Source organism: Chlorocebus sabaeus, chromosome 12 (assembly GCF_047675955.1).
Source record: "Chlorocebus sabaeus isolate Y175 chromosome 12, mChlSab1.0.hap1, whole genome shotgun sequence".
Taxonomy (NCBI): Eukaryota; Metazoa; Chordata; class Mammalia; order Primates; family Cercopithecidae; genus Chlorocebus; species Chlorocebus sabaeus.
The window spans coordinates 110,054,550-110,320,203 of NC_132915.1; the positions used below are offsets into that span (position 1 = coordinate 110,054,550).

At 55.8% G+C, this 265,654-nt stretch overlaps 1 protein-coding gene and 1 pseudogene across 2 annotated transcripts; both read right to left on the minus strand.

Annotated features, from left to right (window-relative positions):
• Positions 1-4,731: 4,731 nt before the first annotated feature.
• VAV2 (vav guanine nucleotide exchange factor 2) lies at positions 4,732-240,408 on the minus strand. 2 transcript variants are annotated; one of them, XM_073022082.1, is made up of 28 exons: positions 239,738-240,408; positions 186,301-186,417; positions 107,893-107,951; positions 78,775-78,843; positions 56,919-57,021; positions 53,154-53,252; positions 51,291-51,359; positions 50,136-50,236; positions 41,389-41,488; positions 40,114-40,209; positions 39,041-39,109; positions 34,930-35,016; positions 32,202-32,287; positions 31,296-31,428; positions 28,826-28,935; positions 27,393-27,494; positions 26,591-26,679; positions 23,841-23,857; positions 23,067-23,088; positions 21,909-22,036; positions 20,571-20,645; positions 19,196-19,248; positions 18,093-18,209; positions 14,921-15,008; positions 13,022-13,145; positions 12,055-12,141; positions 11,067-11,221; positions 4,732-6,962 (listed from the first exon to the last, which is right to left on the minus strand). In XM_073022082.1, the coding sequence occupies exons 1-28, from the start codon at positions 239,939-239,941 to the stop codon at positions 6,915-6,917; spliced, it is 2,607 nt and encodes an 868-aa protein (XP_072878183.1). In that variant the 5' UTR covers positions 239,942-240,408; the 3' UTR covers positions 4,732-6,914. The 2 variants fall into 2 exon arrangements, with proteins under 2 accessions (XP_072878183.1, XP_072878182.1); XM_073022081.1 differs by lacking the exon at positions 12,055-12,141 and having other exon boundaries at positions 239,738-240,071.
• On the minus strand, positions 140,173-141,760 carry LOC119622983 (uncharacterized; annotated as a pseudogene).
• Positions 240,409-265,654: the final 25,246 nt, after the last annotated feature.

The following is a 265,654-nucleotide window of genomic DNA, read 5'->3' on the forward strand; positions in this document are numbered from 1 at the left end:
TTTTTTTTTTGAGATGGAGTCTCACTCTGTCATCCAGGCTGGAGTGCAGGGGCATACTCTCAGCTCACTGCAACCTCTGCCTCCTGGGTTCAAGCGATTCTCCCGTCTCAGTCTCGGAGTAGCTGGCCCGCCACCACATCTGGCTAATTTTTGTATTTTTAGTAGAGAAGGGGTTTTGCCATGTTGGTCAGGCTGGTCTCGAACTCCTGACCTCAAGTGATTCACCTGCCTCGGCCTCCCAAAGTGCTGGGATTACAGGCGTGAGCCACCCCGCCAGGCAGCCCCTGAGTCTTTACATGCGGCAGTACCTTACTTGCTGCCTGACAAGTAAGCAACTATTTGAGCATCAAACCCTTGGGTCTCTCTTGCCATGAAGACCTCGTGCGAATCGTTCGTTGCCTTTTAGTGTTGAGTGTTAACTGGGGTAATGTCGAGTGTTACTGGGGTAATGTCTAAAGCAAACCTGATTGTTTTTTTGTGTTTTTTTTCTCTTAGGAGACTTGTCCTTTCTGCTTGGATGCCCAGCAGATTACTTTTTATCTTTGAACTCCAAGGTTAACCATTCTTGGTTCATTTGGCGTGGGGTATGGTGTGCCTTTTTATTCTGTTTCTGTCAACTTTAGAAAATGTTTTAAAACATGTATCCTGCTCCATACTTTGGCTTTGTTCTGCAGACACTCCCAGCTATCCACGTGTGTCAGTCGCCTCTGCACGACGGGGGTTCTCTCAGAGTTTACCTTTATGCAGGGTGTCCAGTGCTGGCTTCTGGCCTCGGGGGATCTGCAACTGTGGCTCCCAATGCCAGGAGAGTGTTGGAAGCAGTCCCAGGCCCAGAGGGGCCAAGACCCTGGAGACTGCCCTGGGGTTAGCTCCCAGTATCTCCTCGGGCTTCTAGTTCTTTCTCTCTGGAATGGGCCCTTCTTTCCAGCTCAGATACGCCTGATGCATGTTTTTTTTTCCAAGGATTTCTGTGTTGGCAGTGGAGGGAGAGAGGCCTCCACGTCAGCTCAGCCTGATACGTCACTAGAAACTGGCTGAGACCTTGTTGGTCTTGTTCAATGTTGAATCTCAGGTAAGGAATCAATAAAAATTGACTGGATAAATGAGAGAATTTAGCACAAAATTCATGTTTTTGCAACACTTAATAGATAAAAGAAAACACTTAGGCTGGGTGTGATGGCTCATACCCATAATCTCAGCTTTTTGGGAGGCCAAGGTGAGAAAATCATTTGAGGCCAGGAGTTCAAGACCAGGCTGGGCAAAGTAGCAAGACCCCATCTCTACAAAAAATAAAAATTAGCTGGGCAGGGTGGCACGTGCCTGTAGTCTCAACTACTTGGGAGGCTGAGGCGGGAGGATTGCTTGAGTCCAGGACTGTGAGGCTGCAGTGAGCTAGGACTGGGCCATTGCACTCCAGCCTGGGTGACAGAGTGAGACCCTATCTCTTAAAAAAAAAAGAAAGAAAAGAAAACAGCCAAAGTGGGTCAAGTAGAAATTGTATGAGTCCTGTAGAAAATTGCAACACATTCAGGGAAAGAGGGGGAGAGGGACAAGCACTGGGAGAGAGAAAAGGAGCAGGAAAAAAACAACAACAATCCAGAGCTTCCTCAATTCTGCCCCCACCCCTCCCCACTCCCCTCATATCAGCTTCTCCAGGCCGTGGCTTTTCCATTTGGTTTCCTCCTGGGCATCAAAAATGCACAGAGCGGGCCCTCGCTAGGACTGTGGAGTGAGTGGAAGTGATTCTTACTGCAAAGCCATCATGGAGAACCTGCTGCAAACGTGACTCTGAGAAGGACTCTGAAGAGGTGAGGTGACACGAGGTCCTGAGGGTGGCCCCTAATCCAAGAGGACGGGGTCCCCAAGGAGAAGAGGAAGAGACCTCTGGGATGAGCGTGCAGAGGCCTCAGGAGGAACCAATGATCTCCCACACCATATCTCCAACTTCCAGCCTCAGAACCGTGAGAAAGGAGATTTCAATTGAGGCAGCCAGGTCTGGGGCCTGAGCCACAGTGCTCACGGCAGCCTAAGCTAACCAGGACAGAGACGGAGCAGGGCGGAGACCGAACAAGGGGAGGAACGGAGCGAGGGGAGGGACAGAACAAGGGGAGGAACGGAGCGAGGGGAGGGACAGAACAAGGGGAGGAAATGGAGCTAGGGGAGGGGTGGAGCGAGGGGAGGGACGGAGGGAGGGCAGAGACCGAGGGAGGGCAGGGACGGAGGGAGGGGAGGGATGTGCTCGCCCAGAGCCCCCATGCGTGGTAGAAGAATACACTCAGTAAACGGGAGCTATTTTATTTTCTCTCAGAATGCAAGGCCCCATCACTTCTCCCTGACTCAGCCTTCTGATCACCAGCCTGGGACGCCCGCTCCACGGTCAGCTGTCCAGGGGCCGCCCTGCACCCACACCTGCCTGCCACCCCCAGGGGGCCAGAAGCAGCAGGGAGGGCTGCGTGAGGAGGGTGGGGCCGGCTCAGGCAAGGGGTCCCTCCTGGGGACTCGGCTGTCATACCAGTGAATGGGGGCAAGGCGAGGACAGATGGGCATGGTCCAGCCTGCACGTCTGGGACAAGAAGGCTCAGCCCAAGGGAGAGGTTCCCGGTGTTGGAAGCTCCTGGAGAAGGGGCCATTTTCACCCTGCCCATCGGGTCTGCCTCCCAGCAGCCTCAGTGGGGGCGAAGGCTGCCCAGGGTCCAGTCTGCAGGAAGGGTGGGAGACCCAGGGACTGGCCTGAGAAGCAGAAAGTCATTGCTTAGGAGCTGGGTGCTGTTCAAACAGAAACGTGGACTCTGGCATCAGACCGAGCTGCGCAGGGGTCACGTGTGGCCTTGGACGAGTCACTTCAGGTATCGCAGCCTCAGTTTCCACCTCTAGAAAATGGGCTGTTTCCTGACCGGGCACTGGCCAGAGCTGTAAGGGGATTTCTGTTCTCTCTCATGGTCCTGTGGCAGGAGCTCCAGCAGCCACTGTGGACCATGAAGCGGCCACAAGGAGGGAAGGGCATGCTGAGGACGGGAGACCAGGGAGGAGGAGCCTCTGAGGACGAGGGATCAGAAAGGAGGAGCCTCTGAGGATAGGGAATCAGGGAGGAGGAGCCTCTGAGGATGGGGGATCAGAAAGGAGGAGCCTCTGAGGACGGGGAATCAGGGAGGAGCCGCCTCTCAGCACGGGGGATCAGGGAGGAGGAGCCTCTGAGGATGGCAGATCAGGGAGGAGGAGCCTCTGAGGACGGGGGATCAGAAAGGAGGAGCCTGAGGACGAGGGATCGGGGAAGAGGAGCCTCTGAGGATGAGGGATCGGGGAAGAGGAGCCTCTGAGGACGAGGGATCGGGGAAGAGGAGCCTCTGAGGATGAGGGATCGGGGAGGGGGAGCCTCTGAGGACGGGAGATAGAGGAGGAGGAGCCTCTGAGGATGGGGGATCAGGGAGGAGGAGCCTCTGAGGACTGGGGATCAGGGAGGAGGAGCCTCTGAGGATGGGGGAATCAGAAAGGAGGAGCCTCTGAGGACGGGGAATCAGGGAGGAGGAGCCTCTGAGGACGAGGGATCGGGAAAGAGGAGCCTCTGAGGATGGGGGATCAGGGAGGAGGAGCTTCTGAGGACGGGATCAGGGAGGAGGAGCCTCTGAGGACGGGGGATCAGAAAGGGGGAGCCTCTGAGGATGGGGGATCAGGAAGGAGGAGCCTCTGAGGACGGGGGATCAGGAAGGAGGAGCCTCTGAGGACGGGGGATCAGGGAGGAGGAGCCTCTGAGGACGAGGGATCAGGAAGGAGGAGCCTCTGAGGACGAGGGATCGGGAAAGAGGAGCCTCTGAGGATGGGGGATCAGGAAGGAGCCTCTGAGGACGGGGAATCAGGAAGGAGGAGCCTCTGAGGATGGGGGATCAGGGAGGAGGAGCATCTGAGGACGGGGAATCAGGAAGGAGGATCCCCCCTGAGGCCGGGGGATCAGGGAGGGGGGAGCCAGGATTCCTGATGACTCAGGGACCAGGGCAAGGCAAAGGAGCCTAGTGCTGCTGCCTCTGGACGGTCCTCCATGAGGGGAAGGAGAAATAAATCTCTCGTTTTCTGTTTTGGTTTTCTCTATCATACACCACAGAATCCACCAAAATGGAGAGGTTTTTTTTTTTACGTTCAGGGTCTTGCTCTGTTGCCCAGGCTGGAGTACAGTGGTGCAATCACAGCTCACTGCAGCTTCGACCTCCTGGGCTCAAGTGATCCTCCCACCTCACCCTCCCGAGAAGCTGGGACCAGAGATGTGCACCACCATGCCCAACTATTTAAAAGAAAAGTGTCGTAGAGACAGTGTCTCGCTATGTTGCCCTGGCTGGTCTCAACTCCCTGGGCTCAAGCCATCTTCCCACCTCAGCTTCCTACCTCAGCCTACCAAAGTGCTAGAATGACAGATGTGTGCCACTTTACTGAGGCTATTTTTATCTTCAATATACGTGTAAAGAAACAGGGGCTCAGGAGGTACCCAAGTGATGCGGCAGGAATTACAGTCCCGTTTGTATGCCCGATGCCACCTGGAGAATTCCAGGGCACCGCATGGGAAACCCGTGGTGCTGTGCCAGCCAGGAGGTGGCCATGGCACCATTACCTCCTTCTCTCTCAGACCCTGCTGAGGTTGGGCCATGTTGAGATCCAAGCAACCCAGTCAGACAGACCCTGCTGGACTTAGGTGGAGGAATCCAGCCATCCCCTCCTCCCCTGGCACGAAAGGCTGACCACTCCTGCAGAAAAGAACTCAGGTTTATTTGCAAGTAAAAACCATGGTCCGAAAAAAACCCATTGGCAAATGTACAGTTTGTGTCCATTTGGGGTTACCGCCAGCTCGGGGGGAGGGGGGCCCAGATCCCTGACCCGCATGCATGGGGCTCCCACATGTTCACAGCTGATCTCAGGCCTCTGCAGTTTAGCCCCCCGCAGAGGACACCCCGTCTCCTGCTGAACACCATCAGACATCCCGGCTGCACCCAGCCCTCCAACCCTCCTGCCTTAGTGCAGTGCAAAAACCAAACCAAACCGAATACAAATCTCAAAACAAACACACACAAAACAAACAAATTCACAAAAAGTCAGGGCTCTAAATTATTTTTTCTCAGTGTCTTTTGTGATCATGACGACTTATTTGTCAACAAACTAAAATATACATCATTTTCTTGCTATTATAAAATCTCTTATTATTCACAGATATATAACGGGAGATTTGGATGAAATAATTACAAACTTTTTTCCCCTTAAAAAACAAACAAGCCAAAAAAACACAACACAACAAAAAACCCCAAAACCAAAAGACAAGACCTTTCTGACGACAGTAAACACAGGGGCTGCCGGCTTCCTCCCCTCCATCCTCGGCGCCTGCTGGACCGTGGGGCGCAAAGTGCTGGGTGTACCCCGACACGCAGGCCCCAGGGTGCTCTCTCCCAGGCCGACTCTTCACTTCCCCTGCCCTGCCTCTACCTCCCCTCATTCCCAAGCCTTTGTCGAGGGCCACTCTCTCGTCCTGCCGCTCCCCATCCCCGTGACTCCTCCCACCTCTTCCCTACGCCCCAGAGGCATACGGCTCAGAGGCCACAAGGCCAAACTCACAAGGAGCCCCCAGGTCCCCAGCGCCACCCACAGCAGGGATCAGCCTCCCCCACACCCAACCTGGGCCGGGCACCTCCCACAGGCTGTGCAGCTGGCCAGAGGGATAAGGGGCTATAGGAAGCCCAGGTCTCAACAGAGGCTTTGGCAAGGAGCTGGGAGGGAGACACTGCTGCCAGGTCCCATGCAACATCAGGGTAGAGAAACCAGGGTCTGGCTAACCCAGCCGGAGGTCAAAGGCCGGGAGTCGTGGCTGGGGGAGGCAATGGGGTAGAGCCACCCCCAAGAGCACTTACTTTGAGTTGCCCAAGGCCCAGTTTGAAGGCTGCAGGGACCCTTGGAAGGAAGCCCTGCCAGGGGCTGGAACCAACCTCTCATGCCAAGGCTGGGCAGACCCTCAGGGACCACCCTGCAGGAGAGCAGAGGGGCCTCCTGGAGAAGGACCTGGCAGGGATCTAGAGAGGGGAAATCCCTGTTTTCTTCCCTGCCCATTTCAGGGTTTTTACAAAAGATGTACTGACCTGGCAGCAGGGCCACGGCCAAGCAGACACCATCCCAGGACTCCAGAAAGGGCCCCTCAGAGAGAGGGCAGGAAACAGTACCACTGACGAGGGAGCAGGGTTGGAATTTCATCATCCCAAAGGCCCCTCCCAAGAGAGGGGCCTGCCCTGTGGGGTCTGGGTGTGCCCCTGGCATGGAGGGGAGTGGGGGAGTCAGGGAGGTCTGGGGAGCCAGAGTGGCTGCAGAGGGCCACTGCAGTGCTCTCCTCCTGCGCCCTAGCACAGTGGGGCAAGTGAGCCCACAGTGAACAGCCTGGCTCTGGTCCCATCTGCCTCCCGAGGCCTGACACCTCCCCCTGGGAGCAGCAGGAAAAGACAGGCAAAGCTGAGTCCAGGGGCTAAGCAGAGGGGCTGGGGGCAGGTCCCCTCTGCTGTCCCTAGCCCTTCCTGGGACAGCATCTGCTGTTCAAACCTAGGCTCCTGACCGCCATCTCGGTTGGATGGGGGCAGGCAATGGGCTTCTGGCCTCAGCTGCTACCCAGAGCCTGGCTTGCAGTGCTGCTGGTGCCCCCTCCTCTGTGCTCTGGGTGGGGCGAGCCCAGGTTTCCTCTATGTACAATAGCACACCCACTGATGGGTCGCCGAGGGCAGGCTGACAGTGAAACGGTTCGAGTTTAGGATTCTCAACACCCTCCCCATCCCTGTGGGCGGTGGAAGACTGGGAGAGGTTGGTATTTCCCCTCTGAGTCACAGAGGAGCTAGAGACAGACTTCAGGGCTGGAGTGACTCTCCCAAGAAAATCTGTGCGTCTTGTCCACGTTCCTGCCGTCACTGGATGCCCTCCTCTTCTACGTACGTTGAAGGAAACCAGCCGATCTGAAAAAGATGGCAGGATCGTGTCTGTGTGTGTGTGTGTGTGTGTGTGTGTAAGCAGGTGTGTGCATGTCTGTGTTGGGGTAGGGGCAAGTAGAGACTCAAGAAGATGGGGGTCCTTCGGAAGTCCAGAGTTCTCAGCAAGGCCTGCAATTCAGAAGGACCTGGTGGAACCATTGCCCAGGAATAAAAGTAACCCAGAAAAACACCACCCTTGGCCAATTTAAGATGTTCTGTCCACCCTCCACCTGCCAGTCAGAAAAAAAATGAATTCTCCTGAGGAAAAGAACATCACCCAGAACAGCTACAGTTTTAAAGAACATCACCCAGAACAGCTACAGTTTTTTTCTTAATACACAAGCTTGGCATTCAGTCGGGACCAAATGACAAAAACCAATAGAAAAAGCAGGCAGTAGAAATTAACCCACAGGTACTGAGGTCATCTGTCAGGGGAGATAAATAACTCTAATTTGTACGTTTAAGAAAATGGATGAAAAGGCAGACAATTTTACCAGAGAACCTAAATCAGAAATCAAATAGAAATCCTAGAACTGAAAAATATAATGAATGAAATGAAGACTCCAATAGCGGGATTTAGACAAAGCAGAAGAGAAGATGCATAAACCGTAAGATAGGTCACTAGAAAGTGACTAGATAGAAAACCAGAGAGAAAAAAGGACAAAAAAACACATAAAATTGTGGGAATAATATGAGGCCATGGTAAAAAGTTCTAACATCCATGTGAATGAAGTCCGACAAGGAGAAAAGAGAGAAAATGGAACAGATACGCTGTCTGCAGATATTATTCTGGCTGAGAAATTTCCAAAAGTGATGGACATCAAGCCACAGGTTCAAAAAAATCTCTGCAAATCCTAAGTACAATAAAGAAAGAAAAAATCACACCTAGCCACATTATAGTAAAACGAACCTAAAACTTCAAAATGAACTTAACATCAACTCAAAACTTCAAATGAACTTCAAAAATGAACTCAAAACAACTCACAGAAAGGAACTAGGTCTCCTTGGAAAAATGACTGATTCCTGGGGGAGAATGAATAAGTACAAGAGAAAAGAAAGTTTTCCTTACAGTAGAATGCCAACTAATATCTATAGATAGTCGAAAAAAATCACTATTTTTTCAGCCATAATAGAAATAATAGGCCGGGCACGGTGGCTCAAGCCTGTAATCCCAGCACTTTGGGAGGCCAAGACAGGCGGATCACGAGGTCAGGAGATCAAGACCATCCTGGCTAACACGGTGAAACCCTGTCTCTACTAAAAAATACAAAAAACTAGCCGGGCGAGGTGGCGGGCACCTGTAGTCCCAGCTACTCAGGAGGCTGAGGCAGGAGAATGGCGTAAACCTGGAAGGAGGAGCTTGTAGTGAGCTGAGATCTGGCCACTGCCCTCCAGCCTGGGCGACAGAGGGAGACTCCGTCTCAAAAAAAAAAAAAAAAAGAAATAATAGAACAGATAAAATTCATCAAGGGAAGATAAAACTAGTACATAAAAGTTTGAAGAGGAACAGGATATTTATCTAACTTCAAAGTATTACCCTACAAATTTCTTGCTAATGACAGGCAACAGTTAACTTCACAGTAGAAGAACATAGCAAATATAATCTTAAACACATGATCAAAGTTAATGTCACAAATAATGAGACAAACTGGTATAATTCATCTCCTAACAGGACACTACGGCACTGAGAAAGTGCCAACATCCCCATTGTGGTGTTCCCAACGTGACCTCAATCTAATCATGAAGAAACATCAAACCCAAACTGAGAGATATACTATAAAAATAGTTGGCTGAAACTCTTCAAAAATGTACAAGTCACGTAAGGCAGAGAAAGGCTGAGGAATATTCTAGATTAAAGAGAGTTAAGGATCACAGCAGTTCATGATCCCGGATTGGATCCAGGACCAGGAGAAAAGAGCTAGAGAAGACATAATTGGGATGACTGGTAAGATTTGAATAGGGACAGTGGCTTAGATAATTGTATTATATCAAAGGGGAATGTCCTTGGTCTTAGGAAATACTTAGGGGTAAAGAAATATGATTTCTGCAATTTACTCTCAAATGAGTTGGAGAGAAATAGACAAACACACAGACACACACACAGTGCAAATGATAAAGCAAACGGGGCAAAACATTCACAATTGGTAAATCTGGGCAGGTTACTCCCACTTTTAAGATGAAATTTTGAAATTTTATGTTTGAAATTTTGTTTCAAAATTATAAGTTACAAACATTTTACAATGTGAATATTTAAAAAGAAAGTGAAATAAGGATGTTTTTAGATTCAACAGAAACTGAGACTTCATTAATAGCAGATAAACTTTAAAAAATATGAAAGAGAGGGGATGTCAGCCAGCAGAGAAATGGTCTTGGGTGGAAATACAAGAATGCAGGAGGAAATGGGGAGCCCCGGGAAAGGTAAACACAGGGTAAATCTAAATGAGCACAACTGCCTAAAACAAAAACAATGTCTTCTAAGGTGTGAATATATATAGAATTAAGATACATGATGACACTTGCACAAAAGTTGGAAGGAAAATGGATACAATCAAAAGTTGCAAGGTCCTTCCTTGCATTGCCTGGGAAATAGTAAAAAAGTACTCATTTAAGGGAATCTCTGGTGTAAGGTTATCACTTAAGAAAAAAAGTGTGTAACTAACAAACCAATGTAGGGCAGGGGAAGTAGAATTAAAACTACATTAATTCAAAAGTAGGCAAGACAGAAGAAAAGAGGAGTAGATGTGACAAATAGAAAATAAAGTTAGATTACTTATTTAAACCCAAATAGCTCAGTAATTACATTAAATATAAATGGACTACATATGCCTACTAAAAGTCCAAGACTGGCAGATCAGACTGGCTTCCCCAACTATTTATGAGAGACCCATTTTAAATATCAGGAAAAAGACAAGTTTAAGTAGTATGAGAGAAAATAATATGCCACACAAAGCACTAATCCCAAGAAAGCTGGTGTCACTACAACAGCAGATAAAGGAGATTACAGCAAGAATAAATGCCAGAGAAAAGATGTTTCATAATGATAACAGGGTCAAATTGACAGCAATTATCCAGTAATACTCAAACTAGTTGTTCTAAAACTTAATGCTGTATAGAAAATACCTGGATCTGGGAAAGGGCCCAGGTACGTGCTTATTATATTACAGCTCCAGACACTTTTAACGCCAGTCACACAAGGACCACTTTGAAAACAAGTGGTCCCAGCCCTCTAGGTGGGTTACCTACGCCTCAGTAGCCTTCACACTTCTGCAAGGCAGTTGGGTAAAAACTGGATCAGACTTGAGGGCCTCCAAGGGGCAGACTGCCTGATAGGTGAAGGCAGAGCGGCTCCTGCCACTGGACAATGGAAGTGTCAGCACTGGCCCTCTGCAGCCCCATGCACTTGCCCTGTGCACCTGCAGCTCAAAGAGGAAGCTGGGCATTTTCTAATTGGTGGCACACGGAGCTCTGGTGCTTGGATGGATACGTACTGAGAGACATGGGCCAAAGCTAGAGGTAGAGATGGGGTGTTGGGATGAAGAGGCCATGGACTTACACAGAATCTTAGGGTGCCCAGGGCACTCTTAAGCCCACCTGGCACTTGGGAAAGTGTGAAGGGATGGAGGTGGGTAGGGACACAGTGTGTCCCTACTGCCTCACCAGGGCATAGATGGGGCCTTAGAGAATGGCAGGAGGAGCCCAGAAAGGACACCGTGTCCTCCTCAGTCCTGTGACCTCCCTTCCTGCAAATAAAGCTTGGGGACTTACAAGTAATTTCAAGAGTGCAGCTGTGAGGGCAGCTCAGAATAAAAATGGAACAGGGTGGAGGGTCCTAGGAGCTTGGATCCAGATCAGATCTCTGTAGCCAATTCCTGGGCTATGAGACCTTGGGTTCGTGGTAAACATCTGGAGCCTCAGTTTCCCCCTGTGAACGCCAGCCTTCTGGGCTGCTGTGAGGATGAAGGAGATTACAGAGGGTGCCTGGGACAGGGCCAGGGGTGTGGACATAGCTGTGGTGCTAGTCTGCCTGAGTCTGACCAGGTGGGGGCTGCAGCGAGGCCAGCCCCGCGCCCTCAGGGTAGGGCCACTCACCCGTCCGTTGGTCTCGCCCTTCCACCAGCCCTGGTCCCCGCCGATGCGGCTGTAGATCCTCACCACATCACCTTCCCGCAGCGAAAGCTCTCTCATGTCTCGGGCAGCAAAGTTGTACCTGGCCACAGCCGTGCCGATGACGCGGGGCGTGAACACTGTTGAGGGAGATGGGCAGCATCACACAGCAGCAGTAGGGGCCCAACCAGGGATCGAGGAGGCCCTTGGGCCAAGCTGGGTCTCTCCCCTGGTGCCCAGAACCTTGCTCTGTACCCAGAGAGGAAGGATGTCAAGCATCCAGGCTCTGGAGGGACACACTGGCCTCCAATCCCAGGACCTCTTGCCCCCTGGGTCTGGGGACACAGCACAACCAAATCCCTGCAATGAGGATGCTCTTAGGGACACAAGCAGGTGCCCAGGCTTTGACCATCATCATTCCAGCGGTCCCCCAATTCCAGAGCCCAAATCCAACCAGCAACCCAGTGGAACCAGCTTGGCCCAGACACAGAATCCTGATAGACAGGTGTCAATGACCATGGCTGAGGGTGAAACACACACGGCTGCTGGGAAGGGACTTTGACTCTGGCAGCTGAAAGCCATGAGGTCAGGGCTGACTAAAACCCCCTCCTCCCTGCACCCAAGTCCCACAGCTCCTCCTCGTGGCCACCTGTTTTCTGTTACCAGAGGCAAAGCTCTTGATGAACAAGGAGGAATGACAGTGGCCGAGGCTGGGGAAGTGGCCATCAGGATGGGCGTGTCCACAGGGGGTGGGTGGTGACAAGGGTGGGACCAAGCCTGACGTGTCCTCAGGTGCCTGCAGCAGCCTCTGCCCAGGCTCCCCAGCCCCTTCCTCCCCGCCACCCTGCGCCAGACTGCGGACAACTGTGGCCACGTCAGGCAGGGCTGTGGGGCCAGCGAGCAGCTCCGTGCTGGGTCTCCCAAGGCAGCTGCCACAGGCCCGGTCCCCCCACGCCCTGGGGAGCAGCGGTACCTGACCAGAAGGGAGCGGAGGGGCCCTGAGAAGCAAAGCTGAGGCCCTGAGGACCGAGAAAAGAAAAGTTGTAGGAAGCACAGGAAGCTGCAAAGAGGCGAGAGAGAACGTGAGGCGGGCAGCAGGGCATCCATGCACAGTCACGGTGGGCACAGCTACAGGCTGGGGGGCATGGGGCAGGGCAGGCCCTTTAGCAGGAAAGGCCCTATAGGGGGCAAAGGAGGCAGGGGGCAGCGTGGGTTGTCAAGCGCCCCCCCCAGGCACAGGCGCCGCTCGGCTACACCTGAGCTACCCTAGAGCCAATCTCTGCACCTGTGTCCTCGAGAGCAAATGGGGACCACCTCCTCGCATGCCCTCGTCTGGCACCCAGCAGGTGCTCATTAAGGCCAGCTGTTCCTTTCCTGTCCAGCTCGGCCTGTGTGGGACCCATGGCCCTTCAGGTCCCTGCGGGCTGGAGGATGTGGGGTGACTCCGGACAGAGTCCTGAGCGGGAAGCCGCATGCTCTGGGCCTGCCCCTGCCCCTGATTCCATGTGGCCTTCCCTGTTCTGGATTGAGGAGTCCAATCTGCAAACAGGCTGCCTCTCACAGAGGAGGCCCAGGAGCTGGGCACAGACAGGGATCTGGGAACGGGTGGGCCTGCCCTTTTCTCTCCCACCAGTGACAGCTCCATGCGCAGGGGTCTCTGCCTGGATCTGGCCCCTCCAACCCCCGCTGGTCTCTGGATGAAGGAGCCAAGACAGAAGAGCAATTCTGAGCAGGTGCAGAGCCCCGCCTGTCACGTGGCCCAGGAGATGCCACACGATAGCATCTGTGACAGCTGGGGGCGCGGGCGGGGGGCTGGGGCTGTGTTCCCAAGGGTGGGACTCCTGGTCTGGGTCTGTGAGGGCAGGATCTGGGCCCTGAGAAATGGGCTAGGGCAGACCCCTCCGAGGAGTGCTGGTGTACTGGCTGGGCTGGGGCGTTACCTGGGGACCGGCTGGAGGCCCTGGAGGCCGAGCGTTCCCGGGACTTGTAGGGGTACTTGAGTGTGGTGTCCAGCTGCTTGAAGCTCTCCTTGAGTGAGTGGCACTGGTAGTACTCCACCAACTCCTGCAGGGCATACACACTCACTGACAGCTGCTGCCACCTCCAGAAGTCCCCCCCAGTGACCTGGCCTCCCTCTCCCACCTCCTGGTTCATGTGGGGGAGACGAGCTTCCTGGACTCCTCAGAACTCCCCACGTCCCCCCCAGCCCGTGGTGGGTGGTCAGTACCTCGAAGGTACCAGCAACTCTCCCAAAAAATTTCTAGAGAAAATAATCTGCAAAAGATGCCAAAAGACGGACCAGCACGGGCGCTGACGGCCAACAGCTTTTACAATGGAAAAACGGAAACTCTGTATCCAGCCCTTGGGGCAAGCTTCTAGAAATAACAGGATCTCTGGCCGGGCGCGGTGGCTCAAGCCTGTAATCCCAGCACTTTGGGAGGCCGAGACGGGCGGATCACGAGGTCAGGAAATCGAGACCATCCTGGCTAACACGGTGAAACTCCGTCTCTACAAAAAATACAAAAAACTAGCCGGGTGAGGTGGCGGGTGCCTGTAGTCCCAGCTACTCGGGAGACTGAGGCAGGAGAATGGCGTGAACCCGGGAGGCGGAGCTTGCAGTGAGCTGAGATCCGGCCACTGTACTCCAGCCCGGGCAACAGAGCACGACTCCATCTCAAAAAAAAAAAAAAAAAAAAAAAGAAATAAATAACAGGATCTCCAAGTGACAGAGAGCCACGCGGCCATCAGTCAGGGAAAGATTCATGGATGGTCAATGTGTGTGGCCTTGAAAAGTCGACTAAAAATCAGCTGGGGTATTGCCAACATTATTATGTATATAATATAAAGCACACCTAAGCTGCGTGTAGAAAGGTCCTGAGGACTCACTGAGGTGAGAACGAACACTGGTTTCCGCTTTTGTTTTTTCTGGAGGTGGGGATGGGATATTATGGATTTTTTTTTTTTTTTTTTTGAGACGGAGTCTCACTCTGTCACCCAGGCTGAAGTGCAGTGGCACGATCTCGGCTCACTGCAACCTCCACCTCCTGGGTTCAAACAATTCTCGTGCCTCAGCTTCCCAAGTAGTGGGGACTACAGGCATGTGCCACCATGCCCGGCTAATGTTTGTATTTTTTGTAGACATGGGGTTTTGCCATGTTGGCCAGGCTGGTCTCGAACTCCTGACCTCAAGTGATTCGCCCACCTCGGCCTCCCTAAGTGCTGGGATTACGGGCACGGGCCACTACGCCCAGCCTGAGATTATGGATTTCTACTTGTCCTTGTGCTTTTCTGTGGCCATACTGGGGAAGCTAAGAGCTTGGGGACTCTAGTCAGGAGTTCTCAATATATACAACGTTTGTAATTAAGAAAAGAAAATGTAGGCATAACTTTAAAATCATTTCAAGAACTATGCCTCTAACTGCATTCCGGCTGGAACGGTGGGTAGGGGTGAGTCAGGGAAGGAGTTGTTTGAAGTCATACATGTATAATGGGGCTACCCAGCCAGGCCCCAGCTGGAAGCCCCACTGGGCGTCAGTTTCTGCTCTCGCAGGAGGATGGCATGAGAGGAATCTGGGGATGCTCGTGGCCTGGGCTGCCCACCCCTACACTGTCCACCAGGGTCAACCACCTTGCCCAGGCTTTGGGGGTCAGAAGTCCCAATTCAGGAGGCTGTGACACAGCTCTAGCTGTCCTGGTGCCTTAAAAACCAGTTCCCTAAATCTTTCCCACACTGGGAAGAATCAATCCTCACAGGAAACATGGCCACTTGCTCAGGGCCGGGAGGAAGCACCTGTTCCCTGTGGCTGGGGATGGGAGCCGGCTGGAGCCGTGTCACTTACCAGGAGGCTGTCGAATTTCTTGGCTTCTGTGATGTGGATCCAGTTGTCCTTCTCCACCACCTTGATGTGCTTCACTTCATCGTTGAACCTGGGCAAACACATGGCCCCAGTGGTCACTGCATGACGGCCACATGGCCCCGGACCCCTCGGCAGCCAGGCTCATTCTGTTTGCTGTAGCAAAGTCCCTCGCCCCCAGCCCCTAGGGCCACTCCCTGTCAGCCCTGTCCTACCCCAGCCCTTCAGGCCACCTGCCTGCCTGCCCTCCTTGCTCACTTGGGGCCCAGAATCCCTGGCTGCTCAGCTCCCCACCTCTCCTGGCCTCCAGCCCTGCTGAGGCCTCCCATCCTGGGCTTCTGCTCATTTGCTTTTCGGCACCAGGAGCCTCTTCTCCTCCCTGTGGAGCAGCTGGGCCCAGCCCTGATATCTCCTGACATCCTTCCCTGCATGTCCACTTGGCCAGCCAGGCCTCGGGTCTGCTTCTCACAGGTGCCAAGCACAAGCCTGTCTGGGCCTCGGCACCAGCTGCTGCCCCTGCCAGATGCTCACCTCCTTCTGTTCTCAAGGCCCCCTTAGGTTCTCAGGCCTCAATTCAAAGGTGACCTTACAGAGCAGCCCCCATACCCCTCCCCTGAATGCCACCCACCCCCTTGCCAGATAGACATCACAAGAGAACTACAGCCCAATGTCCCTAATGACTATAGAGGCAGAAATCCTTAGCAAGCAGTTGACAAACCAAATCTCTCTCCCATACCGTCAGGCGGTGTTTAACCACAGAGACCTGTCCTGAGAGATGCAGGCAGGCGCTTCCGTCACTGTACGAACGCCATGGAGAGCACTTATATAAGCCTGGACGGCAGAGCCTACTGCACACCCCACACCTAGGCTGGACGGCAGAGCCTACTGCACACCCCACACCTAGGCTGGACGGCAGAGCCTACTGCACACCCCACACCTAGGCTGAACGGCAGAGCCTACTGCACACCCCACACCTAGGCTGGACGGCAGAGCCTACTGCACACCCCACACCTAGGCTGGACGGCAGAGCCTACTGCACACCCCACACCTAGGCTGGATGACAGAGTCTATTGCTCCCGGGCTACAGACCTACTGAATACCATAGGTAGTTGTAACATGAGGTCAGCATAGAAAAGGGATGGTAAAAACACAGTAGAAAAGATAAAAAACAGGACAGCCGTATGGGGCGCTTATCATGACTGGAGCTTGCAGGCCTGGAAGTTGCTCTGGGTGAGCTGGAGAGTGGTGAGTGAATGTGAAGCCCTAGGACATTGCTGTGCACCACTGTAGACTTTACCAACGCTGGACACTGAGGCTACACTACATTATTTTTAAAATGTTCTTTCTGGCCGGGCGCAGTGGCTCACGCCTGTAATCCCAGCACTTAGGGAGGCAGAGATGGGTGGATCATGAGGTCAGGAGATTGAGACCATCCTGGCTAACACGGTGAAACCCCATCTTTACTAAAAATACAAAAACTAGCCGGGCATGGTGGCGAGCACCGGTAGTCCCAGCTACACGGAAGGCTGAGGCAGGAGAATGGCGTGAACCCGGGAGGCAGAGCTTGCAGTGAGAGGAGATCGTGCCACTGCACTCCAGCCTGGGCGACAGAGCGAGACTCCGTCTCAAAAAATAAATAAAAATAAATAAATAAATAAATAAATAAATAAATAAAATGTTCTTTCTTCAATCGTAAATTAGCCTTAACTTACTGTCACTCTTTTACTTCATAAACTTTTAAATTTTTGTTAACTTTTTGACTCTTGGGTAATAATACTTAGCTTAAAACACAAACACATTGTACAGCTGTACAAAAATATTTTATTTCTTTGTATCCTTATTCTATAAGCTTTCTTCCGTTTTTTTTCTTTGTTGTTGTTGTTTTTACTCCTATGATAACAATGCCTTCTTCTGGAATGTCTGCTGAGGGACTTGCCTGAGGCTATTTTACAATTAAGTACTTTTTTAATGAGTAGAAGGAGTATGCTCTAAAATAAAAAGTACTGTATAGTGAATCCATAAACCAGTAACACAGTCAGGTATTACAATGATCACATACTATTTATGTGCAGAATTGTTTGTGCTGTGCTTCTATATGACTGGCAGCACCGTAGGTTTGTTCACACCAGCATAACCACACTCACATGAGTAATGGGCTGAGCTCTGATGTTACCAGGCCATGGGAACTTTTCAGTTCCGTTATAATCTTATGGGACCATCGCTACATATGGGGTACCTCACAGACTGGAATGTCATTCTGTGGCCCATGACTGTATTTATCTACATAAACCAGATGCATAGCAAGGACTCCACACCACAACCAAGTGGGACATTCCAGGAATGCAAGGTTGGTTTAACATCTGGAAATCAGCTAATGTAATAAACAGTTATTAAACAAGTGGTGGCCTGGCTGCCTGGTCCTCTGTGAGGCCTACATACAGCACCCATCTTGTTTCTCCCTGGATTTAATGTGTACCATGAGTGTGTGTGACCCACCTCCGGCTCCCAGTCGGCACGGCCCATCTTAGCCTCCTGCAGGCCAGGCATACAGAAGGCTTTCTGAGAATTTTCTTTCAGGTGAGCAATGTCCCACCAGATCAGTGCTTGGTGGGCTCCAGCCCATCAGGGTCTGTCTCTTGGAGAGTTAACTACAGCCCCACAAGGAGGCACTTCCCAGGGAGAGGGTATAGGGCAAGAGAATGCCCAGACTGTGCCAAAGCTGCAAGGCAGCAGTAGTCACAGGAGACACCCTCCTAGGACCCTGGCTGCCTCAGAGCAGTGTGACAGGTCCACTGTCTCAACCTGTGGGGCTGCTGGGAAATCCCTGAGCTCACACAGCATTTCACCCACCCACTTGTACCTGAGCTTATCTTGTTCCTATAACCCAGAAATGTCCAACCTAGCCCACAGGGCAGCCAGAAGTGATGTAAACTTGGACCATCTGTACACACCACACAGGGTTTCAGGCCCTGCCCAGCACACCTGTAGAGACCCCCTGGGTCCTCAGCACCACTTTCATCTCAATAATGTCCTCATTTGGGCAACAGATGACATGTCCACCCCAACCCCACAAGCTCAGGACGTGGAGAGGACAGTGGTCTCCACTTCAGAACGGCACTGGGGGATGGGTCTCCTCGAGCCCAGAGCCACCACTTACTTGATGCTTATTGCAAAGCGCTCAGCCTCAGCAGGCCGCTCCCTGATTAGGTAGGTCCCGCTGGCATGGGACTTGAGCAGGTTGTCCGTCTGCTGCCTCTCCATGTTACCTGCAAACCTACAGGAGGGGGCCAGGAGGAAACGAGAGACGCAGTGAGGACAGTGTCTGAGGGGTGCCCAGCCCTCCGTGCGTGGCAGGCCACATGAAGTACTCTGCAGTCCTCATCTGAGAGCTCATCTCCTAATGAACCCAAGAGAACAGGCTGGGTCCCTATGAGTAGGGCACCACTGTGGGTGTGGTCTGACATCTGACCCTGCCTACGGTGGGATACAGTGAGGCTCAGGACAGATCTTGATAGGGATAAAAGAGAGGGGTGACTGTGGCCGCCAGCCAGTCCCATGGGCTGTCTTCTGCTCTACAGACCCCGAGGGCCTGCCAGAGGAGTACAGAGTATTCAGTAGATCCAATTTCTTTCCTAGACTATATTTTTACTATTTCAAAAGCAGTAAAGGCATAACTGCTTATGTGGATTTTTTTGCTAACACCTTGGAGATTGCCAACATCTATGCCAGTTGAATTTTGAACAGACTTTGAAACGAAGCTCTTCCTGCCACCTGTACGTCTGGTGGGTAATGAAGCCCACCCTGGGAGGACAAGGCGAGCACCCTCCCAGAACCTGCTGCCACGCTGTCAGGGGAGCTGGGACTTCTGTGGTTCCAAACAGCCTCACTGTTCCCACCAAGCAACTGTATTAAGTCAGTAAGTGGATTACACCTGTGACCTTAAATATACCACTTTTACATAGTGCACATAAAATTTTAAAAGGGCTTCATTCCCTGAAATATCTGAGCCAGCTGAGCCGTTTTAGAGAGGGTTAACAGCCGCCCACAGGAGAAGGACTCCCCCAGGCTCCTGGCAAGTTATAGGCCAGGAGGGAGAAGGCATTTGGGAGCCACTGGGCTCAGTGCCCTGGAGACAGCAAGAGGCAGCCTGGGGCCTCCACCCTGCCGGGCCACTCACAGGCACCACCCAGACCCGGCGGGCATGCCCCCATAACAAAGAGGCCACCAGATGCCCACATACGCAGCCCACGATCCACTCACCAGGGGTATGCAGTGTAGTCGATCTCCCGGGACGGCGGCCGGCTGATGGGTGGCTGGTGGCAAAGCACAAGAGTGTTAACGTCCCCCCAGGGCCACCCACAGAGCGGGGCTCAGAGGAGGTCACTGTCGGTGACCTAACCCCCAGGCCTAACATTGGCTACCCTGGATGGGACTGTCTGTGGACTTAGCCCCAGCGCTCCTGGCCTGGGAGGTGCCCAAGGGCAGTGGCCAGGACCACCTCATCTCTGAGTAGATGCCCCACAGGTCTGATGGAACAGATGCTAGCATAGCCACCAGCTAACACTGACATGGTCCCCTGGGAGGGCAAGGACCGAACGTGTGGGGAGTTCTCAGCTCGGTGGACGTGAGCACACCCAGAGCCAAAGCTCCCTGCTCCAGAGGTCCCGAAGCCCTGGGGTGGGGGTCTGGTGGTGGCCACACTCAGGTGGGTGCTGCCGCTCCAGTGAGCAGGTAGGGCTCCCTCCCTAGCTACAGCCCCCCACCCTGGCCTCACTGGACCACAGGCTGGGCAGTCTCAGAGATTACCTCTTCCCTCGCACCCTATTCACCATGCAGATGGGGTAACTGAGGCCTGAGGAAGGGAAGGGACCTGCCCCAGGCCACCTAGTGAGTTCGTGACCCTTGTCCTCCCCTGGTGCCTGGTCCCCTTGGTCATCCAAAGCACCTTAAGTGCTGAGCACTTGCCCATTCAGCAGAGGTGGCACACAGGCTGACAGAACCGGGGCTGGGGTGGGGGGCACCAGGGCTGCCACAGTGGGGTTGGGCACCCACCCCCTGCACCTTCAGACGTTTCACACTTTCACTTTGACCTGTCCTTTTGGGGGTGGAGGTGGGGTAACTCATTTTACTCAAGGCTGACTGCTGCCTTTCGTCACAGAGCCGAGAATTTGCTCCATACCCCTCAGATGAAAGCAACACCATATTGCCTTTGTTTTAAATAGCATAAAGTCTAGCTTTGAATCCATGAATCCATATGGTTGAGGGGAGCCTTTTTTTTCTTCTAAGGCTGCGTAATAGTCCAAGAGAACTTATAGAGTCCCCGAAATCTGGTGAAAGGCAGCTGGCTGGTCTTCACCCCATCACAGCTGCTGCAGAGATGCCCGTTTTGGTGTTTCGAAAACCACAACGAGATGCCACCCGATGGGCTGAGCCCTTTACACACAGGAGAGCATGCTGCCCCGCAGCCCCCACCCATCTTCTCTCTGGGCTCCAGCTCCAGGAAGCAGCTCACAGCGGCCTAAATTTAGCAAGGACGTCCCGAACAAGCCAAAAATGTCCACGTGAGGAGACAGCTCCCAGAACCCTCAGCACCCAGGCCACCGTGCTCCGGAAGCTTCTGTGGGAAAGGACTCACCCTTCCATCCACAGGGCAGGGCTTCACAGATGAGCTGGGGAAATACCCTGACTTCCTGGTTTGCACCAGACGACCCTGGCAGAGGAAAGAGATGGTTAGGACCAGGGGGCCGAGCCTGGCCTATGGGAGTGTGGGGCCATGTAGATGGACTCAATCCCGGTCCTGGAGGGTGGGAGAGCCAATGTCTTCCTTCCCAACCTCAGCTGACCTGGGAGCCAGTTAAGGCAGGAAGGTGCCGGGCGTCCCACCCTAGACACGAGAGCACTAAGGCCTGGCAAATCGGCGAAGCACCTCTGCAAGGCCCTCCAAGAAGCTGGCAGTCCTGTTCATACCCAGGGAGGGACAGAGCAGGACTGAGACTCTGCACAGCACACATGGCCTTTTGTGCCCTCTGAACCTCCTGTTATATGAATGTAGGGTCTGGCACAAGAAATTCATCACCGACTATGGACTGATAATGACCATGACAAAACAACCACAGCATCATTGTAACCTGAACATTAATACACGTTCGGCTCTAACGTCAGCTCCCACGGGAGGCTGCCTTGCTGGGCTAAGTGCTATCAAGGTCCTGTGGTGCTCTGCTGACCTGCGGGTCTTGGGGCTCCCTTGAGCACTGGGGCTTGGTAGAGGGGCCTAGGAGCAGGTGTCTGAGTCCTTGGCTCAGACGCCCCAGTGCCAGCATGCTCAAAGACGTGGGGTCTCAGTGTGTCAGGAGGAAAGCAAATGCTCCCAGAACCCTTTACAGCCCAGCCATCGGCTGAAGGTGGGGATGAACACCCATAGAGGTCTCTACTCTGGAGGCCTTGGAAACAGAGCAGCACATTCCTGGCTCAAAACCATAAACCACATCACGATGACGCCATTTGCGCCCACCTGGGGAAGGAGCGAACCTGCCCACTCACCCCACGATCGCGCGAAGGTTGCTGACCTGAAATGAGGTAGGGGTGGGGAGGAGGGTGGGCATGGCATGGCCAGGGCAGAAGCCTGAGGAGGGCCTATGGGACACAACAGAGGCAGGAAGGACAGGGGCCAATGGAGAAAGGCCTTGGTGCCAGGGCAGGATGGCCTCTCCCGGGAAGGGACGCTGCATCCCCTACCATGTGAAAGCAAACACCGCGGGAAAGACTAGGCTAAGGTTCCCAAGAACGCATGCCACGGTGCAGAACGGGGACACTGAGGCAGGACAGGCCTTGCTAGCCACCCTGTGCCTCCTCCCTGGTGATCTCTCAGCCCTCTGCCTCTGCCTGGGATGTGCAGGACTTCATGCTTCTGCCCCAGGGAGCAGGCAGGCGCCAGAGCCAGGGACCCTCGACCCTCCCAGGCCCCAGGACCCACCTCCCACCACGGAGACTCAGGGTCACCCCTCAGCAGCTCAAGCACGTCACCCGTCTGGAAGGTCAGCACAGGCTTCCCGGGAGGGGCTGGGTTGCCATGGTAATTCTGCATGGCCACCATCTTGGGACCTGCAAAGGACAGGACAGCTCACTCGGTGACTCAGCAGCTCGCTCGGTGACTGACTTGGCCCCGGCCCGCAGCCCACCCCATCACCGAGCTCGGCCTCCCCCAGCACACACAGCCCTGCGCCTGCATCTCCCCTCCCTAAATCCTTCCCATAAGCCTCGTGTCTTTTTGATAAATATCATAAGTAAATTATTCATGCAATAAACAGATTCAGGGGTCATCACGGAACAGCAACTTATTTTCAGATGGCACTTCGTGCTTTCTTCCAACACCCTTCAGATCTGTGGCCCCCAGGCAGCTGTGCGGGGCAGAAGACGAGGGATCCCTCGTGTCAGAGACGGGTGATGGGTCAGCAGGCCCAGCAGCTTGCCCAAGGCCACAGAGCCCACAGAGGAGCTCTGGGCCTGAAATGGGGATCCTGGCTGTGCCCCTGGGGAATCTGGAGGCTGCTCTTAGACAAGCTTTGCTCCGACCCAGCCCTGCCTGTAGCTCTCAAAAAGCCCACGTCTCTCCCAGCCCAGCTCCCTCCTGGTCCCAGCAGCAGCGGTGTTTTCCATCTTTTGTCTTCTGCTAATGAGGGTGAGGTTGTACTGAGCACTGCCTGGACTGCACTCAAGTTTGCAGATAACACGATGCTTTCTACGCTGTGTCTAAAAGCATGTTTCTATTAAGTAACCCACAGCAAGGCAGGAAGGGGATAGAGGATGTGGTGGGAAGACGGCAGCGCCTTTTGGTCTCAGGTCTCTGGCTGCAGCTCCGTGCCCCTCCCCGGCTAGAAGGCCCTTGCCCCTCTGCAGGCTGGGTCCTGTCCCCACAGCCTGTTGCTGCCTTATCAGAAACAGAGCCAACTCCCAAGGAGGTGCCACGGAGGCCAGAGAGGCAGGAGGGAGGGGCCCCAGGCGGCAGCATCCAGGAGCCTGGAGCAGCTGGTGGCTGGGCAGACCCGGCCATCCCCACACCTAGGCCCTGGCTCAGCTCCCAGGTGACGGCTGACATGGGTGACAGCAGAGGGTCCAAGTCCAGATGACTCACCTGGTCCCGCTCCGGAGGCGTCCTGTGAGGACAAGGACAGAACACAGTGATGAGAGAAAGCTGCTCCTTGACTGTGGTCAATGCACTGACCCACCCCCCTCCCTGTCCCCACTTGTTCCCAGATAGAGGGACCAAGGCAGGAGCAGGGGAGGAGAGGGACACTGTTCTCTGTGTGACTCCCACCCTGGCAATATACTCCACCTCTGTGCACCTCCACTCCTGGAAGGTCTGCGCCCTTCCCTCTCCCTCTCCTTACCATGAGCCCCCACCTCCTCCAGGAAGCCCGCCCTGACCACCTGCTCTGAGCCTGGGCTTTGTGGTCTCCATCTAGGACACACAGTGCCAAATACAACGAAGTTTCCCTCCTCCATGAAGGCTGGTTCATGTGGACCTCATAGCTCAAGGGGTACATGAAGCCCCCGGAAGTGACTCCATCCCCACATCAGCTAAAGAGAGGGCTCTGAGCCAACGGGGGGACTTGGGGACAGGAGGGCTGGCGCGCAGCACCCAGAGCTGTACCCACAGCCGCAAGCAGCCAGTGGGCAAGGGAATGGGGGGGCAGCTGGGATAGGAAGACAGCGCTGGGGCCCCTAGGAGGACTCTACTGACACCCACCAAGGAAAGCAGAGGCCTCCTGTGACTGAAAGTGGCTCATCCAAGCCGGTGTGGCTCCAGGAGTGGTGAGAGGCAGACAATTGGGTATTTCTGGCTCTGGGCACACAGGGCTGTGGCGGGGGCGGGAGCAGAGGGAGGGGAAACAGTTTGCGGACTTACCAGATCTGCAGGAGAAGCTGGAAAGGAAGCAGGTCCGGTGTTAGAGGGGAGGCCACTGATGCCAAGGCCCCGTGCGGCTCTCACTCACACCGACCCGAGCCTCTGGGACAAGCTTAAGATGGTAAGTGAGCCAAGCTACAAAGTGGTCTGTTTTGGACATGGATCATGGACACGCAGGTCTAAGCTCATGGCTGTGAAAGCCTCTCGGTTACTTCTGGCAGCAAATTCTGAGCTCTGGCTTTAGGGGGCCTGTGGGAGAACTCGGACCAGATAATAGACCTGAGCTGGCAAAAAGGTTGTCCCGCCTGGGCCACCTCTTTTGAATGGCGGCAGCTGCCTGGATCACTGGGTGGTACGTGGCACGCAATGGGGAGATTTCCACAATCGCTTAGTGATGCCTGCTGGGGCAAGTGATGAGAAGGCATCGGTAGGCGTGCTACCTGCCACAATCGCTTAGTGATGCCTGCTGGGGCAAGTGATGAGGAGGCACTGGTACGTATGCTACCTGCTTGCCATCCTCAGCTCAGACACCCAGGTGCCGACATGCTCAAGGACACCAGACCTCAGCGTGTCAGGACAGCCAATGTTCCTAAGACCCTTTAGGGCCCAGCCATCTGGCAAGCTGGCTGCCACCCACCACCAGAGGAGGCAAGAAGCCCCACAGCTTACACACACGGCTGACGTGACCTCCACCCCACCCAGCACTCACAGTGCAGACGGCCCTGGACAGACAGGTATCCACAGACACCAGAGAACAGGTTCCAGCTCAGTGGGCAGGGGTCGGGGGGGCCAGCTGGACAGCAGCTATGACTGTGCCTGATGAAGGCTTCCCACAGGAAAGGCTCTCAGGAGAGGCCAGTATCTCTCTAGGGTATCTCAGCCCCCATGGGCAGCAAACAGCTAAACCAGCCTGGGCAGAGCCCAGAGGTGAAAGCTACAATGGTCAAAGGAACACTGCCCAGAGCCAAACCACAGAGCAAAGGTAGAAGCCTGGACCAGAGGGAAGGCAGCTTGGACAGTCTTAAGGGAAAAATGGCTACAGGTGGCAAGGATAGTGTCTCCCGGCAGAGGGATGAGGAAGGGGACAAGGACACAGGCCCTGGGGGAGTCCCAGGTCCCTGAGGATGGAGCTGGTGCCAGCCAGGGCACTGCCAGCACATAGGAGAATGCGGACGGCAACGCTGGCTTCCAAAAGACCTGCAGTTGCCTCTCTAGTGGAACCCTAACTACACATATTAGCAAAAATTGAAAACCACACAGAGGTGGGGCGGGCGGGCGCACACGTCCGCAGAAAGCAGGACAGTGCCCGGGGCCTCGCGGCAGCTGGCTTTGCCTGGGGATAGCAGGAGTAGTTTTTCTCTCCTCCTTTACACTTCTCTACATTTTCCAAATTTTCTATGGAAAATCAGTAATTAATAATCGGGGGCAAAACCAGAAAAATCACAGAAAAAGAAAACTTGGAAAGAAATATACCAAAATACCGCCTTTCGTTATTTCTAAGTAAGTTCACGGGTGATGCTTTCTTTAAAATTTCATTTCTTTTTTTCTTTTTCTCCAAATTTTTGGTAAGTAAATGTATTACTTTTAGAATCAGAAAAAGAAAAAAAAGGTTCTAAGTGGCTGCAGCCAGTCGTCTGGGAGAGGGACACGTGGCCACAAGAGGGCAGTATGGATGGACACAGCTGAAAAGCCGCATTCAGGCCACAGGCTGCCTGCAGAATCCTCCAGTACTAACTCCAGGGGCTGCGGGATCCTGCGCACAGCTGGGGGGCTGCACTGGGCCTGTGGTGGGGACAAGGGGGTCCGGGCTGACCTTCTGGCCCTCTCCCTGGGTTAGGGTACTGGGCTGGCACTCACAGTAAATGATGAATTAACTATTGATCTAAAGTCACAGCTCAAAATGTATTCCGGGCGCTGGCGTCTCCGGGTGACAAGCTGGTCTGACTTGTTTTTTTGTCTTAAAACACTTGCAGGAGGCCCAAAGGAGACAAGACCCAGAGACTCGGCCTGGGGCCACCGGGGGCTCCTTGTTGAACGGAAGCTCCGCTAAGAGGTGTAGACAAATGGCCGAAAGTTTCAAGCCTCAGTTTCTGGGGCTGATGATGGAGGTGACATCCTGATGTCTGAAACCTCTCTGGAGAGAACCATCTCAGGCTTTGCACCGCTGTCCAGCTGCCCGGAGCTGGGCACAACCCCAAATGTATGCCCCACAACCCAAGATGCTTCAGGGGAGCCTCCAGGGGGCATCTCTGCCTCTGCCCACTGCCAGTCTGGCTCAACCCTCTCCCCTCCCTGAGCCTCAAGCTTCCCTAAAGGGGCATGAACAGAAAGGAACCACTGTAAGTGCCATGTGTGTACACGTGCATGTGCGTGTGTGTCTGAACCATTTACTGACATGGCTACAGCTACTGATGGCCAGGCCTCACCCACTGGGAGAAGCCAGGGTGACCGGCGTTTCTGTGATGAGAAACCTCCATGCACCCATCAAGAATGTTCTGTGCCGGGTTTGGGGGTGGAGATTCCAGAAGCTTCCTCCCGGAGCGGGGCAGGGGATGTAGGAGATGGGGAGGGGTCCTCGAGTACCCATTAGGAGAGAGGGCTTGGAATGGAATTCATCCCGGCTGTGTCTACTGATAAGTGTGCGACGTGTGGCAGGTGTCTGCCCCATGGGAGATGGTGCCTGAGGCCCAGTACCCGGGTGGTAGAGGGCAGAAGTGAGTGGGCACAGTCAGGGACTCGGGGGTACTCACTAAACTTGCAGGGAGGGATCACTTCCAGGCACTCCTTGTGTGCCCCGACGCCGCACTTGGTGCACATGTATCCCTGGTAGAAGGTGCCCCTGCACAGGGGAGGGCGGGAGGTGAGGTCGAGGCTGGGGCCGGCTCCTCACGCCTCTCTGCCAAGGTCAAGGCCCTTGTTCCCACCCAGGCTCACCTGGTTGGCTCCCTCCCAGCACACACATCCCTCACAGCCCTGAGTATCCAGGACCCTCCTTTACCAGGCAGCCTGACACCTGCTTTCCCCTACTTACCCCAGCCTGCCTCCCCGCCCCACACAGCATCCCGGGCACCCAGGAACAGTCACCCCCGGCTAAATCTGAAACTCCAACGGCTTGGCTGGGCCTCTTTTTTTTTTTGAGACAGGGTCTCACTCTGTCACCCAGGCTGGAGCACAGTGGTGACATCACAGCTCACTGGAGGCTCAACCTCCAGGGCTTAATCAGTTCTCCCACATCAGCCTCCTGAGTAGCTGGGGCCACAGGTGCAGGCCAACACGCCTGGCTGACTTTTGTATTTTTTGTACAGACAGAGTTTTATCATGTTGCCAGGCTGATATTAAACTCCCGGGCTCAAGCGATTCGCCTGCCTCAGTCTCCCAAAGTGCTGGGACTTGAGCCACCATGCCTGGCACGGGCGTGACTCTTGTGGGATACACTCCCTTAACCCCTCAGGGCCTCCCACAGGGAACACAGGACAGACAGAACACTAAGCTCCCTCGGGGGCCTGGGGTGGGCGTGGATCCAGGTGAGGGCTGAAGGAGGGGGTTTCCTACCTGAGGAACATTTTGCAGGCTTTGCAGTTGGTGGTCTTGTCAAACGTGTACATCTGGAAACTGTGGTGGTTGGCATTGGCTTTGTCTGGCTTGATGTTTGACCTGGCAGGAGGGAAAGAGAGCAGACGCTACACCCACCAGATTCCCCGAGCCCCGTCATGCGGCCATCCTGGGAACTAGCTGGGCTCCAGACCAAGGCTGTGCAGAACCCGGGAGGGCCTGGACTCCAAGCCTGGCTCTGCCCCCGACACAGGGCAGACTCGGGGCCCAGACTCCCTGCTGGTAGAAGGCAGGTCAGACAGGAAGCTTTAGCACTGCTGCACTGGCCTGACAGAACCTTCCAGGTGGCGGTGGTGGTCTAAGGTCCTGACTGGGATTGGATGTGGGCAGGTGTGGGCATTTGTTGAAACTCAGAAAACATATGCTTAAGATTTGTTTGCCACATTGGATATAAGCTTGAAATTTCAGAAGCTAAACAAATACTGGGCCCCTTGAGGTACGTAGCGGGGCTGCCCTGGTGTGCAATTCACTTTGACACAGACCCGCTGTTGGGTGGCCAGGGGTAGGGTGGGGTGACGCGGACGGCGGCGGCGTGGTGAGAAGACGGCTATTCACCATCATGTTGCTTCAGCTTCTGTGAACACTTGAACTTCTCCACAATAGGATGTTGGGAAGAAAATTACAGGCCAGGGAAAGCAAGTGGCCAAAGAGGAGATGCCCCAGGCCTCCCTCACAGAGCCTGGGTGCAAACCAGCTGGCTGCATCTATTCCCACGAGCCAGGCCCTGGCCCCGCTGAGTCCAATGGTTCCCTTTCGATCCTCCCAAGAAGTCCGGAACACAGGCCTTCCCCTCTCCATTTCACCAGCGGAAACGGTCAGAGAGGCGAGCGCACCTGCCCACAGAGCTCAAGCACAGACGACCCTGCTGGCCCTCCAGGGTCCGTGTTCCGGGAACCCACTCATCACCTTTCTCTCTTTCACGTATCTAGGGGTACCTCTTGGATTTCATGGAAAAATAGTTCAGTGGCTTCAAAAACAGGTGTCAAGCCACCAGCCCGTAAGACCCTGAAGACTGGGATCACCAGGAATCCTCTAGCATCATGGCCACTCCCAGCCGGTCACTGCTCTGTGGGCCAAGCGTGCCAGGCTCAGCCTCAGGGGTGGAATGGCTCATTCCAGCAGGACAGCGGAGCCTGCCTGGGACAGGCTGTGGCAGAGGGAGAGCCCTCTCACTCCGGATCGATTGTTAAAGAGGATGCCACCGAGGGAGGCTGGCATCCCAGGGGTGATGGAGGTTGTCTGTGTCCCTGACATTCCAACTTTGCCTCCCTCCACCCCTGGTCTGACAGGAGTCACAGACATAATCCACCTGGGCTTCCGCCCCCCATACAACTGATCTGCGTGGGACCTGGGGGCTGCCACCTGGAACTCACATGGCCATCTCAAACTGCTCCATCCACTTCCTCTTCATATCTTCTGTTTTGCAGAAAAACTGGAAACCCTGCTTTCCTTGAAGGTGAATTAGGTAGAAGCCGTAGGACCACTGCAGGGGAGAGAGGCCATGCTTGCCACGGACACGGCTTCAGACATCCTGGCACGTGCCCATGTGTACTCTTGCCTGTGCGGTATGTGCACGTGTGTATATGCATACACGCATGGGTGCCCATGCCTGTGTGAACACGTTCTCATGTGTGTACCTGCACTCTTGCCCACGCTGTATGTGCACACGTGTCTCTGTATGCGTGCATGCATAGCTGTGCGCCCGCATCCTCACGTGAGAATACATATGCGCTTGTGCCTTCACCTGTGCATGCACGAGTGTGCTGTGTGCGTGGGTGTGCATCTGTGCCCGCACGCGTCTATGTGTGTGCACCTGTGCCTGAGTGTGCCCAGTGCTCCTGTGAGCATGTGTACACACGCACTTGTGTCTGTCCCTGCAGGTACACACATGCTCTAACATGTATGATGCGTGTGCACCCATGCTGTGTGTGCTCTCCTGTGGGTGCACACACATGTGCGTGGGCAGATCTGCACACCTGCCTGTGCTCGTGTGCGAGGATGCTCCACCGAGTGGATATGTAGATGCATGTTCAGTGCGGGCAGGACCCCAGGGAGGATGAGCTCAGGGCCCCACCCAGGGCCCCTCCACGAGGCCTGACCACCCACTTTCACTTCCTAAATGTGATGCTAAAAAAACTTCACTTCTCTGAAGTAGAACAATAACAACAAAAAGGCAGGGAACAGCCATGGGCCTGGGGCACCCTCTGCGAAGCCATCCCCCATTGAGCAACCCACAGCTACCCCCTTCCCTGCCTCCCCTTCAGCCACCCCACAGGCCTCGCCATCTCTCCAAGCCCTTGGACAGAGGGCTGTCAAAGTGGTTCAGAAAAAAGAGTTTGGCAAATAGGAGCCTACTGGGTTAGAAAAGATGGCGGGAAAGAGGAAGGAAGGGAGGGATGGAGAGAGGAAGGGCGGAGCGGGATGGGAGGAGGAAAGACACAAGGAAAGAGAGAGGAAAAGGGGAGGAAGAGGGAGGGAGGAGGGACAGAACACAGAAAAACAAAAAGGATGATGGAGAGCTGAAGAGAGACCAAGAAACCCCAGCCTCTGGCCCGAGCTCCAGTGACTGAGGGTCACAGGGTTTTCCTTTCACACTGTCTTCGTGGGTCTTTCATCATGAATACAAATCATTTCATCATCAGGAGAGGGAGACGAGGACGGAGGACCAAGAAAACCAGGAGCCCAAGTCCTCAGGCCCCTGGGTTCCCTGGCTCCGGGCAGAAGTGCCAGCACCGGGCTGGGATGATTGAGGCAGGTGGGAGGACCTGGGCGCTAGGTGCTTACCATTTTCCCGTGAGACTAGGAAGCATGAGGAGAGGAGAGGAAGGGGGAGACGGTCAGTGAGAGGCTCGGCCCGGCCCCGTGGTGGGTGCTGTAGGGTGGGGGCGCCAGGAGCCCTGGCAGGTGGGACATCCTCCAGTGCCCAGGTTGGGGGTGGGGCAATCAGTGGGAAAAGGACTTTCTTCCCCGAGTGTTGGGTGCTGGAGGCAGGGACTCGTGGGCCCGTTATTTGTCTTGGGTATCAGGGCAGGGAGGGTCACCCTCAACAGCTCACTCAGCCTGCACTCGCTGGGTCTGGATCAGGGCTATACTGCCAGCCCTGGACACCAGGGCCCGGACTTTCAGAACACGGGCTCCTGACCCCCCGCCCCCTGCCCCACCAGGGCTGAACACGGTAGGTGCTCAAGTGCCATGGGCAAAAGCCTCAGCTGAAGCAGGACTGAACCAGAGAGCCAGGCAGCAATAGCCCTGTAGCCATGGTCCTGCCCCACAGCAGGTTTGGCCCCACCCCTATAGCCCTGGCCCCACCCCCTGGCAGCCACAGGCCCCACCCCTGCAGCCCTGGCCCCGCCCCAGCAGCCACAGGCCCCCGGTCAGCTACGTGTAGAGTCTTGGACAAGTCACAGCCAGACCTACCCACAGCCCTCCTCCAAGCACTGCAGGGTGGGACGGGAGAGGAAAGCCTGCTTGCTACAAGGGACAACATGGGCTAGAGTCAGGCTGGTCAGATGGAAAGCCGAGGTTGAAAGCCCCACCCTCGCTAGAGGCCTTGGGCAGGCCTCTCCCCCTCTGCTCCAGTCGCCTCACTGAAGTGGGAGTGGGATTCTGGTCTCGCTCACCCATCTGGGGGGCGCTGGGCCCGGCGAGGAGCAGGGGTCATGATGGTGAGGCAGTGACTCAGAGGGGAAGCTTCCTGCAAGGTGAGGACGCTCACCCCAACCCGCCCGGCCAGCATCAGCGGCTGACTTCAAGTCCCCTTCCCTTGGGGTCTGAAACCCAGTGCCTCTCTCCAGGCCACCCCTACGCTCCTGGGTAGTGGGGGGCGGACCCGGAAGGCCCCACCTTCTTGACGTCCTTGTTGTTCATGGGGTCGTCGGTCATCTTGTGGAAAAGCAGCTCGATGATCTCCTTGAGCTCGTAGCTGTAACCCTTCCGCTTGCAGACGATGACCACCTTGTCAAACAGGAACAAGTACCTGGGCCAGGCAGCGCAGCGGGGTGTCAGCACCCCGGCACTGTGTGCTCTGCTCCGAGGAGGCAGCAGGAGCTCAGCCTGAGGCTCTGGCATGCGGCTCCCTCTCCAGGCGCACCCTGCCCTCACCTGGCTCACCAGGCTAACGCCAAGCCTCGGTCAGGTCTCGGCTGTTCCCACACTGCTTCTCCAGGAAGCCTTCCTTGGCTCCCTATTCTCGTGACTGAGGCTGTGTCAGGAGCCCTTCAAGGGGCTCCTGCACCTCCCCGACACGGGCCTCCCGTGCAGCACTGAGCCCTGACGGCCACTCCCAGTTGGTTCCGCACTGGACTGGGAGCCTCAAGAGGGCGGGACCCAGATCTGCTGTGACCCCTGCCCCAGCGCACAGTAGGTGCACAAGGAGGGCCCTGGACAAGCCTGGGCCCCCGTGGGCCTGGACACTCTCTAGCAGTCATTTGGCAAAGAGCTCATCCAGCCACTCTAGACCTGTCTTGGGTCCCCGGAGGCTGAGCATTGGCAGTGAGAGGCCTGGCCCTCACCGATGGCTGCCCCAGCCCAGCTTGGTGCCCGCCACAGGCACGAAAGCCCCACTGCTGTGGCGCCCGCTCGCTGACGAGAAGGAAGGAAGCAATTAAAACTGAACAACACCAAGCCACCACCAGGCAGCTCTTTCCACAGGAAGGCCCGGCTTCCAGAGCCACTTAGGAGCGGCTCCCTGGCAGGGAGAGCCGGACCCTGGCGGGATGCCACCCAGCCCACAGCACGCGCCCCGCTCACCTGTCCTGCTTGGTGTGGTTGACTATGGACCGGACTTTCAGTTCCCCGTCAATCTTTGGTCTTCCAAATTCCTCCAGTTTCACTTGCTGGGAAGAAGGAGAGGGGCCGTCAGCCGGGGCTGGAACAGGCCCAGTTCTCCTGACCACACGGGCACGGCAGACTGTCGCGCACCGAAGGGAGCTCCCCATAGGCAGCCGTGGCGGGACAAAGGGAAACGGCCCCCGTAGCTCCCAGCTGGTGCTCAGAATGGACGAGGGAGGGTGCAGAAAACTGGGAAGGGACGAGGCCCGGCAGCTTCCGTCCTTTCCCTGGCCAGCCCCGCCAAGGGGCTCCCTTCAGCTCTGGGGACAAAGGGCGATTGACGGCGCCGGTTCTGTTCACAGGCCGCCACTGTGTAGAGCCCCAAGCGGGACCCGGCCGGAAAAGCCAGACGCCCAAGCCCGAGAACCCACGTTCGAGAGAAAACAAACAGCGCCTATCTACTGCAAGGCGGGTGGGGCCGGGGTCCTGCCGAGGGTGAGGGTTTGACTCAGACCCCTGTGTGGTTCGCTGAGGTTTCATTTTCGTTGTCTGTCTGGTTTTGTCTCTGACTCTTCTGGTTCAGAGAGAGTTTCTCTTGACATGTTCCCTGCGTGGCTTTCAAAGTGTCCATGCAGGCAGGAAAAGGTGGAGGAAAATGCTTTGAGATGTGAACAGGGCCCTGCCTGGGAGGTGCTTGAGGCACGGGCTCAGCGTTTCCTTCCAAGGTCTCAGCCCGAGGCTGCAAGGACAGCTTTGGTGCCACGCAGCCTCAGTCAACTTGCTCCAGGCCTCCGATCTCAGCTCTCACCACCTTCCCTGTGGTGATGGGATTCGGAGCCTGGACCAGGTACAGGGACTGGCTCATGGGGATGCTCGGTGCCTGCTGGCCATGCTGTTTGATTCTTGTTGTTGTTGACGTTTTTGAGACAGTCTCACTCGGTCACCCAGGCTGGAGTGCAGTGGCACAATCATGGCTCACTGCAACCTCTGCCTCCCGGGTTCCAGAGATTCTCCTGCCTCAGTCTCCCGAGTAGCTGGAATTACAGGCACCACCACCACGCCTGGCTAATGTTTGTATTTTTAGTAGAGGCAGGGTTTTACCACGTTGGCCAGGCTGGTCTCGAACTCCTGACCTCAAGTGATGCACCCACCTCAGCCTCCCAGAGTGCTGGGATTACAGGCATAAGCCACCGTGCCCGGCTTGTTCTTGTTGTTTAACGAACAAGTATTGCTCCTATGTAAAAACTTAAAAAACAAAACAAAATGAACTTTTCTCCTCACGTCCTGCTCACTGTATGCATTTGCAAATGCCTCGCGCAGGAGCTCACGGCAGCATGGACCCACCAGGTGCTGATGGCATGGGGTGTGGCCGTCCTCGGCCTCCTCTGCACCCACACACTTTATTTTTTTTTCTTTATTTTTTTTCTCTTTTTTGAGATGGAGTCTCACTCTGTCTCCCAGGCTGGAGTGCAGTGGCCGGATCTCGGCTCACTGCAAGCTCTGCCTCCCGGGTTCAGGCCATTCTCCTGCCTCAGCCTCTCGAGTAGCTGGGACTACAGGCGCCCGCCACCTCACCTGGCTAGTTTTTTTTGGTAACTTTAATTTATTTCTAAAATGAAAGGGGGCACTATCATAATGTCCTTCAGAAGCTTCTTTTTTTCTCTTTCATTGCCGATGTATCGCAGGTGCTTTTTTGTGCCCCGTGTTTGCGGAGGGCATTCTCTTCGTGCTGCTGGCACCGGCTGGGTGTGGCCTGGGCATCAAGGACCTTCCCCTGCCGGCTTCATGCGAGTGAAATCACCAGGGTGAAATGTTTGTGATTCACAACCAGGGGGTAATCCTGCCACCCAAAGGACCTTCTGGCAATGTCCAGAGGCATATTTGCTTGGCATCAGTTGAGGGGTTGGGGGTGCTACTGGCATCTGGTGGGTGGCAGCCAGGGACACGACTCCACATCCCGTAATGCACGGGGCGGCTCCCACAACCAAGAAGGATCCGGCCCCAAACGCCAGCAATGCTGAGGCGGAGAATCCCGGGTGAGAACCGGCAGATCCTCGGGAAGTCCGCTCTGGTCAGCACAGACCAGGGAATGTGCTTCCCGGGGTGGTGCGTCCCCTCTCCCCAGGCAGGACGAGGTGACTGACTCAGCAGCCCAAGCCTGGCCTCTGCAGCGCCTGGCTCTGGGGAGAGTCCCGGGAGGTGGTACCCCTGCCTGATGGAGTCCGAGGAGCAGAGGCGACTGCCGGCCCCACCAAGCCTGGGCCCAAACCCTGTCCATTGCCCCTGGAGGGGAGACTCAAGGTGAGGGTGGGCCAGGGGTCCAGGGACCAGGGGGCGTCTCCTGCCCCTGGGAGCCACAGTTCTCCTCTTGGACTTGAAGGGATCTTTTGTCTAGGCTGGGGGGAGAAAGGGGGCTGGGCAATGAATACAGTCCCTCCCCTGCCCCCTTCCCATCCACTCCCCTGCCGCCTAAACACAGGCCGTCTTCAGCGCACAGGACACTTGGGTTGGCCGTGGTGGGCAAGGGAGCGTGGATGCTAGGGGGGTGATCTGAGATCGAACTCAGAAGCTGCCGGGCGCCACCCTCTCAACAGGCAGCCGTGGTGTGGCTGTCCGTGGAGCTCACTCAATACTGCGGCTGTGAACGTGACTTTATAGGCACCGTCCTCATCAACCTTCCCTAGCCTGAAAAGTCAGCCCCACTCACCAAGTTTTCTATAGAACTCTGAAATTCGCTGATTTTCCTCAAGGTCTCCTTGTCCCGTTTAACTTCATTGATGTACATCGCCAAGTCCTTGAAAACAAGAGGCAGAGGGTGAGCGGGCTGTGCTGGGTGGGGAGTGTGTGCGTGAGTGTGGTGTGGTGTGTGTGCGCGCGCACGTGTGTGTGAGCAAGCTGTGCTGGGTGTGTGGGGTGTGTGTGACTGTGTGTGTGTGAGAGCGAGCTGTACTGGGTGGGGTGTGTGTGTGTGATTGTATGTGTGAGTGAGCTGTGCTGGGTGGGGTGTGTGTGTGTGAGTGGGTTGTGCTGCGTGGGGTGTGTGTGATTGTGTGTGTGTGTGAGCTGTGCTGGGTGGGGTGCATGTGTGCAAGCATGTGTGAGTTTGTGTGTGTGGGCTGTGCTGTGGTGTGTATGTGTGTGAGTGATTGTGTGTGAGCGGACTGTACTGGGTGGGGTGTGTGATTGTGTGTGTGAGCAGGTTGTGCTGAGTGGGGTGTATGTGATTGTGTGAGAGGGTTGTACTGGGTGGGGTGTGATTGTGTGTGTGTGTATGTGAGCAGTTTGTGCCGGGTGGGGTGTGTCTGTGTGATTGTGTGTGTGAGCAAGCAGTGCTGTGCAGGGTGTGTGTGAGCCGGCTGTACTGGGTGGGGTGTGTGATTGTGTGTGTGTGTGGGCTGTGCTGTGGTGTGTGACTGTGTGAGAGCATGTGTGTATGAGCCGGCTGTACTGGGTGGGGTGTGTGATTGTGTGTGTGTGTATGTGAGCAGGTTGTGCCGGGTGGGGTGTGTCTGTGTGATTGTGTGTGTGAGAGGGTTGTGATGGGTGGTGTGTGATTGTGTATGTGAGCAGGTTGTGCCGGGTGGGGTGTATCTGTGTGATTGTGTGTGTGAGCGGGTTGTGCTGAGTGGGGTGTATGTGATTGTGTGAGAGGGTTGTGCCGGGTGGGGTGTGATTGTGTGTGTATGTGAGCAGGTTGTGCCGGGTGGGGTGTGTCTGTGTGATTGTGTGAGCAAGCTGTGCTGTGCAGGGTGTGTGTGAGCGTGTGTGTGCACACAGGCACATGCATGCCGGAGCTCAGCCCCCAAGGACCTCCCCCCACCCAGCATCCAGGTGCTGGGCGTTTCTGGACCTCCTTCCTCCACCCTGCTGGGGAAGCGGCCCTCGAGACAGGAGGGCTGAAAAGCATCACCTCCACGAGACAGATGAGGAAACTGAGGCAGGGAAGGGAACACACTGACCGAGAGCCACACTTCGTCGGTGATATGCCAAGAGCCCCAAACTCCTGGCTGGTGCTGCTTCTTTCTACTCCATCATGTGGTCCCTCTTAAACATCCTAACGGAGGGAAGCAGCCCTGTGTGTCGGAGCCACATCAGACCACAGAAGAGCCACCTAGGCTTGGGCTGACCTAGGTCCCCGTTCTTGGGAAGCTTCCCCCTCCCCAGCCTCTCCAAGCCACGGCCTCCACTTGGAGCCTGGACAGAATGAGGGTTCAGGAAGTCCCTCTCTCCATGGGTCTGGCCATCCCCAATCCAGCGCCCGTCTGCCGCGCTGCAGTCCTCGTGTTGGCCACCAGGGGGCAGTGCCCACTTCAGTCCAGACACAAAACGCAGTATCTGGACCTGGCCCGCGTGGGAACCCAAGGGAGCCGGCCACGTGGGCGGTCCTGGCCCTGCCCACCCAGAGCAGCGGGTGGAATTCCCCAAAATGCAAGTGACCAGCCAGAGCCAGAGCCAGAGCCAGGTCGTCAGCAGGTTCCCATCCCTCCCATCCTTCCTCGTTCCTAGAAGACTTCACAGTCAGCTCCCCACCCACCCCACAGCGAGGAACTTCCTGGGGCGGCTGCAGCGCGCTGTCTGAAAGGAAAGGGGTGTTTTGTTTTCTTGTCCACTTGCCTTTAAAATGAGGGATAAATTCCCAGAGACAAGGACCCCAGTGGCGAGTCTAGAGCTCAGAACCCCCGCCCCGCCACCGCCAACCCCAACAGCAGAAACATTACAACTCTGACCACCGTGGCCCCTGCGTGCACCTGGACCAATGCCTGGCATGAAACAGGAACAGATGGAAGCTGCCCGAATGAATGAGCAGGTGAGGGAAATGTCTGCACTTTGATACAGAGGCAGGACTGCAGTCAGCTCATGGAGCTCAGACCTAAAACCGCCATTCCCATGGAGACAAACCTCAGGCCCACAGAGGCACAGCGGCCGACTCTCAAAGACACTGCCTTACAAGGCGTGAGCTCTCAGTCCCGAGGGGAAATCAAGCCCAGGTACGGTGACGACTCCCAGAATGGCTGCATGAATGACTTCCTATATAAACTGGGAATCGATCCAAAGACTTCTAAAATCCCCCCCAGCCCTGAAGTCTCATGATGAGGTTCGGTGGCTCTCAGAAAGGCAGCCGCACACCTGCAAGTCACAGAGTACTTTGTGCAGCACCGTGAGCTGCACTCCTGGGAAGCTGTCCCGTCGAGGGGCTCAGAGCCACCCGCCAGCCAGACACCGACTGCTGAGAGTATGAAACGCAAGACCACACTCAGGGCCCGGGTGCCCGGCCCACTGCACCTGCTGTCACTGTCTCAGAGCCCCCGAGGACACATCCGCGCTGGCTCGCACACCGTGGCTCACAGCAGACAGGCCAGAGCAGGTGTTGGAGAGGGGCGGCTTGGGGGCAGCAGAGCTGACACCAAGAAAGTTTTGTCAGCCCGTCACGGCAGGAAGCTTTCCTGGAGCACTCCTCAGGGTGCTCGCTGCCCAGTGGAGCCGAGCAGCACAAGAGCTGAAGGTCTCTGGGACCACCTCCCGTGCCCACACATGAGTGCCCACAGGATTGGGAATAAATTTCTCCCAGAGGACAAGCCCTGCTCAGAGAACCTCCTAGCACCGGCGGCCAAGCACTGGTCTCCACTCCCGTCCTGGCCCAACAGCAGCTATAAATGGAGACAGATTACAGACCCACCCCCGCCCAGAGGGAGCTCCTTAAATGAGGTACCTGGGAAAGAAAAAGAGGGCCCACAGCCCAGGGGGCTGCCCAGAGGGCAGGCGCCAGGTATCAGAGGGCAGGACTGCAGCTCTGAGGGGGGCTGGCAGAGGTGTCCCGTGCTCCCAACGAGGGAGATGCTGGGGGAGCCATCATCCCTCCATCCAGATGCAGCTGGAGGGGACCTACCCCATGCCAGGTGCCATGTCTGACCTGGGGACACAGGTGACCGTGGCTGACACAGGCCTGGCTGGGAAGGGGGTGGCATGAACAACTGTGTCCAGGAGTAAGAGTGCCACCCACGGGGAAGCCAGTTCCCTGAGGAGGGAACCCAGTCAGGGGCGATCCTCCCTGGAAGACGTCCTGTCCATGGCGAAGACAGGATGAGCAGGATGCAGCCAGGTGACAAGGAGGAGGGTGCACCTGAGACAACACGTGGACCTGGGGAAGTGCAGGGCACGTGCCGGAGCCTGGGAGGGATCAAATCTGCCTGGAACTGTGGTAAACACAGCTGCAACAGTGGGGGCAAGTATCCTGCAGAAGGCCTGGACTGCCAGAGTGAGGAGCCTATGCCTGCTTCATGGGCAGAGGGAGCCATGGAAGGTTTCGGAGCAAGGGAGTGACATGAGCTAAGCTCACTTGGACAAGGGGAGAAAGGGAGGCAAGGCTGGCTTGGTGGGCGGTTGGGGTCCTTGAAACAGCCAGGAGTAAAGGAGCTCCCCAGGCAGGTAGCAGAGAGATGCCCCTGGGGTAGCATTTTAGAAGCAGAAGGCTCAGAGCTGGGAGTGAGAAGCACTGGGCCAGAAAGCCCAAAACGGAGGCGAGTGCCTGGGGGGAAAGCAGCGGGAGGGGAGGCTCAAGGGAGGTCTTGTTGGACAGGCGAGGTTAGGACCCGGGACACCTGAGGGGGCACCTGACCTGCAGCGCCCTCCACCCATCACCTCCACCTCCTGTGGGTCTCACCCCCTGCCCTGCCCCGCCCCAACTCCTGCTGTCCCAGGAAAATGTCTATAGTCACAATCGCGGCTTGTTAATGAGCCCAGTTCCAGTCCAAGACCACGCGGGCATGGTGTGCTAAGCCATGCAATGGCTTTTCCCCTGCCTCAGTTTACCCACTCACCTGCATAGCTTCCAGCGCTTCTTTGAGCTGCTGCCTCTCAGGCCGTTCCGCAGAATGGCTCAGAAGCTCCTGGAGGGGGGAGAAGAGTGTCATGTGTTACCACTCAGGGGTCCTGGCCTCTGCCCTGACCCCTACCCAGTGCAGGGGCTGAGCGCAGAACAAAGTCCTCAGAAGAAATCCATCCCCACCTGCCAGCCCAGGCTGGGTTTGGCTGCCCACCACCAAAGGACAGAGAGTGACCCCTCCACCAGGGGATACCCCATTTCTTGGCGGGGCACTCCCAGATCTTGTGGATAAAGGAGGGGAGTGACCGTGAGAAGGGACATGAAGGCAGCAAAAAGCAAGGCACTGAGGCAGCAGTTCACGGGAAAAGGCCTCACAAGGTGGCTGGCAGGAACCACCGCCTTCCCTCCCAGGTCTGTCTTTCCTGAAGCCCTTCCATTTCCATTTCTGCTGTGGCCACCAGGAAGCTCAGAGATCAACCACAGCAGGTTTCCTTTTTTTTTTTTTTTTGAGACGGAGTCTCGCTCTGTTGCCCAGGCTGGAGTGCGGTGGCCGGATCTCAGCTCACTGCAAGCTCCGCCTCCTGGGTTTACACTGTTCTCCTGCCTCAGCCTCCTGAGTAGCTGGGACTACAGGCGCCCGTCACCTCGCCCGGCTAGTTTTTTGTATTTTTTTTTTAGTAGAGACGGGTTTCACCGTGTTAGCCAGGATGGTCTCAATCTCCTGACCTCGTGATCCGCCCGTCTCGGCCTCCCAAAGTGCTGGGATTACAGGCTTGAGCCACTGCGCCCGGCCCACAGTAGTTTTCTTATTCCCGGTGTGAGGACACTTTTCTGTCTCCTCCAGTTTTCTGACCTCAATAGTGACTTGAGTCGTCTTCCCATGTATATTTACTGTGATAATCGTTCATCACACGCATTGAGCAGTGAGAATGACCTAAGCACGAACTGATTTGTTTATATTCAACTTAATCTGTCTGTGGGCTGCATCCCACCCCCCCTGGAAGCTGCCGGCCCTCATCTGACTCTGGCAGTGATGACCCCACAGGCACCCGGGGCCCAGAGCCTCACCTTCAAGAGCAGGTGGTATTTGAGCACCCTCTGCATGGGGACCACCAGCAGGTCTTGTAGTTTAAATTTTCCGTCCTGGACCTTCAGCGTGCACTCCTGGGAGGGCGACAGGGTGATTCCCTCCCTGAGGAAAGCCTGAATCCACGCATCTGTGCTCCCGCCCACAGAAAGGGGAGACCTAAGCCCAGAACTCGGGCCCAGACGCTTGGTTCTTCTCCAGCCAGGCTCCCAGAACCAGTCCATGCACCCGGTGTGTGCAGACGGATGGGCTTCACAACACATGGGTGGGGGCGCGCCACCTCTCCCATCCTGCCGTGTCTGCACTGGCCAGGCCAGGACGCAGTGAGACACATGCGATGCTACAGGAACCCTCCCGGGGCGCCTGCTGAGCCTGCCTGGATGTGGCTTTGACTCTTCCGCCAGGCCAGGTCCTTTGGAGAAGGGCAGCAGGGCACCCCCCATTGACCAGCCCCTCTCTGATCTGGCCTCTGGGAAATGCAAGGTGGAGCGCCAGCTTGCACTGAGCTGTGCGGGCCACTCCCAGGAACCAGGGCGTTCCCCCATCCATTGTCTGGACTTGGGGGGCATCGGGCATCTCCACTGGGGGGCCATGCTGCCTCCACCCCTGCTACAGCCAGAGGGCTCTACACCAGGCTCCACACAGAAAACAGGGTGTACTGACCAGATGGAGCCTGGAAACTCCAGCTGGGAACAGGAGGGGCTGGGAAGGGCTCATGTGAGAAACTAGATGTTGATAGAGACTCGCGCTGGGCCTGGGGTGAGGATGCATGAGGGGTGGGTGGCCCCACGGTTCCCAGCAAATGTTACCCGGGGTTCCCTGGGGTCAGCAGAGGCCAGGGTCAGGGGTCAGTCAGAGCCCCCAGTTGATAGAGACTCGCCCTGGGCCTGGGGTGAGGATGGATGAGGGGTGGGTGGCCCCACAGTTCCCAGCAAATGTTACCCGGGGCTCCCTGGGGTCAGCACAGGCCAGGGTCAGGGTCAGCCAGAGCCCCCAGCTGAGTTAGATTCAGTCCCAAGGCCCTTTCCCCATGGGGAGTCTCGCTGTGTCCTGGCCTGGGATGGTGACCTCCACCCGACCCCATCCCCAACCCAATATAATGCAAAAAAGAAAAATCTACAAAAAACCATTACCTCACCACCCCCGTCACCACCTTCCCAACAAACGGGCAAGAGAGAGGCTGGTACCTAATGAGCTCCGGACTGCAAGCTGCAACCTCAGGGCCAGGGCCAGGGCCAACGCCTGGCAGGACTTACCTCGACTTTCTGCCTGAAGTCCTCTCGGCTGGCCAGGAGCTGGTTCAGAGTGTTCTGGGCGTGCTCCATGTGGCTGCAGTACTCCCCGTAGATCAGGAGCCTGGACAGTGCACACACACGCACACACGTGCACGCACACACACACACACAGGTTTAATGAGCGGCTCGGGGCTGCAGTGAGCCTGTCCATTTTTCCCAGCAGGCTGTAGGTGCGCAACCAACAGTCCCCTCTGCTGACAGCTCCCCGTGCGTGGACATATTCGACGGCCAGGAGGCTGCTTTACCCTTCCTGAAATGCTACCGGGCCGCAGGACGGCTGCCGGCGTGCTGGGAGAGGGGGTGCCCCGCTCTTCCTGAGTCCCAGGTGGTTCTAGGTCAGGTCCCGGCTGGGGATGCAGGGTGGAACACTCAACCCCCCATCCTACCCCCGAAAAAGGCCAACACTGGAGGAAAGAGAGGCCCCTGGCATCCCCCCAGGAAGGAAGACCCCAGGAGGGCTCAGACTCTTGCCCCTAGGCCCTGACCACCAAGGCCTGTGCTGGCTCAGGGCTCACCCTGGTGCTGTGCCAGGTGGGGAACCCCCAAGTGTCACCCTTGGTGCTTCTACATGGTGCCTGAATTCCACAAGCAGGGGACAACAGCCGTCAGTGACGGCCCCCTCCTCACCAGGGATGCAGGCAGTCATGTGGCCCCCGGACCTGGGAGGACCAGCAAGGTCCCGGGAGGATGCCCAGGAGGCCGGTCCCTCGTGTCCTGCGCACCACCTCCTCCTGGCCCCGGCATCGCTCTCTCCCGGCCACTCTCATTCCCACTTCAGTGCCTTGTGCTGGTCTCTTCAGCCACAGTACCTTCTCCCTTGCCCTGCACTGGGCCTGCATCTCTATAAACTGGAACCCAGGGTTCCCGGCCTCTGGAGCCTCAGGATCTTAGGTTACCAGCCTGAGATTTCATCTTGAAAACCCTGTCACCAAAGAAGTCCCAAAGAAGAAGAACCACGCCAGTGACCATGTTGGTGACAACAAGGATGACAAGAGCCACCACTCGCCAAGGCAGCTGCTGCCAGGTGCTTTGCTGACAAGCCTGACGACCTTTTCTGCCCATTTGTAAAGATGGGTGTGATCAGCTCCACCCTTCAGGCAGGGCGACTGAGGCCTCCATGAACTTGCTAGGAGCTGACAGTCTGGCCTGCAAGGCTAGGCCGGACCCAGCGTCCTGGTGACGTGCTCTCTGGCAGGGCTGCGTGTTAGTGTCTGGAGGCTTCCCTGGCCCGGGAAGCCCAGTGCAGGCTCTCGGGACCAGGTCACCATGGCCTCTGGGCCATTTCTCTTTCCATGATGAGAGCTGCTTTGCTGTAGGGCACCCGGCCTGGGGCTCGGGGCAGGCAGCGGGGCCTGAAGCTTGGCTTTTATGGAGGGCGGCCCTCGGGAAGAAGCGTCCTGATTGTGGCGTCTTGATGCAGGGACAGGTTTCCATCCATATGGCTCTGCCACGTGGGCCCTAGACAGGCCCCACTCCCCACACCTCTGGGGTTTTGGACCACACAATGCTCACTTTCTTCCCAATTCTGGAGTTCTGGGCTCGTAAAAACACAACAGTGGCTGGGAACACACTTTCTGCCCAGGGAGCACCTCCCTTTGTTGCTGGCTCAGGCACACGGACAGGCATCTTGACACGCTTCCCACTCCCAACAAATGCTCAAGAGGCTGTCCTCACTGCGGCCAGGGGCGACAGAGGCCCTGACACCCTCCGAGCGCTGCACGTGGGGCCCAGTGGCTGGTACCTCCTCAGGCCGCCCGAGAATCCTCCCTCGCAAGCCTGCAGGGACACTTCTGGCGCGCGAGGCTGACGGTCCACCACTCTGATAAAGGACCTGAATCTGCTCGAAGCTCACCTGGCCCAGCCACAGTCAAGCAAAGCACCCGTGGCCGGTCCCACAGGACCCACATGTGGGGTCTGTACGGGTGTGTCCCATGTCCACAGATCTGGGAGGTCTGCACGGAAGCATCACCATCATTGCAAAGGGCCTCCCTCCTGCCTGGTGCCGGGGCCGTGTGTTGACCGGGAGCCACTTTAAATGGGAACCTGCCCCCTGGTTTCCACCTAAATGAGTCTCTTATTACACTGATGATCATTTTCATATAAAAGTTGGTGAAAACCTATCATCTCTGGAAGCAATCAAGAAAAAGGTTTTTCTCCTTTAAAAAAAAATGAACAAAAGCTTCAGAAGCCCCCGGTAGAGTAGAAGAAGGGAGAAGGAACAGAGGGACATTTAAGAGACCACCCGACAGCCTGAAAAGTGCGCGGACAAGACACTGAGCCCTAGCGGCCGCCTGCACCTGCCCCGCTCCAGATTGGTGTTTTCTCCACTCTAAGAGAACGATCAGAGCCAGGCACAGAAGACACGCCACACACACTGGGCATCACTTGGTGCCAGGACCTGGGTTGGAAGCTCTGGGACTGTGACTGTCGCCGTTCTACCCATGGGGACACTGAGGCTCAGAGAGGCCCGTAGCTGAGAAGGGACTCACACCAGCAGTCACCGACCCCAAAGCCCAGGTCCTTGGGCTGCACTCCTGCCTCCTGGCCGTGCCTGCCATCTGATGATGACACCAGCCCAGAAGCACGGCAGGAGGTTCCGGAACCCGAAGGCCCCCGGCCCACCCCTGTGGCCCGTTTGAAAAGTGCCCCTGACCTGGCCTAAGGACTCCACGTGGGGAAACCAGGGCAGGTGATGAAGCTCGAGGCTTTCAGAGCTTCCCAACATCACCTAGGGGTGGGAGGGGGAGTCTGGGCTGGGGAGGCGGAAAGCCAGAGCCCCCAGCGAGGGGTCCTCCCCACATGGAGCCACGTCTGCTGCTGCTGGGGCTGGGGCCACGCTCGGGCAGGAGGGATCACGTGACACCACACTGCCTGACTTTCCACCAGACATGGGCTCAGCTGGAAGCTCTGGGACTCTGACTGTTGCCATTCTACCCATGGGGACATTGAGGCTCAGAGAGGCCTGTGCTGAGAAGGGAAGCACCCCAGAAGTCACCAACCCCAAAGCCCAGGTGCTTGGGCTGCAGTACCCTGCCTGCTGGCTGTGCACCACCGCAGACTCAGCTTCAAGCATTTCAGGTGAGCTGGGCGCAGTGACGGCCCCAGCCCCTCTCCATCGAGGGAAGTCTTCATGTGGGTGGAAAAAGCACCCAACTGAAGCCCAGTGGATAACATGCCTGGTGTCACAGCAGCTCTAGCGTGGCCGAACCAGCCTTGTGAGCTCCCCCTTTCAATTTCACACCAGGTCACCTGGGCCCGAGGTTTAGGCGGACAAGGGGCCGGGGTGCGGATCCCAGCCTTACTCTCCTCACACCATGCCCCACTGGGAACGCCCCCACCAGCCACAGCACTGCTGAGCCGGTAGCCTTCTCCATCTGGCAAACTTCTACTCATCCGTCAAAACCCTCCCCTATCATTGCCCCTTCTGTGCCACCTTCTTCACCTCAACCCCTGCCCCAGCAGGGCCAGAGGCAAAAGCAAGGAGATAGGTCAAAGGGCAGCAGGGAGAGGGCTGTCCAGAGTTAGTGGGAGCCCAAAGGGGAGGCTGCCCCGGGTGATCCCCGCCCCCTAGCTCTGAGCTCCTGCAGTGGGTCTCACTCCTCCCCACGTCCCAGCACCCAGCCCGGAGCCTGCCTGCACCAGGCACTCACACACGGCTGTGAGCGGCCACAGCCACAAGCCTGGACACAGGTCCTTCTATCCATTCGATAAAAGGATGCAGGGGGTGGGGGTGGAGGGAATGGCAGACACTTGCAGCAAACAGGAGAAGGAGAACTACTCCTGGGGAAAGACACACAGACCTCCATGAAAAACCCAAAAGGGCCCTGGCCATGGGAGGTGCTTCACACCTGGGCTCACTGCATCCTCACAGAACCACTTTCAGGACAGGGGCCCTGAGGCTCAGAGAGGTGACATGACTTCTGAGGTCACCCAGCAAGGAGGAACAGAGTCCACAGCGAATGCACGTGGCTCCCAACCCTGGCCCTTAGGGCCCCAGGGTGAGGCCTCTGCAGAGAGAGACTCTCTCTCCGTTGAATCCAGAAGGGCACTCAAGGGGCCCGTGCCCTGTCTCACCCGACCCAGGTGCACAGCAGATGCCAGCACCTGCACACCCCCAGCCCCACTGACCACGGGCAGCTGGCAATGGAGAGGGCCTCAGACCAGAACTCGGCTGCAGTGGGTCCACCAGAGCCTCACGCTGTGACCTTATTTGGTCACGATACAGATGCAATCCAGGTAAGGACGGATGAGACCATGCTGAAGGAAGGTGGCCCTAAATCCAACGACAGTGGCCTCAGAAAACAACACAGAGACGTGGGGAGTCCATGTGGAGAAGGGGACAGAGAACGAAGCAGCCACAGCCAGGAACGCCCGGGCCCCCAGCAGCTGCGGGACATAGGAAGGATCCCCCTGGAGCCTCTGCAGGAAGTACGACCCGGGCATATCTGGACTTTGGCTCAGTGAGACTAATTTAGGATTCTGGCCTCCAGAATGGAGTCATCTCTGTTGTTTCAAGCCACCATATTTGCGGTCATTGTTACAGCCAAACCAGGTCACTCACATAGATGCCTTCACCCTCCGCCCACACCACCAGGTCACTCACATGGACGCCTTCACCCTCTGTCCACACCACAGGATTCTGAACACCTGCCACATGGCAGGCAGCATGGGCCACAGAGTCCCCAGGGGGCACCGTTTGACTTTTCCCCGAAAAATGGAGAGAAAATGACGGTGACTCCAAGCCTACTGGAGGAAGTCAGTTAAGGAGGCAAAAGTTTACAGGCCTTAATTCTAACCACTTTTACTACTATTAAGAAAAAGGAGCCAAAACTTGGAAATAAGGCAGCACACAGGGGCACACATGCATGCACACACACACACGTGTACACATACACACGTGTACACATATACACACACACGCACACACACGCACACGCATGACTTCATGTATTCCTGGTCTGGCTGGAGCACCTCTCGGGGGCAGCCTCCTCTGGCTCCGGCTGACTCCTCCCCCGGAGAAAGTTGTTCAGGCACAAATGATTTCTGTCCTGCTAGAGGACATGGCCCCAAAGGTCCCAGTGTGGTCACCTTGCAAGGCACAGCCCACTGTGTCCAGTGTCCTGCCCTACCTCCCCTCTCTGCTGACAAGCTGTGTGAGTTGACGGACGCGTGGCCTCGTTCGTGAGTTGACAGACCCGTGGCCACAGCTCCATGGGTATTTGTGTGAGGGTTATGTTTTTTAACTTTCTGAGTACGTTAAGCTCTGACCCCGCTACACAGCACACAAATGCCTCCTCCAGAGACACCTGTCCTCTGCCCATTTTCCTCATGGTGTCACCTCTGCCTCCAGTCCACAAAGCCCCAACCTCTCAAGATGCCCAGGGACAGGCCAGCGTGGATTGAGGGCCACAGGCCATGGGCTCAGGTACGGACCAAGGATGCAGGAACAAGCGGGGCCACGGCTGAGCTGCCAGCTCTGGCCTCCGTTTCCCCATCTGGGAAGTGGGGGTTAGACAGAGCGGGAGCTAAGGCTTCTGGACTTTAGAGGTTCCCAAAGGCAGCCCTGCCAAAGGAGGTGGCCAAGCCAACCCCTACCAGGGGTTTTGAGGTGGACCGCGGCCAGGGACTCTCCCTGCAGGCAGTACCCCAGAACCACCCAGCCTTGGGCTTCGGGTAGGAACCATCCACAGGGCAGCCTCACTCGTTCCAGGATTCCGAGCGGAAGTCTCGGTGCACCAAAGCGCTCGCCTGTCTTGGATCCTTCATCTCCAAACGCACAGGGAAATCCCACACCGCCCCAGGGGAGGAGGGCATGGCCTGCATCTTGTTCTGTTCTGCGTTCCTCCCAAAAGTGCTTGTGCAAAGCTCCACAGAGAGCGCCTCTTGAAAGCCAGTCCGTGGCCTTCCTGCGGGGCTGCCAGCTCCCTGAGGCCGTTCCCTTTGTAGCTCTCCTGCCTCCACGTCCCCGTATGCCCCCACTCCCCCAGCATGACTCACTGCCTCACTCAAGGAAGCCACGAGGGGCTGGACTCCAGGCCCAGCCTGGCCAGCCCCAGCCACAGAGACAAACCACATGGCTCTGTCTGACATCCAGAGCTGCAGAATGCAAGCTCCTTCCCAACGCCCAGTGTCCCTCTGGGTGGGCGATGCCCCTTTTTAGGCCTACAGAGAAAGGCTAAGAGGAGCTCCTGCCTTGTCTGAGGACCACGGCTACATTCATAAAGGTATAACGTTAAAAAGAGGGAGGTGACTGTCCCCTGCCACTCAGTGCTGGTCACGCCACACCGGGACGCTACTCCACCCTTCACCCCTGACAAGCTGCCAGACCGTGTCACAAAGCCCCTCAGTAGCTTCCTCGTGCCCTCGCTTTAAAAAAGAAACATTCTAAATCCTTGCCTTGGCCTGGAAGCCCCTGCAGGACCCTCCAGTCCTTCCCTGAAAGCTCCTGCAGGACCCTCCAGTCCTTCCCTGGAGAGCTGCCCCTTTCCTACTGGGCTCCTGCTTCTCACCTTCCTCCAAGCTTCTCCTCCCCCACCCGCCTCGCCCCACCTCTGCAGGACTGTGCTCAAGGGGACCCGTCCTCGGCTGTGCAGCCCTCACGGGTCTCCTGGGCTCTCCAGCAATGCCACAGCGCCCCCGATCTCCTCTGTCTTGCCTTGGTTCTCATCCCTCCCAGCCAGTGAGAGGCCAGTAGCTCTGTTCACTGCGTATCCTCGGTCCAGAGCTCAGCAGCCGTATACAGCAGGCACCCTATAAAAGCTTCAGGACTCATCCGGCAAGCGAGAACCAGGACCTTGGGGCCGACTCCACAATGAGAGGAACGGGGCAGAAAAGCTGGATGCTGGGATGGAACCACGATGATTTGGTGATGAGCTTTGATGAAACGCTGCCAGCCCCTTCCCCAAACCGACCCTGACTGACGGGTCTGGCCACGGGCCTCGCTCCCAGCGACGAAGCCGCCTGTCCGCAGAGCTCTCGGGCCGGACCTGTGACTGGATGCGCTGCCCACACTGCAGTGGCACTCCAAGGCAGAGATGCCCACTGTTCCTGGGCGGGAACCACGCACGCAAGGTCCTGCTGGCGGGACGGGGCCAGGGGTGTCACAGGGCAGCCTGACTGCGAAGGGAGGCTCCTGGGAGAGGGCAGGCTATCCCCCCTGTCACTCCACCTCACAACCAGCCATTCCTGCTCCGGCGCTTCAGCCTTGAATGGGCCTTGAAGTAAACCACGCTTCATCCATGGCTCCCTCCCTTCCTGGCCAAGGGACAGCACGAACAAGGCACTGAGAAGGTCCGCTGTACCCCACACCTGGGACACTGGGCCGACAGCCAGTGCCACCCGCCAGCCGGGCATATCGGCTCACCCGCAGATGAAGGGAACACCTTGCTGAGGCAGGTGAGGGAGCTGTCCTCCCCCGACCCCTGCCCACTCTTACCCCTCTGGGGCTGGCCAGTGTGCTCACACCTGCTGGGCCTCGTCAGCTCCCCTGGTCACCTCTGCCACCTGACCACAAGCACTGCCTGCTCCGTTGCGTCTCTGGGAACCCCCCAAGCCATGGCCCCTGGAGAGCAGGCTCCGGGACCCTCCTCACTGGGGAGGGGGAAGTGCCTTTCCTGGAGCTATGGAGCACACGGGGAAGCATCTGCAGGGTTTCCCAGGCAACGCGCCTGAGAATCCAGCCCTGGGCCTGTCCCCGGCTGCCTGGACAGGGAGGGGTGTGAGCTGTGCTGACGGCCACCTGGCGGACAACGCAGGGGACCCTCCTAGAGATGAGGGAGAGATAGACCTGGGCACCCAATGCCTGGCCCAGGGCCACGTGGTCAGCTGCGCCTGTGGGGTCTTCTACAACTCCCCAGGCCCCACAGTAGACCCTTCCAAGAGTGGACCCCGGACATGGCATTTGTAACAAGCTCCCCAGAGGCTCTAGTGAGCAGCCAAGTTCAGGACGCATTAGCATAGACCCCTTCGGGCACCTCCAAAGGACAGAGAGCTTGGCACCGTCCCCTGATGGGGCTCTCTCGAGATTTCCATGGCTGGAAATGCCATCTCCCCAGCCTCTGACAGCCTGGGCATCGGCTAACCCCCAGAAATGCCATCTCCCCGGCCTCCGACAGCCTGGGCATCGGCTAACCCCCAGAAACGCCATCTCCCCGGCCTCCGACAGCCTGGGCATCGGCTAAGCCCCAGAAACGCCATCTCCCCGGCCTCCGACAGCCTGGGCATCGGCTAAGCTTCACGTGCCACCTCCTTTCATCCTTGTCCGCATCCTAACTTTAAAGAACCAGCCACAAAGGCACAGAAGGGAGAAGCAGGGGCCCAAGATCTCCACTGGGACAGCCAGGCCACTCGGATGGCGACCCCTCACAGCTAGTTAGAAACGTCCAGAATCCCGATCCTGCACCTGCCGAGCTCCCACAGGATAGTAGGCTCCACATCCTCTCCATCAACCAGGCTGCGGCTCGGGGTGGGCGGTATCCTCAACAAGGGAGGACAGGGTCCAGAGCTCCCACAGGACAGGAGCCTGGCTCTGCATCCTCTCCATCAACCAGGCTGCGGCTCAGGGTGGGCGGTATCCTCAACAAGGGAGGACGGTGTCCAGAGGGGGCAGCCCCTGTCTCGGGACACCCCAAAACCCAAGAGTTCCACTTGCATAAACTCTCCCGCAGACGGAGGGGCCAAGGAGCCCCAGAGGGCCAGCAGCCACTCACCTTTCCTTGAAATCGAGAAAGACCTTGGCCAGCGTGCTGCCCCCCACCATCATGGACACGTCGATGGCCCTCAGGAAGCTGTGATGCACCTTGATCAGGTCCTGGGTTGAATAAGAGCCGTGAGTGCCTGGCCAGGCCCACCCAAGGCTAGACGGGAGCGCCACCCTTAAGGCACCCCTGTGGTTCTGTGGTTCCTGTCAAGGGGCTGAGGGGCCCGGCTGCTGGGCCTGCACCCCACATATCTGTGCATGCCAGGGTGTGATTCCAGTAGAAGATTCTATGGCAATGGCGCACAGAAGAGCCAGTGCGTGTGGGAGGGAAGCCGCCCTCAGCCCGCATCAGCCCATCTGATACACAGCGGCCGACTCAGGGCAGGCTCTGCAGACAGAGTGGGGCGGCACAGCGCAGTACCCCTGTGCCCAGGCCCCACCCCAGGACCCCCATCCCCACCCCAGGTCTCTTTCTGTCTGTGGTCCTCCATCCAGACCACAGCTCAAGGCCAGATGAACTCTGGGTCAGAGGCACAGACTACAGGAAGCTCTGCGGTCCAAGCCAGCCTCATCCAGGGCAGAGTGACCAGAGCCCACCCTTGCAGCTAATGAGACGCCCAGGGAGGCAGGACACAGCCACCACATGGGCTGCTGGCACCTGTGGCCACCAGGCCAGGAGGAAGGGCCAGGAGTAGCGTGTCCCCGGAGGAAGCTCACCCATGTGTGGCCGCCGGAGCCTGGTGCCAGCGCCCTGCTCTGCTAACCACGTCGGGGTGACTCTGCATGGGGGACTGCCTTTCTATGACTGCGTTCAGACACCCGCAGGGCGGGCGAGGGGGTCTGCTCAAAGGGGTGGAGGGACACGTTTCTCTCTGGCCGCTGACAAAAATGTCATTGACGTTCTCAGGGTCATCCGTGCCTCCAGCCATGCACGTCAGTGCCGCCCTCACCCGCAGACAAGGGGAGCCCAGAAACCTGCTACCCTGGCTCCTAAATCCAAAGACCGTGGAGAGAGGGGTGGGGGCTCCTCCTTCCAGGCAGCACAAGCCACAACGGAACTGCAGGGGTGCAGCTCTCCAAGGCCCTGGGGACAGCAGCACATGTGTGGCCAGTGCCGAGTGAGAGCCCAGAGCCTGGCATGAGCGAGGGGGGCCAGGACCCTTACCTCCAGGTTAATGAAGACAGCCGCCATGTCCGCCGGGCTCAGCACCAGCCGCAGGGGGCTCATGTAGTTCTGGAAGACAGAAGTCCGCCACTGCTACGCTGCTGCCATCGCCCACCCTCTCAAGGTCACAGCTGCCGGGGGAGGGTCCCTGGGGCAGCTCCGAGGCAGGCACACTGGGGTGCTCCATGCTTACTGGGGTACACCTGTGTTCTGGCCACATCGGGCTCCATTCTCTGGGGGTGAGTTCAGGGCAGGGAGGTGTGTGGGGGTAAAGATTCTAACGCTGCCAGCATGGCCGGGGCAGAGTCCTGTGATGGCCACTCATACACAGGGTGGGCGTGGGCGCTATGGCTGCCCTGACGTGGGCGCTGGGGTTGTGGCTTGCGGTGAGGGGCTGAGACCCAGGAGGCAGGGCCGTCACCCGCGGGGACTCTCTGGATGGACAGGGCCGTGGTCCCCACCCAGCACTCAAACACTGAGCTTGTACTCCTGAGCATGACCCCAAAACTGTCATCAAAAGGGACGCTCTCCATCTGGAGAAGTGCCAGCGGGGTGCAGGCTGTGGACCAGAGTCCTCCAGTCCCAGCCTCAGGTGGGATGTGAAGTGAAAACGAGGATGTGTGAGGCTGCCAACCCTGCTCTGGAGGCCCGGGGAGGCCCTGCTGCCCTCTCCTCTCCTGCTCCCCGAGTGGCTCCTGGTCAGGGTGGCCAGCAGCTCTGCAGGCATCCTCTGGGCCCAGCTGCGGGACCACTCCTTGGCCACCCCGTGACGCAGAGAGCATCGTCCAAGCAAACACACCCAGGTGGCAGCCCCAGGCAGGGTGGAGACAGACCCCAAGAGCCCTCCTGTTTCTGAGGCAGCACTCAGCCGTGGAGGGACGCAGAGGCCGGCAGGACCCCAGCAGAGGCTGATCTCAGAGCCAGGATTCTCGGAAGGGGCGGGACTCTGCCAGGGCATGAGCAGGGCTTCAAGGGAGCAGGAAGGACCTGGGCCAGGATGTACAAATGTGTGGTGCAGAAAGGCCGCTGGCCAAGGACCAGAGGGTGGGGCAGCAGATGGAGGGGACCCAGATGGAGCAAGGCCAGCCTGGGTCAAAGGAGGCAGACCAGGTCTCCTGGCTGGAGGCACCACGGCCACCCTGGACCCCACACCACAACCGGAGGGTAGAAATGAGACTCCAGCTTAAAACAAGGTTGGTTTTTCTCCCCAGTAAACACTAGCAGTTGGCAATGAAGACTCAGAAGTGCCAGGGAAATGTCCCAGAGCCAGGCCGATCAGGTGCCTACAGGAGGCCCGAGTTGGGTAGGGCAGGTGAAGGCCCATCCTCAGCCCTCTAGGAGCTCAGCAGGCCAGCGGGAGAGGACTCAGATGCACCAGAGTGGAACAGCTGGGCAAGGAGCTTGGAGTCTGCAGCTCTGGTCACTAGGCCCGAACATGCCTTGTGCAGGACACTCCCAGCTCCCCATGGGAGCTTTCTTCCATTTTACAGAGGGAGAGGCCGAGGGGGGAGAGGCTGGGGAGCAGCTCTAGGTGGGGTCGGGGGGAATACATGAGGAGCTAGCTCAGCGCCTGCCTCAGAGCAACGTTCAGGAGCTGAAGCCGTAATCCCACCCCGATCAGGCTCGGAGGAGGGGCAGGGACAGGTGCACGCTGGGGCTTCAGGGGTTGCAGAGCAAAGGACAAGGCACCCTCCTTTTGGGCAGGGGATACCTGGAGGCAGAGCTGGGAGGGCCACCAGATCTCCTTCGCCTGTCAGAGAGGCCCTGTGGCCCTGCCTCCGGAATGCACTCCCAGGGGATGGGTGGCCCGGCAGTGACCACAGTGGCCGCTGCCGTTTTCCGGCAGCCACCGCCCGCCCTCACCTTCTCTATGTCCTCCAGGGTGCGGTAGTACTTGGCCTCGGTCTCCTGGATCTCCAGCAGGCAGCAGTTCCTCTTGTCATCCTCAGTCATGCTCATTTTCTAGAGGAGGGAACGGGGTGTCAGCATGTCAGCAGGACCCCATGAGCCCAGGCACCCGCCACCTGCACGTCTGCACCGTGACACCCGGACACCTCCGCACACAAGGACACTTCCTCGGGTTTGCCCACGAGGTCACTGAGTGTGCAGTGCTGCAGCCGGATGGGTGACAGAGAGGGCCAACCCCTTCGCATCCATCTTGCAGATGAAGAAACTGAGGCACGGGGAGGGGACATGACATGGGGACGGTGCCAAGGAAGGCATGGAGGCAGAGGCTTCTGCAATCCCAGGCTCCTACTCCTCTGATTCTGAATCTCAATTCTTCACCAGACTGGGGTGAGGGCCGCAGAAGCTATCCCCTCCCGCAAAGGAGCAGGAGTGAGTTGCTAAGGCACCTACTGCGTGCATAAGTCCTCCCTATACAGCAGACTGTGCGCGTGGCTCCACGCAGACCACATCCACTGAGACACTGCGCGTCTCAGCACCAGCCACCTGCAGGCTGGACTCTTCCCCCAAGTGTCCACTGGTTTCTAGCCAGGGGGCCTGAGATGACCCCTCCTCCACCAGCAGGGTCCCTGGGGCCTCCTCCAGAGCAGGGCCTGCCCCCACCTCTGGTGGAATGTGGCCGGGGCAGGACTGTTGAGAGGTTGCCTGGACAGTGGTCCAGGGTGAGGTGACAGGTGGGGTCACTGTGGGGCAGTGGGGGATTTTCCCAACACTATCTTGAAGGTTCTGTTAGGCTGGGTGAGCCACACCTGTCAGAAGGCTCTGGAGAAATGGTGCTGAGACCCACAGCACTTGTGTCAGCCCTAAGACCATCATCATCCTTCAAGAAATCCCCAAGGGTCCCCTTGGGGTCTGCCAGGCTGCAGATCTCTAAGGCAACATGCAAGATGGGGTACAGGACCACGGGGGTGCCAAGGGTCTGTGATGCCTGAAGTCACGTGTGCCTGACCGTGTCTCCCTGGGGGCAGAGTCCTGAGTTTTCTAGAGAGGTCTGAGACCTCCACGAAAGGTCAAGAAGACGGCGCAGGCAGGACGCCCCCAACCTCCCCTTCCGGGCCACTCACCTGCATGTATCTAATCTGCAAGCGTGGAGAAAGAAACCAGAAACAGCGCCAGTTAGCAGGGCCCACACTGTCCTTGCAACCTGGGCCTGGGACATCAGGAACACCACCCCACAACCAGCCAACAGACCCGAAGCCACATCACAGCCCCTCGTGCTGCCCAGCTGGGCAGGGTGACGGCTCAGGGGCCAGAGCCTCCACAGCAGACCCCCTACCCAGGCTCTGGAAGTGGCACCTGCCATCCTCTGGCTTTATCTTCCTTTGGGAAAGTCACCATCTCTATTACCTTCTACTGGGGCTGTTCAGAGAGCTCCAGACATGACAGGGAAGGACACGGAAGCAGTTGTTTTATCTCAGAGGACCCTGGTAGGAAGCAGGAACTGCCCCTTGCCCCCAGCACCTGCCTGGATAGACTGGACAGCTCAAGACCAGCGGGACCAGCGCTGGGCACGAGGACACTATGCAGAGCCTGACAGCAGGGTGCCTTCCACCCCAGACACAGGCAACGCTGTTACCCAGCCTGGAAGGTTCTGTGGACACTCTATGTCCCTTCACATGTTTTCTCAAAGAGGTCTGAGACCTCTTCAGACCAGGGACAGCAGCAGGCTCCAGGGAGCACCCACTCTCGCCAGGCATGGATGGGGGTCTCGAGAGAGAGGGCCTGCATGATCCAGGGCCAGGATCCCCCACACAACCTCACAGGCAATGCAACCACCTGCTGAAGTTTACCCGCAGGATGCCCAGCTTTCAAACGACTTCGGGGGGGAACCGGCCTTGACCAGTCAGAGCTCATTCCCAAGTCCAGACGGCTCGCCGGCCACCTTGGGACCTCTCAGGCCAGCTCTGGGGAGGTGAGGGGAGCCCCCAGCAGCAGGGCCATGGCCCAGCCTTCCAGCCCTAACAGCTGCCCAGCCAGGCTCCCCAGGAAGGCAAACTGGAGGCCCTGCTGCCTTCACAAAGGGCCATCACCCCTCGGGGGAGACCCCCCGGTAATGGCGGGGAACGAAACTCAGCTCAAGGCCCTTCAGGGACAAGCAGAGAAACCTGCTCTTGAGTCAGTTTGGGGGCTGTGAGACCCCCAGCCCTGCACCTGCCTATCTCTCCCAGCAGCATGCCAGCAGAGCGGGCAAGGCCTCCGGGCAAGGCCTCTTTAGGGATCTGTTTCCCCGGCTTTCTGCCTCTCCACCACCAGCTGGCTCCTCCTACACTAAAAGAAAACACTGAGATCAGCTTTTTGAGAAACTTCCCATTTCTTCGGGGAAAGCCAGTGGCATCAAAAGCCTGCACGGTTGGCAAGTGGCATCCTGCCCACTCTCGGGAGCCTGCGGGTCCGAGGGCCTGTGACCTGCCCCACCAGGTCCCTGTCTCCCCATTCCAGCTCTGCTGGATCCCCACCTTCCACACAGCAGCTGCTGGCAATAAACCCACGCGGAGGAAACTGGCATCCGAGAGATTATTCGCCACTGCCTGCAGGGAAATAAACATCCTCCACACATAAAAGACGCACAGCTGGCTAATTGGGCCAATATTGGTCTCATCACTCTCCACACAAAGGGGGAAAATGATGCGTGCTTTAGACCGCGAGCCAAGTTACTATCTTAAGGCTCCCTGGGCAGGAAGGACTGAGGGTCCTGCAAACCCTTGGAAGAAGAATCCCATGCCAACACGGGCGGGGGTCACGACAGTGGTGGTGTCACCTCTGGGGCACCTGAGAACATCTCCATAGAGAGGAAGGGCACAGAGCGGACCAGGAGTCACTGAGGGTTTCCAAGGTTGCTCCTTGGAGGAGCCCCGAGGGGACTGGGAAGGACCAAGGGGTGCACTCTCTGGACGTCCCCCGGCAACCAGAGGAGCCCCCCCTCGGTGGCTCAGACATGGGGACAGCTCAGTATTGTGTTAAGCAAGGGCCAGGCTGCTCTGCAAGGGAAGGGAGCGGAGAGGAGAGGAGGAGAGGGGAGAGGAGGGGAGGGGAGAGGAGGGGAGGGGAGGGGAAGGGAGAGGAGGGGAGGGGAGGGGAGAGGAGAGGAGAGGAGGGGAGGGGAAAGCAGGAGAGGGGAGAGGACCGAAGGGGAAGGAAGGGGAGAAGAGAGGAGGGGGGAGGGGAGGGGAGGGGGTGGAGGGGATGGGAGGGAAGAGGAGAGGAGGGGAGGGAAAGGAAGGGGAGAGGAGAGGAGGGGAGGGGAGGGGAGGGGAGAGGAGGAAAGAGGAGGGGAGAGGAGGAAAGGGGAGGGGAGAGGAGGAAAGGGGAGGGGAGGGGAGAAGAGGGAAGGAGAAGGAAGGGAAGAGGAGAGGAGGGGAGGGGAGGGAGAAGAGGGAAGAGGAAGGAAGGGAAGAGGAGAGGAGGGGAGGGGAGGGGAGAAGAGGGAAGGGGAAGGGAGGGAAGAGGAGGGGAGGGGAGAGGAGGGAAGGGGTGAGAAGGGGAGAGGAGGGGAGAGGAGGGGAGGGGAGTGGAAGGGGAGGTGAGAGGAGGGGAGAGGACAGGAGGGGCGGGGAGGGGAGGGGAGAAGAAGGGAAGGGAGGGGAGAGGAGGGGAGGGGAGGGGAGAGGAGGGGAGGGAAAGGGAGGGGAGGGAAAGGGAGGGGAGGAGTGGGGCAGGGCTCACCATGGGCTGCTGCACCTCCACCTTGATGATGTCCTCGTAGATGTCATCCCCTCCATCCTCACACGGGACGCAGTCGTAGATGTCCTCCCCCAGGTCATGCTCGCTGTATAGGAGGAGGCAGGTTAGAGGGGAGGGGAGGCTCCCACCACCCTGACCGGGGAGCCGCAGAGCACGAGGGTCCATGAGGGACGCAGGCAGCTGGGGCCACAGTGAGGTCACCTGCCCAGGGCCTCAGTCTACAAAGTGGGGTGGGCCCCACCAGCAGGGCTTCTGTGGGTGTGAACCGGGCAGCGCAGGGAGCATCCCCCAGGGCTCTGCCTGCTGCCTCCACAATGTGCATTTCAGAGGGATCTGCCAGGACAAAGCCCCCACTTCTCCAGCCCTTTGGTAAATGCTGGGGACACAGGCCAGAGGTCCAGGGGCAGGACCCCTGCCCTCACCAGAATCTTCCCAACCCTACCTGACAGGAGCACCCAGCTCCTGCCTCCAGACCAGAAGCCTCTCTCCCCCAGCCCAAGGCTGTGACCTGGAGCCCGGAGTGCTTCCAGCTCAGCCCTGGCTCTTCCAGTCCTTGGAGCCAAGGTGCAAATGTTCCAGGTACTTGGAGGGTGACCCGGCGTTTGTCATTTGCCTTCTGAAACCAGAGCCAAAGAAACTCCCACCAAAGTCTAATACGATAAAGCTTTGTTTTAGCTCACGGTCCTACTCCAACAAGCCACCCGTCCGCTTGCAGGACTCAGTTCGCAGGCTGCCTCCTCCAAGACACCCACCAGGATCGCCACTTGGCCTGTGATCTGGACTCGCAGGCGCCCGTGTCCTAGATGCAGCTCCTTGGCTACATTTCCAGTGACTCTGTGAGTGGCAGCAGATGAGCCTGGCCCCTCCCCACACTGGGCTTCCTCAGCTCTCCTGAAGCTCCACACCTGACCTGCTGGGGCTCGGCAAGTCTCTCATTGAATCAGCACCTGAGCCAATCCAACCACCCCGTTCCCACAGGCCCCGCTGGGGGCTCACTGCACCTGGGGGCGGAGGGGCAGGAGTCATCCCAGGCCCAGACCGGTGGTGTGTTCAGCCCTGCAAGCCCTCACCCCTGCACAAGGACGCATCTCACAGCCTGGGCTCAAAGTGGGCGGCAGAGTTCACTGCGAGAAGGACGGAAATAAATGCAGAGCACCCCCTTCCACTGCCACCATGACCGGCACACAGGGAGGCGAGGCAGGGACGGAAGCCGGGGCAGGAACCATCCCTGTGGCACTCAGGAACAGGGTCCCCGGCCACGCCGTATGCCATGGCCTCATCCCGAACCTGGCCTTTGAATATCAGCTGTCGCCTTTTAAGGCTTGGGTTGGGGAGGACCATTCAAGGTCTGCTTGAGAGAGGGAGGGCACGTGTGCATTCGAGGAAGGCCCTCAGCACCTTCCCTGGAGGACACGCTGCAATGCACCTGCCACACGGCGTCCGTCTGTGGGCGAAGCATCTGTGCCTCTCTAGAGGGGAAGCTGGGGGCGAGCCCAGCTCCTGCCTTGTGGAGCCTCCCGCAGGCAGGTGGGCAAAGGAGGCAGAGGAAGCTGTCACTCCGGGTCCTTCATTTTCTGCACCACTACAGGTGTGAGTGAGGCGGCTGAAAGCCGGCCAGAGGAGCAAAGCTGGCAGAGGGCAGATGGCCCTGGGACAGACCAGGCTGATGGAACCCTCCAACCAGCATTCAAAGAGCCACGTACCCATGGGCAAGCCCCTGTGTGTGCCAGCACCTGTAGAAAAACAGTTATTCTTTTGGGCCTCACAGAATCCTTGGAGGCAGACAGCACTGTAGCCATTGTGCAAATTAAAACAAACACACTGAGGTTAAACGGTCAGCAAGGGGCAGGGCTATGGCACTCGATCACTGTGCTCTCCTCTCCCTGCCCGCCCTCCACCGTGAGAGGTCCGTCTGGGTGTTGCTCAGCCGTGCGGGAGAACTGAAGCCAGGGCGAAGGCAGCCGTCAGACGGGCTGGGCCCGCAATCTGGTGACAGACGCTGCCCTGGGAACAGACATGAAGGCAGGAAGGGTGCTTGTGAACTCACAGGTTTTCTTACTAACCCATCTCAAAGGTCCGTCCCCAGCCAGCTCCAGCACCTGCCTTAGAAACTGTCACCTGTGATGACACAAATCACCTCCCCTCCTCTCCAGATGCTGTCCCCAAGGAAACAGCCCCCACTCCTCTGCCTGCCAGGCTACCAGGGACGCAGGCAAAAGTGACGGCAGGGGCTGTTCTCAGCGGCTGCCAGCCACCCCACGTTTCCGTCACACGGCAGAGTGAGGCTGGCGGGAGAACTCTTGACAGTTGGAGGCAAGGCGAGACGGGGAAGCTTCCAGGCTGCTGAACGAGACAACTCCAGGGCAGATGAGGCCACTCAGACTGTCTAGAGACAGACGTCGGCTTTTCTCCAACAAGCCAGGTGGAAGGAGGGGGGTTGGCTGTTAAATGCTGCAAGAGCTGATGACATGGATCAAAAAAGGCTGCAAGCCGGACCTGGACAGGGGCCTGGAGGACATCCCGTGCAGGGATGGCAAATGGCCCCACGGTGGGGCGTCCCAACAGAGCCCAGGGCTCCCCACAACCACTCAGGAGCCTGTTCATAAAGGACCCCGTGCCGCCTCCATCACGGGTCGACCAGAACCGGCTGCTGACGACATGCAACGTGTTTCCTCCCCCGCAGGAGCTCCAGGCTTGTCACGGTGCAGACGGGAAACCCAGCCCAGGCTGCTGCAGGTCTCTCGGATGTCATGGACACACATCCTTCGCTCGTGCCTCCCACCGCACTGCCTAGCACTGCCATTTACTGAGTTCTCAATGACGTGCCTGGCTCTCACAAGGCCTGAGCGTATTCCGGGAAATACAGGATACAATCCACGATCCCGGGATGCAGGAGGCACGAGCTCCATCCCGAGCCCAAACATATTAAGGAGGGAGAGGACGGGGAAGGCTGGGATGGTCAGAATCTTCCGGAACAGATGAGACTCGAAAGATGCTTTGAAGCCCGGGTGGACCTAGAAACGGGGTGTGAAAGGCAGAGTCCCCCGCCCACCTCCCTCTTCCCTGGCCTAGTCAGAACTGTCACGCTGGGATCTAGGTACAAGTCCACATCTATGAAGCACCTGCTGCATCTCAAGCTTGGTAAGAAATGGCAGGCATAGGGTTCTCACAATATTTTTGCTAAGCTTTTTAAGGATCAAAATACACCCTTAGTGGGAACTTTCTGACAAGTGGATACACCTGGGTCACTCATGTCCTCCCACATCAGAGAGCACTTTCTTTTCATTTTATTTTTTTTGAGACGGAGTCTGGCTCTGTAGCCCAGGCTGGAGTGCAGTGGCCGGATCTCGGCTCACTGCAAGCTCCGCCTCCCGGGTTCACGCCATTCTCCTGCCTCAGCCTCCCAAGTGGCTGGGACTACAGGTGCCCACCACCTCGCCCGGCTAGTTTTTTGTATATGTTTAGTAGAGACGGGGTTTCACTAAGGCCAGGATGGTCTCGATCTCCTGACCTCGTGATCCGCCCGTCTCGGCCTCCCAAAGTGCTGGGATTACAGACTTGAGCCACCGCGCCCGGCCAGAGAGCACTTTCATCTCACCGGAGCTCCTGCCCTTGCCCATCAATCTCCTTCCTGCCCCGAGCAACCACCCTTCTGACTGTTCTTCACCACAGACGAGCCTTGTCTGCAGTAGAATGTCAATGGCGTCATGCATTAGTTTTCGTGCCTGGCTTCTTTTCCTCAACATCGGGTCTTTGAGACATCCGTTCCGACTTGCCCACATCTGCAGCTCATTCCTGTTTACTGCCGAGTAATAATCCACAGCATGAATAACAACAGGTTACCCATTCTCCTTCTTGACGGACATTTGGGTTGCCTCCAAGTTTTTGGTTATTGTGAATAAAATCTGTTATATGAGCATTCAAGTTGTGTGTGTGTGTGTGCGCGCGCGCGCGCACATGTGTGGTGGCGGGGGGGTTACACAGGCTTTTCCTTTGGAAACTAAATTCCACTAGGAGTGGAACTGCTGGTCAACGAGAAGGTCTAGACTGAACCTCATAAACAGCTGACAAATGGTTTTCTAAAGTGGGTGCATTCCACACCCCCAGCCAGCAGCGCTCACCAGCCCCAGCTGCTCCACATCCTGGTCAGCTTCTGCTGTTGCCAGTCTTTTTCCATCCAGCCCCCAGAGTGCCTGTGGAGTGAAACAGAATTGTGGTTCTATTTGGCACTTTCCTGATGGCTAACGCTGCCGAGGGATCTTCTGTGTCCTTACTGTCTACCTTCCTTTGTGAAGCGTCTGTTCAAGGCTTTTGTCCATTTCTAAAATTTGGTTGTCCGTCTTCTTACTGAATTCAGTGAGTTCTTTACGTATTCTGGATACAGATAAGTTTTGTGATTCTTCCCCCAGTCTCTAGCTCGGCTTTTCATTTTCTTAATGATATTCAAGCATTCACCTTTAATTTAATAAAACCTAATTTATCACATCTTTCTTCAGTCGCATCCTGGCTCTGTCCTGTGTCCGAAGAAATCCTCGCGTCTTGTCTAAGAAATCTTTGCTGTCTTTCAATCACGGTATATTTTCTTACAGGAGCTGCATAGTTTTAGCTATTACATTTAGGTCTCTGATTCATCTCCAGTTAATTTGGGTGCGTGGTATGAAGTAGGGTTCACTTTTTTCCCATAGGAGTAACCACATGTTCCAGAACAATTTCTCAAAACTTCTCTTTTTCGAGCAGGGCATGGTGGCTCATGCCTGTTCTCCCAGCTACTAAGGAGGCTGAGGAAGGAGGATTGCTTGAGTCCAGGAGATTGAGGCTGCAGTAAGTTATGATCGTGCCACTGCACTCCAACCTGGGCAACAGAGTGAGACCCTGACTCTCAGAAAACAAACAGGCCGGGCGCGGTGGCTCAAGCCTGTAATCCCAGCACTTTGGGAGGCCGAGACGGGCAGATCACGAGGTCAGAAGATGGAGACCATCCTGGCTAACATGGTGAAACCCCGTCTCTACTAAAAAATACAAAAAACTAGCTGGGTGAGGTGGCGGGCGCCTGTAGTCCCAGCTGCTCGGGAGGCTGAGGCAGGAGAATGGTGTAAACCCGGGGGGCGGAGCTTACAGTGAGCTGAGATCCAGCCACAGCACTCCAGCCTGGGCCACAGAGTGAGACTCTGTCTCAAAAAAAAAAAAAAAAAAAAAAGAAAGAAAACAAACAAAAACCTTGCTATTAGATTGCTTGGATCTCTGTCAAAAACCAATTAGCCAAATAAGGGTGAGTCTATTTTGCAAAAACTACTCTTTTCCATCAGTCTATTTGTCTATCTCTACGCTAACACCTCCGTCTCAATAGGTTTCATAGAAACTCTTGAAACCAAGTAATGTCAATCTCCTGACTTTGTTCTTCTACAAGACTGATTAAGCTATTCCAAGGCCCTCTGCATTTCCACGTAAACTGTACAACCGTCTTGTCAATTTTTAAAAAATGTCTGCTGGGATCATGACAGACACTGTACTGAGTCTACAGTTTAATTTGGGGAGACCCGACATCTTAACGATAACACCTTCCAATCCACAAACATAGTATACACTTTATTTAAGTCTTCCTTAATTTCTCTCAGAGACATTTTGTAGTATTACGACAGAGGCTTTGGAATTTAGGAAGTATTGGGCCTTTTCTTTTTCAGCGTTTATTCTGCTTCCTTCATTCTTCCTCTTCTGAGACTGAGACTGGTGTTGGACGTCCTGACATCGTCCCACATGTCTCAGGCTCTGCCCCTTCTCTCCAGGCTTCCTTCCTCCCTGTTATTCAAAGTGTGTAATTTCCAGCCTGGCGTGGTGGCGCACACCCGTAATCCCAGCAGTTTGGGAGGCTGAGATGGGATGATCACCTGAGGTCAGGAGTTTGAGGCCAGCCTAGCCAACGTGGTGAAACCCCTTCTCTACTAAGAATACAAAACTTAGCTGGGTGTAGTGGTGAGCTCCTGTAATCCCAGCTACTTGGGAGACTGAGACAGGAGAATTGCTTGAGCCTGGGAGGAGGAGCTTGCAGTGAGCCGAGATTGCACCACTGCACTCCAGCCTGGGAGACAAGAGCAAAACTCTGTTTCAAAAAAATAAAAAGTAGGCCAGGTACAGTGGCTCATGCCTGTAATCCCAGCACTTTGGGAGGCCGAGGCGGGTGGATCACAATGTCAGGAGATTGAGACTACGGTGAAACTCCATCTTTACTAAAAATACAAAAAAATTAGCCAGCACAGTGGCGGGCGCCTATAGTCCCAGCTACTGGGGAGGCTGAGGCAGGAGAATGGCGTGAACCTGGGAGGCGGAGCTTGCAGTGAGCCGAGATCGCACCACTGCACTCCAGCCTGGGTGACAGAGCGAGACTCTGTCTCAAAAAAATAATAATAAAATGAAATTTTAAAAAATAAAATAAATAAAAAATAAAATAATAAAGTACGTGACTTCCACTGGACTATCTTCAAGTTAAACAACTCTTCCCTGTGCCGTGTGCAGCGATTGTTCATTTCAGATATTGTGCTTTTCAGTTTGAGAATTTCCATTTGCCAGTTTTCGGTAGTTTCTATTTCCCTGCTGAGGCTCCTCATCTGTTCATTCATTCATCATACGTTTTCCTCTAAGTCCTTGACCCTATTTATAACAGCTGCTGTGATGGCTGATTTTGTATGTGAATTTGACTGGGCTAAGGACTCCCCAGAGAGCTGGTGAAGCGTTATTTCTAGGTGTGTCTGTGAAGGGGTTTCCTGAAGAGATTGACATTTGAATCAGAAGACCAAGTAAAGATTCACCCTCACCAATGCGGATGGGTGTCATCCACTCCATTGAGGGCACAAGTAGAACAAAAAAGACGGAGGGCAGCCGGGTGCGGTGGCTCACGCCTGTAATCTCGGCACTTTGGGAGGCCGAGGTGGGCAGATCACGAGGTCAGGAGATCGAGACCACCCTGGCTAACATGGTGAAACCCCGTCTCCACTAAGAAAAATACAAAAAGTTAGCCGGGCGTGGTGGCAGGCACCTGTAGTCCCAGCTACTCAGGAGGCTGAGGCAGGAGAATGGCGTGAACCCAGGAGGCGGAGCTTGCAGTGAGCCGAGATTGCGCCACTGCACTCCAGCCTGGGCGACAGAGCGAGACTCTGTTTCAAAAAAAAAAAAAAAAAAAAGGGTGGAAGGTGACGAACTTGTTCTCTTCTGAAGTTGAGACATCCATCGTTTCCTGCCCTCTGACATCGGAACTCCTCCTGGTTGTCAGATCTTCAGACTCCAGAACATACACCAGCGCCTGCCCACCCCGTACCAGGACTCAGGCCTTTGGCCCTAGGCTGATACATCACTGGCTCCCTGGTTCTCTGACCTTTGGACTCAGACTTAAGTTTTCCTGGGTCTCCAGCTTGCAGGCAGCATATGGCGGGACTTTCTGGCCTCCGTTAATTGCGAAAGCCAATTCCCATAATAAATCCCCTCAGCCATCTACAGAGATCCCACTGGTTATGCTTCTTGGAAGAAGCCAATTGCAACATCTGGGTCATCTGAAGGTTGGCTTCCATTGACTTTTCTTTTCTGAGCATGACTCACTTTCTCTTGTTTATTGAGTTTGGTGATTTCTTTCTTGGACCCGAGATGCTATGAGCGATACTCAGCCTCCTGAGTAGCTGGGATTACAGGCACTCACCACGATGCCCAGCTGATTGTTTTATTTTTCAAAGAGGACGGGGTTTCACCACGTTGGTCAGGCTGGTCTCAAACTCCTGGCCTCAAGCAATGCGCCCGCCTTGGCCTCCAAAAGTGCTGGGATTACAGGCATGAGCCACCGCGCCCAGCCACACCTGTGGTGTTTTCCTTTCTTTAATCCATGACTATGAGGAACATTCCTTCATACAGGCTCATTCTTCATGCACCACTTCCCATTAACCTCTTGTCATTCGCCCGGGGCACCGAGGTTAAAAGTGAGCAACCTCACGTCTGTAATCCCAGCACTTTGGGAGGCCGAGGCGGGCGGATCACAAGGTCAGGAGATCCAGACCATCCTGGCAAACACGGTGAAACCCCGTCTCTATTTTAAAAAATACCAAAAAATGAGCTGGGTGTGGTGGCGGGCGCCTGAAGTCCCAGCTACTCGGGAGGCTGAGGCAGGAGAATGGCGTGAACCCAGGAGGCGGAGCTTGCAGGAAGCCAAGACAGTACCACTGCACTCCAGCTTGGGCGACAGAGCGAGACTCCATTTCAAAAAAAAAAAAGCGTGAGCAACCAAAAACACGAGAGGAGAAGCTGTATTTGGGAATCTTTGTCTGGGACAGAATCACCTTAAACATGCAGACAACATCTCTTCTCTCCCTTCCGTCCAATGTCAGTTATCCGAAGCCTGATGACACTGAGGGCGTGGAACCTGAGGTCACCCAGTTCTGCCTGTCACACCCTTAGGCTCCCTTCCTACCAGGCCCTCCTTGTGGAGCCCAGAGCACTGGCCGTCGGCCTGGCTACACGGATGGCACTTCTCACTCGTCAAAAGTCCTCTCCCAACCATCTGTATTCTGGTCAATGAACACTGGGAGAGGCAGCTTCCCGCGTGTCTTTTGAAATTCTAAAACAGTGAAACTGAGATTTCATGACACACATATTCTAAATTATGAGAGAGGGAGAAATAAAGGGAACAGTAAAGAAGTGTTTTCTTTAAAATAAAATTAAATTAGGAAAATAAAATCAAACGTATTTGATAAAAAAAGTTAATAATATATCAACTTAGTAATTAAGATAAAAACCTACCAGATTTAATGGGTTTAACCCACAGTTCTCCTACGACCAATTCTGCATGAGAAACATGTTGGGTCCTTGGGACAGAGGGGACAATGGCCATCTGTCCCAACGCCCTCACAGTCTAAGTGGGGAGACTGACCAGGCAGCAGCTGCATCTGAATCCTGGCACCAGGAAATCTCCCAGGTACGGAACACATCCTAGTGGCAGATGCTACTGGGGGGTAACAAGCTCTGCTCCCCAATAGCTCCTTTCCTTTGGCCATCACTGACGTGGAAATGCCACTGCTACCTGGCTTCTTGGCAAAGCTGCCATCTCCATAAACGAGTTTCTGGCACAGGGAGGTGACACGTGACCAGTCTTAGTCACCTGGAAGGCAGCTTCACTTACGTCATGACCAGCAGGCCCAGTGTACCTGAGGGCCACAGCTGCCCACTGGGAGGAAGAGGGAACCCTCAGGGTCTGAGTTGGGAGAGGGGAACACCACGAATGGGCCCTTCAGATCCACTGAGGGGTTTGAAGTCTCCTAGGAGTGAGGGACAGTGACAGGGGAGGGGGTCCCATTGCGCAAGGACCCTCACCTCGGCGTTCTCACTAGACATGAGCTTGACGAAGACTCAGCTAAGGCCCAGCACACGGAACCAGAGCCAGTCCCACATGACCCTCCACAAAATCCCAGAGGAGGGACCGGGCTGTTGTGGCTTCTCTGGACCCAGCCCACTCTCCCACAGTCCTTGAAAATCACCCCAAAGGCCCTGCCATGTCTGCAAGTGGCTCCGGAATCTCCGTGGCACAATTACATCACCTCCCGTAGCTGTGCGGCAGGTGGCCGTGTCACACACTGATCCTTTTCACATCAGTGTCTCGGCTAGAAAGAAGTGTGTGGAGCCTCCGTGTCATCAGAGGCTACACTTCATGGAAAAACTCCACACCCATCCACACCAGAGTCTGGTCCACAGAGCTGGCCCATCCTCATCACTTCGGAACGGGCGGGCCGCAGTGGGTCTCTTGTTGGCAGGAACTTGACTCTCGCTCCTGAGCCCCTGAAGGGGAGGCGGTGAGGCAAACTGGGGTTGTCTTTGTAGACCTTCCTGTTTCTAGCTGTGTCACTGTGGGCAGGATAACCTAAGCTTCAGTTCCCCCATCTGCAATGGGAGGGGGACAGTTGCAAGGATCAGCCATCACATACAAGACCAGTAGAGGCTGAGCATACAGTAGGTGCTCAATAAGTGGGAGCGTGGCCCATCACCCCAGAGGGCAGAAGGAGGCGTGCATTCAATGAGACGGCATTGAGCACAGGGGCCGGGGCTCAACACACAGAGTGGCCAGCATTAAACATGACAGATTTTTTTTAAAACCTAGGAGACTAGAAAGTTGGACGGGGGGGATGGTGCTGCTTTAATTTCTGCTCAGCTGTGTCACTTTCATGGGTTTCAGGGGTCATTCTTCTCTGTCCGGTGGCCCATGAGGAGGCCCGACATGGCCAGGCAGGAATGTGGAAGCCCAGATGTGAATGGACCTCCAAGGTCAGACCCGAGCCCAAGCCCAGCTCCCTCCACCCCGGGCCAGTGACCACCCCTCCTTCCTTCCTGCTCTGTCTCATCCTCTCACTACCGCTGTTTTCTGGGAGTCAGCTGCGCTGACAGATGCTAAATCCCGACCATTATTTTTGTCCTCACAATAGCCTGAAATCTTCCAGCAGGGGCCCTGTGCACGGCTGCGGTCCTCCAGGGACAGCAAAACCTGCCACCTTCACCTTCTGTCCAAGACCCCGAGGCCCCAGCCCAACAGCCTCGCCCGCCTACCCCGATTCTGTTACAGAAAGGCAGCTGCTCAGAGGCCGTCGCCCCCGCCGCCCACGGAAAATCAAAGAAAACCAACAAACTCTGCTTTCTGCCCCTGGTGAGCCTGTGTGTTTACGACGGACATAAAATAGTGCTGCTGACAGGCTCGGATGCGCCACACTGGCCCCGGGCTGTCTGATGCCGCCAAGCAGGGTACCAAGCTGCCATTCGTGTGTTACTAGGAAACCGAGTCGGACATTTCCTGACCTCGGTCCACACCCCAGGTGCTTCATCCCCAGGGGGCTGGAGTGGGGGCGGCAGAGAAAGGGCGCATCCAGCCTCTGAAGAAGCCGGCTGGGAACTGGATGGTGTGCATGTGGGGAAGGACGGATGGACAGATAGACAGACAAGCAAGAACCACTTTACACATCAGGGAGCTCGTTCTCACAGGCCCTGGCAGACCCTCACCATGACCCGTGAGGGAGGGAGGCCCTGCTTTTTCTACAGGTGGGGAAACCAGAGCTCAGAGAGGGCATGGGAGTCACCCAGCTCGCCAAGTCACGTAGGCGCGCACCTGCACATGCTCCAGCTACTGGATTCCCGGAAGAAGACCCGTCCACTGGACTGTCCCTCCTGGCCGTAACTCCCTCTTTTTGGGGGATTCTTTCTAAGCAGTAAAAGAGCCTCCCACCATCTAAAAATATTCAGGAACCAAAAAAGAACAGCCCCTGGGGCCAGGTCACAAGGACTGGGCCCAGGGGAATGTCCCGGGCCACAACACACGGTTTCAATTCCTCCTTTGCCATGTGAAGCATGCTGTGTGACCTCCGGCAAGTCACTTACCCTCTCTGAGCCTTAATTTGTGCAACTGCAAAATGGGGGCTGGAGCACTGACCCTGAAGTGTTGTGAGGGCTGAGATGAAGCGGCAAAGCCCAGGGCCTGGCTCTCAGGGGACAGGAGCGGGGACTGTCGAACAGCATATAGACCTATGGCTCAGATCCTCCAGTACAGGAATCATGAATGCTCTCGGGAACTTATTATCCCCAGCCCTTCCTCCTACCACAGTGCACCAGGCCCAGGCCTAGTTAGGCGTCCTCTCTGTGCGCCGCTCCCTCACAAAGGACCCTGATGGAGCATTTATCTCGGCAGTGAGAAACAAAAGCAGGAAGTTAAGGGACAGTCAGTGGCAGAGACTGTCCTGCTGTCCTTTCTAAGCATCTGGTGAAGGTAAAACTTCAATTCAGCCTGGTAGGGCTGGGGGCTACTTCTTAGAGAAGGTGACCTGTGGGCTGGGTTTTGTAGAATGAATAGGAGTTGGGCAGTCAATATAGGAGACACTATGTACATGATGGGACTTTTACAGTAAAACCCAGCATGTGACGCTTGTTCATTTTAGAGCAATATTTGTTAAGTGCCACTGTGTGTCAGTCAGGTCGATGCTGAATACAAGGGAAATAATGTCAAAAGGGAGAAGTCTTCCTCCTCCAGAAGAGTACCAGGAATGCGATTTAGGTGGGGAGGGACCTTCATCAGACACAACGCAGTCCCCTCATTCAGGCTGCAGCCCAGCCGTCTACGCCTTCCTGGAAAACGGCAAGATGAATGTGTATGTCTTTAAAGCCGCCTCTTGTGTGCTGGTCCCCTCCCTCTACAGAGACGGCACTAAATGAGACCGGAGAGTTGGTGTGACCGAGTCGGTCCTGTAAGCACTCGAGTTTAACGAGGTATTAAAAATGAAAACCCCTGAAGTCCCAGGCCATACCTGCTCTCACACACACGGGAATGTGGAGCGGGTGGGGTGGTCACGCGTGCCTGCTCTGCGTGCGTCAGAGGGCTCCCCTGCCATCTCCCACTGAGAAGGAACAAATGGCCTCTCCCTCAGTGCTGGGGGTGGGGGAGCAGGTTGCGAGGTCACTGAAGCCCCCAGCCACATGGCAGCAGGGCCTCTGCAGACAGCTGGGGCCCACTGTGGTGCCAGAGTACCAAGGGGCCAACAAGATGTCCGAGGGGGGCAGGGAGAGCCCCTGAAAGCACGGCGCTCTCATCCCAACCAGCTGCGGCCTCCACAGCCAGCCCCACGGGGAAGTGCTGATGGCTCCGTTAACAGGGAAGGTGAGGACGGGGAGTCCCCGCCCAGCAGTCCCGCAGCCATCTCCTGACAGGGACCGGGCTTGTCTAGACCACAGGAGCTAGAAAGGCTGGACTGCGTACATAGGATCACCTCCGAGCCAGGCCCATTGGCCCTCGGTTCCCGGGAACAGACACAGAAAAGACCCAGACACTCCTAAAACCCCAGCCCAAAGCAAGGCAGTGACTGGCCTGGCACAGGGGGCAAGAGCAGGTTTCCTAAATCACACTTTGGCAAATCCTATGCACTCTTCAAAATGAACATCTCCTCCAGGAAGCCTTCCTGCCCTCCTGGCTTGTCAGGGTCTGCCCCAGAGGCTGCTGCCTGGATAGCACATGTGGGAGGTAGAGGAGCCTCAAGAATGAGAAGTGCAGGGGCTCACAAGAGTCCCAGGTCCCAGGTCTGTGGGACAGGGGTCTTTTAGCCACCCCTGGGGTTAGGGAGGGGTGGTCTGACAATGACCCTCAGAGAGACAGAGCTGGGCTCAAACTGCAGCTCTGCCCCCTAGTTCTGTGTGACCCTGACCAGGCGCCTGCCTCTCTCAGAGCCCAGCCTGCTTCCTGTCCAGGCAGAGGGCTCGGGGCCCCGCCTGCAGGGCTCAGTGAGACGTAACTGGAAGTATCTTGACAGAGGCACCCTCTGGGGATGCTGGCTTCATTCACTCCATTCCACCAATCCCCACAGCGAGGCCTGGCCTCACAGTCACACCGAGCAGCAACAGACCCTCGGCAGCATTTGAGGGAACCACATGCTGCCAAGGAGAAGCCCGGGTGGGGCCGAACACACAGTCTTAAAGGGTCTGTTGTGCAAACGAGGCACCACGGCCATCGGGGAGGCAGCTCCAAGCAGATGATGCCACAGTTCAGCCACGGGTGTCCTTGTCGATGAAGGACCTGGTGGGGCAAAGGCCTTTCTGTCCCAGCCGTCACCCACCTTAAGAAACCCCGCCTGTCTTCCGTCCCTCCAGCCACCCCTCCATCCCCGCACGAGCCTTGGGCCACCAGGGAGGGACAGGAGGACACCTGTCAACACCTCTGCTGGGGCAGGGGGCTTCATTCCGGCCTCCTTCAGACCAGGGCAGGGTTTACGTGTGCCTGGGGCCGGGGGCTGTCTAACAGGGCTGGATTCATTTGCTTGTTTCTCGTGGGGCCGTTTTCGTGGCGTCTGCTTTCTTTTTTTTTTTGAGACGGAGTCTCGCTCTGTCGCCCAGGAGACAGTGGAGTGCAGTGGCCGGATCCCAGCTCACTGCAAGCTCCGCCTCCCAGGTTTACACCATTCTCCTGCCTTAGCCTCCCGAGTAGCAGGGACTACAGGCGCCTGCCACCTCGCCCGGCTAGGTTTTGTATTTTTTTTTAGTAGAGACGGGGTTTCACCGGGTTAGCCAGGATGATCTCGATCTCCTGACCTCATGATCCGCCCGTCTCGGCCTCCCAAACTGCTGGGATTACAGGCTTGAGTCACCATGCCCAGCCAAGCGTGTGCTTTCAAACTTGTCTCCTTTGGAAAAACAATCCTCTGGGGTGGACATAAGGCATCCCAAACCCAGCCTCTCCCAGCTCAACTCGGGCTCCATACGCAGGCGTCCTCCACAACGTGGACCTCCCAGCGTGAAGATGAATGTACGTGAGCTCAGGAGATGGTATCTAAACAAACCTCCTTTGGGAGAAGTGGGCAGGGTGAGGACAACGGCGGGGAGGGTGGGACACAGAAGACAGTGATTTGTTCCTCATTCCTTGTCCACCTGCAGACAAATGGCACAGCACAGAGTGGCCAAGGCCCCAGGGCAGGATCCAGTGGGAGAAGCGCGGCCTCTCCCCTCCCAGGTCACCGCCAGCAGGCAGCTCCCGCTCACTCCCCAGGTAGAAAGACGTCCAAACCCTCCTCAACACCAGAAACTCCTTCTACATTTTATGCATCCTAAAAAATTATCCCAACGATGCTAACATGACACATTTAAAGCTGCACAGTCATTTTATGATGCAATAAAGCATGCAGCTCTACATTCGCGGATAAATTACATTCCCTGCCGTGTCACCATCACATTTGTTTAAGCCTGAAAATCACTTCAGCTCCCAGGAAAGTGAAACCAGTGTCATGCAAAGCAGGCTCCTAAATCATAAAATTGTGGATTCGTCAAGCTCAGAGGGATTCACAGACCCTCTGGGCGGACGCTTTCGTTTCAGAGACCGGGAAACTGAGGCCCTGAGTGGCATTTAACCCGCCCAGAGCAGCAGCCCCTTGAAAGGAAAGGAAAGGCCAGCTAGACCTCGGGCCCTGGCGACTCGCCACACTAAAGCAGCCAGCAGCCCCGGCCTCACATCCACGCCCTCGCCCAGAGCCCTGGCCCCAGAATCTCCCTCCCCGCTGGCACTCAGGGGCAGCTCTCCCTTCAAGGATGCTCCTGCTCAGAGGCTCTCTGGGGAGAAGCCAGGAGGACAAGCGGTTCCTGACAGAGCCTGGCTGTGTCTGGGATCACTCCCTCCTCATGCAGCCACTGGAGTCGGTGGGGTGCCTTCCCACAGCAGCCTGTGGGGTCACAGGACCCCACTCTGCAGACAAGGATGCTCCTGGTGAGGCATGTTCACCAGCTGGCTGTCAAACATCTAGCAGCACACCCCGGGAAGAGGATCCAGGTCCAACCACCCCTCCCCCAGCCACACAGGATCAAGCGGTTGGCTAAATAAAGCTCAGTCTCATGTCCACATCCTTCCTTTGGCTTCTCATCTGCCCCGAGCGAGAGCTTTCAGATTTCTCCCGTGTCCCTTCAATTCCCCTAAGAATTCTCAGGGGCTTCTGACCTGCTGGCACCACAGGAGGGAGGGCAGAGGCAGGCGGCCTGGCCCTGCTGGGGACTGGGGTGTGCAGCCTACTTCACAGACTGGCAAGGGCCGCCCTGCCACAGTGGCACCAGTGTCCTCGCAAGACACACTCACCATGGCACTCTCTGGCACCCAATCCGGGTGCCCTTTCCAAATCCTCCTCCATCGAGACCCGGAAGCATTCCCAGGGCCCCCCATAGACTGCAGCGGACCACGCTCAGCCTCAGTGAACAGAAAATAGGAACCAGGAACAGCTGGCTGCAGTGCCAGGAGGGAACCAGGAACAGCTGGCTGCAGTGCCAGGAGGGAACCAGGAACAGCTGGCTGCAGTGCCAGGAGGGAACCAGGAGCAGCTGGCTGCAGTGCCAGGAGGGGGACAGAGGGTCCCGGAACTCCAGGCCAGAGCGATCAGAGGGATGTTTCTCGAAGCTGGAAGGAAGAAGCCACTGTGCCACCTACTGCTGTGCCCACTGAGGCTGACCACTGAGTAGGATCATCACCACCTACCACTGTGCCCACTGGGGCTGACCACTGAGTAGGATCGTCTCCACCTACCGCTGTGCCCACTGGGCTGACCACTGAGCGCGGGCATCGCCGGCATGCAGCCACCTTCCTGGACGCCCGGCAGCACCGCCCCCTGCAGCCAGCACAGGCTGATCCAAGGTGTTCTTCTACCGTGCGGAGAAGCACCGTCACTGCAGTGCCACCAGGTTGGGGTCACAGGAGGCATTTTGATGTGGGCCCTGTGCCTTCCTGGGGGAAGGGTGGTCCTCCCTGTGAGTCCCCGGGGAGCTCCCAGAATTCCCATACCTTGCAAACACCAAGCCTTGTGCCACAATAGCACAATATACCAGACTTGCGCTGGAACAACCCTCAGCCGCGCCTCCAGATGGGGAGCCTCACCTTGCCCTCCAGCCTCGCCTTCCACACCCTGCCCAGCTCCTCGTGCTGGGATACTGCCCCGGTCTTCAGCAAGTTCCTCCTTGGGTGCTGAGGTCCGGCTGTCCCCTCTTCTGAGAATCCTTCCTTTCCTTCTGACCTAGCACTCCGCCAGCCCCACTCTGCTCCCACAGCCAACCGTCTTGTGCCTGTCACTCTTCTGTGTACAAACCTGCCTCTGGACCCCAGGCTGGGAGCCCCCCAGTGCAGGCATCTAGCCCGGGGCCCCCAAGAGTGGGGCAGGAACGAGAAGGGAAGCACAGTGCCTGCCAAGGAAAAGCCATTATGCAAATGCAAGGTACTGATTATTAGAGCAATTTAAAAACAGGCCGTCCATTTGGGCTTATTTTGCTTGATAAAGCATTTTTAAGTGGCAATATTTGGTGTTAATTTTTTCAACCAGCTGCTCTTATTATTTGACTATGCATTATTCAAAGCTCTCAAAAGCGAGCTTAGAGCACTTGAGAAAGTAACTTCAGTGTTATACGTGCCCACGCAGGGGACTGGTTCCAGCTCCCTCAAAGATGTTCTGGATCCAAGACCCGTGCGACCCGGCACACAGCCACTGGCCACGTGCCACGTGTGGCTGTCCGGCTCACAACATAACAAGCTGCAGTGATCCGCACCCAAGTGCAAGCTCCATGCCAGATCAGAGGACTCCGTGCAACAACCACAAAACACACACTGCCCGAGGATGATCTGCGATACTGATCACAAGGTGACCCAGATAATATTTTGAATATGCTGGGTTAAATATAATATACATTTTTTTTTTCTTTTTTTTTTGGGAGACGAGGTCTTGCTCTGTTGCTCAGGCTGGAGTGCAGTGACAGGATCTATGTTGCCCAGGCTGGTCTCGAACTTCTGGCCTCAAGCAATCCCAAAGTGAATTGCTGGGATTACAAGTGTAAGCCACTATGCCCAGCCTATGAAATACATTCTGAAGATTCGTTTCATTTGTCCCTTCTTATTTTTTGACGTGGCTCTGCTGTAATCCCACCACACTGCCCTGAAACTGTCCTTCGGTTTCCACACTCCCCATGGGGCCTGGGTTTTGGGAGGCAGGAAATATGTCTTCATCTTAATGTGTTTCCAGCTCCTCGTCCCAAGACTGACACACACAGAGTGTTTAGGAACCAGCTGACGATGGAATGAACGATGATTGTGTGAATGAATGAAAGCATACAGGCACTCACACGGTGCCCCTCGCTGGTCTCCTAAAACCACATTTCCAGATTCCTTGGGAGACAGCTGCATCTGTGAGCCAGTGTTTGACTTTCCCCAAACAGCTGCAGAGTGTCTAGGGTCTGGGTAGCCAGGGGAGTCCTTTAGACGTTCAAGATGACCCTCATGTTGGGCATCTGGCTACGGGCCCAAAGCAAAGAACAGGTGCATTCTGCTCCAAACGTCCCTTCCCTCTCCTCACTCCTGTGCCTGCTGATATGGTCTGGCTGTGTCCCCACCCAAATCTCATCTTGGATTGTAGTTCCCATAATCCCTGTGTGTTGTAGGAGGGACCTGGTGGGAGGTCATTGACTCATGGAGGCGGTGACCCTCATATCCCTCATACTGTTCTCGTGATAGTGAGTTCTCACGAGATCTGATGGTTTTATAAGGGGCTTTCCCCTTTTCGCTCTGCACTTCTCCTTGCTGCTGCCATGTGAAGAAGGGCATGTCTGCTTCCCCTTCCGCCATGACTGTAAGTTTCCTGGGGCCTCCCCAGCCCTGTGGAACTGTGAGTCAACTAAACCTCTTTCCTTTCTAATTCAAGGAATCTTTCAACTATAATACTAATGCACCTGGCTTCTGATTAGACCATTTCCCCAGCTCCAGCCTTGAAAATTAACAACCACATTCTCTCCCCAAGTAGGATCCAGGTAAGAAATGGCATGCGTTTGTGTCTTGTAAATTGCCATAATGGCTAAATATCCACACCAAGTCCACAGAGAAAGGACAGGATATCTTGCCTTTCAGTGAAAGAAGGAGGGGGGAAAACAACATAAAAAATTTATTAAACTCGAGCCGCCGGGACCAAATCGCAAGTTAAAGATTCAGATGCATTCCCCTTCCTTAGAACTGATGATTTACGTTTGCAATAACTGCAGTCATAAGGAGCTCATTGGATTAAGGAGGTTCAGTCTTAATGTCAGGGAATAACATTACTGGACGATGCAAAGCCACATGTTCCCGGAGTTGCTTTTCTGGGTGAGAGGAATTCCACCTTGCATTTTGGTTCAAGAGATCAGTCACAATCAGGATGGGCAGAGAAAGATGGAAAATGGGCAACCCAGCCAGGTGCGGTGCCTCACGCCTGTAATCCCAGCACTTTGGGAGGCCAAGGCGGGTGGATCAACTGAGGTCAGGAGCCCCAGACCAGCCTGGCCAACATGGTGAAACCTTGTCTCTACTAAAAATATAAAAACTAGCCGGGCGTGGTGGCGCATGCCTGTAATCCCAGCTACTCGGGAGGCTGAGGCAGGAGAATCATGTGAACCCAGGAGGTGGAGGTTGCAGTGAGCTGAGATCATGCCACTGCACTCCAGCCTGGGTGACAAGAGCAAAACTCCATCTCAAAAAAAAGAAAAAAAAATGAAAAAGAAAACGAGCAACCTGGGATCTAGCCTGACTCTCCAGGCAAAAATCCTCAAAATTGAATGTGCACTATAAACCAGCAGGGGCAGGCCTGGCCAGGCTCCTATGGAGTGGGCCACACAAGGCCGATGTGGTCCCCATCGTCCCGGAGCCCTCCTGTGCTGACTGTCCAGAAACACTGAGGATATTTCTGGAGAGCACAGAACCCCAACCTCAGGCTGGTAACTTAGGAGAAACAGGTCAGGAACTTGCCTTCACACCGGCCAGGAGCTCCCCAGGCTCTGGGGGGCACAGGCTCTGTGTGGTGGGCGGTTAGGGCCAAATCGTGGCTCTGCCACTTACTAGCTGGGTGACATGGGCCAGTGGTGTCCCCTCTCTGGGCCTCAGTTTCCTTATCTATAAAATGAGGACAACCACAGAACAGACCTCACAGAGCAACTGAGGGTGGGGGATGTGAGGGAATGAAGCCCAGCAGTACCCAGCCCCAAAAAAGCTCGTAAGCACCGTCCACTGTTGCTGTCATTGTCATGTGGGTACAGGTGTCCTACCACATGCGGAAGGCTTGCCCTGCTAGGGCTGGACCAGGAGAGGACAGGAAGAAGACACAGCGTCTGACCCTCTGATAGGCAGGGGACAGGCATTTAACTCCCTAATCACGGTGCACCCCTTGGGCAGCCCAGAGGCCCAACAGAGGCATGGGTGCTGAGGGGGCGCTGGCCAGGATGGCACACAAGAGGCTTCACACAGTGGGAGACACCTTGGCCCGGACGTGGCAGAGAAGGATTTCCAAGGCACGGAAAGGGTACGGGAAGGGTACGGGGGGTATGGTTCCAACTCTGTGCATAGCAAGTAGGGTGGCTGCAGACTCTGCTGGGGGCTGGGGCCTTATCCTTCAGGGACTTCCCTCTGGCCATGCCACCAGCCAGAAGCTCTGCCCCATCTGAGCCTCAGTTTCCTCCCCCCTTACAGGGTTGAGATGGACAGTCCCTCAGTCAGTCTCAGGAGCCTGCATGCTGCAGTGAGCAGTTTTGGGAATTTTCTTTCTTTCTTTTTTTTTTTCCCCCAGACGGAGTTTCACGCTTGTCGCCCAGGCTGGAGTGCGGTGGTGCCATCTTGGCTCACTGTAACCTCTGCCTCCTGAGTTCAAGTGATTCTCCTGCCCCAGCCTCCCAAGTAGCGGGGATGACAGGTGCCCACAACTACACCCGGCTAATTTTTATATTTTTAGTATAGACAGGGTTTCACCATGTTAGCCAGACTGGTCTCCGACTCCTGACCTCAGGTGATCCGCCCGCCTCAGCCTCCCAAAAAAGTGCTGGGATTCTAGGAGTGAGCGGCTTTTTTTTTTGGAATTTTCGAAGTCTCCCTCAGATTCCTGAGGCTGGTCAGGGTGGACAGTGGCCTCCAGGTGGGCGCCCCAGGCCTGGCTGTGACCTGCGTGGCTCCTGTGCCCACCTCTCCCCTTCAGGATGCTCTACAACCCTCAGACCCACGTGGGGCCGACCGGATGTCTGGAGGAGCTCTGGGAGTCCGACCAGTGGGATTTCCCCAGGACCCCGTGGCCAGCCCAGCATCAAAGGGAAGGGTTGATGGCAGCTACTCCAGCTGGTGGGTGAGGAATTTCTTTCACAGAAGTGCATGAGACTGGGCCGCCAGCGTGGCGCTCCGTGATTTGGGGATGACTTGAATTGTGTCTATAGACAGGGATCCTGCGGGAAGTATTTTCCTGGGCCCTGTAACCTGAAGACAGCTCTGGATGTGGGTTGAGCAGTAAGACAGGCAAAGCTCCAGCCTACAAGCAGGTGCACAGTACACACAGCTCCCCGCTTACTCCTCTCTTGGTTGCCATTCTCAGTCTGTGCTCCAAGATGAAGGGAGAGAGAAACCCTAAGAGTCTTCCCAGAAGAAACTGTGGTTGAGCTAAGAACACAGAAGCTGCTGTCAAACAGTTCCAGAGGCCCCCAGGCAGCAAGGAAGCCCGAAGGCAACATCTCCCAGTGGCCTGGGAGGGCGGTGGATGAACCGGGCTGTGAGCCCCCCGCAAGGACGCTAGGTCTCAGCCTGGGTCCCTCACCTGCAGGTGAGGCCCCTTCCTCCTACCCTCCTACCTCCCTCCTCCCGGAGCGGGTCACGTGATCCCACCCTGGTCACGGATTCCCACGGGTCCCGGTGGGGCTGCAGCCCTGGTGCAGTGGCCAGGCTTGGGCAGTGCCTGGGTGGAGCAGAGGCCTCTCAGAGGGAGGAATGAGGTGGACACAGAGAAGAGCAGAGGCGGGTCCACTGAGGCAAGGCAGTGACTGCTGGGCCACGTGTCAACCCCGAGCCCACATACTCCTGTGCCCTGAGCCCGCGCTCCAGGGGACTCTGCTTCTGGTAGCACCGCTCCCTCCTCACGACACGGCATCCCAAGACCCGGCTTGGGGAGCATGGCTAGGCCGCCTTTGGAGCAGGCCCCCTCTCTGCCCCACAGCTTCGCAGAGACAAGCCCTCATGGAGGACCCTGCTAGGGCAACAGGCCAACACCTGGGCCAGCCATTAGACTGGCTTGGCAGCCTTCTAGAATGTACAAGGGGTGTGAAGATCTGCTCATCTCTGAGGCCTCTCAGATGCATGCCTTCCCACTCAGCACGGCAGCCCACGCCATGATCCATCATGAGGAGACACCCCCGTGGGAAGAGCCAGGGCCAGCTCTGCCTGCACTGTGGCTGCCATGTTTCCTGTTGACTCTCTGGACACCACCAGGAACCTCCCTGCCCCTCCCTCCTTCCCTCCTCCCCTCTTCCCATTCCTCCTCCCATCCCCCCGCCTTACTCAGCCAGCTCCTCCAGGCTGCGGTAGACGTCATCGTCATTCTCTGTGGTCTCCTCTGAGGGAAAAGGCCTGCGGAAGAGAAGGCGAGAGGGAGGTGAGCAGGTCCCGGCACTGCCGGCCAGTGGGACCCCAGCTGGACCCCAGAGCAGAGCCCAGTGTGGTCCAGCCAGGAGCAAAGGGGCTCTTGTCCAGTCTCTAGAAGGACACCGTGTGCGCGGACACTGATCGGAGCCACAGAACGAGCCAACTGGGCCGTAGGGCAAGAGGAGACCCATGCCCAGCTCGCCAGGGGGCAAGGAATGTGTCACACGCACTCCGGGCTCTGGGTGTCCAATGGGCAGATGAGAGGCCCAGGTCAGGGCTGCAGAAGGCGTTCAACTGCCCGGCGACCTGCCTTCCCCTTTACCCGCACTCCCACTTCCAGGGGGTTCACAGTGGAGAGGAGGCTCCTCGCGCACCTCCTGGTGGGCAGGTGGGAGGGCTGCCAGCTCAGCCCCCGCAGGAGAGGAAGCAGGAGGGGACTCCAGAAGGGAGGGGTGAGTTCTGAGGCACCGAGGATAGGGGCTCACCCACCCCACCCACCCCACCCACCGGCCCCTGGCTTGAGGTCCGGAAGACAGTCCTGAAAATGAAAAGCCCTCGGAACCTTCTGCATGGATCTGCAGCCTCCCCTCCTACAATGGGAGCAGGAGCCCCATGGGGACTCCCCAGAAGGAACGTGGCGCTGCTCCCCCTCGCCCTCCGCCCCCAAGACGCCCCAACCCTGGTGCCTTTGTTTAGTTCAGGATGGTATATAAATATAGAGATACATAAACTTTAATCATCCGGGCTCTTCTTGAGTCTCATTTTGTGGAACTCTCATGCATATGTATATAATTATAATGGTTTTTCTCCTGTTCATCTGTCTTATGTCAATTCGATTCATAAACCTGCCCAAGAACCTGGAGGGGTGGAAGGAAGCGGTTTTCCTCCCCTAGGACCGAAAGCATCACTCTGCTCCATCCTCTGCAGACAGACAGATGGGTCTACAGGCCTCGCTGCACAAGGCGAGCCTGGGCCAGACAGGCCAACCACTCAGAGCTGAAATGCCGGGCCAGCCTCGGGGAGGGGGCAGAGGCGGAGGGGAGGGAGGGGTGGGATGGAGGAGAGGCAGGAGAGGCAGATCAAACACCTAGAAGAGGGGGCTGCAGCTGGTTCAAGGCTATGGGCCAAATCCACTCATCTCTACAGGAGACCTGAGAGGCCCCTTAATTAAACCAAACATCCTCGTGCAGCCCCCGGGTGCGTGTTCTGGTAGGAAACCTGTCACTAAGGGTGGGACGGGAGATCCCAGCCGGGGGGCTGCCTGGGCCCAGATGCCAGCTGGGATTGCTTCCTTGCCTGGGGTCAGGCTGACATTTGCTCAGCCCGAGATCCAGCAGGGACGTGGTCCATCCTGGCAGCCCTGCCCCACCTGGAGGCTGGGGGCCTGTGCTCCTGCGGGAGGGGCAGGGGGGAGTTGTGAGCTGTGAGCTGGAGGCCTGGGTCCTACCTGGCTCTGTCACAGACCTGCAGGGACTAGGTCTCAGGTCGGAGGTCCCCAAGCCAGACCCACCAGGCCATTGGTCAGCGTGCCCCTGTGGCTTCCTGGTAAAAGCCCGTGCCCAAGGAGCAGCATGGCCAGGCCTGACCTCTGCATGGGTGAGCTCGGCTCTCTGCTCCAGCCACTCTCCCTCCTTCCACCCATCACCATACAGCCGCATCCCCCAATGGAGGTGCGTGTCCCGGGTCACGGGCAGAGCTGAGGCTGCCACGAGATCCTCCCCACCAGGGCTCTGTTGCTGACACAGCACCATTCATGGCCAAGAAGCCCCTCAAGGAATCCATCTCCTCCCGTGATATGCAGAGCCCCAGGCCGACACAGACCCCGTGCAGCTGATGGGGGTGGAGCTGAGAAGCCACAACCTGGAGGGACTGGCCCACACGCGGGTGACCCCAGAAAGCACAGGAGGCTCTGCCAGGCTGAGATGTGGCTTCAGGACCCAGAGGTGGAGGCTTCTTTCCCTTCAGCATGAAACCCTGTTGCCAGGACCGGCCCTGGGCCGTCCCCGCTCCCACGCCAGCCCCTCGCTTACGTGCAGCCATCCCTGTCTCCGACCTCATCGGTCATTTCTGCTTTTTCTAAATTTTCAGTGATGATGGGTATGACTTCATAATAAAGAAAAACAGAATCAAAATTCTCATTATGAAAATGTGTCCTCATCGTAAGCAAATATTTTAAACCCCACTCATCTCCTATAAAAGGATGTTATGTAAAAAATGACATCGTGGCAAAGTATGAACGTGCTTTCTCACGCACAATGTAGAGAGGGAAGAGAAAATACCAAACTCCTGAGGTTGTGCTCTTGTTCAAATCTGATCACAGAGTGTGGGCGACAGTTTAGGGAAACGGGGCATCCCATCGAATCCTGGATTATCAACAGGACGGCCATTCGGGGACTGTACTTCCAGAACCCGCCCTGCTAAGCCAACCGAGAGATGCATTCACACTTCGAAGGAAACCCACCCTAACGATGAGTGAGCACACACACCTGCCTCTCACTCTTCTTGTGCCCAGGCAGACATCACTCATCAATCAAAGCTCTCCTATCCCTGAAGCACAGCGTTCTTAACACAGGGCTCTACTCCTCCATCAGTCCTGGGACTCAGACAGAACCCACCTGCCCTGCCAAGAGAGCTGAGCCCGGGGCAGCGAAGGAGAGGAAAAGCTTTGGAGCTGGGCTAACCCAGGTGTGAACCCTAGGCCCATCCCCTGCTCCCTGGGACCTTGGACAAGCTACTAAACCTCTCTGAGTGTCCGCCTTCTCCCCCTGGAAAATGGAAGTAATAGTGTCTTTTCAGAGGGCTGCTGGGAAGAGTAGCTGTAGGACGGCAGAATGCTCTGGACTTAGTGGGGTCCAACAACGGCAGCTGCGATTTAGTATTTCTAGTATCATCCTCACTCAGGGCACTTTCCGCTGTCCAAGAAAACTGCCTTCTGAAGCCTCGTGAGGAAGCCCCACTCGCCATGATGATTTCAGATTCTTGTTTCCTAACACAGAAAGTGAGGGCCCACCAAAATAAGGCACAACAGTCATTTCAAAACCTTTTGTCGGCCAGGTGCAGGGTCTCACACCTGTAATCCCAGGACTTTGGGAGGCCCGAGGCAGGTGGATCACTTGAGGTCTGGAGTTCGAGACCAACCTGACCAACATGGTGAAACCCCGTCTCTACCAAAAATACAAAAAAATTAGCCGGGTGTGGTGGTGTGCACCTGTAATCCCAGCTACTCAGGAGGCTGAGGCAAGAGAATCACTTGAACCCGGGAGGCGGAGGTTGCAGTGAGACGAGATTGCGCCACTTCACTCCAGCCTGGGTGACAGAGTGAGACTCCATCTCAAAAAAATAAAATAAAATTAAAAAACCCTTTGTCTTTTAAAAAACCTGACCTTGAGCTGTAGTTGTTGTAAATTTTCCTTCCCTGTATTTCATTTGGTGTCTTTTTCAACCCCTCCTGTCATCTCCTCTACCTGCCCGACCCAGAGGAGATAAAGCAGGAATGTTAAAGTCCAAAGAATTATACTGCTGCCCGTAAAATCTTTACTACTTTTATTCTAAGATCCCTATTTGAGGCCACAAATCCCCTTGAGAATGGAGCTGCAAATCCAATTAATTTCTGCCACAGCCCAACAAAGGCTCTGCGAGGAGGGGAAGAGCAGGAGAGGGAGGCAGCCTGTCAGGCACCATGTGGGGCCTCAGCACCCGGCCGCTGGGGCAGGAATACACAGGAGACTAGAGGAGGTTTCACCAGGTCCCCTTTCATTCCACTCCCCCCACACCCCTCATGCCCATGCTGACTCTGGCCTTTGCACCTGCTCTGCTCTCTGCCTTCAGTCCCCTGCCCTCCCACCATTCACCCAAGTGCTAACATCCTTCAGAGCTGAATCCAAGCCCGACTGCAGGTGGGAAGACTTGATGAGTCTCTCAGCCTGGGTCGGCCTCTGCCTAGCACAGTGTCTGGCGCTAGAAAGGCATGGATGAGTACATGGATGGATGGGTGGATGGGTGGATAGATGGGGGGATGGATGGTTGGCTGGCTGGCTGAGTGGGTGCCTGGGTGTGTGGGTGGATGGGTGGATGAATGGATTGGTGGGTAAGTGGGTGGGTGGGTGGACAGATGGATGGATGGATGGATGAGTGGGTGGGTGGGTGAGTAGATGGATGAATGGATGGATGGATGGATGAATGGATGGATGGATGGATGAATGGATGGATGGATGGATGGATGGATGGATGGATGGATGGGCGAGTAGATGGATGAATGGATGGGTGGGTGGGTGGGTGGAGGGACAAGCGGATGGCTGAGTGGCTAGCTGGGTGGGTGGGTGGATGGATGTGTGTGTGGGTGGATGGGTGGATGGGTGGGTGGGTGGATGAATGGATGGGTGGATGGAGGGATAAAATGGATGGCTGAGTGGATGACTAGGTGGGTAGATGGATGAATGGATGGATGGATGGGTGGGTAGGTGGATGAATGGATGGGTGGATGGAGGGATAAATGGATGGCTGAGTAGATGACTGGGTGGGTAGATGGATGAATGGATGGATGGATGGATGGGTGGATGGATGGGTGGGTGGGTGGGTGAGTAGATGGATGAATGGATGGGTGGGTGAGTGGGTGGATGGATGGATGAATGAATGGATGGATGGGTGGGTGAGTGGGTGGATGGATGGATGGATGGATGGATGGGTGGGTGGATGGATGGATGAATGGATGGAAGGATGGGTGAGTAGATGGATGAATGGATGGGTGGGTGGGTGGGGGGATGGATGAACGGATGGATGAACAGATGCATGAATGGATGGATGGGCAGGTGGTTGGATTAATGGATATGTGGGTGCATGGATGGATGGATGGATGGATGGATGGATGGATGGATGGGTAGCTAGAGGGGTAAATGGCTGGGTTGGTGGGATGGGTGGATGAGTGATAGATGGGTAGGTAGGTAAGTAAGTGGGTGGAAGGACAGATAAATGGGTTGTCAGGTGGCTGGATTCATGAGTGCATGGATGGATGTCTGGGAGGACAGGTGGATGAGAGAGTAGTTGGACTCTGTGGGTTGACAGACAGATGGATGAGTGGATGGCTGAACAAATGAGAGGGTTGGTGGGTGGGATTAGTGGGTGATGGATAAGTGGACAGAAGGGTGGATGTCAGATATTCTCAGGCTGCTCTTTACCCCCTGGAACGGCAGCCTCAAATTAGATCCAAGGAAGCATTTTTTTAAATTTTTATTTATTTATTTATTTTGTTTTTGAGATGGAGTCTCGCTAGGTCACCCAGACTGGAGTGCAAATGGTGCAATCTCGGCTCACTGCAAGCTCCACCTCCACTGCAAGCTGGCCACCCAGGCCAGCCCCACGCGGGTGCCCCGTAAATCCCGGGGGAAGGACAGGAGGGGAGTGAAGGAGCTCTTTGGAAGCAGGAGCTATGTTTCCCCTGCTCTTTCTTCGGGCTTTGGATTTGGGCACACCGCGGGGTGTTCTGTTTCCCGGTCTGTGTCCTCTGGCTGGTGACTTATCTGGCCGTAGCACTGGACCTGTGATTGTCCTGCCCAGAATTGAGCTAACTGGGGAGGCCTATTGAGCTAACAGGAGGCCTGGGTTCACCCCATTCTCCTGCCTCAGCCTCCCGAGTAGCTGGGACTACAAGCGCCTGCCACCATGCCTGGCTAATTTTTTGTATTTTCAGTAGAGACGGGGTTTCACGGTGTTAGTCGGTATGGTCTCGATCTCCTGGCCTCATGATCTGCCCGCCTCGGTCTCCCAGAGTGCTGGGATTACAGGTGTGAGCCACTGCGCCCAGCCCTTTTTTTTTTTTTTTTTTTTTTTTTATCAAGACGGAGTCTCACACTGTTGCCCAGGCTGGAGTGCAATGGCGTGATCTCGGCTCACTGCAACCTCCGCCTCCCGGGTTCAAGCAATTCTCCTGCCTCAGCCTCCCAAGTAGCTGGGATTACAGGTGCCCACTAGCATGCCCAGCTAATTTTTTGTATTTTTAGTAGAGATGGGGTTTCACTATGTTGGCCAGGCTGATCTCAAACTCCTGACCTCGTGATCCGCCTGCCTCGGCCTCCGAAAGTGCTGGGATTACAGGTGTGAGCCACTGTGCCCGGCCTATACGAGGAGGCATTTTCATGGAGAGCTTGTAAGAGATCACAGAGGTATTCAAGTCACCCCTCAGTAGGGACTTTGTAACAGTGACCTTGATTAAACAGTGGGACACACATTTGCACAGAGAATGTCTGAGCAGAGTTTCTGGGGCCACATCCCAGTTGTAACTTAAAGCCCAGTGGGGGTGGGTCAGGTGGAGACTGTGGTCATTTTGCAACAAGGCCTAGCTCCATCCCCCCAACTCCCCTCCCGACCCCCGAGGCCATCTTCAGGCACCAGCTGATTTTCCTTCCCGCACTTCCCCAGTGTCCCTTACCCACACCTTGCCCTGTGGTGTTGCCTTGCTCATTAAGAGCAGGGAATGAGAAGCAGACAAGGCCAACCTGAGCCTATCCAGAAGTTGTCCTGAGAACAGTCATCCTGGTTCCCCAGGAGTGGCTGCATCCCTCTCCTCCCACTAGAGCATTCCTGAGCCTGCGTTTCCTTGCGCCTGGCTTCGGGAAGCGGAGTTTCCCACTGCGCCGTGGAGGGGACGAAGCGGATGTCCGCACAGGAAGCAGAGAAGCCACAAGTGCCGAGAAATCCCCAGCAAAGCCTGCCGTTGGGCAGCAGCCACTCCTCCCAAACAGCCCGTCCAATCCCACTCCCCAAGCTTCCTCAGCACCCACTCCCTACTCCTGCCCCTGAGCCACTGCTTGCTCAAGGAGCTCCCCCAGCCCCCAATAGGCCTCCCCAGTTAGCTCAATTCTGGGCAGGACAATCACAGTGCCAGTGCTACGGCCAGATAAGTCACCAGCCAGAGGACACAGACCGGGAAACAGAACACCCCACGGGGTGCCCAAATCCAAACCCCGAAGAAAGAGCAGAGGAAACATAGCTCCTGCTTCCAAAGAGCTCCTTCACTCCCCTCCTGTCCTTCCCCCGGGATTTACGGGGCACCCGCGTGGGGCTGGCCTGGGTAGCCATTTGTCACCGATTCAGGGAGAAGGAGCAGCTTGAATCTCGCTTTGGGATAATAAATCAGGCTCCTATTCTTGCCTTCGGGACTTCTGTGAAAAGATGGCCTTCGCAGAGCACCACCTGTGCCACTGTGCCTACAGCTGCCTGGTGGCCCCACAGTCTGGAGGGAGGGGCACACCGGACGCTCAGGGGTCTCCAGGCTGTGTCAGTGCAGACCCTCAGGATCTCAGCTAGAGGGAGGACAGCTTGGGTTCGCTTTCTTGGAAGGCCCTGAGGAGCCGGCAGCCAGATCTGGTTTTTAAGACAAAGACCAGAGTAGCCAAAGAGAGGACCCTAAACACAGCTGCCCTCCTTCCGCGGCAGGTGGTAGGTGCCTGGGTTCTAGGGGATGAGCCGGACAGCTCACATGTTACTGTGCTTCCACGAGGACTGTGGGGCCTCACATGTGGGGTTCGATGGGGAACACGTCCCCTTGTTGGCGCTGATCTAAGATTCCACAACAGCAGCGGCTACAGGGAGAGAAGGCTGGGTCCCCACAACACCTCCCCCCCCAGGTTCTACTCAAGAGCTTCAAAACCAGCTTGGATGCAGCACTGGGCCTGCTGACCTCATCTGGCAGCGGCCTCCTCTGCATATTGAGCAGACTCCGGGGCTCCATCATGCAGGGTTCGTGGCCACTCCTGCACCCCTGGAGTCCCGGTCCTGTTTCCCTAGGGGCTACTGCCACCTCAGAGCAGGGAAGCCCCTCTTGCCTCTTAAAGAGCGAATCCACCCAGCAGGTGTGCGTCTCATCCTGGAGTGAGTGTCCACAGACAGCCCTGCCTGGGGTCAAGATGCAGCTCCCAGGCTCCGTCCCCAAACACCCGGAGATAACATCAGGGAGAAGCCACAGCACGGACCCCAGCACCTCAACTGTGCTCACTCGAGGGGAGACCCTGTGGGGAAAGCTAAGAGCAAGGCCTCTGCAGGTAATGGGTCTGGTTCCAAGCCCTGGCTCTGCCCGTCTCTGAGCCTCAGTTTCCCCAACTGCAGAATGGGGGCGGGGAGTAGCGATTGCTAAGACCAAGGGAGATGGTGCATAAGCCTCCTAGTGAGCATCCTGCATGTCCCAGCGCAGGTCTCTCCCCTTCCGCTTTCCACCAGCTCGGCCTCTGAACCCACGCTGCCTCCAGAGCCAGCCGCAGTGGGACCAATTCCTGGGTCACAGTTGGAAAAGCGCCCGCTCCCCACAGATGGTCCACCCGGCCCTGCCATGGCTCAGGCAGGGCACCCCACCGAGCACTTCCTCCCACAGTACATCCGAACAAGAACGCAGCCCTAAATGAACGTTTGGATCCTGGAAGGGACTGAAGATTCCAGAAGGTACAGAAATCAGTGTTTGGCTCATCCAGCCGTCATGCACAGAGTCTGGGACACGGTTTTTGTTTCCCACACTCTGCTGACATCTCGGTTGAAGGATCCAAGGCTTGAGACAGTCCCTAATGCCTCCACTTGGCCGGTACAGAAAGAAAGTAGGACCCGACTAACGAAAGAAAAGGCCCCGCACAGTGACTGCCAAGGACCGTGTGCACCAGCAGTGCATCAGGGAGACTGCTCCACCTGACCCTGGTGCTCCTTGCCCAGCCGGAGCCCTCCGAGAGAACAGGCAGAACCTTGAGTTACATCCTGGAGGGCGAGACCCGCTCATGGCCCCAAGGGAGCGGCCTCGGCCTCTGAGGCCAGGTGTGACCAGCACTGACATCTACTGTCCGGGTTTGCCCGGGACAGGGATTTCTTAGGATGCGGGACTTTCGGTGCTTAAACTGGGACAAATTGGCCGCTTTAGTCCTACAGATGGCAGACAACAGTGTTTGCATTTACGTGCTGACACAATGGGCGGGAGGCGCTGGCTAACCCTCAGTTTCCAATCCTGAAACCAGCTTCAGAATCAGGCTTTGGGAGGGCCAGGGGCCGGCCTGGCACTGGAACACCACCAGGTGCAGTGGCATCTCATCCAGGCGGAGGCCATGGTGAGGAGAAAGAGAATGGCGTGGGGGGGGGGGGGCGTGGGACCCCACGCCCAGGGCATGGGAGCCGGGCCACAGCCCTTTTGGCACTATGTGCCGGGGAAACAGCAGCCAGGCAAACTTGAAAGGCACATCAGGCAGCGCAGCCCGGAGGGCCCGCCAGGCCCGTTTAATTATTGAGAGAGTCACCTGGGTGCTGCCTTCTGATTGGCAGGGAGGTCTTGAAGCACCAGGGCTTCGCTTATTAGAAACGGTTCCCCTGCTAAACAGCTCCAACTGTCAAAACAAGCCCACAGATCACGTTTCTTTCCTCAGGGCGCCATCCCACCCAGCCCAGAAGGGCTATCACAATGGGAGGAGGCCAGGTCGAACCCGGCATCCCACCCATGGCCACAGCCGGCTCGGGGATGCCAGTGATGAGCCTGACACACCCAGCACGAAGGCAGCACAGGGCCGAGGGGTGCAGGGAGCACGCAGAGACACCTCAGGGTGGGAGGGAGTCTGAACCTGGGGAAACCGGGAAGGGCTTCTCGCAGGAGGTGGCAAGGGAGCTGGTGTGAAGAGTAAAGTCTAATTTTGAGTTCAGAGTTCTGACTTTGTCTGGGATTTTTTGGTATTTTTTTGTAGGTATGGGGTCTTGCTATATTGTCCAGGCTGGTCTCAAACTCTTGGCCTCAAGCGATCCTCCCACCTTGGCCTCCCAGTGTTGGGATGACAGGTGTGAGGCACTGTACCTGGCCCAGAATTCCAGCTTTGTTTAAGACAGGCTGGGGTAGGAGCCCTGGCCACAAACCTCCTAGCTAGGAGCTTACTAAGGGCCCTACATCCCCTGGCCTCAGCTCACTCACTGTAATATTCAGACAAGCCACCTGCCTCACTCACTGTAATATCCAGACAAGCCACCTGCCTCAGATGTGATATGTGAAGGAAGGAGGGGGAAGGTGATGAGGGACATGGGCACGGTTTAGGGGCTGGAGGAGGAGCCTGGGCAGAGGGTAGATGAAGACTCAAGTGCCAGGTGGGGCAGGAGTCTCATGGGGCTGGAGTCGAGAGTGACCAATGGGCTGGCCCGGTGTGGTTACCAGGATCTGAAACCAAAGTCGGGATGGAAGTAGGAGGGTCTCTCCCCCATGGGGTGGCAGGTTGGAAGGTGGGGGCACTGAGGCATGGCCACTGCCATAGCCCCGGCAGTGACCTTCATGTCTGCCATGGCAGGTCCAGCAAGGCGGGGGTGTGGCCAGCTCCAAGGTCACCAGGGGAGATGGTGAATACACCAGAGTCCTAGAGGAGAGACCCCACATGACCCCCAAATCCAGCTAGGCTGCTTCTGCCCTTGTTTCCAGAACCCCGGCAAGGCAGAGGAAGACACGGATCTCCCAGGCGGAAAGAAATGCTTGGTTCCCTGCCCACGCTACTTTGTCTGAGAGAGGAAGGGGCCTGGCGTGGCTGCTGATGACAGAGGAATGTGACTTCTCAGCAGCTGTAAAGCATAATATATATTTTTATTTTCCAACACACTTCTCGTAAGGGAATCTCGGCTGGCACCGGTTTGGAAGGAAACGGCCAGTGGCCCACGGGACATCCTTCCCCGGCGAGCGCGCAGAGCCTCCAAAGCCACTCTGCCTCTCACTCCATGCCAGGCCTCTTCCCAGGGGACACCTGCCCAGGCTTGGCAGGAAGCCTCCGGGACAAACACTTAGGATTTGTCCATCCGGGAACGGGGCTGAGGGAGGAGGCTCTGGGACAGGGGCGTTGCAGCCCACAGGCCGGCAGGGGCTTTCCAGGGCTGAGGCCTGCACCCCCAGGCCCCGGCACGGCTGCTCCACCCAGCTGTGGGTCAGGCCTCCGTGCATCTCACTTCTGCCAACCGAAAGCTACGGTACACTCCCTGCAGATGCAGGACGGGGATCAGGATGCTTCCAAACTGGGCACTGATGGGCCAGAGCCCCAGCTGTCCCCCTGGCCTTGGCCTGAGGACCCTCGACCGAGCTCAGTCGTGCTGGGCAGAGAAAGGTGGACAGAGTGACTGATGAGGACCATGGCACAGGAACTCAGACACAACAGGTCTGATTCACGAGGAGGAAACAGGCAAGGCTTGGGTCTGCCCACGCTTCCAGACTCCAGGCCTGCAGGTCAACACTCTGTGCCCAAAGGTGCCCATGAGGGCCCCAGACAGCTCCTTGGTTCCTCAGCAGCCCCTGATCAGGACAGCTCTGAGCTCCTCCTGTGAACATGGAACGCTCTGTCAGCTACTGGAAACACCGTTCCTTTTTTTCCCTCTCCCCGAACACAGCAGTTTCCTTCCTTGGGCCAGTGGAGGTCTGTTGCGGGCACACAAACGGCTTCCTGAGCTTCCCCGGCTCTCACATCTGGTGCAGTCGCCGGATCACACCAGCCAGGCTGGGCAGTTTTGGGTGGGTGGACATGGGCCACGGCGGCTTGTCTGTACGCGTGTCCCACCCTGGCCAGAGGCAGAAGCGTGGACATGCTGGGCCAGGTCGGGGACTAAATCCACGGCTGGATGGCAGGGCCTCTGGTCTGAGACCCAGGAGGAGGAGCCCACACGGCATGCCCAAGGCAACAAGCTTAAAATGCAGACCTTCCTCCAGCAAACACTCGGAAATGGGAGCTGCACGCAGGACCCCTACTTGGAGAGCTGGGCTGGGAGGGCCGGAGTGGGCGGCCACACTGGGGTTCTCTGCAACCACCAATCTGCTGTGTCACCTCAGGAGAGACCCCTCTCCTCTCTAGGCTGCCAAGGGGGACTGGGCGACACAGCAGCTGAAGGTCCTCTTCCCCCTCCCCGCACTTCCTGCTGACTTGTCTGCTGGGAAATGAAGGGTCAGCTGGGTGGCCAAGGCCTTGGCAGTCTCCCTAGTGAGAGGGGGCCTCGCGTTGGAGGATCAGCTGTGACAGGGACAGCAACCCCAGGGCCTGCCAAGGAGCAGCCACTACCCTTCCAGCCCCTGCCCATGGCAGGCATCACTAATCAATCACGGTGTACTCTCTGAGCCCAGCTGGGAGGGACACTGGGATGGACACACTCCAGGTGGCCGATGGATTTATCAGCCCTGGTGAGACAGTTAGGGATGCCAGTCTCAGCAGAGAGCAAGTTTCCGGGAGAGCCCTGGACAACCCTCCATTGTGGCAGCAACTGCCCGAGGTGGGGCCAGTCTCAGGAGTCCCAGGACAGCCTGGTCAAGCTGCTCCACAGACACCAGCCTCTGTCCACTGGTGGAGTCTTGAAGCAGGGGTGGGGGCACACCTACCCAGCTGAAAGGGCACAGTGGGGCCCCAATCTTTCCTCTGCATTCACAGAGCAGAGGAAAGGGAAGTCCTCACAGGACGGAAGCTGTGCTGATGCTCCCGACAGCACCACAACACGGGGTTCTGTCTCCATCCCAAAGAGGACACTGAGGCCCAGAGAGATGAAGGAAGCTGCCCAAGGAAGCCAGCCAGAAAGTGGCAGAGCTGGGCTGGGAGCCAGGACCTCACACCACCTGGCCATGTCTCGGACAGCAGCCCCGGGTCATCACAAGGGACAGACCACCCCAAAGGGCCTGGGTGTCACCCCTGGCACCTCCTGTCGGCATCTCCTGTTGGCTACCAGCCCCGCTCACCCTCTTCCTGCTACCTCGCCCCACAACCCTCCACCACTCCCACCTGAGCGTCCACAGCAGCCCCTCAGTGGCCCTGGCCTCCACTCTGGAGCCCCTTGAGGCCAGGCAGGGCCAGAGGAAGGCTCCAGACAAAATCTCAGGCCGCTGCCCTGCTGGAACCCCCAGGGCTCCCCTCACACGCTACTCCCTCCCCTGTCCAGTCCTGTCCCTGGCTGCCCTGGTCCCGGTCCCTCTCTATCCAGGGCCACCAAGCACAGTTCCCCAGGGCTTCTGCCTGGGCCAGAACTCCCCATGGCCGTCAGGGCCCAGCCAGGGCATGGCCTCCTCAGTGAGGCGCACAGACCACTGCATCCGAGGGCTCCCACGTCGCCCCATCCCTCCGCTGCCACCCTGAGACCATGTCCCCGGGAACTCTGGGCCTTTAAGGGGCTGCACACAGTAGGTGAACATGACTGGCTGACGGGCGGCAGGCATGAGAGGGTGTGACTTGTCTGCCCCAGTGATTGGGTCACCAGGCCACTGGGCAGGAGCTCCCAGCAAGCATGAGGAGGAGGATGGAGCCCAGCTCTCCCACAGTAACGCCGAGGGGATGGGCTTGGCTGGGCTCCTTTGCAGCAGAGAACAGGGCTTTGACTCCTGGGGGTGGTGCCAGCCCTGGGCCTGAAGGCGGCCCTGGGTGGGGTGGCGCTGGGCAAGGGCCAGCTGTCTAGGCCCCCAACTACCCACCTTGGAGCCTCAGGCCTACGGCCTTAAGTTCCAACCAGAACTGGTCAAGCCTCACCTCTGCCTTCCTGGGATACCTGTTCCATCCAAACCCTCCTTGCTCCCAGAACGCCAGATCCCCAACCTGGAGCGACATACAGGGCCCCCGTCCTGTAGCTGCCCCCCTTCCACCAAGTGGGTGCTCAGGGAAGGGAGGATCCAAGAACAAAATTCTCCGAATAGCAGAAAACCCAGGACTCGGCAGCCACCAACCCTAGCTGGGACCTCGGGCCAAAGTCAGCACCGCGCCTCAGCGTGAGCAGCCCAACTCCCAGAGGGCTGGAAGCTCGGTGCTAGACGGGCTCGAGGCCTGCGTCAGTCTCCCCACCAGCAACCCTAAGGGGCAGTGGAGCGTCTCCTGTCCCCAGGGTCAGCAGGTGAGGCCTGAGGCTGGTTTTCTCAGCTGTCAGAGGCCAGTTCTATCAAAAACCGAGTGGGAAGAGCCCGGACACCCTGGGCCAGGGGCTCCAAGCCTGGATCAATGCTGGGCCCGGAACCCCGGCCCCCTGACTCCTGGGCAGACCCCACTTGAGGATGTCAGATAAAGTTCCAGCCCCACGCTGCCCAGTGGGTTGGCCCTGAGCTAGAGGTGACCTCTCTAAGCCTCAGCTTCCTCCTCTGCAAAATGGGGGCGAAAATCTCTGACTCCCAGGACCAAGGGGAACATTTAATGAGCTGGCGCCTGGGAGGTGCTCAGCCCTGTGCTGCCTGGTCGCTGCTGCTATGATGGCGGGTGGACGGGGCAGCTCCAGAAGGGCCACCGTGACAGACTGGACACGGAGTGGCTTGCCACACCTGTGCTGATCGCTAACAGGGAGGAAGAGAAGCAGGTCCCAGGAGTCCACTTCAACAGGGGTGGGTCTCTTCATGTAAAGATCCAAAGCAGTGAAGATGAAACAAAGCTGTATTTGAATTTTGATAAAAGTAAAGGGTAATCTGATGAAAGTAAAGGGTAAACCCAAAAGTCAGGATGGTGGCTACTTCCCGACGGGCGCTGGAGTGGCTGCAGCTCCTTTGTGTCCTAAGAGCTAGAAACTTCAAGCTTCTTGTCCTTGGGCAGACTGGCCAGCTTGGGAGTGTTCAAAGTAATTACAAGTTAAATCAATGCATCAATAAAGATAAGAGGGAAAGAGCGGAACAAAAGGCTGGAGAAAGCGACAAGCAAGGGCGCCAGATGGCCGATCCCAGGGTTCCTTCCTCTCTTGTTGAAACGCTGCTAAGTGCTGCCTTCAAAACCAGGCCATGTGCTGGCGGGCACGAGCCCCCTGGGAATGTGCCTCGCATGGGGCCGGACATCTTCGGGGAAAGAAAGCCATGAGCCGGGGGTGAGGTAGACAGCTCTGGGCTCAGGCAGGCTCCTGCGTCGTTCAGGCTCCCCTGAAATCCTGGCCCCATCCCATAGCAGCCTGGCACTGGCTCTGCAGTCACCCAGGCCCATGTTTAGGTTTATTTCCACAACACCCTGAATGCATGACCACAGGCTTATCAGCCTCAGTTTCCTCAGCTGTAAAAAGGGGACAATCGGTCCCTACTCTCAGGGATGAGCAGTGTCAAGTGGTGTGTGCCAGGCTGAACTCCTACAGCCAAATATCCTGGCTTCACCCCTGCGGGAAGGTGACAATCCTGCCCTGTCCCTGCCTCCAGGTGAGGTCCAAGGACTCAGTTTGACCAAAGAGATGTGGGCGGAAGTGATCCTATGAGACTCCAAGCAGCAGCCACAGCAGCCAGCACGGGAGCTGCCCTGTCTACTCCACCCTGCCAAGACAACCCGCCCTGTTGCCGCCGGACACTATCTGTCAGTTTCGCTCCAGGACAAACGGCAGGGAGCAGAGCACAGCCCGACCCCTGACCGCTGTTGGCTAGTGCTGCGAGCGAGAGACACTTGCTGCCATAAGTCACCAAGACTCGGGAGTTATCTGCTCCCACCGCAGAACCTTCTTTCCATCCTGACACAAGCAGTCAGTGCCTGGGACACGATACACAAGGGCCACAGTGAGGCCACTGCAGGGGACATTCGGGGACGGTCCTGTTATTACTAAAGACCCTGCTCCAGTGGCAAGAGGAGCTAACACAGGAGCAGAACACTCGGGGCTACTGGGAGTATGAGGCTGTAGGGAGCACGGCGCTGCAGGGAGCACAGCGGGCGGGAAGGGGCTCGCTTCCGACCCACTTCCCGGACCACAGTCTCCCAAGACACCACCAAGATGCCAAGACATCATCTTCTGTTCCGGGACATTTTTAATGACCGCACGTCTCATCTGCTTATGTATAAATCCCACCACAAAACATGATGCGTCTTTTCTTCTCCGTCTCTGAAAACGAGCCGATAATGTGACCCAGCTGCCCAGATAAATTTTTAATGGTGACAGTTGCTGAGGAGGCGGCCTTGGTCTATTTTGCTTGTTACAGAGTAAAACCATCTTCACTCCCTAAAGGGAGGGACAGGAGTCGGAAAGGGCTTCACCTCATCTGATGACCAGGCACAGGACATTCATTCCTCCTGCCCCAAACACACCGTGTTATTATACTTGAGACAGGACACCGGGAAGGAGGAGGACACTGTCCCCGAAGGCTCACCCCTCATCCCTGCTACCTGGAGTGGGGCCCTTGAACCCCAAACCTCCCTTCCAGCTGTAAGCCTCCTCCTGGCCCAGGAGGTCTCGTGGATGCCAGGGCCACATTAAGAAGCACTGGTTAGCGGCCGGGCGCGGTGGCTCAAGCCTGTAATCCCAGCACTTTGGGGGGCCGAGACGACCGGATCACGAGGTCAGGAGGTCGAGACCATCTTGGCTAATACGGTGAAACCCCGCCTCTACTAAAAAATACAAAAAAAACTAGCTGGGCGAGGTGGCGGCGCCTGTAGTCCCAGCTACTCGGGAGGCTGAGGCAGGAGAATGGCGTAAACCCGGGAGGCGGAGCTTGCAGTGAGCTGAGATCCGGCCACTGCACTCCAGCCTGGGCGACAGAGCGAGACTTCGTCTCAAAAAAAAAAAAAAAAAAAAAAAAAGGCCCTGGTTAGGGCTTGTGACGGTGCTGGTCTGGCCTCCGGGGAGTACAGGCCTCCGCCCCACAGGCAGGCTAGACTGAGGAGGAGGCGTGGCTGAGGGACCTGCTCCTGGACCCTGCATCCCAGAGCCGGCCGTGCAGCAAAACCCATGTCCCTGCTGTGTTTGTGTCCCGGGGCTGCGTAACCAAGAACCATCAAATGGGGGACTTAAAATAACAGAAACTTCTTCTCTCCAGTTCTCCCAGTTCTGGAGGCCGGAAGCCTGAGATCCAGGTGCTGCAGAGCTGCGCTCCCTCTGGAGGTACTGGGGGAGGGTCCCTCCTGCCTCTTCCAGCTCAGGTGGGCTCCACGTGTTCCCTGGCCTATGGCTACATCGCTCTAACCTCTGCCTCCCTCTTTAAACGACCCTCTCCTCCTCTCCCTGTGTCTCTCCTCTGGGTGGTTCTTATAAGGACACTTGTCATTGGATTTAGGGCCCAACCAGATAATTCAGGATGATCTCATCTAGAGGTCCCTAATTTAATTACATTTTTGAAGACTCCTTTATCCAATACAGTCCCATTCACAAGTTCTGGGGGATATAGCTTTTGGGGGGCCACCATTCACCCCATATACCCCCTTCCCCCAGGCTTATCTGGGATCTGCATGGAAAGCCAGGGGGCCCAGACGCACAGTCCTCAGGCCTTACTTTGAGAACCACTGCTTGGGGCTGCACCTCACGGGCTGGGTCCCTCAGCACCAGCTCTGCCCATCGGGCCCACGTGGGCCTCCATTTGTAGACAAGGGAACAGGCTCAGGGCTAAGGAACCTGCTGAGGGTCACACCAACAAGGATCCCAGCTGGGCCTCGAACCCAAGTCTCTCAACCTCAGGCCAGGCCCTTAACCCTCAGCCTCCGGGTCTGGAACCCACCACGCCCTGCCCTGCTCTGCCCTGACCCAGGTACGGCTGCAGTGTGTTCACCTGCACATGACCAGTGGCCCGGTGTCCACCCCCCACAGGACCAGGCATGTCGCAAGGCTGGCCAGCTCCTGCTATGTCCCAGCGCCTGGCCCTGGGCCCAGCAGAACAAGGTACCAATAGAATGAGGAATGAATGAGGGAATAAGGGAACAAATGAATAAAGAAACAAATGGATGGCTATGGACTCCCTGAGCTGAGTATCAACATCATGAGACCTTGGGAAAGTGATGCTCCCTGGGCCTCAGTTTCCCCATCTGTAATGAGAGGGAATGAAAGATCCTTCCGATGTGAACGTGCCAGGCTCTAGGAGCTGGACACAGGCTCTGAAATGTGAGCCAGGAGGGCCCCGTGAGTCCACTGGCGTCACCTGGAGACACCTGCCAGGTCCCAGGACTTACCCTGAATCCCTTTGTTTTCCCATCTCACTGCCCTGATGTGCCTCAGCCCAGGAGGAAGCTCACACCCTTGGGCCCTTCCTCGAACAGAGGGTTCTCGCATCTTGACACAAGGGACATTCGTCCACGAGGACCAGCCAGTGGTGGGCAAGGTACCACCCTGCTGTCGACTGGCACATCTAGGATGTCCTCCCCACTATGGTGCCATGAAGAACAATCCCAAATTCCAGGCACCTGAGCTGCCCGAGTAGGCGTAGGGCAGGTGTGATGCTCGGGAGCTGAAAACTGGAGCAGACGCACAACTGCTCACGTACATTTTCTTCCAGCATCTTCTAAAACGACTTTCACGGACAGTCATGCCTCTGGGGCTCTGCGGGCTTTAGGGGATTCCTGAGTTCTGCTGCAGATGGAGAGCCACATGCCCTCCACTGTGCACTCAGGAGACAACTTTGCTGCCATGTGCTACATGGAGAGTCTGCTCACACGGCCTCCTTTAATTCTTGCAGCCTTCCAGGTGAGTGCTGGGAGATCCCCATTTGCAGATGAGGAACCTGAGGCACACAGTGGCAGCTCCTCCTCCTCCTGACTCTCAGCTTTTGGACCCACTGTGTGCCAGGCACTATACTGAGACCTTTACAGACATATCTTCTGAATCCTCATAACCCAGTAACTCCAACCAACTGGTGAGGACCCTGAGGTTCAGGGGCAAGAAACTGATCCAGCATCTCATCACCACCCGAGTGAACCTAGTCAGCTCATTCATCCACCCACATCATATTATTCGGTGCCTACTATGTGCTGGGGAGCAGATGGGTCCTAACCTTATTACTCTTGGCCAACAAAGGTTGCAGCCTTAATGATTCTAGAGTACCACACTGAGACCAATTCATGTGAAATAGGGCAGAGGGAAATGGACAGAAGGGTGGAAGGGTGGATGGGTGGATGGGTGGATGGGTGGATGGGTGGGTGGGTGTGGGGTGGATGGATGGATAAATGAATGGATGAATAGAAGGGTGAATGAATGGATGGATGAGTGTATGGGTGGACGGATGGATGGGTGGGTGAATAAATGGATGGATGGATGCATGGATGCATGGATGCATGGATGCATGGATGGATGGATGGACGGATGGATGGATGGATGCATAAATGGGTGGATGCACGGATGGATGGATGGATGGATGGATGGATGGATGGATGGACGGATGGATGGATGCATGAATGGGTGGACAGATGGATGCATGGATGGATGGATGCATGGACGAGTGAATGGATGGATGGATGGATACATGGATGGGTACATGGATGGATGGATGGGTGGATGGGTGGATGGATGGATGGATGGATGGATGGATGGATGGATGGATGGATGCATGGATGCATGGATGCATGGATGGATGGATGAATAGATGGATGGATGGATGGACGGATGGATGGATGGATGCATAAATGGGTGGATGCATGGATGGATGGATGGATGGATGGATAGATGGATGCATGAATGGGTGGATAGAGGGATGCATGGATGGATGGATGCATGGATGAGTGAATGGATGGATGGATGGATACATGGATGGGTACATGGATAGATGGATCAGTGGTGTAAGGATGTATGGAAGGAAGGAAGGAAGGAGGGATAAATGAGTGAACGGATGGACTGATGAGTGGACAGATGGAGAAACTGAAGAAGGGATGGGTGGATGGGTGGCTTGATGGGTTATAGGGTGCTTGAATGATGGATGGGTGGGTAGATGTACGGATGTGTGGACAGATGGACAGACTGATGAATGGACTGGGAGATGGGTGGCGTGGTGTGTGCGTGAATGGGTGGTAGGGTACCTGGATGGGTGGATGGATGAAAGAATGGACAGGCAGAGGGTAGATATATACATGGATAGATGATGAATGGGTGGTAGATGGGTAGATAAGTGGGTAGATAGAAGAATAAAAAGAAGGAAGGAAAGAAGGCAGAACAGAAGGCGGGGAGTGGGGGGTAGATGGGAAGGAGGGAGTGAGACGAGAAAAGAAGTAATAATAAAATCCATTAGATGAGCTGGAGAAGTATTCTCAGTGGGCAAACTGGCAGCTCAGCAAGTTCATCTGACAATAGCTGTGATGATCTGGGAGCTGAGCAAAGAGAGAAACTCAGCTGCATTTTGTCTTTTAAAGACAGACACAGGCAGATCCCTGCCCCACTGCAGAAGCTCAGGCTGGCTGTTCACGCCCCCCGGCCAGGCTGCCAGCCCTGCTTCTCCTGACCGTCTCCAGCATGAGGGAGCTCATCTACAACAGCCACGCAGTAAACAGCCAGTTACTGTATTTCTGAACAAATGTGTCTCCTTCACACCATCATCCTCACGGTGGCAACCGCAGACAGGACACACCAGTGTTCCTTAGCCCTGCTGCTCGGCTAGGGGTGCAGGGTGGGGGCACAGCCCCCCGTTGACCCAATGGGCACCCCTTGCCATTTCTGTGCTGCACCTAGACTCATCCCAGGTCACACTGGCCAATGTGTGCCATGCACTTCCCATGTGCCAGGCCCAGAGAGTCACCCGATTCTCCCACTCAGTCCTTATGAAAACCCCACACACAAGATGCCACAGTCACCCTATTCACGGACGACATCCCAGGTCTTGTAGGCGGCAAGACTGGATTCCAGCCGCCAGTCACTCAGCTGTCAGGTAAAAGCCGCGGCAGGCCCTGGACAGCGGGAACGGGTTCAAAGCCTTCTCTGTGGGGCCAGGTGCACACTTTTGGTGGCCAGTGGGCCAGGCTGTGGCTTTAGTACAGCCAAGGTCAGTGTCTGCTGCCTCTGCAGATATGGCCTCCCTCTCCCCCAGGGCCACTCATTCCTTCCCAAGTGTGGGTCTCTGGTCAGCAAGCATGGGGAGAGGGTCCTCGGCCAAGAGAGGGTGGAAGGCTTGGTGCAGAGCTGCCCCCATGCTGAGCAGCAGAACTGGACACTAGGCCAGGTCTAGTGCATGGAAAAGGAATCCCTCAGGCACTGGGGAGGCCCTGCCCCAGCGGCCCCTGCTGACATCACCCCTTGCTTGTCCCCTCTCTGCACTCTGAGTACCACCCACCGGCGGCAGCTCCCACAGGTGTGGTAGGTTCCATCTGACAAGCACCCAAAAGCCTGGAGCGGGGCAGGGAGTGGCCGAGCACAGTCTGCATCACCCTGCACTATGGCCAACCCACACATGCCACGCCCCTTTGCTACGCCAAAGCGCTTGCCCACCGACGGCCAGCTCTGTCACTAGCCTTGGCTGCTACATCAGCATTGGCATCCCTAAACCAAAGAAACCAAGCCAGGCCTGAGTGCCCTGGGCTCTCCCTCCCCGTGCCAACGCTGCCCAGACAGGACAGCCGAGCACCCTCCCTTCACCCGTCCTCATCATGAGGAGCACCAGCCCTTGAGAACCCGCAACCAAGCCCCAGGGAGGATCCCAAACACTCCGGGTGCCTGCAGCTCCCGCTGGCATGATCCCTACATGCAGACTCGACTGCTGGAGATACTGGGATACAGAATGAGCAAGATCCAGGCCTGCCGGGAACTCCCAGTGCAGAGATACGTGTGGGCACGTGAGCATATACACACACACACACCCATCTGCACATACACACACACTCCATGAACCTGCACACACACCCCCATCTGCACATGCACACACCCCCCATACACCTGCACACACACACACTCCATGAACCTGCACACACACCCCCATCTGCACATGCACACACACCCCCCATACACCTGCACACATACACACTCTATGCACCTGTACACACATATCTGCATATACACACACACACACTCCATGCACCTGTACATACACACACATCTGCACATACACACACACTCCATGCACCTGTACATACACACACATCTGCACATACACACATACACTCCATGCACCTGTACACACACACACATCTGCATATACACACACACACACTCCATGCACCTGTATATACACACACATCTGCACATACACACACACACTCCATGCACCTGTACACACACACACATCTGCATATACACACACACACACTCCATGCACCTGTACACACACACATCTGCACATACACACACACACTCCATGCACCTGTACATACACACACATCTGCATATACACACACACACACTCCATGCACCTGTACACACACACATCTGCACATACACACACACACTCCATGCACCTGTACACACACACATCTGCACATACACACACACTCCATGCACCTGTACACACACACACATCTGCACATGCACACACACACTCCATGCACCTGTACATACACACACATCTGCATATACACACACACACTCCATGCACCTGTACACACACACATCTGCATATACACACACACACTCCATGCACCTGTACACACACACACATCTACACATGCACACACACACTCCATGCACCTGTACACACACACACATCTGCACATGCACACACACACCCATGTGCACCTGCACACACCCCCACGTGCACGTGTACACACACACATGCACACACCCCCACGTGCACGTGTACACACACACATGCACACACCCATACACACGCACCATCTGACACAGTTTGTTCTGCCTAAACTTGGAGGCCCCAGCCATGGCTGGACGGATGCAGAGGAGGAGAGTGGTGCGAATGAGGCAGTGACTGCGCCAGGCCAGAGTGCTGGGCCTGCCCAGTGCTATTCTTCACTGAGTTGCCGCTGGCTTGTGCTACTGACCAGGGCAACGGGGGCCTGGGGTGTGGAACAGGTGCCAGATGGATGGAGCAAGCCAGCTGGTGACTCGAGCCTACCCTTCAGAGAGCTGGCTGCTGTGACCAGAAGCAGGCTGGAGGGGGCCGGACCGCAGCCTCAAAGCCCAGCAATCCAAAGGTGGCCTCTTCTGACCTCCCCTCTCCAGGAAGGAGTTTAATATCTTCCAATTACTCCCCTCCCACTCCCTATGCAGAGGAGGTTGAATCCATTATTGTAATGAAAGGAAAGAAAAAGAAAAAAAAGACTCTCCAATGAGGCCGGCCCAGGGACTCACATGTCATCCTGTCCGCTCACAGCAGACCCACCGAGGACAGGTGGCCAGGACGTTTGATGTCACCAGGTGGGACAATTAAACCCATCTTGCTGGCGGGATGAGCTGCTAAGCATATAATGACTGCCACCTCCCGTCCCCATCTCCTCTCAGCCCGATTACCTGGAATTAAGCAGGCAGCACCAGATGGGAGAAGGAACACCAGCTCGGATGGAAGAAAGCGCTGAGAGCCGGGGATGCTGTGCCCAAGAGAGAAGGCTACAGGAGCCACAGCAATGTCTTCAAACACAGCAAAGACTCCGGGGAGAAGAGGCCGGGACTCTCAGGACAGGACAAGGCGTTGGCGTGCTTATCCTTCACCTCAGATAACAGCGTGCACAGAGGGTAGCACGTTCATTCACGGAGGTGTGGGAGCTGCAGAGTCTGCCAAGGCCCACTCATGGAGCCTCTGGCTGAGATGCCTCACTTGAGAGGTATTTGGTACCTAGTAGGTGATTCGGGAAGGCAAAACCAGGTTTGGGAGTGGAAGTCAAGGATGCAGCCCTCACCACTGCACTGACTTTCTCATTATCTGGGCCACCCAGCAAGGAACGGGGTTCCAGTGCCCTCCCGGCCACTGCAGGAGCAGAGGCTGAAAGGAAAGAACTCAGCAAGAGGCTGTCTCTGCAAGCTGCCTCTGTATCCCGGGAGGGCACCCGGCCTCTCCCTACACGAGCCACACCTTAGGTCTGGTTGCCCAGTGCTCCGGGATAAAGTTCGCCACCAGCTCCCCCTGCTCATGGGAAGACCAAAAGGCGGGTCCTCACAGCCATAACAAAATGCGAGGTCACTGCTTACAGTTCCCAAGGTTTTGTTGTGCTTAGATTCGACACGGGTATGTCTGATATTCTAAGAATTCACTTCATACTGAAGCAGGAAGTTCCAGCTTACGTGCATTTCTCTCACTCCAACCTCAGCCTGACCCCTGTCCCCTGCGTTGCAGCCGTCACAGCAATGCTACGCACAGGAGCCAAAAGGTGGAAACAGGCCAAAGGTTCATCACGTGATCAACGGATATGCAAAATATGGGCCCAGCCACACAATGGAATGTTACCCGGCCATAAAGAGCAATGACGCACTGACCGGCTACGGCTGAGTGAACCTCGAAAACAAGATGCGGAGTGGGAGAAGCCACGTGTGAAAGGCGCGCACGGTATGATTCCACGGACACAAAACAGCCAGAGCAGGCAGACGGAAAGCAGGCTGGGGGCTGCCTGAGGCTGGGGAGGGCGGTGACTACTCACGGTGACCGGTTTCTTTCTGGGGTGTGAAGACGTTTTGAAAGCAGATAGAGGCGGTGGTTGCACAATACTGTGAATGTACTAAATGCCACTGAATTGCATACTTTAAAAGGGTCACATTTATGGGATATGAATGTATTTGAATTTTTAAAAGTCAGAAGCAGAAGAGAGGGTGGCAGGGCTGGGCCAGCATGAGACAAAGCCAGGAGCCCAGCCCAGCAAGGAGCCAGGGCTGAGTCCCTCCATCCGGACTCCATGCTGGTATGTGCCCCCCACCAGGACCCCATGCTGGTATATGCCCAGACTCGCCACACAGCTGGGCCTTCAGACAGCCTCCCAGCCAATCCAGGGGCCTTTGCTGCAGCTCTAACAGGTCACCAGAGAGTTGGAGAGTTGGTGGCTTCAAGCAACACAGACTCTTACAGTTCAGGGCGTCAGAAATCTGAAGTGGGTTCTAGGAGCTGGCATCAAGGTATTGAGGGTCTGGTCCCTTCCAGGAGGCGCCGGGGAGAATGTGTCCCTTACCTTTTCCAGCTTCCGAAGCCGCCTGCATTCCTTGGCCCACAGCCCCATCACGCTAACTCCGCCTCTGCCATCACATCTCCTTCTGACTCTGACCTTCCTGCCTCCCTCTTAAAATGATGTGTATTTACATCTGCGAAAACCCTTTTCCTTGTCACACTCTCAGGGTTTGGGGGTTAGGACATCCACCTAGCAGCCGTGGGCCTTCACCAAGGACCAGGTGCTGTGCTGTACGGTGCACAGACACACAGCAGCCACACGAGGCAGGGCCATGCTCCCAGCCTATAGAAGAAGAGACAAAGGTTCCAAGAGAATCCCTGCCCAAGGTTATTTGGCTGATGAAAGTTTCCTTCATGGGTCCTGACCTCATAGGCTGAGGACACCTTTTGGCTTCCTTCTCAGGAAGTCCTACCCTTCACCATCTCCTCCCTCCCAGCCGTTCAGAGCTGTGATGACCCCAAATTAGGACACCCCCAATCTGGAGGGTTAGCTCTGACCACAGCAAGATCCACATCCCCACACGCCTCGCTGGGTGCCTTCCACAAACCCCTCTCCTACTCCACAACCACAATCCTCCCCCTCGCCCCCCTTCCCCAACACGTTTGATCCCCCCGCCGGCACCAGGGCGGGATTCTTAGATTAAGTCTCCAATTCATCAGCCTCTGAGAAGTATAATTGGCGCTTTTATGGAAAATCAGCTCATTATGCAGAGTGCAAGGGTTGTGAAAATGATGTTTTTGAAGGAGCACGTTGGGCTCCTATCCAGCCATGAAACGAGGGAGAGAGTCTTCAGGGCTGTGGGCTTCATTTGCGGGTTTTCAAGAAGGAAAGGGTTGTGCTAAACTAGAACCTTTTGCTAATCACTAACACTACAAAACACTCGAAACGAAACGCTTAGTGTCTTGTGAAGTGCTGGTGGCTGACCCCAGAAGGTTCAGTTCCCCACGGAAATCTCAGCCCATCCGGAGCAAGGTGGGACACTGCTCAGACTCAGCCACCAAGCAGGGCTGCCTGGGAGGGTTACCTGTCACCTGTCTCCCGAACTCGCAGGTGAGCGTGTGAACCAGTGGAGGTCTGTGCTCAACCCCAAGGGCTGCAGAGGGAAAGGACCCAGGAAAAGTCCCAGAGTGGGGCTCAGAGGAAGGAGGGTGGAGGAGAAGGGCAGGAAAGTCAGGCCCCGGGGAAAAGGGCCTGCAGAGGTCTTCCTACAAAGCCTCGCTCTGCACTCAGGAGGCCCTTTCCTTTGGCCTGCAAACACCTCCCCTTCGTCTCTCACATCTGCCTGTCCTGTGTGCAGAAAGGGGTAACTCAGCAGACTTGAGGTGCTCAACCCTTCCACATGCCAAAGAAAGGACTGGCTCTTGCTCAGCTCCTAGGAGATGACCTCTAACCTCTAAGTCCTGGAGTGTCTGCCGGATAAGCCCTCCGGATAAGAGCGTCTTCGTACACCTGAGGCCTTGGGCCACACAGTGTACGCTCATGATGTGGTTTATGGCAGGGCTGTGGGCAATGCAGGATCTGTGTGGCCTCGGGAGGGGCTGGGGATGGAGTAACTAAGGTCGGTCTCACAGGCATGCCCAGCCCCACCGACCACCAGTGAGGACCCCCACTCGGCTTGGGTGGGCTTCCGTGGCTGGCAACGTTCTGCGGCTGTTGCCACACATGCCTACTGTCACACACCGTTGCCAGGAGAACTAAGCACTATGCAGAAGGCTCCATGGGGAGGGGACAAATGCAAACCCACACCCGATGTATCCCGGCTCCACCCCGCGGCCTTTTCCGTTTGCTGATTTGAGTCTAGACCTTTCTCCGCAGCCATAATGGCTTCTCCTGGTGAATCCGAGAACCTGAGGATGGTCTTGAAGACCCCACACACACCCTGCTACTGTCACTAGAGCATTTAGTGAGCGCTTCTCTGGGCCAGGCCCTGCACCCTGGGATTTACAGGTCTCATCTCAATCAATCCGAGATGCCCCCAGTGTTCATCCTCATCGTGTAGATGTAAAAAGGGAGGCTCGGGGAGATATCGCCAGCACGAGGCCCACAGCTAACCAGGACACAGGCTACAGAGCTGGGTCCACCGACACGCAGCCCTGGCTCATCACGCCTCCACTCAGGTCTCCCGTGGGGCAGCAGCCTTCAGGGCTGGGGTCTGTGTTCCCAGTCCCAGGGGCCAGTGTGCCCACACGCTGCCTAGGCAGTTCCCCGACCTGAGAGGGAAGAGGGCAGGTTTCCCTCTACATCTGCCAGCCCCAGAGCCAGGGCCAGCAAGCAGGGCCAACCGACTGCTCTGCCCATCCTGGGAGGAGTGGCATGAAGCACCAGCAGCATCCTCTGGGGTTGGCTGGGTGGGGGGGCCAGAGAGGTGGGGGAGGGAGGGGATGGCCTGTAGGGAGGGTCCCCACCCCGGGCCTCAAAGGGCCTCCCCATTCATCAGACAGCAGGACAGACATGCAGGATAGATGCAGGTCCAGCCCTTTCCACTGTCCTCACCATCCCCGAAGCCACCAGTGGGCTCCCGTTGCCACCTGTAAACCCCAAGGGAAACAGGCCCTCAGAGCTTCAGACGGAGCACCTCAGCCTTAGGAGGGCAGGGGCATCCAGGGCCTGATACGGACACAGCCGTGACCCAGGACTGTGACCACAGACTGTCTGCAGCAAGAGAAGGGATATGGCTGTGGGCACCTGCGGCAGGACCACACCAATGCCAAGCCGGGCCACCTGCCTTCCCAGGAACAGAATCAGGTCACTCGTCTGACGTGGGGTCTGCAGCACCAGGCCTCCAGTTTGGGAGAATGTCTAATGCATTTGGAGAAGAGATAAAAAGTCTAGTATTTTGTGCAGGAGCAATTAAAATGACTGACTTTTTGTTGCTTGAATCTCTTTCCTGCCTAATATGTTAAAAAAACAAAACAAAACAAGAAGAAACAGGCTGGGGAGTAGAACCACGCCACTGACAGTTCTGTACGTCATGGGCTGGTGGAAGGAAGAAGCAGCCATCATTTCTGGAAACAAAAACAAACAGCACATAGTCTTTGTATCCAGAAATGATACTTTAAAAAAAAATTAAACGTGTTTTAAACGGTGCCTATTACAGACTTTGCACCAGTTGGAAAACAGCCTACGCACCTGGTGGAGGGACTGGTGGGGCCCCAGAGGTGTTAGTTATCCTCTAGAAAGTACTCAGGGCGCTGGGCACCGGGGTTTTGACTGGTATTCTTTATGCCCCAAATGTGTTCTAAATATTCTTTTGTATGTGATTAATATGGAATTTTAAGAGTCTATCCTATATTTCACATTTTTTATAAAACCTCAATTCAAAGGAATTTCCGAGTCCTCTGAGAATCCAACATCGGAAGTCCCCATGGGTTTAGGAACATTTAGCCCTGCCCAGGGCCTCTGTGAACCTGAGCAAATGGCCCCCACCGAGGGGCAACTGTGCCACCCAAATGCTCCAGCACCATCGTTCTGGGACCCCCCAGCCTGCAGTCACACACAGCGTCCCCCATGGATGACATCAACATGAGGCCCCTTCCCAAAATCAGGGCACCCTCATGATGTCACCTGTGCCCAGATGTGACCCCATCCTCTCTGCTGTCAGGCCAGGCTCTCTCTGCCATCCCAGCCTCTCCTTCTCACTCTGCTGGCCTCTGTCCTCCCAAGGGTCTCCCAGACACACGTCCCCACCCCGTCAGGAACCTGGTATCCCTGAGCTCAATCTGTGGGTCAGAATCCACAGTGACCAGTTCTTATCTGGGGCCATTCCCTCCTCTCACAGACGCCCAAGGGCCATCCAAGTGTCAGAAGCAGGAGGCAAGATCACAAGTGTCAGAAGCAGGAGGCAAGATCACAGGGGTCAGGGGACCCTCTGAGGCTGAACTCTGCAGTCCAAGCAGAATACACAGAGAGTGGAGAAACTCCTTGGCTTGACTTGTCCAGATGCCCTGCACAGAGACCTGAAGCCCCTAAGCTAGGCAAGTCCACCCTGCTTCAGCCCTATCCCTGCAAACAGACCCCAGCTACCTCATTCTTGGCAGAGCCCTCGGTTCTGATGTGTGGAGAGCGCATTTAGGTAGGCAATGATCTGTGAAAGGATTAATTTACTGATCTTATTACCTAAATCGAAAGAGATTTTGCAGCCGTCAGTAACATGTTTGCAAGATTTCCCCGGTGTGAGCCGAAGCCTCCCTCCCCCGGCACCCCTTACTGCAGCCGCCAACAAGTTCCTCGACAACACGCTGCAAATGCGTGATAAAGACACAGGCAGAGGGAGGGCATCTGCTTCCCACCCCGGTATCTGTGACAAGGCACGCCGGTGTCACCGGAGATGAAAGGACCTGGCCTCGGCAGCGCACTCCGGAGAGCTCACCTGATTCCTTTGTTCTGCGCAATGCTGTGCAGTGAGAGCCTTGACACCGCGGAGATGACCTGGGAGAGACAAGAAAAGACGCTCCTGTAATTTCACAAGAAACCAGAAAAGGCATCACAGAACTGGGGACAGTGTTTTACAGGACATCGAGAACTGTCAACTAAGCACATCGCATCTGGGTAAGAAACACGGCTACAGTTTCAGAGATGGGGAAACGGGAGCCCAGAGAGGTCAAGTGACCCACTCAAAGTCACCCAGCAGCCAGGACACCACGCACATGCAAATGTCTCAGGGTACTGCTTGCTTCCCTTCAGGCCCTCCCCTGCAGGACATTTAACCACATGCCTGGCTCCACGGAGGGCTTGGGACGTAGAAGGGCAAGAGCTCCAGGCACACAGCGGCATGACGGGATCTCTCCCTGTCTCCCCTGACCAGCAGATTGGTCAACAGGAAGGTTTGGTGAGGAGCAGTAGTCGCTCCTCCTCCCTCTGCTGCCCCTAACCAGCCTGCCCTATGATGTGGGCCTCCTATGGATAGGCAGGACCCACCTGTCTCCTGGCGTTGAAAGCCCCAACACAGCTACTCCACAGATCTCCAAAGGGATGGGTGACAAGCAGGCCGGACCACAGATCTCCAAAGGGACAGGTGGCAAGCAGGCCGGACCACAGATCTCCAAAGGGATGGGTGGCAAGCAGGCCGGACCACAGATCTCCAAAGGGACGGGCGGCAAGCAGGCCGGAGAGAGGGCAAGAGGCTCTGCAGACGAGTATGGGGAACCCGGGGCAGGGGACAGAAGATGGCTGGCCCAGGGGCACAGGTTGTCACACACATGAGATGGCCAAGAAGCTGTCACAATTCACAGGGTGAATGGAGCTCCTGCATGCCAGACTCAGGCCCTGAGGAGGGAGGTGTGGCCTCAATGTTGAAACTGCACCGAGTACACGTGTGAGTCCATGTGTGTGCACAAGTTCTCGTGTGTGGTCATGTGTGCAGGTTGCTTGCGTGTGCTCCAAGTCTGTGTGTGCACTGAATGGCCACATGGCTGTGTGTGCGTGTATGTACACGTGTGTCTGGCGGTGGGCAACCGGAAAAGGCCCACGATGGCCACGTGCTGAATTCATAAACACCCTCCACTGGGTGCTGGCGTCAGAGGAACGGAGCCCAGAGGGCGCTCTGTGTGCCACACACCGCACCAGGGAACCCCACGAGGCCACCCTGTGGTGCTCATTTGCTAGACAGGAAAACCGAGGCTCGGTCACTTGGCCAAAGCCCCCCAGCCGGATGTAGCCCCCAGGCTTCCTTTCAGGCTGTTCCGCTTCCAGCAGCAATTTTCAAAAGCGGGAGAGGAAAGAAAATGAACCATAGAGACGGCAGGTTCGACCAATGAGCCAGCGGCTGCGTGCTGCCTTCCTGTAGGTGCTGGTGGTTAGGGGCCGGGGCTCAGGGAAGCTGGGGTCGTGGAAGGACAGGGTTCTTCTGTGCTTCCTCAGACAAGACTCAATGGGCCGATTATGCAGCCGGCCGAGCCGCACTCCCATGCTGATGCTACAAGGGGCCTTTCATAAATATTGAGGAACTTGGCTCTGTGACTGTTTTTGGCTTTTAAGAGCTCTAAGCATTTTGGGAAAACAAAAATTAAAGCAATATTGCTGTATGTCCTTACAGTTATTTGGAAGAATGTTAGATCTCAAAGGGTCTGGCAACTACAGGGCACCCGAGCCCCCCTCACACACCTCCCACAGCAGACGTGGCTAATCAACTCCTCCGAGGAGCCGGGCGCAGGCCCAGAGTCCTGCTCCATGGAGTCTAAGGAGGCGCCAGCATTCGATCAGCGCTGACACACAGGAACATGTTTGTCAACCTGGAGTCGGCGCAAAGGCCCCAGGTCGGGTCGTACAGCTGGAACCAGAGGCAGAGAGGAGGCGGGGTGGGTGAGCCAGCCAAGGCCAGAACATGGCTCTCCTGCGTCCGCGCATCTGTGGCTCCTGTGGACAATTTCTACAGCTGCTATTGAGCTTGGGGCGCTTTGCCCCAGGATGAACATGTCGTGAGTGGCGTATGAAGGGCTGTGGAGGGCCTGCAGCTTCGACGGGGCAGCTCCTTCCATAGGTTCAGCGTGACCAGCTATGCTGGAGGAGCCCTGTCCCTCCATCTGCCTGAATTTCAGGCTTCCTGGCTGGCACTGGGGACAGGGGGAAGCTCAGGGGCCCACCATGGGGGACCACACTCCAGTGACCCAAAACCCAGGGCAGGCGCTGCTGGAGCAGACACCGGACCGCTGAGATAGCCATGGGGTCAGATGGGGCAGAGGTGGCCCCATGTGAAACCCACCGGCCTGAAAGTTTGGGAGCAGAAGTACCTCCCTGCAGGAGGAGGGATGCCCCACAGTAGTGCCCCAGGGCAACTCTGGCTATGCCCGCCCCACTCCCAGGACAGAAAGCTGGTGTCCCCAGGGGCCCGGCTCTCAGGCAATGATCAAACACCTCTTAGCCCACAGCCCCAGCCAACTCTTCCGATATCGCAAATGTCAAAGGATGACATTTTCCCTACTTTTATTACCTCGTCTGTTCCGAGTGCCGGTTAACAAATGAATGGAGACACACAGCCGTACTTCCCCTCCTCCTGCCCTCCCTCTCCCGAAGACAGCCGCCAGGGCAGGAGGAAAGGAGTATGCGTGCTGAGGACAAGGAACAGGGAGGAAGGACAAGGGGAAAGATGTGCCACTCGAAAGGACCAGGCCTGCTGGGGAGCCCACCTGCACCGCCAGCTCCCAAAGCTTCGGGCCTCTGTGCCATTCGCCAATGTCCAGACCTCACCGGGCCGTGCTGGGTGAGACTCACTGAGGAATGAGGTGGGGACTGGAGAGCCCAGAGGACAGGCTGGGTGGTTGAGTCCAGATCATGGACGGCAGCCCTGGCTCCATCCCCACCCAGCCATGGCCTGTTCTGACCTCAGGTTCTCAGACATCGGCAGCCCGTCAGCCTCCACACAGCCACAGTACAACCTTTTCAAGATGGTGCTTTAAAGGACAGACCCTAGGTCCTATCCCCCACCCCAGAGGCTCTGGGGCCTGGGAATCTGCATTTACAATTCAGGGCCCACATGGCTGGATATGCAGCCCACTGGGGCCCTCTGTCCCCTAGGGACTGGCCAGATGGGTAACACCACAGACTGGGTCAAAGGCTGCGGGAAGCCAGGAGCATGTCCCAATTGTCCACTTGTGGATGCCTCACAGAGGCAGGGTCCCTGAAGCCCCTCCACACTGGGCGGGGAAGCAGAGGGACCAGGAAGGACACAGGGAAGGGGATGTGGTCTGTGAGCTCTTCTAGGGTAGGAACTAAGTTGGCTTTGCTGAATGACTTATCTCCAACATCTTCACGTTATAGGCCCTTCAGCTACAACTCCACCTGAGAAATCTTTAGATCATAGTGACCGTAAATGCAAAGCTCTATGCTGCAATTTCAGCAGAGGATAGGAAGCCTCAGTGACCCCAGAGCCCAGGCACTGAAAACTCCACTTGACGGTTCCTTCTACAAAAACACTTCAGCATCTTTACCTTACTGCATCGAGTTTCCAAACCGAGGACAGAGGTGCTGTGCTCACAGTACTTGCAACTTAAACATCCATAGTCAAAACTCAAGACAGGGCCATGAAGAAAAAGGAAACGTAGACTGCGGATTCACTGTTGGACAATCACCCAATTTTGCATGGCCTTCTGGAAAGAACCCAGATGTCTAGCTATTCACACGTGACCTCAACCCAGTCTCCACTGCACCTCTGCACCTTCTCTCTGCATCGTCTGCCTCACTTCTTTTTCACACCTCCTGTAACTTCATCCTTCTGTGCTGTATTCTTAGTGACTTCCTTGGTTCTGTCTTCTGATTCATTAATTCTCCCTTTGGCTCCACCTAGACTACTGTTTAAGACACATATTGAGTTTTTCGTTTCAACAACCTCAATTTTCATTTTGAGAATTTCTATTTAGTTCTTTTCTCAAAGTCCATCTGTTCTTTTTGTCCTGCTTGTTTGCTCATCATTTTCTCTTCTTTTCTTTTGCATTCTGTTCCTTTTTTCCGAGAATAGAAACTCTCTCTCATCAATTGCATCTGCTAGCCCCCTCCCCCATGCTGATCTGTTCTTTTTCAGCACCAGCTGGCTAGTCTGGTAAACATACATATATTCACAGATTACATGTATTGTGTATAAACACACGTATATATCGTTCTATGATGTAAGTGCATCCTCAATGGGAATTGTTTTCAATGGGTGGAGGGAGCCCCCAAGCTCTAAGAGGCATAACTGTGAGGCTCTCCTGGTTTCCCCCCGGCTTTCAGGCCCCACCTTGGGCCTGGTGCCAATGCAGGATGGATCCTGCCAGAGACTGTTTCCCTGCCCAGCCTGGGATGGTCAGCTGCTTCTGTGTGCCAGGGTACAGCTCTCTGGTCCCCACTGCATGGCCCTCTTGGCCTTCCTGGCTCAGCTCTCTGCACTGCATCCATTCTATCTCCCTCACCTCTACCATGATGCAACCCCAGCCGTTGGGGCCCAGGCCCTAGGGTGGCCCTGGTTCCAGGCCTCCCAGTGGGTGGGTGGGGAGCCAAGCTGGTCTGGCTCCTCTTTCTGTCTTTGACATTCCTCTTGGTTTCTGACAATAGAGGATTTCCCTTTCTAGTTCTAAGCCTAGTAATCGTGTTTTAGTTTGCATTATTTCATTTAAAGGGGGATTCTATGTGTTGAGGGGAGGGGAGGAGCCCATGCTCACAGGACCACTGTGTTTCGTAGAAATCCCTACGCCTTCCACAGAGCAGGAACTCACAAAAACCTCCAAGCAAAACAGCCGTCAAATCCCCGTGAGCCTGGGGCCCATCGGTGGGAGTGAGGACACGTCTACTCAATGTCAGTCAGTGCAGGGCAACTACACTGCGATGATTTTAAAGAGGAGTCTGGTCGGGCGTGGTGGCTCACGTCTGTAATCCCAGCACTTTGGGAGGCCGAGGTGGGTGGATCACTTGAGGCTAGGAGTTCGAGACCAGCCTGGCCAGCCTGGTGAAACCCCATCTCTACTAAAAATACAAAAAAACTAGCCAGGCGTGGTGGTACATGCCTGTAGTCCCAGTTACCTGGGAGGCTGAGGCAGGAGAATGGCTTGAACCCAGGAGGCGGAGGTTCCAGAGGGCCGAGATTGCGCCACTGCACTCCAACCTGGGCAACAGAGCAAGACTCCGTCTCAAAAAAAAAAAAAAAAAAAAAATGAGGAGCCTGCCAATTTTGTCATTATGATAATAGATGACGGGGTGGTGTTTATTTAGCATACATCACAGGGTGGCAGCGTGGGGCAGTGACATGGAAGCGGGAACTCCCGGCCACACAGGTTCAGGTTCGAATGTCAGCTTCCCCCTCGGAGCTGGGGCAACTCTCAGCCTCCCTGAGCCTGTTTCCTCAACTATAAAACATGGTCCTAACAGAGGTCTCGTCACAAGGCTGCTGGGTCCTACAGGAGGACACACCCCTGGAGGGGATGCAACGCTGCCCGTGAGTGCCAAGTGAGGACAAGGCCATGGGTCTTGGTCCCAGGACTCTCTGCAGAGTCAGAGCAGGCGTCCACCCACACAGGGGACCACGGGGTCCTCAGAACAGGTCTGCAGTTGGGCAAGCCAAGGCCAGCAACAAGGCTCAACACCCAGTGCTCATCAGGCCTCCCTCCAGGAAGCCCATCTCGCCAGGCGGTGCATGCATAACTCTAGTTTTCTTTTTCTGGCCCCTCGGAGAGATGGAAGCCAAAAAAGTGACCCAATCACCCTGTGCTTGAGCCAGTGAAGCCACTGAGGGCCCCCATGGTGGGGCCGCCTGGGGCCCTAGGGAAGGGCGCCACGTGCTCTGACAAGGTTTACAAGCTCCCGACACCCTGCAGGCCCCTCTCTGACCCTCGTCAAGCCTCCAGGAGTACTGGTTTTGCTTAGGACCTCTGGAGGGAATCCCCCTTTCCATGACTCTCTGGCAGGGCCAGCCATACCCTCCTGGCCACCACCTACAGACCCCAGTGCACCAGGTGAAGACAAGAGTAGCAGTGGCCAACAGTTTGCAGTGCCCCCCACGCCCTGTGCAGTGCTAGACCCGAGATGTCCCATCCAACTCTCGCCACCTGCAGCTGGAAAACACATGCACCTTCTCCCAGGAGAAGCAAGGCTCTGTCGCATCCAGCGACCCATCCATGGTCCTCTAGCTGGACAGCCGAGGATGCTGACAGCTGCCAGGAGAAACGGTCCACTGTGGGGTGGTCCACCTGGTCCCAACTCAGCTGAGTGCTGGGCTCAGAGCTGCCTCCAGCATCATTTCCTAAACCAATGGAAATGAGCCACTCCTCCCACACCACCTATAGGAATTGCTCAGACAGGGACCTGAGGTCTCGAAGACCTCCCAGCTGTTCCCCACCCAAGGCCCCAAGTGCACCTGAGACAGACAGACCAGGAGCCTTGGAGTGAGGCAGCCACTGGCTTCTCCATATGATTGTTAACTGTCTTGTTCCATGTTTAAAAGTCCTTTCGTCTTGAGGAAACTTCCCAAGGTGGCCACGGGCATCCTCGCTGCCCTCCGTGCTTCTCAATCTGAAGTGACAGGCGGGTCCTGACTCAACCCGACTGCAGTGAGCTGCCCGGGGCACAGGTCTGTGCGGCAACACAAGGCACAACCTGCCCACAGCACAGCAGGTGCCACATCCCTGTGAGATGGTGGGGCGCGGCAGGGACAAGGAAGAGAAACGAGTCTTCTGGCTCTGGCCAGGAGACGCTCTACAAAGACGGAAGAGTCCAGACTGCCCTCGGTTCAAATCCGCCCTTCCTGGGCACCGTGCTGAGGCTCCCTGAGGCGGGGTTGACTCATCTGTGAGATGGGGATAATAGTGTCTACCCGTGTGGCTGTAGGCGGATGAGACGGAGCCTGGCCCAAAGCAGGGACTCGCTTGCTCTCAGCTTGTGGAAAGGGAACTGCGCCCGATCAGGAAGGCCCATGGAGGGACTCACGGCTGCACTCCATCCTCCACTTGCTTGAATGAAGAAACAAAAACAGAGCAAAGTACTAGGCTCAGGGCCAGAAGCACACATGTTTGTTATGACTTTAGAAGACACCCAGAACCCCCGAAGTGTCCCGCCATCTCCTGGGAATGCCGCTCTGGCCCGTCCTATCCCCACAGCCTCACAGCTTCCCCTGGTACTTGGGATGTGAACCTGAGCACATGGTTCCTCCGGCCAAACCTCAGTCAAGACGCTCAAGCCAGGCAATGGTGACCCACAACAGCCCGGGTGGATGCACGTGTGCCTTACAAAGGGAAATCGAGCTGGGTGCAGTGGCTCATGCCTGTAATCCCAGCTACAGCCTCACTTGAGATGAGGAGTTCAAGACCAGCCTCAGCAACACGGTGAGTCCCTATCTATTTTTTTTTTTGAGACAGAGATTCATTCTTGTCACCCAGGCTGGAATGCAATGGCACCATCTCCGCCCGCTGCAACCTCTGCCTCCGGGGCTCAAGCAATTCTCCTGCCTTAGCCTCCTGAGTAGCTGGGGATTACAGACAAGTGTTGCCACACCTGGCTAATCTTGTATTTTTAGCAGAGATGGGGTTTCAGCATGTTGGCCAGGCTGGTCTAACCTCACTCAGGTGATCCACCCACCTCAGCCTCCCAAAGTGCTGGGATTACAGGCATAAACTACCACACCCAGCCTCCATCTCTGAAACAACAACAACAACGAAAAAGTCTTTAGGGCCAGGTGCAGTGGCTCACACATGCAGTCTCAGCACTTTGGGAGGCTGAGACAGGAAGATTGCTGGAAGCCAGAAGTCTGAGGCCAGCCTGAGCAACACAACGAGACTCCATCTCTACAAAAACTAAAAAAATAAAAATAGCCAGACGTGGTGGCATGCACCTGTGGTCCTGGCTATTTGGGAGGCTGAGGTGGGAGGATCACTTAAGCCCAGGTGGTCGAAGCTGCAGTAAGCCAGCAGATCATGCCACTGCACTCCAGGCTGGGTGACACAGTGAAACCCTATCTCAAAAAATAAATAAAAATTAAAAGGAAATTGGAGCCCTGAGCCGTGCTGGCGACCACGTGATGATGAGCCATCCGCCGACCCAGCCTGCTCTCAGAGGCTCTGCTGATCAGAAGAGCTGTCTGGCCCGGACCCTCCTGCTGTCATTAGCAATCAGTACGCAGGAACTGCACAGACCTGGCCCCAGCCGCAGGCCTTCCTTATCAGCCATTACCACGCATCTGGAAACACGCACACACAGGCAGCCCAACGGAGCCAAATGGCAAGATTATCAAACTCATTTAAATACGTTGCCCCGGAAACTCACCTATCTGCCTTGGAGATCTACAGCTCCTCTTGCTGCATATTCAGAAGCAAATCATTATCAATTACTTTCTCTAGCTCAGCCTATGTTATCCTTCATTATTTTTTTCTTTTTTCACGTGGAAAGCAAGGTCAGAAAAACTTGGGGTTCTTGCCTTCAGAATGACAAGCAACCATCGAGCAGTGATCATTACAAAACATGTGCAATCACAGCTTCACACTCAGGTTTTGCCACCACGAAGAGGCTGGAAAAACAAAAGCAAGCAGGAAAGGCACTTCTCAGCCACTGCATTGGGCAATGGCAGGGCTGTGGGGCCCGACATCAATATTGGAAGTTTCTTCTTGGGAGCCGATAGAGTGCAGAAAGAGAGGTGGGAGCCGCCCCAAGGCCCCTGAGCGGCAAAATGAAAAATGCCACTCACTCAGCCAGGCGACTGGCAGCAACTCTGAAGGGGAATGCGTGAAAGGGGGGTCTGGTTGTCCTTACAAAGACGATCAGGGCTCGAAAGTCATTTAGAAGGAAAGAAAAAGGTGAGAACGTCTTCTCTGTAAATAAATAGCTCAGAATTGGCCCACTCCTCCTGGGGCTTTCAATGAAATGATACCCACATATATGCTTCCTTACTCTCAGTGGGTCTGGATCAACACCCTCAAATGCAGGAGTCTGAGAGAGAACCTGAGCCTTGGGGACCAGCAGCCCAAATCTTTGTGCCTTACACTCTGTGGGTGCTCCTTGTCTACAACATAGATGGATAAGTGGGTGGGTGGGTGGATGGATAAGTGGGTGGGTGTGTGAACAGATGGATGGATGAGCAGATGAGTGGACAGGTGGGTGGGTGGGTGGAAAGACGGATGGATGGACAGATGGATGGATAAGGATGTGTGGGTGGATAAGTGGGTGAGTGGGTAAATGGATGGAAGGATGGAAGGATGCATGAATGGGCAGATGGGTGGACAGATGGGTGGGTGGGTGGGTGGATGGATAAGTGGGTGGGTGTGTGAACAGATGGATGGATGAGTAGATGAGTGGACAGGTGGGTGGGTGGGTGGGAAGACGGATGGATGGACAGATAGATGGATAAGGGTGTGTGGGTGGATAAGTGGGTGAGTGGGTAAATGGATGGAAGGATGGAAGGATACATGAATGGGCAGATGGGTGGACAGATGGGTGGGTGGGTGGGTGGATGGATAGATAAGTGGGTAGGTGGGTGGGTGGATGGATAAGTGTATGGGTGGGTGAACGGATGGATGGATGGGCAGATGGGTAAACAGATGGGTGGGTGGGTGGGTAGATGGATGGATGGATGGATGGATGGATGGATGGATGGATGGATGGATAACTGGGTGGGTGGTTGAACAGATGGATAGATGGATGGGCAGATGGGTGGACAGATGAGTGGGTGGGTGGATAAATGGGTGGGTGGATGGGTGGATGGATGGATGGATGGATAAGTGGGTGAGTGAACAGATGGATGGATGGATGGGCAGATGGATGGATAGATGAGTGGGTGGATGAATGGATGGCTGGAGGGATGGATAAGTGGGTGGGTGGGTGAACAGGCAGATGGATGCTTGGATGGACAGATAGATGGATAAGTGGGTGGGTGGGTGGATGGATAAGTGGGTGGGTGGATGGATGAATCGGGGGTGGATGGATGAATGGTGGGGCAGGTGGACAGATGGTAAGTAGGTGGGTGGGTGGGTGGATGGATGGATGGATGGATGGATGAATAGATGGACGGATGGGTAGGCAGATGGATGGATGGATGGATGGATGGATGGATGGATGGATGGATGGATAGATGAACAGATGGATGGATGGATGGGTGGATGGACGGATGAACAGATGGTGGGTAGATGGATGCTGACTCAGAGAGATCCCTTTGCCCCAGTCCCTTCTGATGAAGGAGAGAAGAGAGAGAAGATGAGCCCCTGACGGCCAGCCTCATACCTATCTCCCTGAGTCCCTAATATACCCTTGACAATTTCTGTACAAATGTCCTCCCTCATGGTGGGGGTCACAACTACCCACCATGGAGGCACCACTGACCCTATTTTGCAACTGAGAAAACCCAAGTTCAGAGAGGTAACATGACTCGACCAAGGTCTCATTGCTGTGGAAGGCTGAAGCCTGGGTCTGACTCAAAGTCCAGCTCCTAACAGTAAGGTACCTGAGAGCCACCCCCTGCCCAGGAGCGGGGCCCAGCCCTGCCTCTTCTGAGCCCCCAGCAGGTGGTTCGGGGACAGACCCTCCAGCTAGATCATGGCTCCATGGGGTCCTTGCTCCACCCTTCCTCTGAGTGTCTGCCCCACTGGGAATGAAAGGCTGGGATTCTAGTCTAGAAGGTTCTCCCAGCTGGAATCACATCCAGGAATCTCAGGCACTGGCACAGAGGGCAGACCTGAAGCTTCTTGTGAGCTCCTCAAGGGGGTGGCTGAGCAGAAGCCCCCAGGGATGGCCCAGCTGTGAATGGGACACTGGCCAGGGCCAGGGATGTGGGGAGACTGATCGTAGGTGAACCAGGGCCCCAGTGACCTGGCCAACCCCAAGAGGGAAGAGAAGAAAGGGGCAGGGGCCAGCCCCAAAGAAAACTGCAAGTCTGGTTTCCTCCCTGCATGCTTGGCTCCCGGCACCCACGTCCTCCATGTTTCCATGGCTGTGCTGGGTGGGTGATTACAAGTCTAACTTCCCCCTCTTCTCTGCCATGGTGTGGCCAGGCTAGAGGAAAAGGACTGATGGCGCCCTCACTCCACGCACCATCCTTTCCCCACTGCAGTCAGCTACACTGGCCCAGCTGCCCCAACCAGCATGTCGGGGCACAGTCTCTCCTTGGCTTGAAGGGGACGGGGTCCTAGGCCCAGTTCCTGACACCTCCAGAGGAAACCCAAGGCCTGGAACAGAGGCAGGAAGGCTGGCATGGAAGCCCCGGGGGTCAACGTCGCTTTGTGCACCTTGGGACCCGGGGAAAAAAGAGGCTGGAGGGGAGAAGTAGGCCCAGATGGCCTCCTAGAGCACTGGAGGAGGTGTGCGCTGGTGGAGTATCCAGAGCAGCACGTCCTCTCCAACCATGGGGCTCTGGAAGCTTCTTGACTAAGACAGAGTCTACCGCTCACGAAGAGGGGCAAACGGGTAGACAGAAAAGCACACAAGGGGGTGGCTCATGCCTGTAATCCTAGCACTTTGGGACACAGAGGCGGGCAGATCACTTGAAGCTAATTCTAGACCAGCCTAGGCAACATGGTGAAACCCCATCTCTACTAAAAATACAAAAATTAGCCAGGCGTGGTGGTGCGCACCTATAATCTCAGGTACTCAGGAGCCTGGGGCAGAAGAATCGCTTGAACTCAGGAGGCGGAGGTTGCAGTGAGTCAAGCTTGCGCCGTTGTACTCCAGCCTGGGCGAAGGAGGGAGGGGGCGGGGGGGTGGGGGACGGAGGAAGGAAGACAGGAAAATACACAATGGCAACCGGACTCACATGCTAGCTGAGTGCCTGCTCTGTGCTGGGCATGTGAGGGAAGCTACAATTTAATCTGAGATCCCGAGCAAAACAGTACAGAGGCTCAGACCAGGACATTATACCACAGCTGGGATCAAGTCCTAAGCCTGCCACGGGTGATCTCAGCCACTCCTCTCTGGGCCTCGGTTCCCCTGTGTGTGGAATAAGGAAACCACAAGACATACAGATGGCAAGGGGCGTCCTGCCACACTCCCACTCCCACTGTGCTCACGGTGGAGTCACTAACCGGTCACCGTGCCCCCGCTGAAGACACTGGCCTCTGCAGCTATCTCTGCACAGTGCTCCAGGCAGACGCTGCCTATGAAAGTGATCAGCACCCAATAAGGGAGTGGCACTGCCCTGGGAAACACCTGGACCAATAGCTTTGGGTCCCCCGAGCGCTGACTGCCCACTGTCCCCAGTTCCTAATGCCAGCATGGAAGTCCTGTGTCCCAGGGCAAGCACAGACGAGGCATCAGGCGGCAGCTGCTCCCCACCAGGAAACTCTACAGGAATCAGTCGGGGGTCGGGGCTGTTGGGGGGAATTCCCCGTCCTTCGTGGCAGCAGCTTAGCAGCCATCTGGTCCAAATTCTCCAAGTGTGAGATGGGAAACCTAAAACCCAGCTGGGAAGATGCAAGAGCTTCACAAACCCACCCAGCAACTTCCAGGCAGAGCCCAGCCTAGAAGCGGGGGTTCCCGTTTGGAGCCTGAGGCTCTTCTCTCCCAGACACGGTGTCCTCCACGACAGCTAACCACCGTCTAGGCCTCCTGCCTGCCAGATCTTTCCCAGGTTTATTTCATTTTATTCCCTCGAAACCCCCCACGAGACGGTTCTGTGGCTCTCCCGTTTCTGAGGAGGAGTCACTGGGGCTGGGGCAGACGGCTGGTGCCTCTGGCAGCAGAGCCCAGCTCTCCACGCCACCCTGCCCCGGAGGGCCGGCTATCCATCCTGGATTTGAAGCTGAGGGACAAACCACAGCCTCCAGGCATGAAAGCAAGGTTTCTGAGTGGGACCCTGCAGCCTGCGAGGCCAGTGAACCTGTCCCAGCACGACTGGCTGGGTAGGCCGGGCCACTCACTGTCTGCGAATGCTGCTCAGTCATTCCCAGAGACACTCCCTGGTCCCTCCTGGACATCACTCAGCGCTGCTGTGGCTGCAGGAGCCAGGCAGAGATGGCGCCTCCCTCCCCTGTCCACCAGGAAAAAGGGGAGATAAAGGTGGGTCCCAGTGTGGAAGGCATCCCAGCCCGGGCTGCAGACAAGCCGCATCAGTCCCTCTTTAATCAGAGGCAAGACCAGAGACCATGACACAGATCTGCTGCCCAGCGTGTGAGTTACTGCCTCCAAGGTACAAGAATTCCACAGGAAGCTCAAGGTACCCGCCCAGACCTGAGGCCAATGCGGGGTTACAGGAGCCGCACCGCAAGGGCAGGAGGGAGGGGTTCTGGCCTCCCCCACCCCAGCCCCCTCTCTACACGGATGTCTCGCCCCCTCCAAGAGCCTCCCGCACTGCTGCTTCCTTGGACCCTTCCCTCTTCCCAGAGGTGGAGACAGTGAACCGAGGGGCTGGAACGCAGGCGTCTACACAGACGGATTTCCATGTGGGACCCCAGGATATATCTCCCTCCACAGCCCACCCCTGCAGAAGAGCTGTCCAGGCAGGGAGTGGGGCGTGGAGGCCTCATGGAGTCAACCACTCTGCACACGTCCCAGCTGCAAGAGGCCTCGAGGGAAACAGGCATCCAGAACCCTCAGCTTACACACAGAGAAGACGGGTCTAGAAATGGATGCGTCTCATCCAAGGCCCCGTAGCCAGTCGGGGCAGAGCAGGCCCAGAAAGAACTAGGGTGGGAATGAGGACAGTCACCATAAAAACAGAATCACAGGCCCTCCCGCTGCAGACCCCAGGCTGAGCGCTTCACGGGATCACCTGCATTTCTTTCACAGCCAGCAAGCTCTGAACTCTCACGGCGCCGAGGTCACGTGTGTGCAAGCCGGGGCTCAGGAGCTCACTCAGGGTGGGTTAGGAACCCGGGTTCACAGGGCCAGAGCTGAGTGCTGAACCCTCTGTGCCAAGGCCAGACCCAGGCCCCAGCCACTGCCTGGCCTGGTTTCGCAGAGCCAACTGCCCCCACCACACAGCCCAGCGCCACAGCCCCAGGTTCTATCCATAGCTGATCGGAACAGGCCGCCCTTCTGCCCACTAAGGAACTCATCAGGCAGAGGGAAGGCCCTGAGCAGGCAGAGGGAGCCCCACAGACATAAGGCAGGCTCTGGGCAACCCAGAATCCTAGTCTGAGCAGCTCGAAGTGAGGGTTGCCTGGAGGAGGCGCAGGCCTATGATAAAGTAGCACAGAAACAGGCAATCCCCTTCAGGCACAGACTGCCCAGCACTGCAGGGCACGGCCGGGCTGACCTTGCCAGTCCCTTCAAAAGCTCAGCTCCCAACCGCCCTGCGCCAGGAGCAAAACACCACAGGAAGACATGAGAGGTCCCCGCTCTAGTCCCCTCTAATACAAGAGGCTATAAAATGAATTGACGTTTATGATGGCGAATGCTATGGCGCCATCTTGCCCGGGCTAAGGGGTGCCCAGAGGGCAGGTAGGACATTATCTCCAGAGTGGCTGGGCAGTGATTCTAGAAGAGACCAGCATCTGACTCGGTAGCCAAGTATAGCAGACGCCTCCCGTGCCCTCAGGCCTCACCCAACTGCGGGGGCCCAAACAGGGCAAGATGGCAGAGGAAGGGCACATTCACTCACTGCCCAACGGACACAGCCATCACCTCCTGCCCTCAGACATCAGTGCTCCTGGTTCTCAGGCCTTTGGGCTCAGACTGGGATTCACGCCACGGGGCCCTTGGGTCTCGGGCCTTCGGATCAGGACTGGAGCTGCACCACCAGTCTTCCTGACCTCCAGCTTCACAGCAGCTGATTTCAGGACTTCTCAGCCCTCCGGATTGTATGAGCCAGTCCCTGGTATTAAATCTTCCTATCTATCCATATGCTATTGGCTCTGCTGCTCTGGAGAACCCTGACTAATACAATACTGGAAAGGAGCACACGTCTCCCCTGGGATGGCCCCATTCAGGCACGCCCTGCTCCCACTCCTACCCCTACACCCAGCACCCCTGACCGCAGCCAGCAGACGTGCTGTGCAGACAAGAGTGGTAGGGCGACAAGGGACAGGGTGGGTGTGGAGCAAAGACAATTCCCCTAAGGAAGGCAGGCCTTCTGGGACTGAGGGAGAGCAGCCAGTCAGCCAGAGCAAGGAGAACACGCAGCGGGAGGGCCCACACACAGGCCCGGACAGCGGCTGTGGCACACAGGGGACCGGAGAGCGGAGGCCTGTCGGATACAGGGCCAAGGAGCTGGCCTCACCTAGGGCAGTGGGAGTGCAGGGTCAGGCTGGTGTTTGAGAGATGGTTCTGGCTGCAAAGAGGAGACTGGGCAGAGGGAGGGCAGGACTGTGGGAGGGGGGCGGCCCCAAGGAGTCTTCTGACCAGGCCAGGTGCAAGACGATGGCGGGAGGGCCCAGGCAGGAGGCCACAGGGATGGCCACAGCCAGACAGGACACAGCCAGAACTGTTTAAGAGGCTGATCAAAGCTGCCTGGGTGCAGGGATGACGCAGGGAAGAGAGAAACCATCTCTGTCCTTTCTGCCAGGAGACACAGAAAGAGCCTAAAGAAGGCGGACAATGGGGTAGGCTGGCCCCCTGGGTCTGGATGCACAGTGGCCAGCTATGGAGGGAGGGGCAGGGGATGCCAGGGCTGGCGTCTGGGCCAGGCTGAGCTTAAACCCTTGGTGCGGCCTTGAGCAAGTTGCTGCCTGCCCCGTGTCTCCCTCCCCACCCACCGGGGGAAAGGGGAGGCTGAGAGGTACGTGGATATCTGAGCCACCGCCACCCCGTTTCTGCTTCCCACAGAACCCCTGCCCGGCCTGCTAGACTCCCTTCTGCCACCTTCCTCTGGCCCCGGGATGCCCTGGCTGTACGAGGAGAGGCTCCCTCTGCCCTCACACGGTTCCCAGCAGCTTTTTTTCCCAGCAGGTAATTGGCACCCTCCACACTCTGCACAACGATGCCACGACACAGCCCACAAAACTGGGACCCACACCCCAGACACAGCTATCCACAGGCCAGGCGGACAAGCCCAAAATCAACCACTGCCCACAAGCAGGGTGGGGGCCTCACACTGCCAGGAACCTTCTTGGAACAGCCAATGCTCGTGTTCTGGGTGACACATTCGGCTCTGGGCTCAGAAGTTACCCCACTGCCTCCATGAATCCTCAGCCACCCAGTGAAGTCAGTGTTACTCTGCCCCTTGTCAAAAGATGAAACTGAGGGTCAGAGTGGTCACCTGCATACATCAGCTTGGTGGTCTGATGCTGCATAGGAGAAAGCAGTGCCTTGTGCTCTTAAAGAGAAAGCACCCAGAAGGAACGGCCTCAGCCTCCCGACTGAGCCTCGCCCCAGAACCCCTCTCTCATGGCCTGGTCATTCACTGCACGTTCCCAGTCTGCTAATGGGGACAAGTGACAGCCGCCATCACCTAGAGGGGTTGATGAGTTTCCAGTGGCTTCACCGGCCTCCTTAATTAATGGCCATTTTAATGGGAAGGGGATCAACAACTGTATCTCTAACACTACGGCAATAACTTCCAATATCTACCCTTATCTCTGAAACGATGACTTAGTAATGCGGTTATTAAGTGCAAGCATAACACGGGACATGGAGGTGCGTGAATCTCCTCTGCGACGTCAACTCCACACCTGCTCCTGCTCTGAACTCCCACAGGAGTGCCTGGGAGGGCCTGGGAAAGCACTTGGCTCCCCGACACCCCCCAGTATTTCTTCCCTAGGCCGTCTGACGGCAAAGGAGGGTGTGGGGCCCACCCAGGCCCTTAGGCTCAGCAGACGAAGGCCTCTTTGACCAGTCTCTTAGCGTAGGGCTGAGCTCAGCACTTTCCACCGGCCTGCATCTCACGGATGCTCCAGGTGTACCACAGGGCGGGCACCTCTGCTGACATGTGGCAGACAGGGGAGGCTCGGGGGCCAGGGACAGGTTGCTGGCACCACCACGGCCATAGGAGCCACACAAGGAAGGCCTCAGGCAAACCACACGCACTACAGAGCCAACTGCGATCCAAGCACGATCGAGGCTGGGTGGGTGCTTCTGAAAGGATCTGACCAAACTGAGCACTAAGATTGTTAAGAGTCGGCCGGGCGCGGTGGCTCACACCTGTAATCCCAGCACTTTGGGAGGCCGAGACGGGCGGATCACGAGGTCCGGAGATCGAGACCATCCTGGCTAACATGGTGAAACCCCGTCTCTACTAAAAATACAAAAAAAAAAAATAGCGGGGCATAGTGGTGGGCACCTGTGTCCCAGCTACTCGGGACGCTGAGGCAGGAGAATGGTGTGAAACTGGGAGGCGGAGCTGGCAGTGAGCCGAGATCGCGTCACTGTACTCCAGCCTGGGCAACTGAGCAAGACTCCGTCTCAAAAAAAAAAAAAAAAAAAAAAAAAAAAAAAAAAAAAAAAAAAAAAAGATTGTTCAGAGTCTGGCTGACGCAGCTCCCCATCCATCGCCAGCCAGGAGGCCCATGGTGAGCAAGGCGGACTCTTGGGAGACAACACACTGCCCACGGCTGCTCGGTTGCCGTCACCTTCATCGTTGCTGCCCCTCCTGCAGCTGCAAGCCCCCACTTCCGCCACTGCCAAGTCCTCTGGACAGAGCTCAACCTTAGAGAGGCCATCCCTGCTGACCTCACCCGCCGCCCGTCTCAGGAGGAGGATTCCCAGGAAGTCACCACCGCAGGGGGATCCCCCAAGCAGCGGCCACCTCCCCGCCACCCACACCAGGGGGTCCCCATCCAGCTAGCGGGTTTCCAATGGGTGTGCAGAGCTGTGGGCGGTGGGGGCAGAGGCCAGGGACAGTGGCTGAGCACTGGGTGTGGAAGCGCCTTCGGCCCAGGCAGCCTGGCCTTCCTTGCACATATGCAGGGCTCCTCCATGAGGGCAGACACTCTTTCCCCAGGGGCGGGTCGTCCCATTCGAGAGATCCACAAATCCGGCCTTTGACTCCATGGAGCAGGAGCATGGCGGGGCAGGGGCAAGGAGGTGTCTACTCGGGGTTCCCCCATTCCCCAGGCATCATCTGCCCCCATCCCAGGCGTCCTGTGACACAGCCTTCCAGAGGGGACCGGGCCAGGCTTGTGCTGCTGAACCTGGCTCTGGACCCTGTCTCCGCTGCAGACTCACAGCAGTGCCGGAGCTCTCTGCGTCCCAGGCCCTCCTCTGTAACGAGGACCCTCAGGGGCTCTTGCTTCCTCACTCAGGTGTGCAACCTACTTTGAGCAGCTGCTGCGTCCCAAGCACTGTGCTAGGGTGACCTCTGGAGCTCCAAGGAACCAGCAGGGTGTGATCAACGCCGCAGGGTAAAGAACAGAGCAGCTGGGAAGCACGGAGTCCAGCAGGGCCCCTAACCAAGCAGAGCAAGGGGCAGGAGCTGTCCAGGAATCAGAGAGGGCCCCCTGGAGGAGGTGCTGTCACCCTGAGGCCTGCGAGATGAGCAGGGGTTAGCTGGGTGATGGGCAAGTGTGTGTCAGAGGCTCACCATAAACATGGGCAAGCCTCCTGTAAGAAGGAGGTGGCCCGAGGGCACTGCCACGGCCTTGAGTACCTGACATTACAGACCCACAGGGCAACCAAGTGCACATCTGAGTCCTCTGCCAAATGCAAATCTAAGCAACAAGCCGCACACACCAGGACAAACAGCACTGCTGACTCAGATGAACCACCAAGAACCTGCTCTCCTTTCCAAAGCAGAACCGATCCGAGAATCCCTGTCGCCTCGCGAGCTGCAAGTCCGATCTGTGCAATACGAGCCCCTGTAGGCAAAAAGTCTAAAGTGATTTTTCCTCCCCTGTGCTTTGTGTTTATGGAAACAGATGGAAACCGGCCGCAGACGAAGCTCCGGCATCCAGATTTGCTTCCAAGCGGTTTTACCTTGATGACTGCTTAATCCTGGCCCATCAAGGGACTTCCCAAAACGGCCACTTTATGGATTTTTCTTTTCCTGTCTAAGGGTAGGATTCAAAAATGCACATTTCCCAGAATAGATTATCTAAGACCACGAGGGTGAGGACACAGATAAGAACAAGGCCATCTGGAAGTGGAGGAGAAAGAAGAGGCGCTGCATGGGGAAGACAAGCCAAGGAAGGACCCACCTAGACCCATCTGCGCTGTCTGCAGGAAAAAGGGCCAGGCATCCTTCCACCAGCCCCTTGCCCACCTGGCACTCACGAGCAGCCCCGGACACCAGGGTACAAGGTGTGTCCCCAAGAAGCTCTGTGTGCGCCACTGGAGGAAGGAGCCGGCAGGCAGCGTAGGGAGGGAGAGTGGGCAGGAAGCAGCTGAGCTAAGAGGGAGCCACTGAACCAGGCAGGCAGTGAGGGACCTGTCAGCCAGGCTCAGGGACTCATGAGATGATAAAAGAGGGCATGGAAGGACAATGGCCCTAGGGGCAGCCGTGGGGAACTCCCAGGTCAGATAAGGCTGGATCTGACCGATGGTTTTATAAAAGACGCCTTTTATACAAAGCGAAAGGGACAGCTTCTCCAGTAGCAATCTTGTATATAAAGAAGGAGTGGGTGCGGGCGGCACTGCCAATGCCACCGCCCAGGAGACCAAGAGATGGCCAGGTGAATGTGATGTGCGGTCCCTGATGAGTCTTGGGACCGAGGACATAAGGGGCAAACTGAGGAAGCCAGAGTCACTTCAGTTAGCGATAACTGGTCCACACTGATTCATTCATTGAAACTAAAGCACTAACTACTGTAAGGTGTGGATGGGGACCCGGGTGTGGAACACAATCTTCTTCTGCACTAGCTCCTCAATTGTGCTGAGTCTCAAACTGCTCTCAAATATCTAGGTAAAGTGGGGGCTGCCCCTTTGACGGGTCAGGTGGGCAGCAGGTCAGCGGTCGGTCCTCCAGGACACTGGCCGTGGCTCAGGATGGAGGCAGGTGAGGCGCACGAGGATCCCTGGGCACAAGCCTAAGTGTCGCCTTCGGTGGCTACAGCACACCCCCCCACTGTCAGGTGCTCCCAGGGCCAGCAACACCCCACTCTCCATAGGGGCAGGTCCCAGCGAGGGGCCAGCAGCCCAGAGCTGGGAGCCACGGCTCACCCATGTCCCAGAGTGGCCAGGCAGGGAGACAGGCCCTGCTGGCACAGGGTCTGGCATGGCGGAGCTAGGACTATCGCTCAGGCTGCTGGGCTTCCCACCACACAGCCCAGAGAACTTGTCCCAGAAAAGCTTCCTTGGAGCCTTGGGCTCCAGACACAGAGAGGTGCGGCCTCCCCGCGGGCATGATGCTATCTGCAGAGAGCAGAGCACAGACGTGGGACAAGGCCCTCTGAAATGTGTCTGGGGTTGCCCCGCAAGTTTCCTCCCCATGAGACGGGGCTTGTGAACAGGACTGAGAAGGAGGAGCTGCCCAGATCTCCTGCATCCCATCACAGGGCCTGGGTGACGGGAGGGGAGGCCCTGCACGAAGGCTGCAAAGGAGTCTCCAAGCCGAGCTCTGACGGATTCCTAGGCAGCTCCAGCCTCCAGCAGAGGCAGCAGGTGGAGACAAGGAAAACCGACAAGGCCCCGGGCCCCTGAACAGCATCCTGCAGCCTCCCTAGCCCACAGCCGGGAATATGAGGAAGGGGGAACGTGCAGAGAAAGGGCTGAGATCCAGGCTGGGCCTGGCAGCCAGCCACCGGAAACCGCCGAGGTCCCAGACGTCCTCGAGGGTGGCCTACAAGTGGTCGGCAGCTCTGAGAGGCTCTCTCATGTGTCTGATACCAAATGTATAATTTAATATTCTATATTTTCAGCCCAGACAGAAATTAATTATTTAATGTCCTATCAAAACCAATTCCGTCCTTCATACTACTCTGGGCAGCATGTGGGGGTGGAAGAGTTCGGTGACCCCGGCTGGCATCACGGCAATACTGGGGAGGGCAGATCAGATCAGACAGGCAGCAAGTATGTGCTGAGAACCTGCCAGGGCGCCTGGCACAGGATCCCAGCATGACGCCTCCTGCTTGGCAGGTGCCCAGGGGGTGCGCGGAGCTACAAAGGAGGGCATCAAGGTTTCAGCCTAGTCTCCACTGACTCTCCAGAGGGCTCCTCCCCCAAAAGATATGGTGCCAAAAACAACAGAGGCAAGAGGCAGCCATCCCAGACAGCTGTGTGGCTGGCCCCAGGCTGTACGGGACACAGTGGACAGATAGGCCCAGCCATGCCCTGCAGAGCTCTTGGAGATTTCAGGGCAGGAAGCAGACTGTCAATAAACAGAAAACAAGGCAAAGAACATGCTGGGTCCAGACTGAACCCTGCAATGAAGGAGGTGAAGCACGCAGGCCCCCATGGGCACGGACCCTGTCTGCTCAGCCTTCACAGCTCCGAAGGGGTGGCCCCGCTGTGCCTGGCCTGAACATGCTGCCGTCACAGCCAACCGACATCTGTACGGGGCTGGATAGCATCCCCTGTGGTTCATGTCCTTCCTGGAACCTCAGAATGCCAACTTCTTTGGAAATAGGATCACTGCGGATGTAATGAGTGAAGATGAGGTCACCCTGGAGTAAGGGGGGCCCTCAATCCACTGTGACCAGGGCCCTCAAAAGAAGAGAACAGACATGGGGAAAAAGGGGAGGCCACGTGACGTCAGACGCTGCCCATGGGACCTCTGGAAGGAGCATGGCCCTGAGGTTGGAATTCTGGCCTCCAGAAGAGGGCAGAATAAATCCCCCTTGTTTTGCGGCACCAGGCCCGTGATACTTTGTTATGGCAGACAGTGGACGCCAGAACGAGGACAGATGTCGCAAATGCAGTGCTCAGCCCTTCAGAGCAAACAGGCTTAGGGACACAAATGCCATAAGGTGACTCCCGGGGCCCCTGAACCCCTGCGGCAGAGGCAGCCACCCACTGAGACAGGACCCCTGGGGAGTGGAGGGTGACAGCTGAGAGGCCCAGGAAGACAAGAGGGACTCTGCCATGCCAAGAAGTCAGGGATGGTGCACTGTGACTGCAGGGACAGGGGTTCCACCTTCCCCAGAGGGCCCTGGCACCCCGGGTTCGGGATGTGAGCCCCACACCCACCCCATACCAGACTTAGCCCCCTAATGGCCCTCTTTCCCAGGGAACAACCTCCCCAGGCTCCATCCCTGTGCCCCCACCCCCCGCTGCTCTCTCTGGATCCTTCCCTCCTAATTGGCATGGAAAGTCAAGTCCCTGAGCCTACAAAAGGCTCGGATTTCCCCACACACCACTCCTGGAGCAGATGGGCCCTTCATCATTTGCTCATTTTACGTTCCCCTAATCATGCAAAGAGCCCCGGTAATTGACAACGATTCTCTGCAGAAATGGTGGACCCACAGAGGAGCGAAGGCGCGGAGACCCATCCGCTGAGACAGCCTCCCCGCCGGGGTGTGCCAGGTGAGTGTGGGGCCACAGGGGGCAGTCGGGACCGGGGAGAGGAACAGAGCCGAGTCAGCTGCTGACCTGCTGCAGAAGCTCAGGCACTTCAAAATTCATCGGAACATGTTGAAACAATGAGGGGATAGAACAACCACTCGCCCTGCAGAGACTCCCAAGTCATCCCCAGCCATGGCAGGCAGGAGGCCCAGCAGAGACTCCCAAGTCATCCCCAGCCACCGCAGGCAGGAGGCCCAGCAGCAGGCAGGTTTCGGCTTGGTCGGAGCAGGCCCCCAGGCACTGGACCTGGGGAGGCTTCCAGTCACCTGTGCAATGCTACCAGCAGCTTCCTGCACGCCTCCCGTGACAGGCAGCTCACTATCCAAGGCAGCAGACGAGAAGCCTCCCTGGGATCCAGTGCCACTATGAAGCTCAAGTACACCCCAAAACTCTCACTTGAGGTCCACAGGTGACTAGCAACTTTGCTTAAATTGATCCTAGTAGGCCAGGTGTGGTGGCTCACAACGTAATCCCAGCACTTTGGGAAGCTGAGGTGGGCAGACCCTGAGGTCAGGAGATCGAGACCATCCTGACCAACATGGTGAAACCCCATCTCTACTAAAATACAAAAAATTAGCCGGGCATGGTGGCGCGCACCTGTAGTCCCAGCTACTTGGGAGGCTGAGGCAGGGGAATCGCCTGAACCCAGGAGGCGGAGGTTGCAGTGAAGCAGAGGCTGCAGTGAGCCGAGACTGCGCCACTGCATTCCAGCCTGGCAACAGAGCGAGACTGTCTCAACAACTACAAAAAAAAAATTGATTCTAGCAACTCATGAGCAAAGAGAGGGAATCCAGAATAAATGGTAACCAACCCCCACGCACACACGTGCAATGAAGCCACCTAGATGAGCAGCACAGGAGCACACCAAACGAACATGTGATCATTAATTACCCACCACCACCACACACCCTGCCTCTCGCTCCTACGCGGGAGCCGGCGCTGCTCCCTCCGCCGGGATGCCCTTGCCCTGCCTCCCAGCTGGACCCCAGTCTTCTCCAAAGTACAACTCAAAGGGCGCTCATCAAAGCAGTGCTTCCTTAGGCACTTGGGTGCGCACTGCAGTGGGCCGGCTGCCCTTCTCAACTCCCGCCACACTTTGTCCATTGATGAGGGAGGGGTGTGCCAGCCTGGGGGGCGTGGTGGGAACCCCATAAGCACTCAACAGATGCTGGCCCACCCAGGCCAGCCTCTCCACCCAGGCTGGTTCCTGGGCTGTTACTTTATGGAACATCACCAAGCTGTCCGGGTAGCACAGCTGCCTTTTTCTATACACGTAAGATGCTTCAATAAGAAGTTTGCAAAAGGCCGGGTGCCGTGGCTCAAGCCTGTAACCCCAGCACTTTGGGAGGCCGAGACGGGCGGATCACAGGTCAGGAGATCAAGACCATCCTAGCTAACATGGTGAAACCCCGTCTCTACTAAAAAAAATACAAAAAACTAGCCGGGCGAGGTGGCGGCGCCTGTAGTCCCAGCTACTCGGGAGGCTGAGGCAGGAGAATGGCGTGAACCCGGGAGGCGGAGCTTGCAGTGAGCCGAGATCCGGCCACTGCACTCCAGCCTGGGTGACAGAGTGAGACTCTGTCTCAAAAACAAAAAAACAAACCAAAAAAAAAACCCTCTGGCTTTAAACATGTTTTAACTCCAAAGACTTTTAATTAGCTTCATTCACTCAAAACACACGGATAAGCTTGATGGCTCCATGAGAATGCTGGTATGCAGCAGAACCACACACCCAGGGAAGGAAGGACCACTGGGCAGGCAGCTCTATCAGGGACCGCAGGTGCACACCAGCATCCCCTCCCACTCAGCCAGAGGCGCGCAGCACTGTCCACCACTCACACCCTCAGCCCCACTTCTAGCCTGATGACCCCACCTGAGCCAGCCACAGTGACAGGCGCAGCCTAGATCATTCCAAAGCCTCCAACGGTAATTCCAAAGCCTCTACTTCCAGGCGGGCGACCCCATCTGAGCCAGCCACAGTGACAGACAGAGCCTAGGTAAGCTGGGCCCTTCCAGAGGGTTCTCTCCAGTAGACTGGAAAGCACAACCAATATTCATTAAAATGTACGAATCGTCTCTGAACCAGTGACTTCATCTGCTCCACAGCGTCCTGCAATTGATTCTTCTGAACTCTGAGCCCACTCAACCAAGGACGGCCCAGCGAGGGGCACGCACGCAGCCCTGGCGGCTGTCTACTTGGTCCACGTCCAGCTGCAGTGGGAGCGCCTGCCCCGCCCAGCCATACCGTCTGCCTCTGCTTCTTCCCCACAAGTTCAAGGTCGGTGTGCTCAGGCATCCCTGCCCCACTGATGAGCAAACACGGCCCAGCGACTTGTGTTTCTCAGAGCCCTCTCATTCCAAAACAAGTCTTGCTCCAAGGGCACAGCGGCGGCCAGTACTTCCTGAGGGCCTGCCGCTGTGGACTCCGCAAGTGCCGTATTTATTAATAATTGTGCACTGCCAGGAGCGTGCAATTGTCATTCAGATTTTACACAAGCAAGGTGCTCAGGCTGCAGGTGAGATGTGACCCCAGGGTGGACCCCTCCCAAAGCGTGGTGTTCTGCTGGGACCCCACCTCGAATTTCCATCTAGCAGCTCTGAAACGACTGGACTCTGTATCTGGCCTCACCTGGTGATGCTCAGGTGCCCCAAGGTGGAGGTGGGCACACGCTCCATGCCATGTCCCTGACCTCGCAAACCCACCACGGTCCCGGCACAAAGCCTTCACAAAGCACTCACCCACGTACCCTTGAGCTGGAAGGAACCACAGGCCCATTTGGTGACAACCAAACTCTGGTGTTCCTGAGAACCAAAGTTCTCAGCTACCTACACACCCACCATTAAGGGGACTGTGCTAGACAACCAAGTTTAAACTTGTTACAAATCCCAGAGAGAGAAGCACGTGGAGGAGACTGATCTGGTCCCATCTCCGTACTGACGGGTGGGGGGCGGGAAGGCCCAGCCGGGCCCAGAGACACCCTGGGAGGCTGGGATGCAGCTCAGAAACCAGGGGTGAAGGGGCTGACGCAGGCGGGAAGGGAAAGACAGGAAGGAGCACCCATGCGGGACCTAGGGTCCCAGGCAACCCCAAAGCTTCCTGCAGGTGGGAAGCCTCCATCACATGCAAGAAACTCCGCGAGATCAGCACATGAGGGCTGGGCCTTGTCTGATGCTGGCCTCAGCCCAGAGGCATCTGAGCAGCGGTCACAAAGTCTCCATCCTGAAGGAGGGGTCTCAGAGCCTGCCCTGTGCCTAACCCTGCCACAGGGAGGTCCATTATAATTCAGAAACCTGCTGAACGTTGCCCAGCTCTAAGGACTCAAACCCACATCCGTCTGACACCAGTCTGAGCTCTGGCCAGGGTCCGTCTCTAACCTCGTCCCAGACACGGAGAAGCCCCAGACTTGAAGCCACCACACACCTGAGCTCGGGCCCCGTGTCGGAGTCGGCGAGGCCCACGTGTTTGCGCCTGTGTCTGGGGGATGCAAATCCCCAATCTGCTACTGGAGACCAGAAAACAAGACAGACCCAGAGACAGCACAGGGCCCACTCGGCCCCGCTCCGCAGGGCATCCGCACACCTTATTTACCCTGCCGAGACCTTCCTCTTCTGCTGGCAACACCCACGTCCAGAACAACCCCCGTGGCTGCACACAGAGGGCCAGAGCTCTGTTACCAGCAGAGCAGGCGAATTCTGCCAGCGCAAAAACCCGTGTTCATATCCGTACTCCAGGGCTCTGCCGGGCGTGACCGGCCTGGGGCAGGTGGGCAGGAAAAGGTGTGTTCCAGTCTTCCAAGATGCCCGGGAGGCCCAGGGGCTGAGGCTGCCCTTCAGGCAGGACTTCCCCAGTCACAGGGGAGGGAAGCCAGACAAGGCAGGTGTCAAGCCCCCCTCCCCACCCCCCACCCTCCTGCTCTCCCTCAGCCGTGATGGTTCCCAGAGGGGTTCCCTGGGGCTCAGCCCAACTCAGAGGAGGGCCCAGGCAGCAGGCCCCACGCAGAAGTCGCACCTCCTTTGGGGCAGGGTGGGGCAGGGGCCATCTGCGGCCCACTCAGCCGGAAGGGGCCTGTTCACACCCACCGTCCTCGGGACTCGCCATGGAAACTAATTGCCTTGAAGCATAAAACTACCCCAGGGTGGGGGTGGGGGAAGGGGCAGGGAGGCCCCCAGACCCCCTTGGATGGGAAACAAGACTGAACACAGCTGCTTCAAGCCCACATGCACTCCAGGGAGGGCATGCCCCAGAAGCTGGATTTTCAGAGGCGTGGACATCTGGCCCCAGGGAATTCACAGGGCCTAAGATCCTGCCCTAACTCTAAAAACAGCAAGGGCAGCCTCAGGGCCACATGGATCCCACCCCACAAAATGTAACTTCTTAACCATTTTCAAATGCACAAGTCAGCAGCACCGAACAGCACTCACTGCGCAGCCATCACCACAGTCACACACACATTCCCCACACACCTCCCTGGAGACACCACGGACTCCACTTACCCTCAGCAGAGACCCTCCCCGACCCCAGCACCCCAGGGACATCAGAGGCTGAGGGATGAGATCACAGCAGCCAGGACACAGACCAGAGGGCTGATGGCCGGCCAGACACCGCGATCGGCAAGGCCAGGAGCCACCCCTGCCCCTGCCTCTGCCGCCCATCCCACGCCCCCCACCCAGGGGCTGCTTCTGCATCTTCAGGGCTTCTCACCTTCAGTGCCCATTACATTCCCATGAGAACCGGGGGTGGGTGGGATGAGCCCCCATTGCAAGATGAGGGAACTATGGCCCGAGGAGGGAAATCACTGCCCAAGGCCACACTGCAGGTGGAGGTGACAGAGCTGGACCGGCCCAGGGCTCTCTTGTGGCCCCGGCTGCCTCCACTTCTCCCGGGGACTTCCAGCTCCCCACCTGCCCAGGACAGGCCTCCGAACGCAGAGGGAGGGAAGGTAAGGATCCTGCATGGCCAGCCTCCTCACCACCAGCCCTGAAGGAAAGACAAGGCGCGTTCACAGCGACCGTCCTCCACGCAGAGCAACGCAGCGTCCACAGGAGGCAGCCACTCCTTGCTGCTTCCCACCGGGAACCCCCAGTTCCCAAGCCTGAGCTCAGGCTGAAGGGGCAGACCCTGCCCAGGAGCACCCCTTGGATGAGCCTTGAGGGCCTTGTGCGAAGGGAAATAAGTCAGTCATAAAGGACAAATACCACGGGATTCCCTACAGGAGGTCCCTGCAAGACTCCCTTACACGAGGCCCCTGGAGCCGGCAGACTCATGCAGACAGCAAACAGAAGTGCGGAGCCAGGGACCAGGGAAGGCGGGATGAGCGCTGAATGGGGGCAGAGTGTCCGCCTGGGCGGACGAAGCAGTTTTGGAGATGGACGGTGGTGACGGCTGCACAGCAACGTGACTGTGTTCGAAGCCACCGACCTGTGCCCTGGAAAATGGTTAAGAAGCTACATATTATGTTCTGTGTGTTTTATCACAGTCAATAAAACAAAACAGGCCGGGCGCGGTGGCTCAAGCCTGTAATCCCAGCACTTTGGGAGGCCGAGACGGGCGGATCACGAGGTCAGGAGATCAAGACCATCCTGGCTAACCCGGTGAAACCCCGTCTCTACTAAAAAAATACAAAAATCTAGCCGGGCGAGGTGGCGGGCGCCTGTAGTCCCAGCTACTCGGGAGGCTGAGGCAGGAGAATGGCGTGAACCCGGGAGGCGGAGCTTGCAGTGAGCTGAGATCCGGCCACTGCACTCCAGCCTGGGCGACAGAGCGAAACTCCGCCTCAAAAAAAAAAAAAAAACAAAACAAAACAAAGCAGCAACTGCGTGTGGGGGCCACGCACACCTGGACCTTCCGGGCCACCGGCTCTTTTGAACCCGAGGCCAAACAGGGCCAGGCGGGCCCAGACATGTCCGTCCCTCCACCACCGGCCCTGGGTCATGGAGCCGTTTCCATAGAAACCGCTGTGTCCAGGAGCCACGTCACTCTCAAGGACACACAGACAGACGGACAGACGGACGCGGCTCTGGGAAGGGCTCTTCCAGCTTCCACATCTCCAAGTCTCAGCCTCACCGTGGACACGGTGAGACCCACGTCCCCCAAACAGGGTCAGAGCTAGACACACACCAGACTCCACCCCAATTAGTATCACGAGCCTGAGCCAACTGATCTGTTCCAAAGGGCGTCATCCCAGCGGCTGGCTTCAAGATACTTAACATTTAATTTCCAGATCCAGGGAGGCTGCCATTAGCAAGATTAATTGTGTGCATACACAATTTCATTTCCCCCACCGCAGAAACAAAAGTGACACTTACCCCAATTACAGGACGCCGGGCCCTGGCGGACGGCCCGTCATTCGCAAGGAGACGACATGAACAGCATTGAAATGAAGCGCCCCTGCCAGGGGGGGCTGGGACACCACGTCCCAGGGAAGCCTCACCTCTGAGAAGCTCTCTGCTGAGATCAGGGCGGCCTGAGGCAGGCCCAACAGGGATCTGGAGCTGCGCTGAAAGGGGTCTCAGTGACGCCTGCTCTTCTGCCCTCGGGGTGGGAAACCGAGGCCCAGCAAACCACAGGCTAGGGGTCGGATGCCAGGGGACCCCAGACAAGCCTCCCCCCTCCTATGTCTTGGCCCGGGTTCCTCGTCCAGGAAATTAGAGTCATCACAGAGCTTCTCTTACAGGGAGTGCTGAAGAGTGGGGCTCAGGGGCACGAGCCTAGAACGTGCCTGCGCCTGTGTGGGAGAGAGCACGCCCACTCTGGGTGCTAGCTGCCGGCTTTCTAGACTGGCCTGACACCTTCTGAGAGCCTAGGAGTCAAGGGGGTGGGTGAAGGTGGCTATGGGCACGGTGATCTGTGGCCCTTGGTTCCCTTCTCTCCCCAGGGCCGCCCTGACACCGCTGGAAAGACTGAGGGATGCTTGGCAGGGAAAGGCACTGGGTCCGGGGCCTGGGGGAGCACACAGCTTTCCTTGGGACAGGTGCGGGCAGCCCACAGCCCCGCAGCCAGGACCACCCCAGTCCCACACTGCAACTGCACAAATGCATCAAGCCAGCCGGCCCGTCGGCACCTGCTTCTGCGGCGACCGAGTGCGTCATGAAATCCAAGGAAACTCCCCAGGGCACCCAACGAGGCTCAGCTGTTTGTTCGTTAGACGTTTCATTTACCAAAAAAAAAAAAAAAAATTTCTTTCTTCTCTGTCCCCTGTTAAACCTAATCAGACTTTCCCGACGTGACGGTGTTTTATTCATGTTTCAACTGTTAATATCGATACAAGGCTGACGACTCCACGGCTTCCACGAAGAAGGAACTCCAGACTGGAATATTAGTGTTTCCCGTGAATAATACATGACCCCGCAGGGCCACTCCCGGGATGACCCCACAAATTACTGTCCCTGCAGTGGAAGGACCCGCCATCCTGGCTGGGAAGATTAGCTAGAAACTAACAGGATTCGGGCACAATCTGGGAGGCTATGGTGCCAGGGTGTGGGAGGGTGACCCGCAGGGGCTGAGGCAGGTCCCCAGGCAGGAGTGGCAGCCAGGGCACGGGCGGCATGTATCGCGCCAGCCTGGCACGTCTGCAGGGCCCAGAGCCCTCCACACAGCTGACACTCCAGGGGGTGGAACCAGGGAGCCCAGGCCGGGAGTCCGCGCAGTAGTTTCTTCTGAGGAGCCAGAACTCAGCTCCACCGTGACCACACGGAGCCTTGTGCCTCTCACAGAGGGGCTGACAGCGCACCTCACGCAGGCCGTGGGGAATCCAGGAGGAATCGTGGCCGTAAGCCCAGGAGTGAGCACGGACTGCAGACTCCCAGCCCCAGACTACATTTCTTCTTTCCAAGAGGTACAGCAAGAAACCACTTGGGAGGGCAGAGATGGGAAAAGTGCCAAGGGTCAAGGGGCCACGGCTTTCCCCAGCTGGGGCAAAGACTACTGCCCCCCAGCACCCCCCAGAGTCCTTCTCCCCTTCTTCCACGAGAGGTGGGTGCTTGATGGCTCACGGCTGCCTGCTAAAGACAGCGCTCCCCACCCTCCCTTGCAGAAAGGAATGGCCCCAAAACCATGTTCTGGACACTGTAAGAAAAGAAGGGGAGGTGAGGAAGGGTCATGCACTTAGAAGGAAACAGCCGCCTCCCCTGCTTCTTTCCTGCTGCATGGAACATGGACGAGATGGCAGGAGCTCAGCAGCCACCTTGAAGAACGAGGTGGAAGCCGCACGCTGGTGATGGCAGAGTGAGATATTCAGCACGCCTGAGTTGCTTGTGGGGACGATGGCACTGCCTGGGACATGGGCACTATGGAGGAGCATCTCTCTTGCTACCTCACTGCCAGCCACCCATCCCAGCAAACTGGCAAGGACCTGCACCTTTCACACCTGATGAACAAAAATACTTTAAGGTCTTCTAATATCTATCTGGGCGTTTTCTGGTCTGAAGTGAGAAAGTTAAATGAAATAAGGTAGAGGAGTGAAAAAAGTAAAAAAGGCAAAGAGGATTTTCTCTCCAAGACTCTTGCAAGGAAGCACCGGAACCCTCCTCAAGGTGCTCAGCAAGCAGAGGCACGGGGGACAAGGGTGCAAGGGGCTAACAGGGTCTGGCACTCACGCCACCCTTGGGAACACAGTCTCCAGCTCCAGCTTCTCCTCCCTCCCTCCCCCACCAACTCCTAGCAGGAGGGATTGGGGGGAGGATGGTGGGAGATTGTTGGGAGGGATAGAAGGAAGGGATGGAGGGTGAGGGATGGGGGAATGGAGGGGGGGAGAGAGAGAGGAGGAATAGAAGGGGAAGGATGGAGGGGGAGGGATGGAGGGGGGATGGAGAGGGGATGGAGGGGGAGGGATGAAGAGGAGGCATGGAGGGGAGGCATGGAGGCAGAGGGATGGAGAGGGATGGAGGGAGAGGTATGGAGGGAAAGGATGCAGGGGAGAGAGGGAGGGGAGGGAGGGAGAGGGATGGAGAGGAGGGATGGAGGGGGATGGAGGGGGAGGGATGGAGGGGGAGGGATGAAGAGGAGGGATGGAGGGGAGGCATGGAGGGGAGGCATGGAGGCAGAGGGATGGAGAGGGATGGAGGGAGAGGTATGGAGGGAAAGGATGCAGGGGAGAGAGGGAGGAGAGGGAGGGAGAGGGATGGAGGGGAGGGATGGAGGGGGATGGAGGGGGAGGGATGGAGGGGGATGGAGGGGGGATGGAGGGGGGATGGAAGAGGATGGAGGGGGAGGCATGGGATGGGGTTGGGAGAGGTGGGAATAGAGGGCGTGGAGTGAGAATGGAGGAGAGAGGTAGAGGAAGTGGGTGAGTGGACCAAGGCAGTCAGGGGAGAGATGGAGAGAGAGGGAGAGAAGAAAGGGAGATGGGGAGGATGAAGGAGAGGGACAAAGGATGGGATGCCAGGGGCTGTGGGGAGAGGAAAGGGATGAAAGAGGTGGGGTGGGGAAGAGGGGGAAGGAGAGGGATAGGAGTATAGGGTAGGGGGTGGAGGGAACCCAAGGGCAGCATGGGGGATGAGGGAACAGAGGCCAGTGGTGCCAGGGAGGGGTAGAGGGGGATAAAGGGGAGATGCAGGGGAGGGGTAGAGGGGGATAAGGGGAGATGCAGGGGAGAGGTAGAGGGGGATAAAGGGGAGATGCAGGGAAGGGGTAGAGGGGGATAAAGGGGAGATGCAGGGGAGCGGTAGAGGGGGATAAAGGGGAGATGCAGGTAAGGGGTAGAGGGGGATAAAGGCAGATGCAGGGGAGGGGTAGAGGGGGATAAGGGGAGATGCAGGGGACGGGTAGAGGGGGATAAAGGGAGATGCAGGGGAGGGGTAGAGGGGGATAAAGGGAGATGCAGGGGAGGGGTAGAGGGGGATAAAGGGAGACGCAGGGGACGGGTGGGGATCAGCAGGGGGCTGCTCAGGTGCCAGGGGGAACAGGTGGCCCGGGTTGGCTCCATGGGGCTGTGCTGCTTGGAAGTGAGGCCTCCTGGTGCCTCCGTGGGGCTGCACGGCTTTGTGAGCCAGGAGCGTCCTTTGAACACAAACAGGCCTCTGTTTATTTTGGAAATGTGGTGGCGGAGGAGGTGGGGAGTGAAAGCCGACACTGGTTAGAGCGCCCTTACTGGTACATACACCTCTGTCTATAAGCACACTGGGGAGGAGACGGAATTAAGCCACTTGGCCAAGGTCATCCCAGGGGTCAGCAAAAATCAATCTGCATCGATCCCTGGGCCCCACGCAGGGCTCGGCCAAAGGGCAGCCGAGCACCTAACCTTCCTAGCCGTCCGTCGTGGGTCTCTGTGCCTGAATCGGGCATCAGAGTCCAGCAGAGACAACTGTCCTTAGGCTCCAACAAGGGACATGGGGGCACAAGAAGCCCGGGAGGGCAGGGCAGGCTGAGCTGCAGGGCTGGAGGGAGGAGAAGATTCACAGGCCAGAGATGCAAGAGGAGGGGCGAATCCGAGCCAGGCTTCGGCTCAGAGGCCATTGCAGACGAGAAAAGTTGACCTGGCCCAGCCTTGACAATAAAAAGCATTCCAGGTTCTTATAAGGGGAACAGAAAGAGCCAAGCAGCTTCTATCCAAGGAGCTTGCCCAAGCCCACCCCCAGAATTATCATCAGGATGATGTCTCACAAAAAGACTTCAAAGTGAGCCCAGGAACACCTCCTTCCTGGTCATGAGGCACAGGTTTTGCTGGGCGGTGAAGGGGCCTGGCCCCTGGACACACAGTAAGGCGGACTCAGCTGCCCATTCTGTCAGAGGACAGCACGGTCCAAGATCTAAGGCTCTGAGTCCGACGTGGGCACTTACCAGACAGCCTGAGTCCCACCTCCCCCACAGACTCCTCTCGCCACCCTCCCAAATCCACAGGCCTCGAAAGGTGGGAGTCTGACAGCCAGGTCCCTTCAGGCTGTGGAGGCGTCACACAAAGGCCCCACAGCTGCAGGGTGGAGGGTGGAGAGGGCTGAAGAGGAAGGGAAGAAGGAGAAAGGAAGGGAGGAAAGAAGGTAGGAGGCTTGGGTGGCAGGGGCAGTGGCAATAGCAGCTGGGTCCCAGCTGGTCTTTGGTCCCACAGTCGGGCAGCGCTGTGGAGGGGCAGGATGGAGGAGCAGGCCCTAGTGACAACTCTGGGGTCCTCCGGCGGCAAAGGACCTGCCCCACACGTCCGCCTACCAGTGGCAAGCCCTCCCTCCCCGGCCTTCGTAAAAGCAAAATCTAGACAAAGGAGCCAAGAGGGCCGACACCCACTCCGGCCAGCTCCAAAGGTCACCTTCAAGAAACGGGGTTCGCAGGAAGTCAATGGCGCCCATAGAACAGGGGCGAGCGCCCAGGCCAGCCAAGGACAGGAGGAGCCCAAGCCTTCCTCCGTCGCCACGTGGTAGCTTTCACTGCATCGTGATCCTCAGAGGGTGGCGGGACAGCGATTCCACCCACAGCTGCGGTGACCGAGGCCCAGCGTTGCAGCAAGTGGCAGAGAAGCCAGAGTCCAACCACTGCCCCTGAAACCCACCGCACCTGACCCACACGGCAGCCACGAGGGTCAGGTGCCCACACGTACCGCACACACAGCTGAATGCTTTACAGGACCTCACAGACCCTCATAGCCCTCTGGAAAGTTCTGTTGTAATCTCCACCTTACATCTGCAGAAACTGAGGCTCGCAGAGAAGGAAGAGAGTAACAGGCCCAAGGCCACCCTGCCAAGCAGCACAATATCCACCCCACAGCCCACGGCTAAGAATCCATCCCCGACCCCCCACCTCCACTGCCGGTCAGAATTCAGGGAAGCTGGGTGGGTGAGACCCCAGAGGTCACCTCGCTGGATCGCCCACAGTACCCACTGCCAGTACCCAGTACCCACTGGTGGCAGTACCCACTGCCACCACCACACCCGCTCTGAAGTGCATTGTGAGGGCTCCAGGGACCGCGGACACACAGGGTCTCACCCTTTCCCAAGGATGGAGGAACCGGGGCCCAGCCTGGCCAGGCATGGTGCCGACCATCAACACCGGCTGTGGCAAGGCCCAGACCTGGTGCAACTGACCCAAGGAGACCTAAGCTCCTTCAACAAAGGCCAGCGACAGGAGAGGCGGCTGGGCGCAACCATCCACGAAACCAACAGGAACGCCGCGGCCATAGGGGCCACAGAGGCCACAGGGCCCAGCAAAGGCGGAAACTGCCTTTAAGCCCTCCGAGCCCAAAGAAGAGGCCCCCAAAAACCTCCAGAACACCCCGGGGGACCCTGCACAAGGCGGCTGTTGGGAAATTTTGCCACAGTTGCCCTCTGTCCAGGGAGGCCTGAGGGCCCAGCAGGGTTCACAGGCTCCCAGGAGGAGGAGGGGCCAGCACTCTCCCCACTGTCTCAGGCAGCTCCTTAACCCCAAGGGGACCACAAACCCCTCCAAGCATCTAAGGAAGGCCGTGGGCCTCTCCCCAGAACACAGGGCACCCCCGGAGGCTCTGGATCCTGGCACCCACCCTGGACACCCAGGGAAAGAAGCCCAGACCTGGGGTCCCCAAGGAGAAACAGTAGCCTGCCCCCCAGGCAGGGTCCAGAGCTGAGCACTCTGTTAGCCTTCACCTGCCCTAGACCCTGGGGTAAAGGATAGGAGACAGCACAGGCGAAACACAGGGCCCTTGCCATCGGCGTCACCGCTGTTGACGCGGGAGGCAGGAGGAAGGGCAGGGGTCGATGTTCTGAAGATCGCGTGGGGGCGTCAGGAGATGGCGTGGGACAGGGCGGCAAGAAAGAGGGAATTAAGCTCCAAGCCAAAGTGCCAAGGGCTGCCCGCAGGAGAATGAACATCAGCACAAGGGACAGGGGAGGGGGACAGGGGGTCATCTCCTACAGCAAAGAATCAACAGGTGTTGAAAGCAGGGAATCAAGTGCTGGGCTCTATGGAGATCCCTGAGACCTCCAAAGGTGACCGCAGGAGAATTAAAGACACAGTTGCAGGTGCAGCTCCTGGGGGAGGCCTGGCGGGGCTGGGGTCGCGGAGGCAGGAGGTCACCATTCATTTCAAGCCCGTCTGTAATGTGACTCTTTCTGCCTTGTGCATCTATAATTACTTTGGCAAAAAATAAATAAACATTTAAATGAACAACTCGAAAGTCCGTCAACAGATGAATGGATGAAGAAATTGCAGTGGTAGCCGCTATGGACTACCATTCCAACGTGAAAAGGAGAGAAGCTCTGATTCTTGCCGCAACGTGCCAGAGGGTGCCAGCCATGCACAGGGACAATCTATTGTGACGTTCCATTGATAGGAAGTTTCCAGACCAGGCAAATCCACAGAAATTTGAATTAGTGGCTGCCAGGGGCTGGGGAAAGTTGGGGGGATGAGGAGTTACTGCTAATGGGTTCGGGGTTTCTTTTGGGGGGTAATGAAAATGTTTTAAAATTAATGGTGGATACATGGCCTTGTGAATACACTGAAAACCCCTGAACTGCGCACTTCACACGGGTGAACCCCGTGGTCTGTGAACTGCATCTCAACGATGCTACTACTTTAAAAAGAGCGAGAACATCAGCTTTCTACACATTGGCAAAAAACTGTCTTGTAAGGCCAGAGTTGTCTGGTTCTCAGCCTTCTTAATTGGTGGCCACATTAAAATCTTTATTAACGTTAGTAGGCCGGGCCCGGTGACTTACACCTATAATCCCAGCACTTTGGGAGCGCAAGGCATGTGGATCACTTGAGGTCAGGAGTTCACACCAGCCTGGCCAATACAGTGAAACCTCGTCTCTACTAAAAGTACAAAACTTAGATGGGCATGGTGGCGGGCGCCTGTAATCCCAGCTACTCAGGAGGCTGAGACAGGAGAATCGCTTGCACCCGGGAGGCAGAGGTAGAAATGAGCCGAGATCGTGCCATTGCACTCCAGTCTGGGCAACAGAGTGAGACTCGGTCTCAAAAATAAATAAATAAAAATAAAAAAGAATACAATCTTTATAAACGTGAGGGCCAGGCGCAGTGGCTCAAGCCTGTAATCCCAGCACTTTGGGAGGCCGAGACGGGCGGATCACGAGGTCAGGAGATCGAGACCATCCTGGCTAACGCGGTGAAACCCCGTCTCTAGTAAAAAAATTACAAAAAAACTAGCCGGGCGAGGTGGCGGGCGCCTGTAGTCCCAGCTACTCGGGAGGCTGAGGCAGGAGAATGGCGTGAACCTGGGAGGCGGAGCTTGCAGTGAGCTGAGATCCTGCCACCGCACTTCAGCCTGGGCGACAGAGTGAGACTCTGTCTCATTAAAAAAAAAAAAAAAAAAAAAAAAAAAAAAAAAACCTGAGAGCAGGTCTAGGCGTGGGGATGACAGCCACTCTCGCGGTGTTAGGTCTAGGCAACCCTCATCATCGGCTCCACTAGCGAAACTTTCAAACTGGAGTTAAGGTCACTCTCAGAAGGTAGTTGCTCATTTAACTGGATCTGTGACCACTTTATTCACACAGCCACGCTGTAATTCCACTCTGGTTTGATTTCACAACTTCTACCAGCTGTGTCTAGAATTGCGTTTAGGAGGAAATGTCGATATTAATATAAATGACATTTTCTTTTCTTTTCTTTTGCTTAGAAACTTAGAAACTTTAAAAAAAAAATCTGACCAGGCCGGGCGCGGTGGCTCACGCCTGTAACCCCAGCACTTTGGGAGGCTGAGGCGGATGGATCACGAGGTCAGGAGATCGAGACCATCCCGGCTAACACGGTGAAACCCCGTCTCTACTAAAAATACAAAAAAAATAGCCGGGCGAGGGTGGCGGCGCCTGTAGTCCCAGCTACTCTGGAGGCTGAGGCAGGAGAATGGCGTGAACCCGGGAGACACAGCTTGCAGTGGGCCGAGATGGCGCCACTGCACTCCAGCCTGGGCGACAGGGCAAGACTCTGTCTCAACAACAACAACAAAAAAATCCAACCAAAACAAATGTTGGGCTTGTGAGAACGTGGCACTAGGAAGCGACTCGGAAGCCTATCAGCACATGCTGGTTATCGCTGAAGGATGCAGGAAAAAGAGCTGACACTCGGGAAGAAAGGCACTCCTTTGAGCAGCAGCGAGAGACTAAGTCCCCCTCTGTCTGCCCAAGTGGCAGAGGTGTCCAGGCGGGTGCCAGCCTCAGCCTCTCGCTGGGTCTTGGCACACCCAGGTGGGGAACCGGACATCTGGGCTCATCCCCGCCGCCCTGCTCTGCCTCTCTGTAACCCACCGTCTGGCCCGTCCCTCAAGACAACTTCCACCCTTGCCTCCCATCCATCACCTGTTACCCAGGTGGCTGGGCTGTGTCTCCTTGAATAAAACTGGGTCCCAGGAGGGCGAGGTCCTTCCTGTCTCCCCCAGCCCAGAGCTGAGCCCAGCTTCATCCCCGGTGGTCAAGCCAGAGAGCTGTGCTCTCTCCCCACCTCCGCAGCAACGTGGGCCCACCTCTGGGTGGCCACAAGGTGTGGCTCTAAGCTCTCAATTTCCAGATCGCCCCTGATTGCTCTTCTATGCCTCGTTGCGTGAAGGCCAAATATGGAATTTCCAAGTCGCCTAAGGTCAAGATAATGCCAGACCATGACCATGCAGATGCCTGAAATGTCTGTATTTAATTAACGCTGGAGGCAAAAAGGTCACTGCTATTAATGGAGTGAACAAAAAACAACCTGCCCCCAGGCCTCTAGAACGTCTCCCTGCCAGGGAGGCGGCAGCCTCTGCCAAGTAAAACTCCTCTTCAGAAGTGTCCAGCACCCACCACCTGTAGAAACCCCGGGAAGGCAGAGACAGGCAGCGGGCCTCCTGGGGGTTGGCAGTGGCCTCACAGGGCTTAGGGACACTCTGCCCAGTCAGACCACGCAAAGGCTCCTACCAGGGAAGTCCACGATCACTTTCCCCCTTTGAAAATCCCAGATTCTTCCAACGTACTGCATCCGGGTACCCTGAGGCTGGGAGGGACCAGGGAGATGGGCCTGCCCCACATCCTTCTCACAGAGAAGGAAACGGAGGCCAGGCGGACACAGACTGAACTAGTGTCACCCAGGAGCCGGCAGGGTGGCCAGAGGGGCTCCAAGGCTGAGTCCAGCGCTCTCTCCATAATGCCAGACCCTCAACAGAAAGAGCCTTTTTAGGGCAGGGGTGGTGGTTCACCCCCATAATCCCAGCACTTTGGGAGGCTGAGGCAGGTGGATCACTTGACATCAGGAGTTCAAGACCAGCCTGGCCAATATAGCAAAACCTTATCTCTACTTAAAAAAAAAAAAAAAAAATCAAGGAGAATCACTTGATAAAAAAAAAAAAAAAAAAAAAATTCAAGGAGAATCACTTGAACCCAGAAGGCAGAGGTTGCAGTGAGCTGAGATCATGCCACTGTACTCCAGCCTGGACGACAGAGCTAGACTCTCCCTCAAAAAAATACAAAATAAATTAAAAGACCATTTTTAATCCCCTCAACTGGTATTTAAAACCATCAGTTGAGTGGCGAGGTAGTTGGACTTTTTATGTGGTGCCCAGGGAAGCTTCCAGGCCTCATGAGGCCAGGCCCGAGCTGGTGCTGTGGCTCTCCCAACAGGTTCCCCTGGTCAGAGCCACCACAGGTCGTCTCAGATCCGGGGAGGACACTGACCCTGCCTCTGGATGGGAGGAATCACAGAGAGTGCGCGGGTATTTTCAGTCTGCCTCAGGGTCCTCATCACAAACGGGGAATAACAGTGTCTCCTCCAAGGCCCAGGAGGAGATGACCTGAGGAGACCCATGGGCAGTTGGGACTCCTCAGGCCGGGTACAGTGGTTCACGCCTGTAATCCCAGCACTTTGAGAGGCCAAGGTGGGTGGATCACTCGAGCCCAGGAGTTTGAGACCAGTCTGGGCAACATAGTGAGACCCCATCTCTACCAAAAATTTAATGTATTTTATTTATTTATTTGTGAGATGGAGTCTCGCTGTTGCCCAGGCTGGAGTGCAGTAGCACGATCTCAGCTCACCGCAACCTCTGCCTCCTGGGTTCAAGCGATTCTCATGCCTCAGCCTCCCAAGTAGCAAGTAGCTGGAATTATAGGCACCCACCACCACACCCAGCAAATTTTTGGTATTTTTAGTAGAGACGGCATTTCACCATGTTGACTGGGCTGGTCTCAAACTCCTGACCTCAGATGATCTGCCCACCTCGGCCTCCCAAAGTGCTGGGATTACAGGCATGAGCCACCATGCTTGGCCTCTACCAAAAATTTAAAAATTAGCTGGGCATAGTGGCACATGCCTGTGGTCCCAGCTACTTGGGAGGCTAAGGCAGGAGGATCACTGGAACCCAGAGATGGAGGCAGCAGTGGGCCATGATAACACCACTGTACTCCAGCCTGGGTGACAGAGTAAGACCCTGTCTCAACAAAAAAAAGAAGGGAGGGGAGGGGAGGGGGGAGGGGGAGGGGGAGGGGAGGGGGAGGGGGAGGGGGGAGGGGAGGGGGAGGGGGAGGGAAGGAGGGAGGGGAGGGGGGAGGGGGAGGGGAGGGGGGAGAGGGGAGGGGAGGGGGGAGAGGGGAGGGGAGGGGAGGGGGGAGAGGGGAGGGGAGGGGAGGGGGGAGAGGGGAGGGGAGGGGAGGGGGGAGAGGGGAGGGGAGGGGAGGGGGGAGGGGAGGGGAGGGGGAGGGGGGAGGGGAGGGGAGGGAAAAAGAAAAGAAAAGAAAAAAGAAAAACCATGGGTCAATTTGAGGAACATTTCATGAAAAAAGCCACTGCTGAGGCCTCATGGTAATACTGGGGCTCTGAAAACACCCCAACATGAAGGCCCTCCTGTGACTAGTTCCATTCTCCCTCAGAGCCGGCCAGAGAAACCAGAATGCCTCTTCCCTCAAACAGGTCTTAGAAACCAGAACCCCTTTCCCCTAAAGTCAGCCATCAAACCTAAAAATAACACTCTAACTGTCCCTCCGCCCCATCTGTGTAAAGACTGGCCGTAAAGAAATTCCCTGACCTACCTTGTTTGACTGTAGATCATAAGACCCACCATTCCAGAGAGGATCCTGCTCCACACTCAGAAGGAAGGACCCAGGCTCGTCTGCCTGCCCATGCTTGGTGGAACCTATGCACAAAAATGAGCGATTTCCCCTATCTTTGGGACTTTATTTAGAAGGTTCCCCTGTATAAATGTTCAGTCTTCTTGCCTTTTCTCCAATCAATCAATCCACCTCCTCTCTGACTTTATTTATTTATTTCTGAGACAGGGTCTTGCTCCATCGCCCAGGCTGGAGTGCAGTGGCAGGATCTCAACTCACTGCAACCTCCGCCTCCCAGGTTCATGTAATTCTCCTGTCTCAGCCTCCCCAGAGGAGCTGGGACTACAGGTACGTGTCGCCACGTCCGGCTAATTTTTGTATTTTTAGTAGAGACGGGGTTTCACCATTTTGGCCAGGCTGGTCTCGAACTCCTGACCTCAGGTGATCTGCCCTCCTCGGCCTCCCAAAGTGCTGGCATTATAAGCATGAACCACTGTGCCCAGCCCCTCCTGTGGGATTTTTCAGTGAACCTTTAAGGGGCCAAGAGCCTTACCCCCCACACTCTCAACTGATATTTAAAACCATGGCCCAGTTTTAGGAACATTTCATGTAAAAGCACCACTCCAGGGGCCCCGTGGTCACAGGGGTGACCGTTCATTAGGCATGTGCCACTCGACAGGCTGGCTACCCAGTCCCCATGGGTCTCCTCAGCTCGTCTCCTCCCCAGCCTCAGAAGAGGCGTGGTGATTCCCTGTCTGTGACAGGGACCCTGAGGCAGAGTAAAGATGGCTGCACACTCTCTGAGACGCCCCCGGTCAAGAGGCAGGGTCGGTGTCCTCCCCAGATCCAGGATGGCCTGTGATGGCTCTGACCAGGGGAGCCTGTCAGGACAGCCACGGCACCAGCTCGGGCCTGGCCTCATGAAGCTTCCATGGACGCCACCTAAAAACGTCCAACTACCTCGCCAGAGAGCTCACAAAGGGAGGCCAGCCCTGAGCTGCAGGGGCCTCTCCCGCCCTCCAGCAAAGGCCCGGAGCTGCCCTGAGGGGCTCCTGCCAGCCCGGCCTGGTGACTCTGCCTAGGTCTGTAGGCACTGGGCTGGGCCCAGCCCTCCTGGGGTATTTATTTCCCCACTGTTCTGACACCAGGCCCTCCCGAGAGCACAGAGAGCCCCCTGTCCCTGACTCGGGAACCCCAGCGCCCACTGCCAGATTCTACCTTTTTCCAGGAGACAGGCTGATGGGGTCAGTGGCAATGTGCCGCCACCATCGAGGGGACTTGGGGTGGGGAGGACAGCTGCGCCCCAGAGGCCAAAGGAGATGGGCCGACGTCCCTATCATGCACCTCCTCCTACCACGTATCTCTGCCCGCCTTAGCGGTCTGCGTGTCAGGAGACTCTGTGGATGCTCCGAGCCTCCGTGTCCTGCAAGTCAGACCAGCACCTCCCACCCCCACCTCTCTGGGCCAAAAGTGACACAATTTCGTCAGAACCATGGAGATCACAGACTTGGACCCAGGGAGAACCAATTTAAGGCCAGGCCCATCAGCTCCCCCTGCCATTGGCCTCCCTGATTCCCAACTTCGTTGTCTACACACCGGGATAGAAACGGGCACCTGCTTCGGACGGGTGAGGACCACGCAGCACAATCCACACAACACGCACGGGGCCTGGGACACGTCAGGGGCCTCTGCTGCAGGACCCAGGACACCGGGTCCCGCAAAGACAGAGCCCTCTGAATTTGACCAAACCTCCTCCATGCAGACACAGCTGCGGCCTCGGGGCTACCACATCCCCAGGTTTGAGGAGCCTGAAATGCGTCAGCACTGGAAGCAGGGAGACGTCCCACACTGAGATGTTTCTGTTTTCCCAGAGTTCCAGCAGAGAAACTGTTCACCCACAAACACCCCCCCACCCCAGGATATCCAGAGGCCAGGGGTGCTGGGCTGCAGGCTGCGGAGAGGTTCCCACATTTAGTGCAGGGGAAGATACACAGCTGCTCAAAAGAAAAATGAGGGAGTGTTTCGGGTTGAACTGTGTCCCCTCAAAAAAGATGTGTAGGGGTGCTAACCCCCAGGACCTCAGAATTTAACCTTACTTGTACAGAGACTTCTAAGAGAAATCAAGTTAAAATGCTGTCACTGGGGTGGGCCCTAATAGAATATGACTGTGTCCTTACAAAAAGAGGAAGTCTGCCAGGCGCAGTGGCTCACGCGTGTAATCCCAGCACTTTGGGAGGCCGAGACAGGTGGATCACTTGAGGTCAGGAGTTCAAGACCAGCCTGGCCAACATGGTGAAACCCCATCTCTACTAAAAATACAAAATCAGCCAGGCGTGGTGACGCACACCTGTAATCCCAGCTACTGAGGAGGCTGAGGCAAGAGAATTGCTTGAACCCGGGAGACAGAGCTTGCAGTGAGCTGAGATGACGCCATTGCACTCCAGCCTGGGCAACAAGAGTGAAACCCCGTCTCAAAAAAAAAGTAGTAGTTTGGACACAGAGACAGGCACAGAGGAAAGATGACAAGAATACAAAAAGAGAAGACGCCGTCTGCAAGTCAAGGAGAGTGCCCCAGGTCACAGTCTCCCTGTGCCCCAGAAGGCACCAGCCCCACCGCCACCCTAATCTCAGACTTGCAGCCTCATTTCGGTTCCAGTACATTTCGGTTGTTTCACTGGGCTCCCTCCCTCCCCGCCGCACTGTCCCTCAGGCCCCTTCCTCTACCCCACGCTGGGCGGTGCTCCCGGCTCAGGGTCCCATGCCCACCTACACCAGGATTCCCTCTGTGAGGGTGTGCCAGGTCCGCCCCGTCCCCTGGAGCCCCACATCGGGCTCAAAGGGAGAGGTTTTGTATCACTTAGAAAACACGGGGGTGGGGGTTGCATATAAGTCCTGTCTGGGGTTCTCAGGACACAAAGTCAGACACAGCCTCAGCCAGCCTCGGGTCTGGTGGCTTATTTGGTTTTGAACCATAAAGAAATTTAGCAAAGGTCTACCCCCGCTTCTAGGGCTCTGATCTCACAAGCGTGGGCATCACTGAAAAACAGCGTCAGGAAAAACTCTCAAGGGGGATGCTGGCGAGGGAAAAGGGGTCCCTGGAGGGCACACAAATCCACTTCGTCAGGTCCACACTGAGACCTGGAGAGGGCTGGGGGAGGCAGAGACCCTGAGCCTGAAAGCCAGGGGAAGAGTTTGAAGAAACCCATTTCACACACCATGAGTAAAAAAGGGCAACTCTACAAGAACGTGTTACTTTTATGTTTTTAAAAATCTAAACAAATGAGCAAATCAAATATTTAAATAAATGTTTAACTACTTCATCTATTCCTAAAAGCTTATAAAACCACGTTGAGCAAGAAACTTAAAATCCTCTTACTGGGAAAGGGGTGGAATCAGCTTGTATTTTGAGCTGCTTCCTATCCGGCATATTCTGTGTCCCAAACCACAAATGAGCGAATGGGGCTCCAGCCCGTGCCCTGGTGGGCCGGCCCCAGCCCACGCGCCAGGCTCTCCCCAAGAGCTCGCATTCTAAAGGGAACCACTCTGCCACTCGCAGCTTTGTTCTTCTGGAAGACCCCTCTAGAGAACTGAAGAGCAAATGCTTTTTCTAGATACTCTAAGACATTAAAAAGGCAAAGAAGAATCCCAAGTCCTCCCTTTCAAAACCTCAGTGTATCTAATATACCAATAAAAGCGACGATCAATGTCTCATTTTCTGAGTTCCTGTCCTCGAGGGTCCTGTGAAATTCAAACCAGGAAGCACCTGCAATTGCTCCCAGACGACCACGTGGAATTCGATGAGCGCCCAGGCTCACGATGGCAAATGCACTTGCAGGAAAGCAGCCCCTGCAACAAAGCACGCGCCCAGCCCAGCCCAGCCCAAATGTGGTACCAGGCACACAGGCACAAGCATGCAGGCATGCAGCGCACCCTCTCCCGGTGGAGTCGGACAACACGCTCACTCCTCCCAGGCCACGGCAACCGGCCATGGGGCTGTCGGGTGCCAGGTGTGCAGCCAGGGCTCCGTCCTCCCCACAGGCTTCTCAATGCACCTCTTACTGTCCAAGCTGCTGAGTCAGTGCTGAGGACCACATGAAGCTCACCTCCCCAAGAAGGCCCCAGATTATCAGGGTGTGGACAGAAGCCCTCTCTGGGCCTCTGAGCACAAAATACTCTTTCACTTGAGTAAATGATGGTGTTTTTGGCCCTTGTCCAGTATCTAGGGCCATAGCACCAGCACTGCTGCACGGGGCAGTCAGACTTGGGGCCCTGGCAGGGAAGGGATGTAGGAAGCGCTCAGGGTACCGGTGAAGGGAGTGGGTGCATCTTGTGACTTGGGCAGTGCCACGGGCAGCACCACACATGGAGGCTTCTCCAAAGGCGGGGGCTCTGAGCAGCTGCCCTGTGCAAAGTCACTCACCAAGCCCCGGCCCACACTTCACAGCACCACAGCAAGAGCAGTGGCTCGGCCGGACACGATGGCTCACACCTGTAATCCCAGCACTTCGGAGGGCCAAGGTGGGTGGATGACCTGAGGTCAGGAGTTCAAGACCAGCCTGGCCAACACAGTGAAACCCCATCTCTACTAAAAAAAAAATACAAAAAATTAGCCAGGCATGGTGGCAGGCGCCTGTGGTCCCAGTTACTCGGGAGGCTGAGGCAGGAGAATGGTGTGAACCTGGGAGACAGAGCTTGCAGTGAGCCAAGATTGTGCCACTGCACTCCAGCCTGGGTGACAGAGTGAGACTCTGTCTCAAAAAAAAAAAAAAGAAGAAGAAGAAGAAGAAGAACAGCAGCTCTGGGTTGGGCAGTGGCCTACCAAGGACATGATGCCATCCTGAGCCCAACATGCCCATCCCTTCTCCCCAGGTCCAGCTGCCTGGGCCCTGCCGCCTGCCATGGCCGTTCCTGCCAGCCTGGAGACTGAAGCAGCACAGAGGTGACCTGGAAGACCCTCAGGGTCCCGTGACGTCTGGGGAGCTGATGGACAATGGGGCCTGAAGACCAGCCCTGGGGGGCAGCCACCTCTGTAGTGGGTCAATGGGGCTACAGCACGGATGAGGCTCCGGTAGCTGGGCGAGGTGACTCACACACCTGTAATCCCAGCACTTTGGAAGGCTAAGACAGGAGGATCACTTGAGCCCAGGAGTTCAGGACCAGCCTGGGTAACATGGCGAAACCCCAACTCTACAAAAAAAATACAAAAATTAGCTGGGCGTGGTGGTGTCAATGTAGGTATAGGTGGTGTCAGAAGGGTGGCGGCCCTCACTTCTGACATGCGGAGCCCCGTGGCTCTACATTGGGGGCCTACTCAAGTCACTGCAGCTGGGACACTTTGGGGACCCTCGCCCCATCCCATCCCTTCACAACAGACAGACATAGAGACCTGCAGGAGCAGGGACCCCTGGCCTACCACTGGGCCAAGTGAGCCCCTCCGTGAGTGATGGCCACTGTGCTGCTCGGCCCCCTCAGGCCTGCCTCAGCCTGGATGGCCGGTGGCAAGGTGAGGGGCAAGGACCTGGTGTGGCGGTCCAGTGTCCACACTCCCTTGTCCATACCTCCTTCAGCCAAGGCCCCAAACATGTTGCCAAGAGCAGTGACGACAGGCAGATGGCTGCCGGTGCCAGCCCACGCTGGGCACACGGATACATAGGCCCCAGCACCTTAAATGCATCCTCGCTCCCTACAGAACATTGAACCCGGCAAGGTCTGCCCTGCCCAGGCCAACCAGCGCACCAGGCCAGCTCAGAGCCCACAGGCCACACCGGAGGAAGGCCACTGCTCCCCCAGGCAGCTCCCAGATGCCCGTCACTCCATCCCATCACGGATCGAGCCCAGGCCGATCCTGGCTGGGCACTTGTCCCTCATACAGAAGACAGAAGGAACCTCATAGGCACGCCGCAGCTAACCTTGGTGGCCTGGAGACAGGATGGGGAGAAGGCTCTTTAACCTAGCTGGTCCAGCAAACCCAAGAGACTAGCTCCTCGGCTGCCTAAATTTAAGCTCCACAAAGTTGGGGAGACCCCTGGCAGCTGACTTAGGGGATGGGAGAAGGCCTCGCCAGAATCCAAACTGATTTATAGACTCTGGAGGGAAGGCTGACATTTCCTGGATCCACCGCCATCCTCGTAAATCAATTCCTGCTCTCCGCTCGGCTCGGGCCATGCCAGCCTTTATAAATAAATGCCAAGCCTAATGAGTTTTGAAACAGCCAGGCTGAAAGTAACAAAGAGAATGCCAGTCACTGGCAGTCCCAACTGCAGTGGCACAGACGGCACAGTGGGGAGGGCCGGGGGCGCCCCTCCCACCCAGCCCCTTTCCTTCTCTGCCATCCCCCAGAGAGTGGAGGGTGGGTCTGGGGGCACCCCTCCCACTATGCCCCCTTCCTTCACTGTCCTCCCCCAGAGAGTGGAGGGCGGGTCTGGGGGTACCCCTCTCACTATGCCCCCTTCCTTCACTGGCCCCCCAAAAAGTGGAAGTGGGTAGATGCTAGAGTAAGGGACAGCCCTCCACTTTGAACTGGCACCACAGTCCTTGTGGCTTCTTAAAACATAAGCTCCAAGGGGCCAGGAGATGGGCGGAGAGGGGGTGAGCCTGGACCCACAGCAGGAAAAGACAAAGGGAAAATGCCACCCTAAAAACCGACACTTTGTCCCCCAGCACTGCCACACCCAAAGCTGAAACCCCCCCTGCAAGGCCGGTGGACACCCGTCCTTCCCCAGTGGGGGCCCTCGGTCACTCCACCTCACACCCTCTTCCCTAGAAATCTCCCCTCACCTCTCAGACCCTTCCCTGATGCCCCCAAGCCAGACAAGGACCCGCCCCCCAACTGCAGTGACCACCCCAACCCCATAGCACCACCTAGTACACAAGGGCACCCTGCACCAAGCCCAGAGCTTCCTTGGAAGTCTGGAATCTTTGAACCTAACGGCCCAGGAAGACTTGGGGAGGTGAAGGCAGCAGGCTGCGGTGGATGTGTGCCCCCACTAAGGGAACCGCTGGGAGGGCGTCCCCATGCCCTTGCCAGCGCTGCACCTCTCTGAGACAGACGCAGCTACAAACCGGGCGCCAGGAGCAGGCCCCCTCGGGAGCGGACTTCCAGCTGCTTGCCTGGTTTGGTTTTGCAGGCCCTGCCGTTCTGAAAACAACGTGCGGGGACCCAGGCACCCGCAATCTGGTGAGGGCAAGGCCATCGTGGGCCCAGCGGGCATGCAGGCAGCTGCGCTCCCACAATCTCCACACAGAACTCACACCTTCCACTAAAATGGGCAGGGACCCAGGAGCAATGATTGGGAATGACGTGGTCTGGTAAGAACATCGAACTCTAAAAGAAATTAACAAGTTACAAAATTGTAAAGTAGGGACCCAACTCCAGGCACCCCCAGCAATCGCAAGGAAGGATGGATTTGGCTGGCCCAGCCACACAAAGGAAGCATTTGATGAAGATGGTTATTGACTTATTCCGAGAAACCGTCTCCCGGTGGAGACAAATCTGGACACGGGGAGGTTGGGTTGGGGGTGTTGGTCTCACTGCCTCCTCGGAATGGGGTGAAGATGTGTGCCACCTCCCCCAAGTCCCTGGTCTGGAAGCCACTCCCAGAGCTGAGTTTGAGTCCTGGAGCTCAGCAGCAGGTTCAAAACTCCGTTCTCACACTGCGAACTGTGGGAGCGACTAAGAATCTCTGTCTGCCTCTGTTTCTCCATCTGCAAAATGGGTCAGAGTAGCTCAACTGCTGTAGCACACAAAGCCTGGATCTAAACACCATCCCGCTATGGGGCCCACCTCAATGAGCCACACAGAGTGCTCAGAACAGCGCCTGGCACAAATCCATGCTCACTGCAGGTTTGCGAGGGTGGCAGGCTGTGCCATCCACAAGCCCAGCCAGCGGCTATCTCTTCCTCCTGGTCACTTACAACATGAAGCCAGAGCTTGCAGACCAGATGGTCTGATTGGGCAAAGAGGAGGAGACAGCCTTACAGAAGATGACAGACACATGGTGTGTGAGGCCGGAGGAGACACTCTGCCATGTCTCCTCTCCTCTATTTGGAAACTGTGCCTGATGATTGTATTAATATTTCCATTGATTAATATGCCCTCTTACATCCCAAAACACATGGATTAACTTCAGATTCTTTGTGTGTGCCGAGAGGGATGAGCCTGCCACTCACTCTCTCCCTCCTTCACTCAGCTGCTCACGGGGCAAGGACACGGCTGCTGGCCTCCCATCCTCCATCCTCCCCTGCGTCCTTACCAGCTATGCTAGCACTCCATCAGACAGCCCCCGACAAGCCACATGAGCTACATGAGGCCATGTGACAAGAATCTGGCCAGTAAAGAGGAATTAACACAGTGACTGGAGCTTCTGAAAAGTCCGCTTCAATGAATCAGCTTCCCCCACCCCAGCCCTCTCTATTGCTTAGAAGGAAGAAGTGATGGCTGGAGCTCTTGCAGCCATTGTGAACCATGGCCCCGAGGATGGAAGCTGGTGCTGAAGAGGCAGAACAAGAAGCTGGGTGCACCTGGGTCCCTGAGACTCTAGCACCGTCACCCCTACCCTACGCTGCCTACCTGCAACTCTCCAAGAGAGAACAAACCCTTGTGAGTTTTGGCTCCTGATGTCCTGGGGTTTTTGTTAGAAGCAGTTAAGCCTATTCTAACTGGCGCAGGCTGCGAGTTCAGACCTTCCAGGTGGAGACACCAGACTCAAGGGGGCACCGTGCGGTGCGCTCTCTCACATAACCAGCACTGAGCCCACTTGACAGAGGAGGGGCCAAGGTTCAGGGAGTCACTTCCGCAGAGTCACATGGCTAGAAAATTGGGGACAGAAGGCCGGGTGTGGTGGCTCATGCCTGTAACCCCAGCACTTTGGGAGGCTGAGGTAGGTGCATCACGAGGTCAGGAGATCGAGACCATCCTGGCCAACACGGTGAAACTCCGTCTCTACTAAAAAAAAAAAAAAAAATACAAAAACTTAGCCAGGCCTGATGGTGTGCGCCTGTAGTCCCAGCTACTCAGGAGGCTGAGGCAGGAGAATGGCGGGAACCTGGGAGGTGGAGCCTGCAGTGGGCCGAGATTGCGCCACTGTACTCCAGCCTGGGTGACAGTACGAGACTCCAACTCAAAAAAAATAAAAAGAAAAAGAAAATCGGGAACAGAAGTGCAGCCACAGCTGTCTGCACCAGTACAGAGGCAGGCACGGGAGTGTAACACAGTCCTGCAGAGAGCAAGCCCATCCCAACACACCATTTGTCTATGGGTCATGGCAGTGATGGGACAGAGCCAGAGACGAAGCTACAGCTGGGAGTGCCGTGGTCTCCTGAGCACCCCAGCTCCTGGCGGAGGCTACACGTGCCGGACACGCCACTTCTTGGAAGCACAGGTCTGATCTCTCCCGTTTCATGTTTACCGAAAGGAATGTATTCACGCATGCGCTGGGGACCAGAAGCACATTTTTAATAAAAACTAAAAAGGAAAGAGCCTGCCTCACTCACTAAGCCGGTCCCACCGGGAACATCCGTTCCCCAGCCCTTCGCCCTCGAGCGTGCCGCCCGGGAGAACTTTCCGTGAAGAGAGAAACGCCGTGTCGGTGCCGCGGACGCCTGGTCCACCAGCCACACGCAGCCTGCACACGTGAAATATAGCTGGTTGGCCGGGCGCGGTGGCTCAAGCCTGTAATCCCAGCACTTTGGGAGGCCAAGATGGGTGGATCACGAGGTCAGGAGATCGAGACCATCCTGGCTAACACGGTGAAACCCCATCTCTACTAAAAATACAAAAAAATTAGCCGGGCGTGGTGGCGGGCGCCTGTAGTCCCAGCTACTCGGGAGGCTGAGGCAGGAGAATGGCGTGAACCCAGGAGGCGGAGCTTGCAGTGAGCCGAGATAGTGCCACTGCACTCCAGCCTGGGTGACAGAGCAAGACTCCGCCTCAAAAAAAAAAAAAAAAAGAAATATGGCTGGTGACACTAAGACCCTGAGGTTCTACTGTATTGAATTTACCAGCTCTATGGAGGAAAGATCCACAGGGATAAGCTGCACACGCTCCAGAGCGTGTCACGTCCTTATTTTTACATATGTACGCACCCGTGACCCTGTCAACACGGTCAAGACGGTGAGCATATTCACCGGCCCCAAAATGTTTTCCAGTGCCCACTGGTGACCCCCCACTGTATGGCCAGCGTCACTCCTGAGGCCTAAGCCAGGGTGGCAGGCACTTTAGCTGAGCATCGGGTAACTCGTCTTTCCTGCTCCCCCATCAACCTCCTGACCTCTGCATCAGGCACACACTAAAGACGCCACGTCCAAAAGTAAGTGCATTAAACAAGGTCCGCCTGGGTGGAGAGGGCTGCTCGTCAGCACAGGCCTCCAGCAAGAGCCTCAGGGGTGCCGGTTACCAACCACACACCGAACGTCCTCCAGAGCCACTCTCAGGGGGCCCAGAGCCCCAGAGGTCAGGACTGCCCAGGCCAAGAAAGTAAGTCGGATTTTCTTCCTTTTTTTTATTTCCAACTTTTATTTTAAGTTCCGGGGCACATATGCAGGATGTGCAGGTTGGTTTCATAGGTAAACATGTGCCACGGTGGTTTGCTGCACAGATCAACCCATCACCTAGGTATTAGGCCTGGCATCCATTAGCTTTCCTTCCTGATCCCCTCTCTGCCCTCCGAAGACGCCTGATTTTCAAAGATGGGGTATCAGCCAAGCTCAGGGTGGCCACCAGCTCCCGCTGGTCAACTTGGGTAAGCTACGGCCACAGTCCCAGCCTCCAGCACACATGGGAGAAGGGCTGGCAACCAGGAGTGCTTTAGTACAAAACAGACGAACAGAAACCTACGGCATCAGGACACCGTCACAGAAGGACCGTCCGAAAAGGCGGGAAGGGCTTCCAGGCCTGGGAACACGAGGCCCAGGCTGAACACGAGGCTGTGTCCAAATCCCCACAGTCCTCCCACACAAATGAGCCGGAGGCTTCCGGAGGACGGTGTGCCTACATGACGGAACTAACACAGGAGTGACGCTTTTCCATTTGTACCCCAGCATGTCGGGATATATCAACACTCATATGTCACTGGTGCTGGGTCCGAGCATGGGAGCTGCAGTCAAATTCTGGGGGTGGGGGCACACGGGGAGAGGCTCCTGTACCTTTAATGTGTTGCTTCTCTACCCATTTCAATCGCGGAACACAAATTACATGTGTGATGCTGTTCTCCACGTGTGCACGGCAGTCCCGAGGCGCTCCCAAGCTGCAGGCAGCCGTCCTCAGGGGCTGCAGTCACCGGTGGTTGACTATTAGGGGGGATAGTTGTGTTCTTTTATTTCTGCATTAAGCTAATAAGTACTAGTTCAGTCCCCTCTAAACTCACAGTCGTCCTGTGAGCCAGTGACCACTCGTTCCAGACAATGCTTCCATTCATCAGAATCGGGGCTCCGATCCTGGTGACTTTAAGGAGGAAAATCCAACTTCAGCCAGAACAGTCCACGGGATGCCATTTGGAACTGGGTTTGGGAGGCAGGCATCATCTCCTCTGAAGGCCCAGCCTGACCCCGAACACTCAGGGCTATTCGCAGACCACACAAACCTCACCTCACTTCTAAGACAAACGTCACCTTTGGGTGGAGCTCTCTGCCCCTCTTCCTCTCCAGGGAGCTGGCACTCTGCGAGGGGTGCCCCCAACACCCACCTCTGGTGAGACAATGTCCCAGAGCCCAGTGTTTTGGTGACTGGGCTGGAACGCCCCCTGTGCTCTCAGCTCATAGCTGGCACTGAAGGACAATGAAAACACATATTGCCACCACACAGAGCAGGAGACGCAAAAGGTAAGACAGGAAGGTGGGGACGATCGCAGGCACCAGCCACCTGGCAGTCAGCACAGAAGGGACCTCACTTCACCAGCAAGAAGAAGAAACCAAAGCCCTTGTCAGGGGTGGTGCGCGCTTTGCTGGTGCCCCACTCCGGATGCTTCTATGCCAGGGACACCAATCAGAATCTTCACGGGCAGTTTCTCCAAAAAGTGTAGACATGACCGATCCTTTGCTCCATCTGCCCTGGTAAAAAGCCAAAGGTGGAGCCTGCACAGGTGGATCATGGGAGGCGGGCGACCAGACACCCACACGGCAGGTGCACAATCGACACTCATCACGGAACCTGCCAGTTTTCTGAAGACCTACATGGAGCAAAGTCAGGGCCACGGCTGAGAACATGCAACCCCACGGAGAGGCTCAGATGCCAGGTCTGGGGCACCGTGCCCGGGTCAGTGAGCCTCGGGGCCGGCTGTATGCTTGCGGGAGCTGACACTACCCCCTAGAAAAACTGATGCCAACCTCATAGACAAGGCACACACACGCACACTCCCACACAATGCACACATAATGCACACATGCACACGCACACGATGTACATGTACACACGATGCACACATGCACACGCACACGTACACACTTGCAATGATGCACATGATATACATGTGCACACGTGCATGGAATGCACACATGAGGCACACATGCACACACACACGATGCACACGTGCACACACAATGCACACACATGCACACGATGTACATGTACACGACACGCACATGCACACTCATACGATGCACACGTGCACACACGCACATGTACACACACACGATGCACACATGATATACATGTACACACATGCACGAAATGCACACGATGCACCCATACACATATAATGCATATGCATACCAGATACACACTGCACACATAATGCACACGTGCACACACACACACAATGCATATACATACCAGATACACACTGCACATATAATGCACACGTGCACACACACACGATGTACATGTACACACGATGTACACATGCACACGCACACGTACACACTCGCAATGATGCACACATGATATACATGTGCACACATGCACGGAATGCACACATGAGGCACACATGCACACTCACGATGCACACGTGCACACACATGCACACGATGTACATGTACACATGACACGCACATGCACACTCACGATGCACACATGCACACACACATGCACACGTACACACTCACATGATGCACACGATATACATGTACACACATGGACAAAATGCACATGATGCACCCATATACACACAATGCATATGCATACCAGATACACAGTGCACACATAATGCACACGTGCACACACACACGATGTACATGTGCACACACACGCACACGTACACACTCCCATGATGCACACATGATATACATGTGCACACATGCACAGAATGCACACGTGAGGCACCCATGCACACACACACAACGCACATGCACACAAGATACACATGTGCACACACGCACCTTCCCTTCTGAAGGAAGCCTGGCAGGAAACGGACACAGGCCATGGCTGCTCCCCCAGGGAGAATGGAGGGAAGGAGGGGCTTTGCTCAAACACTGCCTCTCTGCTCCTAGCCAGTGGGGTTATCCAAGGCTCCATGGAGGAGGCGGACAGGCGACACCGAGCTGGGCTTGGTCCCGCTCGATAAGAAGGAAGAAAGGCGCAAGATGAATTGCCAGCCGAGCCTGTGGCTTGCACTGAATGCTAACTGACAGTGATTCATTTGGAAAGTTTCTCTCCGTGGGATAAAGCCCTCTTTGTAGAAAGGGAAGGTGGTGGGCGCTAACGAGGGCCCGGGCACACAGGCCCAGGACTAACAAAAGTGTCCACGTCACTGTCCCAGAGCCTGGCTCTCTGCCACCCTGGGAAGTGCTGGGACTCTCGTTGGGGAGCCAGGCACTTTGAGGATGTGGGGCTGGGCGAGTGGGGGTCTCACTGGCGATATGGATCGAGCAGGGGAGAGGAGGGGGTGAACAGAGGATGGGAGAGAGAAGAGCCAGGAGTGCCTGGGTGTTGATTCCAGAAGCTGCGCTGGAAGAAAGCGTTAGCTTGAGGCTCACCGCTGGGCCTCCAGGACCAGCACAACTTTGTCGGTTCCCCTGCAAAGCACACCCCGGATGCCTCCAGCCACGCTAAAAGCATTAAGCACCTTCTGAATGCAGACGTTAGGACCATTAGGACCATTTAGGTCAAGGGGTGGGAAGGAAGATGCTGGCATGGCAGAGCTGAGGAGAATGTCCTAGCTCTGCCATTGGCTGTGTGACTCGGAGTCAGTCACCCAACCCTCTCTAAGCCTCAGTGCCCTCGTCCATCAAACGTGAGGATTAAATGAGACACACATACAAAGAAGCCCAGAGCTTTGTGAACACTCAGCACAGACTAATAAGGATGAGGTTGCCACTCTCACAGGGTCCTGTCCCCTGTACATCCCACCCCAGGCTTTCCTCTTTATCTACTGCAAATCTCTTTGCACAAAAAGCCCACCCAGGAGGCCCCAGACCCACTCCCCACCCAGGGGCCTATGGACGGCCCAGTCCTAGAGCTCACTAAATCATCCCCCTTCCCTGAGGGGCCCTATCCCCGCCCTCCTCTTCCAGGGGCCAAGTTCTTTATCTGTTCCTGATCGGAACCCATTTTCAGGGGAGGAGGTGACAAACTCAGCACTCCAAAGGCAATGGTGGAGCCTAATGGATGACCTACGCCAACAGCGACAAACTCTTAAGTCAAAGGAATGATTCTCTAATGGTGGAATGTCAAGCTGAATATTTTTTATGACTTAACAGAGAGCTGGGAACCCACCATGAGAAAAACAGAAAACTCTTTTTTTTTTGGCTAGAAGGGTTTTATTTGTTTATCATTTCTAGTAAAGACGCATAACCTCCAAAGGGAATACTTACGCCACTGAAAATGTCAACACAGCACAGGGGAGCCCTGCCCATCCCACAGAGGCCACACAGCTGGGACTCTGCCTGCCCCCTCTGGGCCTCAATCCCTGCCCCAGCCTGCCTGAGCGAGTGCCATCCCCCCCTTTATTGACGGGGAAACCGAGGCTTAGGGAGGAAAGCAATTGACCCAGGCCGGACATCTGGTTGAAGGACTGAGCTGGTTCCATCTGACACTGACCTATGCTGGGCCCCCAAGGACAGGACCGAACAAATCCCAGAGAGAGAACCCTGGGGACAGAAAAGGCTGGCTGGACCCACACCCTCCAGACGGAGACTGGGACAGTGGGAGAGAGAACTGACACAGCCTCCTGGAGACCCTGGTCCCCAGCCCTGGTCCAACCAGCCCCACCCTCCCGGCTGAACCCCCAGCCCCCTAGCCCCGGCCCATCGCTACTTCCACGAGCACAACTCCCAGATTCTCCTTCACTGACCTCCTTCCAAAGGACGTCAGCAATTTCTCATTTCCCTGCTTCACCAACTCCATTCTCCAAAGTGATTGAGACTCTAACACCATTAAACATGATTTAATTTGCTTTTCCTAATGATACGCCCACAGTATGAGGACAGCTCTCCTTTTCCACTTGAAAGGTATCTCAGGGTGGTTTCCTCCAGTGACATTAATAGGGAAACCATTGGAAATGCTAAAGAGGACGGGGTGCCTCCAGCTCGGCTAGAAACTATTTTTAAACAAAGGAGCGCAGTCTCAGCTGCGGCAGAAAAGCAAACCAGAGAGGAGGAAGGCGGCGTTGGCTCTGAGCCTTGTGCCTACATTTCCCGCACTTCTATCTTCTGGTCCAGACCCGGGCCCAGCTGCTAGCCCTGGCTATCACCACCACCAGGAAACACTCAGAAACCCAGGCCAGAGGCGCTGGAAAGGCGGCAGCTCCTTCTCGGTGGCACCCATTGTAAGAGTCAGCCTGGAATCTCTGAGCCCCCACCAGTGCCAGGACAGTGCCAAGTCCTTTACAACAGCTCATTCGTTCCTCCCTCACAACTCCACGTGGCTGATACTGTTATGTCCATTTCATGGGTAAGAAAACCGAGGCCCACAGAGTCCTGTAGCATGCCCGAGGTCGCGCCTTTAATAAACACACAGGCAGACCTCAAATCCAGGCCCGTCTGAGTCCAAAGTCCCGTTCTCAACCCCTGAGATCCTAAGCTTCCCAAGGAGCAGCCACCGTAGTTTTTTGTTTGTTTGTTTGTTTGTTTGGAGACAGAGTCTTGCTCTGTTGCCAGGCTGAAGTGCAATGGCAGGATCTCAGCTCACTGCAACCTCCGCCTCCTGGGTTCAAGCGATTCTCCGACCTCAGCCTCCCAAGTAGCTGGGATTACAGGTGTGCACCACCACACCAGGCTAATTTTGTATTTTTAGTAGAGATGGGGTTTCACCACGTTGACCAGGCTGGTCTTGAACTCCTGACCTCATGATCCGCTCACCTTGGTCTCCCAAAGTGCTGGGACTACAGGCGTGAGCTACCACCCCTGGCCACCGGGCTGTGTTTTTAAAGACTTCCCCACCTCCCATCCTCACACTATCTTCACTGACCTAGCTCTGCCCTCTCCCATCAGGCCTGGCTCTGCCCACAGCCTCTCTATGCACCGCCCTCACGGCCATGCCCTGGCATCTCTGACACTCCCCACTGACCACTGAAAGGTAAAATCACAACTGCCTGCTGTCCTGGAACCTTCTCTGGGGCTGGCACCTGAGTTTCACAGCAATCCTGCTAAGCTGGCACTTACAGGAAAATAGAGGCTCAGAAAGGCTGGAGACTCTTAGAACCCCGCCGGGCTTTGAAACCAGATCCTAGGAGCTGCAGGCCACAATCTGCTTCATCGGGTGGGGCCTCCTCATTGGACCTGCCCGGAGGCACAGCCCTGAGTGAGGGGTTCCAGGAGCCCAGGTGTTCCGGCTCCCAGCCTAGGGCCTCGCTGTCCCCCGGGGCCGGGTCGGCTGGCAATTTCCAGGCCATTCTAAGCCACGGGTTAGGGGCTGCCCACTCAGTAAGGGAAGCTGCCAGGACACCAGGCTTTTCCTGAACATTCCTCCCATTTTGGGAGAGAGAAAAGATGCTCAGCTACTTTTGCCACCAGCTCAGATATTTCAGTCTCAGATCAGAGACGAACGCAAGCTGGAAACAGCGCAGAGCGCGGGGCCCGATGGACGTGGCCAGTCTCAGAGAAGCAGCACAAACAGCACATTCTTGGCATCTGTGGGGCAGAGACATGGAAGATGGAAGGTCCCCAACCCCCCGGCTGCCCCAGCCGCCCCCCCAACCCCTGCCTCACCCACCGCCCCACCGCATGTCCCCCACGGAGCCCAGAGGCAGTTCTGCTGCACATACAGTGACAGGCCCAAGGCTGCTTTCCACGTTGCCCAGTCCTGCTCTGCCGGGCCCCAGGCGTCAGTCAGCACCTGTTCTTTGTGCTGAGCCGCGTGCCAGGAGGCCAGACAGGCCCAGGCAAGGGTCCCAGCGTCGACCGCATCCTCCAGCTGCACGGCGAACTGACAGGTACTCCCTCCTACTACACACCTAGAACCAGGCCTCGCTCACTCCTGCACGTGCAGCCGGCAGACAGCTCAGCAGGCAAAGGGATTTGCCATCAGAGGCAGAGCCAAGAGCCTCCTTTTAGTTGGCCCCAGAAAGGCCTAGACGGAGGCCAGAGACCAGGAGAGAGCGAGCCTGGGCTCTGCCTCCAGTCTACAGAAGGCCACGAAGCAGCCCTGGCCCTCACCAGGCCTCAGTGTCCCCACTGCACAGCAGGGGCTCAGGCTACAGGACGGCTGAGAGATCTTTTCGCCAGCCATGGGAGCACCTATGCCTCTCCCTGCAGGCTGGGGCAATCCAGGATGGCTTCACAGAGGAGGCGGTGCTGGGCTGGCCCAGAACCACGCCACTAGGTCACTCATCAAAAGCCCATGGTCATTGGGCAGATGTGTCCAGTGCCCCTTCCACCTGCCCAGCTGGCCTGGAAGGCCTGAGCACTGAGGTCCATGAGGCCACATGAGGAAGCACCACTGATACCAGCAGGGGAGGTGCCCCCTCCCCAGGTATCCCACCCTCTAAGCACCCTGCAGACCCGTCGAGGACCAGGTCCTACCCGCCCTAGGCCCCATTACACAGAGGAGCTTTGGCTCAGCTGCTCGGCTCAAGGCGGGGGGCGCTGCCTGTCACCATCGGCATTCCCTGCTGTCTCTCCATATTAGGCCAGTGCCGGGCAACATACTGGCCACCTACTGCTGCGGCTGCCTAACGACACAGGGCCGCACCTCCAATAGTGAAAGGGGCCCCAACCGAGGTCCCTGAAGGTCATGTTCCAGGAGTCTCCAAGCACCCTGAACATCCCCAAAAGTCTAACTCATACCTGTCTGCCTACCCCCTTCCCGGCTGGCCCTGAGTGCCCTCCGTGGGGGGCCCTGCCATCGTGCGGGATCAGAAACTCTAATTGGGGATATAGCTCATAATTAGTCTTTGATTAATTAAAAAATGAGAAACCCAATTACTTAATAAATGTCGTTGGTTTAATATGCATAATCTCCGAAGCCGTGCGGCCCTGAGAGGGGAAGGGAGGCTATTCAGAGGGGTCCTTGGAGGGGAGATGGCGGGGGATGCAGAGTCAGCCCACTTCCCTCCGCCTGCTGTCTCCAACACCTGAGAGTTCCCACCAGATGACAGCTCTGTGCGTGCAGGGCTGTGGGCTCTGCTCCCTTACCACTCCACCCCTGCACGTGGCCATGGCAGGAGCACCATGTTTGCTGAATGAATGAATGAATGAATGAATGAATAAATGAACACATGAGTGAATGAATGGCTTCTTCTTCAGATCACTGAACATCCAAAGGGAAAGTTATGTCTAGGCCAGGTATGGTGGCTCACATCTGTCATATTAGCACTTTGGGAGTCAGAGATGAGATGGAAGGACCAATTGGGGCCAGGAGACCAGCCTGGGCAACATAGCAAGACCCCACCTCTATTTTTTTAAAAAACGATAATAAAAAAGGAAAGAAAGTTGTGTCTCACTTGAAGAAACCCAGCTCCCCAGTGCCTCTCCCTGCAGGATGGGGAAAGAAACTCTAACTGGGGATATAGCTCATGGTCTTTGATTAAATCATGTCTCTCATAAGGGGTTAATATCCACAATATGTAAAGAACTCCTACAACAAGCCCATATACGGCCCAGGCCCTGCTCCCCTGACCAAATGCTCTCAGCAGCCTCTGCGGCGCTGAGGGGCTCGGCCACATACAAGGACCCCTGGCCTGAGCAAGAACAAGAAATCAACCATGGATGAACTTGAGTTTCAGCAGAGCCCCATCCGTCATGGAAATGAACCGTCACAGTGGTTCTAATCGGGCTGGATGCGAGTGTGGTTCTCATCGTGATGGGACTGGAAGCAAGGGTGGTTCTAATCCTGTTGGTGGGCAGTAGTCAGCCTGCCTGCTTTCCAGCCCTGGCAGGGCGAGCAGGCTAGCTAATGGCGCACAGGTGTGCTTGGCTGGTGCAGAGGCCCGCATGCAGGCATGGAATGGGCCCCACCTGCTGGACCCCAAGCCCCGTGCTGCAGGGGGGACCCGGCTCCCTCTGCTTTGTTTGCCCGGTGGCAGTGGGAAGCTTCTCCAGCCTAGTCTTGGGAGGCGGTGGGGCAGCACCCACCTGCTATGCCTGGCTAGGCTAGAAGAAGGAACCCTGCCCTGCAGAAATCCTCCCTCTGGCTCTGTCATAGCTGTGACCCCAGAGTGTCTAACTGCCTGGGCTTCACACACCCAGGAAGGGGCTTGACACCCACAGGGAAGCAGATGTGCCCAGTGGACCAAGCGGCCTGGCAGTGACAATGCCGGGGTGGGGGAATTTAAATGTAGGGACACAGGGCAGATAAGAACTGGGCTTGGCAGGGCAGCCCCTTCATGGTGAGCAGCTGAACTGGTCATTTGTGAGCATTTACCTTCCTGCCCATCAGGTGATGGCTTCTGGCTGCCAACCCGCAGGTTCTGTGTTACGAACCAAACATCTGTCCTCAGGTGCACGGCTGAGTGACTTCTAACAAGGATTCCAAGGCCATTCAATGGGAAAGAATCATCGTTCCAACACATGGAGCTGGGAAAACTGGATACCTATATGTAAAAGAATGCAGGTGGATCCCTACCTTACACCATATACAAAAATTAAATTAAGGCAAAATGGATCAAAGACCTAAACATAAAGAGCTAAAACTATAAAACTCGTAGACAAAAACACAGGGAAAAAGTGTCATGACATTGGATCTGGCAATGATTTATGGATATAACCCCGAAGTCCAGGCCACAAAAGCGAAAATAGACAAATAAGACTATATCAGACTTTAAAACTTCTGCCCAGCAAAAGAACTCATCCAGAGGGTGAAAGGCAATCTACTGAAGAGAAGCAACTATTTGCAAACCGTGTCTCTCATAAGGGGTTAATATCCACAATATGTAAAGAACTCCTACAACTCAACAACAACAAAATCTGATTTGAAAATGGGCAAAAGACTTGAATAGATATTTATCCAAAGATGATGTAAACCTGGTCAATGAGCCCATGAAGAGATGCTCAACATCACTAATCATTAGGGTATACAAAGCAAAACCACAATGAGCTTCAGACCTAAGCAGTAGGATGGCTATTACCAAACAAACAAAAAGACACGTGTTGGTGAGGATGTGGAGAAATGGGAGCCCCACTCACAGTTGGTGGGCATGGAAAATGGTGATGCCACTGCACAGAACAGTACTGAGATTCCTCAAAAAATTAACCATAGAACTACTATGTGATATGATCCACCGATTCCACTTCTGGGTATATAGCCAAAAGAATTCAAAGCAATGCAGCCAATAGACACATGAAAAAATGCTCATCATCACTGGTCATGAGAGAAATGCAAATCAAAACCACAATGAGCTACCATCTCACACCAGTGGTGATCATTAAAAAGTCAGGAAACAATAGATGCTGGAGAGGATGTGGAGAAATAGGAAGGTTTTTACACTGTCGGTGGGAGTGTAAATTGGTACAACCATTGTGGAAGACAGTGTGGCGATTCCTCAAGGATCTAGAACTAGAAATACCATTTGACCCAGCCATCCCATTACTGGGTATATACCCAAAGGATTATAAATCATGCTACTATAAAGACACGTGCACACGTATATTATTGTGGCACTATTCACAATAGCAAGGACTTGGAACCAACCCAAATGTCCATCAATGATAGACAGGATTAAGAAAATATGGCACATAGCAGGGCGCAGTGGCTCACGCCTGTAATCCCAGCACTTTGGGAGGCCGAGGCGGGCAGATCACGAGGTCAGGATACTGAGACCATCCTGGCTAACACGGTGAAACCCTGTCTCTACTAAAAATACAAAAAAAATTAGCCAGGCATGGTGGCAGGTGCCTGTAGTCCCAGCTACTCAGGAGGCTGAGGCAGGAGAATGGCTAAGTAAACCCAGGAGGCAGAGCTTGCAGTGAGCCTAGATCACACCACTGCACTCCAGCCTGGGCAACAGAGCAAGATTCCATCTCAAAAAAAAAAAAAAAAAAAGAAAGAAAGAAAGAAAATACGGCACATATATACCATGGAATACTATGTAGCCATAAAAAAGGATGAGTTAATGTCCTTGCAGGGACATGGATGAAGCTGAAAACCATCATTCTCAGCAAACCATTACAAAGACAGAAAACCAAACACCGCATGTTCTCACTCATAGGTGGGAACTGAACAATGAGATCACTTGGACACAGGGTGGGGAACATGACACACCATGGCCCGTTGGCGGGTGGTGGGCTGGGGGAGGGATAGCATTAGGAGAAATACCTAATGTAAATAACGAGTTAATGGGTGCACCAAACCAACATGGCACATGTATACCTATGTATCAAACCCGCACGTTGTGCACATGTACCCTAAAACTTAAAGTATAATAATAATAATAAAGAATTCAAAGCAAAGTCTTGAAGGCATTATTTATTTTTATTTTTATTTTTTTGAGACAGCCTCGCTCTGTCACCCAGGCTGGAAGTGCAGTGGTGCTTCTCTGCTGGCTGCAACCTCCAACTCCTGGGTTCAAGCCATCCTCCTGCCTTAGCCTCCCGAGTAGCTGAGGTAGACTACAGTTATGCGCCACCATACCCAGCTAATTTTTGTATTTTTAGTAGAGATGGGATTTTGCCACGTTGGCCAGGCTGGTCTCAAACTCCTGGCCTCAAGTGATCCACTGGCCTCGGCCTCCCAAAGTGCCGCGATTACAGGCTTGAGCCACCACTGCGCCCAGTCCTTATTATTTGTGTTACGTTAACAATAGCGCTAATCACAACAGCCCCCAGCCTCGCCTTACCCACGGCTCCAATCTGTACACCAAGCCTCCCGCGCTGCAGCAGGCCTGCCCCTGAGCTCGGACAAGAACACGTCCACTAGGAGGCCGGTCATCATCAGCTCTTCCCTCAAGAACAACAGCCTTCAGGGTTCAAGGAGCAATGTCACCTCCTGGGCTCCTGGTGGTGATGGTCTCCTGAGCCCTGGAAGGGAAGGGGGCTGTGGGCCAGAGGACTCAGGACTAAATGACCATGAATATTCACAGGAGCCGACGGTGAAAAGAGCCCAGGGTCCACTGACAGGTGCATGGATGAACAAGCTGTGGTCGATCCAACAGTAAAACATGATTCAGCCACAAAAAGGAATGAGCCACTGGCGGCTCTACAGAGCAGGTGAAAGCTGAAACTTCACGCTCAGTGCAAGAAGCCGACGCTACAGACCACATATTGTAGGATTCCATTTACATGAAATGTCCAGAACAGGCAAATCCATAGAAACAGAACATGCATTCGTAGTTACCAGGAACTGGTGGATGGGGCAGGAGGAAATGGGATTTTGTTTCAGGGTGAGGGGAAAATTCCAGAACAAGACAGAGGGGATGGTTGTACAACACTGCGAGTCTGTTTGATGCTGCTGAACTGCACACTTTAAAATGGCCACTTTTATGTGATGTTATTTTATCACAATAATTTTATCTCCCCTCCACCTCCCCCCGCCCCGCCCCGGAGACAGGGTCTCGCTCCATTGCCCCGGCTGGAGTGCAGTGGCACAATCTTGGGTCACTGCAACCTCTCCCTCCCGGGCTCAAGCAATTCTCCTGCCTCAGCCTCCCATGTAGCTGGGATTACAGGTGGGTGCCACTACATCCTGCTAATTTTTTGTATTTTTAGTACAGACAGGGTTTCACCATGTTGCTCAGGCTGGTCTCGAACCCCTGAGCTCAGGCAATCCACCTGCCTCGGCTTCCCAAAGTGCTGGAATTACAGGCGTGAGCCACTGCACCTGGCCGCAATAATTTTTTTTAAAGATTGAGAATCAAAAGGATCACCCAGGGCTCTAGCCCCGAAGTCCCTAGGGCAGAGTGGCCAAGGAATCTGCATGCTTCTCCATAGCCCTTGCTGCTGGGGATGTGGGAAGCCCAACAAGTTCACAGCCACACACTTTGTCATTCCAGAGCCACTGCCTTCCCCAACCCTAAAGGCCTGACCCCACGGCTGATGCCTGGTCCCAGGCTGGCCGCCCGCTCCTATCTACCTTCAAAAAACCAGTACTCCTGGAGAAAGGTCTTCCAGGGTGCCAAGAAATGATACTTGGTTCTAATTAATTATTTACACTTTGCTATTTTTTTTTTTTCTCTTTCTTGGTCTCGCTCGGCTTTTTTACTGCAAACATCAAATTGTCAGGCTCCAACAGACACAATTAATGTCTTGGGGGCACTGGGAGGAACAATTAGCCAATTAAAACTTAATTAACTGTGGACATGGACCAAAAAAAAAAAAAAAAGAAAAAGAAAGCATGCACCAGTTGCACCAGGACCAGCTAAAATGCGAGCTCTCAGCCAACGGGGTGGGGACTCACAGGAAAGAGAAGTCACAAAGACCCACCCAAGAGGTCATCCAGCCAGTCCAACCAAATGGATTGATTCCCAGATGGGGAAACGGAGGCCCAGGGAGGAGAGCAGTGACCAGTCCACGCACAATGAGGAACAATGGTAAGGCCTGAGCACACCTCCTCTGCTCCTGGCGCCTCCTCAGGCGTGGGCTGCTGCCACCACAGCCACCCAGAGGCCCCTCCTCCCAGAGCCAAGTCCTAAGAGGGAAGGGAGACAACAGGTGTGCATCACTCCCCAGGGCGCCGCACCTTGCAGCCCAGCAGGTGCTAAGTTACTATCACTAATTCTAACAACCCAGTTTGCAGCTTTGTAGAACGTGGGTCTCCCTTCTGAAAACCCCAGGAGAGCACCCCAAATCTCTCTGGTAGGGCTCCCTGGCACTGCCCTAGCTCCTGCCCCTCCCAGTCTCCTACTCCAAGCAGACCTCCCTTCTAAACCTGAGCAGGCCAGGCCACCGCCACCAGCCTCTGGACCTTTGCACATGCTGCCCCTAAGCCCTCCCACACCACCACCTTCACCTGGTGAACTGCAGCTCAGATCTCGAACCCCAGCACCTCCTCCAGGAAGCCCTCCTTGACCAGCTCAACTGTCTAACATGCCTCTGCCCACCACGGTCCTTGTCACTCTGCACAGTAGGCAGTGGCCCCTGGCTCCCTGTCTTCCCAGGCTCCAGGAATCTGAGGCTGCATGTCCTGGCACCCGCTGAGCTGAGCAGAGGACACAGAAGCAGAGACGGCCACCTCCTGGCAACAGCCCCACTGCGGAGGGATGGGGAGGCCCAGCACCAGCCCTGGCCACAACTATAGCAATTCCCCAAACCTCAGCCGTCTCAGAAACATCAATGTCATTCTGTAGACACTAGGCAGCCTGTCACAGACGCCCGTGGCACCTCTGCAGGTACCCACCCAGCACCCAGCCCTCGCTTTACTCAGGCTGAGTGCCCCCGACACACGCTTTTATCAGGACCTACCTTATCAGTGGTGGCAAGAACAAGGCAGGCTTCTGGAAAGCACCCTTCAGCTACTGTGCCCTCTCCCCTCTCTGGGGACACAAAACCTGAGACCAGTTAGCCCAGGAGTGGGAAACCCCTGGCACATGTACCCAGGCCATCCCACCACACCCATGGCAGACAACGCTAATCAATGGCTGAGCCTCGGGGCCCTTCTCAACTGAGCCCTCCAGTCAGCCACTACCAATCGATCAGGATTAACCAAGTCATCAATTAGGCTCCTACCTCTAGTGATGTAGTAGGCACAGGGAAGAGATGGGAGGCCACCCACAGTCACAGAACACAGCAGAGGCTCAGCCCAGAGGCTCTTGTCCCGATTCCATGGGACGGTCTTTTCAACAAATGGGGCTGGGAAAACTGGATATCCACGTGTTAGGTGGCCCGTGGGGCCTGGCATTCGCTGAAACACTGTTCCTGAGGTCTTGGCCACACACCCACACCCAGCACCCCAACTCACCCCCTGCACCTCTGCCTTTCTGTCTGGAGTCGGCCCCACTCCAACCAGCCCCCAAATCCTTCCCTCTGCATTTATCCCTCTGGTTTCTATTCCTTCACCCCCCGCTCCCAGCCTTCTATAAAAAGCCAACAGTAACGACCCTCAAGCAGGTACAAGTTCCCAACCTGGCACCGTATGTCCTGGCACAGGAGCAAGAATCCCTACCTCACACCACTGGCATGGAGATCAAGGGATCCACTCCTGGGCCAAGGCCACTCCCAGAGCTTGAACTCAGGTCTGGAAATCACAGCCTCCTAGGACCCTGTGAGCAGGGTTGATGCAAAGACCCATAGGCTTCCTGGCCTGGCGTGCCAGGCTCAGCCACCTCACATGAAGCACAGTGGGCTGAGCCTGATCTCCAGGCACGTAGTTCATCAGACCTGTAGGGACTCGGCTACCAAAACTGACCCACCCTCCACCCTTGTCCAGTGTGAAGGTAATGATGGGCATGGCTCCTGCCTGGAAAAGGAAGCAGAGAAAAACCTTCCCCATCACCAGTTATAAAATGGTGTGTGCGTGTGTGTGTGCGTGTGCGTGCATGTGTGTGCCTGTGCCCACATGCAGCATATCTGGTTGTCAAGTTCATCGGAAAGTGGGTGGGTGAATAATGTCCTGAAATGACAACAGCTAGCATATAAAAGAGGAAACGTTTTCAAGCAGAAACTCAGAAGGCCTTTGCCAACAGCCCCTGCGCTGGGCTCTGCTGGGAGCCCGAGGCGGTTCCCCTCCCCAGCAAGGAGCGACTGCATTTTAATAAGTAATTAGTGCGGAGTGGATGCTGCTAAAAAGACCAGCGTGTCTCACCACCAGCATTAAGGCAGGGAGTGCAAATGAACTCACCGCCGCATCAGCATCTGAGAGTCATCAGACCGAGTGGCAGAAAGGCCTCGGGTGAGCACAAAGTCTTCTGCACTCAGCAAATTAATGAACAAATACGCAGAGGAAATGAACAAACAGGTGGAGCCTCGGGGCCTGGGTGTGGAGATAAGGGGTGCTGGATCGATACCCCAAGGTTACTGACGCATTCTCCCCTGGCCACACAGGGCCTGGGGGACACATTCATCAACGCAGATGTAAAACGGAGAAATCAATGACAGCCGAGACGGCATCTGGATATACTTGTCCAGCCCCAGACGCAGGGCAGGTGGATGGCAGGTGTGGGGCAGGACGCACTGGCCGGGTGAGGCTGGTACTCCAGGCCACTGGAATGGTCATCAGATGCACCCCTGCCCACTGCCAGGGCCATCACTCACATGCTCAAACGTGGCTGGTACAATCACAGCACCACTCCCGAGAGCTTCCACAGGAGACCCACCCCAAGCAGACACACAGCGGCACCATCGGGAATCTCCCTCCCGCAGCCCTCGGCATGGGGGAGGCAAATCTTTAGACCCATTTTACAGATGAGGAAACAACAGTTGCGAGACCTGAAGCAACCTGTGGGACAAACTGGGTCCCGATGACAGCCTGGTCCTCAGCATCACAATCTGTCCCAGCCCCTCCGCGGTGTCTCCACGGGTCCACTCACCTGGCCCCAGAAGCACCAGCAGTCTCCAATCTGACCCCTCAAGGTCAAGTCCGGACAGTGGTGGGTGGGTGTTTGTGGGCGGGAAGGGGTAACGCCAGGGGTTGTGGCAACAACCGGGGAGCGGATGAGAAGTCTGGGGTGACAAATTGGGGTCCCCCCTCATGCCAGCTCCCAGTGACTGCCGGGTGCTGGGGTGCTGGGGTGCTATGCTGACAGGTGGGTGGTACCAGGATGGATTCGAGGTGCCTGCCCTGGCTCAGGGGGAGAGAGTGGCAGCGCATGCCAGGCGCTTCCATGGGGGCATGGGGACCCAAGGCTGATGGAAGAGGGTCCCAGGCAGAAGAGGAGGGGAACAGAGGTGGTGAGGGAGGGGTCTTAATCCGGCAAGGAGGAAGGGCCCCTTTGCCTGCACGCAAAAGCCAAGAGGCCTGTCAGCTGCTGACAAACCCAGGGCCAGAGGGACCGGGATGACGGCTGCTGCCTGTCCCTCATCTGCAGCAGGTGCACAGCTGATTCCCATCATCCTGGATGTAGTGATGTGGCCTGTCCCCACCACCAGTGGCCCCAGGCCCAACTCAAAGGAGGCAAGTTTCCTCAGCTGTGACGGATCGATGGTTTCCAACTATGATTTTAGCCTCTTCAGAACCCTTTCTTCAAGCAAAATGTCAGCAAAATGCCATATAAAAAACAGATAAAAGTGGAGCTGCTCTGATTCAGCAGGGCCCTGCCCTCCCTGCCTCCTCCCAGCCTCCTGAGAAGGCCCAGAGTGGTCTGAGATTCTCAGCTGAAGGGAACAATCTGCGTCTGAACGTCAGGGTCTGAACTGACGCCGTCAGCACAGACACCGGTGGTCATTGCACTGAGTCCTCTAAAGACTGCTGGTCAGCGCCCTCCCCTCCAGGGTCAGACCTTTTACTTCCTCTCCCCAGACAGCCCCACCAGCCTCCACTCTGCCTCCTGGCCTCCTCTCTGCCTCCCAGCATCCTCTCTGCCTCCCAGCATCCTCTCTGCCTCCCAGCATCCTCTCTGCCTCCTAGCATCCTCACTGCCTCCTGGCCTCTTCACTACCCTCCCTGCCTCCCTGCTGCCTCCTGGCCTCCACCCTGCCTCCTGGCAACCACAGTGGCTCCTGGCATTCTCACTGCCCTCCAGCATCCTCACGGCCTCTTGGCCTCTTTACTGCCGCCCGGCCTCCTCTCTGCCTCCCGGCATCCTGACTGTCTTCCGTGTGCCTTCCACACAGCCAACTGCGCTGTGTGCAAACAGTTGCCTCGGTAGTCAGAGAGAAGAGGGCACAGCTGAGCAGATAAAAATGGGGCCTCTGCCATCAGCAGGACCTGAGGATGCCCCCAGCTCCACTGTACTGCAGAGATGCATCTTCTCTGTGCCTGTTTCCTTCCTCACTTCTTAAGGTCCCTGCAGGGTGCAGGTGCTCGTGGACGCAAAGGTCCAGCAGCCACAAGTGATTACATCCATGAAGGAGGGAGGGAGGGACCGCAGGAGAGGCTGGCACTCAGATGACCAGTGGTGTGTGTCCAGCGTCGCCAGCTGGCACTTGAGAATCTATAAGCAGCCATGGAGCCGCCTCCAGACAGTGCTGAGAGCCAGTTTTAACTGCTTCAGAAGTCTCTGAGCCTCCCAAAATGTTTTAATGAATAATAAATAGGAGAATTAAGCCCGTTTATTGGAAGGTGCGCACTGCTTTTTAACTCAAGCGAGAGAAGCAGCATCAGACTTCACTCCGAAACCTGTCTCTGCACAGGACAAGGCGCCGTCAGGGCAGGCCCCGCTGGGCCAGAGCTGAGCAAGCGCCTGCAGGAGGGTGGGAAGGCACCAGCAACTCTGGGGAGAACCTTCCAGGCAGGGGGCAGCCAGAGAGCCCAGCGGCAGGAGAGGCTGAAGCAGCTCTACAGCAGCGAGGAGAAGCAGGGGACAGGACCCAGGGAGGACAGAGCTTTCCTTCCAACAACCAGAACGAGCTGCGCCCAGGGGGCCTCAGAACACCCCTCCTGCAGGCAGGGAGCACCCTGTGCTGCTCAGGAGAAGCATGTCCTTCCCTCTTCCCTCCTCCCCTCCTTTCTTCCCTCCCTCCTCCCTCCCTCCTGCCCGCCTGCCTTCCCTGCCCTCACCTCCTGAAAGAGTGCGTCCCTTTGTCCCCTGACCTAGGGTGCAAGTGCACACTGTCAATGGCGACTGTCCCCACAAAGGGAGACAGCCACAGCATCCTCATCACTCTGTGCTCCCCCTGCTCCAGCCCTACACAAAGAGCTGCCTGTGACCCGGCGCCCAGGAGCCTCCGATCAACAGGGGAAGCGGGACTACTGTCCTCACGTCACCGGCGAGGACATCAGGCTCAGAGAAAGCCACGTGCCCACAGCCCCGCGAAGGAGCTGGATGGATCCCAATGACAATGCCATGACCAGGCACCTGGGGGAGGGACAGCAGCGAGGGTTGGAGGACCCAAGATATACCCACAGCCACGTGACCATACACCAGTTGTTTAGGTGGGGATAAGAGAGGCAACGCCACGGCGCACGGTAAACAGTGAGTGTGCTGCCAGGGTGCCTTCCTGCCCACCCGCAGGCCTGTGCTCAGCCCCGGCTCGCAGTAAGGAGATCAGGGTCCCTACGGTCAGAATTATGATGATCTGCAGAGTCCAGGGACCAGAATCTCAGAAGCAAGGCACAGAAACCCTGCAGCCTCACCGGAATCCTCCCTCCAAATGCCCAACCGGATTCCAAGCTGAGGCAAAACCCGCCAGAGCTGGCGGCCCATGGACTTCTCCACACTCCTCCCCAGCCAGGCAACTGGACGAACCACCCAGACACAGGGCACAGAGGAAAACAGGAAAGGATCTACGGGCCACGGAGCAGGGTCCACGGCTCCCATCAGCAAGGACTGTGGACTCACTCTTCACGCTCGGCCATAACCCGGTCCTGAGCACGCCCACCCCGGGCAGCACGGGAAGCCAAACACAACTTATTTGAGCCAAAATCTCATCGCTTTAATGCAACCCTTTGAAAAAAATACCAGGAGAGGCAGCCAGAAGAGAAACACTTCCGGAATAAACTTTCTGGATCCTTTAGTTCCTGCTGGAACTTGTGGGGTGAGTGAAGAGGAAGAAAATGCTCATAAAAATGACTAGGACCCGGCCGGGCGCGGTGGCTCACAACTGTAATCCCAGCACTTTGGGAGGCCGAGGTGGGCAGATCACAGGGTCAGGAGATCGAGACCACGGTGAAACCCCGTCTCTACTAAAAACACAAAAAACTAGCCGGGCGTGGTGGCGGCGCCTGTAGTCCCAGGTACTCAGGAGGCTGAGGCAGGAGAATGGCGGGAACCCAGGAGGCAGAGCTTGCAGTGAGCCAAGATCGCGCCACTGCGCTCCAGCCTGGGCGACAGAGCGAGACTCCGTCTCAAAAAAAAAAAAAAAGACTAGGACCTGCTGTTCACTTTTTTCAGAGTCCTTTACAGCAACACCTCCAAGGGGACAGTCTCGAGCTTCATTTGACCCCTGCAGAAACAAAGGCTTAATGAGACCAAGTGTCTGCAGAGTCCAACTTGCATCCAGGTCTGACTGAAGGGAAGCTTTGCTCTCGCCCGCCTCCTCCAGGGCTCGCCTGGCTCCACGGAGCCTGCATGAGAGAAGGCACCAGAAGGCAGGTGCAGTGGACCACCTGGCGGGTTTCCCAGGGCTCCGAAGCCAGGAAGGTTTCCAAGGGTCCATCTGGCTGCTGCCCAGGTCTCCCTAGACGCCAGGGGCCAAGAGCAGAGGGAACCTGGCTGACTCAGGGTGGGTCCCCTCCCAGCGCTCCTCCTGGGTTAAGGAAACCCTCTGCCCCTGTCCCAAAGGGAAGGCAAGAGAAAAAACCCAAGGGCCAGGGAGTGGAGACCGCCCTTAAGCAGCAGCTAAGGGCCATGAGCAGGGAAAATGTTGGCCAAACCAGCCCCGCCTCCACACAGGGCCATCCCTGGGAGAGGGAGAGAGCCTCATTCACGATAGTGTCCCTTTAACACACAGAATGATCCTTTCCATGATAAAATCACAGAGGAAAGACTCCAGTGTCCAGGGCTGAATGTGGGCCAGAGCCAGCAGGCCTCGGGGCCAAAGCGCCAGAGTTTTCACTTTCTCACTCCTCTCTCCTACCATTAATTGCTCAGCAGCTAATCTGGGGGTCCCTGTGAGGCAAAGACTATGTGAGTCTCTTCATTTTATCTCCAGAATAGTAAGCGCTTACTAAATACTTGGTAAATTATATGTTTAACAGAATGATAGATGGGTGGATGAATGAATGAATGGATGGACGGGTAGATGAATGGTGGATGGGTGGGTGGATGGATGGATGGATGGATGGATTGATGGGTGGGTGGATGGATGGATGGATGATGGATGAATGGATGAATGGGTAGGTGGATGGATGGATGGTGGATGGATGGGTGGAAGGATGGGTAAATGGGTGGGTGGATTGATGGGTGGGTGGATGGATGGATGGATGATGGATGAATGGATGAATGGGTAGGTGGATGGATGGATGGTGGATGGATGGGTGGAAGGATGGGTAAATGGGTGGGTGGATGGATGGATGAATGATGGATGATGGATAGATGGATGGATGGACGGATGGGTAGATGGGTAGATGGATGGATGAATGATGGATGGATGGTGAGTGGGTGGATGGATAATGGATGGACAGATGGGTAGATGCGTAGATGGATGGATAGATGAATGATTGATGGACGGACAGATGGGTAGATGGGTAGATGGATGGATAGATGAATGATTGATGGATGGATGGATGGATGGTGAGTGGGTGGATGGATGGATGGATGAACAGATGGGTGGATTCGTAGATGGATGGATAGATGAATGACTGATGGATGGATGGATGGAGGGATGAATGGTGGATGGATGGGTGGAAGGATGGGTGAATGGGTAGGTGGATGGATGGATGGATGAATGATGGATGGATGGATAGATGGATGGATGGACTGACGGATGGGTAGATGGGTAGATGGATGGATAGATGAATGACTGATGGATGGATGGATAGATGGATGGTGAGTGGGTAGGTGGATGGATGGATAGACAGATGGGTGGATGCGTAGATGGATGGAGAGATGAATGATTGATGGATGGATGGACGGATGAATGAGTGGTGGGTGGATGGACAGATGGATGAATGATGGATGGATGGATGGATGGATGGACGTATGGGAGGATGGATGGACGTATGGATAGATGGATGGACAGATGAATGATGGATGGATGATGGATGGATGGATGGCGAGTGGATGGATGGATGGATGGACAGATGGGTGGATGGGTAGATGGATGGACAGATGAATGATGGATGGATGGACGGATGGGTGGATGGATGGATGGATGAATGATGGATGAATGATTGATGGATGGATGGATGGTGAGTGGATGGATGGATGGATGGATGGATGGATGGGTGAATTGGTGGGTGGATGGATAAATGATGGATGAATGATGGATGGATGGATGGATGATGGATGGATGGATGGATGATGGATGGATGGATGGATGGGTAGATGGATGGACAGATGAATGATGGATGGATGGATGGATGAATGATGGATAGATGGATGGATGGATGGGTAGATGGATGGATGATGGATGGATGGATGGATGATGGATGGATGGATGGATGATGGATAGATGGATGGATGGATACATGGATGGAGGAGTGAATGAATGAATAAATGAATGGCTTTTGTCTTCCCAGGAATGACTCCCACAACATGAGAGACTTGGGGAGCCGGGAGGCAGCTGTTTAGAAAATGAATGACAACAAACCAGAGCCTAGACAAGACCTGAAACACCACAAACCTCCTTAATAGGGGAAATGGCATTTCCTAAACCAACCAGAGACACCAGCCAGCTGTGATGGTGAATTTTAGGTGTCAGCTTGACTGGATGAAGGAATACCTGGAGAACCAGGGAAGCACTGTTTCTGGGTGTGGCTGTGTGGGTATTTCCAGAGGAGACAGGCGTGTGAGCGGGTGAGGAGATGCCCTTCCTGTGGGCGGCACCATCCAAGCAGCTAGGGGCTGAGACAGAACAAAAAGCCAGAGAAAATGTGATTCCCTCTTCCTCTCCTGAAGCTGGGACTCTTTGCCTCCTGCCCTTGGACATCAGAACTCCAAGCTCCCCAGCCTTTGGTCTCCAAGACTTGCCCCACAGGTTCTCAGGCCTTTGCCCTTAGACTGAAGATCACACCATTGCTTCCCTGGTTCTGAGGCTTTGAGACTGGGGCCAAGCCCTGTCACCCCTATTCCTGGGTCTCCAGCTCGCAGAAAGCCTGCTGGGGGCCCCCGGGCCTCCACGGTCCCAAGAGCCGATGCTCCCAGTCGGCCCCTCTTGTCTGCCTCTACCCAGCTGCTTCTCTCTGGTCTCTGGAGGGCCCTGACGAACGCGCCGGCCAGTCCGTCAGGCTCCTTTCAGCCCTCAATGCTATGACTATAACGAGGAGTTGATCAACAAGGAGTAAGAGAGTTAGCTCTGCCCCTGGTAGCCCTGGAGTCCCCAGCCCCACACCCCTCAACTACCCCTGACCAGCCTCACCCATCCCAGACAACAGTCAGTTCTGACTGCAGAGCCTTGTGTTCTGGGGAGAAACAGCTGCCATCCTGCTCCTGGGCAGGCCACGGGTGGGAGGAACAGGGGGTGAGCGCACAGCCACCTCTTTGCGGTCTGAGGTTGCCGGAGGCCGCCAAGCTCATTTGGAACGGCCAGGGTGTCCCTACTGGGCTGAGCTCATGAACAACAAAAGATGAATCTGGACGTGTGGGAAACGCTCAGTAAACGCCCCGAATAAATGAAAGGGGCATTCGCTCTTCACCTCTGTGGCGAAAGGGACACACCAGCCCCACCCCTCCACACCCGCTCCCTGTGGTCAACAAGCTGGGAGTCCGGGAGGCCAGAGACCAGCAGCCTCGGCAAGCCCCCTGCCTGCTCGGACCCTTCCTCCCCTCTGTCCACGGCAGGGGCTGGAACGAAATGCCCCGGCCCAGCCAGAGGTCCCCAGGAGTCTGAGCACCTGGGCGGACCAGACCGCAGAGAGAAGCTGGGCTTTTGCTTGTGTTTTGTTTTTCCAGAACACCCGTCCCGGAGAAGCCAGGAGGCACTGGCAGAGCAGAACTGTCAGGCTCCGGACTGTGGTGAACGTCCCAGCACCCCAGCCTCCGCTGGCCCCAGGCCAGCCTCCACTTGGAAGTGCTGACCACAGCTTGACCACGGTAGGAAAAACATCCAGGGAAGGAAGAAAGCACCGCCACGGAGAACGGGGCTGGCGGGGCCGAGGCCAGGCCCACTCTGGAGGGCAAGTGTGGGCTCCAGCTCCATTGCTCCGAAGGGCACCAGCACCCAGCACACGGTCCCAGGGGGTCCGGTCCCCAGCCAGCTGTCCCTGACACACCACAGGCCACATTCACGCGGCCTCCAGGAGGCAAAGGGCGTGGCTCAGATGCGGAGATCAGAAGCAGCACGGCCGCAGAGTGGCAGGGCCCCGGGGCACGTGCAGTGCTGAGACCCTGCACACATGGCTTGACCCGCTAAAGGGACCTTTGAGGGTGGTTGTGTCACTGCCATTTTACAAATGGGACTTAGAGAAGCTGAATCACTTGGCCGAGGCCGCACCCTGGAGATGGCAGGGCTGGGACTCAAAGCCAGCCTGCTGGGGTCCAAGTCCACCTTCTGCTCTGTCACCAGAAGGTGCAGTCATTGCGTCTTTTTTTTTTTTTTTAAGGCAGTCTCACTCTGTCATTCAGGCTAAAGTGCAGTGGTATGACCTCTGCTCACTCCAACCTTCGCCTCCTGGGCTCGAGCAACTCTCCTGCCTCAGTCTCCCGAGTAGCTGGGATTACATACGCCCACCACCACACCCGGCTGATTTTTGTATTTTTATTAGAGACAGGGTTTCACCATGTTGACCAGACTGGTTTTAAACTCCTAACTTCAAACGATCCGCCCACCTCAGCCTTCCAAAGTGCTGAGATTATAGGCGTGAGCCATTGCATCTTTACAAATAAAATAATGAAGAGAAAAACAGTAGGCGCTGCCATCTCTGTGTGGAAGTCTGGACTGGTTTCAAGCGACCAGTGGGGACAGCAGCAGTGGCGACCTGTGCTTCACGAACACCTCCTGTGGGCCTCACCCGAGCTCCTCAGCTCAGCCCGGGGGTCTGCACGGTGACATCACCTCCATTCCCAGCACCCCACACCATGACTCATGGTCCAAACCCGCCGTCTACTCCCAGCTCCTCACAAGAAATGCCACGGCTTGGCCAGCACCACCATTGACCGCCACAGTGAGACGTGGGGAGACCAGAGGCTGGTGCGAGAAGCCCCCTCCTCTGCAGCCCTCAGAGCTGCAGCCACCTCACTAGAAACCACGGACAATGACAAGGGCTGCCCATTTGCAAACTGCTTGGCCACACAGCTGGCGAGTTGAATAATGAGAGTTTAATCCAAATTTATGTACGTCTTACATCACTGCGTTCCGCCATAGCAAATTAAAAGCAAAATGAAATTATATACCGAATACGCTACATTTTAACTGTTGGCCAAGAAGTAGGTTTGGCCAGGGCTTTCCTGTATTTTTCTCTTTACGGTTATTATAAAAACCAGTTGCGTGTATAAGTATGTGTGTACATGTGAGACCGTGTGTGTGTGAATGTGTGGGATACGTCTGTGCTGGGGGGCTGTCCATGGATGTCTGTGTGAATGTGTATGGGTGACTATATGTCTGTGAATGTGTGTAAATTGTGTGTGTCTGGGCGTGGGTGTGAATATGGAAGACGGGTTCAAGTGTGTGTATGTGCGTTTGCGTGTGGTGTGTCCATGGGTGTCTGTGTGAATGTGTGTGTGTGAGACTGTAAGTCTGTGAACGAGTGTATGTGTGTATGTGAGCTGTGTGTGTCTGAGCCTGAGTGTGAACATGTGGGGTGGGTGCAAGAGTGTGTGTGTGTGCGCGCGTGCGTGTGTGTGTGTCCGCATGTGTGTGTGTGTTCTAAAGGTCCTTCTCTAAGTCCAGAACCATCAGTCTCTCCATTACCCAGGGTCCTGCAGGCAAATTCATCTCTGCTGTTTGCAAGGAAGGAGTGGGAGAGAGTTCCAAACCATTTTAAAACAAATCTGTAGTAACTGAGAAGCCACTTACAGGAAAGGAAACCAGCCTAGGCCATTCAAGCTTCCCTCACTCTAGGCCAGCAGGCAAGCCCTGCACAGCAGGACCCATGGGCCTCAGCAAGGCATCAAACTCCCAGGCACGTGCGTTGCTGCAGGGGGCCCTCAGTGAGTCATTTAAGAGAGACAAACTTCTTTTTTTTTTTTTTTTTTTTTTTGAGACGGAGTCTCTCTGTCGCCCCAGGCTGGAGTGCAGTGGCCGGATCTCAGCTCACTGCAAGCTCCGCCCCCCCGGGTTCCCGCCATTCTCCTGCCTCAGCCTCCCGAGTAGCTGGGACTACAGGCGCCCGCCACCTCGCCTGGCTAGTTTTTTGTATTTTTTAGTAGAGACGGGGTTTCACCATGTTAGCCAGGATGGTCTCGATCTCCTGACCTCGTGATCCGCCTATCTTGGCCTCCCAAAGTGCTGGGATTACAGGCTTGAGCCACCGCGCCCAGCCGAGAGACAAACTTCTAAGAACTGGATGATTACACAGAGATGTGGTCATGAAGAGGTCCCCAGATCTCACGTCTGGAGAATTGCAGGAGCGAGAAAGGGGAGCGCCAGGTCCAGTGGCTCCGGGAACGCCCTTGTTCCAGGTCTGACCTGAGGCCGAGCAGCACTTCCATAAGCTCCACTTGGAACTGACTTCTCAGCACGCGCCACTGCAAACCCGAATTCCCTCTGTACCTCACAAATCACGCATTCACAGAGCATTTCCTTAGACACCAAGTCCCTGATAATGATGTGCAAATAAACCAGGCAGTAAATATCTTGTTATTTCCCATCGGCAGGTGGAAATCCACTCTCCCAGTGGTCCAGGAAGCAGTGTCTCCTAGAGGCAGCCCAACAGCAGGCGGGGGCCTGGGGCCTCCTCTGTCACTGTCAGCACCTCCGGTGTCCAGCCCCCGATCCACCAGGAAGCGATCGCAGCCCTGATCCCATCCATTTAAAAAGAGTAACCGTGGAGTTGCTGGGTTCTGGAAGGCAGCTGGCCCCTGAGTCCCTCTGTGCCCAGGCTCACCAGCATCAGGCCTCTGAGCCCAAGCCAAGCCATGGCATCCCCTGTGACTTGCACGTATAGGCCCAGATGGCCTAAGTAACTGAGGAATCGCAAAAGAAGTGAAAATGCCCTGCCCCGCCTTAACCGATGACATTCCACCACAAAAGAAGTGAAAATGGCCGGTTCTTGCCTTAAGTGATGACATTACCTTGTAGAAGTCCTTCTCCTGGCTCATCCTGGCTCAGAAAACTCCCCCACTGCGCAGCTTGTGACCCCCACTCCTGCCTGCCAGAGAACAACCCCCTTTGACTGCAATTTTCCTTTAGCTACCCAAATCCTATAAAACGGCCCCACCCCATCTCCCTTCGCTGACTCTCTTTTCGGACTCAGCCCGCCTGCACCCAGGTGATTAAAAAGCTTTATTGCTCACACAAAGCCTGTTTGGTGGTCTCTTCACACAGACGCGCATGACAACCAGGAGGCCACCAATGAACTACAGCCTCCCGGGGCCTTCGCACCCACCAGCCTCAGGGTCCCGTCATCTGCATCAGCCGGGCTCCTGTAGGACTGGTGCCATGTGAGGCTTCCTGAGAACACAGAGACACTTCCCAGGGTCACCACTGGAGAATCACCCCCTCTTTGCCCAACACCTGCCCGGAGTCAGAAACAGCTCTGCTTGTCCCAGGATAACCGAGAGAATCCATTCACAGAGCACATAGTAGACGTTTTTCCCGCCTCATCTCCCCAACCCCTTAAGAGGTGGTGCTGACTTCGGCCCATTCTCAGAGGAAGAGTAGAGATTCGGGGCAGGAGGTAAATGCTCAGGGTCCTCTGGCTAGAACCGAAGGGCCAGGGTTGTCTGCACTCTGCTCTTCCCCCACCCGCCTGAATTCACCACGGCTGGCCTCACCCTGACTGGAGAGAGAAACGGGCCATCCCCCTGTCCCAGTCCTGATACACACAAATCCGGCTTCCACACCTTCCTGTTTGTAACACAACCTGCCTGCACCTCCTGGACACGAGGGTGCAGAAATCCACTGGCTCCGTGCTGGAGTCAATCAGGCTGCTCCACGGATCTGCCCCACCTGCCACTGAGCTGGCAAATCGGCCACCACGGCTGGGCAACCGGGGCTGGAGAAAGTGACTGCTCACCTTTCCAAAGTCTCGCACATCGAAGAGGTCAAAGGGGTCAAACAGCTCGCTGTTCCTTAATCCGAATTTATCATGGCAGACTTTCAGGAAGGTGCGTATGTTCTTCAAACACAGGAACTAGAGAGAGAAAACAAAGGGTAAGGAAAAACTTATTAAAACTGTAAGCTCTGTAAAAACCATAACAGCAACAGCAGTAAGCTTTGGCTTCCGTGCGCCAGCACATCCAAGCTCATTCCTGTTTTCTCAAGGAGGAAATGGGCTCAGAGAGACGACGAAACCCCCCATCCCAAGGCTGGGGGGTGGGAAGCCAGGCCTGGATGGAAGCAGACAGCCCAGCCCCACATCCGAGTGTGTAACCACCACTGCCCCCGGCCTCCTCTTCACACAGCTGCAAAATTCCCAAGGCTTTTGCATTCAGAAGACACGCCACTCCCCATAACGGTTGGTCAGGGCGGCAAGGCAGCACCCTCCATGCCATCCAACACAGCCCTCCCAAGCGCACCCAGCACATGTCAAGGCCGACAGTCACGGCCGGAGCAGAATATGGCAGCCTTGAGTCAACAAGAATGGCTGGCGCATGCTCACGTGGGCACGTGCACAGGCGTGCGCACACACGAGGCTTCTGACAACACCAACGCATCCTTCCTACTCACGGGTGACAAAGCCAACAGCCAGGGGCCACCCCCAGGAAGCCACAGAAGACCCAGAGAGTGGCAGGTGCCAACCACAGTGGAAGGGTGGAGGGAGCACAAAAGCCAGAAATCCCAAATCAACGCGCGGGCCATCTCCTCTCTGCCCACTGCCAACCAGTGAGCTCTCGGCCCTCGCCACACCTGACGTGCCACGGGGGCAGCAGGCTTGGCAGGGCGGAATGGCCATCTGCCCAGTCCTCGTGGAGAAACAGCTGGTAAAGAAACTTACAAGGCAGAAGGTGAGGTGGCCTGGGAGGCAGGCTCTGGAGTCACTCAGGCCCAGGTTGGAACCCTGTCTGCTGACTCCAGCAGGGAGACCAGGGAGAGTGGTTAGACCAGGCCTGGTTTCCCACCGCCACCTGCCTCACGGGGTTAATCATGTGCCCTGATGACCACCGTGGGCAGTGGGGTGTGGGAGCCATCAGCCCCCCAGTCCAGCTCCGCACCGGGATTCACAAGGGGAGGCCGCGGCACACACGGCCCAAGAAGAGCCCGGCTTTGTCATCCTCATCAATAACCGTCCCCTACGGACAAACTACCCAGCTCCAAGAGAAATTCACAGAGCCCGCCCTGCTCACTGGAAATTGAGGGGAATGGACAGATTTAGAAATAGTGCAGGTCAGAATCAGAGCCTAAGAGCGTGAAGCAAGCAGCACTGAGAATGCCCTGGGAGCGCAGGGTCCCCCAGCCAGGACACACGCCCCTGCCGGCCCCTTCCTCTGCCTCACAGCAGGCAGTGCTCACCCCAGGCCCCTCTGCCTCAGGCCACTCCTCCCATCCTGGCAGGGGTCCGAGGCTGTTCATAGACAACAGACTCATTTGTTTTATCCTACAGTCCCTCTCTGTCCGTGTGTGTGTGTGTGTGTGTGTGTGTGTGTTTCTGAACACTCGAGATGAACTGCAGTAATGATACTCCTTCATCCCTAAATACCTGAGTGTGTATTTCCTAAGAACAAGGACGGCCGGGCGCGGTGGCTCAAGCCTGTAATCCCAGCACTTTGGGAGGCCGAGACGGGCGGATCACGAGGTCAGGAGATCGAGACCATCCTGGCTAACCCGGTGAAACCCCGTCTCTACTCAAAAATACAAAAAACTAGCCAGGTGAGGTGGCGGGCGCCTGTAGTCTCAGTTACTCGGGAGGCTGAGGCAGGAGAATGGCGTAAACCCAGGAGGCGGAGCTTGCAGTGAGCTGAGATCTGGCCACTGCACTCCAGCCTGGGCAACAGAGCGAGACTCCGTCTCAAAAAAAAAAAAAAGAACAAGGACATCCTCTTCCATAATCACAGTACCTATGGCAAAACCAGGAAACTAACATGGACCCCACACGGTTATCTTATCTATAGACCTTACTTGCATTTCCTTAATACATAAAGGACAACCAAAATGTCCTTTATAGTTAAAAGAAAAAAAAAAAAACTGGCCCACACTCCAATCTGGGATCACACAGTGTATGCCGCCATGCCTCTTCAGTCTCCATTAATCTGGTACAATCTTCTCCAATAGGATTTTCTGGAATGATAGGAATGTTCTATCCACGTGCCGTCCAGTGGGGCAGCCACTAGATGCCTGTGCCCGCCAAACAGTTGAAATGCAGCTAGTCCAGTTGGGCGCGGTGGCTCACACCTGTAACCTCAGCACTTTGGGAGGCCGAGGCAGGAGGATCACCTGAGGTCAGGAGTTCAAGACTAGCCTTCCCAACATGGTGAAACCTCGTCTCTACTAAAAATACAAAAATTACCCAGGCACGGTAGCACATGCCTGTAGTCCCAGCTACTCGGGAGGCTGTGGCAAGAGAATCGCTTGAACCCAGGAGGTGGAGGTTGCAGTAAGCTGAGATCGCACCACTGCACTCCAGCCTGGGTGACAGAGCAAGACTCTGTCTCAAAAAAAAAAAAAAGGTGACTACTGAAAAACTGGATTGCTAATTTTAAATTAAATTTTAAAGCTACATGTGGCTAGTAACTGCTAGTTTAGACAACATGGATCTAAAACACTCCAAGATCTTTGTTTTTCACAACCTGTTAATTCTGAAGAATATAGACACGAAAGGACAAATCCTGTGTGATTCTTTTTTTTCTTTTTTGAGACGGAATTTCACCCTTGTTGCCCAGGCTGGAGTGTAATGGCGCAATCTCGGCTCACCACAACCTCTGCCTCCTGGGTTCAAGTAATTCTCCTGCCTGAGCTTCCTGAGTAGCTGGGATTACAGGCATGTGCTACCACCAAGCCTGGCTAATTTTTGTATTTGTAGTAGAGACGAGGTTTCTCCATGTTGGTCAGGCTGGTCTCCAACTCTCGACCTCAGGTGATCCGCCTGCCTCGGCCTCCCAAAGTGCTGGGATTACAGGCATGAGCCACCGTGCCCAGCCATGGTTCCACTTTCATGAGGCCCCCGGAGTCGTCAGATCCACAGAGAGAGAAAGCAGAATGGCGGGCGCCCTCGAAGGGGTGGGCGACAGGGTGTTGTGGTTTTGTGGGGAACAGAGCTCTCGCTTGGGAAGACGAGAGAGTCCTGTGGATGGTGGTGGTGGCGCCTGCCACCAAAGTGAACGTGTTTGATGCTACTGGACAGTGGCCTAGAGAAAAACTGGAGAAGATGCCGAGTTTGATGCTATGTGTATTTTACCACAATAAAAAGATTAATTAGAAGAGAGACATAGAGACATGGAGACACAGACCCACGAGGAGGGCATATGACGACGGGCCCCTTTCCTTAGCGACTGGGAGTGACACAGCTGTGCGCCACACCAAGGGTGGCCACTGCCGACAGAAGCGGGAGAGGGTGTGGGACGGGTTCTCCCTGGAGGTCCCAGAAGGAACTGTTGCTGCCGCACACAATTGATTCAGGCTTCTGGTCTGCAGCCCTAGGAACAAGAAGGTTCTGCTGCTTAAAGCCACCACGTCCATGGCGTTTGGTGAGGGCAGCGCCAGACGCTGGAGCTGGGAGCAGGCCTGCGCCGGGGAAGGGGCTGCACCCTCTCGCTCGTCTGTACTGCCGCGTGCGCTGCGGCTTCCAGCCCGGCGCGACTATTTTTTGCATATGGCTCGTCTGTAATTTCCACGAAGCATTTATTTTCATTCTTCCTCAGCCTCCCAAGTTTAGAGTTAATTACACAGATCCCAACCATAATCACAGCCGGCCAGGCCCAGGCTTCCTTTCGGGCGCAGGATGGGGCCAGAGCACCCCTTTCCCGTGGACCCAGCAATTGCTGTGCCTGACCCGGCTCCACCCGTGGCCACTCTGGTCACCCTAACCTTTAAGAAGTCCTCCTGGTGCAGCTCTGGGCCCAACCCAGGGTGGTCTCTGCAAAACTGAGCCACACAGGCTGATGCAGATGGCAGGAACAGGGACCATATGGACAGGGATGACAGAGACCGGGACGAAGCCTGGGCACCACGTCAGCCTCCACCTCGAGGGAGGCCGCACAGGGCCCGGTCCCCCTTCAGTGAGCGTCTCCTGTGCTTTCTACAGTTCATCCCATTTTCCACGAAGGGAAACTGAGGCACAGAGTTAAGGACATGGGCACCTGATCAGAGGGCAGCAGCGCCAAGAATGAAGCCATGTCGGCATCGGCCAGGGCAAAGGCCCTCTGAGAGGACAGGTGTGTGAGCAGGCAACGGGTCCCTCCTGCCGTCCCTGAGCCCCTTTCCTCAGTGGCCCAGTTTGCAAGGTCTGTGGTCGCTCTGGAGCCAATCAGAGCCTCAAGGTACAGGTTCTAGATAGAGACCCCGACGGTTGGCAGGGACTGGACCCAAGGCTGAGGTTGCCGCAAGTGCGTCTTAGCCACAGGCGCCCATTGAGGACACAGGCCGAGGGACAGTGGGCAAGGGAGGCCCAGATGGTGGTCAGCGCCAGGTGAAAACTCCCCTGTCCATGCTCAAGCTGTGGGGGCTGGCTTCAGCTGTCACCTGTGGCTGCAGGGGCAAGGGGCATTCTCTCTCATTGATCCAACCTGGCCTTCGGGACCCCCCCTCACAAAGGCAGCCACTGCTTGCCCCAGCATCCTGGACTGTAAGTCCAGCTGAGCGGCCACAGCAAGGGTCTGTCACCAGAAAACAAGCCCTGTGACAAGGGTCCCAGGGTTAAGTGGCCTCTCCTCCAGGCTGGCGGCTATGCGGTCCCCACTGTGTTTGCTTAGGGCACTCTGAGGGGGCATGGGCTACCCCAGCTCCCGAACTCTCCACAGCCCCAGACTGCAGGGAGGGCTCCTGCCCCTGGGCCCCAAGAATCCCTTGTCCAGGTTCTGCCGCTGCAATGAGAGGCGGCGTATACTGTGCTCTGGAAACGTCAGCCCCTTTCTCTCCAGCCCATTCATCGGCAGCCGCAGATCTAATCAGGCTGAAATCGGATTAGTGTGGTGACACAGGCTCCATGCCCTGCCGCCCACCTCCCCAGGCTCAGCTGCACGGTCCTTCAGCTCTTGCAAGGCGCCAGGGCGGGGCGTCACAGACAGGAGAGGCAGGGCAGGGCCAGAGAGCCAAGACCCCAGAGCCAGGACCCAGGGTCTGAGCCACAGATGAGGCCCGAGGGCACCCTGGAGGGCAAGTTTCACCGGCCACACTCATATGCTCACAGGACGGTCACGTCTCTTTAGGGTCTCTGAAACAATCTACTGTGATGGGGACATAACGGCAGGGACAGGCCTGTCTGCCCTGCAGAACCCACAGCAGTTCACCAAGAGCAGGGGTGCGCTTCAGCCTATGTGAGCCCTTCCACTGCCCCTTACAGGCAACGGGTCACTGGCAGTGCTGGAGTGGGACACAGGACAGGCCTGCCCCGCCCTCCAGAGCTGGCATCTAGCTGGCATGCCCTGAGAGGGGTACAAAAGGGGAAACTAAGCCAGGGGAGGCAAATCCACTTGCCTGAGTCACACAGCCAGCAGGCCTCAGCTGGGGAGTTGCAGTTTGGACACAGGTGGCTTGGGCATCGACCCCTGGGCGATGGGGATGGAGTAATGGCAGAGCTTGATGATGACCACAGGCAGGGTGGACGCCAACGTGCACCAACAGCCAACTCACTTACCACCTGCAGAGCCTGCGAGGTGTGCACGGGCCCATTGCACAGACAGACAACCAAGGCTCCAAGCAGTGAGCTCGTGAGTAGGCCCAGGATTCCGGGACAAAAGGAGTGGTCGGGATGCGAAAGGGCAGCAGGCCCCTGCCTAAGGAGATGTGAGAAAGTCCTGTCTTGCCAAGGATGGTGGCACAAGGCCTGCATCTTCAAGGCAGGTGCCACATAGTCTCAGGAGCTGACTCCCCAGCCCCAGCTGGACCATGCAGGAAGAGGGTGGGGCCGGGCTGACCTTTATGGGAGGTGACCCTCGCTGCTCCCTCCTCCCAGGAGAGCTCAGGCAAGTCTCCTCATCCGCACAGTGAGGCTCTGGCACAGAGCTCCAGGTCCTTCCGGCCACGACTGGCTGCGCATCTCGGTGCGCTGACTCACAGCGATTACAGGCGCTCCACGGTCGCCAGGTTTTCCAGAAGGCCAGGCGCTGAGCTAAGAGCTCCCTTGAGTCACTGCAGCAATTCCTAATTTACAGATGAGGAAACTGAGGTTTCAGGAGGTCACCTGGCCTGACCAAGGTCACTAGCAAGGATGTAACCGAGCTAACAACAGATCTGGGATGGTTTGACCCCCAAGGCCACACTGCTGGCCTTTATCCCACCTGTGGGTTTCTGGGCAGGGAAATCCCATTATTTTTTTCCTTTTTTAAGATGACAACAGTACTTTGAGGAAAGAGTCTGTTCAGAGGAGATGGGGAGGCGCTGAGTGTAGGAGCCCAGCCTTTGGGCTTGAGGGGCAGGCCCCACCCACAGAAACCAAGGCTTGGGAATGGGGCCAGAGACGAGGGGGCTGAACTGGCTGATCGGCATACAATAACTAACTAGCACATATACACCGTTTCACAGCCCGCTAGCACTTTCACATCCACATTTGCTCCATCCCCACAAACAACTTGTATTTTGAGCCCCCGTTTGCAGATGTGGAAAAGGAGGCACCAGAAGGCAGGCGACGCGCAATCTGAACCCAGGCCTGATCCCTCTCAGGATGCCCCCAGCCTCTGGCAGGCCCATCCCTGGGAAAATCCCTTTGGCTGCCCCACCAGGAAGCTCAGAGGCCCGGGTGTCCTTAGTCCCAGGAGTGACACTCAGCTGGGGGTGGGGTCCAACAGGGAAAGCCCCAAGCTGGGGTCTCCAGATCGCCTGGCCCAACCTTCCCCATCTATGTAGATTGTCACCAACAGGCAGGGCTCCTCCCAGGCCTCTGGCTGGCATCCCTGAACCACCCACTCCTGTCCCACACAGTCCCACCTCCCCCACCCGGCCTCTTGCACACAGGCACATTCCAGCGCAGACCCCACAGCAGGTGCTCCATCCAGGTGGGGACAACCCAGGCCTGCTCCTCCTCAACAGCCACACAGCTTCTCTGTGCCTCAGTTTCTCAATCTGTAAAACGGGCAAGGAGAACCCTGCCCTCTGATTTCCACAATGCTGGAACTCTCACTCAAAATAAAAAGAGACTGTACTGAGGCCATCTCACTGGGGAAGTCCAGAAATCCCCTGAGACATTGGTCACTGGAAGAGCCAGCAGGGGGGTTGGGGGGACACAGTTGGCTGGAGCTGAGGAGCAGCCACACTGCACAAGAACCTGGGCCCTGCATCACCATGGTCCCATCCAGGAGCTGTTAGCTCACCACCCCGCTGGCCTTTAGTTTGCAGCAGAGCTCCTCAAGGCAGGTGCCAGGGACTAGGGGAGGGACACAGGCCGACAAGGGACTTCTAGGGCCCGGCCTCAGGCTCTTTGCTCATGGCCAGAGCAGCCCAGCCACCGGGAGGTGAAGACCCCCGCCCCATGTGCCCCTTGCTGCAAAAGGGAACCTGGGCACTACACCCCCCAAAGAAACAGGGCACCACAGCTTCTGGGCCTCAGGAGAACAGGCACGCTCTTTTCAAGCCCTGGGTCTTTCTGAGCAAGTCGGGGTCTCCATGTGCGGCCTCCACGCTCTGCAGCAAAGGCTCCAGGAAGTACCCACAGACATAGTGCGATTTCTTGAAATACTTCAACAAGGGTTACTAACACTGCACTTAGCAGAGACCGACTGCACGCCCGGCTGCTCTGCTTCCGGCTGGAGTGGCACTGACTCCCTGGGGCCATGCTGCTGCGCCGTGCTCATCAGAAGCTCTGACTGGCAGCTGAGGATGTCTTTGATCAATAAAAAATGGGGGAAACAAATTAATTTCCTGTTTTATTCATGCCAAGCTCATTCCAAAAGCCACTTAAAATAGCTTGGTTACTATTCAACAGATGCGGCTTGGCGGAACGGATCAAATTTGGGGCCCATCAGGTAGATAAACAGGTGACCCTGGGGTGACAGGCTGGCCAAGGGCTCACGGGGACAGGAGGTGAGGCCGTTTGCTCCCTCTGGGCCCCAAATACCCTGGACAATGTCCATCGCAGGGGCTCAGTATCTGGTAGACGAACAAATGAACCAATGAATTAATGAATGAACAAATGAACGAATGTCTAGGAAACGCCCTTAGGTGCCCTCTGACTGCTGACACCTCTCAAAGGGCCGTGCTTTCCCATCAAGCAGCAGGGAGTCCACGAAGCCTTCCAAGGTGTCCGGGGTCCCCAAGGACAGTCACTGCTGCTTAGGTGGCAACCCTCACTTCCGGAGGCATCTCTTCCAAAAACAAGCAAGCAGGTGGAACTTAGCATCTGGCCTTGACCCCTTATTCCTGCACACATCAGTGTCACCTACACAACTCTACACACCAGCTCACCAAGGACCCATTAGCTGGTCAGATCCAATAATCATTCTAGCGGGATGGTGGTCCTTTATCGCCCATTTTACAGATGAGGAGACTGAGACTCAGGGAGGTCTGCATCTGCATTAAAACTGGTCTGTTGTCAGGCACGGTGGCTCATACCTATAATCCTTGCACTCTGAGAGTCTGAGGCGGGTGGATCACCTGAGGTTGGGAGTTTGAGACTAGCCTGACCAACATGGTGAAACCCCATCTCTACTAAAAATACAAAATTAGCTGGGTGTGGTGGTGCAGGCCTGTAATCCCAGCTACTCAGGAGGCTGAGGCAGGAGAATCGCTTGAACTCGGGAGGTGGAGGTTGCAGTGAGCCGAGATCGTGCCATTGCACTCCAGACTGGGCAACAAGAGTGAAACTCCGTCCCAAAAAAAAAAAAAAAAAAAACTGGTCTCTAACTAGACGGTCATCATCAACACTGAGAGGCTTCCCAGGCCATCACCAGGGCCCCTGCGCCGAGGTCTTTGTGTGTGAGTGTGAGAGACAGTCTCACCGCATCGACCAGACTGGAGTGCAGTGACGTGATCTCAGCTCACTGCAACCTTCGCTTCCCAGGTTCAAGCGATTCTCCCATCCTAGCCTCCTGAGCAACTGGGACTACGGGCCTGTGCTACCATGAGGAGCTAATTTTTCTACTTTTAGTAGAGATGGGGTTTCCCCACGTTGGCCAGGCTGGTCTCAAACTCCTGGCCTCAACTGATCCACCTGCCTTGGCCTCCCAAAGTGCTGGGATTACAGGCAAGAGCAACTATGCCCAGACCACAATGAGCCCTTAAAGAGACACTGCAGTGCAGGGCTCCCAAGGTAGATGTCCAAGGCCACTCCAGCTCATTCGCTGCTCCAGGCAGGGAAAGCACAGCTCAGCCAGGGATTGACTGAGGAGTGTCGCGAGTCGATTTTGTCTGGACGATTGAACATGAACACTTCCTTCGCTCGGGCCCATTTCCTCAGCTGCGCACGCACCAGGGCCAAGGCACCAGGCCAGCAGGCTGAGTAATGAACCCGACCCGCCTTTGCCCATGCCCCGAAGTCCTCCAAGGACCCACCTCTGCTGCTGACGGTGGGTTTAAGTCAAGGCGGGAGGTATAAAGAGTGGCCCACATAATCAGGACTTCAAGGTCAGGGTCAAACCAAAGGTTTTTCTATAAAGCTAGCAGGAAATTGCTTTTCTAGTATTTCTCTTTATAACCTTGTATGCATGTCCCCCTTCGGCCCGGCTGCAGTGCCGAGCTGCTCCTCTGCTGTGATCTGGAGGAGTGGGGTGGTGTTTTCTTCGTGCATATCAAGGTCTTCCAGGGGCCAGTCTTGCCCCAGGTCAGGGGCAGGCGCCTGGCAGAGAGAGGGGCAGGCCAGATTAGCAGGGCAGGTGGCCCGTATGCCCTCAGGAGTGGAGCTACCACCATCAAAAGCAGGCAGGACGAGCCATGGCTGCTACATTTGTCCACAGGGATGACAGAAACGGCTGCATCAACAGCGTGTCTCATTTCACTATTCTGTAAAGGCTTCTAGCATTCTGAGCCTCACTAACACTCAATGTGCTAAAACAACGTCAGGTGGCACTTCCGCTTTCTCCGATAACAAACAGCCTCCGCTGAGTCTGTGCCTGGCGCAGCACTAAGCCCTTGACATTCCTCTCTGGTTCATCCTGCTAACGTGTTCATGAGCTGTCAGCTATCAGCGCAATTGTCCCTGGTCTACAGGTGGAGAAATGGCTCGGGGACCACCCTGCTCATCGGGCTAGTGAGGGGACGTCCCAGGTCTAATCCAGGTGGTCTGGTCCTGTCCCCATGGGAACCCCACGGCATAGGCAAGGGGCAGCCTACTCTGCAGACAACCTGGGAGGAGGGAGGGTCTGGGCTGGCTCAGGTGAAGGCAGAGCTAGCTGCAAACAGGCTCTGTTGGTGGGTGCCTCTCTATCCCTCTAACACCGGCGCTCCTGGGGGGAAACATGGTTTTCTCTTACGCTGGGCCCTCCTGCTTCCCAGGGCACCTCCCAGGATGGCTACCAAAACTCACAACGCACTACACCACCTCAGCACTGGTAGAGGAAGCCCTCCAAGTCAGACTCACAGAGGGAGCAAGTTTCCAGACCCCTGTCCTTCCGGACCCCTGCACACTTCCCCTCCTTCCCCCAGCACGCCCTGACCCAATTCCGGTGCCTTCCGTCGCCTTCCACGAGGTCTCCTGGCCACTCCCACTCCCAACTTTCTGGCTTTGGTTCATCCAAGGTGGGCTGGGGGCCCTGGATGCTGGAGACACGTGGCTGACACTTGGCACCTGCTAGGGCTCTGAGCCTTTGACTAGGCTGTTCCCGTGGCCCGAACACTGTTCCCTATCCCCACTTCCTGACCTTGTCTCTTTCCACCCAAGCCCAGTTCACGAAAGGAAGAAATGGCCTTTCTCCTCCACTGTACCTGCCCCCTCGCATGGCGGGTCACCTGCTCCCCACACTCCAGGCAATGGTGCTGCGAGACGGGGAGTGGGCTTCCCAGAGAAGATGCCAGAAGACTCCGAGGACCCAGCCAGCTATCTCCAAAACAGGGCCCTGGAGATGTGGATTCGAAATGTCTGCTACCAGAGCCCAGACCCCAAACTCCAACCTGCAGCACGCAGGCAGCCCTGGGTCCAGAATCCCAGGATCTTCCCAAAAAAGGGATGGGGCAAGGCTGCATCGTGGCTTAAGGCCAGGAGGTCCCAGTGAGGCTGAACACCTGCCCCCGCCGCGGGCGTCTCCTGCTGGTTAGGGGGCTTCACGCTCAGCTTTTCTCACGGTCCGCTCCCGTGCAGCCTGATTTCCAGTCAAGCTCTGCTGCAAACCTCAAGCACCCAGCCGTTGAGAAGCAGCAAGGACCAGCAGCCAAGAAGTCCAGGAACCTCGCTGCTGGGGCTCCCACCGGCTGCCAGGGCCTGTCTGTCTGCAGCCCCTGAGCCACGGGGAGTGGGTTCTCAAAGGCTGAAAAGTCAAGATCTCAAGAAAAGAGAGACACTCTGGCTGCCCAGCAGCCCTGGCCACATGCAGGCAGGGCCAGGCCAAGCTGCAGAATTGCCCCTCTCCATCCCGACGGTCAAGTCCTTCCTCAGCAGCCCTCGAGGGGAAACCCAGCAAGAAACATCCATTCTGGAAAAGCCCTCATTTGGAAGTCTGAGTGGAGCAGGTGGACAGCCGGGAGGCTCCTTTTGAACTCTGCGCCCCCCTCCAGTCCACAGACACTGAATAGGTGGCACCTACTGAGTGCTAGGCCACAGCCCAGCTGTGCCTGTTCAGAGCCAGCAGCTGAAAGAGGTCTCAGCTTTCCACGCCTGCACCCCCGAAGCCCTCCAAGGACCCACTTCTGCTGCTGACGGTGGGTTTAAGCCAAGGCGGGAGGTATAAAGAGTGGCCCACATCATCAGGACTTCAAGGTCAGGGTCAAACCAAAGGTTTTCTATAAAGCTAGCAGGAAATTGCTTTTCTAGTGTTTCTCTTTATAACCATCTTCCCTGAGCCGGCTTCCGAGTGCCGGAGGGTTCAAATCCTACTCTCCTGCCGCCTGGCTCTGAGCGATTAGCCCAGACGCACGCCTGCGCCTCGGCCCTCCGGGTCGCTCTCACAGGACCTCAGCCCCTCCTCTGTGCTGCAGCTCGCAAGCCGTCCGTGAAACAGGCTCTTGTCTCTGCCGCCTCATTTTCTCCATTTCTTCCCTCTTCCGGAGAGTGGCCTCCAAGGTCAACAGCAGGGCACTCGCACGCTCTCCCGGGCACCCTCTCTCCGGCGCAGTTGGGCAATCCAACTCCAAACGGACCCAAGCAGAGCGCGTGATTCTTCCCGTTCCCCCACCGCCCACTAAAATGAAAGCCAAATGGATCCCTTCGCAGCCAGCAGACGCCGGATTATCGCTCTCCAATCTGAAGGAACGATTCTCGCTATTATCCCTTCCTGCTGGGCTAAAAATATTGAAGGAAAAATGCAACCGCAGCACCAGAGAGCTTCCCAAGCCCGAGGGTGAACATGAGCCTCCTCCTATGATTGGAAACCAAAGGCAGGCACGGCCCTTGGCTATGGAGGCAGCAAGGTGGGAGGCGGCCTCTTCCCCTGCCGAACGCCACAGGCCAGCCACGCAACAGCAAAGTGTCAAAAACTCTTCTTAGCCAATTGCCAAACGGGTAACTATGGGGGCTGGAAGACAAGAGCTGGCACCCAGCAGGGTCAGAGCAGGAGTGGTACAGGTGCCGTGGGGCTTTCACCCTGAAAGAGTCCCTCACGCCCGCCCTGTCCACATTTGGAGTTCCTGCTGGAGCCTGTCCTGCAGGTGCCTACAAAGCCCCACCCACCGGGGAGCGGCTGTCACCTGCCAGGCAACCCCAGCTGGACCCAATGTGGCACCTCCTGCCCAGCAGCCCCTGTGCTTCATGAGGCCCATATGTGGGCGCTGGGACCGCTAGACTAGAACCCCTCTCGGCCTGGACCCCTGGGACCTGCCCTTCACCTCTCAGAGCCTCAGTTTCCTCACCTGTCAAGCAGAGGTGGCAGTCATACCCACAGCAGCTGACACCAGACCACAGCTGGGTCACTCACCTTGTGCTGGGAACAGGGCTTTTAGGCTGCTGGGCTCTGCTACAGGAACACGATCCCCAAAGCAGAGGCATTTTCCCCATTTTACAGACAAGCAGAGTGCGGCTTCAGGGAGTGTAGTTATCTGCCCAGAGTGTTAGGCAGCAGCTCAGGATGCTATAGCAAAATCCCGTAGCCCGGAAAGCTTATAAACCACAGGGAAGGTTTCTTTCTTGCAGTTCCAGAGCCTGGAAGCCTAGTGCCAGCGTGGTCAGGTTCCAGTGGCTTCTCCTATGTACCCTTACACAGCAGAGAGTACAGAGAAGCAGTCCCTTTTGGTACTCTTAAAAGAGACCATCCTATTCACGAAGGGTCCCCTCTTAACGACCTCGTCTAAACCCAATTACCTCAAAAGGCCCCAGCTCCTAACAACATCACATTGTGGGGTAGGGTTTCAGCACAGGAATTATGGGGAGACACATTCAGTCCGTAACAGCAAGTGTAATAGCTTGAATGGGTGGGTTCCAAAGAGGCAGGCCTGCATCCAGACCCTGAGAAGCCTATTTGTGACCGTATTTGGAAAAACAGTCTTTGCAGGTAAGATTAAATTGATGCTCTCAGGCCAGGCACAGTGGCTCACGCCTATAGTCCCATCACTGTAGGAGGCCGAGGCAAGCAGATCATGAGGTCAGGAGTTCAAGACCAGCCTGACCAACATGGTGAAACCCTGTCTCTACTAAAGATACAAAAAATTAGCTGGGCGTGGTGGCACGCACCTGTAATCCCAGCTACTCGGGAGGCTGAGGCAGGAGAATCGCTTGAACCCGGGAGGTGGAGGTTGCAGTGAGCCGAGATCTCACCACTGCACTCCAGCCTGGGCAACAGAGCAAGACTCCATCTCAAAAAACAAAAACAAAAAAAAACAAAAAAAACCTGACGCTCTTGAGATAAGATGATCCCAGATTACCCGGTGGGCCCTAAATCCAAGTGTCCCAAGAAGAGAAGACAGAAGACAAGAAGTCGTGTGACGACAGAGGCACAGATTGGGAAGATGCGGCCACAAGCCAAGGAGTGCCTGGGGCCACCAGAATCTTGAAGAGGCAGGATGGATCCTCCCCTAGAGCCTGTGGAGGCAGCACAGCCCCACTGACACCTAGAACCTGGAGGGAGCACGGCCCCCGCTGACACCTAGAACCTGCAGAAAGAGCACAGCCTGGCAACATGTAGAACCTCTGGAGGCAGCACAACCCCGCCAACACCTAGAGGTTCCAGAGGGAGCACAGCCTGCTGACACCTTGGTTTCAGACTTGTGGCCTCCAGAGCTGCTGCTGGAAGGCAGTGGTCTCCGGTTCTTTGTTGGGCAACTCTGGTGGCCAGCTGGTGGCAGGCAGTCCTGTGCCCTTGGCGTTGTGCCCCCCAAGCCCACCACAACAGGCACTTGGAAAGGCTGTGGGATGAACGAGTACACAGTGGAATGAATAGGGCTTGGATGAGAAACTGAGGCAGATGTTCTCCTGGTTTCTTCTGCCCTTTGTCGTCGTTCGTGCCAGCATGGGTTCCTCGATGCCCTGCACCCCCGGCTCAGAGTTGGGAGACCCTGGACCCTGGGCCTGGCACACTGGGGCCCTCTGAAAATGTGGGTTTGACCCGCAGGCCCAATTCAGGGCTCTTTGGGAAGCAAAGTCCCCAGAAGGACTCTGGGAGTCAGGAAGCACCTGTGTGGAACCTCAAACCCAGCACCCTCTAACCACCATGGGGCCCAGCTTCAGACACCCTTGAGTGGGGACAGGGGGCTCAGGCACAGGGTGGGGCACCTTTCCAGCAAGGAGATGCAGGTTCAAATCTTGAAGGACTCCCACACCCACCCTGGGAAACCCAGCTCCCACGACCCCCGCTCCAGGCTAACCACACATCTCACGCTCCTGGGCCTACCTGTCCAACAGCTGCCTCCCTGTCTCCGCAGAAGGCACCTAGCCCGAGTACCCCAAAACCAAGACCTACGTGCCTCCATCCCTAGGTGTCCTCCCTCTGCAGAAGCACCCACTACTTGCCAGAGGCTGCAGCCAGCACCTGACAGGCAGCGCCTCCCACCACCCCTTGTACAGGCAGATGGCCCCCACATGTGGGACAACACAAGCACACGTGTGACATTCTGAAGATCCAGCGCCATAAACGTCAAGGATGTAAAACACCCTTCTCAACATGCAACAAATACGGCTGATGCCGACACCGAGAGCACCACGCCTCTCAGCCGCTGGGGAGTCACTCCATGGTGAGCACCCACCATTTCAAGAAGATAGACTCAACTGTTATGTTCTGTTACCATCCCAGTCGTTTCCAGGGATTTCTAGAAGCGGCGTGTGCCTGGTGTTAAGACGCCATCCCCACGGGCACACACCACAGCTAATATCCCTCCGTCCATCTGTCCATCTGCCCACCAGCACCTGCTGAGGGCCTGTGGCCCCACACGCACGGCCCAGGCTGCCAAATCAGTTCTGTCACCGTGGGGCGGCAAGGCACACAGAGGAACAAGTGCATGCGAGACGCCCACCAGGAGAGGTGCCTGCACTTCAGGGAGTTTTCTCGCCTGGTGCTGGAAAGGACCCAAAGCGCCCAGGGTTGCAGCAGCACGTCGCAGGTGCACAGTGAAACTGAGCGAAATCCACGCGCACCTGAAGGCTGCCAGAGGAGACATCCCAGGTCCAGCCATGGAAGACTGGGGGAAGCAGGAGCCGTGGCACTGCAGCGAAGCACTTACATGTGCCGCACACCTGCGGGGGGAGCCATGCTGCTGACACTGGAGCAGGGCAGGGTCCGTGATGTGCCTATCCTCATGTGCATGCATGTGGGGCGCCCGTGCACATACATGCGGGGGTATGCAGGTGCTTAGGGGTGTACAGGCGTGCGTGCGTTCATGTGTGTGCACATGTGAGTATGTGTGCATGCTCGTGATGTGTGTATGTACCAGTGTATGTTATCTGTGGTGTGTGTGTCTGCATTATGATAAATAAAGCTAAGCAAAAATACATCTGCAGGAGGGCAAGGACTGAGATAAATCACTCTGAACTCCAAACAGGTGGAGAGTAAGATGTAAACAGATTTTTCCTGTTGTTTAAACGTACTTCGTTTTCATTATACTGCTGTTTGCGTGCAATGAATGTAAGTGTAGTGAGGTGAGGAAAGAGGAAGGCAGACACTCCTTCCTCCGGCTACCCCACAGATACCCACACCATGAGAAACTAGGGCGCCCCTGCAGATGGGAGGCAGCGGTGAGGTCGCCTCCAGGCTCGGCCGGGGGTGCAGGCACGGCAGAACCTGACCAGGCCATTTCCAGCCAGACTTTGCTTCCTGTGGGGTGCTCCTGCCCCTTCAGGTCCTAACCCTTCCATCACTCAGGTTCTGGGGACCCCACGGGGAGCAACACAGCCATGCCACCCTCCACAAGGCCAGCCAGGCAGTGTGGCCCCATGCCCGATGCCAAGGCGAGGCTCCTGGCTGCTGAAGCTGACTCAGAAGCTTGGCCCCCACACTCCTCCTCACTCCCCCCACGCTCTTCCCCACTCCCCCCTCCTCCCCACCCCCTTTTCTCCCCATTCCCCCCACACTCCTCCTCACTCCCCCTCCTCCCCACCCCATTTCTCCCCACTACCCCCACACTCCTCCTCACTCCCCCCACGCTCTTCCCCACTCCCCCCTCCTCCCCACCCCATTTCTCCCCACTACCCCCACACTCCTCCTCACTCCCCCCACGCTCTTCCCCACTCCCCCCTCCTCCCCACCCCATTTCTCCCCACTACCCCCACACTCCTCCTCACTCCCCCCACGCTCTTCCCCACTCCCCCCTCCTCCCCACTCCCGTTTCTCCCCACTCCCCCCATACTCCTCCCCATTCCCCGTGCCACGCTCCCCCTACTCCCCCAACGCTCCTCCTCAGTCCCCCCACACCCCCCACACTCCTCCCCATTCCCCCCCATGCTCCTCCACACTCCCCACAGTCCTCCTCGCTCCCCCCACGCTCTTCCCCACTCCCCCCCTCCCCACCCCCCGTTTCTCCCCACTACCCCCATACTCCTCCCCACTCCCCGTGCCACGCTCCCCCCACGCCCCCAACGCTCCTCCTCAGTCCCCCCACACCCCACCCCATTCCCCCCATGCTCCTTCACACTCCCCACAGTCCTCCTCACCCCCACACTCCTTCCCACTCCCCCCACTCCTCTCCACTCCTCCTCACTCCCCACGGTACACCCCACCCCCTTGCTTCTCCCCACTCCCCCCATGCTCCTCCCCACACCCACTCCTCCCCACTCCCCCCAACACGCTCCTCCCCACTACCCCCCACTTCCCCCACGCTGCTTACCACTCCCCTCAACGGCCCCCCACGCTCCTCCCCACTCCCCTCCACTTCCACTCCACTCCCGCCCCTACTCCTCCCCACTGCTCCCCACGGCTCTGGCCTCCCCCAGCCTGAGGAAACCCTCTAAACCCTCCAGCTCAGGCTGCTCAGTGAAGCTCAGTTCCTGCCTTTTCTGCTCAGCACAAGGGCACGGTCCCAGCTGGAGGCCCCTGCTCCGGGGCACCTCACTGCCCATCTGCTCCTTTCCTGCTTACTCACAAAGTCAAGACCTGGAGCCCACAGGGCCAAGAGGCACAAAGCACAGCTTCCTGGGTGACCTTGGACAAGTCACTGACCCTCCTGGAGCCTCAGTTTCCCCAACCCAGTGGCTCTGAAAGAATTTCCTGGATTCCTGAGGAGGAGGGAGCTTCCTCACTAGTTCATAGGCAGGAACTCAATGATCTCCGGAGGTGCCATGATCCCCTCGTCCACCCAGCTTCCCCTGGGCCCCGCGGCCCCTCCCCACCCTGTGACCCTCAGCCCAAGCCCCTGGGGAGGGTCTTTGGTTCTCAGGCGTGGGGTTGGGCCCAGCGGGTCTGGAGGGCTGGGGGAGGACGGGAGTCTGGGGTACTGTGTCCTTCTACCTTTCTGAGTTGTTTCTTCTTTTGCTTTGTTTTGTTTTGTTTTTTACCAACGAGTAGACATTACTTTTAGAATTTCTTAAAAAGTTATCTCAGCTTCGGTTTGGGTTTGGGAGGAGGGAGTCCTGTGAATGTATAAAAAGAACGCAGCCAGCTAGTTTCTGAGAAGTCAGAAAATACAAAGATCAACTGAGACGCTGTGCTTTCTGGAAATTCCAGGCAAACCGGCACCAGGCCCCTCGGCTGGCAAGCAGAGCACCAGGGGGCGAGGGAGCGGGAGGGGGATTCCCTGCTGCCAGGCCAACAGCTGGGCCGGCTGAGGTCAGGAATGCTGCGCCTGCAGCCTCTCCTTCCTCCCCCACCCAGGCGGGAGCCCAGTGGGAGGGAGGCTGCCCCTGCCAGGGCCTGGGACAGAGCCCTCTGCGGGGGACAGGCCAGGCAGGAAACCCGGCCATCCTCAAGGAGGAAAGCAGGGAGCTGAACTCCAGTCCTGGGCGCACCTGCTCGCAGTCACAAAAAGAGCAGACTGCAGCGCCCATCCAGCTGCCCAGCTCCCCGCCTTCCCCCCTCGCCCACCCACCTGCCTGCGGTACCCAGGACTCTCTCCAACACCACCGGTGTCTCTCTGGTTCCTCACTCTGTGCAGGCCTACCCTCTGGTGCTCTCCTGGTTGGGATAACCGTCCCTGCTTTACCAGGTGGGGAAACTGAAGCTCGGCCTGGCAGTTAGGGGCCTCCCCTGTCCCAGCGGCTGCAGGTCCGGTCTCACTTCACCAGGGAAGGATGTGTGCCCAGGACACCTCTCCCTGGGATGAAACGGGTTTGTTTTTTCTCCCAGTATAGAAATAACCCCGCCTGGATAAGGGCAGGGAAGTAGAATAACATGAAACCGACAAGAACTCCCATCCTAAAACACCACTAACCACTGAGGGCGTTTTTCTGTTGTCTCTTGACTCTGGGTTTTTAGGGGTTTTTTGTCCTGTGTGTGGTGTTTTCTACATATTTGACTACTGGGAATAATACGGCATATTGAGTCTTGGCACCCCCTCACTGACAGCACAGGTGTCCCAGCTCCCTGCCTCCCCAGCTGCAGGGCAGGGCGAGGAGGGGAGGTCAGGAACAGGCAGTCCCTGGCAGGCCTGGTACCTCCAGGACAAGAGGAACATCATCTCCGTGGGCAGAGCAGGAAACGAAGGAGTGTTAAGTTCCCTGCACCCACTGTCACTATCACAGCTGGCCCCACCTCAGCCGGGACACCCTGCCCAGGCCACTCCAAGTGACTGTCACAACCCCAGAGCCTACGGCCAAGATGAGCTCCACCAAGTAAACATGGTGGAGCCAACGAGGATGCCGCAGAGCACTGTTCCATCACCACCTGCGTTCATCCATTCATCCTTCATTCGTTCATTCCTCAATCTTGTGCCTGGTCCTATTTTGTGCCAGGCTCCAGGTACCAGGAAGAAAGCTCTGGACCCTGCCCACAGGAAGAGACAGTCACAACCCAAGGTTCCCAGGCCAGGCCTGCGAGGTGCTCCCCGCCCTGCCCCAGGTGTTATTTTTGGAGGAGGGGGTGGGGGCCTCCCAGGGAAGTGAGAGGTGCTGAGAAACTGAGCACAGGCCACTGCACAGGCCACCGCACCGGCCACAGCCCCAGGGGCCCAGGACCAGGGCAGGGATTGCTGCAGAGACAACCCCAGATGATGGGGTCCCTGACCGAGCTCTCCTCCGTGCTGACAGCTGCTGAAAACGGCAAATGCATAGGCACTAGAGATGGTCCCACTGCCACCAACAGTCCTCACCCCCAGGCTGCAGGAGAGATGCTCAGAACTTGCTTGGCCAAGCCCCTGGCTGTCACCTGGGACAGCTGCTGCATGGAAGCCACAAGAGAGGCACAGCTGGGAGGCACAGACCCAGGCCCTGCACCCTGACCCGCCCCACTCAGGCCTCTGCTCCAGGCTTACCCGATGGTGACCTCCCCAAGCTCCTGCCCGCTCTCTGCACCAGACTGCTCGCTCCCAGGGTGCCCACCCCTCAAACTGTTCTCTCACCACCCCCTTCACACCCCATTCTGCGGCAGGCCTGAGCTTTCAGGGCAGGCTCTGACCCCTGCCCGTCCCTACCAGGGAGCCCAGGGCACAGAGGCACCAAGCGCCCTGTAAGCGTCTGGACGGAAGAAAGAGTAAGCAGCGTAGGGGCTGGACTGTGCACCACGCCTCCCACCTTGTCCTGACTCCCAGAACCTCCAAACATGACCGATTTAGGAAAAGGGTCTTTGCAGATGTAACTGAGGTAAGGACCTCAAGAAGAGGCCATCCCAGGTTAAGGTGGGCCCCGAATCCAATGACCAGCATCCTCTTAAGAGACAGAAGAGCAGACAGACATAGAGACGAAGCCCTGAGAAGACGAAGGCAGAGGCTGGCCAGCCAAGGCAGGCCAAGAGCCGAGGGAGGTGGAGGAGGCAGGAGGACCCTCCCCTAGTGCCTCCGGAGGGAGGGGCTGAGAATTCGGACCTCTGGCCTCTGGAACTGGAGGAGAATGCGTGATTGTTGTCTGAACCTCCTAAGTTTGTGGTCATTTGCTGTGGCAGTCACAAAGCACACAGTGAGAGCCGGGAACACCAGTGCCCCGAAACCTTACAACCGCCAGGCCCTCGTCTCTGAGGCATCCTCTTTGCCGTCACCCCTGCCCCGGGACTACTGCTCATTGCTCCACTCTCTACTGAGAGAAAGAACTGCGAAAAAGCAGCAAACGAACCAAGCTGGGGCCGGCAGTCCAGCAGATCCCTGCAAGATGATGCATTCCAACAGGCATCACTGCAGGTGCACTGTGAGGTCAGGGCGCCCTCCGGGACCAAGCGGGGCCAGAAACCTCTTATCCATGGGGGTTTTCATCGTCTCTCAGTTTAAATTATCAGTCTTCCTGCCTGCCCCGGCCTCCTGCTCCTTGGTCTCTGGCAAGGTCTCCACACTGGACAGAGGACCAAGGGAGCTGGCGGACCCCACTGGTGCCTCACACCCTGCAGGCTGACCCTGAGTGCCAGCCACGGGAGCCTCTGACTCCCACATGCATGAGAGGTGTCATGAAAGTGGCTCCTTGAAGCCTCTCCCCCAAGTCGTGTCTCTGCTTAATAGCAACCGCCAATTATTTCCCAAGCCAGGGGATCAAGGACTTATCTGCGGAGAAAACGGGAAGTTAAGTGCATTCTTTTCCTGTTCACCAGGAGTCAGTGAACGCCCTGCTGACTGGCACAGAAAAGGGAGGTACCCAGCATCCGGGCCAGGCTCTTTCCTCCCCCAGCCCCGACATGTGGCGCTTTGTCTGCCTGACTCTGTAACACCCCTTGCGGAACGCAGGAGTCCCGAACCCAGAGAGAAGCTGCAGCCTCCCTGAGGGAAGAAGGACTCTCATCGGTAAAGCTCAGGGGCCACCTACGCCACGCTGGCTGGTGCCAGGCTCCCCGGGGACACAGCCAATGGGGCAGGATGCCATCATGGGAAGGGTGCTCGAGCCAGCCTTGGAAAAGCCCAGGAGGACAGTGAGCACAGAGGCAGGACAGGGCGTGCTTGGAGAGGAACGGTGACCACAGGCCCGCCTTGCAATGTGACGCCTACCTGGAACGGCAGGTGAGGGAGCAGGGGCCTCCACTGGCCCATACCTGGCACATATCACGGGTGGCCCTGAGCTCTCCAGGCGGGAGCTGCTGAGCGCTTTTAACTGGCCCAACATGGACCAAGGCCACCTTGGCTTCATTCACCAAGCGGTCCCCAAAAAACGATCACCGCAGTCCAACAGAATAGTCAACCTTTTGATCTCGGAGGAGTATCCAGTAAGAGTAGGGTCCCTCACTCTCAGAGCAGGCCTCCCAGGGACCCAGGCCAGGACCCGAGCCAGCCAATGAGGGCTGAAGCTTCGGCCTGTGACCAAGACGCCATGGACAGTGGAATGAGCAATGCGCGGTTTTGCACCCAGAAACCGGTCAGGCTTCTTCTGATGGGAACCAGGGTCGGGGAACACCAGCATCTGGGGCCGCCGACCACAGAGGGCCCTGGAATCCCCTTCTCCAACCCAGTCGGGTTTCAGTGACCCAAGGTCAGAGGCTTGGAGGGAGCCCTTTCCCGCCCTCCACTCAACAGGAGCACAGCTGCTTCACCTCTCCAGGGTCTGACCTCACATACACCCATGGGGCTGGCTTGGGAGGCCCAGCCCAGTTGCTCCTGAATGCCAGCTGCCCACAGCCCCCAGAGCACGCATAAGCCTCAGCCGGTTTTACTTCCTATTGCAAACCCCTCGTTGGTTTGCCTGCGAACTCCTGAGCCAGCTGCAGAAAAGACACAGGACAAAACCACAGCCCAGTGGCTCAGGGAGAAGACCCGGGCTTGCATGGCATATACCAGGGAGCCCGCAGGAGCAGAGGGAGCCCCCAGGAGCAGAGCGGCCCCTTGTTCTGGTGGACCACCCAGGCCAATGCTGGGAACAGGGAGACCCTCACCATGAGCCTCATCCGCCCAGAGGGTGCCCCCACCCTGACTCCTCACCCCACGGCGGCTCCTTCCAGAACCCAGCATCATCCCGCATGCCGGGTGCTGGGGACCCTCTTCCTGAATGGTCCTCAGCCACCACCATCCCCACCTGGATGGCCTCATGGAAGCCAGAGGCTTGGCACTGACACAGCAAAGCCAGCTGGCTCCGCACTGGAGGTGGAGGGAATGAGCAGACAGAATCCCACAGGAGTTCCAACCCCACCCTACCCAGCAGCTCCTCTATGGGACCCTCCTGGGCACAGAGGGGGATGAAGAAGGGGTAACAGGTAAGGATCTCAAGATGAGGCCACCCAGGATCAGGGTGGACCCCAGATTCAATGACCAGTGTCTTTTGAAGGCAAGAGGGAGATGTAGGGAAGCCCCAGCTTCTAGGAGAGCCTGGACTTGAGCTCCACACTCAAGTCGGCCAGCAGAGTCCAGCCATGCCCACAGGCAGCTCCCAAAGTGGCAGTCCCTGTCAGCTGGGGTAACCAAGGTAGGCTTTCAACCCAGAGGCAGAGGGGCGCTGCTGTCCCTGCAGAGAGGAGCTGGTGGGAGCAGCTGGGTCCTCCCTGCTCCCCTGGGTCTCAAGGGGTTGCTCATCCCCCAGCCCGGGGCACCTGGGCTGCTGCGGGGGTCCTGCAGATCAGGGTACCCTGGGACGCCCGCCCAGGCCCAGCTCCAGCTCTCCAAGCACAGTTAGCAGAAGCCCCGCCCCTGCCCCGCCCCCCACAAAGCTCCGGACTCAAGGCTGTGAACACCAACATTTTAGTGATAATTGGATCAACATTAAGGGAATTGAAAGCACCATTTGATTTGAGCTCTACTGAGTCCATTAATTCATTGAACGTTTTTCTAGATATCATTGTTTGATTTTGTAGGTTTCAACTTTCCCTTTTATGTTATTAAGAGTATCTTTTCTGCTTCAAAACCACATTGAGGGCTTGGCTCCATCCCTGGGTTTTCCCCAGACCTCTTACCTTCCTCCCTTCTGAGGTTCTTTCATGGCTGCTAAAAGTCTTCTTTTTCCAGAGCAAATTTTGCGAATCTCAATTTCGCCAACAGATTTGACTTTTCATCCACTTTAGTCAATAACGTGATTGGCTACAGCTTTATTAAGAGTCACTTTTATTTTGGACTGATTATTTCTACCAATAAGCATCTTAGAACTTAATAAAGGCAGTAATTATGTCTTGGAGCAAAGGCCCTTTGCACAGAAACCAGGGTGGTGCCTGGCAGAACTCGGGATCGAAGCTACAAGAGCTTCCCCAGGACCCAGCACCAGGAGGCTCTGTGAAGACAGCATTCCTCTAATAAGTATCAATTAATGATCGATCAATCGATCAGGGATCCAAGCCCTCAGCAGAGTCAGCAGCCCAGGGTTACTAGCACAGCCAGGAAGATCCAGGAAACACCACTGACCAGAACCAAGGGAGAGAGGGCACAGAGGTCACCAAGTGGGGAGGGATGGGGTGGGCAGAGGGCCGGGCGCGGTGGCTCAAGCCTGTAATCCCAGCACTTTGGGAGGCCGAGACGGGCGGATCACGAGGTCAGGAGATCGAGACCATCCTGGCTAACACAGTGAAACCCCGTCTCTACTAAAAAATACAAAAAACTAGCCGGGCGAGGTGGCGGGCGCCTGTAGTCCCAGCTACTCGGGAGGCTGAGGCGGGAGAATGGCGCAAACCCGGGAGGCGGAGCTTGCAGTGAGCTGAGATCCGGCCACTGCACTCCAGTCTGGGCGACAGCGCGAGACTCCCTCTCAGAAAAAAAAAAAAAAAAAAAAAAAGGGTGGGCAGAAATGGCACAGCCCATCCTCATGAGCCAGTTTGCTAAGGGTGTGTGTCAACAGAGAGCCCACACATGAGCTCCACACTGCAAGTCAGCCAGCAGGGTCCAGTCATACCCACAGGCAGCTCTCAGGGTAGCTGTCCCTGTGTTGGGAGTAACCAAGGTAGGCTTTCTACACAGCAGGGCTGTGGGCGTCCAATCACAAGGGCTTGATCTGGTCAACTCCGGAACTTCCAAGCACCAAAAAGACATTAAAACAAGAATATAAAATGCCACATTGTAGCACATCCAAGGAGTGTCACATTTGTGAAACATGGCATGATTTTATGTATCGCCAGGGGATAAAACGCCGGTGAAACTCTGATTATGCCTCTGATTACAAGGCTTCCATGACCCACTCTGGCTTCAGAGATGTCAGCACGTGCATGGAAAACTATGTCATCTTGGAATCAATGAAATAAAGTACACAGAAAACCATTTAGGATAGGCAAGGATATGAGAAAAGCTGAGTCCTAATGGAAAGTATAGCACAGCCCAGTTCTGTAAATCAAACAGGGGTGCCCACAATTAAATGTAAACAGCTCTCCTCTAGGTAGTAAGAAGACTAGCAAACTTTAAAAAAAAATTTATATATATATGAATAGGCCAGGCCCGTTGGCTCACGTCTGTAGTCCCAGCACTTTGGGAGTCCAAAGTGCAGATTGTGTGAACCCAGGACTTCAACACCAGCATGGGCAACATGGCAAAACCCTGTCTCTACAAAACATACAAAAATTGGCCAGGCATGGCAGCACATGCCTGTAGTCCCAGCTACTCAGGAGGCTGAGGCAGGAAAATGGTTTGAGCCTGGGAGGTCAAGGCTGCAGTGAGCCCTGACATATATATATATGTGTGTGTGTGTGTATATACATATATATACACATACACACAAATACATGTATTTACATTTGTACAAATATATATACACACAAACCCATGTATTTACATTTGCATAAACATATATACCTACACATATTTATGTATATATTATATAATACACAATTTTGCATGTGTATGCTTTTTATAATGAATGTCATATATGTATAATGAAAAATACATTTTAGCACAACATAAAAAGAAATTTATAGGCCAATACCCTAATGAACATAGATGCAAAAATCATCCACAAAATCCTAGCAAACCAAATCCAACAACACAATATAAAGATCCCTTACCATGATCAAATGGGATTTATCCCAGGAATGCAAGGATGGCTCAACATACAGAAATCAATAAGCATGATATATCACAGCAACAGAATGAAGGACAAAAACCATATGATCATCTCAACAGATGCAGAAAAAGCATTTGATAAAATTCAGTATCCCTTTGTGATAAAAAACCCTCAAAAATCTAGGTACAGAAGGAGCACTCCTCCACACAATAAAGGTCATATATGAGAAAGCTGTAGCTAACATTATACTGAATGGGGAGAACCTGAAAGCTTTTTCTCTAAGAACTGGAATAAAATAAGGATGCCAAACTCTCACCACTCTTATTCAACATAGTACTGAAAGTGCTAGCCAGAGCAATTAAGCACAGGAAAGAAATAGAGGGCCTCCAAATTGGAAAGGAGGAAGTCAAACTGTCCCTGTATGCAGACATGATCTTAGATATAGAAAACCCTAAAAGCTCCACCAAAAAAACCCGGAACTGATAACTAATTCAGTAACGTTGCAGGATACAAAATTAACATATAGAAACCAGTAGCATTTCCATATGCCAACATTGGACTAGCAGAATTTTAAAAATCAGGCTGGGCGCGGTGGCTCACGTCTGTAATCCCAGCACTTTGGGAGGCCAAGGTGGGTGGATCACAAGGTCAGGAGATCGAGACCATCCTGAGCCGAGATCGTGCCACTGCACTCCAGCCTGGGTGACAGAGCAAGACTGTCTCAATAAGAAAAAAAAGAAAAGTCAAGAAAGCAATACAATTTATAACAGCTACAAAATAACTGAAATTTCTAGGAATAAATTTAACAAAGGAGGTGAAAGATCCCTACAAGGGAAACTGTAAAACACTGATTAAAAAAAAATTCAAGCAGTCCCCAAAAAATGAAAGACATCCCATGTTCATGCATTGGAAGAATTAATAATTTGAAAATGACCATAATACGGAAATATCTACAGATTAAATGCAATTCCTATCAAAATAACCAATGAGATCCTTCACAGAAATAGAAAAAACAATCCTAAAATACATATCGAAAACACAGAAGACCCTGAAAAGCCAAAGCAATCCTGAGCAAAAACAACAAAGCTGAAGGCATCACACTACCTGACTTTAAAACATACTACAAAGCTATAGCAATAAAAACAGCATGATACTGGCATAAAAACAAACGCAAACCTAGACCAATGGAACAAATAAAGAACCCAGAAATGAATCCACACATTTACAGTCAACTCATTTTCAACAAAGGCACCAAGAACATTCAGTGGGGAAAGAACAGTCTCTAATAAATGGTGATAGGTAAACTGGATATCCATATGCAGAAAAATGAAACTAGGCCCCCATGTCTCCCCATATGCAAGAAACAAATCAAAAGTGATTAAGGACTTACACATAAGACCCAAAACCATAAAACGACTGAAAGAAAACATTGTGGAAACGCTTCCGGATATTGGTCTGGGCAAAGAATTTTTGGGTAAGACCTCAAAAGCAGACAGAACAAAACCAAAAATAGACAAATGGGATTACATCAAGCTAAAAACTTCCACACAACAAAGCAAACAATCAACAAAGTAAAGAGAAAACCTACAGGATAGGGGAACATATCTGCAAACTATTCATCCGACAAGGGATTAATAACCAGAATACATAAATAACAGCCCGGCGAAGCGGTTCACGCCTATAATCCCAACACTTTTGAGAGGGTGAGGTGGGAAGATTGCTTGAGGCCAGGAGTTCGAGACTGGCCTGTGCAATATGGCAAGACCCCGTCACTATAAAACATACAAAAATTAGCCAGGCATGGTGGCACGCACCTATTGTGCCGGCTACTTGGGGGCTGAGGTGGGAGGATCACTTGAGCCTAAGAGGTAGAGGCTGCAGTGAGCTGTGATCACACCATTGCACTCCAGCCAGGTGACAGAGCAAGACTCTGCCTCAAAAAACATAAAAAATTTAAAACATAAAAAAAAAAAAAAGTCAACTTAATAGCAGGGCTGAGCATGGTGGCTCATGCCTGTAATCCAAGCCCTTTGGGAGGCCGAGGCAGGTAGATCACTTGAGGTCAGGAGTTTGAGACCAGCCTGGTCAACATAGTAAAACCCCATCTCTACTAAAAATATAAACAATTAGCTGGGTGTGGTGGTGCACACCTGTAATCCCAGCTACTTGGGAGGCTGAGGCAGGAGAATCACTTGAACCTGGGAGGCGGAGGTTGCAGTGAGCCAAGATCACACCACTGCACTCCAGCCTGGGCAACCAAGCAAGACTCTGTTTCAAAAAAAAAAAGAAAAAAAGCAAATAGTAACAATAATAATAATCTGATTTTTTTTTTTTTTTTTTTTTTGAGACGGAGTCTCACTCTGTCGCCCAGGCTGGAGTGCAGTGGCCAGATCTCAGCTCACTGCAAGCTCCGCCTCCCGGGTTTACGCCATTCTCCTGCCTCAGCCTCCCGAGTAGCTGGGACTACAGGCGCCCGCCACCTCGCCCGGCTAGTTTTTTGTATTTTTGAGTAGAGACGGTGTTAGCCAGGATGGTCTCGATCTCCTGACCTCGTGATCCACCCGTTTCGGCCTCCCAAAGTGCTGGGATTACAGGCTTGAGTCACCGCGCCCAGCCAATAATCTGATTTTTAACCGGGCAAATAATTTGTTATTAACAATAAGACATTTCTCATATAACAATAAGACATACAAATGGCCAACGGGCATGTGAAAAAATGCTCAACATCACTAATCATCACAGGAATGCAAGTCAAAACCACAATGAGATACCATCTCACCCCAGTTGTAATAGCTTTATCAACAAGAAACCAACAGACGCTGGCAAGGATGTGGAGAAACGGGAACGCTAGTACACTGCTGGTCAGAATGTAGATTAATACAGCCGCTACAGGAAACAGTACAGAGGGTCCTCAAAAAACTAAAAATAGATCTGCCTGATCCAGCTATCCTACCGCCAGGCATATAACCAAAAGAAAGGAAATCAATATGAGATATATCTGCACTCCCATTTTTACCGTAGCACTATTCACAATCAACCTCAATATCTATCAGTGAATGAATGGATAAAGAAAATGTGACATATGTACAGAATGGAATACTATTCGGCCATGAAAAAGAATACAATCCTGTCATTGCAGCAACGTGGATGGAACTAGAAGTCATGTTAAGTGAAAAAAGCCAGACACAGAAAGCTAAATGTCATATGGGCCAGGTGCAGTGGTTCACACCTATAATCCCAGCACTTTGGGAGGCCTAGGCTGGTGGATCACTTGAGGCCAGGAGTTTGAGACCAGCCTGCCCAACGTGGTGAAACCCCATCTCTACTAAAAATACAAAAATTAGTCAGTCATGGTGGCGGGTGCCTGTAGTCCCAGCTACTCAGGAGGCTGAGGCAGGAGAACGGCCTGAACCTATAAGGCGGAGGTTGCAGTGAGCCAAGATCACACCACTGCACTCCAGCCTGGGCAACAGAGTGAGACTCCATTACACACACACACACACACACATGCACACACACATACACACAAAAGCTAAATATCGTATGATCTCTCTCTCATATGTGGAAGCTAAAAAAATTGATCTCATGGAGGGAGAGAGTAGAATGATGGACATCAGAGGCCGGGTGGGGCGACGGGAAGGTGAAGAGAGGTTGGTTAATGGGGGCAGACATGCAATCAGATAGGTGTGAGTCCTAGTGCTGAGAAGCACAGGAGGAGGATTAGAGTTAACAATAACTTATTGTATATTTCAAAATAACTAGAAGAGAGGACGTGAAATGTTCCCAACACAAAGAAACACCACATGTGTGAGATCATGGTCATCCTAACGACCCTCATTTCAGCATTACACATGGTGTACATGGATTAAAGTGTCACACATACTCCATAAACAATGGTGTATGTGTAACCAAGTGTCACATGTACCCCATAAACAACGTACAATTATTATGTACCAATTAAATAAATAAATAATACATTTTAAAAGGTTGTGTAGACGGGGGGGGGGGGCGGGGGGAACCACCAAAAGGCAAGAGAGGCTCAGAGATGTAGCCGGCAAAGCTCTGGTGTCACCCATGTGCCGGGCAACATGAAGAGGAAGAGAAACATGCTCAGGGCCAGTCCCATGGTCCTCAGGGTCCCTACCCCTGGGGTCATCCCGGGGGGCCTGGATGAAGCTACTGGTCGCCTAGAGAGCAAAGCCTACGCCAGCCGGGCTCTGGGGCCGCCCGGACACATCCTCCGGCCACACACTGTCCCATCACAGAGCCTGGCAGCCGGGAGAGAGAGCCACCCTCGGCCTCTGCCTCTCGTGCAGCTTCAGACCATGGCACTGTCCTCTGTCAGCCTTGGGCTCACACTGAGAACCACTGCAAGGCTATTTCCACCTCAACAGGACCATCACGAGGCTATTTCCTGATTAAAACTTTAACAGATCAATAGCAATAAGTGAGTCCCCCAAAAATCAATCTAAGGCAGTGCCCTTTTTTAAGAAAAATCACTCTTTCCACAGGCAAAAACCACTTTAAAATAAGAGACAACTGTTTTGGGTTTTGAGGCAGTTTGACGGGCGTCGGCGAAAGCCGTCTTGTTGCCTGAGATGAATCCCACATGCCAGGATTCACACTTCCCCAGAAAGCTGGATTCCGCCGTGCCCGCCGGGCCTGCGCGTACAAGCATCTGCACCTGCTTCCCTCCTGCCGGATGAACTGCGGCTTCTCACGGTTGTGCTGCTCGCATGGTAGAGAATACAAGGAACCGGGAAGGAGGGAGAATCTGGAGTTCTGTCTGTACCAAAGACGTCTTTCTCCACGGATCTGGCTATACCAGAGGCTGCTAAGTTTGGTCACTCCCAGGCCGGGGCTAGATCCACCAGGACCACTGACCTCCCGCCTTCAAGTCCAGCAAACCTGGGCACCAACCAGCATCAGCGCCACTGAGAGGAGAGGCCCGAGGCCAACCAGGGAACCTCAGGGGTGGAGCTGAAACACCCCAACCCTGCTCAGGGCAGATCTCAGGTGGGCCACTGGGAGAGCCCAGACATCCCTGCAACCTTGGCCAATGGGGGACTTGAACCCCTAGGGCCAACTCCAGATGGGCCCCACTGCCCACCGCCCTGCTCAAGCCTGACCCCAGAGCACCTTCTTCATCACCCAAGTCCAATCCATCCCAAGTCCCCCCACTCCTCCTGCGCTCCAGCGGGGCCATCCGTCTCTCTCCATTCCCACTTCTCTCCCCACCCCCCAGCCAGGACACCCCCATCTGCCTCTGCCGCAGCCTCTGGGGCTCCAGGCCTCCCCCTCCAGCGGTCCCTGTAGTGCGGACACCGTGGAGCTTTCCAAAGCTAAATCTGAGCACACCACGCCCACACCAACCCTGCCCAGGGCTCCCTGGCACCCCCAGGATGAAGCCGGCCCTGCCTCCCTGCAGCCTTCAAGGCAGTGGCTCAGAGTTCCTGCCACCCCCGTAGACATGCACGGTGGTCTGCACCCCCGGCCTCAGCACCCGCTGCTCCTGCTGCCCTGCCCCTCCACCCTCCCTGCCCTGCCCCTCCACCCTCCCTGCCCACTCAACAGCTCCCACAGTGGCCACACTCCTCCCACTCCCCTCAGACTCTACAGGACTCCTTGAAGGATGGACTGGGTCTCAACCATCTCCCCCTTGCCCCAAGGGCCAATCACTCACAAATGCCAGGTCCTCAGCTCCCTGGGCACAGGAAAGCCTGGGGAAGGGCCCCACCCGACGACCCCACACAGCCAGCGACACGATGAAAACCCCGGCTGCCATGTCTTGAAAACACAGACTCGTACAAAGGCAGTTTCCCAAGCGGAGGCTGGGGGACGGCCCCACATTCGAGGCTCGCTGGGAGCCAGGGACCTTGGCCCACGCAAGGCCACCGAGGCTCACGGGACCTCACCAGACCTCACCTGACCACCCCCACAGCCCATTCTACAGAGGAGCCCACGGAGGCACGGCAGTGGCGATCACGAGGCTGTCCACGGCACACACGGCCTGTGGTTGGTGCACCTGGGCCCTTTGACAGACACGTGGGGCTGCAGAAATGGGGGCGGCTCCTTCCCTGAGCCCAGCCTTGCTGGCCCAGCACCTCCAACTTCGGAGCCCAGCCCCAGCCTCCGGCCCAGCCACCAACAAGAAAATTGCCTCTCCTCAGGCCCCAGGGGCAGGCAGCAGAAAGCCTCGGGCCTGTCACCTGCCCCACAGCCCCTCGTGTCAAATGGTCTCGTCCGTCCGCAGGGCAGCCCCCGACCTAGCAGGCCACTGCTCGATCACGATAAATGCAAACGGCTTCTGTACTCCTGCTTCAATCTACAGCCTGGCTCTCCCTGCTTAACAGATGTTTCGTTTAAGCAGCTAAATGACCACAAAATACGCCCAAAGAGATGACAGCCCAATTTCTCCCAAGGTTCATTTGCATGAGAAGGGAATGGTGTGTGAAAATTCTATCTTTTCCTTTTTGAAAAAAAAACCACATATATTACAGGTGCAAGTCACAGTATCTCAGGAACCCGCGACGCCTCCTGCGGGGAGGGGGGACGCCAAGGTCTGGACCGGGAAGCCCTGGGTTCCACGACCACCATCGCTGCCCCCGGCGAATTCAGGCAGAGTCTGCATGCCCTCTGAGCCTCAGTCTCCAAAGCTTGCAGATGGAACAGTCGTAACTGCTGCTGCGAGAGGCTGTCAGGGGGCAGGGAAAGCCCTCTGGGGGCCAGCCCCACTTGGCCCCTCAGCGTTTAACTGATCACCATCTGGGTTGCCACAGCAGCCCAGAAGCAGCTGCAAGCAGGCACCGTGGGACCGGTGACTCCACTGTGCCCCAGGAACCCAAGAGGCGGCCACATGTTCTAGGCCAATGACTCTCTAGCCTACAAACCATCCTGGCCAGACCCACAGCCCACCCACACACAGAGGGGCAGCCCAGGAGCTGGCCCACCCATCCCAGGCCACCAGACAGCAATGCCAGAGAAAGGCTGGGGGGCCCCCACCACTCCACTGGGGAGGCGAGTCGTGACTGTGACACTGGCCTCCTGCCCAGGCCACCCATTTCACGCTGCAAAGGACAACCGTGGCCAGCGTGTAGAGGCTGCTGACATGCTGGGCCAAGGCCGGTGCGGGAAGGAGCAGGGCAGGATGGGGCCCCAGGAGCTGGTCCAGGGTGTGGGCTGAGCCAGTCATGGGTCCCCAGCTGTCAACAAAACCCACAGCCTGGGGCCACCTACAGCACCCGGGTCCTGACTCACGATGGGGAGGCAACCAGCGCTTCCCCCAACAGAAGGGGCACCTCCTGGTCTAACAGCATCCCTACAGAGTGCACAGACCTCTGCAGGCAAAAAAGCCTCCAGGGACTGTGGATCCTCTTGGTCACTTCAAAGGGCAGAAAACAACCTTGAGGAAGTGGACAGCACGGCCCAGATTCACCAGAGATGCAGACAGGCACAGAAGAGGAGTCTTCCGCCCCAGGTCACACAGCGCAGATGCAGACCAAGCCCCAGTTCCTGTCCCCAAAGGCCATTCTGAATCACCCATAGCCACACGCACCCACACACACATCGAAGTCCCGAGAATTCATGCTGCCAAGAAGTCGCCGCACAGATCAGCCACCCCATAAAACACACACATGACGGCTTCGAAAGGTGAGGTTTATGGCCTGGATTTATTGACTCAGTTATTCACTCCCAGATAAGGCATCTGTCCTCACGGGCACCCCCTCGGCTCCCACTAACTAAACAGTCAGGAATTGCTGGGTACCCATCCGTCCGGGGCTTCTCTAAGAACATCTCCAGGCTGGCAGCCCAGGCGCCCCGATGCTGGGGCAGGGCAGGGGTCGGTGAGGTTCCAGGAACACACTGCATCATTAGCTAATGTAGAAAAATGGAGATTCACCCAAAGAAAACAGCAGAAAACCCATGTCATTATTAAAAGCAGACATTGTCCCTGCCGCTGGCTCCTGCAGACACATGTAGCCAAGGGGCGGCCAGCCTCCTGCAAGCCTGAGCCGCCCTGAGAAACATCTCCTTAAGAAACAGCAGAAGAGGGAACTTGTCACCCAGAGCACGGAGCACAGACAGCTGGAGTTGTCCGCAGGGCCTCCCTCAGGAGTCATCACACATGCAGATCCGAAGGCAGCGGCGGCTTTTGCTAGTCACTCCAGCGAGGGGGACCTGACTGCAGACACCTGCCCAAACTGTCCTCCCACACACTCCTGGCAGCATCAGGCAGAAATGATGGCCGCATTCTACAGAAGAGGCAGCCAAGGCCCAGGCATCATGCAAGTGGCCCAAGATCTCATGTGCCCACTGGACCCATCTTCCTTCTTCACTTAACCTGAGTTGGGCACTGGCTACTCGCATGATGAGGGGTCTCTCACAAGTCCGTGGAGAAGCTCCCCATCACCACCTTGAAGATGCCAAGGGAAGGGTGGGAGGCAGAGGAGGCGGGCACTGCGGAAGCCGCTGCCTGGCTCACCAACCAGCCTCCCTCCTGGAGAGAGAAAGCAACAGTAAGGAATCCCCAGGGACCCCTGCCTTGGTACCCTGAGTCAGCGGGCAGTGAAGACCCAGTGCCACGGAGGGCCCAAGGAAGGCCCATGGGCACAGGGGATCTGGACAAGTTCCCCCATCTGCACACAGATGCAGAGACCTCAGTGCGACCATCTGTCCAGCACCCGCCCCGCCTGAGTGAGCGCTTAGCACACCCAGGGCGTCACTGCCCTGCGCCCTCACCCCCACTCCGCGCAGGGAAACTGGTGCTGTGCCATGAAACTCAGAGTTCAGAAATGTGTCAAAGTCCCACGACCACGAAAGAACAGGCTTCTGGTGTATGGTAACATCAGCCGCCCTCCCACGCCCCCCGGGCGGGACTGGAGAGTTATCCTGTCACCCTGGCATCCTTATGCCGCTGGCCTCTGGTCCTGACCCTGGACGTGGGCCCTCCCCGGACAGCCATCTGCAAAGGGCAGCGGTACAGAAGATCACCCCCAGAGAGGAAGAAGACCCAAAGCAGCCAGGGCGGACGAGCTGACAGCGCCCAACCCACGCACGCCCTACAGAGAAGGACGATGAGCTCACAATAGCACAACGCTCTCCCTGCCAACTCCAGTGATCAAAGTGGTGGGTGAGGAACCCCAGACACCCCGCACAAGGGTGACGCCCTCGCCCTTTGTCCCTGGGACATTGCCAGTGTGCGGCTGGTGAGACGCCTACTCACCCATCAACACCCCCATCAACAGAAAGGACACCTGCGTGTCCCTAAAGAGGAAGACGAAATGCGGGGACCCCCAGGCCTTGGGATAAGCATCGAATTCCCACTCAGCTGACTGCTGGGAAAGAACCACGGGGCAGAAAAACAACACGGCAATTCAGGAGGGAAATGAGGATGCGGAAGCAGGATCCAGCAGGTCAGAGTCCTGACCTCAGATCACCAGGCCAGGAAGGTGGAGGTTGGGGTGTTGTGAATCTGTTCCAGAACGTTCCGTTCACGCTCACCTGGTGCACTCCAATCGTTGTGCAGGGCTCAGCTAAAAGGCCACTTCCTCCAGGAAGCCCCAGACCCTGCCCCACCCAGGCAGACATGATGGCCCCATTCTACAGATGAGGCAACCAAGGCCCAGGAATCATGCAAGTGGCCCAAGATCTCACGTGCCCACTGGACCCATCTTCCTTCTTCACTTAACCTGAGTTAGGCACTGGCTACTCGCACGATGAGGGGTCTCTCACAAGTCCGCGGAGAAGCTCCCCATCACCACCTTGAAGATGCCAAGGGAAGAGTGGGAGGCGGAGGAGGCGGGCACTGGGGAAGCCTGTGGAAGGATGACCCCAGATGACCTGGGCCCAGCGCCTTCTCACACTCCCTCCGCACTGCCTCTGTGGTATCTGCCTGTGTCCTCCTGGGCCGTGAGCAGGGCTGCCTGTCTGCCCAGAGCCAGGCACAGGGTAGGGGTCAGTAAACGCTTGCTGGGTAGGTGAATACCCAGGCTCACTGCAACTCCGGCTCCCTTGCACAAGGGCCTAGACAGGGAGGTGGCCCCAGAATGGCCCGCAGTGCCCCTCCAACCTCCAGCCTCCCCTTAAGGCAGCCACTCGCCAGATGGGAGTGAACGTCCGGGGAGGTGACCAGGGCACAGGGCAGCAGTGGTCACATCGGCAGCAGCCTCCGTGTGCTGCCTGCTTTTTCGCTAGGCTAAGCACACACCTGCACCCCGTGTCGGGTATGACCACTCCACATCCACCTGGAGGACGGAGAGTGCACCACCTCCCTACTGTGTAAATGGGTACACTGAGGCTCAGAAAGGTTGAGCAAGTTGCCCAAGGGCAAACATGAGCAAGCTACAGTTTCCGGGCTGGACTTGGAAACAGCTCCCTTAACACAGTCCTCTTCCTCACTGTGCCATTCACCCACTCAGAAAATCCACACACTCCCTGTACCTTGTGCCCTGCGCCCAGCACTGCGCTGTGGACAGACAGATCACACCCTGCACCCAGCACTGCGCCACGGACAGACAGGTCACACCCTGCACCCAGCACTGCACCGTGGACAGACAGGTCACACCCTGCGCCCAGCACTGCACCGTGGACAGACAGGTCACACCCTGTGCCCAGCACTGCGCCATGGACAGACAGGTCACACCCTGCGCCCAGCACTGCGCCACAGACAGACAGGTCACACCCTGCACCCAGCACTGTGCCACGGACAGACAGGTCACACCCTGCGCCCAGCACTGCACCGTGGACAGACAGGTCACACCCTGCACCCAGCACTAAGCCCAGCACTGCGCCGTGGACAGACAGGTCAGCACACAAGGCTTCTGCTTCCAGGACTTCCAGACAGGACACTCACTTTTCTGACTGGCCCCCCGAAGTCTTCCAAGAACCTCCAGGCTCTCAGGCCAACAGTTTCCCTCACGGTCTGCACCTTATGGTACCGTGGGGAGCAGGCCTCACCCACCCTCCTGCAAGGCCTTCGTTGTGATTCATGCCCCTGACAGAACCCAGAACCCTGGGTGACAGAGTTGAGGGGTTCATGTGAGTGACAGTCTTTGCCCAGGGTTGACAGGTTTTATTTAATCCTGTTTTGTAAGGCTCTGAGGCTGCGTCCCCCAGAAACAGACCCTGAGATGGAAGGTGAGCCAAGTGTGGGAGGCCAGGTAGGGAAGGAGAGAGGCAGATAACACTGACCCAGCAGGTTGCTGCTGTGGGCGACAGGCTTGGCGCACTGAGCGCTGAGCGAGGATGTGGGTTTGTATCCAGCCCTCCTGGCTGCTGGTGAGGGAGGCCATGGACATGGAGGGGTGCTGGGGCAGGTTGGGGTGCCCGCCGCTCCTAGTAAGGGATGGGTTCTGCCTCGGGGTAGGAGTTGATGAAATGAGACCTTCATTCCCCACAAGGGAGAGGCTATGTTAATTGTGGTAAAGTACACATCACACAAACCTTACTGTTAGTGACATTTAGTGTAATACATTCACAATACCACGAACCCTCCACACTATGGAGCTGCAGAACTTTTTCACGCCCCCAAACAGACCCCCAAGCCTGTGGGCGCTCTCCCCAGCGCCTTCTCCCGGCAGCCGTGCATCTGCTTTCTGTTCTGCGACAGGAGCTGCTATTCTGGACGTTTTAAGGGAATCACGCAGGACTTGTCTTTCAGGCCTGGCTTCCTCCCCTTAGCATCACGTTTTCCAGGTTCATCCACATATATTCCACTGCATGGATGGACTCCAAGTGTATGCCCCACTCATCCACTGAGGAAGCCATTCTTTTTATCCCCATCCTACAGAGAAGGAAACTGAGGCTCCAGGAAAGTCAAGCTCAAAAACACAGTGTCAGCAGCTCCAGGACTCCAGCCCTAGGTCCTAACCACACTGCACTGTGCCTGGACACCCCAGGGATGAAGGGTGTGCCTCTCCTACAGCCAGGGACTCCAGCCAGAGGGGAGCAACAATGCAGCAAGACTGAGGGGCCGGGAGTCGAGGAGCCCAGCCGGCCCAGCTCTAGGCCCGGGCCACGCCCAGTTGCCCTGCCCCAAGCCCGTCTCCTTCCGGCTCTGGAATGAAAACAGATAAAACCAAGAGGGACTTCAGGCAGAGTGAGGCCCCCCCAGCATCCCACGAGGACCTCCGGCATCCAATGGGTGCCTGGTGTCCGTCTGAGGAGCAGCCCAGCCGTTGTACATGGAACAGCTCAGATCTGAAGGGGGTCCTGGCTTTCACCAAAATGACTGTGGGACTGTTTCTCTCTCCTGTCCCAGCAGAAAGATGAGCTAGGGCCTGGGGGAGGGAGGCACAGATGGCCCAGTCACAGGGGGCAGGAGGGTCTCAGGATGTGGCGCTCATAAGCATGAGGGACCAGAACCTTCTGCCACCCGAGGGGGCCTGGGACACAGAATGTTGCTAGACAAGGATTGCCTAGGCACCTTGTGCACCGGGGACACATGACAACAGCCCTGGGGCCAGTCACCCTCCATGCATGACAGCTGTCACTCACCCAGGCAAATGACATGACACGCGGTCCATCTCCATCCATGACAGCTGTCACTCACCCAGCACCTCTGGTTCCTGACAACGGTGGGAGGTGGGACACTGGAGCTGCAGGCAAGTGTCCAGAGCTCACCTCTCAACACGCAGCCTGCAGCCCCTGCCGGACGCCAACCACAGACACACCGGAGGACAGAACAACGCAGAAAAACCAAGACACAGGCCTCAAACTTGGGGGAGCAGCCAAGGTCAAGGGGGCAGCGCCTGAGTCAGGAAGGCCACGCCAAGTCCAGGTGGCTCAGTGCCTCGGGCCTCTGCCCCTCAGCTGGCAAAGGGGATGCACTGTCCACCTGCCCCGGGGCACGCAGCTCCTATGCCCCCTGCCTCTGGAGATGTCCTACGTGTATGCGACAAACGTGACGATCCAAGAAATGTAGCTGCAAACTGGACGTGTGTCCAAACCCAGGGGCGGGGAGGTACACGGCATTCGAGGGTGAGGCCAGGAGAGGCAGGGCTGGGCAGGGCTGGAGAAACTGCCCTCCCTGCCAGAGGGTGCTGGTCCCAGGGTCCCCTAGGAGGATCTCACTGCCACCTCCTCCACTGGGGGATTGGGGGACCCCCTCCTACTCCAGCCACTGCAGAAAGGATCCCCCCGTGGAAGGATGACCCTGGAGGCAGCCAACACAGCATTTTTTAAACTCCCTGACAACAGATGACAGACAGGCACCCCCTCCCCACCCCATGCAGATTTCCAAGAACACAGGGCTCCGACGCCTTGAGGAAACTTGGAGACAGGCTCCTCAATCCCGGGAAGGCCATGGCCGACAAGCACCTGGTGGGGAACGGAAAGATACCGTGTTTTCGCGCTGCCTTTGAAACCAAAAGTACAAAACAAACCAACAGAAATATTGATGACTTCAAGGCCAAGCTGGCCCAGGGGGACAAGGAGTGGGTCTGTTAAAATGATTTTTCTTCATTTTTATACAAACTCTTTAAAGACTGACAAATGAGCCAGGTGCCGTGGCTCACGCCTGTAATCCCAGCACTGTGGGAGGCCGAGGTGGGCGGATCACGAGGTCTGGAGATCGAGACCATCCTGGCTAACACGGTGAAACCCCGTCTCTACTAAAAACACAAAAAATTAGCCAGGCCCGGTGGCTCACGCCTGTAATCCCAGCACTGTGGGAGGCTGAGGCGGGCGGATCACAAGGTCAGGAGATCGAGACCACCCTGGCTAACACGGTGAAACCCCGCCTCTACTAAAAATACAAAAAACTAGCCAGGCGAGGTGGCGGGCGCCTGTAGTCCCAGCTACTCGAGAGGCTGAGGCAGGAGAATGGCGTGAACCCAGGAGGCGGAGCTTGCAGTGAGCCGAGATCCGGCCACTGCACTCCAGCCTGGGTGACATAGCGAGACTCCGTCTCAAAAAAGAAAAAAAGACTGACAAATGAACCCCACAAAACAGAAGCAGCATCAGGATTGCAAAACCTGCAGGTGCCACGCACCAGGAGACCTAACTCAGGGGCACGGCCGCTCAGTCTGGCCCAAAATTCAAGCTCCCACTGCTGACCAGACCATCCCCTCCGCAACCCTGTATTTGTTATCCTTGTTTATCTTTTGGATTCAGAAGCCAAACAGCGTCCGCAGTGCCAGGCAAAGAGTCCTTCAGAGCACAAAGCTTCAGGGGACCAAAAACCGGGCACCTGAGCATGGGGCTTGCCCCGGTGAAGAAGGGGGCTCATCAGAGCTGATGGGGGCAGGGCGGCGGAGTTTGTGGGTTTAGAGTCTCCTCCAGCCAGCTCCTGACCCCAGGGTGAGAGCAGGTCTGCAGGTCCCGGACCGCCCACCCCAGAGGTGTCAAGTGAGCACGTGGGGAGGGGCACAAAGGCTTCAGAAGAGCTTCCGTGCCGGGGGTGGGGGCGTCGGCGAGGTGAGCTCATGGCTCCACCCTGCAGGGGTGGGGGGACATGTCAGCCGAGCACTTCCCACTTGCCAGGCACCAGGCTGAGGGTCACGTCCTCAGCCAACCCCTGGGAGGGGCTCCTAAAATAGCCCCTTTGACAGAGGAGGATACAGGGCCCAGAGAGGCGCCATAGGACAGCCACGAGGTGCCGAGGCAGGATCTGAAAGCGGGTGTCAGAGGCTCAACGCTGTGCCGTCTCCACCCTGGGAATGTGTCGGCCGCCCAACACCCAACCACACACGAGGCCAGGCCCGGAGATGGGTCCCCAGGCAGGGGCTGCATGAGGACAGCTGGGCTCCCAGGGCAGCAGGAAGGAGCGGACGCCGCAGCCATCCGGAACTCAGACAAAGGATGTTGACAGGGCAGGAGGATGAGCCAAAGGAGACTTCCTGCGGCAGAGACGCAGAGCCCAGAGCCATGGCCACCGGCGGGACAGGCAGCCAAGCACTGACCCGGGCCCAGGCACGCCTCCCGCATGTCCCAGAGCCCCACCACTGACCTGTGGCCCACGAGGACCTCCTGCTGTCAGCCTGCTGATTTGCCAGGGCCTCACGCTCCCCTGCAGGCCCCAGCTGAACTCACTCAGCTGAAACAGCATTCGGGGAGCACAGGTGCTAGTGGTGAGGGGAAGGCGGCGCCAGCTGCACACACCACCGCCTTGCCACCTCGTCAGGGAGCCTGCCGGAGTCACCTGAAGGCGGCCCTGCCTCCTGCCTGCCTTCTCTCTCATCTGAAAGTACCATCTTCCTCTCTCTGTTCATCCTCATTCTGCCCCTTCCAGAAAGCCAGCAACACAAGCACAGGGCTTCTGCCTCTGCTGCCCAATGCCACAAGCTGGTGCACGGCAAGCAGAGTGGAATGGAGGACAGCTGGGCCGCCAGCCACCCGGGCGCAGGAGGAGCAGGAGGCCGGGAGCTGTGTGGCCAGAGGGCAGAGCCAGTCAGCCCTGGGGCCATCTCTGGCCTCAGGCACCTGGTTCCCTGTCTCCCAACCTCCCACCAACCCAATGGGCCGTTTTGCTGGTGGAGGGGGGTGCTCCAGAGGCAAATGGTTCTCCAGAGGCGAGAGACCTGCACGGGCTGGCACGAGGCCTCGGCCCCCACACAGCTGCGTGATCTCAGACTGGTCCATCACCTGTCCCCTCCTCCATCCATTAACCGGGGCAGAGCGGCCCCCACCTGGTGCTGCGCAGGGTCTTCCAAGGACCAGGGGAGGTGCCAGTGCTGGTCCTGAAACAAACCCATCCAGAATAGAGAAAGGGCGTCTGTCAGGGCAGAGGGGCCCTGGCAGCAAGATCTTTCCCCAGGACACTGCGGTGCTGTCCCCAACCCTGACGCCACAGAAGCTGATCACCACCCAGCTGCCCCGCCAGCCATGGGGCACAGCCACCTCTCTGGAACCTTCTATCACGCATCTCCCTGGGTCTCAGACTCATCACTGCTGCAGGGAAACACCATCCCCTGCAAGGCGGAGGGAAGGACACCAAGCAGGTGGCCCGGTGCCAGCCAGGTCGGGCTCTGCAGTGAGCGGCGGCCGCTGCCTTAGGTGTCTAATCATCAGAGCTGCTGGCATGCAGCGTCCTCTGTCCCAACTGCTGCTGGAACATGGATTTCAGAAACCGCAACACCCCTTCCAGCAATGACCCAGGACGAAGCAGTGCGGCGGCACCTGCAGCCTGTGGCCACACAGAGCCGTCTCTGTAGAACAACCACCTGTCTCCAACCCTTAGCTACCAAAAGCCATCTACTTTTCAGAGCATCTCGAGTACCAACTCCTCCAGGAAGCTTTCCACCATCACCCTGCCCCCAGGGATCTAAATACCGCATTTGCTGAGGACTGGCACAGCCTGCTGTTGACCCTGCCAACGGCAAAGACTGCACATGCCCCACCTTCTACCCAGTCCAACCCAGGAGGCCCTGGGGAGAAGCAGGAGATGGGGTGAGGCCCCTTCTTCAGTGTCCCACATCACCGGCAGGTTCTTCCTCACCCATGGTCCTCATGTGACTATTAACAGCTCCCTTCCCCATCTCAGACTTAGGTGTTGCAGGACCATCTGGCTTACCTGATTCTGCTTGCCCCGGAATGCCTCCTCCTGCAGACAGGCGCTAGTGACCACGACCACACCCCACTACACCAGTGCGGTGTCCAGGTGCCCCCAGCAGCGCGCCCAGGGCTTCAGCTTCCACTTGGCAGCCAGAGGGGAGGGGAGGAGAGGTGGGTGGTAAGGCAGCAGCCCCAGGAGAAGAGCCGCTCCCTCAGGCCGCCCGCTGCACCCAGCTCTGATGCTGAGGGAGGGCAGGCAGCGGGCGAGGGCCAGTGCCCTTCACTGGGAGTGAGCCGCCAGGCCCGGGGTGAGGGTGCCATGTCCTGAGGCTCAGTGGGGCCTGCCGTGGGGTAGAAACTGTGCTGGGTGCCAGGCACACACTTTTTGCATCAAATCTTTCCAAGAGTCTGCAAGGGGGACACGGTCATCCCATTTCAGACAAGGAGGCTGAGCTCGAGGGACACGGCCACCATTAAGATGCTAAGTGTGGCCGAGCAGGCCAGTGTGGTCCCCACTGCCGCCCCTGTGGGCCACTCATCGTGTCTCCAAGCACTTCCAGTGATCTCTTTCTGGCAGTGTCATTCCAGACATGAGGAGCCCGGCCTCCATCAGGAAAATGGGGCTGAGAGCTAAGTCCCCTCTAGACTGCCCAAGGGTGGGGGCTGGGGTCATGGCGGCGCTCAGTGTGCTTCCCGGCACAACAAGGGCCTGGGAGAAAGCTCTGCTCTTACTGATCGCTTCCTATTTGACCAGCCCCTGCCAAAAGCTTTAGATACAAATGGAACAGTAAATACAACAAACTGCGACCTGGAAGGGGAAAGTCCGGGAGACCAAGAGCCCTTGTCAGGGGGCCGAGCGGGCCTGGGGGCAGGAAAGGTTTCCCAGGACAGGCCTCTAAGCAGACGGCAGCAGTGAGCCAGGCAAGAGGGTTCCCCTTCAGGGAACTGCAGGAGAAAGGCCCTGAACTGGGAGGCACAGGAAGGCAGTCAGTGTGCCTGGAGCTGGGGCACGGAAGGCCAGGGGGACTCGGTGGGGGTGCCACCAGGCGGGGCGGCGCCTCCAGGATAGCAGCGTCAAACCATGTGTGGCTGCAGCACACATGGCTGCAGACGAGGCTGGTGGGGCAGCAGGCCGAAAGAGGGGCACATGGGACTGGGTGCAGCAGACTCTAGCTAGCGGGGCAGGAGGCTGCAAGAGGGACACCTGGGATAGGGTGCGGCAGACCAGGCTGGCAGGGCAGGAGACGGCAAGAGGGGACCTAGGACTGGGCGTGGCAGACTCTGGCTGGCGGGGCAGGAGGCCACAAGAGGGGACCTAGGACTGGGCGTGCCAGACTCTGGCCACCGCCTGGTTTTGGAGGGCCCACTGCCTGATTTCATAGGGCCCACTGCCTGGTTTTGTACATCCTGCAAGCCAAGAAAGGTTTTTATGTTTTTGTAGTTTTTTGTTGTTTTTTTTTTTGAGACGGAGTCTCGCTCTGTCCCCCAGGCTGGAGTGCAGTGGCGCGATCTCCGCTCACTGCAAGCTCCGCCTCCCGGGTTCACGCCATTCTCCTGCCTCAGCCTCCTGAGTAGCTGGGACTACAGGCGCCCACCACCACGCCTGGCTAATTTTTTGTATTTTTTTTAGTAGAGACGGGGTTTCACCATGTTAGCTAGGATGGTCTCGATCTCCTGACCTCGTGATGTGCCCGCCTCAGCCTCCCAAAGTGCTGGAATTACAGGCTTGAGCCACCGTGCCTGGCCAAGGTTTTTATGTTTTTAAATGGTTGAGCAGGTTGGTGGGGGAAGCATAAGAATAATATTTCATGATACGTGAAAATGATATACATTTCAAATTTCATTCTACAAAAATAAATTTCATGGGAGCATCGCCACACTCCTCCGTTTACAGACCACCCAGGGCTGCTGTCGTGCTGCAAGGGCAGACCTGCATAGTCGTGACAGAGACCGTCTGGCTCACAAAACCTAAAATATTTACCATCCAGCCCTGCACATGGTAACATCTGCCGCCGCCTGCTCTAGGAGAGGGACGGCAATGGCTGGGCTGGGACACCGGGAGAGAAGAAGGTGACTTCAGGGGCAGTCAGGAGGGAGGCCTGCTGGGGCCTCAGCTGGGGGCTCGGGTCTGGGCCTCTGCGTAAAGCCAGGGTCTTCCACACCAGCCCCACCGGATTGCCAACGCTGTCCCTGTCCTGGGAATCCCACCCCTCAAACTGGGAAGCCACAGCCCACAGACATGGCCTGGACACAGGGACGAACATGTGTCCCCACAAGTCACCTCAAAAGAGGGCACCACGCTGCCCACCACCCAGGCCAGAACCCAGGGTCCTTCCAGGAAGACCAGAAAGATTTCCTCCAGGGACGAGACATCCTCATGACCTGGGCCTCAGAGCAAGAAAAGGCTCCACAGAGGCACGGGGTGGGCCGGACGCTCACCCACGCCAGACCCCCAACAAGGTCCCGTCTCCAGAAGTCCACCGCCCTGACGCCAGGGCCCCGACCCATCTCCAAGGCCAAACCGCAGGCAGATGCAGGTCACTCTCACAGCGGCCTCCACACCTCACACCCAGCATTCCTCCCAGTCTCATGCTGCCCCACACCAAAGCCAGGGTTTTTGCAATCGCAACACTCGGCAAAAATCTCTTATCTTCGCCAATGCCAGGTTTTGCCCTCCTTGCGGCCTAGGGTCTTTCCTGCTGACCCCAGGCCTGAGCCTGGGATCCTGCTCAACATAGCCTTCAAGTCCCACTCCCGGTGAGTCCCTGTCACTAACAGCCAGGGCTCCCACCCCACCCCACCCCATGCTCCCGGGCTCCTGCTCAGCAGGAATGCCAGTGCTCGCAAGATGAAAGTTTCTCACCCTCATTTTCATTATTGTCCCTCCAAGGAGCCTTTTCAGATACTTTTCCTAATCTCCCTCCCTGCCTGAAATTTTAATATTGCAGATGCACTGTTTCTGTGAGTTTTTTGTTTTGTTTTGTTTTGTTTTTTGAGACGGAGTCTCACTCTGTCGCCCAGGCTGGAGTGCAGTGGTGCGATCTTGGCTCACTGCAAGCTCCGCCTCCCAGGTTCACGCCATTCTCCTGCCTCAGCCTCCCGAGTAGCTGGGACCACAGGCGCCCGCCACCACGCCCGGCTAATTTTTTTTGTATTTTAGTAGAGACGGGGTTTCACCGTGTTAGCCAGGATGGTCTCGATCTCCTGACCTCGTGATCCACCCGTCTCGGCCTCCCAAAGTGCTGGAATTACAGGAGTGAGCCACTATGCCCGACCTGTTTTGTTTTTTCTTTTGAGACGGAGTCTCGCTCTGTCGCCCAGGCTGGAGTGCAATGGCGTGATCTCGGCTCACTGCAACCTCCGCCTCTCAGGTTCAAGCAATTCTCCTGCCTAGCCTCCCAAGTAGCTGGAATTACAAGTGTGCACCACCACACCCCAGCTAATTTTTTGTATTTTTAGTAGAGACAGGGGTTTCACCATGTTGTCCAGGCTGGTCTCAAACTCCTGACCTCAGGTGATCTGCCCGCCTCGGCCTCCCAAACTGCTGGGATTACAGGTGTGAGCCACTGTGCCCGGCCTGTCTCTGTGTTTTGTGTGGCATGCACATCTGTAGTTTATTCATGAAAATAAGATTTCTTCTGACTGCAGTGGCTCATGCCTGTAATCCCAACACTTTGGGAAGCCAAGGCATGAGGACTGCTTGAGCCCAGGAGTTCAAGACCAGCCTGGGCAACATGCAAGCTCTCATCTCTACAAGAAATTAAAACATTAGCTGGGCGTGGTGGCACACGCCTGTAGTCCCAGCTACTTGGGAGACTGTAGTGAGAGGATTCCTTGAGCCCAGGAGTTTGAGGCTGCAGTGAGTCATGATCACACCACTGCTCTTCAGACTGGGCAACAGAATGAGACCCTGTCTCTAAAAATAATCCATAAGAATAATATTTCTTCATCCCCAAAGATGTGATTTTCACCCCCTCAAAAGCAGTGATGCCCCTGTTGAAAACGCAGAGGTTATCAGCATGGCCAATGTGGCGAAACCTCATCTCTCCTAAAAATACAAACATTAGCCAGATGTGGTGGCACAAGCCTGTAGTCCCAGCTACTCGGGAAGCTGAGGTGCTATAATTACTCGAACGTGGCCGGCAAAGGTTGCAGTGAGCCAAGTTTGTGCCACTCATTCCAGCGTGAGGGACAAAGGGAGGCCCTGTCTCAAAAAATATAGAGAGAGAGAGCATAGGTTAAGTAAAACATATTATTATAGGCTGGGCACGGTGGCTCAAGCCTGTAATCCCAGCACTTTGGGAGGCCGAGACGGGTGGATCACGAGGTCAGGAGATCAAGACCATCCTGGCTAACACGGTGAAACCCCGTCTCTACTAAAAATACAAAAAACTAGCCGGATGAGGTGGCGGGTGCCTGTAGTCCCAGCTACTCGGGGGACTGAGGCAGGAGAATGGCATAAACCCGGGAGGCGGAGCTTGCAGTGAGCCGAGATCCGGCCACTGCACTCTAGCCTGGGTGACAGAGCAAGACTCCCTCTCAAAAAATATATATATATATACACATATACATATTATTATAATTAGTGCTACACATTTGTTTTTGCTTTTTTATTGCAACCACCAAAATTCTGAAAATATAGATGTGGGTTACGTTATATTTCTATCTGGCAGCACTAATATAGACAGAAAACAAATACACATGTCAACATGCATAGACATATATGGATACAGAGACACATACATAAATACATACACACATACACCAATTCCCCAGGTGTGAACACTGAGAGTGCCTGGAAGCAGGAAAAGCCCAGCAGCACTGAGCACACCTCATCCAACCTTCCCTTCTTTTTTTTTTTGCGAGGTGGGGGGAGTTGGCTTTTTTTTTTTTTTGAGGTGGAGTCTCATTCTGTCACCCAGGCTGGAGTGCAGTGGCGCGATCTCCACTCACTGCAACCTCCATCTCCCGATTCAAGCGATTCTCCTGCCTCAGCCTCCCAAGTAGCTGGAACTACAGGCGACTGCCACCATGCCCGGCTAATTTTTGCATTTTTAGTAAAGACAGGGTTTCACCACGTGGGCCAGGCTGGCCTCAAACTCCTGATCTCAAATGATCTGCCCGCCTCGGCCTCCCAAAGTGAGGGGACTGCAGGAATGAGCCACCATGCCCAGCCCTGATCTTGCCTTCTAAATACCCCTCTCCACTACCAAGGAACCAGAGCTCCTTGGACAAACAGCTGGTTCCTAAGCTGGGATGATGGAAACGCAAAGTGAGCCTGGAACATCTTGTGCCAGGAAGTCAGGCACGGTATTCACACGTCCTCTGCACTCGAAGAATGATGAGGACGAATCAAAAGACACAGGGAAGCAAAAGCTGGTGTAACACGGTTCTCATTGGCCAAACCTGAGACGTCAATATAAATAATGATGGTAACAGGTTATACGCATGGAATAAAATAGGAAATCATAACTCAAACTGGAGACACGGCAGGAAGGGACAGAATGAGGGAGGGAGAGAGGAAAAAGAAAAGCAGAGATGGAGGAGAAGAAAAGGAAGAAAAGAGTGAGAGAGATGAGCAGAGAATGACAAGAGAGGAAGGAAAAGAGGGAGAAAAGGAGAAGCAAACAGCAAGATATTTATATTGATTCAAAGTATCTTCTTTAAGTATGTGTTAAGGGCAAAGGGAAGCAAAGTAACTTCACAGTGAAATCAAGCAAACTCCACCTTAACAGAGTAATTAAACACAACATCACCGGCAATGGGGCACATCCAAGCCCTGTGCCAACTGCTAGGAGGAAGCAGGAAGGATGCAGCATGGAGGCTGAGCTAGGCCCCTACAGGTGCATGGCCTGAACCTGCTGATGGGGGAACATTCTGTAACCAAAGGAGGCTGTAACCTTCCAAAGAGTCAAGGTCATGAACATCAAAGAAAGGCTGAGGAGTGGGCCCAGGTTGACAGAGGGGGACACAGCCACCGGCAGCCCAGGGTCCTGAGGCTGCTGTATGCCGTGAAGGGCATTTTCTGGGACAACTGTGGAGAAGCGGACGGGTCACGGATTGCTGCTGTTGGCTGGATGGAGACGGCGGTGCTGTGGTTACAGAGGAGCATGACCTTGTTTGTAGGAAACGCACTGATGCATTTGGGGTGCAGGGCATCGAGCCCCATACTTCCCCTCAAATGGTTCAAGTTACCTGTGCTGTACTTGTAACTTTCCTACGACTGAGATATTTTCACATTTTTTTAGAAAATACAATCTATCCCCTAAAAAAAAAAGGCATCCTTGTCTTCCTCACAGCCAGCATTCCCTCCTCTGCTCCCAGCAGCCCTGTGTTTTGGACCCCGGCTACACCAGCCAAGCCCCTTCTGCTGGCACCGGGGCCCTTCGGGTATTTCCCTGTCGCTTTTCAGTTACCAAGCTCCTCATCAACATCCACTGGGGCCCTTGCGCGACGAGAAGCCTCACGAGAGCGGGGACAGCCCCGGCCTGTTGTCCTCCCTCCCCTCACAGGCACAAAGCCCGCATGGCATGCGGCAGGGTTTTATTATTATTTATTCATTTATTATTTAATTATATTTTATTTATTTATTTATTTATTATTCCTTGAATGAACGCACAAGGTTCTGAGGGACCCAGAGAGGAGCAAGCCCAGCCACGGCCCTGCCTTGGAGGGGCTCAGACCCGGAAGCGGGGCAGTCACACAAAGGTGCTCCAGACACACTCGGTCCCTCGTTAGGATCGAGGTCCCTCGTTACACTCTCCAGCTGTCCAGCTGCTGAGTTTTGCAGAACGAGCAGCAAGGGTACTGTGTAATGAAACAAAAAGCGGAGAGGACGAGGCCAGAGGGAGCCCTGGAACAGTGAAGGAGTGAGACGGAGGTTCGAGCGCGTGCAGGACAGGGTGGGGAGCGGGTGAAACCCAGGGAGGCTGCCAAGGGGAGGCAGCCCCGATACCAGCTCCTACAGGAAGAACCAGGTTAGAAGGAGAGAAGGTCTTCCAGCAAGCGCACAGCTCATGATGGCACACATCAAAAAGGCCCTGGAGGGGGGTGCCAAAAACATCGCCAGGCTGGCGTGTCTGGGAACAGGCAGGGAGCACGGCGTGTCTGGGAAGAGGCAGGGAGCATGTCGTGTCTGGGAACAGGCAGGGAGCATGGCGTGTCTGGGAACAGGCAGGGAGCACAAGGAGTTGAGGCAGAGGTTGGGGACAGACCCTGGCGGGCCCGGGGCCAAGCCTTTGCGTGGTGTCCCAGCAATGGCTGCCTGATCTGTTTTACGGGGAAGAGGCCACCAGGGCGATGTGCGCAAGTCAGAGACTGGGCGGGTGGTGCCCTAAGGGTGCAATCTGCAGATGCTGGCACAGGCAACCTCGGGACCTCCCAACCGAAGCTTCTCCAGACATACCCAGTCTCTTGTTAGGGTCAGCAGATTGTGGTCATACCCAATTAGTTTAATTAAACCCATGGGGCTTCCAGGCACTTTGGATAAAAAATAAAATAAAATAAAGTAGATCTTGCCAGCTTCAAAAGAAATGACCAGGTGGGCAACTGGGATCTCTGTGACCACCTCCTAGCACCCGGTTCTGCGCACAGCAGGTGCTGCATAAATGCACACTGCTATGATGATCCATTAGGGCAAATAACCCAGCCTAGATTAAACTCAAAGTGGGAGGGGCGCTCCAAGTCCTCTGAAAATAAGATGTCACCATGAGAAGCCAGGGGAGATTCTGGAAGGAGGGAACATCATAGAGGCCTCCGGGCTAGACGGCCCCATATGCCATGACTGGCAGGGAGGTGGGAGACTCCCCAGCATGTGCCCTCGAGGGACCCTGCAACTCACTAGCCAGGGATCACACGCACCCACCCCCCAACCCAGCCACCCCTTGAAAACAGACACACACCATGACGATCCAAGAACGAGGCCAGGGACATCTCTCAGAAAGTCCGCAAGACAGCAAGCCCGCTTAGGAAGGTCTGCAGTCCTCATTTATTTAAACAGTCTTGGGAGGGAAACTGCAATCCCTATGTTGGTTTTGCCACTTACCGATCTGGGCAGGAGCGGCGGCGTGGTGAGGAGTCACTCAAGCTCTCCGAACCTTGATGGCCTCACCTATTAAACACAGGTGGCAACCCCCACCTAAGGTTGTGCTTAGGCCACAGCAGGGCAGGTAAGAAAGGGCAGATGTGATTTTTCTATGACCCAACCACCAAGGGTGGAGATGACCTCTTCCCCATCCCATCCCCACTCCTTAAGAAATATGAGTTTCAGCCAGGCGCGGGGGCTCATGTCTGTAATCCCAGCACTTTGGGAGGCTGCGGTGAGCAGATCACGAGGTCAGGAGTTCGAGACTAGCCTAGCCAACACAGTGAAACCCCATCTCTACTAAAAATACAAAAAATAGCTGGGCATGGGTGGGGCGCCGTGGCTCACGCCTGTAATCCCAACACTTTGGGAGGCCGAGGCGGGCGGATCACGAGGTCAGGAGTTCGAGATCTGTCTGGCCAACATAGTGAAATATCGTCTCTACTAAAAATACAAAATTAGCTGAGTGAGGTGGCACACGCCTGTAATCCCAGCTACTCAGGAGGCTGACACAGAAGAATCACTTGAACCTGGGAGGCGGAGATTGTGGTGAGCTGAGATTGCAGCATTGCATTCCAGCCTGGGCAACAAGAGCGAAACTCCATCTCAAAAAAAAATATATATATATACAAAAAATTAGCCAAGCATGGCGGCAGGCACCTGTAATCCCAGCTACTCAGGAGGCTGAAGCAGGAGAATTGCTTGAACCCGAGGTGGAGGTTGCAATGAGCTGAGACTGCGCCACTGCACGCCTGCCTGGTCAACAGAGCGAGACTCCATCTCAAATAATATAATAATAATAATAATAATAATAATAATAGCTGGGCATGGTGGCACGTGCCTGCAGTCCCAGCTACTCAGGAGGCTGAGGCAAGAGAATCGCTTGAACCCAGGAGGTGGAGGTTGTAGTGAGCCGACATTGCACCACTGCACTCCAGCCTGGGCGACAGAGCAAGACTTCATCTCCAAAAAGAAAAAAAAAAAAAAGTGAGTTTCCCAGATAACAAACACCAGCCATATAGAGAAATGAAGTCCCTCTCCCAGCTCCTGTGTGCAGCCAGATGCAGTAAAGGGGTTTCTCCACGTGTGAATGTACAGATGGGGCCGTCATAGCCAACATGAGGGTTAAGGGAGCACCTGCAGCCATCCCTGTGCAGGCAACAGCCGTACAAAGGTGGCCCACCCTCCACGGGACAGAGGAGTGGAGGGCAACGTCAGCCTCAGCTACACAGGGCCATACATGCCAGTGTCCAGGTGATGGTCATTTCATGGGCACTGTGCTAAGGGTGTGCCTTCTGTGCCTGCCCTTAGCAAATCCTCACAGCATGGCTAAGAGGGGACTGCTATGACTGTTCTCATGACACAGATGGGGAAACTGAGGCTCTGGAGGTCATTGCCTACCTGGGAGGGGACAGTGCCAGGATTCAATCAGAGCAGAGAGCCACACAGATACACACCCATGTGGTCCTCCTACCGCCCAGGCCCCTACACACCCTCCACCCACCCAGCAGCAGGGCCCCTACACACCCCTTCACCGGCTCGGCAGCGGGACCCCCAGATGCCCCTGCACCGGCCCAGCAGCAGGGTTCAAGGGGCCTGTGCCAGGGTTCATATTGCTGCCTGGCCAATGGCTCCAGAGACCCCGGGAAGTCTCGGGCTTGAACTTCCAGTGCAAAGGCTGAGCCAAGCCACCTGCCACAGCCAGGGCCCCCTCTTCTTCCCATCTTCCCAAACCACAGCTGGGGAGGGGCAGCTGGGAGACCCAGCGAGTCCTCCCAAGGCTCCTCTGTGCTGACCCAGCTGCCCTGCCTCTGCCCTGAGCCCCAGCCTGCAAGCAGCCGGAAATCCTGCCCAAGCAAGTCAGCCTGGGCAGCCCCTGGAACTCACATCAAAGGCAGCCGCCTCGGTTCAAGGCCCAGCCCTGCTCCCCCACAGCTACCCTTCTCCTCAGTTTCTCCAGCCATAAAATGGAGTCCAGACTTCCCAGTCCCCGTGGGGCTCTGAGAACAGATCTGGGGAAGCCCGCTGCAGCGGTGACCGCCACCTGCACCTGACCACTGACACCCTGCGGGAAGAAGGGCTGGCTCCCAGGGAGGCTCCTGAGGGCACCTACTAAGCCGGTCCAGGCGGTGCTGGGTAATAATTACCCAGTGGGAAGGCGGCCCCTTCCCCTCAGGGCTTGCCTTTGTCAGCACCCCCCACCCCAACCCAGCAGAGAAGGGCCCGGTCTCCTAGGAAACGCAGTCACCACCAAAGGGCAGAGGCCTCGGCAGCCCAGCCTGGAATCGCTAGTGACTCACTCTCCCTCCTTCCCAGGAACCACGTCCTAAGTCCCACTGGTGAATGGTCCCTCTCCACATGGAGTTGCCACTGCGCGCCGTGAGGGGCTGCTGAGCTGGCTGGAAGGTGGCGCCTCGTTGGTGCTGGTTGGACCCGGCTGGCACCCCCTCTGCCTCCCCCGACCTCTTCTAAGCTGCTCCCAGTAAGGATTCCGCGACCCCCGGAGAAGAGGATGGAAGCCCCGATTCTGCTCAAGTCTTAGCCAAGTTCCCTTTAAGAGGCCAAGAAAAGCAGCTCCGTTCGGCGGGGCAGGCATTTTCCTGCGTGGCCCCGCGGCCGCACGCGTGTCTCCGCCGCGACAAAGACCACACTCAGCGCCGAAGGAGGGGTGGGGGTGTTAGGAAAGCGATGGGGGCCAGGACCGGCGCCAAGTGGCCCTGGGGATCCTCGAGGCGGCTCGACCCGGGCCCGGGTCCTGGAAGAGGCGGAGGCCGGCGAGGGGGCGGTGCCCGGGGCGAACCCAGCTCCCTCCGGCCCGGAGGGCTCCCGCCCCGAGCCCCTCCCGGGCCCTCCAGCCGCGCCCCGGGCCGGCACAGCGACCGCGCCCGCTCTTCCCCCGGCGTCCGGCCAGCAGGCGCGAGGCCCGAGGATGCGCCCCACGACGCTTACACCCGGCTCGGCAGGCTCCCCGGGGGCTGAGGGGCCACTCGCAGGGCCCCGCAGAGCCAGCGCAGCGCGGGAGCCTCCCCCATCCCAGGCGGCGCAGACCGCGCAACCGCCGCACCGGAGCAGTGCCCGGGGGTTGGAGGGACGGCGGCGCGACCCAGGCTGGAGGGACTTTGGCCAACTTCGCGCCTCCTGAGGTCGCGGCTCGGAGGGCCGGGGCGCGCCCTCCCGTCGCCCGCCCGCGTCCCCAGAGCACGGCCGCCCCAGCCAGGGCGCCTGGGCAGCCGCCGCTGCGACCTCCGCGTTCCGTCCGCGCGTCGGGCAGCGCGAACGCCGGAGCCCCGGGGCCCTCCCGCCGCGCCGGGCGCTCACCTGGGACATCTGCGGCCGGAAGTTGATGTCCTTGAGGTCGATGGAGCCGGGGGAGAGGTTGTGCAGCAGCTGGCACAGGAGGACCCCGTCGCGCAGCGCCTGCGCCAGGTCGAAGACCACGGCCGAGGGCCACACCACCCGGTGGTTGGGCGGCAGGACCTTGCAGTCGATGAGCCAGCGGCCGCACTGCCGCCACTGCTCCATGGCGCCCGCGGGCCCGACCGGCTCAGGGCAGCGCTGGAGCCAAAGTGCAGCGGCAGCGGGGCATCCCGCCCGCGCGCGCGGGGCTCAGGACCGGGGCGGGGCTTCGCGCGGGCTGCCCCAGGTCCCCCGCTGCGCCGCCGCGCGTCCCCTCCTCTTCCTCCTCCTCCTCCTCGGGCTCCTCTCGGGCCGCCGCTCCCGCCCACGTGCGGCCGCGGGGCGGGCAACGGGCAGCGCGCCGGATCTCCCCGCTTCACACACGCAAGTGCCCGCGGGCCCCGGGCCGGGCTCCACGCAGCCAGTCGCCGCAGCGCTCCCCGATCCGCGCCGCCGGGCGCCGCATTCTGCGCTCCGGGCGCCCCGCGGCCGCCGCCGCTCCTGCCCCGCCCGAGACAAAGGCCCGGTGGGGTCGCTCGCTCCGCGCGTCCCGGGCCTGGGCCGTCCGCGTCGCCGCCGCTTTGTTCGCCCCGCCCGCAGTCCCCACGCCCGGCGCTGCGACTCGATGACTCCGCGGCTCAGCGGCTCCGGGGCGCTGGGGGCGCAGGGGGCGCGGCCACGGCCGGGCGGGGCAGGGGCGGGGCCGGAGCACTCGTCTGGCACCTCCCCGCGCCCCAAGCACCGCCCCCGCCCCCGCCCCCCCACTTCCTGCCCCGCTACCGCCCGCGAAAGTTGCGGTGGGCGGGGGTTGAGGCGAAGGCCCAGGTCCCGGCGACTTTCTCCGAGGGCGCTCGGACTTTGGGGAGCCCTTCTCCATGGGGGAGCGACCTCGCCCTTGGAGTGATGGCCGGGCGTCCCTCCTGGGTGTCTTTGGGCCTCCGTGGAGGGCAGGAGGTGGTCCCTGTCGCGCTGGGCGCCCTCGCATGGCCGTTCGGAAATGACAGACTCGGGAGGGGGCACCGGGCTGGGCCGAAGCTTCCTGAGCCCCCTTGGCCCATCAAGCCGCCCCAGCGGGATACCCGAGGCTGAGGCCGAAGGCGCACGGACCAGGACTCCCAGAGCCCTCTTCCTGTCCTCCGCCCTGGCCGGGGGCCCACAGGAAGACCCCCGACGCTGCATAAAGGCCAGGATTCCCCAGCTTTTGGCCCAGAGTCCTGGCCACTCGCAGCTGCCCAGCGGGCAGTTCTTGGCGTCCAGGACGGAATGCGTAACAGAAGTGAGGGCAGGAAGGTGCTCTCCGGCCCAGGGTCGCAGCCGGCCCCCGTGCTGATCCGCCCTGATCTCCCTTCTGGGCCACACCCTGGGTGGTGGGGGCGCGTTCTGTCCAGCTGGCAACGTGTGATAGTGGGAGGGGCTTCAAGGCCAAACAGATTCTGCAATTGAAATTATATGGATCCTGGCTCAGCTGCCAGGAACCGCGGGTGTTCACTGCTGATTCACTGGGGGACCCCGGGCAAGTCCAAGCCCTTCTCTGAGACTAGCTCAGCCCCGGAGACTGGGGTGCAGTTTCTGAGGGCCCCCACCCTGGACTCGGGTGGAATCCTGGGCCTGTACGAGCTGGGGCAGCACTGGGCAGCCCCCGGACTCCTTACCCCTTGGCTTCCCTGTGCAGGGGCCAGAACAGGGGGATGCGAGGAGGGAGCCCAGAGAGGGTCCCCTGGGTCCAGGGCCTCCGATGGGGCTTCTGTCCTGGAAATTGGCCTCTGCAGAGAGTCACACTCGCCCCTTCTCCACTTGAAGTGGAAGCAGGGGGTCCCAGCTTAGGGTCTGGCCTGCAGTGGTAAACTCAGGCCAGGTGACAGGTGAGCCGGCGGCTCCCGTCTCTTGCCCTTCCCCGAGGAAGCAGCAGTGGGCACCTTTAGGGCAAGGGGGAGAGCCTTGCTCACCGGAGGAAGATGGGGCAGCAGTTTGGACTCATCGGCATCTCCCTGAGAAATCAGAAAGCCAGGAGTGAAACCTGAGCCGGCCCCTCCAGCCCCATCTGAGAGCCTGCGCTGATGCCTCCTCCTGCAAAGCCTCGACCCCTCGGCTCTAGAGTGGGGGGACACCGCTCCCACCAGACTTGCTTGTGAAGAATGAACGGATAAATTATCCACGGTGGGGGGACAGAAAGGGCTGAGAGAGGAAGAACTACCCACTCTCCCAACCCCTCGCCTGGAGCACGGGACATTGATGCACTAAATGTCTCTTTCCCCAGGTGGCTCCCTCAGCAAGAAGGGGGCCTCTGTCCTCACTGTCATTGCCCTGCCTGCTCTGGCCAAGAGGACCGGCCAGGTCTGGGACCCAGGCAGCTGCCCCCCAATAATGCCATGGGTACCTGCTGCCCCCTGGTGGTGCTGTCACCACCAGGCACCTGGCTGCACCCAGGAGGGGCTGCACAGAAAATCTGGGGTTGACCCTGGAGAAGACCCAAGTCAGGAGACACAGACCTCACCACAGTGGCCCTGAGCCACTCAGGCCTCCCTGGTTCCCAGGTCCTGATCTGCATAATGGGGACATTCACCGGCCCTGTGCACCTCCCAGAATCCTTGGAGGCTCTGAGGGCAGGATGGATGTGATTCAATGAATAAAAGCTTGGTGGGGCTTTTCCAGCAGCTCATGCCTGTAATCCCAGCACTTTGGGAGGCTCAGGCAGGCAGATGGATTGAGTCCAGGAGTTCAAGACCAGCCTGGGCAACACAGTGGGGCCCTGTCTCAAAAATAAAACAGAAGGTAAAGAAAACAGGGCAGGAGCTCCCTTTGTAATCTTTAGTGTGGGTGTAATGAGCAGGTTGAGATTGTGTGGACCCGAGGCACATGCTGGGAAGACTAATAGAGGGGACACTGTTCCGGAAAATCCTACTACCATCCATGTCTGCTTGGACTCAGGGCTGTTCGCCAGGACTGCCTGCTGCACACCTCCAGGGGGCGAGAGTCCCATCACACCTTGGAGATGGGCTCCAGGGGAAGCTGCTTACACAGACTGCCAGTGAGCAGCTGCCAGTCCAGCCGAGTAGATGAAACCAGGGAGTGAGAAGTGCCAGCACGGACCACATACCCCAAGTATGGGGGAGGGTCACAGGTGGCGGAGGAGGGCACGAGGCAGGGCACCCCCGGGGAAGGGGCAGTAAAGCTTCCAGGAGAAACTGAGGTTTGAGTTGACAAGCAGGGATTGATCACGGTTGCAGTGACTAGGAGAGGGTGACATGGAGGATGGAGGGACAAGCACGGGAGAACTACGTCTGCCTGGAGTGGGGCTTGGGCAGGAGTTGATTTTTAAACCACAAAGGAATTGAGCATCGCCATGATCTCAGGCACTGAACAATAAACCGCAGTGTCCTCCTGAGCTCCTGTCTCATTGTCCCCGGCAGCTATGCGGGCAGAGAGTCCCAGCAGTTCACCTTTGTGTACTGTCCAGCACCTGCCTCCTCCTGGTCCACCCCCACCAAGCCCCAGGCCCCCTCTCCTTGGACCCGCTTCCACCCTTCCACCTGTCCTCCGCAGCCAGCAGGGACCCAGTCAGCCCTCAGTGACACCCTGTCTCTCTTCTGCACAGATGGGCACCCTCTGGGGTCCCACCTCACTGGAGGTAAAATCTAGCAAATCACTGTAACTGTGATTTTTTTTCTTTTTTTTGAGATGGGGTCTCGCTCAGTCACCCAGGCTGGAGTGCAGTGGCGCCATCTCGGCTCACTGCAACCTCCGCCTCCCAGGCTCACGCCATTCTCCTGCCTCAGCCTCCCGAGTAGCTGGGACTACAGGTACCCGCCATCATGCCTGGCTAATTTTTTTTTTTTTTTTTTTTTTTTGTATTTTAGTAGAGATGGGGTTTCACCATGTTAGCCAGGATGGTCTTGATCTCCTGACCTCATGATCCACCCGCCTCGGCCTCCCAAAGTGCTGGGATTACAGGCGTGAGCCACCATGCCCAGCCGTAACTGTGATTTTTAAATGCAATATATTCTTTCACGGAAGCCACAGATGCGTTCATCTGATCCAAAAGCAGCTTATAAAAGGCAATGTAATCAGAGGCTGGACATGGTGGCCCATGCCTGTAATCCCAGCACTTTGGGAGGCTGAGGTGGGCAGATTCCTTGAGTCCAGGAGCTCAAGACCAGCCTGGGCAACATGGTGAAACGCTGTCTCCACCAAAATGCAAAAATTAGCCTGGCATGGTGGTGCACGCCTATAGTCCCAGCTACTTGGGAGGCTGAGATGAGAGGATCACTTGAGCCCAGGAGGCAGAGGTTGCATCGAGTCGAGATCGTACCACTGCACTCCAGCGTGGGTGAGAGAGTGAGACCCCATCTCAAAAAAATTTAAAAAATAAAAATAAAAGGCAATATAATCTTATTTATTGACTTGTGGTATATTTTAACATTATCACTATGTGAACTAACCTTACACTACATAAGATTGCACTTACATCGCACATTGTCACTTTCAAGTCGTTATATTTTAACGGCATTTATAGTTGCAGTAACCAATCCTGTGTCTTGAATCTGAGTGGCTGGCCTAGGTGATAGTCACCTCCTTTAAGCCACAAGCCACTCCATCACTTCTAGTCACTGTTATTGTACTGAGTGGTCCAACATAAAAACCAACTCGCCAAGCACATTGGTGAGCTGCCTGAGGTCACCCAGCAAAACAGGAAAAAGCCAAGTCCAAACGCCAGGCCTTATTGATGCCTGTGTGCACCCCCAAATAGATGCTGCTGCTTAAAAGGCTTTCCATGCCTAGAACTTTCTGCTGTCCCTTGATGCACTGATTTGGGTGGGGAGGTGAAGAGGGAGGGAAAATTATCTGATGTCTAGAACACATGGATACTGAGTCAGCAACAGCGCAGTGCTTGGAACCCACATGCACACACCCCCCACCGTGGTACCGAAATGAGCCCTTAGTACAGGCAGGAGTAGCAAGGCTGAGGAACGGGAGCCGAAGGGTCCGAGTCTGACTTAAAGGAGGGAAGAGCAGCTGAAAGTGTCTCCACACATCCTGGAGGTCCTGGAATCCTGGTGACTCTTGGATCCTCGGGGTCCCAGAGAGGAGACCTTTGGAGGAAGGAGTGGGTAGACGGATGGCCGCCCTTGTGTGGGCAGCTTCTCCTCTGGCTTCTCTGCCCAGACAGTCACTCACACCACGAGTGATGCTCCACCTAGCACTCAGCACATCCTCCCTGTACCCAGGCCCTGAGCCAGGAGCACCCACACCCTAGGAGGTGAGGACTGTCATCGTACTGTGCTACAGATGCGGTCGGCTCACATCGCTTGAGTGACTTGGCCAAGGTTATGCAACTGGCAGAGTTCAGATTCGAACTCAGGTCCACCTTCTCCCATGCCTCCAGCTGAAGTTTGCTTTTGTTTTCTGCTGATAAATAATGATTTCAATGTCAGTGGCACAAGACACTCGGAGTCCACAACCGGCCCCGCGCCCCCCTCCGGGGTTTCTGCAGAGCTGCCCTCATCAAATTGGTGTCCTCATTTGCTGGGCAGCCCCAGGGTCTGGACTGAACAGGAATACATGTGTCCCTTAGCGTGTTACATGCCACAGTGGAAGGGCTTCAGAGTTTACCTCTCACTCAAGACTATTTCTTTCCATACCGGCCTCCCCAGAGAACCGCAATACAGCCAGACTGGGCACTTTCTCAGTCCGGTTTTCCCCAACAAAACACCAAACCTGCTGCAAGGTCTCAGTACTTTTCATCAAAAGGTCCAAGACTCAGGGGACCCTTGTTCCACAGCCAGCATCCCAGGGATAGATTGAAGCTTCTTCAAAGGAGCTCCACCCAAGGTTGGAGTCTGTCCATCACCCCTCCACCTGTCCCTCCATCCATCCCTCCCATATCTTGTTATCCACTCTTCCATTCATCCATCTCTCAACCCATCCTTCCATCCATGCCACATTCCCCCACTCATCCCTCCATCCATCTCTCCTTCCATCCATCCCTCCCACATTCTTCCACCCATTCCTCCATCCATCCCTCCTACATTCCTCCACCCATCCCTCCATCCATCCCTCCCTCCATCCTTCCATCCATCCCAAATCCCTCCGCCCATCCCTCCCTCTATCCATTCCTCCCTCCATCCATCCCTCCCTCCATCCATCTCTCCCTCCACCAATCCCTCCCTCCATCCCTCCTACATCCTTCCATCCCTCCCCATCTATCCCTCAACCCATCCTTCCATCCATTCTTCCACCTATCCCTCCCTCCATCCATCCCTCCCTCCATCCATCCCTCTACTCATCCTTCCACCCATCCCTCCACCCTTCCACTAACCCATTCCTCCACTCTTCCCTCCATCTATCCCTCCCTCCATCCATCCCTCCACCCATCCTTCCATTAATTTTTCCACCCATCCCTCCTATATCCCTCTATCTTTCTCCCATCCCTCAACCCATCCCTCCATCCATTACTCTCCCATCCGTCCCTCAACCCACCCCTCCATTCATCCCTCCCTCCATCTATCCCTCCACCCATTCTTCCACCCATCCATTCCTCCAGCCATCCCTCCATCCATTCACCCATCCATCTCTCTATTCATCCCTCCACCCCTCCCCCACCCATCCCTCCACTCATCCCTGTGTTCGTGCCTCTGTGTGTCCCTCTCACATCCCTCTACCCATCCTTCCATCCTCCATATAGAGAATACTGACTGAGCACTGGCTTTGTTCATGAGGAAGGGCAAGTGAATGTTTTGACTCTTCCCAAGACCACGGGATAAAGGAATTATTCTCATGTCCAAACCACATGAATGCACACATTGTGCAAATTCCATTTGTAGCTACATCATGCAAATTCAGCTGTCACAATTTCCTGGGAAATTATAGGTGTAGAAAAAGACCATCTGGCCGACCATCGAGTCAGAGTATGCCTGACTGAATTATTGGGTGGGGGCTTTTAGGTTTTGTTTGAAAGGGCAAAATACAGATTTTTTTACTTCTTGTTCAACTTTCAAAATTAAGTCAAATACCATAATCCATGGAACGTACCCCAGACTGAAATCTCTGAAATCTTACTGCCACATGGCCATTGTTTGGACACCTTCTAGTGACTATTTAGGAGACCAGGGGAAGTTTTCAGTGAGCACTGCCTTGAGTCTTTGAGCTCATGAGTTCAGGGTCACCTAATCAAGGCTTTAAGGAAGGGTAGAACAGTCTTCCCTCCGTGAACGTGAACGGACTTCATGCACCTGTAGGCTGGAGGCTGGGCAGCGTGTCGGGTGGAATTGGGATCTCTGCCGGAGCCCTCTCATCACAGCCCAGCAGGCCAACCCAATGCCAGAGAGGAAGGCGAGGCCCAGTCTAGCTAGGAGGATGAGCCAAGCCCCACATGACCGGCTGTGAGTTACGGGCATGGGTTATGAGTTATGCGATGCGAGGGGGAGGCTGGGGAGCCTCCCCAATGTGTTCCTTGGCAGGCTCAGCCTGCTGAACTCCGGAAGCTTTGGCTCTTATTGAAAGGGAGGCAGCACACCCTGGTGTTAGGAAGACACGCCCAAGGGACACCGGGCTTTGAGCCTGCCCATGCCCTTAATGGAGTTCAATGCTACCCTGTCCTGGGCCCCTCCAGCTGTCTTGTAGCCACAGCACCTCCTGAGGGGCAGTAAGGACACTGCCAAGGAGACATGGCCACCCCTACCCTGCTAGACAGCACCCCTGCCAGACCACAGTTCACGTAATCCAACTCTGGGCCATTTCTGCCACCCCCAAAAGAGACCCCGTATCCCTTAGCTGCCCTCCTCAACCCTGCCCACCCTCAGCCATGGCAACCACTAAGCTGCTTCCTGTCTCTATGAATTTGCCTGTTCGGGACAATTCATCTCAATGAAATCAGCCAACGTGTGGCCTTTTGTGCCTGGCTTCTTCCCTCCAGCTCGATGCCAACTTCCATTCACCATGAACGTGCACCAGGAAGGACTTCATTCCTATTCATGGTCGACAAATAATTCATTGTGAGTGGAATCGACTTTAGTCATATACTGTACTTGATCCAGTATATCTGAAATATTATCATTTCAATACGTAGTCAATGTCAAAATTTATTAGAGAGACATTTGACATTCTTTTTTCTCACCAAGTTTCAAAATCCAGCATGTGGTTTGCTCTGATAGCATATTTCAGTTTGAACCCTAAATTTTCATCAGATGCATTTGATATGTATTTAGGTTTCACAGAATTCACAGCTGAAAAAGTAGATTTGCATACCCGAATTGTTTCAGATAAACTTAGAAGTTTGCCAAAAATGGAATTGAGTATCAATTTTTAAATTAATTAAAATTATAGGCCGGGCATAGTGGCTCACACCTGTAATCTCAGCACTTTGGGAGGCCGAGGCAGGAGGATTGCTTGAGGCCAGGAGTTTGAGCCCAGCATGGGCAACACAGTGAGACCCCATTTCTACAATTTTTTTGTTTTAAATTAGCCAAGCATGGTGGCACACACCTGTGGTCCCGGCTACTCAGGAGGCTGAGGGGGGAGGATCGCTTGAGCCCAGGAGCTCGAGGCTGCAGCCAGCAATGTTTACATCACTGCACTTTCACCTGGGAGACAGAGCAAGACCCTGTCTCAAAAAACAAAAAACAAATTAGATAAAGGTTCAGTTCCTCAGTCAGACAAGCCTCATTGCAAGAGCTCAGAAGCCACACATGCCTGGTGGCCACTGATGTCTTGAACTTGGGCTTGGGTCTGCCTGCCTGAAGCCTGGCTCTGCCCACACCAGCATGACCTTCTGTCTCCTCTCCCATGAGTGGCCATATTGCAATCTGCCCCACCCGTGGCCATGGGGGTTCTGGGAGAGTGGGGATGTAAACAGTTCTGCACTGAGGCTGACCCCCATATCAATACAAGAACTCAAGGATCTCTACTCAAGAGACTCTTCTCCTCCATCAGCTCAGACCTGGGCCAGCTTTGCCTGTCTCTGGGAGACTAACAAAAGCAGGCCTTGGAGGCTGCTCAGATGTACACACATACATGTGCACGTGCATGTGTGTATGTTGGGAACTGGGGAGAGTGTGGGTGATACTTCTCCAAGGATTTGATACTTCGCCAAGCCTTTCTGGGCTCTTTTCTCCATCTGACCCCCATCCCCACCTGCAGGAAGAATGACCCCTTTAAATCTGATCATGTCCCCTGCTGCTCAAAGCCCACCTTTGTGTCTACATAAAACCTTGCACACCTGTATTGTTCAAAACAGCCAAAATGCTGAAACAACCCAAAAGTCCAACAAAACAAAACAAGAGGCCGGGCGCGGTGGCTCACGCCTGTAATCTCAGCACTGTGGGAGGCCGAACCGGGTGGATCACCTGAGGTCAGGAGTTCGAGACCAGCCTGGCCAGCATGGTAAAACCCCATCTGTACTAAAAATACACACACACACACACACACACACACACATGCGCGCGTGCGCACAAAACAATAATCATTAGCCAGGCATGGTGGCAGTCACCTGTAATCCTAGCTACTTGGGAGGCTGAGGCAGGAGAATTGCTTGAACCTGGGAGGCAGAGGTTGCCGTGAGCCGAGATCGCACCACTGCACTCCAGCCTGGCAACAAGAGTGAAAAGAAAACAAACAAACAAAAAACAAAACACAGATAAACATACGATGGAATGTTACTCAGCCTTAAAATCGAATGAAGTTTTCTGATCCATGCTACAACACGGATGCAGCTCGAAATTTTGTGTTCAGTGAAAGAAGCCAGACACAAAGGCTACACGTTGTATGATTCCATTTCTATGAAATGTCCAGAACAGGCAAATCCAGAGAGACAGAAAGTAGATTGTGAGGGGCTAGGGGGTGGGAGGGGCTGCCAGGAGGTGGGGAGGGGGGGAGTAACTGCTCATGGGTACAAGGGTTGGGGAGTGATGAAAATGTTATAAAATTGATGGTGGTGATGGCTGCACAACTCTGTGAATATACTAAGAACCGCTGAATTGCAGGTGGATTGTACAGTATGAGAATTATATTTCAATAAAGCTGCTTGTTATATTTCAAAACAAAACAACAATCTTGGGCCCCCCTGCCCTCTGAGCACATCCAGCCTCCTGGTCATGATTCTCCAGGCCCTCTGCCCCCCTCACAGCCCTCTCAGTCTAATTTATGCCACTCTCTAGACCCACCCCAAATCCTACACTCCTCTTGCTCTTGAAATTCTCTTCACACCCAGCTGTGTCTGGCTTTGCCCAGCAGTGGGCCCATGGGAGGCTGGTCCCCCAGGAAATGTATATGTCTCCTAAAACACAGCTCAGCCATCTTTTCCCTCAGGGACCATCTCCTGGCTTCCCCAGTGCTCTCTGTACCTTGCTTAGAGGTCCTGCAATGTCTACCTGGGTGTGGGGTGGTCTCTTGTGGGCTTGGCCTGTGGGTTTACCTCCTTTGTGTCTTCCCAGCACCCAGAACAGGGTCTAGCATGCCTCTGGGCAACAGAGGCTGCCACCGTGGCCTCTTGCCTCCTGGAGACCCGGAGGGTGCTGTGTTGTTTCTGAGCACAACTGGTGGGAGTTAGACACCAGAATGAGTTCATTCTCGCATCCATCCATCCATCCATCCATCCATCCATCCATCCATCCATCCATTCATCCATCCATCCACCCACCTACCCATCCATCTACCCATCCACCCATCCATCTACCCATCCATCCATCCCTCTACCCATCTACCCATCCATCATTCCATCCTCCCACCCGTCCAACCACCCAGCCCTCCATCTATCCATCCATCCATCATCCATCCATTCATCCACCCATTTATCCACCCATCTACCCATCCACCCATCCATCTACCCATCCATCCATCCCTCTACCCATCTACCCATCCATCATTCCATCCTCCCACCCGTCCAACCACCCAGCCCTCCATCTATCCATCCATCCATTCATCCACCCATTTATCCACCCATCTACCCATCCATCCATCCATCTACCCATCCATCCATCCCTCTACCCATCTACCCATCCATCATTCCATCCTCCCACCCGTCCAACCACCCAGCCCTCCATCTATCCATCCACCCCCTACCCATCCACTCATCCATCCATCCATCCATCATCCATCCATTCATCCACCCATTTATCCACCCATCTACCCATCCATCATTCCATCCTCCCACCCGTCCAACCACCCAGCCCTCCATCTATCCATCCATCCATTCATCCACCCATTTATCCACCCATCTACCCATCCATCCATCCATCTACCCATCCATCCATCCCTCTACCCATCTACCCATCCATCATTCCATCCTCCCACCCGTCCAACCACCCAGCCCTCCATCTATCCATCCACCCCCTACCCATCCACTCATCCATCCATCCATCCATCATCCATCCATTCATCCACCCATTTATCCACCCATCTACCCATCCATCATTCCATCCTCCCACCCGTCCAACCACCCAGCCCTCCATCTATCCATCCATCCATTCATCCACCCATTTATCCACCCATCTACCCATCCATCCATCCATCTACCCATCCATCCATCCCTCTACCCATCTACCCATCCATCATTCCATCCTCCCACCCGTCCAACCACCCAGCCCTCCATCTATCCATCCATCCATTCATCCACCCATTTATCCACCCATCTACCCATCCATCCATCCCTCTACCCATCTACCCATCCATCATTCCATCCTCCCACCCGTCCAACCACCCAGCCCTCCATCTATCCATCCACCCCCTACCCATCCACTCATCCATCCATCCATCCATCATCCATCCATTCATCCACCCATTTATCCACCCATCTACCCATCCACCCATGTGTCTACCCATCTACCCATCCATCCATCCACCATCTATCTGTACATCCATCCATCCATCCATCTGTACATTTATCCATCCATCCACCCTGTGCAAGGCCTGGGGAAATGCAGTCAGTCTAGGATTGTCACAGTGTCAGGAGGGAGCTGTCAGATGTGTCTGAAAAACAGAGGCTGCTGCCCTGGCCTCTTGTCTGCTAGGGAGGTCCCAGGGGTCCTAGACGGTGCTGTGTTGTTTCTGAGCAGAGTTAAAGACACCTGCAGATGCCCTGAGCCCCTTCCCATCCCACTGCACACCCCGAGCTTCATGTTGATGCTGTGTGGCAACTGTGCTGAACCTGGCAGAGGTCCCCAAGGCAAGTGTTCTCCCAGAGTCACCAGGCTCAGCCTGGCTCCAAAAGAGTGAGTTTTGCGGCTGGTGAATTTCTTGGCTCCATCCTGTGGGAGAATTTGAAGGTCCAACTGCAGCTTCTGTGAGGCCCAGGGGTGGGCTCAGGCTGGAGATATTGATCTCAGACCCCAGTGGTGGCTGTGGCACATCCAGGATGGGAGGGGCCGGTAGGAATGGCCTCCTGAGACTGGAAACCCCTTGAGAAGAACCCCAAGGTCTGGCTTCCCCAGCCTCTCACACATGCTCCGGGCTGACTGTAGGAGAGCTGGGGGCTTCCCCAAGTGGGGGCTCCACCCAGTCACTCTGAGGTCCTGGGCAGGCCAGTCAAACCTCTGGCCTCTGGGTGAAATGGGCACAGCAGGTACCCATGGCCCTGAGATGGCTGCATGCCCAGCGCTGAGGACAGCTGACCCAACCCCGGCTCAGGGCCACACAGTCCCCTCCAGGGTCCTAGCTCGGAGCTCCATGCTCGCCTGCCATGACACTAGGAAGTCCCTCCCATAGCCATCTCCTCTTCCCTGAATGGTCCAAGCTGCCACGGGCTTACTCGGCAGAGGGTGGACCCACTTCTCTCAAACATCGGTGGGGCCACCCAGGGTCTCAGCACCCCTGCCACAAAGAGGGCGGACAACGGGGAGGTGGATGTTCAGCCCCTGCAGGTCATCTGCAGACTGGACAGCTTCCCTCTGTGTCTGTCACCAGGAACCTTTGGCCCAGAGTGCGGCCCAGCTGGCCTGGCTCCTCCCAGGCCCGGCTGCCTCAGACGTGAGCTTGGAGGTGGCCACTCTGAGACCCCTGCTCACACCCTCGCCACTGCCACCTGGACGTGGGGTCGTCCCACAGCGACAGGTACACGCACCAAGACAGGCGTGTCCTCCTGCAGAACATTTAACTTGAGCTGCACCAGGCACTGCGTTATTATTTCTCCTCCCCCCGCCCATGGTTTCCCTTCTCTGTCCCTGCAGAGCCAAAACACAGGTCACGGTTCTCATGATCTATCCGCCTCGGCATCCCGGAGCGTCATGAACCCGGCCAGCTTTGTACCCAGGTGCTGATCACTGATGCTGTTATTGTGCTTGCGACAGGCCTTTGTCAATGGCCGCCATCCCCATATACCCACGCCCAGCTGTGTCCCCCCGCCCTCCTGCTACCGTGCCCCGAGAGGGTCAAGCCGTGCTGCCAGCCGCACCCCGGGAGGCATCTGCTGGCTTCCTGGCCCCACCGCCTCTTTTCCAGGTGGAATGGACCCTGCTATGCCCCAAGAGCCAGTGGCGTCCTGCCCCCTCCCCTCCCCTCCCACCACTTGGTGCCTGGAGGAGCCCAAGGACGCTGACCCCTGCATGCTATTATGGGCTGGATCACCTTAAGGAACCCCATTGCTGAGGGCAGGTGGGCACTGAGAGTCCCTAGTACAAGGGAGCAATCATTAAAACCTTCCCCAGTGGTGAGCTGGGATGAGATGCCCATGGAAGGGAACATACTGGCGGGTGCGACGCCTCAGACTTTCAAGCAGTGGGGGTTCATCCTTAGACGGGTGGCCGTGGATGGCTGTTGCAGGGAGCCCTGAATGCACTGAGGAAAGCCAGCGAGCAGCTGAGGGCCATTCATCAGCCCTTCCAGGGAGGCAGGAGAGCCAGAGGACCTCTTTGGCAGCTTCTATAAAGAGGCTTTCAGCTCTGGTGGCTGCCAGGGAGAAAAAGCTGAGATCCGGCCCAGCCCGAGCTGAGGAGCTCCAGGGAAGAGCAGATGCACAAGCTTAGCAAGTCTTCTTGGTCAACAGCAGGACCCTGACTGGGACCCAGTGTGGCCACAGACTCAGGTCAGGGACACCTAGGGCAACACACCTGAAAGTCATACTCCTTACGAACCCTCTGAAACCTCTGGGCCTGGCCCAGTGTAGGGGCTCACGCCTGTAATCCCAGCACTTTGGGAAGCCAGGCGGGCAGATCACCTGAGGTCAGGAGTTTGAGACCAGCCTGGCCAATATGGTGAAACCCTGTCTCTACTAAAACTACAAAAAAAAAAAAAAAATACCTGGGCGTGGTGGTGCCCGCCTGTAGTCCCAGCTACTTGGGAGACTGAGGCAGGAGAATCGCTTGAACCTGGGAGGCAGAAGTTGCAGTGAGCCAAGATCGACCACTGCACTTTAGCCTAGGTGATAGAGGGAGACTCTGTCTCAAAAAAAACGAAAAGAAAAGAGAAAAAAAAAGAAACCTCTGGTCCTGTTAGAGGCTGACATGGGCCCCTTGCTGGAAGCTGCCCGAGGCCACTTCCTGGATGCAGTGCCACAGGTCAGCTTCAGGCAGACGGCACCTTGGGCTATTGGTCTGTTCTCTGAACTAAAATTTAGGAATCATAGCTTTTCTTTTCTTTCTTTTTATTTTATTTTATTTTTTGAGACAGAGTCTTGCTCTGCTGCCCAGGCTGGAGTGCAGCAGCAGGATCTCAGCTCACTACAACTTCTGCCTCCTGGTTTCAAGCGATTCTCCTGCCTCAGCCTCCCAAAGTGCTGGGATTATAGGCATGAGCCACTGCGCCCGGCCTCTTTTTTTTTTTTTTTTTTTTTTTGAGACGGAGTCTTGCTTTGTCGCCCAGGCTGGAGTGCAGTGGCCGGATCTCAGCTCACTGCAAGCTCCGCCTCCCGGGTTTACGCCATTCTCCTGCCTCAGCCTCCCGAGTAGCTGGGACTACAGGCCCCCGCCACCTCGCCTGGCTAATTTTTTGTATTTTTTGGTAGAGACGGGGTTTCACCGAGTTAGCCAGGAGTTAGCCTCGATCTCCTGACCTCGTGATCCGCCCGTCTCGGCCTCCCAAAGTTCTGGGATTACAGGCTTGAGCCACTGCGCCTGGCCCTTTTTTTTTTTTTTTTTAAAGACAGGGACTCACTCTGTTGCCCAGGCTGGAGTGCAGTGGCATGATCACAACTCACTGCAGCCTTGGCCTCCTGGGCTCAAGCGATCCTCCTACCTCAGCCTCCCTAGTAGCTGGGACTACCGGCACACACAGCTATTTTGTTAGGTTTTGGTTTTGGTTTTGGTACTTGGTTTTTGTAGAGACAGGGTTTTGCCATGTTCCCAGGCTGGTCTTGAACTTCTGGGCTCAAGCCATACGCTCACCGTGGCTTCCCAAAATGCTGGGATTACAGGTATGAGCCATGGCATCTGGACTTATTCTCATTCTTGAAGAGCTGTTTCAAAAGTATCCCACACCATAGACATAGCCATTGAATTCTTTTTGGGGCACCATCTGGAACCTCAGAGACTTTCACTGGGCTCCTCCTCCCAGGGGACCCCAGGAGACCACCCTTTGTCCCATTCCCTGAGACAAGCAGTATCTTCATTGCTTTTTGCCACAGCCTGGCCAGATAGACAATCCCAGATTCTCCCCATTTTTTTCTGCACCAATTTCTGCATTAGGGTTTGCGGTGGGTTGAATGGTGGACTCCCAAAAGATACGTCCACATCACATCCCTGAAACCTGTTCGTGTGACCTTGTTTGGAAAAAGGGTCCTTGCAGATGTAACTAACTAAGTATATCATCCCTGATTATCTGAGTAGGCCCTAAATCTAATGATGTGTCCTTGTTAGAGATAAACAGAGGAGAGACAGACAGAGGAGAGACAGATGGAGGAGAGACAGACAGAAGAGAGACAGACAGAGGAGAGACAGACGGAGGAGAGACAGACGGAGGAGAGACAGACGGAGGAGAGATAAACGGAGGAGAGACAGACAGAGGAGAGACAGAGGAGAGACAGACGGAGGAGAGACAGACGGAGGAGAGACAGACGGAGGAGAGACAGACGGAGGAGAGACAGACAGAGGAGAGATAAACAGAGGACAGACAGAGGAGAGACAGAGGAGAGACAGACGGAGGAGAGACAGATGGAGGAGAGACAGACGGAAGAGAGACAGACGGAGGAGAGACAGACAGAGGAGAGACAGACGGAGGAGAGGGATGCTCAGTGACCACAGAGACAGAGACTGGAGTGACGCCAAGGAAGGCCAAACATTGCTGGCAGCCTCCTGAAGCCAAGAGAGAGGCACAGAACAAAATCCCCCCAGAGCCTCTGGAGTGGGGGGAGCCCTGCCGACCCCTTAATTCCAAACTTCTGACCGCCAGAATGGGAGAATAAATATGTCACTGGAAGTCACCAAGTTTGTGACATTTGGTTTTTTTTTTTTTTTTTTTTTTTTCTGGAGACGGAGTCTCGCTCTGTCGCCCAGGCTGGAGTGCAGTGGCCGGATCTCAGCTCACTGCAAGCTCCGCCTCCTGGGTTTACACCATTCTTCTGCCTCAACCTCCCAAGTAGTTGGGATTACAGGCACCCGCCACCGCGCCCGGCTAGTTTTTTGTATTTTTTAGTAGAGACGGGGTTTCACTGTGTTAGCCAGGATGGTCTCGATCTCCTGACCTCGTGATCCGCCCGTCTCGGCCTCCCAAAGTGCTGGGATTACAGGCTTGAGCCACCGTGCCCGGCTGACATTTGTTACGTAGCCCCAGAAAGCCAACACGGAGCTCTTACCTGTGAGTCAAAGGATCCAACCCCCCACGAACAGATGAGGAAAGAATATCAGTAGCTCATGGTATCTCTAGGAAGCTCACAAGCCCAGGCTTGGAAATGGGCAGGAGCCATGGAGTCCGGAGAGCAACAGGGAACACAAGCCAGTCCAGGAGAAGCCCCTGCAAGCGTCCCGAGGCCAAGAGAGCCGGATGGAGGCCGCCACCCAGCCACAGAAGCCACCCGGTGCTGCTATTGCCACATACTACTCCTTAGAAAGGACTCACTAAAGGGCCAGGTGCAGGGGTGCACACCTGTTACCCCAGCACTTTGGGAGGCTGAGGCAGGAGGCTCACTCGAGCTGAGGAGGTTGAGGCTGTAGTGAGCTGTGATTGCACCACTGCACTCCAGCCTGGGTGACAGAACGAGACCCGGTCCCCTAAAAAAGAAAAGAAAAAAAGAAAGGAGTCACTCCGAATAGCACACATTCAAAGGGAGAAGACTTAGGTTGCAATTTTTTTTTTTTTTTTTTTTTTTGAGATGGAGTCTCGCTCTGTTGCCCAGGCTGGAGTGGAGTGGTGCGATCTCAGCTCACTGCAACCTCTGCCTCCCAGGTTCAAGCAATTCTCCTGCCTCAGCCTCCTGAGTAGCTGGGATTACAGGCATCCACCACCACACCTGGCTAATTTTTGTAATTTTAGTAGAGACGGGGTTTCACCATGTTGGCCAGGCTAGTTTCAAACTCCTGACCTCAGTGATCCACCCACCTCGACCTCCCAAGCCACCATACCCAGCCTGTTTTGTGTTTGTTTGTTTTGAGATAGGGTCTCACTCTGTCCCCCAGGCTGGAGTACAGTGGTGTCACCACAGCTCTCTGAACACTTGACTCCCAGGCCTTGACCTCCAGGTGGTCCTCCTGCCTCAGCCTCCTGAGTAGCCAGGACTACAGGTGTGCAATACCGCCCTTGGCTAAGGCTGCAGTTTTGACGAGAGAAGTGTCAAGGCATTTGGCGTGTTTAAATCCAAAGCAGTCCATCCTCTAGCCATGAATTGTTTATATTCCTTGCACATGCAGAATACACTCACCCCTCCCCGCAAAGCCACATCTGGTGATGTAATGAGGTCCAGGTGCAAATGAGAGGCCTCAGGCGCAGCTTACCAGTTACAGTTCCTCTCCATTGCGGACCGAAGACTAAGAGGCTGACTGTCTGCCCCACACCCAGTGACTACACACCCAGTGGACACAGGACAAGCTGCTGTAGACCCTCCAGTTCGAACAGTGGGAACACAGGCCCAGAGGAGCGCACAGCAGCCCCCCAAGTCCATCTTTTCTCAAAGCCAGCGGGGCACTTTGCCACTTCCTTCGTGCAGGCTCCAGGAATGATTCCTCATGGCTCTTGGCACGAATTATTTTTCCTTCCTGTAACTGTGACACGGTGTCCCGCACAGCATGGCGTCTGTGTTGGGCGTCGAGTGGTATCGGAGGGCTGTGTTCTGTTTGTTGTTGAGCCTAACCTCATCCCTGCCTTAGAAGCTTGGGGGGAAAAGGTCTCTTTTCATTCCGTACCTTCTCTATCCCATTGGGGCCAACCTGGCTGTGTTGATCCTAGTCCAATTCTCTTAAAATCTTTGTAGGAAGTGGGGTAAGTGACTGGGATAAATGAAAAAGCCGTCAAGTTCACTGTTCCTAATGACCATCAGCCATTCTTTCTGAATCACTGTTCCTCAAGTGGAACAGTCATTCCTGTGAATTTCCTGAGCTGCAAAAAAAATTTTACTCTGACGATTTTTGCGCATTTTAAAATTTGCCTTTATAAAGGGGCAGAATTGGGAGTTCCTTGCTCCACAATTTTTGCTGAGAGCCTTGAGTAAGTCATAATTAACTTTTTAAAAACTGCTTTATTGGTCGGGTGCGGTGGCTCACGCCTGTAATCCCAGCACTTTGGGAGGCCAAGGTGGGTGGGTCATCTGAGGTCAGGAGTTCAAGACCAGCCTGGCCAGCAAATTTGCTGGGCATACTGGCATGTGCCTGTAATCCCAGCTACTCAGGAGGCCGAAGCAGGAGAACTGCTTGAACCTGGCAGGTGGAGGCTGCAGTGAGCCGAGATTGTGCCATTGCACTCCAACCTGGGCAACATAAAGGAAACTCAAAAGCAAAAACAAAAACAAAACAAAACAAGAAACCAAAAACTGCCTTATTGAGATATAATTCACATACCGTAAGATTCACTTATTTAAACTGTATAATCCAAAGCTTCCTAGTATATTCACAGACCTGCGCAACCATCACCCAATCGAAGTTTAGCAGATTTTCATCTCTCTAAAAGAAACCCCGTTCCTATTAGCCATTCTCCCCCACCCCACCCAACCCCAGCCTCTGGCAATGGCAAATCCACTGCCTGTCTCTCCGAATGTGCCTGCTCCAGACAGTTCACGGAAACGGAGTCATACAATCCGTGTACTTTGTGTACACTGTTCTCAAGTTCACCGGCAAGTTCCAGCCCTTCACTTCTTCCTAATCCCTGGATAGTATTGCCTGCATCCATCCACACTGACTCCTGAGCAGTTGCGAATGTCTGGCTGGATGGTTCAGGATTTGGAAAGGAATGGATTGGGAGTAAGGTGTCCGGGAGTTCTGGGATCAAGTACCAGATAGATGGCTGTGGGGACAGCTGTGCCGGGCCAGGGTCTCTGAGGTCTGTTTGCTTCAGAGGGGCTCTTGGTGCTCAGATCTCCAAAGCTGCCCCCTCTGCAGACATCATCAGCCTCTTTTCCTCCACCGAGGAATTCAAGGATGGTTCCTCTGATTTGGAAATGACACTACCACCTGGCAACTTGGTGTCCTCATTCCACTGCATCAAAGCACCGAGAAGCAGGGCCAGGCATGGTGGCTCATGCCTATAATCCCAACACTTTGGGAGGCCAGGGCAGGAAGATTGCTTGAGTCCAGGAGTTTGAGACCAACCTGGGCAACATGGACAAACCCTGTCTCTACAAAAACAAAATTAAATACAAAGTTAGCTGGGTGTGGTGGTGCATGCCTGCAGTCCCAGCTACTAGGGAGGCTGAGGCAGGAGGATCATCTGAGCCCAGGAGGTGGAAGCAGCAGTGAGTCGTGATTGAACCACTGTGCTCCAGCCTGGGCAACAAAGCAAGACCCTGTCTCAAAAACAAAACACGGCCGGGCACGGTGGCTCAAGCCTGTAATCCCAGCACTTTGGGAGGCCGAGACGGGCGGATCATGAGGTCAGGAGATCGAGACCATCCTGGCTAACCCGGTGAAACCCCGTCTCTACTAAAAAAATACAAAAAACTAGCCGGGCGAGGTGGTGGGCGCCTGTAGTCCCAGCTACTCGGGAGGCTGAGGCAGGAGAATGGCGTGAACCCGGGAGGCGGAGCTTGCAGTGAGCTGAGATCTGGCCACTGCACTCCAGCCCGGGTGACAGAGCGAGACTCCGTCTCAAAAAAAAAAAAAAAAAAAAAAAAAACACAACCAAGAAGCACGTGACTTTACCAGCTGGGATGATTGATGCCTAATGCCAAGTTGAAAGTGAGTCGCCGGGCACGGTGGCTCAAGCCTGTAATCCCAGCACTTTGGGAGGCCGAGACGGGCGGATCACGAGGTCAGGAGATCGAGACCATCCTGGCTAACACAGTGAAACCCCGTCTCTACTAAAAAATACAAAAAACTAGCCGGGTGAGGTGGCTGGCGCCTGTAGTCCCAGCTACTTGGGAGGCTGAGGCAGGAGAATGGCATAAACCCGGGAGGGGGAGCTTGCAGTGAGCTGAGATCCGGCCACTGCACTCCAGCCCGGGCGACAGAGTGAGACTCCGTCTCAAAAAAAAAAAAAAAAAAGAGAGTCGTGGCTCTACACTGAGGCTCAGGATATGCGGGAGCCCAGGGGATTTTCTGAGGTGCATTTTAGCATTTCTACCCAACAGTAGAGGCCAGTAGAAAGCTACAGCAACTGAACATAAACATAGAAAGGGCAGGGTAATCGCGGGTTCATGCCCCTGGGGAACGAAGGCGTAAGTCAGCCTGCTGGCTCAAGAACCCTCAGCAGCCGAGATGCTGCTGGCTGGTGCAGGAACCCTGGCAACGCCCACTGCATAATACACCCTGGCCTCAGGACTGTGATATGCTATGGCCTCGGGACTGGTTGCAGGAACAAGGTTTGTAACAGCTCCGTAGATTCCCTTACCTGTTAAGTGCATGTGTGTTTGGATCCAGCTATTCCTTTTTTTTTTTTAAGATGGGGTCTTGCTCCCCTCCCCCAAGCTGGAGTGCAGTGGCGCGATCATGGCTCACTGCAGCCTCAAACTCCCAGGGTCAATGATCCGCCCACCTCAGCCTCCCGAGTAGCTGGGACCTCAGGTGTGTGCCACAACACCTGGCTAATTTTGGTTTTTGGTAGAGATGGCACCATGTTACCCAAGCTGGTCTCAACCTCCTGGATTCGGGTGATGCACACGCCTTGGCCTCCCAAAGTGCTGGGATTATAGGTCTGAGCCACCACACCCAGATGAAACCTATTCTTAAATTAAGAAAGTTGTTGTTCTTAAGATAGCAGGGCCGGGCGCGGTGGCTCAAGCCTGTAATCCCAGCACTTTGGGAGGCTGAGACGGGCGGATCACTAGGTCAGCAGATCGAGACCATCCTGGCTAACACGGTGAAACCCCGTCTCTACTAAAAAAATACAAAAAACTAGCCGGGCGAGGTGGCGGGCGCCTGTAGTCCCAGCTACTCGGGAGGCTGAGGCAGGAGAATGGCGTGAACCCGGGAGGCGGAGCTTGCAGTGAGCTGAGATCTGGCCACTGCACTCCAGCCTAGGTGACAGAGCCAGACTCCGTCTCAAAAAAAAAAAAAAAAAAGATATCGGGACATCGGCGTTTCCTGAAGTACTGGGTCTGTTTAGTTAGTAAGCATCATTAACTTGTTCCCTCAGCCGTAAGAGTGCTTCACCTCCTGGGAATGTGATCCAGCAGGTCTCACTGTATCTTCCTCTCATTCAAGATGGAGTCACTCTGGTTTGGACACTTCTGGCAGCTCCATGGGGTCCCTCCTCTAAGCATCTAGGTTCTCATCATTCCAACCTCTTCCCTTTGTTCCTTATCCCTAGGGGCAGTGGTAGTCGCTTCCTGCAGGTGCTACCTTTACCTTTAGGATATTTTAGAGTTATTTTTTTTCTTCTGAACTTAACAACTTTGTACTTAGCGAAAAATTCCTTATATTTATTTCTCCCTGTTCAAACGATGGGTGTGGTTTCTCTCTTCCAAATAGACTCTGACTAATATAAGTTCCATATCAATCATATGTATTGCAAATTTCTTCTCACGTTCTGTGGCTTTCTTTTTCACTCTTAAAAGGTATATTTTTAATAAGCTTTAAAAATCTTAGAAGAGTTTGTTTTACAGAAAAATTGCAAACATGGTACGGTATCCATATAACCCCAAAACCAATTTTCTCTATTGTTGACATCTTACTTTCATGTGGTGACAATTAATGAACCAATATTGATACATTATTATTAACTCAAGTGCATACTTTAGTCAGATTTCTATAGTTGGTATCTTTTTTAAAAAATTTAAATAGTGAGATTTAAATAGTGAAGTTTTCAATTCATAAACTTTCTCCATTTAAAGTTTTTGTGAAGTCCTGAATATTCCTAGGTATCTTTTAATTTTTAATTTGTGTGGGTGCATGGTAGATACATATACTTATGGAGTACATGAGATGTTTTGACGCAGGCAGGCAATGTGGAATAACCACACATTGGAGAAGGGGGCATCCATCCCCATTTCTAGGTATTTGATCTATTTTGAAATTATTGTAAATGGTATCTTTTTTTTTTTTTTTTGAGACAGAATTTTGCTCTTGTTGCCCAGGCTGGAGTGCAATGGTGTAATCTTGGCTCACTGCAACCTCCTCCTCCTGGGTTCAAGCGATTCTCCTGCCTCAGGCTCCCAAGTAGCTGCAATTACAGGCATGCACCACCATGCCCAGCTAACTTTTTATATTTAGTAGAGATAGGGTTTCACCGTGTTGGTCAGGCTGGTCTCGAACTGCTGACCTCAGGTGATTTGTCTGCCTTGGTCTCCCAAAGTACTGGGATTACAGGCATGAGCCACCACGCCTGGCCTGTAAATGGTATCTTTTAAAAATTTGTTTTCTGCTTTTTGCTGTCATTTAGAACAGTAGTTGATTCTGTAAATTAATTTTCCATCAAGCAACCTTGTGTCAACCTTGTTGATGGAAAAAAAAAAAAAAAGCTGTAAAATATTTAAAGAAGTTTATTCTGAGCCAATGAGTGACCATGGTGCAGAAAACAGTGTCAAGAGGTCCGGAGAAAGTGCAATTGAGGTGGCTGGGTTACGGTTTGGTTTTACACATTTTAGCGTGACAGGATATATAAGTAAAATTATAAATCAATACATGGAAGGTATACATTAGTTCAGCCTAAAGAGGTGGGAGATCTTGAAGTGAGGGCGGATTATGGGTCATAAGTAGATTCAAAGAATTTCTGATTGACAACTGGTTGAAAGAGTTAAGCTTTGTCTAGGCCGGGCGCGGTGGCTCAAGCCTGTAATCCCAGCACTTTGGGAGGCCGAGATGGGCGGATCACGAGGTCAGGAGATCGAGACCATCCTGGCTAACACGGTGAAACCCCGTCTCTACTAAAAAATACAAAAAAAATAGCCGGGTGACATGGCGGGCGCCTGTAGTCCCAGCTACTCGGGAGGCTGAGGCAGGAGAATGGCGTAAACCCGGGAGGCGGAGCTTGCAGTGAGCTGAGATCCGGCCCCCCATCACCTTGTGATCCACCCATCTCGGCCTCCCAAAGTGCTGGGATTGCAGGTGTGAGCCACCACACCTAGCCGATAATTCTTCTTCCAATGTGGCCTAGGGATGCCGCAAGATTGGATCCCCCTGGCTGGGCGTGGTGGCTCATGCCTGTAATCCCAGGACTTTGGGAGACCGAGGCGGGCAGATCACAGTCAGGAGATCAAGACCATCCTGGCTAACATGGTGAAACCCTGTCTCTACTAAAAAATTTAAAAAATTAGCCGGGTGTGGTGGCAGGCACCTGTAGTCCCAGCTACTCCGGAGGCTGAGGGAGGAGAATGGCATGAACCCAGGAGGCAGAGCTTGCAGTGAGCTGAGATTGTACCACTGCACTCCAGCCTGGGTGACAGAGACTTTGTATTAAAAAAAAAAAAAAAAAAGGTTGGACCCCCCTGTATTAGACTTTCATTTAATTTCTCCTAAATCCAGAAATGGCCTAGAAAGGAAAGACCAGGCTCCTAATGGAGATGCTTTACAGATGTAAATTTCCCCCACAGAAGACGGCTTTGCAGGGACATTCCAAAATATGTCAAAGAAATATATTTGGGGACTGGGTATGGTGGCCCACGCCTGTAATCCCAGCACTTTGGGAGGCCGAGGCTGGTGGATCACCTGAAGTCAGCAGTTCAGGATCAGCCTGACCAACATGGTGAAACCCCATCTCTACTAAAAATACAAACATTAGCTGGGCGTGGAGGCACGCACCTGTAATCCCAGCTACTCGGGAGGCTGAGGCAGGGGAATTGCTTGAACCTGGGAGGTGGAGATTGCAGTGAGCCGAGATCGTACCACTGCACTCCAGCCTGGGTGACACAGCGAGACTCCATCTCAAAAAAAAAAAAAGAAATATATTTTGGGGTAAAATATTTTCCTTTCCTTCAGGGTTTGCTATCTGTCATGTGATGCTATACAAGGGTCTGGTTAGAATTTAGTATCTTGTTGCCATAAAGAGTCTGTTTTGGCTGGGCATGGTGGCTCACGCCTGTAATCCCAGTGCTTTGGGAGGCTGAGAAAGGTGGATCACCAGGTCAAGAGATTGAGACTATCCTGGCCAACATGGCGAAACCTCGTCTCTAGTAAAAATACAAAAATTAGCTGGGCATGGTGGTGGGCGCCTGTATTCCCAGCTACTCGGGAGGCTGAGGCAAGAGAATTGCTTGAACCCAGGAGGCAGAGGTTACAGTGAGCCAAGGTCACGCCACTGCACTCTAGCCTGGCGACAGAGCGTGACTCTGTCTCAAAAAAACAAAACAAAACAAAACAAAAACTCTGTTTTGTCAATCTCACGACCTCTATTTTAATGATGCTGGTCAGTGGTGCCTAAATTCCAAAAGGGAGAGGGGAGAACGAGGCATGTCCAGCCTTCCTTCTTGTCACGGCCAGGAATGCTGTTTTTCAGGTTTCTCTGGGGTCCCCTTAGCCAAGAGGAGGTCTGTTCAGTCCACTGGGGGGCTTAGATTTATTTGTTTGTTTTTTTATTTTTAAAGCTTTTTTTTTTTTTTTTTGAGATGGGGTTTCACTCTTGTTGCCCAGGCTGGAGTGCAATGGTGTGATCTCAGCTCATTGCAACCTCCACCTCCCGGGTTCAAGCAATTCTCCTGTTCCAGCCTCCCAAGTAGCTGGGATTACAGGTGCCCGTCACCACGCAGGCGGATGGATCATGAGGTTGGGAGTTTGAGACCAGCCTGACCAACATAGTGAAACCCTGTCTCTACTAAAAATACAAAATGAGCCAGGCATGGTGGCACATGCCTGTGATCCTAGCTACTTGGGAGGCTGAGGCAAGAGAATTGCTTGAACCCAGGAGGTGGAGGTCACAGTGAGCCGAGTCCAGTTCGGGCCACAGAGCGAGATTCCATCTCAAAAAAATCAAAACAAAACAAAACAAACAAACAAAACAACAACAAAAAAAACCCTCAACCTTTTGTGCAAGATAAGAGCCAAAAATCAAAATCCAAAAAGTGAGGTTAGAAAATTGAACTTATAGCCGGGCGCGGTGGCTCACGCCTGTAATCCCAGCACTTTGGGAGGCCGAGACGGGCGGATCATGAGGTCAGGAGATCGAGACCATCCTGGCTAACACGGTGAAACCCCGTCTCTACTAAAAATACAAAAAACTAGCCGGGCGTGGTGGCGGCGCCTGTGGTCCCAGCTACTCGGGAGGCTGAGGCAGGAGAATGGCGGGAACCCGGGAGGCGGAGCTTGCAGTGAGCTGAGATCGCGCCACTGCACTCCAGCCTGGGCGACAGAGCGAGACTCCGTCTCAAAAAAAAAAAAAAAAGAAAAAAAAAGAAAATTGAACTTA

Bases quoted from the DNA above. Each gene is read 5' to 3' on its own strand.
- VAV2 (XM_073022082.1), bottom strand. From the start codon at position 239,941: ATGGAGCAGTGGCGGCAGTGCGGCCGCTGGCTCATCGACTGCAAGGTC. The intron at 28,936-31,295 runs GTGGGGCCTTCC...TCTCCCCTGCAG, and splicing joins ACAACAAGGACGTCAAGAAG to TGGTCCTACGGCTTCTACCT. The intron at 11,222-12,054 runs GTACCGCTGCTC...CTCCCTCAACAG, and splicing joins CTCCGCTCCCTTCTGGTCAG to TGTTCACGCCCCGCGTCATC.